The sequence below is a fragment of the Lampetra planeri genome, chromosome 74, assembly GCF_965212315.1.
Source record: "Lampetra planeri chromosome 74, kcLamPlan1.2.h2, whole genome shotgun sequence".
In the NCBI taxonomy this organism is placed as follows: domain Eukaryota; kingdom Metazoa; phylum Chordata; class Hyperoartia; order Petromyzontiformes; family Petromyzontidae; genus Lampetra; species Lampetra planeri.
In genome coordinates, this window is record NC_136179.1 from 1,422,919 (window position 1) to 1,662,360 (window position 239,442).

A 239,442-nucleotide genomic window follows, 5' to 3' on the forward strand; every position below is an offset into this window, starting at 1 on the left:
AGTGAGTGGGTAAGCGAGTGAGTGTGTGTGAGTGGGTGGGTGAGTGAGTGAGTGGATGGGTGAGTGAGTGAGTGGGTGAGTGAGTTGTTTGAGTGAGTTATATAGTTAGTGGGTGAATGGGTGAGTGGGTGAATGGGTGAGTGAGTGAGTGAGTGTGTGAGTGAGTGAGTGAGTGTGTGAGTGAGTGAGTGAGTGGGTGAGTGGGTGAGTGGGTGAGTGTGTGGGTGAGTGTGTGAGTGAGTGGGTGAGTGAGTGAGTGTGTGGGCGAGTAAGTGAGTGAGTGTGTGGGCAAGTAAGTGTGTGAGTGTGTGAGTGTTGAGTGAGTTGGTGAGTGAGAGAGTGAGTGGGTGAGTGGATGAGTGAGTGTGTGAGTGAGAGAGTGAGTGTGTGACTGAGTGAGTCAGTGTGTGAGTGAGTAGGTGAGTGAGTGTGTGAGTGAGTGAATGGGTGGTTGGGTGAGTGAGTGGGTGAGTGAGTGAGTGGGTGTGTGAATGAGTGAGTGGGTGAGTGAGTAGGTGAGTGAGTGGGTGAGTGATTGGGTAAGCGATTGAGTGTGTGAGTGGGTGGGTGAGTGAGTGAGTGGGTGGTGGGTGAGTGAGTGAGTGGGTGAGTGTGTGAGTGAGTTATATAGTTAGTGGGTGAATGGGTGAGTGAGTGTGTGAGTGAGTGAGTGAGTGGGTGGGTGAGTGTGTGAGTGAGTGGGTGAGTGAGTGAGTGTGTGGGCGAGTAGGTGAGTGAGTGTGTGAGTGTTGAGTGAGTGGGTGAGTGAGCGTGTAAGTGAGTGGGTGAGTGAATGAGTGGGGTGAGTGTTGACTGAGTGGGTGAGTGAGTGGGTGAGTGAGTGAGTGAGTGGAGGATTGAGTGAGTGGGTGATTGGGTGAGTGGATGAGTGAGTGTGTGTGTGAGTGAGTGTGTGAGTGGGTGAATGGGTGAGTTTGTGAATGGGTGAGTGAGTGTGTGAGTGAGTGAGTGAGTGAGTGTGTGAGTGAGTGTGTGAGTGAGTGGGTGAGTGAGTGAGTGTGTGGGTGAGTGTGTGAGTGCGTGGGTGAGTGAGTGAGTGTGTGGGCGAGTAAGTGAGTGAGTGTGTGAGTGTTGAGTGAGTTGGTGAGTGAGAGAGTGGGCGAGTGGATGAGTGAGTGTGGTGAGTGAGAGAGTGAGTGTGTGACTGAGTGAGTGAGTGTGTGAGTGAGTGGGTGAGTGAGTGTGTGAGTGAGTGAATGGGTGGTTGGGTGAGTGGGTGAGTGAGTAGGTGAGTGAGTGGGTAAGCGAGTGAGTGTGAGTGGGTGGGTGAGTGAGTGAGTGGATGGGTGAGTGAGTGAGTGGGTGAGTGAGTTGTTTGAGTGAGTTATATAGTTAGTGGGTGAATGGGTGAGTGGGTGAATGGGTGAGTGAGTGAGTGAGTGAGTGTGTGAGTGAGTGAGTGAGTGTGTGAGTGAGTGAGTGTGTGAGTGAGTGAGAGAGTGGGTGAGTGGGTGAGTGTGTGGGTGAGTGTGTGAGTGAGTGGGTGAGTGAGTGAGTGTGTGGGCGAGTAAGTGAGTGAGTGTGTGGGCGAGTAAGTGTGTGAGTGTGTGAGTGTTGAGTGAGTGGGTGAGTGAGTGTGTAAGTGAGTGGGTGACTGAATGAGTGGGTGAGTGTTGACTGAGTGGGTTAGTGAGTGGGTGAGTGAGTGAGTGAGTGGAGGATTGAGTGAGTGGGTGATTGGGTGAGTGGATGAGTGAGTGTGTGAGTGAGTGAGTGTGTGAGTGAGTGAGTGGGTGAGTGGGTGTGTGAGTGAGTGAGAGAGTGTGTGGGTGAGTGAGTAAGTGAGTGTTGAGTGAGTTGGTGAGTGAGAGAGTGGGCGAGTGGATGAGTGAGTTTGTGAGTGTTGAGTGAGTGGGTGAGTGAGTGAGTGTGTGGGTGAGTGAGTGTGTGAGTGAGTGGGTGAGTGAGTAAGTGAGTGCGTGTGTGGGTGAGTAAGTGAGTGAGTGTGTGAGTGTTGAGTGAGTTGGTGAGTGAGAGAGTGGGCGAGTGGATGAGTGAGTGTGTGAGTGGGTGAGTGGGTGTGTGAGTGAGTGAGAGAGTGTGTGGGTGAGTGAGTAAGTGAGTTTGTGAGTGTTGAGTGAGTGCGTGGGTGAGTGAGTGTGTAGGTGAGTGAGTGAGTCTGTGAGTGAGTGGGTGAGTAAGTGAGTGTGTGGGTGAGTAAGTGAGTGAGTGTGTGAGTGGATGAGTGAGTTGGTGAGTGAGAGGGTGAGTGTGTGACTGAGTGAGTGAGTGTGTGAGTGAGTGGGTGAGTGAGTGTGTGAGTGAGTGAATGGGTGGTTGGGTGAGTGAGTGGGTGAGTGAGTGAGTGGGTGGGTGAATGAGTGAGTGGGTGAGTGAGTAGGTAAGTGAGTGGGTAAGCGAGGTGAGTGTGTGAGTGGGTGGGTGAATGAGTGAGTGAGTGGATGGGTGAGTGAGTGAGTGAGTTGGTGAGTGAGTGTGTGAGTGAGTTATATAGTTAGTGGGTGAATGGGTGAGTGAGTGAGTGTGTGAGTGAGTGAGTGGTGAGTGAGTGAGTGTGTGAGTGTTGAGTGAGTGGGTGAGTGAGCGTGTAAGTGAGTGGGTGAGTGAATGAGTGGGTGAGTGTTGACTGAGTGGGTGAGTGAGTGGGTGAGTGAGTGAGTGGAGGATTGAGTGAGTGAGTGTAGGATTGAGTGAGTGGGTGATTGGGTGAGTGGGTGAGTGAGTGTGTGAGTGAGTGAGTGGGTGAGTGGGTGTGTGAGTGAGTGAGAGAGTGTGTGGGTGAGTGAGTAAGTGAGTTTGTGAGTGTTGAGTGAGTGAGTGGGTGAGTGAGTGTGTGGGTGAGTGAGTGAGTCTGTGAGTGAGTGGGTGAGTGAGTGTGTGAGTGAGTGGGTGAGTGAGTAAGTGAGTGTGTGGGTGAGTAAGTGAGTGTGTGGGTGAGTGAGTGAGTCTGTGAGTGAGTGGGTGAGTGAGTGTGTGAGTGAGTGGGTGAATGAGTAAGTGAGTGTGTGGGTGAGTAAGTGAGTGAGTGTGTGAGTGTTGAGTGAGTTGGTGAGTGAGAGAGTGAGTGGGTGAGTGGATGAGTGAGTGTGTGAGTGAGAGAGTGAGTGTGTGACTGAGTGAGTGAGTGTGTGAGTGAGTAGGTGAGTGAGTGTGTGAGTGAGTGAATGGGTGGTTGGGTGAGTGAGTGGGTGAGTGAGTGAGTGGGTGTGTGAATGAGTGAGTGGGTGAGTGAGTAGGTGAGTGAGTGGGTGAGTGATTGGGTAAGCGATTGAGTGTGTGAGTGGGTGGGTGAGTGAGTGAGTGAGTGGGTGGGTGGGTGAGTGAGTGAGTGAGTGGGTGAGTGAGTGTGTGAGTGAATTATATAGTTAGTGGGTGAATGGGTGAGTGAGTGAGTGTGTGATTGAGTGAGTGAGTGTGTGAGTGAGTGGGTGAATGAGTGAGTGTGTGGGTGAGTGTGTGAGTGTTGAGTGAGTGGATGAGTGAGTGTGTAAGTGAGTGGGTGAGTCAATGAGTGGGTGAGTGTTGACTGAGTGGGTGAGTGAGTGGGTGGGTGAGTGAGTGAGTGGAGGATTGAGTGAGTGGGTGATTGGGTGAGTGGATGAGTGAGTGTGTGTGTGAGTGAGTGTGTGACTGAGTGAATGAGTGGATGAGTGAGTGGGTGAGTGGGCGAGTGAGTGTCTGAGTGTTGTGTGAGTGGATGAGTGAAAGAGTTTGTGAGTGAGTGAGTGGGTGAGTGAGTGTGTGAGTGAGTGAGTGAGTGATTGGTTGAGTGGCTGAGTGGGTGAGTGAGTGTGTGAGTGAGTGAGTGTGTGACTGAGTGAGTGAGTGTGTGAGTGATTGGAGGAGTGAATGAGTGGGTGAGTAAGTGTGTGGGTGAGTGACTGAGTGTGTGAGTGTGTGAGTGAGTATGTGAGTGTGTGCGTGAGAGAGTGTGTGAGTGGGTGAGTGAGTGTGTGAGTGAGTGTGTGACTGAGTGAGTGGGTGTTTGAGTGAGTGAGGGGGTGAGTGGGTGAGTGAGTGGGTGAGTGGCTGAGTGTGTGAGTGTGTGAGTGAGTGTGTGAGTTTGTGACTGAATGGATGAGTGCGTCTGTGAGTGTGTGAGTGAATGAGTGGGTGAGTGAGTGGGTGGGTGAGTGAGTGAGTGGGTGAGTAAGTGAGTGAGTGTGTGGGTGAGTGTGTGAGTGAGTGGGTGAGTTAGTGAGTGTGTGGGCGAGTAAGTGAGTGAGTGTTGAGTGAGTGGGTGAGTGAGCGTGTAAGTGAGTGGGTGAGTGAATGAGTGGGTGAGTGTTGACTGAGTGGGTGAGTGAGTGGGTGAGTGAGTGAGTGGAGGATTGAGTGAGTGAGTGAGTGGAGGATTGAGTGAGTGGGTGATTGGGTGAGTGGATGAGTGAGTGTGTGAGTGAGTGAGTGTGTGAGTGAGTGAGTGGGTGAGTGGGTGTGTGAATGAGTGAGAGAGTGTGTGGGTGAGTGAGTAAGTGAGTTTGTGAGTGTTAAGTGAGTGAGTGAGTGTGTGGGTGAGTGAGTGAGTCTGTGAGTGAGTGGGTGAGTGAGTGTGTGAGTGAGTGGGTGAGTGAGTAAGTGAGTGAGTGTGTCGGTGAGTAAGTGAGTGAGTGTGTGAGTGTTGAGTGAGTGTGTGAGTGAGAGAGTGAGTGTGTGACTGAGTGAGTGAGTGTGTGAGTGAGTAGGTGAGTGAGTGTGTGAGTAAGTGAATGGGTGAGTTGGTGAATGGGTGAGTGAGTGTGTAAATGAGTGGGTGAGTCAATGAGTGGGTGAGTGTTGACTGAGTGGGTGAGTGAGTGGGTGAGTGAGTGTGTAAATGAGTGGGTGAGTCAATGAGTGGGTGAGTGTTGACTGAGTGGGTGAGTGAGTGGGTGAGTGAGTGAGTGGAGGAGTGAGTGAGTGATTGGGTGAGTGGATGAGTGAGTGTGTGAGTGAGTGAGTTTGTGACTGAGTGAATGAGTGAGTGAGTGAGTGAGTGGGTGGGTGAATGCGTGTGTGGGTGAGTGAGTAAGTGAGTTTGTGAGTGTTAAGTGAGTGAGTGAGTGTGTGGGTGAGTGAGTGAGTCTGTGAGTGAGTGGGTGAGTGAGTGTGTGAGTGAGTGTGTGAGTGAGTGAGTGGGTGAGTGGGTGTGTGAGTGGGTGAGTGGGTGTGTGAGTGGGTGAGTGGGTGTGTGAGTGAGTGAGTGAGTGTGTGGGTGAGTGAGTGAGTCTGTGAGTGAGTGGGTGAGTGAGTGTGTGAGTGAGTGGGTGAGTGAGTAAGTGAGTGTGTGGGTGAGTAAGTGAGTGAGTGTGTGAGTGTTGAGTGAGTTGGTGAGTGAGAGAGTGAGTGGGTGAGTGGATGAGTGAGTGTGTGAGTGAGAGAGTGAGTGTGTGACTGAGTGAGTGAGTGTGTGAGTGAGTAGGTGAGTGAGTGTGTGAGTGAGTGAATGGGTGGTTGGGTGAGTGAGTGGGTGAGTGAGTGAGTGAGTGGGTGTGTGAATGAGTGAGTGGGTGAGTGAGTAGGTGAGTGAGTGGGTGAGTGATTGGGTAAGCGATTGAGTGTGTGAGTGGGTGGGTGAGTGAGTGAGTGAGTGGGTGGGTGGGTGGGTGAGTGAGTGAGTGGGTGAGTGAGTGTGTGAGTGAATTATATAGTTAGTGGGTGAATGGGTGAGTGAGTGAGTGTGTGATTGAGTGAGTGAGTGTGTGAGTGAGTGGGTGAATGAGTGAGTGTGTGGGTGAGTGTGTGAGTGTTGAGTGAGTGGGTGAGTGAGTGTGTAAGTGAGTGGGTGAGTCAATGAGTGTGTGAGTGTTGACTGAGTGGGTGAGTGAGTGGGTGGGTGAGTGAGTGAGTGGAGGATTGAGTGAGTGGGTGATTGGGTGAGTGGATGAGTGAGTGTGTGTGTGAGTGAGTGTGTGACTGAGTGAATGAGTGGATGAGTGAGTGGGTGAGTGGGCGAGTGAGTGTGTGAGTGTTGTGTGAGTGGATGAGTGAAAGAGTTTGTGAGTGAGTGAGTGGGTGAGTGAGTGTGTGAGTGAGTGAGTGATTGGTTGAGTGGCTGAGTGGGTGAGTGAGTGTGTGAGTGAGTGAGTGTGTGACTGAGTGAGTGAGTGTGTGAGTGATTGGAGGAGTGAATGAGTGGGTGAGTAAGTGTGTGGGTGAGTGACTGAGTGTGTGAGTGAGTATGTGAGTGTGTGCGTGAGAGAGTGTGTGAGTGGGTGAGTGAGTGTGTGAGTGAGTGTGTGACTGAGTGAGTGGGTGTTTGAGTGAGTGAGGGGGTGAGTGGGTGAGTGTGTGGGTGAGTGGCTGAGTGTGTGAGTGTGTGAGTGAGTGTGTGAGTTTGTGACTGAATGGATGAGTGCGTCTGTGAGTGGGTGAGTCAATGAGTGGGTGAGTGTTGACTGAGTGAGTGAGTGAGTGGATGGGTGAGTGAGTGAGTGAGTGAGTGGGTGAGTGAGTTGTTTGAGTGAGTTATATAGTTAGTGGGTGAATGGGTGAGTGGGTGAATGGGTGAGTGAGTGAGTGAGTGTGTGAGTGAGTGAGTGTGTGAGTGAGTGAGTGAGTGAGTGGGTGAGTGTGTGGGTGAGTGTGTGAGTGAGTGGGTGAGTGAGTGAGTGTGTGGGCGAGTAAGTGAGTGAGTGTGTGGGCGAGTAAGTGTGTGAGTGTGTGAGTGTTGAGTGAGTGGGTGAGAGAGTGTGTAAGTGAGTGGGTGACTGAATGAGTGGGTGAGTGTTGACTGAGTGGGTTAGTGAGTGGGTGAGTGAGTGAGTGAGTGGAGGATTGAGTGAGTGGGTGATTGGGTGAGTGGATGAGTGAGTGTGTGAGTGAGTGAGTGTGTGAGTGAGTGAGTGGGTGAGTGGGTGTGTGAGTGAGTGAGAGAGTGTGTGGGTGAGTGAGTAAGTGAGTGTTGAGTGAGTTGGTGAGTGAGAGAGTGGGCGAGTGGATGAGTGAGTTTGTGAGTGTTGAGTGAGTGGGTGAGTGAGTGAGTGTGTGGGTGAGTGAGTGTGTGAGTGAGTGGGTGAGTGAGTAAGTGAGTGAGTGTGTGGGTGAGTAAGTAAGTGAGTGAGTGTGTGAGTGTTGAGTGAGTTGGTGAGTGAGAGAGTGGGCGAGTGGATGAGTGAGTGTGTGAGTGGGTGAGTGGGTGTGTGAGTGAGTGAGAGAGTGTGTGGGTGAGTGAGTAAGTGAGTTTGTGAGTGTTGAGTGAGTGCGTGGGTGAGTGAGTGAGTGTGTAGGTGAGTGAGTGAGTCTGTGAGTGAGTGGGTGAGTAAGTGAGTGTGTGGGTGAGTAAGTGAGTGAGTGTGTGAGTGGATGAGTGAGTTGGTGAGTGAGAGAGTGAGTGTGTGACTGAGTGAGTGAGTGTGTGAGTGAGTGGGTGAGTGAGTGAGTGTGTGAGTGAGTGAATGGGTGGTTGGGTAAGTGAGTGGGTGAGTGAGTGAGTGGGTGGGTGAATGAGTGAGTGGGTGAGTGAGTAGGTAAGTGAGTGGGTAAGCGAGTGAGTGTGTGAGTGGGTGGGTGAATGAGTGAGTGAGTGGATGGGTGAGTGAGTGAGTGAGTTGGTGAGTGAGTGTGTGAGTGAGTTATATAGTTAGTGGGTGAATGGGTGAGTGAGTGAGTGTGTGAGTGAGTGAGTGGGTGAGTGAGTGTGTGAGTGTTGAGTGAGTGGGTGAGTGAGCGTGTAAGTGAGTGGGTGAGTGAATGAGTGGGTGAGTGTTGACTGAGTGGGTGAGTGAGTGGGTGAGTGAGTGAGTGAGTGGAGGATTGAGTGAGTGAGTGTAGGATTGAGTGAGTGGGTGATTGGGTGAGTGGGTGAGTGAGTGTGTGAGTGAGTGAGTGGGTGAGTGGGTGTGTGAGTGAGTGAGAGAGTGTGTGGGTGAGTGAGTAAGTGAGTTTGTGAGTGTTGAGTGAGTGAGTGGGTAAGTGAGTGAGTGTGTGGGTGAGTGAGTGAGTCTGTGAGTGAGTGGGTGAGTGAGTGTGTGAGTGAGTGGGTGAGTGAGTAAGTGAGTGTGTGGGTGAGTAAGTGAGTGAGTGTGTGAGTGTTGAGTGAGTTGGTGAGTGAGAGAGTGAGTGGGTGAGTGGATGAGTGAGTGTGTGAGTGAGAGAGTGAGTGTGTGACTGAGTGAGTGAGTGTGTGAGTGAGTAGGTGAGTGAGTGTGTGAGTGAGTGAATGGGTGGTTGGGTGAGTGAGTGGGTGAGTGAGTGAGTGAGTGGGTGTGTGAATGAGTGAGTGGGTGAGTGAGTAGGTGAGTGAGTGGGTGAGTGATTGGGTAAGCGATTGAGTGTGTGAGTGGGTGGGTGAGTGAGTGAGTGAGTGGGTGGGTGGGTGGGTGAGTGAGTGAGTGGGTGAGTGAGTGTGTGAGTGAATTATATAGTTAGTGGGTGAATGGGTGAGTGAGTGAGTGTGTGATTGAGTGAGTGAGTGTGTGAGTGAGTGGGTGAATGAGTGAGTGTGTGGGTGAGTGTGTGAGTGTTGAGTGAGTGGGTGAGTGAGTGTGTAAGTGAGTGGGTGAGTCAATGAGTGGGTGAGTGTTGACTGAGTGGGTGAGTGAGTGGGTGGGTGAGTGAGTGGAGGATTGAGTGAGTGGGTGATTGGGTGAGTGGATGAGTGAGTGTGTGTGTGAGTGAGTGTGTGACTGAGTGAATGAGTGGATGAGTGAGTGGGTGAGTGGGCGAGTGAGTGTGTGAGTGTTGTGTGAGTGGATGAGTGAAAGAGTTTGTGAGTGAGTGAGTGAGTGGGTGAGTGAGTGTGTGAGTGAGTGAGTGAGTGATTGGTTGAGTGGCTGAGTGGGTGAGTGAGTGTGTGAGTGAGTGAGTGTGTGACTGAGTGAGTGAGTGTGTGAGTGATTGGAGGAGTGAATGAGTGGGTGAGTAAGTGTGTGGGTGAGTGACTGAGTGTGTGAGTGGGTGAGTGAGTATGTGAGTGTGTGCGTGAGAGAGTGTGTGAGTGGGTGAGTGAGTGTGTGAGTGAGTGTGTGACTGAGTGAGTGGGTGTTTGAGTGAGTGAGGGGGTGAGTGGGTGAGTGAGTGGGTGAGTGGCTGAGTGTGTGAGTGTGTGAGTGAGTGTGTGAGTTTGTGACTGAATGGATGAGTGCGTCTGTGAGTGTGTGAGTGAATGAGTGGGTGAGTGAGTGGGTGGGTGAGTGAGTGAGTGGGTGAGTAAGTGAGTGAGTGTGTGGGTGAGTGTGTGAGTGAGTGGGTGAGTTAGTGAGTGTGTGGGCGAGTAAGTGAGTGAGTGTTGAGTGAGTGGGTGAGTGAGCGTGTAAGTGAGTGGGTGAGTGAATGAGTGGGTGAGTGTTGACTGAGTGGCTGAGTGAGTGGGTGAGTGAGTGAGTGGAGGATTGAGTGAGTGAGTGAGTGGAGGATTGAGTGAGTGGGTGATTGGGTGAGTGGATGAGTGAGTGTGTGAGTGAGTGAGTGTGTGAGTGAGTGAGTGGGTGAGTGGGTGTGTGAATGAGTGAGAGAGTGTGTGGGTGAGTGAGTAAGTGAGTTTGTGAGTGTTAAGTGAGTGAGTGAGTGTGTGGGTGAGTGAGTGAGTCTGTGAGTGAGTGGGTGAGTGAGTGTGTGAGTGAGTGGGTGAGTGAGTAAGTGAGTGAGTGTGTGGGTGAGTAAGTGAGTGAGTGTGTGAGTGTTGAGTGAGTGTGTGAGTGAGAGACTGAGTGTGTGACTGAGTGAGTGAGTGTGTGAGTGAGTAGGTGAGTGAGTGTGTGAGTAAGTGAATGGGTGGTTGGGTGAGTGAGTGGGTGAGTGAGTGAGTGAGTGGGTGGGTGAATGCGTGAGTGGGTGAGTGAGTAGGTGAGTGAGTGGGTGAGTGAGTAGGTGAGTGAGTGGGTGAGTGATTGGGTAAGCGATTGAGTGTGTGAGTGGGTGGGTGAGTGAGTGAGTGAGTGGGTGGGTGGGTGAGTGAGTGAGTTAGTGGGTGAGTGAGTGTGTGAGTGAATTATATAGTTAGTGGGTGAATGGGTGAGTGAGTTAGTGTATGATTGAGTGAGTGAGTGTGAGTGAGTGGGTGAGTGAGTGAGTGTGTGGGTGAGTGTGTGAGTGTTGAGTGAGTGGGTGAGTGAGTGTGTAAGTGAGTGGGTGAGTCAATGAGTGGGTGAGTGTTGACTGAGTGGGTGAGTGAGTGGGTGAGTGAGTGAGTGGAGGATTGAGTGAGTGAGTGATTGGGTGAGTGGATGAGTGAGTGTGTGAGTGAGTGAGTGTGTGACTGAGTGAATGTGTGAGTGAGTGAGTGGGTGGGTGAATGCGTGTGTGGGTGAGTGAGTAAGTGAGTTTGTGAGTGTTAAGTGAGTGAGTGAGTGTGTGGGTGAGTGAGTGAGTCTGTGAGTGAGTGGGTGAGTGAGTGTGTGAGTGAGTGAGTGTGTGAGTGGGTGAGTGGGTGTGTGAGTGAGTGAGAGAGTGTGTGGGTGAGTGAGTAAGTGAGTTTGTGAGTGTTGAGTGAGTGAGTGGGTGAGTGAGTGAGTGTGTGGGTGAGTGAGTGAGTCTGTGAGTGAGTGGGTGAGTGAGTGTGTGAGTGAGTGGGTGAGTAAGTGAGTGAGTGTGTGAGTGTTGAGTGAGTTGGTGAGTGAGAGAGTGAGTGGGTGAGTGGATGAGTGAGTGTGTGAGTGAGAGAGTGAGTGTGTGACTGAGTGAGTGAGTGTGTGAGTGAGTAGGTGAGTGAGTGTGTGAGTGAGTGAATGGGTGGTTGGGTGAGTGAGTGGGTGAGTGAGTGAGTGAGTGGGTGTGTGAATGAGTGAGTGGGTGAGTGAGTAGGTGAGTGAGTGGGTGAGTGATTGGGTAAGCGATTGAGTGTGTGAGTGGGTGGGTGAGTGAGTGAGTGAGTGAGTGAGTGGGTGGGTGAGTGAGTGAGTGAGTGGGTGAGTGAGTGTGTGAGTGAATTATATAGTTAGTGGGTGAATGGGTGAGTGAGTGAGTGTGTGATTGAGTGAGTGAGTGTGTGAGTGAGTGGGTGAATGAGTGAGTGTGTGGGTGAGTGTGTGAGTGTTGAGTGAGTGGGTGAGTGAGTGTGTAAGTGAGTGGGTGAGTCAATGAGTGGGTGAGTGTTGACTGAGTGGGTGAGTGAGTGGGTGGGTGAGTGAGTGAGTGGAGGATTGAGTGAGTGGGTGATTGGGTGAGTGGATGAGTGAGTGTGTGTGTGAGTGAGTGTGTGACTGAGTGAATGAGTGGATGAGTGAGTGGGTGAGTGGGCGAGTGAGTGTGTGAGTGTTGTGTGAGTGGATGAGTGAAAGAGTTTGTGAGTGAGTGAGTGGGTGAGTGAGTGTGTGAGTGAGTGAGTGATTGGTTGAGTGGCTGAGTGGGTGAGTGAGTGTGTGAGTGAGTGAGTGTGTGACTGAGTGAGTGAGTGTGTGAGTGATTGGAGGAGTGAATGAGTGGGTGAGTAAGTGTGTGGGTGAGTGACTGAGTGTGTGAGTGTGTGAGTGAGTATGTGAGTGTGTGCGTGAGAGAGTGTGTGAGTGGGTGAGTGAGTGTGTGAGTGAGTGTGTGACTGAGTGAGTGGGTGTTTGAGTGAGTGAGGGGGTGAGTGGGTGAGTGTGTGGGTGAGTGGCTGAGTGTGTGAGTGTGTGAGTGAGTGTGTGAGTTTGTGACTGAATGGATGAGTGCGTCTGTGAGTGTGTGAGTGAATGAGTGGGTGAGTGAGTGGGTGGGTGAGTGGGTGAGTAAGTGAGTGAGTGTGTGGGTGAGTGAGTGAGTGTGTGGGTGAGTGTGTGAGTGAGTGGGTGAGTGAGTGAGTGTGTGGGCGAGTAAGTGAGTGAGTGTTGAGTGAGTGGGTGAGTGAGCGTGTAAGTGAGTGGGTGAGTGAATGAGTGGGTGAGTGTTGACTGAGTGGGTGAGTGAGTGGGTGAGTGAGTGAGTGGAGGATTGAGTGAGTGAGTGAGTGGAGGATTGAGTGAGTGGGTGATTGGGTGAGTGGATGAGTGAGTGAGTGTGTGAGTGAGTGAGTGTGTGAGTGAGTGAGTGGGTGAGTGGGTGTGTGAATGAGTGAGAGAGTGTGTGGGTGAGTGAGTAAGTGAGTTTGTGAGTGTTAAGTGAGTGAGTGAGTGTGTGGGTGAGTGAGTGAGTCTGTGAGTGAGTGGGTGAGTGAGTGTGTGAGTGGGTGAGTGAGTAAGTGAGTGAGTGTGTGGGTGAGTAAGTGAGTGAGTGTGTGACTGTTGAGTGAGTGTGTGAGTGAGAGAGTGAGTGTGTGACTGAGTGAGTGAGTGTGTGAGTGAGTAGGTGAGTGAGTGTGTGAGTGAGTGAATGGGTGGTTGGGTGAGTGAGTGGGTGAGTGAGTGAGTGAGTGGGTGGGTGAATGCGTGAGTGGGTGAGTAAGTAGGTGAGTGAGTGGGTGAGTGATTGGGTAAGCGATTGAGTGTGTGAGTGGGTGGGTGAGTGAGTGAGTGGGTGGGTGGGTGAGTGAGTGAGTGGGTGAGTGAGTGTGTGAGTGAATTTTATAGTTAGTGGGTGAATGGGTGAGTGAGTGAGTGTGTGATTGAGTGAGTGAGTGTGAGTGAGTGGGTGAGTGAGTGAGTGTGTGGGTGAGTGTGTGAGTGTTGAGTGAGTGGGTGAGTGAGTGTGTAAGTGAGTGGGTGAGTCAATGAGTGGGTGAGTGTTGACTGAGTGGGTGAATGAGTGGGTGAGTGAGTGAGTGGAGGATTGAGTGAGTGAGTGATTGGGTGAGTGGATGAGTGAGTGTGTGAGTGAGTGAGTGTGTGACTGAGTGAATGAGTGGATGAGTGAGTGGGTGAGTGGGCGAGTGAGTGTGTGAGTGTTGTGTAAGTGGATGAGTGAAAGAGTTTGTGGGTGAGTGAGTGAGTGAGTGAGTGATTGGTTGAGTGGGTGAGTGAGTGTGTGAGTGAGTGAGTGAGTGTGTGACTGAGTGAGTGAGTGTGTGAGTGAGTGGAGGAGTGAATGAGTGGGTGAGTGAGTGTGTGGGTGAGTGACTGAGTGTGTGAGTGTGTGAGTGAGTATGTGATTGTGTGCGTGAGAGAGTGTGTGAGTGGGTGAGTGAGTGTGTGAGTGTGTGAGTGAGTGTGTGACTGAGTGAGTGGGTGTTTGAGTGAGTGAGGGGGTGAGTGGGTGAGTGAGTGTGTGAGTGGCTGAGTGTGTGAGTGTGTGAGTGGGTGAGTGAGTGAGTGGGTGGGTGAGTGAGTGTGTGGGTGAGTAAGTGAGTGAGTGTGTGGGTGAGTGAGTGAGTAGTCACGAGGATTGAAGACTGCTGAGATTCCGCGTGAACGAACAAGAAAGCTGGAGGGGCAAGTGCTGGTTTGTAGCAGGCAGTGTCTAGACACACACACACTCACTCACCCATCCAACCACCCACCCACTTACCCCCTCACCCATCAACTCAACCACCCACTCCCTCACCACAACACAAATTCACTCACTCACCCACCCACTCACCCACTCACCCACCCAACCACTCACTGAACCAACCACCCACTGTCCCATGCACTCACCCACTCAACCACGCACTCACTCACCCACCGACCCACTCTCACCCACTCATCCACCCACTCTCACTCACCCACCCACTCACTCACCCACCCAAACACTCAACAACAACAACCGCCATTCGCCACTAAGTGGTGGTGACGTCACCATGACGCTTGTGCCAGGCCATGTGCACCTTGAGACCACGTGAAGTGTCGAACGCCCGCTGGCTGCAGGTCACGGGGCAGACCCAGGTGCCACGGGTCGACTGACTGAGATGACCGAGATGACTGGCTGATGCACCAGCTGTGCCCCCTACTGTGCCAACTTGCTGTGCTTTAGCCATCCGGCGTTCCGCTCGTTGTTGTGAGCGTCGCTCCTCCGCCCTCCGTTGTTGGAGGGTGACTGCCTCCAACTGACCAGTATCGTCCTTCACGAGTCTCTTCCACAGAGGCCGATCTTGACACCGCTGGTACCAGTCATCGGCAAGTCCACTCAGCTCCACATCTTCCTGTACCACATCACTCCATCTCTTTTCTAGCCCGTGCCACGCCCGTTTAGCCCCGTCGATCCGGCCGAACAAAAGCTGTTTAGGCATGCGGAGGCTGGGCATGCGGGCTACATGACCCAGACAATGCAGCCTTGCCTGCCGGAGGAGCTCACCCATGGGACTTTGCCCAGATATTTCAATGATTTGTGAGCTCCTCACACAATCCAGCCTGGATAAACCCAGGATGGATCGATCGTAGGCAGGCCAGCCTAAATGTTTCTAACCGGCGAAGTTCCATTAGGGGGGTCCACATTTGCAAGCATAGAGAAGGGAGAGAATGACTGTGGCCGAGAAGACCTGAAGCTTTGTGCGGAGCGACAGATCAGGTAGCTTCCACACAGCGTTATGCAACTGATGAAAATATAATCCCGCTCGAATTATTCGGAGTGAGACCTCTGATGTCAAACCGGAGCCGGTCATGACCACAATACCCAGGTATGGGAAACTCTCCACTCTCTCCAGAACTGCCCTATCACCAATTGGGAGTTGTGGGGGTGGAGTGTCCGATGGTACAAAATACCCACGCAGGTTTTTTTTTTTGGTGGGGCTGATGGTAAGGCCCCACCTCTTAGTGGCACGCTCCAGTCTCAGCAGCAGCGTCTCCAACTCCTCCTCTTAATGAGCAGCTATTACCAAATCATTGGTATACATAACGTGGTTGACCAATAGGGAGCCATCCCTTGATCGCATCCGGGCATCGATCGCTGTCCCATTATATCTGTACCAAATGAAAATTGCCCCGGTACAGCTATTGAATGCTTCACAAACTACATGTTCAAAATAGATGTTAAATAATCTGGGAGCCAGAGGACATCCCCGTCGCACCCCAAGGTGTACAGGGAATGGTTCTGACTCCCGGCCATGTAGTTTTACCCGGGCCCGCTCACCATCATTAAGGTTCATCTTCTTGGTTTTTTCGGTAAAGTCACGTAGAAGGGATGTAATAAAATAATGCAAATAAAACATAATAAAATAATTCTCACGACGTTTCGGCTACAACGCAAGCAGCCGTCTTCAGGTGAAGAATGAGACACTGCCAAGCTAGGAGCTTATATATAAGCTGAGTTGGGGGTGTAAGAAGAGCACCTTAACAAAAGAATGTGCATATCAAGAGGAATTTAGCATATTCATGGGAAATGCGTAGGAGGTGGGCGGGGGGGTTTCAAAGTCATATTATGCCCATGCATTATGCAGGATCAGCAGCACCAAAAGGAGGGGGCAGGGGGTAGCATTAACAAAGGGAGGGAATGTTAATAGTATGTAGAAGCAATGAAACATGTGAATGGGAGAGCGGTGGCAGGAGACCCGCAGCGGAGCAAATAATGCATTCCCTGTGGAGAACACAAGATACACAGTTAATGCCAGTGAGTGGACTGCGGTCTGAAAGTCACCGTAAACGTGAACAACAATCAGTTAAGATCCGAAATGGTTTATTACGTCCTTCCAATGATTGCTGAGCCAGAATCCATCTTCTCGGTTGAAATTGTCTCTGTGTTTGTATATGTGGATCGCCTCATGAACGAATCTCTCATGGTAGCCAGATGGCTTGCAGAGAACCTCTGTCTTGGAGAAGTCAATGTCATGTGAGCTCACTGAATTGTAACAGTGATCTGCCACGGCTGAGGTGTTTGTCCTACCGTGTTTCAGGTCTGCTTTATGTTCACGGATGCGGTCCGAGACATGTCGTTTGGTTTCTCCAATGTAACTGCTACCACAGAGGCAACTTAGTTTGTAGACGCCATTGTACTGTATGTCTGGAACCACGTCTTTTACAGACGGGACCAGATCACGGATTTTACGTACTGTGTTGAATCGGACCTGAATCTTGTGTTTAATTAGGATTTTGGAGATATTTTTTGTGACCCCAGCAATGTAGGGTAAGGTGATGGTTTTGAAAGGCTCCTCAACAGGATCCTTCTTGATGGTTGGAGTGATGGCTTTACGGATTGTGTAGTCGGAGTAACCATTAGCCTTAAGAGCTTGGCGTACGTGTTTGAGTTCACTGGCAATGTGTTCCTGGTCGGAGATGCATTGGGCTCTATGGTATAGAGTCTTGATGAGGGAGTTCTTCTGGGATGGATGGTGGTGGGAATCCGGTTTTAGGTAGGCATCCGTATGGGTGGCTTTCCTGTAGACAGAGTGGCTCATTGAACCATCAGGTCTCCTTCCAATTAGGACATCCAAAAAGGGTAGCTTGCCATCTTTTTCGACTTCTATGGTGAATCTGATGGCTGGGTGTATGGAATTGATGTGGTCGAGAAATTGGTCTAGAGCAGGCCGGCCATGTGGCCAGATGACAAAAGTGTCGTCTTCGTACCTCTTCCACAAGGTCGGGCGTAAAGTGGCAGTCCGGATGGCGTCAGTCTCAAATTTAGCCATGAAAATGTTGGCTACAACCGGAGATAGGGGGGAGCCCATTGGGGTGCCCTCAGTTTGCTTGTAGAAAGTTCCATTCCAGGTGAAGTATGTATTGGTTAAGCAGTGTCTCACCAGGGGGGGTACCCCAGCATTCAGTCCTTGATGAACCAAGTCTTCAATGATTGCGATGGTGTCAGGCACAGGAACCTTGGTGAACAAGGAAACCACATCAAAACTGACAAGCAGGTCGTCTGGGGACAGGGAAATCCCCTTGATTGTCGATACCAGGTCAGTAGAGTTTAGTACCGCAGAGGTGGTTTTTCCAGTGAAAGGCCGTAGGATTTCAAACAAAAAACGAGCCAGTCGTTTTGGCAAACGAGGTGGTGGCTGGCCAAACCATGCCTCGCTGTTTGTCTCCGGAGTGATGACGGATACAAACCAGACCAAGCGGAGACCATGTACCAGATCGGATTTTGGTAACTGATGTTAGAATGATTGTGTTGCAAGTGTAGTCACCACGCGTCTGTACTTGCTCACTCCCGAAGCTCGGCGGTTTTTGGCAACGCTACGGGGCTGCGTTCACTTTCAATCGAGAACAATGGAGGGCATGGGGAACGTGTTTTTCCAGCGCTAATCCCATTTATTCAAAATAAGCGCACAATTACACACTGAGATGCACTTACATATTCATGCATGAAGCACAATGGGCACATTACTCTTCGGTATGTTAATAGACATGCGGATTGTACCTTCCAAAATTAACAATCGAATGCAAATATCCTGAAAGGCAAAGGAATGGATCCTAGGGGGGGAGTTATAAGGCAACTCAGAAGCAGAGCTCAATGCCATTTCGAGAGGGAACCTGATGAGGTTGGACGCTCGACTCATCGCTCTGCTGATCGCCCTTCAACCGCGAGACAACGCAGCCTGGCCAGCACAATTGCTGTGTCGACAGTTAGGCGACTTTGCGTCGGGAGAGTTCGTGGCGACATCTTCAGATGGGTTCCAGACATCGATATACCGTGAATCTCCAAGTAAGTGTCTATTTTCGCGGATAAACTCTTAAACGTGTTCGTCGTCAAATTAGCGGGATCTTTTTGCGTCTCGGTTAGACGCGAGTGTCGTTCTTGTTTTAGCAGTTTACAAAATCCAAAACTCAACGCTAAACATCCTTGCGGCCGATAACGTACTTTTGACTCAATAACACCGCTACTGTTACTATGCTCACATGGAGCAGAGACGCTCTCCAAAGCCCCATGTACACGGAGGCAAGAAGCCATTCAATTGCTCTGTGTGTGAGAAGACATTTTCACGGCCATCACATCTTCAGAGACACCAGAGAACACACACGGTCGATAAACCATTCAATTGTTCTGTGTGTGGGAAGGCATTTGCACAGTCATCAAAACTGAAAAGGCATCAGAAAACATACGGGCGAAAATCCATTCATGTGTTCTCTGTGTGGAAAGGCATTTTCACTTTCGGCAAACTGCCGACGCCATCAGAAAACACACACGGGCGAGAAGCCATTCCTGTGCCCTGTGTGTGGGAAGACATTTGCACACTCATCAAACATGAACAGGCATCAGAAGGTCCACAATGATAGGAAACGGAAATCAAAAGCTGAAATTTAAGGTGCTGCAATGAGTCCTGAATAAGTTTCCAACTTCGATCCCATGCAGTTGGATCCCGAGAGATGGCTGGATGTAATGGAGTGGCTCGAGAGTCAAACAGAGAGCTCGGGGTGACTGAAAAAATATTACGTCATATGGTTATACCTTTTCAATACCAACCATCATCATTACCACCCTTCATAATCACCACCCATCATTATCATCACCACCATCCATTATCAAGAAACATCATCATCATTACCCATCATAAATGAACAAACACACACAGCTACAAACATAGATATGTAACCTGACACAGACATAGATAACAGACACACACAAATAAACAATCTCATTAACAACTTAATTATAAAAAGCCCATATTACCACTGCCAGGATAGGTGCACACAGACAAATCCTTTACACAATAATAATTTACATGGAACTCAAATTCACACTTAGTACAACCACCTCACTCACTTAAATATAACTACAGATCAATAACTATACTACAAACCTGAATTTAAAACTAAATAATCCAATGGGATGGTGTTTATACGCTTGCAATTTAATTAATGAAATGCAAGTTAATAATTCCAATTAAACAAAAAATAACTATGAACAAATATGAAGCCTGAGGCCTAGGTATATGCCAGGCCTGATGGCCAGGCATCGCTTCAGTCCTCGCCGCAGTAACGGCGACATCAAAGACAGCACAAAGCGAGGGGGCAAATGTTTAATGTCGAAACGAGGACTCTGCTGTTTCCGGTGACGCACACCACCCGCACTGCACCACGTGGTGCGCCCGCCAAGCGCGTGGGGGCGGAGCCACGCTGTAGTGACGTCACCTCTGTTACGTCATAGCCACGCCTCCACCCGCAGTCGAGAGGAATGCGCACGAGTGAGCAGCAGCAGAAGAAGCCTTTGCAGAGCGAATCCTCAACGAGGTGAGCGTCCCTGTTGACGATGTGTGTTGTTTATTTTTATTGCACGTTTTGACTACAAACTAAAGCTTCATTACTTTTGTATTTGTTGGTATTTGGATTTTCTAAAACCAAATTAGGACTATTAGTTAGGTTACTTGGCATGTGTGACAACACCGCGCCCAGCCCGCTGCTGCAGGCGTCGGTGTCCAAAATAAAATCGGTGGTAAAATCGGGGAAAGCGAGGGTGGGGGCGTGGGTGAGGTGATCTTTGAGAGTGGTGAAGGCCGTCTGGCAGGCCCCCGTCCACTGATAGGGGTGCTTAGGGGAGGTGAGTTGGGTGAGAGGGCGTGCAATCTCGCTAAATCCCTTTATAAATCGACGATAATAGGTGGCGAGCTCCAAAAAGTATCTGATCTCCGTCAGATTCCTTGGCCGTGGCCACTCCACTACGGCGCGTACCTTCTCCGGATCGGTGCGTACGCCTGCCTCGCTGACGCGATGCCCGAGGTACCCCACCTCGCGTTGTGCGATGTAACACTTACGTGGCTTGAGCTTGAGATGAGCCGCTCGCAGTCGCTGGAACACCTCTCGTAGCCTGGACCAGTGCTCAGACAAAGATCTACTGAACACTATCACATCGTCCAAGTAAATCAGGCACTGTTCCCATTGCAAGCCCCGCATCACCAACTCTATCAGCCGCTGGAACGTCGCGGGCGCATTAGTGAGTCCGAACGGGAGTACTCGAAACTCGAATAGTCCCATCGGGGTGGTGAATGTGGTTTTTGGCCGATCCTCCTCCGCCATCTCCACCTGCCAGTACCTGGACGCGAGATCGAGGGTGGAAAAATATCGCGCTCCAGCGAGGCTGTCAAAAGTGTCGTCGATGCGGGGTATGGGGAAGGCGTCGCCGAGCGTGACTGCGTCCAGTTTACGGTAATCGACGCAGAACCGGGTTGACCCATCCTTTTTCGTTACTAGTACCACCGGGGCTGACCAGGGGCTCGCCGAGGGTTGAATTATGTTATCGCGAAGCATGTCCCCAACCGCCTCTTTGATCTGGGTGCGTTCGGGTGCGCCCACTCGGTACGCAGGGAGTTTGATGGGTCGGGCTGCACCGGTGTCAATTTGGTGCTTAACAAGGTCGGTCCGACCCACGTCCGAGTCGTGTTCGCTGAACACGTCGGCATACTCCCGCAGTAACTCGCGCAGCCGATCGGCCTCTCCCTTAGGTAAATCCGCCCATGGTACATGTAACACGTCGAGCAGGGGAACGACCTCGGCTCGGGGAGTCGGGCCGAATCGCCTGGCCAGGTCTTGGTCACCCTCAGGACGACCGGGGTCCTCAGCCCAGAGTGCAAACACCGAGTCGTTAGAGTGGCGTGCGTGCAGGGGGTGTACGGTGGCTATCGGGGTGCGCCGTCGCAGTATCGCTGGGGTACTGTGGGGGTTAAACATCCGCATAAACAATCGGTCCCCATCTGCGTTTACCAACGTGGCGGATCCCACGACCCCATACCGTTTTGCCAACTCCGGGTGAGGAGTTAGCATTACCTCCCCTGATGGTCAGAGCGCGGGTCGGTGGGGGATGTTGCCACCGGCACCAGCATCTCGGTGAGCGGCCCGATGGTGACTGCCGTCGCCAGGATAGCGGCCACAGGTGCGAAGCGGGGGCGCATCGGTTCTCGTCCCAGGAAAGGAATCCGCTCGCCGTTGCTCTCCATGGTGGCGCATCGCTGGCGGGGTTGCACGTTGAGTCCCAACCGTTCTAGGAGGTCGGTACCTGCGATACACTCGTGACACAACGCACTCGACAGGTAGAATTCCTGGGTGCACACCTGGCTGCCTATGCGGACCTCTAGGGTTGCTCTCCTCAGCAACCCCATTCCGGCTCCGCTCGCCGTGTGCAGCACGCGGTTCGGGGCTTGCAGGTGACGCACGTCGACCCCGATCGCGCTGCAGTGCGCTGCACTCACGAGCGAGGCCACCGCCCCCGTGTCCAGCAGGATTCGGGTACGCACTCCGTTTACCTCCCCTTCCATCAGCGACGTGGCCCCCGTGATCCCCGCCACCAGCTTCCGTAGCCAGTCGCCAGGAGTCACCGTTTCCGGGGGCGTTGTTGCTGGAACCTGTGTGGAGATCACTCGCTCGCCATTATTCTCATCATCGTCTATTTGTATCGGGACCGCGTCGATTGCACCCCTAGTTGGTCCGCTCTCTAGGGGGCGCTGGAGTTTAACCCCCGCGTCTGCCTAACTCGGGTGATTTCAGGACAGTCTCTCACTAGATGCCCTCGGCGATCGCACATATAACATGCCCGGGGAGGGGGGGGGGCTCCGTAGCGGGTCCCCTGTCCGCCCCCTCTCCCTCCCCCAGTACGCAGTTGTCCCAAATCGGACTCTAATTGGGACACCCTCCCGGCTAGCCCCCCTACTGTCGAGCGTAGTTCACCCATCTCAGACTGGAGGGTCTTCATATTTTTATTTGCTTCCTCGCGTATATCTCCTATGCCGGTCTGTAGCCCGGCTACCCAACCCGGGGTTGTCTCGCTGGGTCTCTGGGGCTCCCTTGCACCCGTCCTCTTACTGCGATGGCGAGTTCTTCCTCCTCGTCGGAGAGTAGGCTCGCTATGGCGCACTCTCGTCCCCTCCCTCGAGGCTGCGCGCGCTCACCCGAGAGTTTCTCGCATTTGCGCGGCGCGCTTGACGAGGGTGTCAAAGGAGAGGCGTGCACCGTCGACATTTGGCTGCCACCACGGGGTTTGTGCCAAATATCGCTGGACCTTCCCGGCGGCGAGGCCCTCAATTATTTTCGACTTGTACTCTGGGTACGCGAGCTGGGTCAGCGTGCGTACGTCCTCGGCGTAATCTCGCAGATCCTCGCCGGGTTGGCGGCGACGTGCCTCTAAGGCCGCCTGCGCCTCCTCTTCGTCATAGGTGCCGAAGCGCTGTTCGAGTTGGCACATTAATTCTTCCCACTGAGTTTGTGCGCTTGCGGGCAAAGGTTCCACAAAGTCAGCCGCCCGCCCATCTAAATGTAGCTCTAACTGCTGCAATGCCTCCTCATCTGACCACCCATTAACCTTTTTAGCCCCCCTGATGCTGCGAGCAAATGATTTCCATGATGGAATTCCTTTGCCCGTAAATGTGCATTTGATTTTAATCTGGGTTGGGGGGCCTCTTTCCCTTGGGGGTGCGGGGGATCGTCCCGTTTCTGACACCAATTTGTCGGGGTCGCTGGCCCCCGAGATCCCTCCTTTGATAATGCTAACGGCCGGGCTAACATCATTACTCGCCCCCCCGCTGCTAGGCGAACCACTGCTAGGTTCCTCACCCATGGGGTGTGAGCCGTCGCTCGAGGATTCCCCCCCAGCGCGGGTCCGCGTCGTAGGCATGGTTAGTTAACGAGTGGTATTATGCCCCCTTTACGCTACCACAATACCTCCCTTTCCTAATCGCGCACCTGCAACCCCCACGGAGCGAACGTACGCACACCCACACACGCAGCTCCGTGCACTCCAACTCAACTCTGACTACTCACGTTATGATCGCGCACCTGTATCACACACGGAGTGAACACACGCGCACACACGCAGCTCCACACGCGACACCCACTCTCGCGCCGCTCTGCGCAGCGCTCCCCCGAGGCGAGCCGCAGCACTACACGCGTTCACACCACTCACGAGATCACACGAGGCCACGATTCGCTATTAATGGTTTATTATCTGCTACCTGGTAATTAATGTTAAATCAGTATGAATCGACGAGGCTGGCCTATTCCACTACCCCTGTACCTATTCCCTATTTATCGGCTATGATCCTACTTCACCTCCTTACTCACTGTTAGGTGCCCACAACGGTTCGTTGATCCCGTACTCGCAGCGTACCTCGATGCGTCTCACGGACGTTCGGGTCGCTGGGCTGGAGCTGCGTCTTGTCGCCTGGCGCTGGAGTAAGAGAGCGATTTCCCCTTTGCACCCCCTTTTTATCCTCCCTACATCAAAGGGATGCGGCTCTCAGTTTTTCCTTAACAATGGGCTCGCGCCCGCTGGCATGCGCACGGCGGCTCCGGGCGCGACGCTTGCATATTGATAGCGCCGCCGTTTCTGTTGATTAGTGCCGGCTTCTGCTTAAAACACGCTCCTTCGGAGTGGGCAGGTAGGAACTTGGTTGGACAGCGCATTCGTGCACGACAGAGAGACCAATAATTCCTGGTGGGCAAGTGTGGAACCTGTTGTTCCTACCTGTATTAATCTCCCTCTCATGCATGGCGCCGTGCTCCTGCGCACCATGCAGCGGCGTCCATCACCACGGCCCGCTGCGGAAGTTAAGCGCGGAGCATCCGCATGTCCCCACCACCTGCCCTATCAACTGCGCACCCTAAACTATGCCGCCCCGTCCCCCCTCTGCCTGTCTCGTCGACCCGTGGGGGTGTGTGTGGGGGGATGCGTTTCAACCGCGGTGGCCGAATGCCCTTCGCCGCGACCATACCATCTTACGGCCGGTCGCAGTGCCGTGGTGCAAAGTAGCGTCGGAGGGGAGGTCGTCCAATTCCCTGGTCGCCGGAAACTGTGAAAGTCAATCCCGATAAGGGCTTCTCGGATAAAAACCGGTCGATCAGGTGATCTCCCCTTCCAGCTCTACGGGTGGGGGGAAATGCGTGCGGGTGTGTTCATGTGAGGTGAGGTGAGGGGGACGCGGGATCGGCTCCGTCGCTTGGTGGTGGCGAGGTCGCAGAGGGGGCGCCTTCCGAACGGCTTCGTGGCGGCGGCATCACACAAGCTCTGATATGTTGCTGTTACTGTCATTGTTTAGACCCAAAGCAGGTCAACATTTAAAACGTTCATAACTAACCTGTTTTAATCTTATATAATATGATTAACATGTCTATATTGATTGTGTTCTGATTGCCTGCATCATTGTGCCCTGCATTACATGTATTGAATGTTATCCAACACGGGGGAGGAGTCTGCCTTTTAGTTCAGACCCTAGCTGCTGCCATAGACGTCTCCTATCTGTGATGTCACAGCCACATGGGCGGTATCTCTGACATCAAGTGACCTACGACGTCATTCTCGGGTTAGGGTTAGGGGGGCCTTTATCAAACAGTCGATTAATAACAAATGGGCTGTGCATCAACATGCTTGTCTGGATTAGATGTTAAACATCACGGTTATGTCTGGCGATTATGTTTAATGCAATAGGCAGTTGGAATAAATATGTTCGCGTGGGTGGATGAGTGAGTGATCTGACGCACGCGTGAGTGGGCAAACAAGCGAGTGAGTGGACTTGTAAAACAAACGGCACTAAAGTGATTGGATTGGTACAGCGAGTGGTCAAATTTGTAATAATTGAGAGGATGAGTGATTCAAAAGGTTGCTAAATCTGAGCGTTTTTACAACCTCCCCAGGCCCTCCAACATCAAACAGAAACGACTCCTTCACCACAAAACATGGACAGACAACGCAAGTGGGCTGACATCTTGGAGGACTATGATGGTAAGTCCCAAATACCTGCAGCACGTGGCTTTAATGCAGAGGAGGCAGCTCCCTGATTATTTTTAGTAGACGTGGCTTGGTGGTGATGGGAAGAGGTAACGGTCAAGTGTGGCAGACAGCATGGATTTAGAACTGAGTTTCAGCCATATTGGTTTAACTGGGGGTCTCAACTTTATGAAATTGATGATCTCAACATGCTTACAAAAATATGACTTGTAAAGTTTAACTGCCATGTGATTAATATTTCTCAACAGCAGGTCATGTTATGTGTTAAGAGGTAATTACAGGGATCTCAGAATTAGTTATGTGAATATCCACGTGCTTCGTTCTCTAATACATTACTCTTTGAATTAATTTTGTTTTCCGTAGCCCAGGAGTCATGGCGCCAGTCGACCACGTGGGGGGACATTATGGATGCAGTGGACCCTTTCTCAGGCCAAAGCTATGAAAATCGTTCCCCAAAGGTGTTTATGGGGTCTATGGAGGTCAAACACCACATTCTCTCCACACTCCCACACCATTGCACCAAAACATCACTACACCTCACATCACCACACCATCTCTTCACATCACCTTTCTCATCACACTACACCACCACCAACTCAATACAATATACTCTTATGAATCCTTGCAGTCACGAAAGCTTCAAATCGAGAATCAATACAATATCATAGAGCCTCATAAAGCGTCAATACCATCACAAGGCACCGTCTCTCCAGAACATTCCACAATTTCACCTCTCCATATCACAACACAATCTCCCAACACCATCACTTCATCCCTCCATCATCACGTCATGCCATGAGTTAATGTGCATGTTTGCATCCAGACATAGATGTGCCAGTATGCATTTTTGTTTGTCTATGTGCCCGTCTATGTTTGTGTGCCTGCGAGAATATATTTTGTCCTGAGTGTGCATGTCTGAATAGTCATGTGCTTATCTTCGCGTGAACAGAGGAGCATTGGGGAGGTGAAGAACTTTAGCGGAGTGAAGCGTCTCCAGGAGGACAAATCGCCTTGCGAAGGAGAAATGCACAATGGAAGAGAAGCGCCCCAACGAGGTGAAGCACCTCGCCAAGGTGAAGCACCAAACGGAGCAGAGGTGCCTTCGAAATAATATCCTCAACGACGTAAAACGCGTCATGGAAAAGCGCCTCCTTGAAGAAACGCGCTTCATAGAGGAAAAGCACCTTCGCGAGGTGAAGCATCTCAAGGAGAAGCATCTGGAGGAAGAGAAGCGCCTCATAGATGTGAAGCGGGTCAAGGAAGAGAAGCGCCTCATGGAGGAGAAGCGGGTGGAAGAAGAGAAGCGCCTTGTCGAGGAGCAGCGCCTCATTGAGGTGCAGCGCCTCATTGAGGTGCAGCGGGTCGAGGAAGAGAAGCACCTCATGGAGGAGAATCGCCTCTTTGAGGTGAAGCGTCTCATAGAGCTGAAGCGTCTCGAGAAGAAGAAGAAGCGTCTTGAAGAGAGGCGCTTTCGCAAGGTGAAGCTCCTCGAGGAGAAACGTCTCATGCAGGAGAAGCGCCTCTTTGAGGTGAAGCGTCAAGAGGAGGAGGAGCACTTGATGGAGGAGAAGCGTCTTGTGGAGCAAAAGCGCCTCGAGGAGGAGGAGCGCCTCGCCAAGATCGAGCGACAATGGCTCCAGACCGATACCACCAGCAGCACCACCACCGCCGCCACCACCACCACGTCCTCCAATCCTGTGTGGGGCCCAATAGCTCCGAGCTTTGGAGAAGAGGGCTTCCAAGAAAATAAAGCAAACTCCGGAGTCGCTGAACCACGGTAAACCACTCTGCGTATGCGCCCTGTGTGGTTATTTTTGTTATTTATTGCCATGCTTCTCACGCAGCATCAGCCTTACTCGGTCTCAAAACTTTTTTTCAGGAGGATCCTGCCAAGTTTGCTCGCATTTTGCAAGAAAGTTGCTACTGTTTGCGATCCAAATTGAACGATTTGCATTGCTTGTGTGGGTTCAGTAACAGGGAGAAAGCTGCAGAACCTTCCCAGAACAGCTGGCTGCATAATCCACACGGAGCATGTGGCCAAACGTGGAAATCAAACCAAGGTCAATGTTGCTGTGACGCACAGGTGCTCAAGCCTTGTCGCTCTCTCAAAATTCACAGACACTGCAAGCCCCACGTGTACATTCCGCTCTACTGAGGACAGATTTATTTTTCATAACTGGTTTCTGGGTTAGACCACATAACGAAGTGGACATATCTTCACCATGTAACCCTCCATCCACCGTGAGATTTTCGCTGTCTATCGCCTGTTGCCAGGCCAGCTGCCAAGTCGCCTCGTAATGCACAGCGACAGCTACCACTGAGAGGGGTGTCCAATTTAAAACGCGATGAGATGAGAGATGCGAGAGGCTCATCGCATGCAATGCACTCTGAGATGCCTTCGATGTCAAGGGAGGTGGCTCTCTCGACCACAAATCACCGACGGACTTTTTTGAAATCGTGAATGTGTTGAAGCAGCCAAATGGTCGTGCACTCATTCTTCACTGCTTACAGTTCAGATCTTGCTTCCCGCCCTGGCTATTATTGCTGCTGCATTGACCACACAGATCCACACCCATTCCGTCACAGTGGACGTGCAGGATCTCTATCGATGCCATTTGAAATGCTAAGGACATTATGTGCAAGGGGTCAATTAGAATATACATATATAAAAATGTCAATCTAGATTTGAAGTTTTCGTGACTACAGGGATCCATACTATTTGGTTATATCGGTAAATTCACGTAGGTATGAAATCAAATAAATTAAATCACGACGTTTCGATGGCCATGTCGTTATTGCAAGAACGTTTCTTGCTGTGGTTTTCCCACCTGATGATGACTGCTCGTGTTGCAATCGAAACGTTGTGATTTAATTTATTATATTTTATACCTACGTGACTTTACCGAAAGAGCAAAAATAATGTCACTTCAAATTATTCAGCTAAATTTGCACAGCAACACCACTACTGTGAAACTACAGCAGTCTGTGTGAGACACAGCTGCACCTATATCAAGGATAGCCTGGCGCCATGAGAATGACAGCACCAATACTAAGCACACTCACTGGCCATGTCGTTATTGCTGTTTCTATTCAGCTCGAATTAATCCGCCACACATTCCACCCACGGACGATGGGGAGATGGCCATGTCTGCCGTAGCAGCAAAGTGGAACGGTGTCGTGTTGTCTCTTCACAGATCTGAGCCAGTGCAGCCCTCCTCCTCACTCGTCCAGGCCTTTGAAGTGAAGACAGGTTATGGAAGAGACGAAGGAAGAGGTGAAGGAGATGATGGAGGATGAGGTAGAGACAGAGGAGGAGAAATCGGAGGAAGAGAATGCAAAGGAGGATGAGATTGTGATGGTGACAATGGAGAACACGGAGGGAGAGGAGAAAGACAATACGGAGATGGAGGACAAGGAGACAACAAAGGATGAACAGATGGTCGTGGTGGAGGACATGAAGACGACGGACAAAGGGGAAACAATGGTGGTAGAGGAGAAAGAGAAAACGGTGGTGGAGATGGTGGTGCCAGAAGGTGAGGAGGAGATGAAGGAGGAAGAGATGGTGCTAGCGGAGGAGAAGAAGATTGAGAAGATGGAGGTGGCGCAGGAAGAGGAGGTAGAGGAGAAGATGGTGGTGGAGGATGAAGAAGAGGGGATGGAGGAGGATGAGACGGAGGAGAAAATGGAAGAGGTGCAGGTGGAAATGCACGAAAAGAAGAGGAAGCGAGGGGGCCTCGTTCTCGTGGCGACAGCGATCGCCTCACTCCTTCGCCGCGTGCTGCTTTGTGGTGGCAGGTCCACCGCCCAGTAGGGGTGGTGGCGGTGGTCGTGGATTGGTGCCAACCGTGACCGCTATCACCACACTACCCACCCCGTGATACTCGCTACACACACCACACGGTTCCCCAGAGAGACGGTGCCACTGGGACCACAGCTGGGGAATGAAGCTGAGCAGCAGATGCCAGGACTACAGCGGAGAATGACTGCTGCCAGGAGACCTCACATCACACACACACGGGACTATTCCATTAGCATAGCCGGCCCCACACTGGGCTCCTTCCATGCTGGTTTTCATCCAGGCAGTCCTCATGTCTGGATGTTTTCGCCTGAGGACGACCGCTCGTGTTGCGATCGAAACGTCGTGATTTATTTATTATTATTTTATTTTTTCTATCTACGTGACTTTACTGAAAGAACCAAAGAGTATGAAAGACGTCGTCTGCTGATCTTGTTCATATCTGTGTACATCGATATCCCACATTGCTTACACGTTCACACCACAGACAATGAAATAAATAGAAACTAGAACGACTTCCGGGGATGGGCAAAGATCGAGGAAACTCTTTCAATGGAGCGAGTTCAGTGTGTTCGATTCAACATCTCTCTGTCCGCCTGTCTTGTCTGTCTGTGTGTCTGTCTATCAGCGTCTGTCCAACCGGAGTCAACGACTGTCAGTAGCAGCAGGCGCCCGTTCAACTCCCACGGCTACACGCCACTCAAACTTGCTCCCAACACAAAGATCCCCTGTATAGCCTTAACAGACTGTAGGGGCAAGTGCTGTTAGCGAGCACCTATTAAGGGTGGGACGGCACACGAGGGGGTGGGTGGCCAGCACCACGCCCGGCCGCCTTTGTCTCCCTAGTGGCGATGTTGACACACCGCACCGGGTACTCGTTTGAGGCTGAGTCGAGGTAGGGGAGGCTCAGGGCCGGTTCAGAAAGTCGTCACTGGCGGTGTTGGCCACGAGCGGGAATGGAACTCGGCTGGTCGGTGCGGAGCGCAGCGCTCACCACGACACTGCCGCTACCCTTCTGTTAACAAACTTGAACTCTGACCCCGCTCTCTGACGTCCCGCACAGCATGACCTCATCGGCGTCAAACGCCAGGGGGAGGTGAGCCTCGCTAGTGACGTCATGTCACCTACCCCGACCACGGCTCTCTTGTGCGTGACGTCACCTCCGCTCGGCCGCAGCCGATATGTCCCAGTGCCAATCCTTATTTGGGCAAAGCCACGCCGGGTGACTGGCGGCTAATTAACATAATGTATTCGTGAAAGCCGTCGCGAGTTGAGAGCCGCTCATTGTGGGAGGGGAGTGTCATTGTACCCCGCAAGTGACGTCATGTCACCTGCTGCCGCGTGACGTCGCGAGGAACCAGGAAGTTGCCGCTCCGCCCGTGCACTGAAATCCGAGGTGAGAAATTCTCATCGCGGTTGTGGTTGTGGTGGTTGTTGTTGTGGTTGTTGTTGTTTACCGAGGTAGAGCCTCGCTCTCTCTCTCGTAGAGATGTCAATTGAGTAGCAGCGAGCATGGAAGCGATGTCCAGGTTGGAACTTTACAACGCGGGGCCTTGCCTCCTGCCCTCGGCTGATCGCGTTTGCTTCAATTCTCTCGCTTAGTTTAGCAATCTGTGGAAGAACGTAATCAGCCAGGCTACGCGTTGTGTGTTGACCGACTTTCTGTGTTGCATTGCATTACATTTCAAATGTTAAGAAGTTTGATTAAGTGCAGTCACCAAACCTCCAAATCTCTCATTGACACAAGGCCCTAATTATAATATGTTGTAATAATTATAATGTTGTAATAATTAATAAATGTTATTTTAATAAAAATATATAATTATAATATGTTGTAATAATGATAATATGTTATAATAATTATAATATATATTGAGGGGACATACCCCCCCCAATAATCAAATTTGCTCAAAATCCCCCCCCCCCCCCAATATATTGCTATAAAAATATATTTTTAACTAATAATTGCGATGCTATGTTAATAAAAACAATTTGCTAAACCTCGGCCACAAAATCTGGACTTGTCTTCATATAACAATGCATAGATTTCGGTTGATATGATTGCGTTGTACTTTATGAATCCCTAATCTCTGCCATTACACACTATGAAACAAGAAAAGGTTAAAAAGAAAAAACATAGCAATGTAATACAATACACTATTAGGCATTATTGTATAAAATAAAATAAATTCCATCCCATGTGTTAGTGAACTTTAAAAAATATTTTAGGGAGGAAATGGCAGGAAATTAGTTTTCAAATTTTTCTGGGGGGGGACCCCAGACCCCCTGGTAGATTTGGTCTCCCCCAATGTTGACTCCATGGCTACGGCCTTGCCTTGACATGCTAATTTCTCTACCCCCCCCCCCCCTCTCTCTCTACCCCCCCTCTCTCTGCCCCCCTTTCTCTAAGTCCTCGACACAGGCGTTGTTTTTCTGTGTGCCTATGTGTGTCATCTCTGTGTGCCTGTGTGTGTCATCTGTCTGTGTCATCTCTCTGTGTGTCTATGTGTGTGTGTCTCTCTCTGTGTCTGTGTCATCTCTCTCTGTGTGTCTGTGTGTGTGTCTCTCTCTCTGTGTGTCTTTGTGTCATCTCTCTCTGCTTATGTGTCTGTCTGTGTCTCCGTGTCTGTGTTTTGTCTCTCTCTCAAATTGAGCAATCTTTGGAAGAATGTTATCAACCAGTTGGGGTGTTGACTGTTATGTTAGCTGACTCTCTGTGTTGTATTGCATTACATTTATAAGTTTACTAGGTTTTTCCTCTTTCATTTGTACCTGATGATGATTGCTTGTGTTGCAATAGAAAGGTCGTATGCTATTTGCACACAGCGTTGGTGTACGATGCTTTTTGTGGAATATTTAGCTGTTTTTCCCTGGATTTTATGTTTGCACAGTCACATAGTCACTTTAAGATGTTTTCTCGTTCATGTTTTTGTTTTTTGTTTGTTGCGGTTGCATCTTATTCAAGAGCCGAATGGCTCACAGGACTATACCAAATAAATGAAACTGAAACTATTATTTAATTGATTTATTTTACGTGACTTTACCGAAAGAACCAAAAAGTATCTTGCTTAAGTTTTAATTTCTCTTCACCTGGCTCGCTACTTTGTAACTTGGTTTTATTTTAAATATACACAGGTTTTTTTTTTCATTTTTTACCAGGCCACCCCCGCTTGAGCTGCTGTACCGCTCTTGTTTTGAGAAGCGACCTGCCCACAGCAACAATAACAACAAGGTGGGGCTTGTCAACAGCATGGCGGTGTTCACTCTGGACGCGTGGCGGTGTTTACTCTGGACGCGTGGCGGTGTTCACTCTAGACGCGTGGCGGTGTTCATTCTGGACGCGTGGCGGTGTTCACTCTGGACGCGTGGCGGTGTTCACTCTGGACGCGTGGCGGTGTTCACTCTGGACGCGTGGCGGTGTTCACTCTGGACGCGTGGCGGTGTTCACTCTGGACGCGTGGCGGTGTTCACTCTGGACGCGTGGCGGTGTTCACTCTGGACGCGTGGCGGTGTTCACTCTGTACGCGTGGCGGTGTTCACTCTGTACGCGTGGCGGTGTTCAATCTAGATATGTGGTGGTGTTCACTCTAGATGCGTGGCGGTGTTCACTCTGGATGCGTGGCGGTGTTCACTCTGGATGCGTGGCGGTGTTCACTCTAGAGGCGTGGCGGTGTTCACTCTAGAGGCGTGTCGGTATTCACTCTAGACACGTGGTGGTGTTCACTCTGGACGCGTGGCGGTGTTCACTCTGTACGCGTGGCGGTGTTCAATCTAGATATGTGGTGGTGTTCACTCTAGATGCGTGGCGGTGTTCACTCTTAATGCGTGGCGGTGTTCACTCTGGACGCGTGGCAGTGTTCACTCTAGACACGTGGTGGTGTTCACTCTAGATGCGTGGTGGTGTTCACTCTGGACGCGTGGCAGTGTTCACTATGGACGCGTGGCGGTGTTCACTCTCTGCATGTGGAGTGGGGACAACCGGGGGATCCGGAGGGAAATCCACATGACCACGGGAAGAGAGAAACACACGCAAACTAAAAATATACAGCAGGTTTCAGGGTTAGGATGAACCGACGACTTCCTGTATGCCAGGAGAGGTAGTTAACATCTCACCATGGGGAGCGAGAGAGACACGCAACCTCGGGGGTGTTGATTAATCCTCATTGAATTACTTGGATGAGTAAGGAAGCATTAACAGTAAGCGGATGAAAGTGGCCAGGCATGGGTCTGGACACACCACCACCTGTTAACCATGCCAGTGTGTTCCAGTATAAAGTTTGTGTTGGCAGTTAAGTCTATTAACTCTATTGAACACAAAGGTTATATGACAACAATAGTTTGTTTTTGTTTTCCTCTGGAACTTTATAAGAACACAGCACACACATGCAGCTGAAGTCAGATCTGTTCATTCCAGCGTGCAAGGACATCGTGAGCCTGGCTGGCTTCACACCTCTAAGTTGCGATTGAACATTAATTTATACATTTTTGCATAACACAAATAGTATTATTTTCAACACCCTTTGCTTTGTCAGATAAATTTAGCTTTCATAAATATTCCTTTTGTAGCTAGACAGCCAAAATTGTGTGCTCGGAGTTTTAGGTTAACATTCATTTTGAAGATACGAGGGCTTCCAGGCATGTTTATGAACATTCGCCCTCTTATTGTGTGCCAGAACAGCCCGTGTGATGAATTTGGTAAACTTTTTCACTATATCATGAATATATGAATAAGTGTCGACTTATAAGTCATGTGTTACAGTGTAAATATGCATTCCTCTGTGCATCGATACTGATGTGGATATAACTTTTTTTCTGTCTGCAGCTGTCGCTTCCTCTGTCGAATTTGTCTGATGGAGCAAAGGCACTCGGCGCAGCTCGGTGCCAAGAGTCAACAATGCGACCGGTGTGCATACAGCACGGATCGTCCTGGACATTTGACAAGGCACCAGAGAACTCACACAGGAGAGAAACCCTTCAAGTGCACTGTGTGCGGCAACGCGTTTTTAGATTCATATACTCTTGTAAAACACCAGAGAACACACACGGGAGAGAAACCCTTCAAGTGTAGTGTGTGTGGGAAGGCGTTTGCACGTTTATCCACTCTTGTAGCACACCAGAGAACACACACGGGAGAGAAACCCTTCAAGTGCAGTGTGTGTGGGAAGGCGTTTTCAGAGTCATCTACTCTTGTAACACACCAGAGAACTCACACGGGAGAGAAACCCTTCAAGTGCAGTGTGTGTGGGAAGGCATTTGCACAGTCATCTGCTCTTGTAGCACACCAGAGAACACACACGGGAGAAAAACCCTTCAAGTGCAGTGTGTGTGGGAAGGCGTTTGTATGTTCATCTGTTTTTAAAAAACACCAGAGAACACACACAGGAGATAAACCCTTCAAGTGCAGTGTGTGTGGGAAGGCGTTTGCACAGTCATCTGCTCTTGTAGCACACCAGAGAACACACACGGGAGAGAAACCCTTCAAGTGCAATGTGTGTGGGAAGGCGTTTGCACATTCATCTGCTCTTGTAATACACCAGAGAACACACACGGGAGAGAAACCCTTCAAGTGCAGTGTGTGCGGGAAGGCGTTTGTACGTTCATCTGCTCTTCATGCACACCAGAGAACACACATGGGAGAGAACCCCTTCAAGTGCAGTGTGTGTGTGAAGGCGTTTGCACAGTCATCTGCTCTTGAAAGACACCAGAGAACACACAAGCATCAGAAGATCCACAAGGACTGGAGTCTGAAATCAGCTTGTGAAAGTCAAAGTGCCGCAATGAGCCCATCCCTCATCAAACAAGAATCGGAAGAAAATCCTAGCTTGGACACTTTTAAAGGTATCGAGGTGAAATGTGAAGAAGTGATGGTGAAGAATGAAGAAGTGACGGTGAAGAGTGAAGAAGTGATGGTGAAGATTGAAGAAGTGAAGGTAAAATGTGAAGATGATGATTCAACTCCAAAATCGGACATTCACATCGATGGAGGCAACGTGAAGCAGGAGGAGAATTCTGACTGTGAGGCAGAGCGAGGCAACTCCCAGCAGTTTGTGGAAGTGGAGGTGTGGGTGGACTTCCTCTGAGACAATACAAAGTCAAATGGAGACCCGGGAGATGTGTAAACTTGACACAATGTCGCTCCAATAGATGCTACGTTGTCACTGGCCTTTAATGACAAGAATGTGAAGTTGAACAATCAATTGCTAAGTTCAACCTGCAGGGTAAGAGCAGCCAGTCTTTGTGTGGGTTTGGTAGATCTCTAACCAGGAGCGAGAGCCAATAAGCTCCCAAGCATTCACTATGTTTTAATAATTCCATTTATATGGTGCTTAATAGCCCCGGCAATTCGGAGTTTTGTATCGTATCTCGTCTCAAACACTCGAAGAGCATCCCCAGGTAGCAGCTGCCCCTGTGTGGCATAAGGTGGTGGCCCTGCACCGGCCTGCATGTGGACAAGATCCTGTTTGGAATTTGCTCAATTTTGACCCAGACGCCAGCATGCAATGGCCTCGTATTGAAAGGCGCAATAGTATATTGTACATACTGTTAAACAGACGGTGCATATTTTTTTTTAAATAGCTTCTTGTTAATACGATGTAATCTGTTCCAGTATATTTCAGTGCAGTAATTTAATTTTGTTAAAATTACTCCATAATTTAGAATGAATACTTGTATGATTGTGTGTGTACATGTAACATTTTGTCTATAAGGGTCAAACATTGAATAAGTGATGTTAGGACAAAGAGTGTGTTTTGGAATAACCTGTAAAGATAACTCGGGTGAGACCCGTTGTTCTTCTGATACAGGTCAAAGGGTATTTTACAGGTAGGAACAATGTTCCACACTGCCCACCAGGGATTTTTTGTCTGTCTGTCTGTCTGTCTGACTGTCGTGCAACTCGTTCCTTCGGAGTGGGCAGGTAGGAACTTGTTGGACAGCGCATTAGTGCGATCCGTGTTGGATACCATAGTCGTGTTGGAGGTTGTAGCTGTTACTATTGCATCTGATGATGATTCTTGATTTATTGCTGTAGGTATTTTAAGTTCATGCGGCTGCTGCAGCAGGTCGCGCCTGTGCTGTGACGCCGCCTCCTGCGTGTTACACGCGCGCCAATCCACCTGACCTGGTCCTTGAACGGCCACGATGCTGTCGTAATGGCGCACCAGGTGCATGATGTTGAGCAGGGCGTAGACGCCGCAGTCGTAGCCGTTCGGTTGCTGCGGCACAAGCACCGTGGTGATTGCCACGGTGGTGATCGCCACCGGCGTGCTCACCGATTCGGTACGCTCGAGCCGGGCCACTACCTTGCTGGCGAAGGCCGCGATGCTCTTGGCATTGCGCGACTGCCCCCATGCAGCCATTGAGTCTAACAGCATGGCAGTCGACCTTGGTGGGCACGTGGCGTTGACGACCAAGATCTGCCAGTGCGACTGCTCGTGCATTGGTATGATCCACCACCGGCCTGGAAGACACGCCATCGAAGACACAATTCAAGTCGTCGAGATGGCCCGCCAAGAACGTTGTGTACAGGAATGTGTTGAACAGGTGGACGTATGCCGCTCGCGGCAGGCAGTAGAACTGCCCGAACAGGTTGATGATGGTGTCGTTCAACCACTGGCCAGGTTGTAAGCAGCGGAAGTCGTTCGGGAACAGCCTTCCGTACCCCGAAACGAAGACGACGTGTTCGACCGAGACGGGGCGGACAACGTGGAGTGACGCCGGGCGAAGGCGGGCTTGGTCGCCGCTTCACTGCCACAGCAGACTCTTGCGGCGTCGGAGCTGGCTCCTCCGGCCGCGACCATTTCCCGCGCGGGACGAGTGGCTTGCGAGCCTGTGGTCCCGCGCGTGGTTGCCACATGCCGTTTTTGCCAATGTCTATTCGCCATTTCGTCGAATGTATATTCGGCCGCAACGTCTTGAGGTGCGCCTTCCGGAACGAGGGTGCCAAAGGAAAACAACGGAATCGACACGCCTGCCGCACGCGGCTGAACATCACGTACAGCAACTCGAATGACAGATTCGGGCTGCCGCGACTTGACTCCAGCAGGGTGATGATGTACGCGAACGTCGCGCCCTGGCATTTCCATGTGGTGATTGCAAACGACAGGTCGACTGCGTGCATCTCGTAAGCGACCGTGACCTTGCCGATCCGGATCGTCTTCGGCTTGCCTTGGATCAGCCCGATCGGGATGTGGACCGCGTCGACACCACCGTCAGCATCGCGCGGAGCGACGTTGAGATGACGCGGCCATGCGGCCACCGACCCCATGCACGGAGACGATGATATGGTTAGGCGGCATCGGCACGTCAATGACACGGAGGACGCCGCCGTCGTCGCCGCTGTCGCTTTGAGCACGTATGGCGGCGATGGTGGCGCGGCGTTCGTCCGCATTGTCCCACGCAACGGATACCAGCGTGCAGGGCGTGCCATTCACGACATTGTAGACGACGTTTCCGTTGCCATTATCAAGGATCTGGGCAGGGCAGCCAGCGACGAAGTACCCGAACAGCTCGGGATTGTCCTCCTGGCAGAGCAGTGACTGCAGCGAGACAGGAACGTCGCGCTTCAGGCGCCGACGCCACCGCAGAACGTGTCGACCCGTGGCGACGGCGACGTGTACAGCACGTGCAGCATTGATGGCGGCCCGATCGCGATTGCCTGTCGTCCGGCACGTGGATTCCGTGAGCCAGGCCGGATCTGCGGCGATCTCGGTATTGGTAATCGGTGCCGTCAGGCCATTGATTATGTCGTCGGTGATGGGGCGGAAGGCGCAGTCGGCATCCGTCCAGCGGGTCCCCGTCGGGTAACGCCGTGGTAGCGCCCGCATCCCCTGGAGGCGCCGGCAATGATCCGGACAGCCAGTGGCCCAGAGCTGCTCAGTCATCTCGAATACATGGAATCGCTCGAATAGGGAGCGCGCCATCAGGTCTTCCGACGACACGGCGCCGTACATGACGCGATTATAAATCGCGCCCGCATGTAACCGGCAGCTGTATGAAGTCGCCCACCAGGAGGATGGAGATGCCCCCGAAAACCACGCGTGGATTGTATATTGAGGGCAGGCGCTGGTCCAACAGCACGAGGAAGGCAGCCGGCAGCATGCTGACCTCGTTGATGACGACGAGGTGCAAACTGTCGCCGCCGATGACGTTGAAAATCAAGTCCATCAGCTGGCCGGCGTCCAGGTCCTTGACGAACGACTTCCACATGGCGGAAAAAGTCTGCCCCTGGGGCAGCTGGCAGGCGTCGCGGGTCCATTAGGCCCACGCAGGCTCTCATCGTTGAAGACAAAGGCGTCGGGATGGTTTGCGCACAAGTGGAAATACAGCAGCGCCAGAAGCGGATCCTTCGCAAAATTTTGCGACTTCGCCAGGAACCTGACGGTCTCCTCACTAGGGTCCTGCTCAGCGAGAGCGGTCTCGGCCAGAGACGCCAGCATGGCATCCTCAGTATCGACGCTGACGCGTCGCTTCTCGGCCTTTGCGACACGCGCGCGCTCCAGTCGGGCAGCATGCTCTTCGGGCGTTTCGTCCTTTATTGTGCGCCCGCCGCTGTACTGTGGACAGACGTTGCCGATGGTTGCGAACATCCCCACTATCTCCACACCGCCGATGGTTGCACTGAACGTCAGCGATCACGCCAGCAAACTTTTGCAGTCAGGCAAACTGCAATATGCCAAGACAGTCACAGTCACTGAACTGCGCAGTGCACAACAGACAAATATGCACGACAGACAGACAGACAAATAATCCCTTTTCACACTCACGATGTATGTATCATGTCAGAATTATTTATAATTAATAAATGCCAAACAGAATTTTTCAAATTAATAAATGGCAACCTCGTGTCTTACCCACAAATCTAGCAACTACCCAAAGTGTTGAGTAAGCACGTAAAATATATTCATCAACTGAAGTTTATTATGCTCCTGACAAATAAACAATGCACGTGAGATTTGATAATTTACGATGCATGTACATTACATGCCAGTGTTCATCATCATCATCAGCCATGCTCAATCGACTGCTGGGAGAAAAGGTTCCAAAATATTGTCATCATTCTTCATGATCCTGCGATCCACTCAGCTCCTGCGCATTAGATGATCTCATTGCTTCATCTCTGTGGTGGTTATTCTCTCAGGTGTGTTTTCTCCTTCGGCTGATATTCCATCCCAAGTTCTGTCCACTTGTAATTATCCCTTTTAGCCACATTGTGTCTTGCCCAAGCCTGATTAAAACTCAATAAGCATTTTTGCAATGTTGCATTGAGGATAAAGTAAAGTAACCAAAAAATAACTGTATGAATAAAAAATGAGATGGTCAAAATGAATTAAAATAATTAAATCATGACTGTAAATCAATCACAATTAATTGAATCACTGGAAAGTGTGCTGGGAGTGGGGGTGGACTCCAGATAAATCGTAAACATGGCCACAGGCAGCCATTGCCACCATGCACACATGCCCAGTTAGGGATGTTCATTGAATTTTTAAGGGTTTTACGATAATTGCATGCACAAAAGCCTATTAAAAAAACCATTACCAATCTTCACCACACCCACAATGACCGGAGTGAAGTATGGTCAAAACAAGCTCAATGACTGACATGGCGTGGTTAGGCCTTCATCTCGCAGTGGCTTGACCAAGTGGTGTACGTTTATTACTAGCAGTCGCCGCCCGCTTGGTTGGTGGAGAGTTGAAAGTGGCTGGACACAATATACATGTTTTGGTGATTGTTTTATGTTTATTTTTGTGAGGTTATATGTATTTTAATGAGACGCTCAATCGACAATATTCAATAATGCAACTTATTCAAATATAGAATGCAACTTATTCAAATATCTGGCGATACACGATATTGATGCAGCTAATCTGGCTGTGACGGTCCCACCTGATGACGGAGACTTGTGTTGCCTCCGAAACGTCGTGAATTTTTTTTTTTTTTTTGTTTTTTTTTTTGTTTTGTTTTATTTTACTTTCATTACTTTTAATGTTTTACCTACGTGACTTTACCGGAAAAAAACCTGAGAATATGATACACGATATTCTTCGTGTACACTCCGTCTTCCTCCTCGTCGTCAAGTCCCTCAATAAGCGCCTTGATGTTGGATCTTGCCGTGACTCGCGATAGTGCCACGTACAGTTGGCCGTGCGAGAAACATGGCGTTGATAGATATAATCCCAGGTTTGCCTTTGCGCCTTGTTTATGGTCATCGCGAAGGCTGGGACAATGGGGAACTGCTTGCGCGGAAGTCGAAATGGGAAGTCCTTTGTGTCGTCGCTGATGAAGATGATCCAAGGAATCAACACCTCACCGTTATGGGTTCCTGTCATGATAGTCGCGTGAATGACGTGTGGCTTCATTTCCACGATGCGAAGCCGTGTTCCGTTGCACAGGCCAGCGTCCGGGTTCAAGTTGCGCATCATCATCACTGGGATGCCTTTGTTGAGGATCAACTTGTGTGGCAGAACCCTGTTGATGTTCACCGAGTTGAGGACCTCTGTCTCAAAGAATGCTGACCCTGCTCTCTCGTCGTCCTCAACCGAATCTGTAGACAGGTACACTTGTGGAGCTTCTCTGAGGCGATCCGCGACAGCCTCATTCACTCGCTGCACAGCGGCATTGGTCGGCGTCAGAATAGTGCGGCGAGCGAAGTAGTCGTTCGTTGCCACCGTAGGGTAATTCAATTCATCTGCACTGTACATGGCATCGACAATCCTCTTCAACCCGAGTGGCACGGGCAGATGACTGCCGTCCTCATCTCCGTCTGTCTGGGTCGTATTCAGGATTGTCGATCACCATGGCACGCGGAATCTTCATGCAATCCGGACCGAGGTCTGGATCAACTTCATGCCTACCCTCTCCGACTTCCAAAAGAAAATCTGAAAAGGCAGCAAGTTCTGTGGCTGATTCTTGGTTCTCTGCGCACTGGACTCTCATGTTCACAGTCAGATGAACTTTCTTTAAGTTCGACCGCATGTCGGACGACTTGAAACACGCATCCACAGTATCAGCTGGTGTTCCTTTCTTGACAACTGGAAGAATCTGTCGAAAGTCACCGGACAGGACAACCACTTTGCCTCCAAACGGTTCATGCAGATTGTCCAAAATATCGCGAAGCGTGCGATCCACCGCTTCAAACGCAAACCGGTGCGTCATTGGGGCTTCATCCCAAACGATAAGACTTGCCTCCTTGATAAATGCTTTGAGCTTGGACTGTTTGCTAATGAAGCATGTGGATATGTTCGTCGGTTTCAACGGGATCTTGAACGTGGAATGCGCGGTACGGCCGCCTGGAAGCAGCAGCGAGGCAATGCCGCTGGAAGCAACAGCAATCGCAATCTTGCCTTGAAGACGTATCTTCGCCAGCACATGGTTGAGCAGCGTGGACTTCCCCGTGCCGCCCGGACCATCGATGAAGAACAGCTTTTGATCGGGTTGACTGTCTTCGACTGAGCCAACAATTTCGTCGTAGATTTCTCTCTGGTTCGTGTTGAGTCTGTCAGCACGTTCTATGATGTCTTGTAGCTCGTTTCTATCATATCCTTCCAATTCGCGGCAGATATGGTTGTTCTCAAGCAGCGAGTCCAAGACCAAGTGTGGGTACTCGGAAAGCTGCGGGAGGTCGTCAAAGTCCGACAGAGCCATCCCACCTGCCGTGAGGAACTCGTGGAGGCTGTGAAGGGTCTTGAACTTTACCATTTCTTTTATTTTCTTTGATGCTGCTAATCCTGCATAATGCACGGGTATAAGTAGTACTAATCACATACCTGCATTTCCCATATCCCCTCCCTTTGATGCTGCTAATCCTGCATAATGCACGGGCATAAGTAGTACTAATCACATACCTGCATTTTCCATAAATATGCTAAATTTCTCTTGATATGCAAATTATTTTGTCAAGGCGCCCTTTCCCCCCCTTCCAACCCAGCTTATATATATGCTCCAAGCACGTGTGCTGTTTCATTCAGACGCTGTCGCCTCGACAGACCTGGTTTTCACCTGAGGACGGCTGCTTGCGTTGTGGCCAAAACGTCGTGAGAGTTATTTTATCATGTTTTATTTTTCATTATTTTATTACTTCCCTTCTACGTGACTTTACCGAAAGAACCAAGAAGATTTACCATTTCTTCTTTGTTGGTCAGCTGGCGGTACTGGTACTCGTAATCGCGAGCCAATTCGTCGTAGAATTTATCCCAGAGAACCTTCGTATCTGCTGGCATGGAATACAGCAGAATCGTAGCGAAGAGTTGACGAAGCTGGTACGGCATCTGAAAGAGTGAGGCTTCTTCCAGACACGCAACCCATTCGCGATCGCTCTCAAGGTAGCCTGCTCGCATTACTGCTTCCAGCGGTTTGTTTTGCTTTATTTTATTCGTAACGCACCATCCATATGCGCTCCACCATCCACCATGCCCTTGCATCGCAAATACACAGCTCCGGTGTGCGTCAGCGTGTGCGCCATCCACAGTGACATTGGTCAGCAATTGCACCGTTCCGATCGCACACAGGTTGGCCCCTGCATCCTCCGTCTGTATGTACACACACAGACAGATGCGCTATGGGGCCACCTATTTTTTTCTTATATTAAAATGTATTTTGTTGGTGTTTTTACGTTTACGTATTCCCATTGTGGGTGTTTTACGCATGCATCAGATTTTTGGGTTCCTCACATATGGTATCAGAGGTGTGGGTCACTCCATTTTCTCAATCGAACAATAACGGGGATCGTTTCAGTTATTACAGCTTGCAGATAGAAACATTGCATGATCGTACACTAATAATGACAGAATTTGTACCCCAGTGGAGGGCATCCCCCACCCGGCGCTTCTTACCGGTACTGTGAGACTTACAAATCCAGACCTCTCCTCCTGAACCGTTCACAATACCCTGTGGTAGTACCATAATCATCTCAATAAAGTGATCACTTTCCAATGCCCATTTTGATCCCGGGAGTTACCCGGGTGGTGTCACACTGTACTCATTGTTTTGGCATGTCGCAAATTCCGATATGGCTTGTTCAACGGCCAGAGAGTGACAGCGGCGGGGGCCGGGCTGCAACCTTTTTTGACAGTTTATTACATTTCAAAGTGCATGGGATTGGCACTCCAAAACATGATAAATGTACAGTAACGCCAACTGCATCCGTGGCAAACATGATACGAGGACACATGCTGCATATTATGCAACACATGCCCTTACAGCAGCTGCATGCACAACATCTCAATTACACAACCGAAGTAGACAGCAAGCCGTCCATGGAGACGTGATCAACGTCAATACATAATAATAATAATGGTAATAAGCCGGATAAACCAAAAAGTACCCATTGTACCCATCAAACAGTCAGCTGGGTTGCCCCATGGGGGTATTGACCCATGGGCGAAACTGTAGGGGGCGCTACGCAACTGGCCGTGGTCCCGGCAGGTGAATCTGCCAGCTCATTCCGCTAAGACTCAATGTATAGCGACCCCTGCCTACTCGTAAGGTAAAGTTGTTTGGGGACTCCACTAATCGCAGCACGCAGCACCCATTTTTTTTACATAAATTTACGTAATATTACCGTAACTACCATTCGCACACTTGCATTCACACCACACTCACACAGCGCAGGGTCTGCGCCCACAGTGCACTGCACCACTGCGGCGCAAACCTTGCCAGACCTATGCTTTCGATCTCTTCCGGCTGTTTTATTTTTATCGACTCAGAGTGAGCTGTCTGGGCGGGCCAGTAAATAAACAAATATACGTACGGCCACGCACGCAGAAGACCAAACCAGCGTAGTTGTTTAAGATATTGTTTATATTGTATATATAATGATCAGAACAATGACAGTGCAACATGCGTCTGTAAAAATGCATCCCATGCGCCAAGCAGTTTGATCAAGCACTCAAAAAGTAGAAGATTATAGATTCCATGACTTAGGAATCAATACAATATTCCATAAGCAAACGGTAGAAATCGATAATAAAAGTGCAGGAGATACAAAACACTGAGTACTCTTTGCCAGTACTCTAACTTACAATACGATATTATTTGTGCATAGGCAGCTTACTCTGCGTCAAGAGATACGAGAGAAAAGCTTATCAATATACTCATGGTCCTTTTAGTGATAAAGGAAATATATGTGGAGTCACGTACCGCCTTGAAGACTCTTAATAGAAGACTCTTAATATTTACGTTGAAGCCTATTCGCCATTGCTTGAAGCAGCATCGGTGGGGGAGGGAGAGAGCACAGAGGTGGTGGGGTGGGAAAGGACTGGCACCAAGATGCCCTCGAGTGGCATGGGAGAGTTAACGCAGCAAATAATATGCACGACAGACAAACAAATAATCCCTGGTGGGCAGTGTGGAACCTGTTGTTCCTACCTGTATAAAAATAACTTGACTTTAGGTAGCCAGGCAGCTAGCCCCCTTAACTATCCCCCCCCCTCCCTTAGGCCCCTCTCCTGACCACCCCCCATATCCTTAGGCCCCTCCCCTGACCACCCCCCCATATTCTTAGGCCACTCCCCTGACCCCTCCCTTAGGCCCCTCCCCTGACCCCCCCTCCCTCAGGCCCCTCCGCTGACCCCCCCCCTCAGGCCCCTCTCCTGACTCCCCCCTTCCTTAGGCCCCTCCCCTGACCCTCCTCCCTTAGGCACCTCCCCTCTCCGTACCCGGCAGTAGGTCTCCACCAATCAAAGAGCTGTTTATATTATATATTAATATATTTATTTATGCACGACAGACAGACAAAAAATCCCTGGTGGGCAGTGTGGAACATTGTTCCTACCTGTATAAATGTAAGAATCTGTATAGCATAATAGCATATTTCACGTAGAATCTCTTGAGCAAGGGCATGCAGGTTGTCCCTGTAGGGTGTTGGTAGTCCCATAGACGTGAAGTATTTTCCAGCAATAAAGTTCAGTTTGTCGTGAAGGAGGATGAGGGCCTGTTTGAAGATAACGTCAGAAAAGTTGACGTCCAGGTTTGTATTTTGTTATTGAGCTCCATGGAGGATGTCCACACTCATACCCTCTTTGTATTTTGCCAGAGTCCCATGGGGTTAGATGGGCTGCAAACTTGAAGATTCATGCAGAAGAGCAATGTCAGTTGGAAAGGGGACTGACCAACAGAAGCTTCTGTCATAGCTTTATGAATAAGGTGATCATGCGCAAGAATTACACGAAGATTGCAAGCTTCCCTGTAGGTTTTACAGACAACTCGTTCCACTTTTTATAGGTCTTGGAAAGATCTGTGCCTTTTGGCAACATGGAAAAGCATTGGGAGAAAATAGCACTGCTGATTGTTGGGATGAACTGTGCAGACTCGTCCGAAGGCATCTGATTCACCGTCATCAGCACTTCGCTTCCATTTTTTTAGCAGTCCATGTGTAGTGGGTTCGAATTAGGTGCACACACATGCAGCTTGGAGGCAACACTATTTATTAAACGGTAAGTAATATAACACTGTACATGAGGTGGTGACCACCTTCCTCAACTCACTAACACTCTGGAACACGACACAGACTGGACCAGGCAGGCAACGGCCTGCCTGGTCCAGGACGACGACCCGGGACTTGAGGACTGATGATGTCGTCTTCACTTCGGAGTTTAACAGCCTCGCTCTGCGTTCACACCACGCTTATATCTGCTCTGGCGTGGCCGGCTCTGCCCAGGCCACACCTCCCTTCCCAGGCCACGCCTCCCTTCCCCCACCTCACGGGAGGTCTGGGTCCCTCCACCACGTGACCCCCCCAGGCACCCTCTTGGGGCCCCCAGCCCTCGTACGGGCCGACACAGTAGTGACGTCTTATGTCACTACATCACCCCCCCCTCTGTATAAACACACAGCCGTCCCCGGCTGTAACACAACTGTGAAACATCGAAAAGGTGTGCCTCTGAACCAGCAACATCAATAAATAACCGGCGACCGATAAGAAATACAATCACGTAATATACACAGAATCGACGAGGGTAAAAGGAAGGGAACCGCATAGAAAATGGGGAATTAACAACAACAAATATACATGAAAACTGGCTAACCCACTTACGCTCCAGCACAGCCTCCCCGTAAGAATCACCGACATGTGAGTTTGGCCATTGGAACGACGGCGTAGGCAATGAGCAAGGCGTCTGAGAGCCATGTAGAGCAGCCAGTCTTCCATGAGTACATGTGGCCGGGCCCCCCCAGGGGAGGTGCACACACCCCCCCTGGAGGCCCTGGGGAGCCAGAAGCGGCCCAAAGGGCACGGCCCCTCCCCAGGAGTTAAGAACAGGAGGAGCAGGAGTAGCTGACGCATGCTCCACTCCCTCCCCCCCCCCCAGTCCATAGCCGGTCGGCATAACCGGCGACTCCAAGGTGCCAGGTAGATACTGCCTCCTGTGACGAGAAACAAACCCTCCTGAGGCATCACTCAACGAACACTCGCCTCCGCTCTTCGGACATGACAGTCACCCGTTAGCACCCCCCCGCCTTTCCGACGTGGGGTCTCCATCCTAAAACCGTGCACATCGGCCATATCGGGGGGGGGGATTTCCATGTTACCACCCCACCGCCTTTCCGACGTGGCGTCACAACCAGTAGCACGCGTCGGCCATATCGGGGGGGGGGAATTTCCATGTTACCACCCCACCGCCTTTCCGACGTGGCGTCACAACCAGTAGCACGCGTCGGCCATATTGGGGGGGGGGAATTTCCATGTTACCACCCCACCGCCTTTCCGACGCGGCGTCACAACCAGTAGCACGCGTCGGCCATATCGGGGGGGATTTTAACCCAGTCGCTCTCCAAGACTTGCATCGCAGCATATAGCTGTACCGACCGAGCTGAGACGACCCATCGTTCACTCACTGCACAACATGCACCCTAACAACTGAAGGGATACAGTTACACGTAACAGGACAACTCCACCTGAACACTACGAATCTCCAGCCCACTGTTTCAACGCGCCCCGGAGGGTCTCAACCTCCGAGCTGTCAGTTCAAGCCGTCAGCCATTGCATGACGGGACCACACTCTACGAGCCATGTGAGCGCACAGCCCACTAGGCTAGACATGCCACGGAGTGTTTCAATCTCCGGGCTGTCAGGTAAAGCCGTCAGACATAGCATGACGGGACCACACTCTCCGAGCCATGTGAGCGCACAGCCCATTAGGCTAGACATGCCACGGAGTGTTTCAATCTCCGGGCTGTCAGGTCAAGCCGTCAGCCATAGCATGACGGGACCACAACGTTCGTGTTAGACACGCAACACTCCCTGGGCCATCCTGGTCAGGATCTGCGCCCCAAGATAGGTGACAGCCAGCACCACAATTCCAAATCCCTGGCAGCATGTCACCATCGCAATCGAAATGCTCCATACCAATGACGGCAGAGCCACAAACCAAGGCAGTCATCCCCCACACAATCGCAATTTAACACCATCACAACACATACAATTTGAATTAGGATCCAATGCCGAACAGGTACGCACAATTTGTGACGATCCAGAATATTCAATGGTCACAAAAAAACACCTCACATCCCGTATCCCGTACACATCATCTCCGAGACTCGCATTGCAGCATGCAGCTGTACCAACCGAGTTGAGAGAGCAACGCAATTTGACGGCAATTAACGGAAACACACCCCCGATCCATGTAGAACACAAGAGGCATTCCCGCACAAAAGACATCATATGTGCAACAACGGGACAGGAACCAACCAGTGAGTTTGAAACACACCGAACCTGTCATTTCAAAATCCCCTTCAACATTAACCATGGGACTCAATCGCCGAATTGATTAATACCGTATATGCAGTATACGAAGTTCGTACAGTCAATCATTTGGAGCAATGCTACATCCATGGCAACACACACAATCAATACTCCAGACAATCCGTACATAGTAAATAATTACAAGCAATTACCCAACAGTCCATACACCTTAAAACACTCTCGAGCAAAGATCCATGCGGTCTGTACCTTGGCAACAATGACGATCAAAGTTTCTGACAGTTACACGTGACAATCACGAGCGAAACTCCATACAGTATACACAATAACAATGGCGATTTCGCAACAAAATGATGTAACAACACGAGTCATTAACACGGCAACCTACAGGATATCAACGGAGCTCGGGACACCCAACAACGAATTAATCATTAACTACACCCTGAGGATACCGATCTCGACGCCGTAATTAACAACAACACTGTTACAAGCAGACACCCGCATGGACGCCGCGTCAATTTATCACGCACACAACCGGACGAACACGCTCCGCAACCCAGCGAGTAAAAAAAAACACGCGATCGCAACCCAGCACATGCAAGATGGGTGGAGTTATTATTATTTTTCTTGGGGCCGGGTGCTTGTCATGTCACGACTCGCCTGGCAAACTGTGAATAGCGGAGGGCGGCAAGGTGGAGCACTGGGACACCCCGAAGAATCTTGCATGGTGAATACGGCCTGCTCTTGCGCCACCCGAACGTGTGGACCTCCCCCTCCGCAGGCGTTGATGTCGGCGGGAGCGGCATTTCGGCAGCAGGAGCGGCGTTTTGGCGGGAACAACGCGCCGACCAGCCGCCGAAATGGCGGGAGCGGCGCTTTGGCGGGAACAGCGCCCCGACCAGCCGCCGAGTTGGCGGGAGCGGCGTTTTGGCGGGAACAGCGCCCCGACCAGCCGTCGAGTTGGCGGGAACAGCGCCCCGACCAGCCGCCGAAATGGCGGGAGCGGCGCTTTGGCGGGAACAGCGCCCCGACCAGCCGCCGAAATGGCGGGCCCACAGTGTGGCCCGCATGCCCGGGCCTCCCCCGCCAGCCCCCGCAGCGACGATGGTGTCCTCTCCCCGCGGCTCCGTCGCTCCGTTCCCAATGGCGGCGAAGCAGCAGTGCGATGCCAGTCCCGCCGCTCCGCGTGCAGTGCCATCTCTCTCTGTCACCGGGGCTGCCATCCCCGGGGCTGTCCGAAGGATGGTCGTCACACCGTCCCCGTCGTACGAAGGCGTCCAGGTGAGTTTCATATTTGTTTTTTGTGTGCCCATTTTACTTCCCTAGGATAACACCTAGCAATATTTATTTTTCCACAACTTCTGACGCCAAATGTAGTGGGTTCGAACCCCACTTCTGACACCAAATGTAGTGGGTTCGAATTAGGTGCACACACACGCAGCTTGGAGGCAACACTATTTATTAAACGGTAAGTAATATAACACTGTACATGAGGTGGTGACCACCTTCCTCAACTCACTAACACTCTGGAACACGACACAGACTGGACGATGACCCGGGACTTGAGGACTGATGATGCCGTCTTCACTTCGGAGTTTAACAGCCTCGCTCTGCGTTCACGCCACGCTTATATCTGCTCTGGCATGGCCGGCTCTGCCCAGGCCACGCCTCCCTTCCCAGGCCACGCCTCCCTTCCCCCACCTCACGGGAGGTCTGGGTCCCTCCACCACGTGACCCCCCCAGGCACCCTCTTGGGGCCCCCAGCCCTCGTACGGGCCGACACAGTAGTGACGTCTTATGTCACTACACATGTATAGTAGGAGGGAACTTAATGGTAGAGCAGGTTGGCAGCAAATGGGTCACTTGGGCACAAAACCAAGAACGCCATAAGGGTGGTATCTTGTAGAGCCAGGGCCTGTTGTTGGGCATTTCCTTTGGTGACATAGATGCGTTGACCATTTTGGAGGTGAAGTGCCAAATGGACGACTGGGGGAACGGTCATGGATGGGGAAGCCAAGAATTAAGCAAATGGCCTCATTGTTGCTGATGTATCTTGCTTGGAAAAAAAGTTTTGGGTCATGCACACTTTGCCCGTCTGTTTTTTAAGGCAAAGACAACAATGTCAGAGCCTTTTTACTTAAAAATGTCATGGTGAAATTTCCCACTTTTTTATGTAATATATAGGATACTAAGGCTAAGCACACCCGAGGATTGTACTTTTGTTGAAAAATGAAGCTGTAAAAATTTGGCCATTATTGGCCAAAACGGCATAGGTTAGCATGCCGATTTTCTATATTGGGACGTGAACATTTCATCATAAAATGTTCCACTTTTAATCTAACACATAGCATACTAAGGGTAAATACAATAGATGAATGAACATTTTGTTGAAAAATTAAGCTATGAAAATGTGGCTTATTTTGGATAAAACTGGCATAAGTACCCGATTTTCCTTTTGGGACGTGAAAATTTAATCATGAAATTTCTCACTTTTAAAGTAATTTAGAGCATACTAATGCTTAACAAAATGGAGGAATTCAGTTTTTCTTGAAAAATCTAGCTATGAAAATGTAGCAAATTTTGGCCAAGAACGGCATTGGTAAAGTATGCCGATTTGATCTTTTTACTTCAAATTTCATCGTAAAATTTTCCACTTTTAATATAATACATAGCATACTAAGGCTAAATACAATAGAGGAATTAACTTTCGTCCAAAAATAAAGCTGTGAAAGTTGGGCATATTTGGCCTAAAATCGGCACAGTATGCCGACGTAATATATAGTCTACTCAGGCTAAACACAACCAAGGAATGCACTTTTCGTTGAAAAATAAAGCTAGGAAAATTGGATACATTTTTCCAAAAAACGGCATCGGTTAGTATGGCGATTTTCTTTTTATGGACGTGAAAATGTCATCGTGAAATGTCGCCAGCGGTGTGCTGGAGAGCCAAGCCACAACATCTACAAAGTGCTGCTCACAGCAAGCAGCACCGATGGAAGTCGTCACGGCACCCGAGGGGGTGGGTGGCCAGCACCACGCACGGCCGCCTTTGTCTCCCTTGTGGCGATTTTTACACACCGAACCGGGTACTCGTTTGAAGCTGAGTCGAAACTCTCGCTCCCTTTATGTCAACAAACTTGAACTCTGACCCCGCTCTCTGACGTCACCGCTCAGCGTGACCTCATCAGGCGTCAAACGCCAGGGGGAGGAGTTCCTTGCTAGTGACGTCATGTCACCCACACCCGACCACCGCGCTCTGGAGCGTGACGTCACCTCCGCTCGGCCGCTGTCGATATCTGTCCCATTGCCAATCCTTATTTGGGCAAAGCCACGCCCGGTAACTGGCGGCTCATTAACATAATGTTTTCGTGAAAGTCGTCGCGAGTTTCGAGCCGCTCATTGTGGGAGGGGAGTGTCATCGTACCCCGCAAGTGACGTCATGTCGCCTGCTGCCGCGTGACATCGCGAGGAACCAGGAAGTTGCCGCTCCGCCCATGCACTGACATCCGAGGTGAGAAATTCTCATCGCGGTGGTGGTTGTGGTGGTTGTTTTTGTTGTTTACCGAGGTAGAGCCTCGCTCTTTCTCTCGTAGGGATGTCAATTGAGTATCAGCGAGCATGGAAGCGATGTCCAGGTTGGAACTTTACAACGCGGGGCCTTGCCTCCTGCCCTCGCCTGATCGCGTTTGCTTCAATAGCACTGGTAAAAACACTTTATCTGGCATAAGGTATTCCAACGTGTTTAAGGTTATTTTGGGGTGCTGATTCCAAATCTGGCATCAGTTTTTGTCTATCACAGGTTTTTGAGATAACAAATATTTCATTTTCAATAAAAACAGCAAATGTATGCTCCTATACAAATAGCTAAACAGACATCCATACAAGAATAAGATAAGATACAATATACAATAATAATGAAACAAACATTTAATGAGCCGTAGCACAAAGTTGTGAGAGTGACTGCATATCAATTTGAGTGAATGCATATTACCATGTAAGAATTGAATTGTGAAGATAAGAAAGATATGTACAAAAAGGTCATTCACAATAGTGATGTTACATCTGCCTAAACGACCTCTTCTTTGACGATCTCCGATGTACAGCTTGTGGTGGAATACCTCTCATCAAGGACCAGCAGTAATCTGCCGTCATGTTTGAGTCCCATCGGCCTTGGTAACGTTCTTCCATAACTTTAATGTCTTGATGAAAGCGTTCACCTTGCTCTTCGCTCACGTGACCCATGTTCTCTGGAAACTGGGCCAAGTGACTATGTAAGTAGTGAACCTTGATGCTCATTCTACATCCAAGTGCTTGGAAACTCAAAAGCAGCTCCGCCACAATCTCTCGATAATTGTCTGCTTTCCTGTTCCCAAGGAAATTCCGCACCACATCAGAGAATGCATTCCAAGCTCTAGCCTCTGCCGCAGTCATTGTTGTAACAAAGTGTGTATCCCTGATGAGTATTCTTATTTGAGGGCCATCAAATATTCCTGCCTTTTTCTTCTTGGCACTGAGACTTGAAAAGGTTGAACATATATAGCTGAAGCAGTCTCCAGTGTGATCAAGAGCTTTGACGAATTGCTTCATTAACCCAAGTTTTATGTGCAGTGGGGGAAATACAATTTTATTCCTATCAACCAGAGGCTCATTTTTGATGTTCTTGTCACCAGGCGTCAAACTGATTCTTGGTGGCCAGTTCTTTTTAACCCAGTGTTCTAATGTAGCCCTACTGTCCCAGTAGCACAGGAAACAAGGGTATTTGGTGTGACCTCCTTGCTGACCCAGCAGAAAATTAACCATTTTCAAATCAACACAAATTAGCCATCCATGAACATGGTATTCCAATCTATCCAGAACAATCTTGATGTTGGCATACTCTTCATTCATTTTTACAGAGTATCCTATTGGGATTGAATCATATATATTTCTGTTGTGAAGTAACACACATTTCAAACTCCTTTTACTACTGTCAATAAAAAGTCTCCATTCACTTGAATCATATGCGGGCAGTCCCATATTGAGAAGAAGCCCTTCAACATCATTACAATAAACAAGTTGACCATCTGAAGGAAGTACTTTCGCAGTGCTGCTTCTCTGTTACGATAAAAGGAGACACTAGTGCCAGGTCTGAGTAGTCTTTTTTCTTGCAGCCTGGAAGGCAACAATTCAGCAGACTGCTTTGACAAATACAAATCTCTTACAAGATCATTCAATTCAGGCTGACTAAACAGAGACATTTTATCAAAATCTGCATCAGATGGCGTATATTCGATCTGAGCATCATCATCTGTAGAAGCAGGTAAACAGGGATTCAACATCAATTGCTGGTAGCTCAGTAAATACAGGCACAGGTATTTCTTCACAGTGCTCAACTGGTCGTCTGGCAGATGGGATATCTGGGTATTACAAGTGTTGTTTGTTTTTCTTATTGAAACCTTTTACATTGACAAGGCAGAAGTAGCAGTTATCCAAATGGTTTGTAGCTTTTCTCCAAACCATTGGCACACCAAACTTCAGCTTAGCTTTCTTTCCTTTAGACCATGATCGCAAAGTTTCAACACAGGTTTTACACACTTTGTGAGGAGCCCAATTTTTGTCTTGGTCTCCAAGTCGTACTTTAAAGTAGGCAAGATAAACCTTCTTGACAAAGATATTGATGTTGTGCCTTTGATCCTGCAAAGTGAAGCTGTCACAGATGTAGCAGAATATATCTGGGTCATTACTGCATTTCCTTCTTTCGGATGTTGTAGCCATTGTTAGATCACGCCCTGCAGAAGAAAAATATTAAATAAATGTGGATATCTACATAAAATCATATTATAAACACACTATCCTAAAAATACAGCACCATATTTTAACACGAAAGCAGTCACTGACTCGCAACAACTTGCAATCATAAGTGACAGAGTTAATTTCGGGTAAAATCAATGAAAATGGGGTATGCCGATAGCATAAAAATTAAATGTGATAGAGCAAATCTGAGATCAAATTTGGATTCAGCACCCTAAAATTATTATTTGGTTCTTTCGGTTAAGTCACGTCTAAAGATAAAATAATAAATTAAATTAAATAATAGAATACGACGTTTCGATTGCAACACAAGCAATCATCATCAGGTATAATGAAATAGCGACATAAAATCTAACCAGAAAACTATAGACAGACATATTAGCAAACAGATATCACCAAGATACATAGCGGGAGCAACACAGGTAACAGAGAGGGGTGATCGTCTCTGTGGGGTGGCCTTAAATAGACGGAGGGGGGGGGGGGCGGAGGCAGAGAAATACGTAATCAACCAGGCTATGCGTTAATTGTGTGTTGACCGACCCTCTGTGTTGTATTACATTACATTTCGATATTTTTACTAGGTTATTTAATTTTAGTGTGTCCTCCTGATTTTCAGGCTTACTTGCCGTGCAGCACCACGTCTGTTGACCACTCATTGATATGCAATTTTTTTCTCTAACCCACCTTCCTTCTCTCTGCCTCCGCCCCCCCCCCCCTCCGTCTATTTAAGGCCACCCCACAGAGACGATCACCCCTCTCTGTTACCTGTGTTGCTCCCGCTATGTATCTTGGTGATATCTGTTTGCTAATATGTCTGTCTATAGTTTTCTGGTTAGATTTTATGTCGCTATTTCATTATACCTGATGATGATTGCTTGTGTTGCAATCGAAACGTCGTATTCTATTATTTAATTTAATTTATTATTTTATCTTTAGACGTGACTTAACCGAAAGAACCAAATAATAATTCCTGCAGTCACGAAAGTTCTAAAATTAAGATTGAACCACTTCTACGGGGAAGTTTTAAGCTTATCTTTTTTCTCTCTCTCTGGCGACTTGTTTTCTCTGCCTGTGTCCTCTTTAGAATGTTCACACTTAAATTCTAACTTAGCAATCTTTGAAATACGTAATCAACCAGGCTATGCGTTAATTGTGTGTTGACCGACCCTCTGTGTTGTATTACATTACATTTCGATATTTTTACTAGGTTATTTAATTTTAGTGTGTCCTCCTGATTTTCAGGCTTACTTGCCGTGCAGCACCACGTCTGTTGACCACTCATTGATATGCAATTTTTTTCTCTAACCCACCTTCCTTCTCTCTGCCTCCGCCCCCCCCCCCCTCCGTCTATTTAAGGCCACCCCACAGAGACGATCACCCCTCTCTGTTACCTGTGTTGCTCCCGCTATGTATCTTGGTGATATCTGTTTGCTAATATGTCTGTCTATAGTTTTCTGGTTAGATTTTATGTCGCTATTTCATTATACCTGATGATGATTGCTTGTGTTGCAATCGAAACGTCGTATTCTATTATTTAATTTAATTTATTATTTTATCTTTAGACGTGACTTAACCGAAAGAACCAAATAATAATTCCTGCAGTCACGAAAGTTCTAAAATTAACCCTAAAATTAGTCTAAAACAGCTGCAAAAGTCCAGGCCAGAATTTTTTTTTGTTGACCAGTGTTATCTCGCTTAAGTTGAATTTGTCTTCACCTGGCTCGCCACTTTGTAACGTTGTTTTACTTTAAATATTAACACAGTTTTAATTTTTTACCAGGCCAAGCCCGCTTCAGCTGCTATACCGCTCTTATTTTCAGAAGCGATCTGCCCACAACAACAACAACACAAGGTGAGGCTCGTCAACAGCATGGCGGTGTTCACTCTGGACGCGTGGCGGTGTTCACTCTAGACGCGTGGCGGTGTTCACTCTGGACGCGTGGCGGTGTTCACTCTGGACGCGTGGCGGTGTTCACTCTGGATGCGTGGCGGTGTTCACTCTCTGCATGTGGAGTGGGGACAACCGGGGGATCTGGAGGAAATCCACGCGACCACGGGGAGAGAGAGAGACACAAACTCCAAATATACAGCAGGCGTCAGGGTTGGGATCGAACCCTCGACTTCCTGTATGCCAGGAGAGGAAGTTAACATCAAACCACGGAGAGAGAGACATGCAGCCTTGGCGATGTTGATTGATCCTCAATGAATTACTCAATGAATTACTTGGTGGAGTCAAGCATTAATAGTGAGCGGATGAAGGTGGCCAGGCATGGGTCTGGACACACCACCTGTTAATCATGCCAGTGTGTGACAGTGTAAAGTTTGTATTTGCAGTAAAGTCTTAACTCTATTGAACACGGAGGTTATATCAAAGCAGTAGTTTATTTTTGTTTTTCTCTGGAACTCTTTGTAAGAATGGAAACAGTCAAGAAGTTGACACAGCACACAATGCAGCTGAAGTCAGATCTGTTCATCCCAGCATTCAAGGACATCGTGAGCCTGGCTGGCTTCACACCTCTAAGTTGTGATTGAACATTCATTTATGCAATTATGCATAACACAAATAGTTTTATTTACAACACCTTTTGCTATGTCAGCTGAATTTTGCTTTTATAAATATTTGTTTTGTAACCAGACAGCCGAAATTGTGTGCTCGGAGTTTTGGGATAACATTCATTTTGAAGATACTAGGGCTTCCAGGCATGTTTATGACCATTCACCCTCTCATTGTGTGCCATAACAGCCCGTGTGATGAATTTCGGAAACCTTTTCACGATATGAATAAGTATAGACGTGTAAGGCACGTGTTACTGGATCTAATTTATTTCTGTCTGCAGCTGACGCTTCCTCTACAGAATTGGTCTGATGGAGCAAAGGCACTCGGCGCAGCTCAGTACGACAAGGCATCAATGCGACCGGTGTGCATTCAGCACGGATCGTCCTGCACATTTGGCACGGCACCAGAGAACTCACACAGGAGAGAAACCCTTCAAGTGCAGTGTGTGTGAGAAGGCGTTTGCACAGTCATCTACTCTTAGAAAACACCAGAGAACTCACACAGGAGAGAAACCCTTCAAGTGCAGTGTGTGTGGGAAGGCGTTTGCACATTCATCTGCTCTTGTAGAACACCAGAGAACACACACGGGAGAGAAACCCTTCAAGTGCAGTGTGTGTGGGAAGGCTTTTTCACATTCATCTGTTCTTAAAAAACACCAGAGAACACACACGGGAGAGAACCCCTTTAAGTGCAGTGTGTGTGAGAAGGCGTTTGCACAGTCATCTACTCTTAAAAAACACCAGAGAACACACACGGGAGAGAAACCCTTCAAGTGCAGTGTGTGTGAGAAGGCTTTTGCACGTTCATCAAATAGTCGTGTACACCAGAGGACACACACGGGAGAGAAACCCTTCAAGTGCAGTGTGTGTGGGAAGGCATTTCCACAAACATCTGCTCTTAAAAAACACCAGAGAACACACACGGGAGAGAACCCCTTCAAGTGCAGTGTGTGTCCAAAGGCGTTTGCACAGTTATCTACTCTTGTAGCACACCAGAGAACACACACAATAGAGAACCCCTTCAGGTGCTTTCCATGCGGAAAGGCGTTTGCACTTTCACCACATCTTCAAAGACACCAGAAATCACACAAGCATCAGAAGATCTTCAAGGAGTGGAGTCTGAAATCAGCTTGTGAAAGTCAAAGTGTCGCAATGAGCCCATCCCTCATGAAACAAGCACCGGAAGAAAATTCTAGCTTGGACACTTTTAAAGGTATCGAGGTGAAATATGAAGAGGTGAAGGCGAAATGTGAAGAAGTGATGGTAAAGAGTGAAGAAGTGAAGGTAAAATGTGAAAATGAAGATTCAACTCCAAAATCGGACCTTCACATCGAAGCAGGCAACGTGAAGCAGGAGGAGAATTCTGACTGAGTCAGAGCGAGGCAACTCCCAGCAGTTGGTGGAAGTGGAGGTGTGGGTGGACTTCCTCCGAGACAATACAAAGTCAAATGGAGACCCGGTACATGTGTAAGCTTGAGATGATGTCGCTCCAATAGATGCACCTTTGTTACAGGCTATTAATGACAAGAATGAAGTTGAACACTCAATTGCTAGCGACCAGTCTTTTTGGACCTGTGGGTTGGGTAGATCTCTAACAAGGAGCGAGAGCCAATAAGCACCCAAGCATTCCCTATGTTCTAATAATTGAATTTATTTGGTGCTTGCTTAATTGATTCGGCAATTCGGAGTTTTGTATCGTATCTCGTCTCAAACACTCCAAGAGCATCCCCAAGTAGCAGCTGCCCCTGTGTGGCACAAGGTGGTGGCCCTGCACCGGCCTTTCAGTAGGCGGCGGTCATTGATGTGCCATCTCTGTTGTCCAATTTTGACCGTGACACCAACATGCGTTTTGAATGGCGCAATAGTATGTTGTACATACACTGTTAATCGGACAGTGCATACTTTTTAAAATCGCTTCTTGTTAATGCGATGCAACCTGATGCAGTATATTTCAGTGCAGTAATTAAATTTTGTTAATATGCCTGTCAATTTAGAATGAATACTTGTGTAATAAAGCAGGTCGACGACGGCTCTCTCAGTCGTTCTGCGGTGCGTCGCGGGAGCTAGCGTCACGCTCTCGCGAGCCCAGCTTCCAGCTCTCACCAACTGACCCCGAGTCCCTTCCGGCTCTCCCTTGTATCCCCTTCCCGCGTCACCCAGACTCCGCCCTTCACCACACCCCTTAAGAACTTTCCAGATAATACCACTCCCGAGCGCCCGCGGGCTCCGCCCTTGAACCCTGCCTCCGGACGCACGACGTCTTGTCCGGGTCCGTGGCAACACCGTCCGAGCTGACAACATGTCCCAAATAACGCACGGAGTGTTGCAAGAGGTGGCACTTTTTAGGTTTGAATTTGAGATTTGCGGAACGCATCCTGTTGAAAACAGCCCTCAATTTCTGAAGGTGTTCCTTGAACGTACGACTGAACACAATCACGTCTAAGTATATCAGACACGTGTCCCATTGTAACCCGGTCAACACCAGTTCCCTCAACCGCTGGAACGTAGCGGGAGCGACGGTGTAAAAGACTAGCTGTCCTGGCTAATTCAGGATAATACCATAATGCGAGAGACATAGTAACACAGTAATGGACAATTTGAACGAGCAACGCATAACAACAAGGAACGGTAGCAATCAATGGAAGGGAAGAAACTTGGATCTGGTACGCGACGCGCGACCATCCCTTGCATGAACAGGGGGCTTCGCTGACTGCAATCCAGGTGGGGTTGGAAGAGCGGCGGAATCGACATCCTTCGCCGCAGGTGAAGGCCTGGCCGGTGCAGGATCACCTGTGTCCGGTTGGCTCAGGGCCACCGAGTCTGTGGGAGGCACAACAGGCCACTTCGGAGGTTCAACAGGCAAGGGGGGTGGCTCGCTGGACACATCAGACACCGGCAAGGCAACCTTTGGGGATGATGGATCGACGCGCGGGGCAAAGAAAGGTTTTAACCGCGAAGTGTGGACATACCAACGGCGCGACCCTGCCCGGATGCGTGCGCACTGGGGACTAGATACCTCGATCAATTGCACAGGACCTTACCAAGGTCTGTGCAGCTTGGGAGAGGTCCCCACCGGCACCTGTGGGCAATGGAGCCAGGCCCGGTCCCCGACAGCCCATGGCATTGCGCGTTGGGAGCGCCGAGTGCACCGCTCGTCACGGGCCTGGGTTTTAGACATGGTAATCCGTGCCGCATCTTGCGCCTCCGTGACGTGGCAAACCATGTCGCGAACGTATTCGAGGAGAGTCTGCGTGGGCTCCTTCACGCACGCACCCAACTGCACATCAACAGGCGGCACGTTCTCACACCCATACATGAGGAAAAAAGGTGAATACCCAGTGGACGCGTGCGGTGCCATCCAGTAGGCGGAGAACACGCCAGGGATGAGCAGATCCCAATCGGCCTGCTTCTCGCTAACCGTATGGCAGAGCATAGCCGACAGCGTATGGTTCAACCGCTCAACCATCCCATCCGTTTGCGGGTGGTAGGGTGAAGTGCGTATTTTCCTGGTGCCCAATGCATCACACACATTACGCAACAACTTAGACGAGAAGTTGCGGCCTTGATGTGTAAGCAGCCGTTCGGGCGTGCCCTTGTCCATCACGTACCCGTACAGAAATGCCTCCATGATGGATGATGCCGACTGATCGGGCAAGGGCCAAGCCACCGGCCACCGCGAGACGGTGGCGGCTGCAGAGGTGGGGATCCGGAAAGAGGCGGATGGTGGGGATGACTCCGACAGTCCCATGCGAAGTGGCCCGGCCGGCCACACCAAAAGCACGCCTTGCCGGCTCGCCGGTCGGCCCCACCGACGTCCCGGAGCGGCGCCGACGAAGCACCTGAACGCGCCTCGGTCCTCCTCCTCGGGACCCAGTAGCCCGCAGGTCGCCGATCCCCGCGTCGTCCGGAGTGCGGACGACCCGTGACGGCACCCATCCCGTAGGGTGACCATCCACAGCAGGGTCGCCCGTCCAGGTGGCCATCTGCGCCCAGCGGCGCAAGTTGAACTGGGCGTCGAGGCATTTGGTGGCCAACCGGAAAGTAAGCGGCTCATGGCCACACACCGGCATCGGAATGCTGAGTTCCTTAGATAGCTCCAACATCTTGCCCAGGATGAGGGGGTCGAGCATGTCGGACTTAGCGTCAAGGTAGGCAGCCATTGCAAGCGCCACCAGGGTGCCACGATAGGCGATTCATCTGCACCATGCTGACGCTGCACAAACTTGCGGTGAGTATCGGATGGTGGCTCTTAAACTTCAGCCATTTTGGCAAACGCCTTCCACAGTGTCGCCTTCTCAGCGGGAATGGAGTGGAATACCACGAGCGATATGTCATTGAGGAGCGTAGGCAAGGCCTCCAACGCCGCCTCCGTCCATCGGACGGAGTGAAAAGCGGACTCGAAGCGCCAAGTGAAAGCGCTCCAGTCCCCTCCCGCGCTGAATTATTTTATGTTCGGAAGACGATGGCTGTGCCCCGCACCGCTGTCCCCACCGGGCCCAGCCTTTCGTGCGCCATGTTCCAAGCGGCACCGCCAAAATGGCGGGCTCCCGCAGCGCACTCGCGGACCCGCCAAAAATGGTGTCATCTTGCCGCGTGGCCGCAATGGCGGACAGCCTTCCCGAGGCCGCAATGGCGGCCGATGCTTGCCCGAGGGGACCCTCCGAGACCCCCCGAGGGGGGCCCTGCTCGTCACCACTCGGCAGCATTCCATGCGGACGTCCTGGCGCCGCGGTCGGCGCGACCAGTGTCACCAGGTTAAGCAGGATGGCACGCAGCGAGTCGATCTGCTCCGCCACATGCCGCCAGCCGTCACCAGCGCCTGGAGATGAAGAGATGTGCGAATGCAATTTTGAGAGTGAGTGCCAGCCCCCACGGGCAGATGCAGCTCGAGTTGAACTGATGAGCAACGTCAAGCAATCAACCTCGAGAAAGGGCAGAAAGCGCCAAACATCGACCAAGCCAGCATCGCAGAGAACCAGCTGCAGCCCAAGAGATAGTGAAGAGCCACGATGAGCAATCAACTGGGAGAAAGGGCGGAAAGCATCAAGCATCTGTTGGGGCCGCTGGCCCCCGAGGTCTCTCCCTGCTGGGCGCCGACTGCAGGGGTCCCGCCATTTCCCGACCCTTCGCTGGTATGCGAACAGCTGCTGCCGCTGCTGGGCTCATCACTCGCGGGGTAAGGGCTGTCGCCTGACGGTTCCCCTCCCTGGTTCGCATCTCCGTGAGTTCGCGAGAGAGGCATGGCTCGTCGCCGGCTCCCGTACGCCTGTAAACACAGCGTTGCCTCTCCGCCAATCAAACGCGACGCCTCCCCTCACACAGCCCCGTGCAGCAATCACACGCTCTGAACGGGGGGTCAGGGGTCGGAGGGCGAATGACGTTGCTCGCACACGCGTGGCCGCCGTGAGCGGGTGATAACGCTCGTTTAAAGGGGCCGTGGAACAGGTGTTTGTGGTGGGTGTGAGCCCTCACGCAGCACGCATCTCAACACCGACCACCCACGTTACGAGCGCACACCCGTGGAGCACTGACTACACACGCTGTGAGCGTACGTACACACAGCACCACGCGCTTGCACACGCTCGTCCAAACCACACGAGGCTGCGATGGGTTATTAAGGATTTATTATCGGCCGACTGTGATTTACTGTTGGGTCAGTATGGATCGGCAAGGCAGGCCTACACTATCGCCCAAGGTTCTGTACCCGATTTATCTAATTTGATAGGCTCTAAGCGGTTTTGGTTACTCACAGTTTAGATACGTACGGCGCTCCAGTGGTCTCGTCCTCTCTGCACACTTCGACGTGTCACACGGACGTTCGAGTGGCCGCACTGGGAACCGTCCCGGGCGCTGACTTCCGGAGCAAGAGACCGCTCTACCTGTCTGCGCCCCCCTTTTATCCTTAACCTACATCAAAGAACGCCGACCCAAGGGCGTTCTTGGCCAATCAGGTCGCCACGCCCCTTCAGCCGCATTCCCGGTCTCCCTAACAATGGGTCCGCCGCTGACTGCGGCGGCGGTGGTCCACGTGCGCTTTTGCTATGCTAATCAGCCGCGGTTTCCGTAACAAAGGGCTCGCCGTGGACTGCTGCGCGGCGGCGGTCCCCAAGCCCACCCGCTATGCCAATTAGCCACCCCCCCCTGGCTTCTCCCTTCATTAGTGGCTGCGGACCCCTGCCTGCCTTGCCGATACATGTGTGGGGGGTGCGTTTTAACCGTGGTGGCTGTACAGCCCCCGCCGTGACCATGAAATCTCAACCCAGACCACAGCGCCGCGATGCGAATTAGCATCGGGGGAGGTCGCCCAATTCCCTGGCCGCAGGAAACCGTGAAGGTTATCCCTATGAGGGCTTTCGGGTGAAAACCTGCTGGCCAGGTGACCTCCCCTCGGAGCTCTATGGAGGGGAAATGTGTGAGGGTGTGTTTATGTGGGGGGCGGTGAGGGGGAAGCGGGGTCGGCCCCGTCGCTTGGTGGTGGCGAGGTCGTAGATGGGGCCCCCGCTGAGCGGCTTCGCGGCGGTGGCATCACACATCGACCAAGCGAGCATCGCACAGCATCGGCAACTAGCTGCACGTGCAACCGGGCATGGCCAGAGAGCACGGAGCCATAGCGCGCAGTAGCGCCAGCCGCGCCACCGAGCAAGGGTGTCACCTGCCAGCAGACAAACAGCGAGCACTACGAGCACCTTCAAAGACAAGCGTCGTGCCAACTCAGCTCATCCAGCAGGGGAAAGAGCCTGACCAGCCACCTGTGAGGAAGAGGAGAGCGCCGACGAGAGCGCCGTGGGTTCGACCCCACACACACCGACCAGCACCAGCTGGGAACCAAGACAAGAGTGAGGAACAGCGGCCAGCAGACGAGCTGCAGGCACTATCTGACGATGGAATCATCGCGCACTGCCGACGGCGAGCGTCGTGCCAACTCGTCATCCAGCAGCTGGCAGCAGCTGCCGCCGAGCAAGAAACGAGCGAGGAAGCTATTTGTATGCCCATCCCCCACACACAACAACGCATTGCCCAGCGTCTGCCTGACGCAAAGAATTGATGAAGGAGTCCAAACCACCACACACACATAAACACATACCCGGACTGATAATAAGAAGACCAATTATAAGAGTGCATAAACCATTAGCTGATCATGAAGAACATGTCTGGCCATTGAGTTATGTGGATACGATTGTTAGATGTATTTTAGTCATTCGTTTTTGTTAATTGCATAATCTTGCCAATGAATTAATTGATAACTACTCTTGCTTTCGGAACATGTTCCTTCATTACTGTTTGTATGAATATTGTTACATTCATTTTAAGGACTTTTTCTATCGCCGTATATGCTCACGTTACTCTGAGGAATGATTTGATTGTTCTGTTACCCAGTTTAACATAATCATTGAGATTGTTTTATCCCGATTGATAAAACAACATTAGACAACAAAGGTAAGTCAAATTAGCATAACTACATATATTAGCATAATCACATTTACATACCGTAATATGATCACATCTCCCTAATTAGCATAATTGATGCACACAATTACATGAATTAGCATAAATTCGGGTAATTACGTATCCATTTTCATTTTTTTTATTCAAGACCCGGCATATACAACACCGGGAAAAAAAGACAGACACACCGACTTACACACACATGGACCTAAACGCAAACACACATTGACACACACACATCGACTTACATAGCAATCCCCGATGATGCCACAGCTAGAGAAATTTTCTCTCTCTGGCGAGCCTTTGCGAGGAGCAGTTTGAAAACAAAGGTCTTCCCAGTACTGGCAGGTGCACCAAGGATAAAAATGACTCGATTTGTAGTCTCAATGTCTTCCAATATTTTCGTGTAGGCTTCTATTTGTGCATTCATCAGCTTTGGTTAATTTTCCTATGTGTCATCGCACTTGCAGCACCACGTTTTGTTGTCCACTCATTGATATGCAAATTTTTTCTCTAACCCCCCTCCCTCTCTCTGCGTCCGCCCTCCTCTGTCTATTTAAGGCCACCCCAGAGACGACCACCTCTCTCTGTTACCTGTGTTGCTCTCTCTATGTATCTTGGTGATATCTGTCGGCTAATATGTCTGTCTATAGTTTTCTGGTTAGATATTATGTCGCTATTTCATTATACCTGATGATGATTGCTTGTGTTGCAATCGAAACGTATTCTATTATTTAATTTAACTTATTATTTTATCTTTAGACGTGACTTAACCGAAAGAAACATAATATTTCCTATGTAAATTTAAGAATCTGTAAAGCATAATAGCATATTTCACGTAGGATCTCGAGCAAGGGCATGCAGGTTGTCCCTGTAGGGTGTTGGTAGTCCCATAGACGTGAAGTATTTTCCAGCAATGGATTTGTTGTGAAGGAGGATGAGGGCCTGTTTGAAGATGACATCAGAAAAGTTGACGTCCAGGTTTGTATTTTGTTATTGAGCTCCATGGAGGATGTCCACACTCATACCCTCTTTGTATTTTGCCAGAGTCCCATGGGGTTAGATGGGCTGCAAACTTGAAGATTAATGCAGAAGATCAATGTCAGTTGGACAGGGGACTGACCAACAGAAGCTTCTGTCATAGCTTTATGAATATGGTGATCATGCGCAAGAATTGCACGAAGATTGCAAGCTTCCCTGTATATTTGACAACTCGTTCCACTGTGTATAGGTCTTGGAAAAATGTTTGCCCTTTGGCAACATGGAAAAGCATTGGGAGAAATTAGCACTACTGATGACATGTATTGTCTCGTCCTAAGGCATCCGATTCACCGTCAGCAGCAAGTCGCTTCCATGTTTTTAGTAGTCCATGTAGAGTAGGAGGGAACTTAATGGTAGAGCAGGTTGGCAGAAAATGGGTCACTTGGGCACAAAACCAAGAACGCCATAAGGGTGGTATCTTGTAGAGCCAGGGCCTGTTGTTGGGCATTTCCTTTGGTGACGTAGATGCATTGACCATTTTGGAGGTCATGGATGGGGAAGCCAAGAATTAAGCAAATGGCCTCATTGTTGCTGTTGTATCTTGCTTGGAAAAAAAGTTTTGGGTCATGCACACTTTGCCCGTCTGTTTTGTAAGGCAAAGAAAACCATGTCAGACCCTTTTTATTTAAAAAATTCATGGTGAAATTTCCCACTTTTTTACGTAATATATAGGATACTAAGGCTAAGCACACCGGAGGATTGCACTTTTGTTGAAAAATGAAGCTGTAATAATTTGGCCATTATTGGCCAAAAACGGCATAGGTTAGTTTGCCGATTTTCTATATTGGGACGTGAACATTTCATCATAAAATGTACCACTTTTAATCTAATACATGGCATACTAAGGGTAAATACAATTGATGAATGAACTTTTTGTTTAAAAATAAAGCTTACAAAATTTTGATTATTTTGGTTAGAACTGGCATAAGTAATAATGCCGATTTCCTGTTTGGGACGTGAACATTTCATCGTGAAATTTTCCACTTTGAATCTAATACATAGCATACTACGTCTAAATACAATTGAGCAATTAACTTTTGTCGACAAATAAAGCTGTGAAAGTTTGGCCAATTTTGGCCAAGAACGGTAGAGGTTAAGTATGCCGATTTGATTTTTTTACTTCAAAATTTCATGCATGAAGTTCCCCACTTTTTAACGTAATATTACTCGGGCTAAACACAACCAAGGAATGCACTTTTCGTTGAAAAATAAAGCTAAGAAAATTGGGTCAATTTTGCCAAAAAACGGCCTAGGTTAGTATGGCGATTTTCTTTTTATGGACGTGAAAATGTCATCGTGAAATGTCGAGAGCCAAGCCACAACATCTACAAAGTGCTGCTCACAGCGAGTAGCACCGATGGAGGTCGTCACGGCACACGAGGGGGTGGGTGGCCAGCACCACGCCCGGCCGCCTTTGTCTCCCTAGTGGCGATGTTGACACACCGCACCGGGTGCTCGTTTGAGGCTGAGTCGACACTGCCGCTCCCTTTCTGTAAACAAACTTGAACTCTGACCCCGCTCTCTGACGTCACCGCTCAGCGTGACCTCATCGGCGTCAAACGCCAGGGGGAGGTGTTCCTCGCTAGTGACGTCATGTCACCCACCCCCGACCACCGCGCTCTTGAGCGTGACGTCATCTCTGCTCGGTCGCTGCCGATATCTGTCCCAGTGCCAATCCTTATTTGGGCAAAGCCACGCCCGGTACGTGGCGGCTCATTAACATAATGTATTCGTGAAGCCGTCGCGAGTTGAGAGCCGCTCATTGTGGGAGGCGAGTGTGATCGTACCCCGCAAATGACGTCATGTCGCCTGCTGCCGCGTGACGTCGCGAGGGACCAGGAAGTTGCCGCTCCGCCCGTGCACTTGAATCCGAGGTGAGAAATCCTCATCGCTGTTGTGGTGGTGGTTGTTGTGGTGGTTGTTGTTGTTTATTGAGGTAGAGCCTCACTCTCTCTCTCGTAGGGATGTTAATTGAGTAGCAGCGAGCATGGAAGCGATGTCCAGGTTGGAACTTATCAACTTGGGGCCTTGCCTCCTGCCCTCGCCTGATCGCGTTTGCTTCAATTATCTCGCTTAAGTTGAATTTGTCTTGACCCGGCTTGCCACTTTGTAACTTTGTTTTACTTTAAATATTAACACAGTTTTTATTTTTACCAGGCCAAGCCCGCTTGAGCTGCTATACCGCTCTTGTTTTCAGAAGCGACCTGCCCACAACAACAACAAGGTGAGGCTCGTCAACAGTGTGGTGGTGTTCACTCTGGACGCGTGGCGGTGTTCACTCTAGACGCGTGGCGGTGTTCACTCTCTGCATGTGGAGTGGGGACAACCGGGAGATCCGGAGGGAAATCCACGCGACCACGGGGAGAGAGAGAGAGACACGTAAGCTCCAAATATACAGCAGGCGTCAGGGTTGGGATCGAACCCACGACTTCCTGTATGCCAGGACAGGTAGTTAACATCTCACCACAGAGAGAGAGACATGCAGCCTCGGCTGTGTTGGTTGATCCTCAATGAATTACTTGGTGGAGTGAGGAAGCATTCATACTGAGCGGATGAAGGTAGCCAGGCATGGGTCTGGACACGCCACCACCTGTGAACCATGTCACTGAAAAACCCTGAAAATTTGATTCTTGTAAGAAAGAAAAAAGCTGAAAGAAATCAATTTAACTAAATCGGATGTTTTTCACTGAAGGAAATTTAACCTTAACCCACTTCTACGTAATGTCGATTTTGGCATCTCGGAAAGGGAATGACGTGGCAAGCTGAAAATAGTCGTGTTCACTTATAAATTCCAGACAGCATAAGCTGTGAAAATTTCATGACGCCAGAGCTCGGCGTTGGAGAGTTTTTGCTGCTTCACACAAACAAACAGATGTAATTTCTATTCTCAGGTTTTTTCGGTAAAGTCACGTAGGTAAAACATCAAAATTAATGAAAATAAAACTAAAATCACGACGTTTCGGAGGCAACACAAGTCTCCGTCATCAGGTGGGACCGTCACAGCCAGATTAGCTGCATCAAGTGAGGCAATGATTCAAGATGTAATCCCTTATAAGCAAGTTGAAGCAGCTAATCTGGCTGTGACGGTCCCACCTGATGACGGAGACTTGTGTTGCCTCCGAAACGTCGTGATTTTTGTTTTATTTTATTTTCATTAATTTTGATGTTTTACCTACGTGACTTTACCGAAAAAACCTAAGAATATGATTCCTTGCAGTCACGAAAGCTTCAAAGCTAGATGTAATTTCTGCTTTATATTTAAGATAGCAGTTGTACCTGTTCTTCACACGGATATGTATTGAAACTCCGAGAAGCCAATGGCTTCATCGGCCAGGAGCGAAGCGCCACCTAAAATCTCCCGGCACGCTGTTAACAGCTCTAGAAGTACGGCGCACGAAGAGCCATATGGTAGGGGTAAGCGTTGCAGAGCGCTTAACTCAGTTGTGTTGCGGGTTGACGCCACATACTCCATGGTCATTTCTCCCCCCCCCCTCCCAAAATACAAGTCTATTTTTTATAGTTTTTACATTGTGTACAGTATGGAACCTACCCACATGCCAAATTTCAAGTGTGTTGCATGTTGGGAAGTATGCTAAACATTTCGAACAGACACACGTATCTACACATTTCCCTTTTATATATAGACTAGCTTTACTACCCGGCTTCGCCCGTGACTTGGATTCTTGTCTTGGATTAAAACACTGCCTACGTGGAGTGTTTGGGGGGGGGGGGGTGACGTCAGCAAGCACACTGCGTAACGCTGCCGCATGCGGGTGTGACATCACAGATGTGATGACAGATGTGATGTCACCACTCACTTGCGTGCAAAATAAATGCATTACAGTGATCCCTCGTTTATCGCGGTTAATGGGGACCGGAACCCCTCGTGATAGGTGAAAATCCGCGAAGTAGGATTGGCCCACCTAGGAATTTCCATATATGTGTGTGTGGGTACCAGAATGTTTAAAATATGTATATTTATACTTTATATATATATTTTACTTAAATCTATTTAATTATAAAACCTTAATATTATACATTCACTCTCTCTCTCATACGATATGTATTATGGTGTTCTACACTGACCAGTTAATTTCGAACACAACACTATGATACGCAAGACACAGTTGACAGCGTGAACGAGAGTGGCGAGATACAACAAGGGAAGAAGCTGGGAGAGGATGCGATGATGCGCAGCCAATCAGCTCACGGGATACTGTACATCCACTCGTGCTCTCATTCGTCGATCTCGCGCCGGGAACCAATCACAAAGCCTCTGAGAGAGTTTCTCTCTTTGTCTGGTATCCTGGGAAACCGTTTCTCTCGCGCATCACGATGAAACAACGCTGCTTTCCGCAATACGGCTGCCGATATGGCAGTATTTTTTAATTTAAATTTTTCGATGAATATTTTTGAAAAATCCGCGATGCACTGAGGCCGCGAAACTTGAACCGTGAAGTGGCGAGGGATTACTGTATTGCGCCCCCGCCCCCTCCCCAAAATACAAAAGTCTATTTTTATACTTTTCGCATTGTGTACAGTCTGGAAGCTAACCACATGCCAAATTTCAAGTTTGTTGCATGTCGGGAAGTATGCTAAACATTTCGAACAGACATTCACAAACTTCCCTTTTTTATATATAGATAAATCAGCATTTTGCGACCGCCACCGTGTGGCATATTATTATGTGCCAGGGACTCTTGAGAGGACAACAGTCCAAGTACATAATTTGCAATAAGTAACGGCAAAGCAGTTATAAGCGACTCGCAGAATTGTGCGCAGTTGCGTATACAGTACACGGCTTCCCTGAAGGCAAACACCTTCAGCGAGCGCGATGCCGATCACACGCGTCGAATAAAAAGCAAGGGACAAGTCCTTACTAATAACTCTTTACTAACAACTCCTTACTAACAACTATCATTATTTCTAGATTTTAAGCTATCGTGACTGCAAGGATTCATACTCTTAGGTTTTTTCGGTAAAGTCACGTAGGTAAAAGATTAAGTAAAATAATAATAAATGAAAAAAAATCAATTAAAATCACGATGCTTCGGAGGCAACACAAGCCTCCTTCATCAGGTGTCAAAAGGCACAGCAAAATAACTGTAGTGGGAGTTATTTGTGATGGGGCATTTAATATATAGGGTAAGAGGAGGGGGGAGGAGCCAAGGGGGGCGGGTGCAGGATGGGGGGGGGGGTTGAGGTGTGGGTGGAGCCAGGAATGTGAAAATAGTAAAACGTTGTAGGAAGGTGAAAATAGTAAAACGGCGTCTAAATAGTCGTTGGAGGGAGGACGAAGTGTAGGATGGGGGAGGGGGGGTTGGGATGTGGGTGGAGCCAGGAAGGTGAAGGTGGAACTAAAAGACGGCTTCACGGATGGTGGAGGAGGGACGCAGAGCGTGGGGGAGTGGCGATTTAAGTTTAACATGGTTAATCACATCTTTCCAATGATTGCTCAATTTGAATCCATCTTCTCGGGTGAAGTTGTGTTTGTATATCTGTATGGCTTCATGGACAAATCTTTGGTGGTATCCAGCCGGCTTGCAGAGTACCTTCATATCGGAGAAAACGATATCATGATCACCCACAGCGTTGTAACAATGATTGGTAACGGCTGAAGAATTTGTTCTGCCATATTCTTAGGTTTTTTCGGTAAAGTCACGTAGGTAAAAAATTAAAATTAATAAAAGTAAAATAAAATAAAAAATTAAATATAAATCACGACGTTTCGGAGGCAACACAAGCTTCCGTCTTCAGGTGGAACCGTCACAGCCCGACAGCTGTGTCAAGTAAATGAGAGATTACAAGAGATGCCACTCCGTATATATAAGGTTGAGGGGGGGGGGCCAGGAATGGCCCACTTTTTATTATTATGGTAAGGTGCGGCTTGAGACTATGAATAGACTGCATAACAAAAGACTGAGCCTTCATTATGGAGAGGTTCGGTTTGTGACTACGCCTAGCCTACATAACAAAAGTGTGAAAAAAGAAAGCTAAACCTGGTAGAAAGCTAAACCTGTTTTTGTTTTACCAGGTTTAGATTTATACCAGGTTTAGCTCTTGTAATCTCTAATTTACTTGATACAGCTGTCGGGCTGTGACGGTTCCACCTGAAGACGGAAGCTTGTGTTGCTTCCGAAACGTCGTGATTTTTATTTTATTTTACATGTATTAATTTAATTTTTTTACCTACGTGACTTTACCGAAAAAACCTAAGAATATGAATCCTTGCAGTCACGAAAGCTTCAAATCTAGAATTGTTCTGCCATGTTTCAAATCTGATTTGTGTTCGCGAATTCGGTCCGAAATATGTTGTTTCGTCTCCCCGATTATAGCAGTCCCCGCAGGTACAACTCAATTTGTAAACACCGGGGTTCTGTAAGTCCGGAATGACATCCTTTACGGATGGGATCAGATCCCGGATTTTATGTACTGTACTGAATCGGACTTGGATCTTATGTTTGTTTAGAATTTTGGAGATCTGTTTGGTCACGCCTGCTATGTATGGCAATGTGATAGTTTTGATCGGAGTTTCAAGTGGTTGTTTCTGTATGGTGGGAGAAACAGCTTGGCGGATAGTGCGGTCAGAGTATCTGTTTATCTTGAGGGCCAAATGTACATGTTTCAGTTCACTGGCCAGGTGGTGTTGGTCACAGATGCAATGAGCTCTCTGGTATAGTGTTTTGATGAGAGAATTATTTTGAGCCGGATGGTGGTGGGAATCAGGTTTCAAGTAGGAATCTGTATGGGTGGCCTTCCTGTAAACACAATGTCCCAAAGATCCATCAGGTCTCCTCTCAAACAACATCCAAGAATGGAAGTCTGCCATCTTTCTCCACTTCCATGGTGAATTTGATGGATGGGTGTCTGGAATTGATGTGGTCCAGGAAATGGTTTAATGCTGGGAGGCCATGTGGCCAAATGACGAAAGTGTTATCTACATATATCTTCCACAGGAAAGGACGTAGGGTGGACGTCTGGATGGCGTCTGATTCAAACTTTTCCATGAACACATTGGCTATCACTGGTGACAAGGGGGAGCCCATGGGGGTACCCTCATTCTGTTTGTAGAAGGTGCCATTCCAGGTAAAGTAGGTGTTGGTTAGGCAATGCCTAACCAGCGCAGGTACATTCGAGTTCAGTCCATATTAGACCAAGTCTTCGATTATTGTTAAGGTGTCAGGAACTGGGACTTTGGTAAACAGAGATACCACATCAAAACTGACGAGGATATCGTCAGGAGACAGTACCATGTCCTTGACCATAGAGACCAATTGGGTTGCGTTAAGTACTGCTGACGAGGTCTTGCCAGTGAAGGGGAGCAGAGTATCTGATAGAAAACGGGCCAGTTTGTATGTAGGAGAGTTGATTATGGACACTATGGGTCGTAGTGGGGAGCCTTCTTTATGGATCTTGGGAAGACCATAGAATCTGGGAGGTCTTGCAGCCGAGGGTTTTAAGGAGGGACGTTTGGTTGGTTCGATTAGGGACGTCGAACTCGTGATGATCTTGTTGGTCTTTGTCGTTAGGCTGTTAGTCGGATCCTACTGATGATCTTGTTGGTCTTTGTTGTTAGGCTGTTAGTAGGATCCTACTAACAGCCTAACGACAAAAACCAACAAGATCGAACCAACGTCTTTTACGAGGATTCATGTCTGCATTTACCACAATACTTGCAGTGAAATGCGAACAAAACACACTATGATAATATATGCATAAAATTTCGATTTAAAGCTTTCGTGACTGCAGGGATTCATCTTCTTGAAACTGATTGGTCCACACCAAGGGACGGCTTTTTTTGAGCCTCGACCCAATTGGTGCTTGACCAGAGGACACCAATTGGTGCTCGACCAGAGGACGCCAAAAGGCGTACTGCTCACACATATTATCATAGTGTGTTTTTGTTTGCATTTGACTGCAAGTATTGTGGTTAATGCAAATGTAGTGCCATGGATGGGCTGCACTTGCAGGCAACGACAGACATCCCAGAAGCGTTTGGGGGTTGTGAGGGGTCCTACGATCCCTCGCAAACACTCCTAACCGCCGGGGGGGCTACGGACGTACTGGCCTTTAATGGCAGACATGCAGACCTCGGTGAGGGACTCTGGGGTCACCCACGTCTCTCACGGAGGTCCGCACCTCGGCTGAGAAACGTATATAAGGTGGACCTCTGGAGAGGTCCTGGCAGTTGAAGACGACCAGTTGAAGCAAGAAGACCTGCTAGAATAGGACCCTGGACCACTAGCTTCGCCGTCTTTTTAAGGGCTGAAGCTCTGTGAGGCCAGTGGTGGACCCTGGGTCTCCCATAGGATATTATAGCCAGAGGACCTGGAGCGCAGCCGGGGCAGGCATGTTACGTAGGAGGCGTATAATATACCGAGTGGAAGTACTCGAGATAAACTGTACGAGGAGTTGATGTTTAGTAGTTAGGGCGCGTGTGTATAATAAAGACGTGCCCCCAACAAAGTGTCTCCGGAGAAAACACGACACAGACATGAATCCTCAAGGTTTCAGTTTTGTTGCCAGAAAAAAGGGGACAACTCCTATTATTAACTCCTATGATTTTTCATTGCTGGAGGGTTTGCCCCCCTCCCTACCTTAAAATACTGGCTCCGCCCTTGATTGTGTGACAGTGTCAAGTTTGTATTTGCAGTAAAGTCTATTAATTCTATTGAGCACAGAGGTTATATCAAAACGGTAGTTTATTTTTGTTTTCATCTGGAAGTCTTTGTAAGATTGGAGTCAGGAAGTTATCACAGCACATGTGCAGCTGAAGTCGGAACTTCATCCCAGCATTCAAGGACATCTGTGCCTGGCTTCACACCTCTTAGTTGCGATTGAACATTAATTTATGCATTTGTGCATAACACAAATAGTATTATTTTCAACATCCTTTACTATGTCAGCTGAATTTAGCTTTCATAAATATTCCTTTTGTAGCCAGACAGCCGAAATTGTGTGCTCGGAGTTTTGGGTTAACATTCATTTTGAAGATACTAGGGCTTCCAGGCATGTTTATAACCGTGTGCCATAACAGCCCGTGTGATGAATTTGGGACACTTTTTCACTATATCATGAATATATGCATAAGTATAGACTTGTAAGTCACGTGTGACTGTATATATGCATTGATACTGATGTGTAGATGGTGTGGATATATTTTTCTGTCTGCAGCTGCCGCTTCCTCTGCAGAATTGGTCTGATGGAGCAAAGGCACTCGGCGCGGTTCGGTGCAAAAAGGCAACAATGCGACCTGCGTGCCAACAGCACAGATCGTACTGAACATTTGACACAGCACCAGAGAACTCACACAGCAGAGAAACCCGTCAAGTGCAGTGTGTGTGGGAAAACGTTTGCACAGTCATCTACTCTTGTAAAACACCAGAGAACACACACGGGAGAGAAACCCTTCAAGTGCAGTGTGTGTGGGAAGGCATTTTCACAGTTAGCTACTCTTGTAGCACACCAGAGAACACACACGGGAGAGAAACCCTTCAAGTGCAGTGTGTGTGGGAAGGCATTTTCACAGTCAACTAATCTTGTAGCACACCAGAGAACACACACGGGAGAGAAACCCTTCAGGTGCAGTGTGTGTGGGAAGGCGTTTGCACAGTCATCTGCTCTTAACAAACACCAGACAACACACACGGGAGCGAAACCCTTCAAGTGCAGTGTGTGTGGGAAGGCGTTTTCACATTCAGCTAATCTTGTACCACACCAGAGAACACACACGGGAGAGAAACCCTTCAGCTGCACTCTGTGCGGGAAGTCGTTTGCACTTTCACCAAATCTTCAAAGACACCAGAGAACACACAAGCATCAGAAGATCCACAAGGAGTGGAGTCTGAAATCAGCTTGTGAAAGTCAAAGTGCCGCAATGAGCCCATCCCTCATCAAACAAGAACCGGGAGAAAATCCCAGCTTGGACACTTTTAAAGGTATCGAGGTGAAATGTGAAGAAGTGAAGGTGAAGAGTGAAGAAGTGATTGTGAAGAGTGAAGAAGTGAAGGTAAAATGTGAAGATAAAGATTCAACTCCAAAATCGGACCTTCACATCGATGGAGGCAACGTGAAGCAGGAGGAGAATTCTGACTGCGAGGCAGAGCGAGGCAACTCCCAGCAGTTTGTGGAAGTGGAGGTGTGGGTGGACTTCCGAGACAATACAAAGTCAAATGGAGACCCAGGAGATGTGTAAGCTTGAGACGATGTTGCTCCAATAGATGCACCTTTTGTCACAGACCATTAATGACCAGAAAGAAGTTAAACACTCAATTCCTAGGTTCAACTTGCAGGGTAAGAGCGGCCAGTCTTTATGGACCTGTGGGTTGGGTAGATCTCTAACCAGGAGTGAAAGCCAATAAGCTCAAAAGCATTCACTTTGTTCTAATAATTCATTTACTAGCAGTCGCCGCCCGCTTCGCGGGCGGTGTGTATATACTTGGTTGGTGGGGAGTTGAAAGTGGCTGGACACAATAGACATGTTTTGGTGATTGTTTCTAGATTTGAAGCTTTCGTGACTGCAAGGATTCATATTCTTAAGTTTTTTCGATAAAGTCACGTTGGTAAAACATTAAAATTAATACAAGTAAAATAAAATAAAAATCACGACGTTTCGGAGGCAACACAAGCTTCCGTCTTCAGGTGGAACCGTCACAGCCACGACAGCTGTATCAAGTAAATGAGAGATTGCAAGAGCTACCACTCCGTATATATAATGGTTGGAGAGGGGGGAAGGGCCAAGTACGGCACACTTTTTATTCATATGGTAAGGTGAGACTTAAGAGGGTGAGCCTTTGTTATGGAGAGGTACTGTTTGTGACTAAGCCTGGCCTACATAATAATAGTGTGAAAAAAGAAACAACTAAACATGGTAAAACAAGCCTGGCTGTCTATCAATAACCTGTAATAGTTGTCTGGCAAATAAGACAAACATAAGATCCAAGTCCGATTCAGTACAGTGCATAAAATCCGTGATATGATTCCATCTGTGAAGGATGTCGTTCCTGACTTACAGTATCCTGGAGTCTACAAATTGAGTTGCATTTGTGGTGATTGCTACATTGGAGAAACGAAACGTCATGTTTCTGATCGTGTCCGCGAGCACAAGTCAGATCTGAAACACGGCAGAACTGATTCTTCGGCCGTTGCCGATCATTGCTACAACTCGGTGGGCTCTCATGAAATTGTATTTTCCGAGACCAAGGTTCTCTGCAAACCTCCTGGCTACCATCAAAGGTTTGTACACGAAGCCATACAAATATACAAACACAGACATAATTTCAACCGTGATGATGGTTACAAACTGAGTAATCATTGGAAAGATGTGATTAACCATTGCAAAAAAGATTTAACTACACTTATTTGACCAATCTTATTTATTATTTGACAGACAACTATTACAGGTGTACCATGTTTACCATGTTCACCATGTTTAGTTGTCACAAACCATAACAAAGGCTCAACCTCTTTAGACTCACCCTACCATATGAATAAAAAGTGTGCTGTACTTGGCCCTTCCCCCCTCTCCAACCATTATATAAACGGAGTGGTAGCTCCTGCAATCTCTCATTTACTTGATACAGCTGTCGTGGCTGTGACGGTTCCACCTGAAGACGGAAGCTTGTGTTGCCTCCGAAACGTGATTTTTATTTTATTTTACTTTTATTAATTTTAATGTTTTTACCTATGTGACTTTACCGAAAAAACCTAAGAATATGAATCATTGCAGTCACGAAAGCTTCAAATCTAGAATAACTAAATATTACTTTGTTTAACTATAACCGCGGCACCATCCAGGCGAGTAAAGGAAGAGCAGAGCCCGAATCGAAAGCCGCCACCCGAACATCAGCAGCAGTAGATCGCGTGATTCTAATAGGACCACGTTGTTATTATAATAATTTTAATGCGATCAAAACCGCGCACCTCCCATTTTGCATTTACGACTCGCAATGGTACATACAACATAAAATAGCTCAGTGTAATTCTAATACGACCATAGTGTAATTCTAATAATTTTAATCCGATCCTAATCCTGCACCCCCCCCAGTTCGCATATACGACCTCCTGTTCGCATATCCAAAGGCCATATTACATACAAGCACAGTTCGCTTGCACGTACACTACACATACATGCGCAAAGTGTGATTCTAATACGATCACATTGTGATTCTAATAATTGTAATGATATTCAAACATTGTTTTGAAGCTTTCATGACTGCAGGAATTAATACGCTTTGGTTCTTTCGATAAAGTCACGTAGGTAGAATTAAAGCAAAATTAATCACGATGTTTCGGAGGCAACACAAGCGCCCGAAACGATGTCTGCAGCAGACATCGCGGATATCGCTTATGGTGTTATAAATGACGTATTAAAAAAAACTATTTTATAGTCGTCTAATGTTGAGTGTAATCTTTAGAGTGTTACAGTTTACATGTTTTAGAGTACAAGTGATCTCCGGTATACTTCGAGGGACCGGAAGGTTGCTAAACTATTTATAACGGGGACATTTCCCCTCTAGGACCACATGTTGATGGGGGAGACAGCCAAGATGTTGCCGGTTAAGGTCAGACTTGTGTGACGGAGATGCTCCACCTGAAACTCGGCTTCACACGTTTTTGCTTTGAACATTGTACAATAAATAACGGACAATCAGTTGTTAAAATACTTTTTTATTCAAATGCAAGATATTTACGTAAAAACTCGTATCGAGGGTTTATTACGTCCAATTTTCAAATAGTTACAGTAAAATGTAAACGATGTCAATTCCAGGAATACCAAAGCGTCAGCGTATCATTCCCGTTTGAAATGGGTGTAGACCTCGGGTCATAAAGAAGTGGCCGGGGCTAGTGATGTTCACGTGAGAAATTAGCATGTAACTTTAGAAAAGGAAGAGAGCGGCCTTCTCGACGAGGGAGTGAAACCCAATGAGTAATATTCTTTTACAGCGTTACAATGGATAGGTTGTAGTTCATAGGTTATAATATTATGTTTCACTATGTTAGAGCTTAACATGTGAGAGTCTACAATATCAGAGTTGATCAAATGCGAATGATCAAGGGCGTCAATCGGGTGAGTTTGATCAGAGGCTTTAATCAAAGGCGTCATCCCATCACGGAACATCACCTCCCTGCGTTTATTACAGCAACAGAAGCAACTACAGCAGCAACAACAGCAGCGACAACAGCAGCAGCAACATCACATTTCGAGGGCGACGCAGCTACTTCCGATTCTGCTGCCCAGCTGTTTGTAGTCAGGACCTGCTCTCGCAGGACCCCACACGTCTTTGGAAATGATTGCGATGGTCATGTCTGAGCTGAGAATTAAGTCACTCAAGATTAATTCTAGATTTGAAGCTTTCGTGACTGCAAGGATTCATATTCTTAGGTTTTTTCGTCGTGATTTTTTTATTTTACTTTTATTATTATTTTACCTACGTGACTTTACTGAAAAAAACCTAAGAATACACTCGATTACTTTGTTTGACCATAACGTTAGGTAGGTTAGTGTCATCGGGGCTGTGTGAATACTACTCATGAATGAAATCACACTCCTGTATGACCGACATTGTACTAATTTTGGTTGATCGAGTAGAACAAGGCACGTGCCATGTCCAGACGAGTTTTTATCAACAACAGTGTCCTTATATATGATGCTAGGTTGGAGGGGGAGAGGTGGGAAGAAGAGCGCCTTGACAAAATAATTTGCATATCAAGAGGAATTTAGCATATTTATGGAAAATGCGTAGGAGGTGGGCGGAGGGTTTCAAAGTCATATTATGCCCGTGCATTATGCAGGACCAGCAGCATCAAAGGGAGGGAATGGAGGTAGCATTAACAAAGGGAAGGAATGTTAATAGTATGTAGCTGCAGTTAATAAACAAGTATAAACTACATAGTATCATCAGAATACTAAATATACTCTCCAATAAGCTGAGCTACTAACAGTAAGTAATACATTACAATTCTATGTCGCAAAAATATAATATGCTTCCAGCTAAACTTTTTTCTCTTACATCACACGGGTCTACCCCGTACTATATACTACCAAATAGCAATATTCAGTATATGTAAAATAATCGCACAAACCCAATATTAGCCCGTGAAATAATGAATCGTTACAATTGTAATGACTCCGGACTCAGACTGCAGAGGGTTCTTTTATTTAGCCTTTAACGCGGTTTGAGACCCCAGGCGTTACGATATAGCAACGACGACGACGAGACAGAAACCAGCCAACACAGCCCCAAACCTCGTTCCTCCCTCTCATTCTCGGCGTGAACCTCCGCCCACACTTGGTCCCGCCTTCCCTTCACGAACTCTATCTTGTCACCACTTGTTCCTTAGTTGACGCACTGTCTTTACATCACCCACCTCTATGACCTCTACCTGACCCCGCCATGGGTGGAGCAACTTGGGGGACATACCCGGTGGCACCTGTGGGCAATACAACCATGCCCTGTCCCCGACCACTCATGGAAGCACGTGCTCCCGCCAGCCCGTGTTCTTTACATTGGCGGCTTAAGCTCTGGTGGGGAAAGGTCCTCGTTATGAATCGTTTCGCAACATTCAGGTCCAGAATACCGAAGTATACCGGGAATCACCTGTACTTAAAAACATGTGAACTGATAACACTAAAAACAATAACACTAAACATTAAACGACAATAAAAATATCAACTGGTTTTGTAATTTATAGCACCATAAATGGAGGTACGGTATTTAAATCTCATTAGAAGTATTAAAATCTCACTCTACACGTATGTATGTAAATTATCTGTTCAATCGAACCGGAGGTCGGATATGTGAACTGTGGGGGGGGGGGGGGGGTACAAATTTTAGAATAACAATATGGTCGTATTAGCATTTTAATGGGCTATAATGTATGTTATGTACAAATGCAAATCGTTAACATTTATTGTAGCATCATATTTAAGGACACTGTTGTTGATAAGAATTCGTCTGGACATGGCACGTGCCTTGTTCTACTCGATCAACCAAAATTAGTACAATGTCGGTCATACAGGAGTGTGATTTCATTCAAGAGTAGTATTCACACAGCCCCGATGACACTAACCTACCTAAAGTTATGGTTAAACAAAGGAATCTTGAGTGACTTAATTCTCAGCTCAGACATGATCATCGCAATCATTTCCAAAGACCCCCGGGGTCGGTCACCGCTGGCCGACGGTGCCGATCCGTACTCTCCTCCCCCCATGACGTCACATCCGGAAGGTCGTTTACGCCCGCATTACACCACCCTCCCCCGTAGAGAAAATCCAGCCGACCTCGGCTGAACAACTCCAACAAGTAATGCGAGCGAACACGACCGAACACGTTAAAGGACACGAAGCATACAATAATATAACAGTAAGAACAAGAACACAACACAACAGTCAACGAAATGTGAGGGATTTTGAGCGGGTGCGGGTCGCCGGCCCGTCCCGGATGGTCGGCGGCCCTCCCGCCGAGCGGGAACGTGACAGGGTTTTAGGAGCGACAGGATAAAGTTCATCTGTCGCTATTGGAGGCCCGCCAACGTCCCATATTCCCGAAGGCCCAGCGTCAGAGGTGTCCCGCGATCGCGTCTGCGGCGGGGTCGGAAGGGCTGCGGGTCTCAGAGTTTTCGCAGCCGTAGTAGGCACACCCCGAGCAGAGCCTCCTCTCTCCTGCGGCGTCACGGCCGGCTTGTCTGTAAAAGGCACGACAGGCGCTCTTGCAAGGTCAACAGGCACAGGCAAGGGCGAGTCGGCAGCAACAGACCCCGGCAAGGCAACATCAGGAGATGACGCATCAGGTCGAGGGGCCACGTATGGTTTCAAGCGAGATGTGTGAACGAACCAACGCCGAGATCCAAACCGAACACGCGCCGACTGTGGGTTGGGAACTTCGATGAGGCGAACCGGCCCTTGCCATGGTTTATGTAATTTAGGAGAGGTACCTGGCCGCACTTGTGGGCAATGGAGCCAGGCCAGGTCACCCACTTTCCAGGGGCACTCCCCCTTAGAGCGTCGAGCACACCGCTCGTTCCGGGCCTGGGCTTTGGCCGTAGCCATGCGGGCCCCTTCCCGCGCCACAGTAACACGGCGAACGGTGTCCTGAATATAATCAGGAAGAGGCTTAACAGGTCCCCTCACTCCAGTTCCCAACTGCACATTAATCGGCGGCACGTTTTCACGACCGTACATAAGAAAAAACGGCGAATATCCTGTAGCCGCATGCGGCGTCATCCGGTACGCCGAAAGTACCCCAGGGATATGCAAATCCCAATCTGATTGTTTTTCACTCACCGTGTGACACAACATGGCGGACAAGGTCCGATTTAGCCGTTCAACCATACCATCCGTTTGTGGGTGGTAGGGAGATGTCCGTATTTTCTTAGTTCCGAGAGCCGCACACACTTCCCCCAACAATTTAGAAGAAAAATTTCGGCCCTGATCCGTGAGGAGCCTCTCCGGCGCCCCCTTGTCCATAACGTACCCAAATAGAAAGGCGTCTGTAATGGACGCCGCTGACTGGTCGGGCAAGGGCCAGGCCATCGGCCAGCGGGAGAGGTACTCCACGCCAACTAGCAAATATTTATTTCCCTTAGCGGATGGCGGAAAGGGTCCCAAAATATCTAACGCCACCAATTCATTAACTCGAGACACCTGAATAGACTGTATCGGCGGCACATATGGATGTTTAGGTGGCTTCCGGCGGGCACAATCGGGACACGCGCGAACGTGACCGACGACGTCTGTCGTCATGCCGTGCCAATAGTAACCTCGCTGCAGCGTCAATAGGGTCTTCTGCACCCCCAGATATAAAAGCGTGTCGCAATGCAGAGTCCTAATCAATTCGTACCGCGAAGATGCCGGTACAACCAGACGCCAGCGTTCCTGTATCCCTTCCCTCCACATCAGCAGACCATCACGGAGAGCGGTTTCCGGCACACCCCCCGTACCCGGTCCCCCACCCTCCTTCACAGTCCGCTTACGTAAAGTCACCAATGAATTGTCCAACATTTGTTCCCGAATCCACACAGACCTCGGGAGATGCAAAATCCCATCAGCCGGTCCCCCATCAGCCGGCCCCGGCTCATTCGGAGCTTCAGGCACTTCGACCGCCATCGCGACAGGCTGAGGGGGGTGCCGAATCGGCCCACATCTATGCGTTCCAGACGCGCACGCGCAAGGGGATCGCTGTGGCAACCTGGAAAGCGCGTCCGCATTGGCGTGACGCACCCCCTTTCGATGGTGAATTTGGAAGGAAAATTCTTGCAGCGTGTCCAACCACCGCGCCAGCTGGCCGGATGGCTGGTCCATCTTAAGAGCATACTGCAAGGCTGCATGATCCGTGCGTACAATAAACGAACGACCGTACAGATACGGTCGAAATTGGCGGAGAAAAAAAACAATAGCCAACAGTTCCCTGCGAGTGACGCAGTAGCGGGTTTCCGCGGGAGACAAAACCCGGCTACCGTACGCCACCACGCGTTCCACACCACCTTTGGACTGAGACAACACCGCCCCAATGCCCGTGTCGCTCGCGTCCGTATCCAGAATGAAAGGATGTTCAAAATCTGGATAATCCAACGTCGGCGCCGTAGCCAATAGATCGCGCAGGCCCAGAAATGCCGCCTCTTCTGGCGGTCCCCAAGCAAATTTGTGTCCTTTACCCGTAAGGAGGTGCAAGGGCCTCGCGATCGTCGCAAAATTCGGAACAAACCTCCGATAATATGAGGCAAACCCCAAAAACCGACGCACATCCCCCACCGTGGCCGGGGTTGGCCAGTCACGGACGCACGCTGTTTTTTCCGGATCCGTGGCCACCCCGTCCGCACTAACGATGTGCCCCAAGTAACGCACGGAGTGTTGCAGTAGGTGACATTTCTTAGGCTTAAATTTCAAATTAGCGGAACGCATCCTCGTGAACACAGCCTCCAACCGCAGTAAATGCTCGTCAAATGTGCGGCTGAAGACGATAATATCGTCTAAATATATCAGACATGTCTCCCACTGCAACCCCGTTAATACCAACTCCATCAACCTTTGAAAAGTGGCAGGGGCCGCATTCAACCCCATCGGAAGACAGTTAAATTGGAATAACCCCTGCGGCGTACGGAAAGCAGTCTTCTCCCGCGAGGACTCGTCAAGGGGAAGCTGCCAGAAGCCCGAAGAGAGATCCAGCGTTGAAAAGAACTTAGCCCCCGACAAGGCATCGAGAGAGTCGTCCATATGCGGCAGGGGGTACGCATCTGCCACCGACACTTTATTTAATTTGCGGAAATCTACACAAAATCGCAATTTGCCGTCCTTCTTCTTAACCAAAACAACAGGCGCGCCCCATGGGCTGTTAGATGGAGATATTATGTCCGCAGCCAACATGTCATCCACTGCCCCTCGAACGTGCTCTCGCTCAGCCGGACTCATCCGATGCGAGTTTAACCGAAAAGCGGCAGCGTCCCCTGTGTCAATATGATGGTAAAGCAACGAGGTGCGTCCCAAGTCCAAATCGTCGGAGCTAAATACATCATAATAACTCAATAATAATTTACGAATCGCACAACGTTGTTCCCCAGAAAGGGCAGAATTCTCCCCACACAATTCGGCGATCCAGCGATTATCTGCAGCCTCAGGGCCTGAAACACCACCAACCATAACCTGGCTGGCCAGATAATCATGAGCCGTAAACGCAGTAGTGGCATGTGCCACAACCGTACCAGCCGGTACACACACACTTTCGGTACTTGCGTTAAGCACCTGCAAAAATGGCTGCTGGTCCGGCCGGACAATAGTTTCGATCCGCCCGTGATGGTGGCGGACGGCGACAACAAAACCCCAATAGCTCCCTGACGACCAGGCACAGGCTTCCGATATCGCAAGGGAATAAGCATCTGTGAGCCTGGTGGAATATCAACAGATACTTCGGACAGCACCTGCACCTGGGCGACAGGAGCAGGTCGCACCCAAGGCGACGGCAGAAATGTAATTTTACGCCCCTCCGGTAATTCAATGCAGTTCAGCCTCTCCAGCTGCCCTCGCGGCAGCCCCACCGCTGCTCCCCGCTTCTCCGGGGTCGGTCACCGCTGGCCGACGGTGCCGATCCGTACTCTGTGTGTGTGGCGATCTCGCCACTCTCCCCAGCCTTCGCCCTGCGTGGCCTTACTCTAGCCCAGTCTCCAACAACCTCCCTTCCTCTTCCGGTTTCTCCCCTTTTAGACTTGAACCCTCTCCCTCCACGTGACGTAACTCCTCCCCCCATGACGTCACATCCGGAAGGTCGTTTACGCCCGCATTACAACAATAACACTGTAAACTAATTTTATAGTAAAATCTCATGTTGTGAACTCTAACAATAAAACCTATGAGCTCTACATTATACCGCTAAAAATAACATTATAAGCTAGTGTTATAGATTGGAACACCATACAATGAAGTGTGATATTGGAATCGCATTCCAATTATTAGAATTACTCCGTGGTCCTCTTGGAATCACACTATGCTCGTAAGTACGTTACATGTCTTTATGTAACATGTCTGTTTGTAATATGGACGTGCGAACCAAGGATGGGATCTGTGAAACGGAAGGTGCAGGATCAGGATCTGATTAAATATTTTGTCGTACCAGAATTACACTGTGCCCAAATCTACGTTATATGTAAGTACGGATCAGAAGACCAACATGTGGCCTGCTAGGTGCCAGGTTTATAATCGCATAAAATTATTAGAATCACACCATGGTCGTATTAGAATCAAGTTGCCCAATGATTGATGAATGTTCCATCTCAATGGCATCGAATAACAATTAACAAGTATGGAAATATATATATAATTGAACAAACCAACTATGAGCTCGTGAGATTATGAATCGTTACAATTGTGATGACTCCAGACTCAGACTGTAGAGGATTATTTTATTTAGCCTTGAACACTGCTTACGACCCCGGAATCACGATCTAGCAACGACAACTGTGATGCCGCCGCCACGAAGCCGTTCAGCAGGCGCCCCATCTACGACCTCGCCACCACCAAGCGACGGAGCCGACCCCGCGTCCCCCTCACCTCACCTCACATGAACACACCCGCACGCATTTTCCCCCCACCCATAGAGCTGGAAGGGGAGGTCACCTGATCGACCGGTTTTTATCCGAGAAGCCCTTATCGGGATTGACTTTCACGGTTTCCGGCGACCAGGGAATTGGACGACCTCCCCCGACGCTACGTTGCACCGCGGCGCTGCGACCGGCCTTAAGATGGTATGGTCGCGGCGAGGGGCATTCGGCCACCGCGGTTGAAACGCATCCCCCACACACACCCCCCACGTACCGACGAGGCAAGCAGGGGAGAGACGGGACGGCATGATTAGCAGGACTGCAGGGGCTCTTGCGCGTAGTCGCTGATGGTTAGGATAATTACGCTTGAGCGCGCAGGCACCATTGTTAGGGAAGGTAAAGGATTAAGCTGAAAGTATGAATAATCAGGAGAGTGGAGGCACGCGGGGAGCCCGTGCACAAATTCCCACGGCGAGCCTTTGTGATGGACGCCGCCGCATAATCTGCAATAATAAAGGCATGCGTGAGAAATGGATTAATTAGAATTTACGCCGCGCACGCAGCACATTGATTAGCATATGCGCCGCGCATGAGCGGAGAGTATTCGGGGAGTCCGGGAGAGAGGATAAAAGGGATCGTAGCAAGGTAGAGAGATCTCACTTCTCTTGAAGAGGCCCACGTTCAAGTCGGCTCCCAGCTCTGCCCTCCGGACGTCCGCGTGACGTGTCCCGACAGCATCGAGGAAAAGCCACAGGACGCCGAATACTTCGAACCGTGAGTAGCAAGGTGAAAGGGTATCGTAAGCCGATAAATAGGGAATAGGTCCAGGGGTAGTAGGATAGGCCAGCCTCGTCGATACGTACTGACTCAACAAACAGTTCCAGGTAGCAGACAATAAATCATTAATAGCGAAGCGTGGTCTCGTGTGATCTTGTTGAGCAGTGTGTCGCGTGTGGAGCTGCGTGTGTGCGCGTGCGTTCACTCCGTGTGCGATACAGGTGCGCGATCATAACGTGAGTAGTCAGTGTTGAGTTGGAGTGCGCGGAGCTGCGTGTGTGTGTGTGGGTGTGCGTACGTTCGCTCCGTGTTGGTTGCAGGTGCGCGATTAGGAAAGGGAGGTATCGTAGTAGCGTGAAGAGGGGCAGAATACTACTCGGTAACTAACCATGCCTATTACGCGGACCCGCGGTGGAGGGGAATCTTCGAGCGACGGCTCCCACACCATGGGTGAGGAACCCAGCAGCGGTTCACATAGCAGCGGGGGGGCGAGTGATGATGTTAGCCCGGCCGTTAGCATTATCGAGGGAGGGATCTCGGGGGCCAGCGACCCCGACACAACGACGAAACAGCAACCAGCCAGGACCCAATATTCCACAAAAACAGCCCCGGACCTCGTTCCTCCCCCGCTCTTATTCTCGTTGTGAATCTACCCCACCCTTTGTCCCGCCTTCCCTTATTTAACTCTTTATATCCTAGTAATAGGTTTTAAAAATAAAACATAATAAAATAATTATCACGACGTTTCGGCTACAACGCAAGCAGCCATCCTCAGGTGAAGAATGAAACACTACCAAGCTTGGAGGGTTGGAGGGTGAAGAAGAGCGCCTTGACAAATGAATTTGCATATCAAGAGGAATTTAGCATTTTTATGGGAAATGCGTAGGAGGTGGGCGGGGGGGTTTCAAAGTCATATTGTTTTCCTTCTACGTGACTTTACCGAAAAAAACAAGAAGATAAATTTAAATGCGATTAAAACCGCACACCTCCTAGGTTACATTTACGACTCCCGATGTGCATCTACATATAACATACATTCTAGCTCAGTGTAATTCTAATATGACCATAGTGTTATTCTAATCATTTTTATTAGATCCTAATCCTGTACCCTCCAGTTCGCATATCAGACCCCCGGTTCGCATGTCCAACGGACATATATATTACATACATATGAGCACAGTTCGCTTGCACGTACCCTATTATACATACATATGCGCAGAGTGTGATTCGAATACGATCACATTGTGATTATAATACTTCGAATGATATTCTAATATTGATTTGAAGCTTTCGTGACTGCAGGAATTAATACTCGTTGTTTTTGTCGGTAAAGTCACGTAGGTAGAAATAAAACAAAATAAATCACGACGTTTCGGACGAAACACAAGCGCCTTCAGGTGAGAATAGCGATATCCGCGATGTCTGCTGCGAGCAGCACAATGTCTGCTGCAGACATCGTTTGTGCGCTTGTGTTGCGTCCGAAACGTCGTGATTTATTTTGTTTTATTTCTTCCTACGTGACTTTTGCTGAAAGCACCAAAGAGTATAGATATTCTAATACTGTCCCTCCGTTTACGGTGTTATAAATTACATTGAAAAAAACTAGTTTATAGTCGTTTCATGTTTCATGTTATCTTTAAAGTGTTACAGTTTACATGTGTTAGAGAACACGGGTGCCCGCTCCGTCTGTCGCCGTGGAGACTTGTGCGGTGTGATGGCTCACACCCACCGTAAACACCTGTTCCGCGGTCCCTTTAAACGAACGTTATCACCCGCTCGCGGCGGTCGCGCGTGTGCGAGTAACGTCATTCGCCCTCCGACCCCTGACCCCCGTTCAGAGCATGTGATCGCTGCGCGGGGCTGTGTGAGGGGAGGCGTCGCATTTGATTGGCGGAGAGGCAACGATGTGTTTACAGGAGTATGGGAGCCGGCGACGAGCCATGTCCCTCTCGCGAACTCGCGGAGGTGCGAACCAGGGTGGGGAACCGTCGGGCGACAGTCCTTACCCCGCGAGCGATGAGCCCAGCGGCGGCAGCATCTGTTCGCAGACCAGCGAGGGGTCAGGGAACGGCGGGACCCCTGTAGTCGGCGCCCAGCAGGGAGAGACCTCGGGGGCCAGCGGCAAAGACAGGACCACGGTGTAAAGCTAAGAATTCGAATGAGATTCGAATATCACACTTCAATGTACGGTGTTCTAATCTGTAACACTAGTTTATGATGTTACTAGCGGTTATTACCCGGCGTTGCCCGGGCGAAAAAGGCAGACACACATGTAGTTACACACGCAAATCCTTTGATACACACACATAGAGTTACACGCACAAATGGACTCACACATACATACATAGACTGAACAACAATAATCGCCATTCGCCAATAAGTGGCGGTGACGTCACAACAACGCTTGTGCCAGGCTATGTGCACCTTGAGGCAACGTGAAGTGTCGAACGCCCGCTGGCAAGAGGTCACGGGGCAAACCCAGATGGCACAGGTTGACTGACTGAGACGACTGGCTGATGCACCACCTGTGGCCCCTACTGTGGCAACTTTCTGTGCTTTAGCCACCCGGCGCTCCGCTCGTTGTTGTGAGCGTCGCTCCTCCGCCCTCCGTTGTTGTTGGAGGGTGACTGCCTCCAACTGGCCAGTAGCGTCCTTCAGGAGCCTCCTCCATAGTGGCCGATCTTGACACGGCTGGTACCAGTCATCCGCAAGTCCACTCAGCTCCAAGTCCTCCTGTAGCACATCACTCCATGTCTTCTCCAGCCCGTGCCACGCCCGTTTAGCCCCCTCGATCCGGCGGAACAAAAGCTGTTTAGGCATGCGGTGGCTGGCCATGCGGGCTACATGACTCAGGCAATGCAGCCTTGCCTGCCGGAGGTCACCGATGGGACTTTGTCCACATCTTTAAAGGATTTGTGAGCTCCTCACACAATGCAGCCTGGTTAAACTCAGGATGGATCGTAGGTAGGCCATCTTAAATGTTTCTAACCGGTGAAGATGTTCCACTATGGGGTCCAAGTTTCGCAAGCGTAGAGAAGGGAGGGAATAGATAGATCGTTTATTGTCATTGTCACCAGTACAACGAAATTTAAAATGCTCACCAGTCAGGGCATCATTCATAAATTTAAATCAAATAAAACAAGAAAATAAAAATAAAATTAAATGAAAAGATAATCAATTTATACTATATATAAAAACAGCCCAAGTAAACCCACATACCCACATAAGGTTACATTTTGTCATTGCACATCTCTATTTCACAGTCAATTGTAAACACTATTACTTAATAATTAATTAGCATTATTGAGTGTGGTGATCGCTGTAGGATAAAAGCTCTGTTTGAATCTGTTTGTCCTTGTTTTGACTGATCTGAATCGTCTGCCTGATGGCAACAGCTCAAACAGTGAGTGTCCAGGGTGAGAAGAGTCCTTTATAATGTTCTGTGCTTTTTTGATGCAACGTGAACTATGTAGTTCTTCCAGTGTGGGGAGATGGCAGCCGGCGATCTTTTGGGCTGTGTTGATGACCCTCTGGAGCGCTTTCCTCTGAGCCACTGTGCAGCTGGTGTACCATACACAGATGCAGTATGTAAGAATGCTCTCAATGGAGGCTCGGTAGAAGGACACCAGCAGTTTCTGTCCCGGACGGTCGGCGGCCCACTTGTAGAACGGGGACGCGATGGAACACGAGAAATGACAGGGGGTAATTCCCCTGCTGCGATTGGAAGTCCACCGACATCTCGTGTCCCTGACGAATCAGTCTTGGTCATATTCGGCGAATGCGCCTGCAGCGGGGTCGGAAGGGTCGCCGGGCTTGAAGGTCCCGCAGCCTTGGCAGGCGCCCTCCGAACAGGCCCACTCCCCCCCCGCGGTGTCACGGTCGGCCTGTCTGGAACAGGTACGACAGGCGCTCTAGCAAGATCAATGGACGCAGGCGGGGAAGAGTCAGAGTCAGCAGCAACAGACCCCGGCAAGGCAACATTGGGAGATGACGCATCACGTAGGGGAGCAACATATGGTTTCAACCGCGACGTATGAACAAACCAACGGCGAGAACCAAACTGAACGCGCGCCGACTGTGGATTGGGAACCTCAATGAGGCGCACAGGACCATGCCAAGGTTTGTGCAATTTAGGAGAGGTCCCCGGCCGCACCTGCGGGCAATGGAGCCAGGCCAGGTCTCCCACCTTCCAGGGGCACTCCCCCTCAGACCGCCGAGCATACCGCTCGTTCCGGGCCTGGGCTTTGGCCGTAGCCACACGGGCGTTTTCCCGCGCCTCCGTAACCCGGCGAACCGTGTCCTGAATGTATTCAGGGAGTGGTTTACGAGGTCCCTTCACCCCAGTACCCAATTGCACATCCACCAGAGGCACGTTTTCCCGACCATACATAAGGTAAAACGGCGAATACCCTGTAGCCGCATGGGGCGTCATCCTGTACGCCGAAAGCACTCCGGGGATGTGCAGATCCCAATCCGATTGCTGTTCACTCACAGTATGGCAAAGCATGGCAGACAATGTCCTGTTCAGCCGCTCAACCATACCATCCGTCTGCGGATGGTATGGAGATGTCCGTATCTTCTTAGTCCCAAGGCCTGCGCACACTTCAGCCAATAATTTAGAAGAGAAATTTCGGCCCTGGTCCGTGAGGAGTCTCTCCGGCGCCCCCTTGTCCATAATGTACCCAAACAAAAAGGCGTCGGTGATGGCCGCGGCCGACTGATCGGGCAACGGCCAGGCCATCGGCCAACGGGAGAGATACTCGACCCCTACCAGCAAATATTTATTTCCCCTCGCCGATGGTGGGAAGGGTCCCAATATGTCCAGTGCCACCAATTCATTGACTCGAGACACCTGAATCGACTGGAGAGGCGGCACGTAAGGATGTTTAGGCGGCTTACGCCGGGCGCATTCAGGGCACGCGCGCACGTGCCCTACGACATCTGTCGCCATGCCGTGCCAAAAATAATGACGTTGTAACGTCAACAAGGTCTTCTGCACCCCTAAATGCAATAGTGTGTCACAATGGAGAGTTCTAATCAACTCAAATCGCAAGGACGTTGGTACCACCACACGCCAGCTTTCCTGGAACCTTTCTTGCCACATAAGCAGACCATCTCGGAGAGCGGTTCGCGGCCCCACAGCCGAACTCGGACTCCCCTTGTCCCTCATAGACCGCTTCCGCATGGACAACAACGACTCGTCCATCATCTGTTCCCGAATCCAGACAGACCGCGGCAGATTCAAAACCCCATCAGTCGGTCCCGGTTCCATCGGAGTATCCGACTTCCCGACGGCCAACGTGAGCGGCTGAGGGGGGTTGAGAATCGGCGAACACCTATGCGTCCCCGACGCACATTTACAAGGGGCGCGCCCTGGTAATCTGGAAAGTGCGTCAGCGTTCGCATGGCGCACTCCCTTCCGATGTTGAATTTGGAAGGAAAACTCCTGCAGCGTGTCCAACCAACGTGCCCACTGTCCCGATGGCTGGTCCATTTTAAGTGCATATTGCAAGGCCGCATGATCCGTACGCACAATAAAAGAACGACCGTAAAGGTACGGTCGAAATTGCCGTAGGAAAAAAACAACCGCCAAAAGTTCTCTACGAGTGACACAGTAGCGTGTTTCCGCAGGCGACAAGACTCGGCTACCATACGCCACGACGCGCTCTACGCCCCCTTTAGACTGTGATAATACCGCCCCAATACCTGTGTCACTCGCGTCCGTATCGAGAATGAAAGGGCGATCAAAATCGGGATAATCCAATGTCGGGGCCGTAGCCAATAGATCGCGCAGACTCCGAAAGGCCGCCTCTTCCGGCTCTCCCCAAACAAATTTCCGTCCTTTACCCGTAAGGAGATGCAAGGGCCTCGCAATCGTCGCAAACCCCGGCACAAATCTTCGGTAATACGAGGCAAATCCCAAAAACCGTCGAACATCCCCCACAGAGGCCGGAGTCGGCCAATCCCGGACACACGCCGTTTTTTCCGGATCCGTGGACACCCCCTCGGCACTCACAATGTGCCCCAAATAACGGACGGACCGTTGCAGTAGGTGGCATTTCTTTGGTTTGAATTTCAAATTGGCAGAGCGCATCCTCGTGAACACTGTCTCCAGCCGCGTTAAATGTTCCTCAAATGTGCGGCTGAACACAATAATATCGTCCAAATATATAAGACACGTCTCCCACTGCAACCCCGTCAAAACGAGCTCCATCAATCTTTGAAACGTAGCAGGGGCCGCATTCAATCCCATCGGGAGGCAGTTGAATTGAAATAACCCCTGCGGCGTACGGAATGCGGTTTTCTCCCGTGAGGACTCGTCAAGGGGAAGCTGCCAAAATCCCGAAGAGAGGTCCAGTGTGGAAAAGAACTTAGCCCCCGACAATGCGTCAAGGGAGTCGTCCATACGCGGCAGGGGGTACGCATCTGCCACCGATATCTTATTCAATTTCCGGAAATCGACACAAAATCTCAAGTTGCCATCCTTTTTCTTAACCAAGACCACAGGAGCGCCCCATGGGCTGTTAGATGGCGATATAATGTCCGCAGCCAACATGTCTTCCACCGCCCCCCGAACGTGTTCTCGCTCCGCTGGACTCATCCGATGCGAATTTAACCGAATAGGGGCAGCGTCGCCCGTCTCAATGTGATGGGAAAGCAACGATGTGCGTCCCAAATCCAAATCGTCGGAGCTGAATACATCCGAATACGTCAGCAACAATTTACGCAGCGCATCACGTTGCCCCACGGACAGGGAAGAATTTTCGTCACATAAGGTAGCGATCCAACGATTATCCGAACTCCTTGGCTCGGAAACACCAGCGACCACTCCTCGGCGATGCGGACAATCGTGCGTCGCAAACGCCGTAGTGGCATGTGCCACAACCGTACCGGCCGGAACACGGATGTTTTCCACCCCCGCATTAAGCACCTGTAAAACCGGTAATTGATCCGGCCGGACGATGGTCTGTGCCCCAACCAACGCCAATCCCGTTGTTATCGTGGCGGATGGTGACAACAAGACCCCTAATGCTCCTAGCCGATTGGGCAGGGGCTTCCGATACCGCAAGGGTATAAGCATCTGTGAACCAGGTGGGATGTCCACAGATGCGACGGACAGCGCCTGCACCTGTACGGCCGAAGCAGGTCGCCCCCAGGGCGACGGCAGAAACGAGATTCGACGGCCCCCCGGCAATTCAATACAATTCTCATTGATTTTAATCAAAATGGGCATCTTAGCCAAAAAATCCGTGCCTAGTAAGCAAGGAACCGCCAAAGATCTCGATATTAACACAACGCCCGAAGCCGACACATCCCCTATAGATATCTTAGCATCCACCTGGCCCACAATCCCCATACTACCCCCGTTTGCAGCGACACAAGACCCATAAACCGGACGCACAGCCCCCGGCGGAATGCCCAACAGATGGAAAATGACATCCGATATAATAGTCGCAGACGCTCCCGAGTCGACCAAAATGCGCACGTCCACACCTTGTATGGACCCCGGTACAGTGGACGAACCCGTAGCGGCCGCGACAACTTTCCGTGCCAATTTGCGCCACTGCGTAACTGAATGACAAGGCCCCGTCGATGGCCTTTCTTTAACAACAACAATAGGATCGCGCAACACAGGTGGTGGGTGAGGTGTAAAGCCTTGCCGAGTGTCTGGTGCGTGCCGACATGCCTGTTTCGGAGGTTCCTTGGTCGGCTTGTCCGGTGTTGTGGGCTCCTGCTGCGGCGGACCCGGGAAGCGGGCCCAGCAATCTCTGGCGTAATGGCCCCTACGGCCGCAGCGGAAGCAATCGGCCTCGTTGCGCCGAAGCGCAGGTCCTGCGTCCCGGCGGCCCCGTCCCGATGGCGTAGCGCGCGGCCCCGGCCTTCCGCGTCCCGGCCATGGAGAGGAGGCAGCCGTCAGCTCCTGTGGACCCCGCTCATCCGGCACATAGATCGCCTTTGTGGGGTCCCACCCCATCGCGCCTCCTTCCTTGACGGGCCCACCCGTCCATGCCGCCACTTGCTTCCAGCGACGGAGATTAAACTGCGCGTCTAGACACTTTGCTGCCGCCCGGGACGTGAGCTTCTCATGCCCACACACAGGCATGGGGATCCCCAGATCCCGAGACAGCTCCAGCATTTTTCCCAATATGAGGGGCTCGAGCAGATCCTGTGGCGTGTCAGGATATGCCGCCATGGCCAGCTCCAACACCGCACCCCTGAACGCCACGGGTGATTCTTCGGGTGCTCGTTGTCGTTGAGCGAATCGCCGATGCGCGTCGTCAGGTGGCTCATAGGCGTCGGCCATTTCCTCAAAAACTCCACATAACGTCTTCTTCTTATCGGCCGTTATGGAACGGAAAAATCGCACAGATTCGTCGTCCAGTAGAGTCAACAACACTTCCAAGGCCTCCGCATCGGTCCATCTTGCTGAACGAACCGCCGCCAAAAATCGGCAGGCGAAAGCGCTCCAATCGCCCCCGATAGAGAATTCCTTAACCGTAGTAAGGTGGCGACTCCGACTCCTCTTCACGCCGTCTTCCAATGATGGTTGTTGTGGAGGTAAATTCAAAATGGCGTCGGCCCGCGGCGTGGCCAAGATGGCGGTTTGGCGCCGCGGAGCGCGCAAGATGGCGTCTTCTTGCCGCGTGGCCAATGGCGGCGGCAGGGCAGGCAACGTGGCGGCCCGTGGAGCACCTTCTCGTTCCATCGTCGTCCTTGGCGTAACGAGATGACACAGATGCGCCAGGACGTCCTTGAGTGTCTCCAGTTGTTCTGCCACCTGTTGCCATCTTTGCTCAGCGTCCGATGTTGTTGACGGACCCGCCATCGCGCCGACATCTTCCACGCCCGTCCCCGTGCTCGCCTCAGCAGGGCTCTCCTCCACCACCCCAGCAAAATCCGTGGTCGGAGGGAATTCGTCGTCGTCGGACGAAGAAGCCGATGCTGGCGCCGGGGGAATTTTCTTCCTTACTTGCTTAGACATGCCGTTTCACTTCTGACCCCAGTGTAATAAAAGACTTGACCACGATATCTGGCTCAGTGTCCTTTATTCGGTCCGTACTGCGTCCCCACACGGCTGTCTCTCTTATTCTCTCTGTGCTGGTTCCGATGTCACTCCAGTCCACATCAGCAGCCCCGCTGCTGTTCTTGTCGCTCTTGCAGCCCCACAGCAGCTCCGCTGCTGTACTCTCACACAGCTCCCTTGGCTGTTCCTGCTGCAGCTCTCACGGCCTCGTGCTGTCTCGCCTTCTCGTCGCTCCTGCGACTCCTGGCAGCCACTCCGCTGCTCCTCACACACAACCTTACTGCCTATCTCTATCTGCAGCTTTACACCTCCCAGTAGCTCCCTACTGTTCCCAGGGTTGGCTCCCGCTTCTGACGGTGCCCCCTCAGCTCGTACGCCCGCGTGGCCCCACACCTTTTCATTCACACCCCGACTGCCTTCTCCTTCCGGTTTACCCGCTTAAGGACCCCCCACCTTTCACCCACGTCACCTGGCTCCGCCTCCTCGTGACGTCACATCCGGAAGGTCGCTTTCGCCCGCATTACAGATGTATGACGGCCCACTCTGACCCTCTGTCTGCGGCCCGAGAGGAAACTATGTATCCACATGCAGGTGGAATGTGGAATCCCCAGGCCGCACAGTTTTTCCACCAGTTTGTGTGGGAGGATGGTGTTGAACGCAGAACTGTAATCCACGAAGAGCATCCGCACATAGCTCCCCTGCTGCTCCAGATGTGACAGTGCAGCATGTAGTGCTGTGGCCACGGCGTCCTCCGTGGATCGGTTCGCTCTGTAGGCAAACTGGTTGGGGTCAAGGTTTCGGGGCAAGCTTCCTATGATGTGACTCCGGACCAGTTTTTCAAAGCACTTCATCACCACTGGCGTGAGTGCTACTGGCCGGTAGTCGTTGTAGCTGGAAATGTGGGTTTTTTTGGGCAGCGGGACTATGGTGGAGGACTTTAGGCAGGTTGGTACAGTGGACTGTTCCAGAGACAGGTTGAAAATTCTTGTGAAGACTCCAGCCAGCTCGTCAGCACAGTCCCTCAGCACACGTCCCGGGACGCCATCAGGTCCCGCAGCCTTCCTCGGGTTGACGGCCCGCAGCGTGCGCCTCACCTCATGCTCCTCTACTGTGAGGTTTAAGCTGCTGTGGACCGTGAGGTTTGGTGACGATGTTCCTTGTGGTGTCACCTCAAAGCGGGCAAAGAAGAGGTTCAACTCCTCTGCCAGAGCGTTGTCACCATCAGCAGCTCCGCGGTTGGCCCTGTAGTTGGTGAGGTGCTGGACTCCCTGCCACACCTGCCTGCTGTCGTGACTGTCCAGGCGTTCCTCAATCCTCCTCCTGTAGTCTGCTTTGGCCTTGCGGATGCCTCTCTTCAGGTTAGCTCGAGCTGTACTGTAGAGAGCTTTGTCTCCGGAGTTGAAGGCGTTGTTCCTCTCCTTCAGCAGTTGCTGGACCTCCCGGGTCATCCAGGGCTTCTGGTTCGGGTAAGCCCGAACGCGTTTGTCCACAGTGACAGTGTCTATGCAGTTTTTAATGTAGCACAGTACACTATATGTGAACACCTCCAGGTCCTGATGTTCGAAGACCCCCCAGTCGGTCCTATCAAAGCAGTCCTGCAGCTGCTGGGTGGCACCCTCAGGCCAGATGGCGACAGTTTGTGTGATGGTAAGAGCCGTTTTCTTAATGGGGGCGTATGCAGGGATCAAAAGCAGGGACAAATGGTCAGACTGGCCCAGGTGTGATAGTGGTCTAGCCCTGTAGCCTAGTTTGATGTTGGTGTAGACCTTGTCCAGAATCTTAGTTCCCCTAGTAGCACACTTAACATGCTGATGGAATTTAGGGAATGCTGCTTTTAAGTCTGCATGGTTGAAATCCCCTGCTACAATCAGCACAGCGTCAGGATACTTGCTCTGCTGAATGCTAATGCTGCCATGTAAAAGTCCAATAGCTGAGTTAGCATTATCATCCGGTGGGATGTAAACAGCAGTTATCATGACCACAGTAAACTCTCTTGGGAGGTAAATCGGCCTGCATTTAACAGTCACATACTCCAGATCTGGGGAGCAGTGGCTGTCTACAGTCACAGTGTTAGTACACCAGCTCTTATTCACGTACACACAGAGCCCCCCTCCTCTGCTCTTACCGGAGTCTACTGTTCTGTCCTGGCGCTGTGCTGTGTAGCCTGCGAGCTCAATAGCAGAGTCCGGGATGGCTGAATGAAGCCAGGTTTCTGTGAAAAGCAGAATGCAGCTGTCCTTGACTACGTTGCTCGCTGTAGTCTGTAGCCTCAATTCATCCATTTTGTTCGCGATGGATCTGGCGTTCGTGAGAAATAGGCTGGGTAGCGGTGGAATGACCGTGGCCGAGAAGACCTGAAGCTTCGTACGGAGTGATAGACCAGGTAGGTTCCACACAGCGTTACGCAGCCAATGAAAAGATACTGCAGCTCGACTGATTTGGAGTGAGACCTTTGCTGTTAAACTGGAGCCGGTCATTAGCACACTGGCAAGGTATGGGAAACTCTCCACTGTCTCGACAACTGCCCCAGAGTTGTGGTGGTGGAGTGTCCGATGGTACAAAATAGACAGGCAGGTGCTTAGTTTTGTTTGGGCAGATGGTAAGGCCCCACATGTTGGTGGCAAGCTCCAGGTTCAGCAGCAGCACCTCGAACTCCTCCTCCGAGTGAGCAGCCATTAGCAGATCATCGGCATACAGAACGTGGTTGAGCAATAGGGAGCCATCCCTTGACCGCACCCGGTCATCGATCAGCCTCCCATTGTATCTGTAGCAGATGGGAATTCTTCCGGTACAGGCATTGAAGGCTCGACGAACTACGTGGTCCAATGTGGGAGCCAGAGGACATCCCTGTTGCACCCCAAGATGTAAAGGGAATGGCTCTGACTCACGGCCACGTAGTTAAGACGCGGGACCGCTCACCATCATGAAGGTCCTTAAGGATAGTTATGAGTGGGTTCGGGACTCGGAAAGCACGAAGAGCAACCCAGAGGCCAGGTCTACTGATAGTATCATAGGCCTTGAGCAGGTCAATAAAGCACACGCATGGACTAAGATGCACATATGGACCTACAGACACGCAAAGAAATGGAGTTACACTGACTAACATGGAGGCATGCACACACAGCGACTAACATACACGCACATGGACTAAGAAACACACACATATGGACTGACACACACAAACACATCGACTTACAGACACACACACATATGGACTCACACACACATAGACATGCACTTGAGATACGCACACATGGAGTTACACACACATATCGACGTACACACATACAGCGACACACACACATACATAGAGTGACACACACATTGCCGTACACACACATACACATGTGGACTGTCACACAGACATCCACTTGAGATATACACACATGGAGTTGCACACACATATATGGACGTGCACACATACAGCGACTCACACACACACCGACTCGCACACAGCAATACGTGGACTCAAACACACATTGACGTAAACACACATATGTATTCTAGATTTGAAGCTTTCGTGACTGCAATGATTCATATTCTTAGGTTTTTTCGGTAAAGTCACGTAGGTAAAAACATAAAAAAGTAAAATAAAATAAAAATAAAATAAAAATCACGACGTTTCGAAGGCAACACAAGCTTTCGTCTTCAGGTGGTACCGCCACAGCCACGACAGCTGTATCAAGTAAATGAGAGATTTCAGGAGTTACCACTGCGTTTATATAATGGTTGGAGAAGGTGGTGGGGCAAGGGCCGCATACTTATTATTAATATGGTAAGGTGAGGCTTGAGACTAAGAATAGACTGCATAACAAAGGCTGAGCCTTTGTTATGGAGAGGTGCGGTTTGTGACTCAACCTGTAACAAGAAGACCACCACTAAACATAGTAAAACAGTAATGGTTGTCTGTCAAATAAGATTGGCAAATAAGTGTAGTTAAATCTTTTTTGCATGGTTAATCACATCTTTCCAATGATTACTCAGTTTGTAACCGTCATCACGGTTGAAATTATGTCTGTGTTTGCATATTTGTATGGCTTCGTGTACAAACCTTTGATGGTAGCCAGGAGGTTTGCAGAGAACCTTGGTCTCGGAAAATACAATTTCATGAGAGCCCACCGAGTTGTAGCAATGATCGGCAACGGCCGAAGAATCAGTTCTGCCGTGTTTCAGATCTGACTTGTGCTCGCGGACATGATCAGAAACATGACGTTTCGTTTCTCCAATGTAGCAATCACCACAAATGCAACTCAATTTGTAGACTCCAGGATACTGTAAGTCAGGAACGACATCCTTCACAGATGGAATCAAATCACGGATTTTATGCACTGTACTGAATCGGACTTGGATCTTATGTTTGTTTAGAATTTTGGAGATCTTTTTGGTCACGCCTGCTATGTATGGCAACGTGATAGTTTTGGTCGGAGTTTCATGTGGCTGTTTCTGTATGGTGGGAGAGACAGCTTGGCGGATAGTGCGGTCAGAGTATCCGTTCATCCTGAGGGCCCGATGTACATGTCTTAATTCACCGGCCAGGTGGTGTTGGTCAGCAATGCCATGGGCTCTGTGGTATCGCGTTTTGATGAGATAATTCTTTTGAGATGGGTGGTGGTGGGAATCCGGTTTCAAGTAGGAATCTGTGTGGGTGGCTTTCCTGTAGACAGAATGTCCCAAGGATCCGTCAGGCCTCCTCTCAAACAGAATATCGGTTAACTACCATTCTTGGATATCCAGCTCACAACACGGACTACCACCTGTGGTGCCACAACTGCGGAGCAACTCTGCAAGCGCCGCGACTCTCTCCCGGCCCCCGCAACTAAACACACGTAGTGTCCTGGCTGGGGGTTGCCTGGCACATCGAGTTTTAATCCGAAAGGCCCCAAGGTGGGAGAGTCCCACGGTTTCCCGGTGCCAGTAGATTGGCCAACCCCCACAGGACAGGTTACATTCTGGTGCCCCAAATTGACTCCTGCAATCGCCATCTGGCCAACTCGGTTGTCCCGGGCTCCCTCAGCAGTGCAGGTGGCGTCCATTGCTCTTGGCGCTCGCCCTGCCTCCTTTTCTTAGGAAGGTTCCCTGGGCCAACTGCAATGAGTTACACACAACATTGTTGGGAGGACGGAGGGTGGAATATTAGGCGTAAAGACCAGACCCTGAGGCGCAAACTTCTGCGCACGTGAGAACAATGGGTAAGGGGCAAAAAGGGTAAAAAATTGAAGGCACGAACTAAGAAAACGATGGGTAGAGACATAATGGACGCTCCAGGTGAGGGCAGGGCATCAGTTGTAAAGCGTGATTGACCCACTCCCTGCCGTCCTGCCTCCTCGAGCCGCTCGCAGCATCCGTGTGATGCCGGCGAGTGCTGCTACGAGGCAGTGATAGGCGAGGTTGTCGCTCGTCCGTTTCCCTCCGACTCTCACAGCGTCCGTGCGACGCCTTGTGTAGAGCTACGAGGTACGTGGTAGAACGTTTGTGTAACTGGGTTCATAGGCAGAGTTAGGCTAGGCTCTTCTTGAGAAATATTCCTCCTCCGTTAATAAACGTTAGTTCAGAGTATCGGTGCTGTGTGATTTCTGTGTGTGTGGGTAGAACCTCGGTGTGGTGTCTGATTTTTGTGTGGAGCAACTGCGTGGGGAGACGGTGTTGCGTGAGAAAGCGAGCGCAACGCTGCAGAGTGTCAGAGCGAGGTTGGTGTGTAAGGCGCGCCTATATTATGACATATACTGCCGCCGTTGATCGCGTCTGTTTGCGCGCGCGTGTGTGTGGAAAACGAGCGCCTGATCGCCACGTTAGTAAATTGGTGGGCGGGAAACTCTAAATCCACTCACCCTCGTTTGCGCGTTAAGCCCTAATCCGCGTGCATGCGGATTAGGTCTTAACCACCCGGGCGCGACGCTTGCATATTGATAGCGCCGCCGTTTCCGTTGATTAGCGCTGACCTAAATTTCGATTTAAAGCTTTCGTGACTGCAGGGATTTATCTTCTTGGTTCTTTCGGTAAAGTCACGTAGAAGGGAAGTAATACAATAATAAAAATAAAACATAATAAAATAATTGTATTATGTTTTTTTTAATTTTATTATGTTTTTTTTTTATTTTATTACTTCCCTTCTACGTGATGACTTTACCGAAAGAACCAAGAAGATAGCGCCGGCCTCTGCTTAACACATTCGCATGCAGGGGCGCGCGCGTGCACGCCACCGCGTTCGTTTTGGTGGTGGTGTACTTGTGGGAGATAGCCAGCCAGTTAGCCACGTCCCTCAGAGAGGGCGCTGGCGCAGGGGGGCCGATCACTCGATCAGAGGGAGCTCGGCGAGAGGCGGACAACGAGGAGGTGGTGGGAGTGGAGGGGGTGGACGTCGCGACCCACCCGCTCACGGGGAGCAGGGAGTTGGACGTCGGCCTCCACACGTGCCGCACCCATTTTCACTGCTTGGTGCACAGAGGCAAGGGGATTTAAGATACTTAATCATTTGTTTTAATTGCTGAGGCAGATGGAGCAGAGGGGCAGTGGGGCAGAGAAGCAATTTGGCAGTGGAGCAGTGCAGCATTGGGCAGAGGAGGGGCGGTTTGTTATGAAGAAGGCGAATCACATGAATATGTTTTCCCACCACCGCTTGTATGTGAAGTATTGGAAAATGACGGCAGGAAACTCCTTGACGGGAACACACTTCTTTTATTAAATCTTGACTTGTAACAATACAACGCGTGGCCTCTCTTCTTCACAATGCGCTTCTCTTGACTCTGGATTCTGTGCTGCCGGCTCTCTGTGCCTCGTGTAGACTCCGCGCCTCGGCTACACTCCTCTCTCGCCTCGTGTAGACTCTGCGCCTCTGCTACACTCTCCACTCGCCTCGTGTAGACTTTGCATCTCTCTCTCTGGCTACACCGTATGCATACTCGGCTCGTGTAGACCTTCCTCTCTCTCTGGCTACACCGTATGCATACTCGGCTCGTGTAGACCGTTCTCTCTCGCTGGCTACACACTATACATTACTCAGCTCGTGTAGACCGTTCTCTCTCGCTGGCTACACACTATACATTACTCAGCTCGTGTAGACCGTTCTCTCTCGCTGGCTACACACTATACATTACTCATCTCGTGTAGACCGTTCTCTCTCGCTGGCTACACACTATACATTACTCAGCTCGTGTAGACCGTTCTCTCTCGCTGGCTACACACTTATACCTTACTCTCCTCTACTCTCCATTACTCTCCATTACTCTCCTCTCCGGGCTCTATCTCTGCACCTTCGTCTTCCTTTCTTAGATGGTTCCACTTCTCCCCCTGCTCCTCTGTGCATCACCTTATATACCCCTTCTTCCCGGGAGACGGAGCGGATGCGGACCTCAACGTCGGCACCGCTCCTCAGTTACCCAATCCCCACGCGCTATCCCTACGATCCGGTTCCGCTCAGCGCGTGTTTCCACTCCCCGACCAATCACACCGCGCTGCTACCCGATCACTCCCTCTGGGCGCGTCACCGGCACACAGCCAATCAGCAGCACTACCCCCACCCGCGCACTGACGCCTGCTCCTCCCCGTCAGCGCGCGTCACCACACACACACCCGTACATACGCGCTGGCACACGACATATACACCCAGCGCGTATCACCACTACATCACCCCCTCCCACATAGCTCGCAGCCGGCCCGGCTGCTAACAACAACCAACCGCGACGATAAAACGACAACCAACAAAAAAAACCCCGTAACCCCCCGAGTGTGCCCCGTAACATAACACAACAACAACAACAACAAGAATAACTATGTACAGATTGACAATGAACCCGAAAAGTCAACAATAACACGATACGAGCAAATTCGAAACGAACGCGCCCCACGTCCCTGCGACTACACGCAGTGACGAGGCGCTCCAACTGCCCCGACTCCTCACGAGGCAGGTCATGCAAAGTAGCACGACCTGGCGCGAGTCCGTCTGGCTGGTCCATCGTATGGGGCGGGACACTGACGACCGTCCGGCGGTTCCGGCTGCTCCAGACGGCGCGGAACGGGCCTGAAAGGGCCGGCCCCGCCGCGGAGATCCGGCCGCCGGTGATCGGCAGCTGTCAGTTCCGAGACACCTGGGAGCAGATCAGGCGAAAATACGTGTGGATCAGGCAGAGACATTTCCCCCTCTGGGTCGCCGGTCACGTCACACGCCCGGCCATCACGACACAAGGGGAGGCCATATGGAGGCGAGAACGGTTTCAGTCGGGAGGGGTGAACGTACCACCGGCGCTTTCCCCACTTTATCTGAACGCACTGGGGCCGTGCAACGCGCACGACCTCCACGGGTCCCCTCCACGGTCTCAACAATTTAGGCGACGTAGCCAAGGGTGCCTGAGGGCAATGCAGCCAGGCCCTGTCACCTGGTTTCCATTCGTGCATGGACACCTTCCGTGCCCGCAACCGTTCATTAGCAATTTGGCGAGCCCGCGAATTAAGCCGCGCGGCCTCCCTCGCCTCTGTCAGCTTGTGAATATTAAACTTAATATGTTCTGCCAAATTAGAATTAGTTCGTGGAGCGGACAGGCCAAGTTGCGTTTCTATTGGCGGGTCAGCTTCCCGACCGTACATCAAATAGAATGGGGAAAACCCCGTAGCTGCATGGGGGGCCATTCTATACGCGGCAAGGACTCCCGGGACCTGCAGGTCCCAATCTACATGTGCCTCGCACACCTGCTGGCACAGCATGGAAGTCAAGGTTTTGTGGAGTCTCTCCACCATCCCGTCAGTCTGCGGGTGGTACGGGGAGGTACGCACCTTCTTGGTACCCAACAGATCGCACACCTCTTGCAACAATTTACTCGAAAATTTTTTACCTTGGTCGGTCAGCAGGCGTTCGGGAGCCCCCTTGTCCAGGACATAGCCCTGGACGAAGGCATCCGTCACAGCCGCTGCCGACTGGTTAGCGAGAGGCCACGCCATAGGCCATCGGGTAAAGTATTCGACCCCCACTAACAAATATTTATTCCCTCTCGGCGTGACTGGGAAGGGCCCCAAAATATCGAGTGCAACGAGCTCGTTGGTACGCGAGACCTGAATAGATTGCAGCGGTGGATTAGCTGCCACGGCCGGTGGTTTACGCCTGGCGCACTCAACGCACCCCTTCAGAATATGCACCACATCACTTCCCATTCCCGGCCAGTAATAGTCACGCTGAAGCAGGGCAAGCGTCTTGTTAACTCCCAAGTGCAAGAGGCGTTCGTGTGCCGCCAAGACAACCCTCCCCCTCACAGCGGAAGGCACCACGAGTGCGTTCCGCCGGGACAAACTGTCCCATTTCAATAACACGCCCCGCTCAAGTACATAGGAGCCGGTACGCTCCTGGTCCCCCTCGGGACCCCCAACCTTGCGGCGCAATGCTAGCAGCGAGCTGTCCGCCATCTGGAGGCGGCCCCATTCGCTGAGCGACAGCGAGAGCAGCGAGTCCCGACCCTGAGAGGCAGTGGAATCATCCCCGATCGGTGCGCCCGCTGTCGCAGCCAGTGCCCCCATCTCCCCCGCAAGCGTCGGTTTACAGCGCGCCGATCCCGACAAACACGCGCATTCATCACAAGGCAACAACCGCGACAAGCAATCGGCATTCGTGTGTCGCAACCCCTTATGGTACGTAGTCGTAAACTGATAGTCCTGGAGGACTTCCAACCAACGCGACAACTGGCCCGAGGGCTGGGCGACCCTCAATGAATACTGTAGCGCCGCGTGGTCCGTTCGGACTGTAAAGTGACGACCATAAAGATATGGCCTAAACTGCTGCACAAAAAAAACAATGGCAAGCAGCTCGCGACGGGTGACACAGTAGCGCTGCTCCGCCGGAGACAACACCCTACTACCGTAGGCGACAACTCTTTCGACACCCCCAACGACTTGGGATAGCACCCCCCCAATGCCCGTGTTGCTAGCATCCGTGTCCAGCAAAAAGGGACTGGCAAAATCGGGATAACACAAGGGTGGGGCACCCACCAAGGCGTCCCGGAGGGAGCGAAACGCGGCCTCCTCCTCCGGTCCCCATTTGAACTTCACTCCCTTCGCCGTTAGAGCGTGCAAGGGTTTTGCAATAGTGGCGAAGTGCTCAACGAACCGCCGATAATAAGAAGCAAACCCGATGAAACTACGCACGTCGGAAACGGACGTAGGTGTCGGCCACGAACCGACACAATCCGTCTTCGCGGGATCGGTGGAGATCCCCGAAGAATCGACAATGTGACCCAAGTATCTAACGGACCTACGAAGGAGGTGACATTTGGCCGGTTTAAATTTCAACTTAGCCGATCGCATTCGCAAGAACACCCCTCTCAATCGCCGGAGGTGTTCCTCAAACGTTTTACTGAAAACAATGACATCGTCCATATAAATCAAGCATGTATCCCACTGCAAGCCCGACAAAACCAACTCCATAAGTCGCTGAAACGTCGCTGGAGAGGAGTGAAGTCCCATGGGTAACCGGTTAAACTGGAACAGCCCCCCTGGAGTCCGAAATGCTGTCTTAGGTTTCGACTCTTCGTCGAGCGGCAACTGCCAAAACCCCGATAACAAATCAAGAGTCGAAAAATATCGCGCACAAGACAATGCATCGAGGGACTCATCCATCCTGGGGAGCGGATACGCGTCAGCCACAGAGATCTTATTCAGGCGACGGAAATCAACGCAGAATCGCAGGGACCCGTCCTGCTTCTTAACCAGCACAATAGGCGCTCCCCACGGGCTAGAGGAGGGCGAAATAATATCGGCTTCTAGCATATCGTTAACAGCCGACTGAACATGTTCCTTCTCCACGGGACTCAGTCGGAAGGGATTTAGCCTGACCGGCGCCGCATCGCCCGTTTCAATGTGATGGTGCAACAAATCCGTGCACCCAATGTCATACTTATGTTTACTGAATACATCAGAGAATTCAATGAGCAACTCGCGCAGCGCACCCAACTGCGCCGCCGACAAATCGTCCGAGGCGGCACATAACGAATGGACCCACTCAAGGTCTTCCCTTGGCTCAACGTTCCGCGCGGGGCTCGAGCCCACCTGCGCAACCAACCCATCATCCCCAGGGACCTGCGCCGCGTGAGCCAGCACGGTGCCCTGCGGAATGACAGCTGGTCGCGACCCCGCGTTCAAAACCATCACAAACGGATCCCTGTCAGCCTTGTTAGAAGGACCCAAAAGCATACTCTGTCCCGAAGCCTCCCTCACCCATGGTTTCCGCAACCGGAGGGGAATCAACATCTGTGAACCCGGGGGCACTTGCACTGTCTGCGTCGCCACCGCTTGTATCGTAGCGCACGCCGTCCGAATGTCAGTAGGGCCCGTCAAAAATGAAATCCGGCGACCCGATGGCAGTTCAATGCATCGTTGATCGATAAGAATTTTAATGGGCATTTTAGCCAAAAAGTCAGTGCCCAAAAGACACGGAACTGCCAAAGAAGACGAAACGAAAACGGGTCCCGACAATTTAATATCTCCAATGCAAATGGACGCCCTAACCTGACCGATAATGCCCAACGATCCCCCATTAGCGGCGTAAAATGGCACATCCACTGGAAGCAGCGGACGACATTGGACCGGAAGAATATTATAAATGAGGTCCGATATAATAGTTGCCGATGCCCCCGTGTCCACTAACACCCTAATCTCAACCCCATCAATAGATCCCGTAACAACGGACGAACCCGCCGAAGCAGCCACAATTCTATGCCCCAATTCTGCCCATTCAATGTCTCCCTGGTCCCGGCCGAACCCCCCTCGCCGAACCGAATCCCCGAACCTTAACCGGCCCTCCTCCGCCGCAACGCGGCGTCCCATGTGTGCCGAATAAACAGGCCGAGCGTGTGAGGTGCCGCGACTTGCCGGGGATTGTAGAGATGACTTGGGCTCTCGGTCGTCGTCCAGCCGAGCTCCCATGGCGCGCTGCCGCGGAGCGCGGCACCCGGACGCCACGTGGCCCCGGAGGCCGCAGTTATAGCACGTGACGAGGGTCGGAGTAGATCTTGGTTGCTCCGACTTTCGGCCCGATCGCAGAGGCGACCGGGCCCCCGGCCTCCAGTCCCCTGGTCGTCCCGTGGCGAACGCCTCCTCTCGTGGGCTGACGACTTGGGGTTCGGCGACCACCAAACCCGGGGCTGCGACGACAGCAGCGTTGCAACCAACGCCTTGCTTCCGTTGTAGGGCCTCGTGCGCTTGAATACTCGTGGCGACTCTCAAAGAAGAAATATCAATCTCGTCAGCTGTGTTGATAGGGACCCCCAGGTCCTGCGCCAACTTGAGCAGCTGCTCCAAAACCATCGCGTCTTGGCCCTCCTCGTCCATCCGAGGGAACGCAGCATCAGCAAGAGCCAGCAACGCCGTGCGATAGGCCAGCGCGGTCTCCGTGGCCGCTTTCCGTCTTGCGTAGAACTGATGGCGGCACGTAGAGGGAGGCCCGTAGACCCTGGCCAACAAACCCAGCGCATCCTTCAGCGTGGAGCGGTCCGACTTCCGTGCAGCCCTGAAGGCCGCGAGCGCATCGTCGTCCAGCATGGCGGGCAATGCCCGCAGCGCCGTAGCATCGGACCACGCTGACATCTCTTGATGCGCCAAAAACCTTCGCCGAAATTGGCCCCAGTCTCCGCCTTCCGCCTTGAAGGCTGACAACGTGGGCAGGCGCTGCTGAAAAATGAAGTCATCCGCCTCGTGGTTCCTCTCCGCCTGTCCGTCGGTGTCTAAGATGGCGGCTCCAGCAGCAGACGTAAGATGGCGGACCCCCTCGCGCGCTGATGACGTCGATGCGCGCGCTTGGGAACCCACCACCACGTGGCGCTCGCCGTTCCCGCCAAAAGTAGGCCCAGGCGCAATGGCGGGAATCCCCCATTCGTTTTGGCGGGAATCTGCGGGGCGACCTTGTAAAATGTCCCCCACCGTCCCCGCTCCTCCCGACGAGCTGATCTCCGCCAAGATGGACGCGGCGGCGAGCAGCAGCTCCGCCAGTCGGGAGTGCGCCTCACGAAGCCCGGCGTCTGTCCCCGGTCGCTCGGCCGGCGCCGTTGACGGACCCTGCAGCGTGGGCAAGTCCTCTTCCTCACCCCCCGCCACCAGCGGCCCCGAGTCGTCCAGGTCTTCCTCGCGGTCAATCCCGTGGGTCCTACGGGTCTTCCTCGTCTCCATACTTGGAAGCCCGTTTCACTTCTGACGCCAGATGAAGTATTGGAAAATGACGGCAGGAAACTCCTTGACGGGAACACACTTCTTTTATTAAATCTTGACTTGTAACAATACAACGCGTGGCCTCTCTTCTTCACAATGCGCTTCTCTTGACTCTGGATTCTGTGCTGCCGGCTCTCTGTGCCTCGTGTAGACTCCGCGCCTCGGCTACACTCCTCTCTCGCCTCGTGTAGACTCTGCGCCTCTGCTACACTCTCCACTCGCCTCGTGTAGACTTTGCATCTCTCTCTCTGGCTACACCGTATGCATACTCGGCTCGTGTAGACCTTCCTCTCTCTCTGGCTACACCGTATGCATACTCGGCTCGTGTAGACCGTTCTCTCTCGCTGGCTACACACTATACATTACTCAGCTCGTGTAGACCGTTCTCTCTCGCTGGCTACACACTATACATTACTCAGCTCGTGTAGACCGTTCTCTCTCGCTGGCTACACACTATACATTACTCATCTCGTGTAGACCGTTCTCTCTCGCTGGCTACACACTATACATTACTCAGCTCGTGTAGACCGTTCTCTCTCGCTGGCTACACACTTATACCTTACTCTCCTCTACTCTCCATTACTCTCCATTACTCTCCTCTCCGGGCTCTATCTCTGCACCTTCGTCTTCCTTTCTTAGATGGTTCCACTTCTCCCCCTGCTCCTCTGTGCATCACCTTATATACCCCTTCTTCCCGGGAGACGGAGCGGATGCGGACCTCAACGTCGGCACCGCTCCTCAGTTACCCAATCCCCACGCGCTATCCCTACGATCCGGTTCCGCTCAGCGCGTGTTTCCACTCCCCGACCAATCACACCGCGCTGCTACCCGATCACTCCCTCTGGGCGCGTCACCGGCACACAGCCAATCAGCAGCACTACCCCCACCCGCGCACTGACGCCTGCTCCTCCCCGTCAGCGCGCGTCACCACACACACACCCGTACATACGCGCTGGCACACGACATATACACCCAGCGCGTATCACCACTACATATGTATAATGACCATTTCCCAAAACGTCTCTTGTTGTCTATTGTCTTTGTACCGCCGCACACACAGCTGGGACACCACAAACACGAGCCAAGGCTCATTTAAAGAAACCCAGGCAGCACTCGCAAGCAATGCAACGTTACGTTGTGTCCTCATGGGTTGGTTTCACGAAGTTTATAGTAACAACAACAAAAACAATTATATTGATCCTAATTCTTAACACAGCATCCTTGAGACTTGGCACGTGCATGTTTTGTTAATTGTCTGCACCAGACCCCTCCAGCTTTCTCACCCTGGGTCAGCTGCCCCTTCCATGTCCTGGAAACCATGGCAAGGTCATCCCATGAGGACCGCCTGGATGAAAACCAGCATGGAAGGGTCCAGTGTGGGGTCGGCTATGCTAAAGGCATAGTCCCGTGTGTGTGTGTGATGTGGTCTCCTGGCAGCAGTCATTCTCCGCTGTAGTCCTGGCATCTGCTGCTCAGCTTCATTCCCCAGCTGTGGTCCCAGTGGCACCGTCTCTCTGGGGAACCGTGTGGTGTGTGTAGCGAGTATCACTGGGTGGGTAGTGTGGTGATAGTGGTCACGGTTGGCACCAATCCACGACCACCACCACCACCACCCCTACTGGGCGGTGGACCTGCCACCACAAAGCAGCACGCGGCGGAGGAGTGAGTTGATCACTGACGCCACTCGAGCGAAGCCCCCTTGCTTCCTCTTCTTTTTGTGCATCTCCAACTGCACCTCTTCCATCTTCTCCTCCGTCTCATCCTCCTCCATCCCCTCTTCTTCATCCTCCACATCCATCTTCTCCATCTTCTTCTCATCCGCTAGCACCATCTCTTCCTCCTTCATCTCCTCCTCACCTTCCGGCACCACCATCTCCACCACCGTCTTCTCTTCCTCCTCCACCACCATTGTTTCCCCTTTGTCCGCCGTCTCCATGTCCTCCACCACGACCATCTGTTCATCTTTTGTTGTCTCCTTGTCCTCCATCTCTGTATTGTCTTTCTCCTCTTCCTCCGTGTTCTCCATTGTCACCATCACAATCTCGTCCTCCTTTGCCTTCTCTTCCTCCGAGTTCACCTCCTCTGTCTCTACCTCATCCTCCATCATCTCCTTCACATCTTCCTTCGTCTCCTTCTCCACAACCTCTGTCTTCACTTCAAAGGCCTGGACGAGTGAGGAGGAGGGCTGCGCTGGCTCAGATCTGTGAAGATACAACACGACACCGTTCTAGATTTGAAGCTTTCGTGACTGCAATGATTCATATTCTTAGGTTTTTTCGGTAAAGTCACGTAGGTAAAAAACATTAAAAAGTAAAATAAAATAACATAAAAAATTAAAATCACGACGTTTCGGAGGCAACACAAGCTTCTGTCTTCAGGTGGTACCGTCACAGCCACGACAGCTGTATCAAGTAAATGAGATATTGCAGAAGCTACCACTCCGTTTATATAATGGTTGGAGAAGGTGGTGGGGCAAGGGCCGCATACTTTTATTAATATGGTAAGGTGAGGCTTAAGACTAAGAATAGACTGCTTAACAAAGGCTGATTAATTCGAGGTGAATAGAAACAGCAATAACAACATGGCCAGTGAATGTGCTTAGTATTGGTGCTGTCATTCTCATGGCGCCAGGCTAAGCTTGAGATAGGTGCAGCTGTGTCTCACACAGACTGCTGTAGTTTCACAGTAGTGGGTGGCGTTGCTGTGCAAATTTAGCTGAATAATTTGAAGTGACATTCTTTTTGGTTCTTTCGGTAAAGTCACGTAGGTGTAATATAGTTGAAGACTCTTGGACGCCGGGGTTGGAGACACACGGGTTTATTCCGAGATATTTGGCACAATCACGGACATACAACACTGGAGGGGGTATCGGCCCCCTCACCCGGCTAGCTGGGGATACACTTGCTAGCTATGCCTAACCTACCTCCTAGTCCTCCACTAACGGGCTAGGGGAGGCTATCTGGCCCGACACTGGTAAGTCGGGCTCACGGTACCCGGAGTCCCAGACCAGCTCTGATAAGAGCACCGGCTCTGGCTTTCGGGACCACGCCGCTGGCTCGGTCCTGTGCGGCCCTGATAAGGGCGGCGACTCAGGGGAGTCCAGGGCTCTAGCTAGACGATCTTCGGTCTTCACTGGTTTAGCTTTAACATTGTTCCCCAAGCTCTCCGGCTCATCCCCTTTTATACCAAAACCCCCCGCTGAGGAGTGGGGCCCCGGGGGATCACAACTCCGGGTCAGCCCCCCAGGCTGCCCGGTGCGGACGTCGTTGAGAGCACCTCCCCGTGCACTCACGTAGCCCCGCCCACTGTGTTTGTTTCCCGTGTGATCCCATGTATACAGCCCCTCCGTAACACCCCTACATAGGTATAAAATAAAATAAATTAAATCACAACGTTTCGATTGCAACACAAGCAATCGTCATCAGGTGGGAAAACCACAGCAAGAAACGTTCTTGCAATAACGACATGGCCATCGAAACGTCGTGATTTAATTTATTTGATTTCATACCTACGTGAATTTACCGATACAACCAAAGAGTATGGATCCCTGTAGTCACGGAAACTTCAAATCTAGATTGACATGTTTCTATATGTATATTCTAATTGACCCCTTGTACATAATGTCCTATGCATTTCAAATGGCATCGATAGAGATCCTGAACGTCCACTGTGACGTAATGGGTGTGGATCTGTGTGGTCAATGCAGCAGCAATAATAGCCAGGGCGGGAAGCAAGATCTGAACTGTAAGCGGTGAAGAATGAGTGCACGACATTTTGGTCGCTTCAACACATCCACGATTTCGAAAAAGTGTCCGACAGTGATTCGTGGTCATGAGAGCCACCTCCCTTGACGTCGAAGGCATCTCAGAGTGCATTGCATGCGATGAGCCTCTCGCATCTCTCATCTCATCGCGTTTTAAATTGGACACCCCTCTCAGTGGTAGCTGTCGCTGTGCATTACGAGGCGACTTGGCAGCTGGCCTGGCAACAGGCGATAGACAGCGAAAATCTCACGGTGGATGGAGGGTTACATGGTGAAGATATGCCCACTTCGTTATGTGGTCTAACCCAGAAACCAGTTATGAAAAATAAATCTGTCCTCAGTATAGCGGAATGTACACGTGGGGTTTGCAGTGTCTGTGAATTTTGAGAGCGCGACAGAGCTTGAGCACCTGTGCGTCACAACAACATTGACCTGGGTTTGAATTCCACGTTTGGCCACATGCTCCGTGTGGATTATACAGCCAGCTGTTCTGGGAAGGTTCTGCAGCTTTCTCCCTGTTACTGAACCCACACAAGCAATGCAAATCGTTCAATTTGGATCGCAAACAGTAGCAACTTTCTTGCAAAATGCGAGCAAACTTGGCAGAATCCTCCTGAAAAAATTTCTTGAGACCGAGTAAGGCTGATGCTGCGTGAGAAGCATGGCAATAAATAACAAAAATAAACACACAGGGCGCACACGCAGACTGATTTACCGTGGCTCAGCGACTCCGGAGTTTGCTTTATCTTCTTGGAAGCCCTCTTCTCCAAAGCTCGGAGCTATTGGGCCCCACAAAGGATTGGAGGATGTGGTGGCGGTGGTGGCGGCGGTGGCGGCGGCGGTGGCGGCGGTGGCGGCGGTGGTAGCGGTGGTGGCGGTGGCAGTGGTAGTGGTGCTTCTGCTGGTGGTATCGGTCTGGAGCCATTGTCGCTCGATCTTGGCGAGGCGCTGCTCCTCCTCGAGGCGCTTTTGCTCCACAAGACGCTTCTCCTCCATCAAGTGCTCCTCCTCCTCCTCTTGACGCTTCACCTCAACGAGGCGCTTCTCACGCATGAGACGTTTCTCCTCGAGGAGCTTCACCTTGCGAAAGCGCCTCTCCTCAAGTCGCTTATTTTTTTTCTCAAGACGCTTCAGCTCTATGAGACGCTTCACCTCAAAGAGGCGATTCTCCTCCATGAGGTGCTTCTCTTCTTCCACCCGCTTCTCCTCCATGAGGCGCTTCTCTTCCTTGACCCGCTTCACATCTATGAGGCGCTTCTCTTCCTCCAGATGCTTCTCCTTGAGACGCTTCACCTCGCGAAGGCGCTTCTCCTCTATGAAGCGCGTTTCTTCAAGGAGGCGCTTTTCCATGACGCGTTTTGCGTCGTTGAGGATATTATTTCGAAGGCACTTCTGCTCCGTTTGGTGCTTCAACTTGGCGAGGTGCTTCACCTCATTGGGGCGCTTCTCTTCCATTGTGCATTTCTCCTTCGCAAGGCGCTTGTCCTCCTGGAGACGCTTCACTCCGCTGAAGTTCTTCACCTCCCCAATGCTCCTCTGTTCACGCGAAGATAAGCACATGACTATTAAGACATGTTCACTCAGGACAAAATTTATTCTCGTAGGCACACAAACATAGACGGGCACATAGACAAACAAAAATGCATACTGGCACATCTATGTCTGGATGCAAACATGTACATTAACTCATGGCATGACGTGATGATGGAGGGATAGAGTGATGGTGTTGGGAGATGGTGTTGTGATATGGAGAGGTGAAATTGTGGAATGTTCTGGAGAGACGGTGCCTTGTGATGGTATTGACGCTTTATGAGGTTCTATGATATTGTATTGACTCTCGACTTGAAGCTTTTGTGACTGCAAGGATTCATACTCACGTATGTCACTTTACCGAAAAAAACCTAAGAAAGAGTCACATACGTGACTTTACCGAAAAAACCTAAGAGTATATTGTATTGAGTTGGTGGTGGTGTGGTGTGATGAGAAAGGTGATGTGAAGAGATGGTGTGGTGATGTGAGGTGTAGTGATGTTTTGGTGCAATGGTGTGGGAGTGTGGAGAGAATGTGGTGTTTGACTCCCATAGACCTCATACACACCTTTGGGGAACGATTTTCATAGCTTTGGCCTGGGAAAGGGTCCACTTCATCCATAATGTCCCCCCACGTGGTCGACTGGCGCCATGACTCCCGGGCTACGGAAAACAAAATGTATTCAAAGGACGAGTAATGTATTAGAGAACGAAGCACGTGGATATTCACGGAACTAATTCTGAGATCCCTGCAATTACCTCTTAACACATAACATCACCTGCTGTTGAGAAATATTAATCACATGGCAGTAAAACTTTACAAGTAAATATTTTTGTAAGCATGTTGAGATCATCAATTTCATAAAGTTGAGACCCCCATTTAAACCAATATGGATGAAACTCAGTTCTAAATCCATGCTGTCTGCACACTTGACCTTTACATCTTCCCATCACCGCCACGTCTACTAAAATAAATTAATAAGGGAGCTGCCTCCTCTGCATAAAAACCACGTGCTGCAGGTATTTGGGACTTACCATCATAGTCCTCCAAGATCTCAGCCCACTTGCATTGTCTGTCCATGTTGTTGGGAAGCAGTAGTTTCTGTTTGATATTGGAGGGCCTGGAGAGGTTGTAAAAACGCTCAGATTTATCAGCCTTTTGAATCACTCATCCTCACAATTATTCCATATTGACCACTCGCTGTACCAATCAAATCACTTTCGTGCCGTTTGTTTTACAAGTCCACTCACTCGCTTGTTTGCCCACTCACGCGTGCGTCAGATCACTCATCCACCCACGCGAACATGTTTATTCCAACTGCCTATTGCATTAAACATAATCGCCAGACATAACCGTGATGTTTAACCTCTAATCCAGACAAGCATGTTGATGCACAGCCCATTTGTATTAATCGACTGCTTGATAAAGGCCCCCCCTATGTCTTGTAGGTCATTGGGGTCAAATGACAATACTTAAATCATTTGTTATAACCCGAGAATGATGTCGCTGGTCACTTGATGTCAGAGATACCGCCCATGTGGCTGTGACATCACAGATAGGAGACGTCTATGGCAGCAGCTTGGGTCTGAACTAAAAGGCAGACTCCTCCCCCGTGTTGGATAACATTCAATACATGCAATGCAGGGCACAATTATGCAGGCAATCAGAACACAATCATTATAGACATGTTAATCATATTATATAGGATTTTAACAGGTTAGTTATGAACGTACTTAAATGTTGACTTGCTTGGGGTCTAAACAATGACAGTAACAGAAACATATCAGAGCATGCCAAGTAACCTAACTAATAGTCCTAATTTGGTTTTAGAAAATCCAAATACCAACAAATACAAAAGTAATGAAGCTTTAGTTTGTAGTCAAAACGTGCAATAAAAATAAACAACACACATCGTCAACAGGGACGCTCACCTCGTTGAGGATTCGCTCTGCAAAGGCTTCTTCTGCTGCTGCTCACTCGTGCGCATTCCTCTCGACAGCGGGTGGAGGCGTGGCTATGACGTAACCGAGGTGACGTCACTACAGCGTGGCTCCGCCCCCACGCGCTTGGCGGGCGCACCACGTGGTGCAGTGCGGGTGGTGTGCGTCACCGGAAACAGCAGAGTTCTCGTTTCGACATTAAACATTTGCCCCCTCGCTTTGTGCTGTCTTTGATGTCGCCGTTACTGCGGCGAGGACTGAAGCGATGCCTGGCCATCAGGCCTGGCATATACCTAGGCCTCAGGCTTCATATTTGTTCATAGTTATTTTTTGTTTAATTGGAATTATTAACTTGCATTTCATTAATTAAATTGCAAGCGTATAAACACCATCCCATTGGTTTATTTAGTTTTAAATTCAGGTTTGTAGTATAGTTATTGATCTGTAGTTATATTTAAGTGAGTGAGGTGGTTGTACTAAGTGTGAATTCGAGTTCCATGTAAATTATTATTGTGTAAAGAATTTGTATGTGTGCACCTATCCTGGCAGTGGTAATATGGGCTTTTTATAATTAAGTTGTTAATGAGATTGTTTATTTGTGTGTGTTTGTTTTCTATGTCTGTGTCAGGTTACATATCTATGTTTGTAGCTGTGTGTGTGTTTGTTAATTTATGATGGGTGGTGATGATGATGTTTCTTGATAATGGATGGTGGTGATGATAATGATGGGTGGTGATTATGAAGGGTTGTAATGATGATGGGTGGTGATGATGTGTAGTGATTATGATGGGTGGTAGTAATGATCATGGGTGGTGGTAATGATTGGTGAGGTTATGATGATGGGTGGTGATGATGATGGGTTGTTGTGATTATGGGTGTTGATGATGATGGATGATTGGTGGTGGTTATGATGAATGTTGGTTGTGATGGTTGGTTGGGGGTGGTGACGATGGTTGGTGATGGTGAGTTGATAGTGATATTGATGATTGGTGATGATAATGGGTGTTGATACTGATTATTTGTGTTGATGATTATGGGTGGTGATGAGTAAATGAGCCACCACCCGACGTATAACAGCAACAGAAGTAACTAAAGCAGCACCAATAACATCAGCGACAACAGCAGCAACAACACATTTTGAGGGCGACGCAACTACTTCTGATTCTGCTGTTTCTGCTGCTCGACTATTTGTAGCCAGGCCCTGCTCTCGCGGGACCCCACACGTCTTTGGAAATTATTGCGATGATCATGTCTGAGCTGGAAATTAAGTGACTAAACGTTACTTTGTTTAACCATAACTGTGTGTAGGTTAGTATCTGGGGGCTCAGCGAATACTACTCATGAAATAACTCGTACTCCTTTATGACCGACTTTGTACTAATTTTGGTTGATCGAGACGAACACTGGATTAAACATGCACCTCTTAACCCCTGCCTCGCATTTACGACTAATAATTTGCATTTACACAAAACATACAGTCAAGCACAGTAAAATGCTAATACGACAATATTGTTATTCTAGGAATTTGAATTCGATTCTAACCCTGCACCCCCACAGTTAGCATATCCAACCCCCGGGTCGATTGAACGTAAGCTTTCTTTTATATTAGCAGATTGCGATTTTAATACTTGTAATGAGATTCGAATACCGTATCCATAAATCTCCTAAATATGAACATGTGTCATTAAACCCGCCACCACCCACACACCCAATTAGTAAGGTTTGTCACGTAAACAGGACATGCTAATTCGTTACTAGTCCAGCACAATGGTGTGTTGGAGAGCCAAGCCACAACATTTACAATCTGAGTACGACTTTTCGTCAGTAATTACAACTAGTTTCATTAGGCTCGGCCAGTTTTGTGGAGAAGTCCTCCTGTTTCGTTCCGTAAATAGAAAGGTAAATGTGATGACAAAACGTGTGTGCTCTTTTTGCGCGAAGTGGGGGAGGGGGGGTGTTAATGGGTACATATATATATGGCTATGGGTACCCATTGCCGTTTGGGTTATTTATATGGTAATCAACGTACATTAGGCATGCGAATTAAGTGAACCCATTGACCTTGTACTTCCTGTCGATTGTGTGTACTAAAATAGCCTGCCAACGGTAATCCCTATTGAAGAATAGTGACCTGAATAAACATGCTTTAGTAACGAATTGTCATGTTCTGTTTAAGTGACAAACCTTACTATTTTGATGTGTCGGGTGGTGGCGGGTTTAACAAAATATATTTTTTACTTACGCAATTTAACCCCAAAAACCTGTTCGATTGAACATACACTATACATATTTATGAGCAGAGTGCTATTCTAATACTTATGATGAGATTTTAATACAGTACCTCCGTTAATGGTGTAATAAATTATTAAACCAGTTTATAGTAGTTTAATGTTTAGTGCTATCGTTTATAATGTTACAGTTGACATGTTATAGAGTACAGGTGATCTCCAGTATACTTCGGGATTAGGGACCAGAATGCTGTGAAACGATTTATAACGGGGCCATTCGCGTCTTGGAACATGTTAATGGGGAGACAGCCAAGATACTGCTAGTTAAGGGCAGACTTGTGTGACGGAGATTAGCGACTACTACAGAAGAATTATCTCACATTTTTGATAGAATTTGTCATAATTTTGGTTGATTACGGAGAACAAGACACCTGCTATGTTGACGAATTCTTAGTACATATATTGTACTTACCCATATTGCTAAAATATCGTTAACACTAGAATAAGCTTGCAGTTCTTAGCCATCTCATCTCGTTGCTTCAAAGATGCTCTAAGTTGAGTGTTCTGATGTGGTCTGAAGCATTTACTGTGATTAAATTGAAGCATTCAAAGCGGTCCACAACCCTGAATTGTGCAGCTTGGAATAATGGAGGAATTCGCATTTATTTTGTTGGTTTTTGGAACCGAGGCCATAATTAGGAGGTACGTCACAAGCGAAAGCGATAGTATTTGCCAAGAATATCTTCATTAATCGAGAACGAAAGTAGGAAGTTCAAATTGTGTCATATACCGCCTAATTTTCGAGTTGGATCTTTGGGGCTGTATAATGTGTAAAGTTGAAGGTGCTAGGTGTTGTCTTCTTCTGACAGCTACTAACGTGCGTGTGGTCTGTTTTTAGGATTTGTCCATTGTTGTTGAACTTGTTGTCGTGCGCATTTCTTGTTGAGTTCTGCCACTTTAGTGTTGCAGTTTGTTAAAGAATTCGCCACGTGAGCGTGATGTTTTGCTTAGTGGGAATTTCGCTTTGTTACAATGTGTGATTGTTATAATAATTGTAACGATTCATAAGCTCATGAGCTTATAATATGTTTATGCGTTTATTTATGAATAGAAAACTGTCTATTGCTCTTCGATACCATTGAGATGTAACATTCATCCAGCAGTGAAAATCGTGATTCTATAACGACCGTAGTGTAATTGTAATGATTTTAATCCGATCCTTGCACGTACACTATACATACATATGAGCAAAGTGCTATTCTAATAAGACCACACTGTGATTCTACTGCTTATAATGAGATTCTAATACCTTACCTCCGTTGGTACGTTGATGAACAATTAACTATGGGGACCTTTCCCCTCAAGGAACACGTGTTAATCGGGTAGACAGCCAAGATGCTGCCAGTTAAGGGCACACTTGTGTGACGGAGATCCTCCACCTGAAACTCGCCTAACATGTTTTTGCTAGGAGCATTATAAAATAAAGAACGGACAAACATTTGTTAAAAATACGGTTTTATTCATCTGCAATCATTTTTACGTCAAAACTCGAACAGAATATTTATTACGTCCTATGTTCACACACTTCCAGTACAATGCAAACCATTTCCGTTCCAAAGCGTTAAAGTATCATTCCCCATGATTTCCTTATTAGTTCACCACATTTGTTCACTGTGCGTCTATGTTGAAGTCAAGGCCATATATCCAATGAACGAGTTATCAATGTGCATCCTGAAATCGGCTATCTAAAGTCGATTAATACCAATCAAAAAAAGCTATATACTTGAAAACTAAAACGTTTAAAATGTTGAGTAAAGATATACCTCCAGACGCATTCCAACTTTAGCTCAACAGGAACACTTAACGACTATAATTGAACCCTCTCACAACCAGTGCTCATCACACCACTTCGGCAAGTAATCCGATAACATTACAAACCACCCCTGGGCACGTCATTAAACTCTCATAAAAACTGTAAAACTAAAATGGTCAAAATTACACACAAAAGTACTCGATAAGGCTTAATAGGTATAACCACATGACTTAATATTTTTTCAGTCACCCCGAGCTCTCGGTTTGATCCTCGAGCCACTCCATTACATCCAGCCATCTCTCGGGATCCAACTGCATGGGATCGAAGGTGGAAACTTCTTCAAGGCTCATTGCAGCACCTTGAATTTCAGCTTTTGATTTCAGTTTCCTATCATTGTGGACCTTCTGATGCCTGTTCCTGGTTGATGAGTCTGCAAATGTCTTCCCACACACAGGGCACAGGAATGGCTTCTCGCCCGTGTGTGTTCTCTGATGACTATGAAGAGTTGATGAGTCTGCAAATGTCTTCCCACACACAGGGCACAGGAATGGCTTCTCGCCCGTGTGTGTTCTCTGATGACTCTGAAGATGTGATGACTTTGCAAATGTCTTCCCACACACAGGGCACAGGAATGGCTTCTCGCCCGTGTGTGTTCTCTGATGACTCTGAAGATGTGATGACTGTGAAAATGCCTCCCCACACACAGAGCACAGGAATGGCTTCTCGCCAGTGTGTGTTCTCTGGTGAGTTTGACGAGTTGATTCCCGTGCAAATGCCTCCCCACACACAGAGCACAGGAACGGCTTCTCGCCCGAGTGTGTTCTCTGGTGTCTCTGAAGATGTGATGGCCGTGAAAAGGACTTCCCACACACAGAGCAATTCAATGGCTTTGTGATGCCGCCGCCACGAAGCCGTTCGGCAGGCGCCCAATCCCCGACCTCGCCACCACCAAGCAACGGAGCCGACCCCGCGTCCACCTCACCTCACCTCACATGAACACACCCGCACGCATTTTCCCCACCCATAGAGCTGGAAGGGGAGATCACCTGATCGGCCGGTTTTTATCCGAGAAACCCTTATCGGGATTAACTCTCACGGTTTCCGGTGATCAGGGAATTGGACGACCTCCCCCGTGCTACGTTGCGCCGCGGCGCTGCGACTTGCCTTAATATGGTGTGGTCGCGGCGTGGGGCATTCGGCCACCGCGGTTGAGGCGCATTTCCCCCCACACACACCCCCACGGGTCGACGAGACAAGCAGGGGAAGGACGGGATAGCATGAGTAGCAGGACCGCAGGGGCTCTTGCGCAATGTCACGGAAGGTTGGGATGTTTGCGCTTGAGCGCGCAGGCCCCATTGTTAGGGAGGGTAAAGGGTTAATTAGGATTTGCGCCGCGCACGCCGCACACTGATTAGCATATCAAAAGCGCCCGGAACCGCCGTGTGCGTGCCAGAGGATCGCGAGCCCATTGTTCAGAGCCGCCTCCCTTTGAGGTAGGGAGGATAAATGGGGGGCGCAAAGGGGAAATCGCGCTCTTGTCTCCAGCGCCAGAGGACCAGCAGCAGCTCCAGCCAGCGACCCGGACGTCCGTGCGACGCACCGAGGTACGCTGTTAGCACAAGGATCAGCGGACCGCCGTGGACACTTGACGGTGAGTGGGGAGGTGAAGTAGGATAATAGCCGATAGATAGGGAATAGGTACAGGTTAAGTGGAACAGGCCAGCCTCGTCGACTCACTGATTTAACATCAATTACAATGTAGCAGATAATAAATCATTAATAGCGAAGCGTGGCCTCGCGTGATCTTGTCGAGCAGTGTGCGCGTGTGTACACAGTGGTTCTGTAGCGCTGCGGCTCGCCTCGGGGGAGCGCTGCGCAGAGCGGTGCGAGAGTGGGTGTCGCGTGTGTTCACTCCGTGTGTGATACAGGTGCGCGATCATAACGCCAGTATTCAGTGGTGAGTGAGTGCCGCGGAGAGCTGTGTGGGTGAGTGCGCATACGTTCGTTACGTGTCGGATACGGATGCGCATTGGTAACGTGCCGCACAGGGCTATAGACGGGCACACGCTCGCAGTGTGCGAGAGCTGTACGTAGCGGTGTAAAGAGGGGGAGTATGGCGTTTGATTGATGATGCTGTACGCACGTATGCTCGGAGCGTGGGAGCGCGGCGCGAGGCTGTAACAGTAGGGGCGTCGCGTTCGAATGCCGGCGAAACCTTAGCGGGTAATAGGGAGGTGGGGTAACGTAAACGGAATAGGGGATGCAGGCGGGGGGGAACCCCGGGGCCAACGGCCCCCACACAGACAACACACGCACGTTAGTATCTGTTCGAAGAAGACAACACCCAGCACCTTTAACTATACACATCATACAGCCAACTCGTAAATGGGGCGGTATATGACAGCCTTCGCTGCTGTCGACGGGGCCAAGCAGCGAGTGTTTAACTCCATTGTTTCAGAATCCGTCTCATCACCCGGCCACAGCGCCTGAGCCAAACTACATCTCCCCAACAAGGCTGCCTTCCCTATGCTGTGTATTTTGGCAGTATATTTATGGACGCACTTGAAGATAACAATTCGTCTAGAAAAGGCAGGCGACTTGTTCTACCAACATGATTTCAATTTATATCCGAAAGTTAATTCATGAGCAGTATTCACTAAGCCCCGATGGCACTAACCTACACACAGTTATGATTAATACAAGTAAACATTAGTCGCTCATCCCAGCTCAGACATGATCATAGCAATTTTTTCCAAATTTGTATCGGGTCCCACGAGAACAGGGCACGTACACAAACTCTCAAATTGTAAACTCACATTGTATACTCTAACATTATAAACTCTAACAATATAACATTTAAACTATGAGCTATACATTGCGACGCTTTAAAATAACACTACAAACTAGTGTTATAGTAAACTATAATGTTGTGAACTCTAACAATATAAGCTATGAGCGATACATTATAACGCTATAAAATAACATCATAAACTAGTGTTACAGATTAGAACACCGTACATTGAAGTGTGATATTTAAATCTCATTCGAATTCTTAGCTTCACACCGTGGACCTCTAAGAATCACACTATGCTCGTGACTATGTAACATGTCTGTATGTAATATGCATGAATATAATATGTCTGTATGTAACATGTATGCATGTGTAATATGGACGTGCGAACCAATGGTGGGATATGTGAAACGGAAGGTGCAGGATCAGGATGGGATTAAAATTATTCGAATAACACTTTGGTGGTATTAGGATCAAGCTGTCCACTGCTGGATGAATGTTCCATCCCAATGGCATCAAATACCAATATTCAGTATGAATATATAAATAATCGCACAAACCCAATATTAGCCAGTGCCATTATGAATCCTTAAAATTGTAATGACTCGAGACTCAGACTGCAGAGGGTTCTTTTATTTAGCCTTTAACGCGGTTTCAGACCCCAGACGTCACGATATAGCAATGACAACGACGAGACAGCAACCAGCCAACAAGAGCCCCAAACATCGTTCCTCCCCCTCTCTCATTCTCGGCGTGAACCTCCGCCCACACTTGGTCTCGCCTTCCCTTCTCGAACTCTCTCTATCCTGTTTTCACCACTTGTCCCTTAGTTGATGCACTGTCTTTACATCACCCACCTCTATGACCTCTACCTGACCCCGCCATGGGCGGAGCAACTTTGGGGACATACCCGGTGGCACCTGTGGGCAATACAACCATGCCCTGTCCCCCACTGCCCATGGAAGCACGTGTTCCCGCCGCCCCGAGTTATTTTCATTAGCGGATTGCGCTTTGGTGGGGAAAGGTCCTCGTTATGAATTGTTTCGCAACGTTCAGGTCCAGAATACCGAAGTATACTGGGAATCACCTGTACTTAAAAACATGCAAATTGATAACACTATAAACAATAACACTCAACATTAAACGACAACAAAAGTATCAACGGGTTTTATAATTTATAGCACCATAAACGGAGGTACGGTATTTAAATCTCATTAGAAGTATTAAAATCTCACTCTACAGATATGTATGTAAATTATCTGTTCAATCGAACCGGGGGTCGGATATGTGAACTGTGGGGGGTACAGGGCAAGAATCGCATTCAATTTTTAGAATAACAAAATGGTCGTATTAGCAAATTACTGTACTTGAATGTATATTATGTGCAAATGCAAATCGTTAGTCGTAAATGTGAGGAAGGGGTTAAGAGGTGCACGTTTAATCCAGTGTTAATATTTATTTTAGCATCCTATTTAAGGACACTGTTGTTGATAAGAAATCGTCTAGACATGGCACGTACCTTGTTCTACTCGATCAACCAAAATTAGTACAATATCGGTCATACAGGAGTGTGATTTCATTCAAGAGTAGTATTCACACAGCCCCGATGACACTAACCTACCTAAAGTTATGGTTAAACAAAGTAATCTTGAGTGACTTAATTCTCAGCTCAAACACGATCATCGCAATCATTTCCAAAAATGTGTGGGGTCCTGCGAGAGCAGGTCCCGACTACAAACAGCTGGGCAGCAGAATCGGAAGTAGCTGCGTCGCCCTCGAAATGTGATGTTGTTGCTGTTATTGTCGCTGCTGTTGTTGCTGCTGTAGTTGCTTCTGTTGCTGTAATAAACGCAGGGAGGTGATGTTCCGTGATGGGATGACGCATTTGATTAAAGCCTCTGATCAAACTCACCCGATTGAGGCCCTTGATCGTCGCATTTAATCAACTCTGATATTGTACACTCTCACATGTTAAGCTCTATCATAGTGAAACATAATATTAACTGGTCCAGAATACCGAAGTATACTGGGAATCAACCTATCCATTGTAACGCTGTAAAAGAATATTATCCATTGGGTTTCACTCCTTCGTCGAGAAGGCCGCTCTCTTTTTTTCTAAAGTTACATGCTAATTTCTCTGCATTCACTTTAAATCGAGGACAAAGTTTTTCCATTTATTCAAAATAAGCGCACAATTACACACTGAGATGCACTTACATATTCGTGCATGAAGCACAATGGGCACATTACCCTTCGGTATGTTAATATACACGCATATTGTACCTTCCAAAATTAACAATCGAATGCAAATATCCTGAAAGACAAAGGATTGGATCCTAGGGGGGGGGAGTTATAAGGCGGCTCAGAAGCAGAGCTCAATGCCATTTCGAGAGCGAACTTGATGAGGTTGGACGCTCGACTCGTCGCTCTGCTGATCGCCCTTCAACCGCGAGACAACGCAGCCTGGCGAGCACAATTGCTGTGTCGACAGTTAGGCGACTTTGCGTCGGGAGAGTTCGTGGCGACATCTTCAGACGGGTTCAAGACATCGATATACCGTGAATCTCCAAGTAAGTGTCTATTTTCGCGGATAAACTCTTAAACGTGTTCGTCGTCAAATTTATGGGATTTTTTTGCGTCTTGGTTAGACCCGAGTGTCGTTCTTGTTTTAACAGTTAACAAAATCCAAAACTCAGCGCTAAACATCCTTGCGGCCGACAGCGTACGTTTGACTCAATAACAGCGCTGCTGTTACTACGCTCACATGGAGCAGAGACGCTCTTCACAGCCCCACGCACACGGAGACAAGAAGCCATTCAATTGCTCTGTGTGTGGGAAGTCCTTTTCATGGCCATCACATCTTCAGAGCCACCAGAGAACACACACGGGCGAGAAGCCGTTCCTGTGCCCTGTGTGTGGGACGGCATTTGCACGGTCATCACATCTTCAGAGTCACCAGAGAACACACACGGGCTAGAAGCCATTCCTGTGCTCTGTGTGTGGGAAGACATTTGCACAGTCATCACATCTTCAGATTCATCAGAGAGCACACACGGGCGAGAAGCCATTCCTGTGCTCTGTGTGTGGGAAGGCATTTGCACAGTCATCACATCTTCAGATTCATCAGATAGCACACACGGGCGATAAGCCATTCCTGTGCCCTGTGTGTGGGAAGGCATTTTCACAGTCGTCAAATCTTAACACGCATCAAAAGGTCCACAATGATAGGAAACTGAAATCAAAAGCTGAAGTTCAAGGTGCTGCAATGAGTCCTGAAGAATTTTCCACCTTCGATCCCATGCAGTTGGATCCCGACAGATGGTTGGATGTAATGGAGTGGCTCGAGAATCAACCAGAGAGCTCGGGGTGACTGAAAAAATATTGTCATGTGGTTATACCTATTAAGCCGTATCGAGTAATTTTACGTGTAATTTTAGTTTTACAGTTTTTGTGAGTTTAATGACGTGCACAGTGGTGGTTTGTAATGTTATGGGATTACTTGCCGAAGTGGTGTGATGACCACTGGTTGTGAGTGGGTTCAATTGTTGTCGTTATGCGTTCCTGTTGAGCTAAAGTTGGAATGCGTCTGTAGGAACATCTTTACTCAACATTTTAAACGATTTTTGCAAGTATATAGTTTTTTTTGATTGGTTTTAATCGACTTTAGATAGCCGATATCAGGATGTACATTGATAACGCGATCGTTGGATATATAGCCTTGACTTCAACATGGACTCACAGTGAACAAATGTGGTGAATTAATAAGGAAATCAATGATACTTTAACATTTTGGTATTCCTGGAACGGAAATGGTTTGCATGGTACTGGAAATGTGTGAACATAGGACATAATAAATATTCCCTTCGAGTTTTGACGTAAACATGATTGCAGATGAATAAAAACGTATTTTTAACAAATGTTTGTCCGGTGTTTATTTTATAATGTTCCTAGCAAAAACATGTTAAGATAATTTCAGGTGGAGGATCTCTGTCACACAAGTGTGCCCTTAACCGGCAGCATCTTGGCTGTCTACCCGATTAACACGTGTTCCTTGAGGGGAAAGGTCCCCGTAGTTAATCGTTCATCAACGTACATGCTAATTTCTCTGCATTCACTTTAAATGGAGGACAATGTTTTTCCATTTATTCAAAATAAGCGCACAATAACACACTAAGATGCACTTACATATGCATGCATGAAGCACAATGGGCACATTACTCTTCGGTATGTTAATAGACATGCGGATTGTACCTTCCAAAATTAACAATCGAATGCAAATATCCTGAAAGACAAAGGATTGGATCCTAGGGGGGGAGTTATGAGGCGGCTCAGAAGCAGAGCTCAATGCCATTTCGAGAGGGAACTGGATGAGGTTGGACGCTCGACTCGTCGCTCTGCTGATCGCCCTTCAACCGCGAGACAACGCAGCCTGGCGAGCACAATTGCTGTGTCGACAGTTAGGCGACTTTGCATAGGCAGAGTTCGTGGCGACATCTTCAGACGGGTTCTAGACATCGATATACTGTGAATCTCCAAGTAAGTGTCTATTTTCGGGGATAAACTCTTAAACGTGTTCGTCGTCAAATTTACGGGAATTTTTTTGCGTCTCGGTTAGACGCGAGTGTCGTTCTTGTTTTAGCTGTTAACAAAATCCAAAACTCAACATTAAACATCCTTGCGGCCGATAGCGTACTTTTGACTCGATAACACCGATCCTGTTACTACGCTCACATGGAGCAGAGACGCTCTCCACAGCCCCACGCACACGGAGACAAGAAGTCATTCAATTGCTCTGTGTGTGGTAAGTCCTTTTCACGGCCATCACATCTTCAGATCCACCAGAGAACACACACGGGCAAGAAGCCATTCTTGTGCCCTGTGTGTGGGAAGGCATTTGCACACTCGTCAACTCTTCAAGACCATCAGAGAACACACACGGGAGAGAAGCCATTCCTGTGCCCTGTGTGTGGGAAGACATTTGCACGCTCATCAAACATGAACAGGCATCAGAAGGTCCACAATGATAGGAAACTGAAATCAAAAGCTGAAATTCAACGTGCTGCAATGAGTCCTGAAGAAGTTTCCACCTTCGATCCCATGCAGTTGGATCTCGAGAGATGGCTGGATGTAATGGAGTGGCTCGAGAGTCAACCAGAGAGCTCGGGGTGACTGAAAAAATATTACGTCATTGTGGTTCTACCTTTTAAGCCGTATCCAGTACTTTTGTGTGTTATTTTGACCATTTTAGTTTTACAGTTTTTGTGAGAGTTTAATGGCGTGCCCAGCGGTGGTTTGTAATATTATCGGATTACTTGCCGAAGTGGTGTGAGCACTGGTTGCGAGAGGGTTCAATTGTAGTCGTTAAGTGTTCCTGTTGAGCTAAAGTTGGAATGCGTCTGGAGTTATATCTTTACGCAACATTTTAAACGTTTTTTTCAAGTATATAGCTTTTTTCTTCTTGGTTTTTTCGGTAAAGTCACGTAGAAGGGAAGTAATAAAATAATAAAAATAAAACATAATACAATTATTCTTACGACGTTTCGGCCACAACGCAAGCAGCCGTCCTCAGGTGGTTTTCACCTAATTTTATTATGTTTTATTATTTTATTACTTCCCTTCTACGTGACTTTATCGAAAGAACCAAGAAGATGAATCCCTGCAGTCACGAAAGCTTTAAATCAAAAAGTAAATGGCTTTTTTTGATTGGTATTAATCGACTTTAGATATCCGATTTCAGGATGTACATTGATGACGCGTTCGTTGGATATATGGCCTTGACTTCAACATAGACGCACAGTGAACAAATGTGGTGAACTAATAAGGAAATCATGGGGAATGATACTTTAACGCTTTGGCATTCCTGGAACGGAAATGGTTTGCATTGTACTGGAAATGTGTGAACATAGGACATAATAAATATTCCCTTCGAGTTTTGACGTAAAAATTATTGCAGATGAATAAAAACGTATTTTTAACAAATGTTTCAGGTGGAGGATCTCCAGCATCTTGGCTGTCTACCCGATTAACACGTGTTCCTTGAGGGGAAAGGTCCCCGTAGTTAATCGTTCATCAACGTACCAGTCCCTAATCCCGAAGTATGTCGGGGATAAACTGTACTTTATAACATGTAAACTGTAATACTATAAACGACTAGCAGTCGCCGCCCGCTTCGCGGGCGGTGTGTATATGCTTGGTTGGTGGGGAGTTGAAAGTGGCTGGACACAATATACATGTTTTTGTGATTGTTTTATTTTTATTTTTGCGAGGTTATATGTATTTTTATGAGACGCTCAATCGACATTATTCAAGAATGCAACTTATTCAAATATAGAATGCAACTTATTCAAATATCTGGCGATAGACGATATTCTTCGTGTACACTCCGTCTTCCTCCTCGTCGTCAGGTCCCTCAATAAGCGCCTTGATGTTGGATCTTGCCGTGACTCGCGATAGTGCCACGTACAGTTGGCCGTGCGAGAAACATGGCGTTGGTAGATATAATCCCAGGTTGTGAACAGTTTTCCCTTGCGCCTTGTTGATGGTCATCGCGAATGCTGGGACAATGGGGAACTCTCACCACCCGTGAACGACGCTGGAAGTACGACGCGCTGTCCGACTTGATCAAGGAAGTGACGGCGGCGGCTTGGCTCTGGATGCACTAACATGCCTGTGTGACGATCGTATTCCGACACTAAGCCTTCGTTTTCGCCTAATGCAACCACGCCCTCATGCAGGTACGCATCCAGAACTCCCTTGTAAAGATCTGCTCGAAGTGTCTTCTGGTTTGCCGCGACCCAGCGCAGATTCTCATGTTCACAATTGGCACGTTGGTCGACCACCCACTGCTGGAACAGTCGCCCGCCTTGGTGGAGAACCGACTGGTCGTTTTCCTTCTGGTAGAGTCGGTACGAAACATGTTCGCGAAGCGCCATTCGCGTCTTGTTCCGATACGTAGCGCCGTTCGTGTACTCATCCGTGTACGTCCAACCCAGTTCCCCGAGAGGGAGCAAGAGAGGACATAGGAAGTGAATCGTAGATCGAATGGGTTTCGAACAGTCGCAAAAGGCCACCTGACCGTGGGAAGAGAAGAAAGTCTCGGTTGTTCGCCGCGTTACCGTCATCAACCAACACAGCAGCAACCTCCGTTGCCGTGGGGAGATTATGCGTGCGAGGTCCCGCATAGTTGTTGGCACGCAGGCGAAACACGACGTTGACGGGGTTGTCGCCGGCTTCGATCATGCTTCTCATCCGCTGACCCATCGTAAAGAACTCGCGCGCAAACGGGTTGCACGTCTCCATCATGTGCTCCAAGTCCAAAAGCGCGACTCTGTTCAGGCCGCTAAAAATCCCCTGTCGGCGAGCCACTCGTGCTTCCACATCTGGATCGTACACGTAAATCTGCGCAAACTTGGGCTTCGTTGTCTGACCGGCCTGATCCGTATACGGTAACAAAGATCCCAAGAAATGGCCCATCACTCCTTGGATACGGCAGCATGTGATGGAAGACTTGCCTGGCCACTTCCATGCTCGACACTTCGAGCAAACCGAAGTTGGCTCTGGTACTTTGTGTCTTCCTGCGATGATATTCTTCCCCGAAACTCTGGAGACTTCAAACTCGTCTTGGTTGGCGAGGGCGTCCTTGTAGCGCTTGGTTCACCGTTGAACGCGTCGCTGTTCCAGCGTCTCCTCGACTTCGTTTTCTGTCCTCTCCATTTGCCGTTGGGACTGGCGCTGTCGCATCTCCTCTAGTTGTTCTTCGGTGATCCTGGCGAGACGTTCAGCTTCCAGCTCAGCATGGCGTCGACGCGCTTCCTCCTGCTGTTCTTCCGTCAACCTCCCGCGGCGCTCAGCTTCCGAGTTACTGCGACGATATCGTTCATCCAGTAGTCGCTCGGCAGTCATTCTCGAACGACGCTGGGCCTCCAGCGCAGCGCGATGCGCTCGCTCAGCATCTTGTTGAAACGGAGATCGCTCAGCACGTCGCAAGCGATCCTTCTCGTTGCGCTTTAGGCGACGCAACTCTTGAAGGCCCAGTGTGAGTTGTGGATCCTCCCGCGCTGCGGCTCGAGCAATGACAAAGTCAGGGTCGTCTTCTTCTTGCTTACCTTCCTCAAGATCCACGTGGAAGTCGCCGGGAGAAATGACATGATCGTGTACGTCCATGAGGACATCCTGCATATCACTTGGTTGATCCATTGCGTCGTTGCCAGCGTTGGTTGCTATGCGGCCTTCATCGATAGCATTTCCCAAGTCAAGCTCTCACTTTGGCTTATTCAACCGAAATCGCTTCATTCGGCGGCGATTGCGGCGACGGTCTTTGACCTCCTTCGGCTCGGCCGCGGCAGGAGTTGCATGTACGATTTGGTTTTTGTGCAAAGCGTCCTCGAGCTCCTCTCGTGTGTCTCTGTTTCGCTTGCTATAGGGATTTGGATGAAGCATTATCCTAGGTGAGGGTGAGTATGAAATAGTTGAGCAGCTTAGGCACCCTCTCCGTGTTCCACGACCAGTGCTTGTAGTAATCGTGGTGTCTGTGGTCAGATATCTGGAAGTCTGCGTACACAAACGTGACGCGTTAGACAGAAAGCCTATGTAAAGCGCGTTGCCTCTCAGTCCGTGACATCTGAAGCACTGTACAATATATCTCGCTGTACTGTTGCGCACGGGTACTGGCAGATAAAGTCCCCCCGACTGACGCACAAACGTTGTGACGACAGATATAATACACGCAGTGCCTCTACCCTGCTCGCTACCAAGTCCCTACGCGACCGCCAGCTATGTTCTTGCGCGTTCAGAGTGTTTGTTTTTACCCAAAGATGACCCTCACTTCCGCACGCACCACTATCCACCATAAGCGCACACTGGCACACTTACAGATGCAGCGGTTTGTTTTGTTTGATTTAATTCGTAACGCAGCATCGATATGCGCTCCACCATCCATCATGCCCTTGCATTTCAAAGACACAGCTCCGGTGTGCGTGAGCATGTGCGCCAGCCACAGTGACATTGGTCAGCAATGGCACCGTTCCGGTCGCACACAGGTTAGCCCCTGCATCCTCCGTCTGTATGTAGACACACAGATCCGCTATGGGGCCACCTGTTTTTTTACTTCGAAAATGTGATTTGTCGGTGTTATGCCGTCCATGGAGACGTGATCAACGTCAATATATCTAAATGGTAATAAGCATAGGTGGGACAAAGTCATTGTTATGCAAGTCCAAGTCGAGTCGCAAGTCATCAAATTCATGACTCGAGTCTGACTCGAGTCCAAGTCACATGACTCGAGTCCACATCTCATAGGTGGGACAAAGTCATTGTTATGCAAGTCCAAGTCGAGTCGCAAGTCATCAAATTCATGACTCGAGTCTGACTCGAGTCCAAGTCACATGACTCGAGTCCACACCTCTGGTAATAAGCCGGATGAAGCGAAAAGTAACCATTGTACCCATCAAACAGTGAGCTCGGTTGCCCCATGGGGGTATTGTAGGGGGGGCTACGCAACTGGCCGTGGTCCCGGCAGGTGAAGCTGCCAGCTCAGTCTGCCAAGACTCACTGTATAGCGACCCCTGGCTACTCGTAAGGTAAAGTTGTTTGGGGACTCCACTAATCGCAGCACGCAGCACCCATTTTTACATAAATAAACGTATATAACCGTAACAACCATTCGCACACTTGCATACACACCACACTCACACAGCGCAGGGTCTGCGCCCACAGTGCACTGCAGCACTGCGGCGCAGACCTTGGCAGACCTATGCTATCACACAGCGCTTACCTTCTGTGTGCTTCTGCTTGTTTGGAAATCGACGACTGACTGACGCGTGCTGCCGCCACAAAGCACGCAGGCCACTTTGAGGCAATTAAATGTAAGGGAGAATTAATTAGTCCAATGAGATTGAAGGCGACACCGACATAATTTCTCGATCGCTGGTTTGATATGTAGGGCCGGGAACTGTGCAGGGCCACTTTGCACACACTTGTTTCGGCCCAATGAAAGATTAAGCACAGTGGTTTCAAGGGAATGGGCGCAATATTGATGGAGCTGCATACGAAAGAGTGGTCAGTTTTGTCCACTGGGCCGTCGAACCGAACCCCACCAATAATGAACAGATTTTATTGAAAGTTCTGGAATTGAAAATGTATGTGGCTATCTGATTAATGGAGGGTTCTTGGTTGCAGCCGCGGACGTTCTTCGTTGGGGAGATATCGCCACCAGAACGCAGTGTTTGGCGGGTGCAACAGCAACACTGTACCTACAGTAGATTTTGCGTTGCGACCATCACTGTGAATATGGTGTTGCGTGAAAGTAGGTGCAATTGTTGACCGAAGAGACGCTGTTGTGCGGCAGGTTTATCTATTTATATTTGTCGAATGAAAGTGAGCTGTGGCTTTTTGCCGGCTGTTTTATTAATTTTTATCGACGAATCAGAGCTAGCTGTTTGGGCGGGTCCGTAAATAAATTAACGTCCAGATACGCACGCAGACGACCAAACCAGCGTAGTTGTTTAAGATAACACTGAACATTAAACGATTATAAACTAGTGTTTTAATTTATAACCATTTAAACGGAGGTAAGGTATTATAATATCATTAGAAGCATTAGAATCACAGTGTGGTCGTATAAGAATCGCTAATATGTTTTTATAGTGTACGTGCAAGGATCGGATAAAAATTATTACAATTACAACATGGTCATATTAGAATCACGATTTTCACTGCTAGATGTCATCGAATAACAAAAGACAGAATATATTTATATAAATACACGCACAAACCCATTATAAACGCATGCGATTATGAATCGTTACAATTTTATAACAATCACAAATTGTAACAAAGCGAAATTCCAACAAGCAAAACACCACGCTCACGTGACGAATTCTTAAACAAACTGCAACACTCAAGTGACAGAACTCAACAAAAAAACGCCGCAATAAAAAGAACCACATCAATGGACAAATTCTAAAAACAAACAACACACGCACGTTAGTAGCTGTTAGAAGAAGACAACACCTAGCACCTTCAACTATACACATTATACAGCCAACTCGTAAATGGGGCGGTATATGACAGCCTTAGCTGCTGTCGACGGGGCCAAGCAGCGAGTGTTTAACTCCATTGTTTCAGAATCCGTGTCATCACCCTGCCACAGCGCCTTAGCCAAACGACATCGTCCCAACAAGGCAGCCTTCCCTATGCTGTGTATTTTAGCAATATATTTACGGGCGCACTTGAAGATAACAATTCGTCTAGAAAAGGCAGGCGACTTATTCTACCAACACGATTTCAATTTCTATACGAAAGAAGTATAAGTTCATTAATGAGTAGTATTCACTAAGCCCCGATGGCACTAACCTACACACAGTTATGATTAAACAAAGTAAACATTCGTCGCTCATCCCAACTTTAAAATAACACTACAGACTAGTGTTATAGTAAACTATAATGTTGTGAACTCTAACAATATAAGCTATGAGCGATACATTTTAACGCTATATAATTAAGATTGAAGTGTGATATTCGAATCTCATTCAAATTTCGATTTAAAGCTTTTGTGACTGCAGGGCTTCATCTTCTTGGTTCTTTCGGTAAAGTCACGTAGAAAGACTTTACCGAAAGAACCAAGAAGATTAACTCATTCGAATTCTTAGCTTCACACCGTGGTCCTCTAAGAATCACACTATGCTCGTGAGTATGTAACATGTCTGTATGTAATATGCATGAATGTAATATGTCTGTATGTAACATGTATGTGTAATGTAGTAACTCCACGGGAGACGACTTCACGGGTAACACACTCTTTATTTTATCAAACTTGGTTACAGGTGACTAACACCTACTTTGTATCTCGGGTGACAAACACCCACTTCGCTACTTGGCGACTAACGCCCACTGAGTTACTCGGATGACCAACATCCACTTAGTACTCGGGTGACAAACACCCACTTAGCTACTTGGCGACTAACGCCCACTGAGTTACTCGGATGACCAACATCCACTTAGTACTCGGGTGACAAACACCCACTTAGCTACTTGGCGACTAACGCCCACTGAGCTACTCGGATGACCAACATCCTCTTAGCTACTTGGCGACTAACGCCACTGAGCTACTCGGATGACCAACATCCACTTAGTACTCGGGTGACAAACACCCACTTAGCTACTTGGCGACTAACGCCCACTGAGCTACTCGGATGACCAACATCCACTTAGCTACTCGGCGACTAACGCCACTGAGCTACTCGGATGACCAACATCCACTTAGCTACTCGGCGACTAACGCCACTGAGCTACTCGGCTTCACTAGGTCTTCGGCTCCGTCTTCGGGTCTTCAACTGGGTAACTCTCCCCGAGTGCTCTCGCGCGTCCCCCTTTATACCCCACCTGCGGACGTCGCTGCGAGCACCCACTTATTCGACCAATCGCCGGGTGCTGGCTACGATCCTCTTTTCCCACATCTCATCGTGCCTCACCACTCACTCCGCGCCGCCTCGTCATCTGTCACTCCCGGCGCGCGCGTCCACACCACGCCCACAACGCGTGCCCAACCCCGCACCCCGCGCCGCCCCGTGATCCATCACTGTCACAGTCGGCGCACGTCAATACCACCACTACATCACCCCCTACCACATAGCTCGCAGCCGCCCCGGCTGCTACAAAAATTACAAACCCTCCCTGTGTGCCCCGTAACACAACACAACAACAAGAACAACAACTAAGCTAACAACACAACACGACGCGAACACCACCATCCGCAACCCTCAACCAATGCCACCGCGACAACAGAACAATATATACAAACCGGCGAGTGACAATAGCAATGTGTGTACAAAAAAAAATAAATGGAAATTTTTTTTTTTTTCTTTCGACTCGTGCAGTGTCCCCTTTTCTTCCGAGCGTCCCTACAACGGGACATTATCCCGGCAGAGGGGAACACCGGGCGAGCTCGGTGTAGAGCATAAAAAAAAACCCCGTCCTCATGAAAATTGTTGAGACCTAGCCCGAGTCCGCCTTGCCGGTCCGTCGTACGGCACCAGACGCGGTTGAACGTCCGGTGGTGCCGGCGGTTCAGGAAGACATCGGCCAGGCATCGAGGACTCGTGCGTGCCCCGGGGTTCAGGCTCTCGATGGTCAGCAGCCGTCAAGCCCGAGGCACCTGGGGGTGGGTCAGGTGGAGACACGTGAGGATCAGCCTGCGACACCTCCCTCCCCGAGTCGACGGTCACATCACACGCCCGGTCGTCACGGCACAGAACGGGGTCACACGGTGCCGCATAGGGCTTCAGTCGGGAGGGGTGCACATACCAACGGCGTTTCCCCCATTTAATCTGTATACTCTGGGGCCGTGCAACCCGCACAATTTCCACCGGTCCCCTCCAAGGTCTCAACAACTTGGGGGACGTAGCCAACGGTGCATGTGGACAATGCAGCCAGGCCTTATCGCCTGGTTTCCAATCATGCGTATGCACCCTCCGCTCATGCAATTTCTCGTTTGCAATTTGCCGCGACCGCGAATTCAACCTTGCCCCCTCCCGCGCTTCAGTCAATTTGGCGATATTAAATTTGATGTGGTCTGCCAATTTAGATTTTGCACGTGGCTGGGAAATCCCCAGTTGGACGTCCATGGCCGGATCGGCCTCCCGCCCATACATCAGAAAAAATGGGGAAAACCCTGTCGCCGCATGAGGGGCCATTCGATAGGCCGCGAGTACTCCCGGCACCTGTAAGTCCCAATCAACCTGATCGTCGCAGACCTGTTGGCACAACATAGACGTAATCGTTCTGTTCAGACGCTCAACCATCCCGTCAGTCTGCGGGTGGTAGGGGGAAGTACGCACTTTCTTTGTACCCAACAGGTCGCACACCTCGCGCAACAAAACGCTCGAAAAATTCTTCCCTTGATCCGTCAGCAAGCGTTCGGGGGCGCCCTTGTCCAACACATAACCCTGGACAAAGGCGTCCGCCACCGCCGCAGCCGACTGGTTGGCGAGCGGCCATGCCATAGGCCATCGGGTGAAGTATTCCACGCCAACCAGCAGGAACCTATTTCCCCTTGGTGTAACCGGAAAGGGCCCCAAGATGTCCAACGCTACCAATTCGTTTATACGCGAAACCTGAATGGATTGCAGCGGTGGATTAGCCGCCAATGGTGGCGGTTTCCTTTTGGCGCACTCTACGCATCCCTTAAGAATATTCGCCACGTCGTTACCCATCCCCGGCCAATAATAGTCTCGCTGGATTAGGGCGAGCGTTTTGTGAAAACCCAGATGCATGAGCCGTTCATGAGCTGCCAGAACAATCCTACCCCGCATAGCAACAGGCACCACGAGCACGTGACGCCGGGACATGTTGTCCCACCTCATCAACAGGCCCTGTCTGCACACCCAGGAACCGACCCGCGCCTCCCCTTGTTCGGGAGCGCCAACTTTCCGACGCAGCGTAAGTAGGGAGCTGTCGGACATCTGGAGGCGGCCCCACTCAATGAGGGGCAACGACAACAGCGAATCCCTCCCCGTGGGGGCGTCCTCTCCCGGGGTGTCAGTGGCGGCGAGCGCAACTCCCGGGCCGCCGGCGACCGGGGGTTTGCACCGCGCTGATCCCAACAAACATGTGCAGTCCGTGCACGGCGGCAACCGCGACAAGGCGTCCGCGTTTGAGTGCCGCAACCCTTTTCGGTAAATCGTCGTGAATTGGTAGTCTTGAAGGACCTCCAACCATCGGGACAATTGGCCCGATGGCTGCGCCACGCGCATAGCGTATTATAGAGCCGCATGGTCCGTCCGGACCGTAAAATGACGGCCGTAAAGATACGGCCTGAATTGCTGTGTAAAAAACACAATGGCTAACAATTCACGACGAGTTACGCAATAGCGTTGTTCTGCGGGGGAAAGAACCCTACTACCGTAGGCGACCACCCGTTCAACCCCCCCGACCAACTGTGAGAGCACCCCCCCGATACCCGTATTGCTGGCGTCCGTGTCAAGCAAAAACGGTTGTGTGAAATCGGGGTAACACAAGGGGGGAGCCTGCACCAAAGCGTCACGGAGGGAGCAGAACGCATCCTCCTCCTCTGCCCCCCAGTGAAACCTCACACCCTTAGCCGTCAAAGCGTGCAGGGGCTTGGCTATGGTGGCAAATTGCTTGACAAAACGACGGTAATAGGAGGCAAAACCAATGAAACTACGAACCTCCGTGACCGAGGTTGGCGTTGGCCATGAGCTGACGCAATGCGTCTTAGCAGGGTCCGTCGAGATCCCTGAACGACTCACGATATGGCCCAAATACCTGACAGATTCCCGAAGCAGAAAACATTTAGCCGGTTTAAATTTTAGCTTAGCGGAACGCATCCTGAGGAACACCGCTCTCAGTCGCTGGAGGTGCTCCTCGAAAGTCCGACTAAAGACGATAATATCGTCAAGATAAATCAAACAGGTATCCCATTGGAGGCCTGACAAAACCAATTCCATGAGTCTCTGGAACGTGGCGGGGGCGGAATGTAAGCCCATGGGCAAACGGTTGAATTCAAAAAGGCCCCCAGGTGTGCGGAAAGCAGTTTTAGGTTTAGACTCGTTATCGAGTGGCAATTGCCAAAATCCAGAAAGCAGATCGAGTGTGGAAAAAAACTGCGCTCCCGCCAAGGCATCCAGCGACTCATCCATCCTGGGGAGCGGATACGCATCCGCCATCGAGATTTTGTTTAAGCGGCGGAAATCGACACAAAACCGCAAGGACCCGTCCTGTTTCTTTACTAGGACAATAGGAGCACCCCACGGACTAGAAGAGGGCGAAATGATATCGGCCGCCAACATATCATTAACCGCCGATTGCACATGTTCCTTCTCGGCCGGGCTGAGCCGGAAAGGATTCTGACGAATAGGGGCCGCGTCCCCTGTAGCTATGTGGTGGCGCAACAGGTCAGTGCAGCCGATATCGTACTTATGTTTGCTGAACACGTCAGCAAACTCGATGAGCAAACCCCTCAATGCTCCCAATTGCACCCCGGACAAGTTAGCAGAACCCGCACACAGCGAGTCCAACCACTCAGTCCCCTCATCACTTTGAGGATGCGACTCGACAGTAAAATCTGCTTGAGCCACGAGCCGTTCCTCAACGGGCAGCGGCGCGGCGTGAGCCAGCACCGTTCCCTGCGCAATTACGGCCGGCCGCGACCCCGTATTCAGGACCATTACGAACGGCTCACTGTCCCCTCTCACCATGGTTTGAGCAACCGCTAAGTCGAGGCCCTTACTGGCTCTGTTTGACGGCCCCAACAGCACCCCCTGTGCCTCCGCACCCACCTCGAGTGGCTTCCTGAACCGAAGGGGTACTAACATTTGCGATCCCGGGGGTACCCGTACAGTGTGAGTCGCCAGCGCCTGCACCGTCGCACAAACCGTGCGCACTTTGATAGGGCTCGACAAGAAGGCAACCCGCCGACCTGACGGAAGCTCTATGCAGGCCTGATCAATAAGAATTTTGATGGGCATTTTCGACAAAAAGTCCGTACCTAGCAACCAGGGAACGGCCAGCGATGATGATACAAAAATAGGGCCCGCTAATTTAATGTCCCCAATGCAAATAGTCGCCCGAATCTGGCCGATGATCCCCAGGGATCCCCCATTCGCCGCATAAAATGGCACGTCTACCGGCAGAAGGGGTCTACTTTGGACGGGAAGGATGTTATAAATAAGGTCCGAGATGATGGTGGCCGACGCACCCGTGTCAACAAGCACCCGGACCTCAACCCCGTCAATGAACCCCGTTACCACGGACGACCCGGCTGACGCAGCCACGATCCTGTGGGCCAATTCGGACCACTCGACTGCTTGCGGGCCGCGTACGGACCCCCCCCGCCGAATTTAACCCCCGGCACCCAGCCGCGAACCCCCCACCGCGAAGCGGCGACCCGAATGTGCCGTGTTTGTGGACCGAACGTGTGAGGTGCCGCGACTTGCCGGGTTTTGTTGGGATGACTTGTGGCCCTGGTCGTCGTCCCGACGTGGTCCTGCGGTGCGCGGACGCGGGGCCCGGCACCCGGCTGCGACGTGACCCCGAAGGCCGCAGTTGTAGCAGACGACGGACGTCGTAGGTTTCGGTTGCTCCAGCTTGCGGGGCGAACGTGTGGGCGAACGACCTCCCGTTCTCCACTCCCCCGGACACGGTGCAGCGAAGGCCCGCTCCTGCACCGCAGCTGGCTGAGGTTCGGCGATCGTGGCGGCCAGTGCCGCATTCCCCGGCCATTTGCAGACGACCCCCGGCTTGCGTTTGAGGACCTCGTACGCGTGAATGCTCGTGGCGATCGCCAGGGAGCAGATCTCCATCTCGTCTGCCACGTTGATGGGGACCCCCAACTCGTGGGCCAACACCAGCAGCTGCTCCGTCACCATGGCGTCCTTCCCCTCCTTATCCATGCGGGGAAAAGCCGCGTCCGCCAAGGCGAGCAGTGCCGTGCGGTAGGCTAGCGTCGTTTCCCCAGCCACCTTCCGCCGATCGTAGAACTGGTGGCGGCACGTGGAGGGCGGCCCGAACACCTTCGCCATCAGGTGTAGTGCGGCCTGGAGCGTAGAGCGGGACGACCTTGCAGCAGATGTGAAGGCTGCAAGCGCGTCGTCGTCAAGCATCGCTGGCAACGCACGCAGGGCAGTGGTGTCGGACCACCCCGACATCTCCTGATGAGCGAGGAACCTTCGTTGGAAGGCTCCCCAGTCGCCCCCATCCGCCTTGAACGCCGACAGCGCGGGCAATCTTTGCTGGAGGACCCGATCGTCGTCGACGTCGGAGAGATTTTCCCGCGCTCCGCTGGAGTTGTGTAAAATGTCGGCTCGGTTGTCAGGCGCAAAATGGAGGGCTCCGGCGCGCGCCGATGACGTGGGCTGCGCTGCGCGGAGGTGTCCGGCCACGTGGCGTCCGTCTTTCCCGCCAATCGGTGGCGGCCCCCCAAAAACGGCGGCAACTTCCAGGCTTTTGGCGCGAAGCGCCCTTTGGCGGGAATCCTCCACCGTCGCTTCCTCCACGACCCCCGCAGCCGTTTTTTCCGCTCGCCGGAACGGAGATGTCGGCCAAGACAGCGGCGGCGGCGAGTAGCAACTCCGCCAAGCGGGCGTGCGCGTCCTGGAGGCCGGTGTCGGAGGCAAGCGGAGCGTCGGCCATCACCGCGAAGTGCTGCATCGGCGGCAACTCCTCGTCCTCTACTCCCGAGGTCGGTGTCCCAGGTACGCCGTCGTCATCCCGACCTCGCTCGTGGGTACGGGTAGTCTTCCTTGTGTCCATACTTCTTGAAGACAGGTTTACTTCTGACGCCAGTTGTAATGTAGTAACTCCACGGGAGACGACTTCACGGGTAACACACTCTTTATTTTATCAAACTTGGTTACAGGTGACTAACACCTGCTTTGTATCTCGGGTGACAAACACCCACTTCGCTACTTGGCGACTAACGCCCACTGAGTTACTCGGATGACCAACATCCACTTAGTACTCGGGTGACAAACACCCACTTAGCTACTTGGCGACTAACGCCCACTGAGTTACTCGGATGACCAACATCCACTTAGTACTCGGGTGACAAACACCCACTTAGCTACTTGGCGACTAACGCCCACTGAGCTACTCGGATGACCAACATCCTCTTAGCTACTTGGCGACTAACGCCACTGAGCTACTCGGATGACCAACATCCACTTAGTACTCGGGTGACAAACACCCACTTAGCTACTTGGCGACTAACGCCCACTGAGCTACTCGGATGACCAACATCCACTTAGCTACTCGGCGACTAACGCCACTGAGCTACTCGGATGACCAACATCCACTTAGCTACTCGGCGACTAACGCCACTGAGCTACTCGGCTTCACTAGGTCTTCGGCTCCGTCTTCGGGTCTTCAACTGGGTAACTCTCCCCGAGTGCTCTCGCGCGTCCCCCTTTATACCCCACCTGCGGACGTCGCTGCGAGCACCCACTTATTCGACCAATCGACGGGTGCTGGCTACGATCCTCTTTTCCCACATCTCATCGTGCCTCACCACTCACTCCGCGCCGCCTCGTCATCTGTCACTCCCGGCGCGCGCGTCCACACCACGCCCACAACGCGTGCCCAACCCCGCACCCCGCGCCGCCCCGTGATCCATCACTGTCACAGTCGGCGCACGTCAATACCACCACTACATATGCATGTAAAATGCATGTATGTAATATGGACGTGCGAACCAAGGGCGGGATATGTGAAATGAAAGGTGCAGGATCAGGATGGGATTACAATTATTTGAATAACACTTTCGTGGTATTAGGATCAAGCTGTCCACTATTGGATGAATGTTCCATCTCAATGGCATCAAATAACAATATTCAGTATGAATATGTAAAATAATCGCAAAAACCCAATATTAGCCCGTGAAATAATGAATCGTTACAATTGTAATGACTCCGTACTCAGACTGCAGAGGGCTCTTTTGTCTAGCCTTTTAACGCGGTTTCAGACCCCAGGCGTCACGATATAGCAACGACGACGACGAGACAGCAACCAGCCAACACAGCCCCAAACCTCGTTCCTCCCCCTCTCTCATTCTCGGCGTGAACCTCCGCCCACACTTGGTCTCGCCTTCCCTTCTCGAACTCTCTCTATCTTGTTGTCACCACTTGTCCCTTAGTTGACGCACTGTCTTTACATCACCCACCTCTATGACCTCTACCTGACCCCGTCATGGGCGGAGCAACTTAGGGGATTTTCCCGGTGGCACCTGTGGGCAATACAACCATGCCCTGTCCCCCACTGCCCATGGAAGCACGTGCTCCCGCCGGCCCGTGTTCTTTTCATTGGCGGCTTGCGCTCTGGTGGGGAAAGGTCCTCGTTATCAATCGTTTCGCAACATTCAGGTCCAGAATACCGAAGTATACCGGGAATCACCTGCACTTAAAAACATGTAAATTGATCACACTATGAAAAATAACACTAAACATTAAACGACAAAAAAATATCAACTGGTTTTATAATTTATAGCACTGTAAACGGAGGTACTGTATTTAAATCTCATTAGAAGTATTAAAATCTCACTCTACACATATGTATGTAAATTATCTGTTCAATCGAGCCGGGGGTCGGATATGTGAACTGTGGGGGGTACAGGGCAAGAATCGCATTCAAATTTTAGTAAAAAAATATGGTAGTATTAGCATTTTACTGTGCTTGAATGTTTGTTACGTTCAAATGCAAATCGTTAGTTGTAAATGCGAGGGAGGGGTTAAGAGGTGCACGTTTAGTCCAGTGTTAACATTTATTTTAGCATCATATTTAAGAATTCGTCTGGACATGGCACATGCCTTGTTATACTCGATCAACCAAAATTAGTACAATGTCGGTCACACAGGAGTGTGATTTCATTCATGAGTAGTATTCACACAGCCCCGATGACACTAACCTACCTAAAGTTATGGTTAAACAAAGTAATCTTGAGTGACTTAATTCTCAGCTCAGACATGATCATCGCAATCATTTCCAAAGACGGGTGGGTTCCTGCGAGAGCAGGTCCCGACTACAAACAGGTGGGCAGCAGAATCGGAAGTAGCTGCGTCGCCCTCGAAATGTGATGTAGCTGCTGTTGTTGTCGCTGCTGTTGTTGCTGCTGTAGTTGCTTCTGTTGCTGTGATATACGCAGGGAGGTGGTGTTCCGTGATGGGATGACGCCTTTGATTAAAGCCTCTGATCAAACTCACCCGATTGACGCCCATGATCGTCGCATTTGATCAACTCTGATATTGTAGACTCTCACATCTTAAGCTCTATCATAGTGAAACATTATATTATAACCTATGAACTACAACCTATCCATTGTAACGCTGTAAAAATTAACCCGTGAAAACAAAGTTTTTCACTATAAATCCTTTATATGCGTGGCGGCTAGAGTCCTCTCGTCCTTTGGCTTGAGATGACTGCCACCTATGGGTCAGATGATTGCCTGCCACCATTAAGCAATTGGTAATTAAATATAATTTATTTTTTCCTAAAAAGTGTACAATTTTGGAAGAAAAAAATTCACGAAAATAAATTGTCACGCACAACGAGTCTGTGTGCAAAATGTCAGCACGATTGGATCACGGGAAGTGGGTTAAAGACCGACTGAAAGATTTGCACGGTCGTAAGCGTGCAAGCAAGCAAGTGAACTTAATATAAAGGATTTCAAAAATTAACCCGTAAAAACAAATTTGTCAGATGATTGCTTGCCACCATTAAGCAACTAGCAGTCGCCGCCCGCTTCGCGGGCGGTGTGTATGTGCTTGGTTGGTGGGGAGTTGAAAGTGGCTGGACACAATAGACATGTTTTGGTGATTGCTTTATGTTTATTTTTGTGAGGTTATATGCATTTTTATGAGATGCTCAATCGACAATATTAAAGAATGCAACTTATTAAAATATAGAATGCAACTTATTCAAATATCTGGCGATACACGATATTCTTCGTGTACACTCCGTCTTCCTCCTCGTCGTCAGGTCCCTCAATAAGCGCCTTGATGTTGGATCTTGCCGTGACTCGCGATAGTGCCACGTACAGTTGGCCGTGCGAGAAGCATGGCGTTGGTAGATATAATCCCAGGTTGTGAACAGTTTGCCCTTGCGCCTTGTTGATGGTCATCGCGAATGCTGGGACAATGGGGAACTGTTTGCGCCGAAGTCGAAATGGGAAGTCCTTCGTGTCCAATTCCCGGCGGATATGGTTGTTCTCAAGCAGCGAGTCCAAGACCAAGTGTGGGTACTCGGAAAGCTGCGGTAGGTCGTCAAAGTCCGACAGAGCCATCCCACCTGCCGTGAGGAACTCGTGGAGGCTGTGAAGGATCTTGAACTTTACCATTTCTTTTATTTTCTTTGATGCTGCTAATCCTGCATAATGCACGGGCATCAGTAGTACTAATCACATACCTGCATTTCCCATATCCTCTCCCTTTGATGCTGCTAATCCTGCATAATGCACGGCCATGAGTAGTACTAATCACATACCTGCATTTCCCATAAATATGCTAAATTCCTCTTGATATGCAAATTATTTTGTCAAGGCGCCCTTTCCACCCCTTTCAACTCAGCTTAAATATATATATATATGCTCCAAGCACGTGTGCTGTTTCATTCAGACGCTGTCGCCTCGACAGACCTGGTTTTCACCAATTGCTCTGTGTGTGGGAAGTCATTTTCATGGCCATCATATCTTCAGAGACACGAGAGAACACACACGGGCGACAAGTCGTTCCTGTGCTCTGTGTGAGGGATAGCATTTTCACTTTCAGCAAACTGCCAACGCCATCAGAAAATACACACGGGCGTGAAGCCATTCTTGTGCTCTGTGTGTGGGAAGGCATTTGCACAGTCATCAACCATGAACAGGCATCAGAAGGTCCACAATGATAGGACACTGAAATCAAAAGCTGAAATTCAAGGTGCTGCAATGAGTCCTGAAGAAGTTTCCACCTTCGATCCCATGCAGTTGGATCCCAAGAGATGGCTGGATGTAATGGAGTGGCTCGAGAGTCAACCAGAGAGCTCGGGGTGAGTACTTTTGTGTGTAATTTTGACAATTTTAGTTTTACAGTTTTTTTGAGAGTTTAATGACGTGCACAGTAGTGGTTTGTAATGTTATCGGATTACTTGCCGAAGTGGTGTGATGAGCACTGGTTGTGAGAGGGTTCAATTGTAGTCGTTAAGTGTTCCTGTTGAGCTAAAGTTGGAATGCGTCTGTAGGTAGATCTTTACTCAACATTTTAAACGGGTTCTTTTTCAAGTATATAGCTTTATTTGATTGGTATTAATCGACTTTAGATAGCCGGTTTTCAGGATGTACATTGATGACGCCTTCGTTGGATATATGGCCTTGACTTCAACATAGACGCACAGTGAACAAATGTGGTGAACTAATAAGGAAATCATGGGAATGATACTTTAACCCTTTGGTATTCCTGGAACGGAAATGGTTTGCATTGTACTGGAAATGTATGAACATAGGACATAATAAATATTCCCTTCGAGTATTGACGTAAAAATTATTCAAGATGAATAAAAACGTATTATTAACTAATGTTTGTCCGTTCTTTATTTTATAATGTTCCTAGCAAAAACATGTTAAGATTATTTCAGGAGGAGGATCTCTATCACACAAGTGTGCCCTTAACCGGCAGCATCTTGGCTGTCTATCGATTAACACGTGTTCCTTGAGGGGAAAGGTCCCCGTGGTTAATCGTTCATCAACGTACCAGTCCCTAATCCCGAAGAATGTCGGTGATAAACTGCACTCTATAACATGTAAAGTGCAATACTATAAACGATAACACTAAACATTAAACGATTATAAACTAGCAGAGGTGGGACAAAGTCATTGTTATGCAAGTCCAAGTCGAGTCGCAAGTCATCAAATTCATGACTCGAGTCTGACTCGAGTCCAAGTCACATGACTCGAGTCCACATCTCATAGGTGGGACAAAGTCATTGTTATGCAAGTCCAAGTCGAGTCGCAAGTCATCAAATTCATGACTCGAGTCTGACTCGAGTCCAAGTCACATGACTCGAGTCCACACCTCTGTAAACTAGTATTTTAATTTATAACCATATAAACGGAGGTAAGGTATTATAATATCATTAGAAGCATTAGAATCAGTGTGGTCTTATAAGAATCGCACTCTGCTCATATGTATGTATAGTGTTCGTGAAAGGATCGGATAAAACATATTTCAATTACAACATGGTTATATTACAATCACGATTTTCACTGCTAGATGTCATTGAATAACTCACTGGCATTGACTATGTATCTTGTATTTTCCAAAGGGAATGGTGTCTTTGCTCCGCTGCAAGTCTCCGACTACTACTCTCCCATTGACATATTTCATTGCATCCTCTTAGTATCTTTCACGCGACGGTCAATGGTATAGTGTATAGCAGATTGTATAAATAGTATAAAATTGTAATGTTTAATACAATGTATAACGTAATATACAGTATCGTAATTGTATAGTGAATATACAGCAGTGTGGTATACAGTAGGGTGGGTAGAATAATACTGAGGGTGATATTATATCTTCTTGGTTCTTTCGGTAAAGTCACGTAAGAACCAAGAAGATGAATCCCTGCAGTCACGAACGCTTTAAATAGGTAATATTATAGTCGAAGGCATAGAGTGGTGTATAGTAATACAGTATGTAATTTAATGTTGGGTTTGTCTATGGTAGTATATAGTAAGGGGTAGACCCGCGTGATGTAAGAGAAAAAAGTTTAGCTGGAAGCATATTATATTTTTTGCGACATAGAATTGTAATGTATTACTTACTGTTAGTAGCTCAGCTTATTGGAGAGTATATTTAGTATACTGATGATACTATGTAGTTTATAATTCAGTTTTTTACGTGGTTGTTTATTAACTGCAGCTACATACTATTAACATTCCTTCTCTTTGTTAATGCTACCCCCATTCCCTCCCTTTGATGCTGCTGGTCCTGCATAATGCACGGGCATAATATGACTTTGAAACCCCCCGTCCACCTCCTACGCATTTCCCATAAATATGCTAAATTCCTATTGATATGCACATTATTTTGTCAAGGCGCTCTTCTTCCCCCCCCCCTCCAACCCAGCTTAAATGTACGCTCCAAGCTTGGTGGTGTTTCATTCTTCACCTGAAGACGGCTGCTTGCGTTGGGACCGAAACGTCGTGAGAATTATTTTATTATGTTTTATTTTATTATTGTATTACTTCCCTTCTCTGTGACTTTACCGAAAGAACCAAGAAGATGAATCGCATTCAAATTTTAGAATAACAATATGGTCGTATTAGCATTTTACTGTGCTTAAATGTATGTTATGTGCACATGCAAATCGTTAGTAGTAAATGCGAGGAAGGGGTTAAGAGGTGCACGTTAAATCTAGTGTTAACATTTATTTTAGCATCGTATTTATGGACACTGTTGTTGATAATAACTCGTTTGGACATGGCACGTGCCTTGTTCTACTCGATCAACCAAAATTAGTACAATGTCAGTCATACAGGAGTGTGATTTCATTTATGAGTAGTATTCACAGAGCCCCGATGACACTAACCTACCTAAAGTTATGGTTAAATAAAGTAATCTTGAGTGACTTAATTCTCAGCTCAAATATGATCATCGCAATCATTTCCAAAGACGTGTGTGGTCCTGCGAGAGCAGGTCCTGACTACAAACAGCTGGGCAGCAGAATCGTAAGTATCTGCGTCGCCCTCGAAATGTGATATTGCTGCTGTTGTTGTCGCTGCTGTTGTTGCTGCTGGAGTTGCTTCTGTTGCTGTGATATACGCAGGGAGGTAGTGTGCCGTGATGGGATGACGCTTTTGATTAAAGCCTCTGATCAAACTCACCCAATTAATGCCCTTGATCGTCGCATTTGATCAACTCTGATATTGTAGACTCTCACATGTTAAGCTCTAACATAGTGAAACATAATATTATAACCTATGAACTACAACCTATCCATTGTAACGCTGTAAAAGAATATTACCCATTGGGGTTCACTCCCTCGTCGAGAAGGCGGTTCTCTTCCTTTTCTAAAGTTACATGCTAATTTCTCTGCATTCACTTTAAATCGAGGACACAGTTTTTCCATTTATTCAAAATAAGCGCACAATTACACACTGAGATGCACTTACATATTCATGCATGAAGCACAATGGGTACATTACCCTTCGGTATGTTAATATACACGCATATTGTACCTTCCAAAATTAACAATCGAATGCAAATATCCTGAAAGACAAAGGATTGGATCCTAGGGGGGGGGAGTTATAAGTCGGCTCAGAAGCAGAGCTCAATGCCATTTCGAGAGGGAACTTGATGAGGTTGGACGCTCGACTCGTCGCTCTGCTGATCGCCCTTCAACCGCGAGACAACGCAGCCTGGCGAGCACAATTGCTGTGTCGACAGTTAGGCGACTTTGCGTCGGGAGAGTTCGTGGCGACATCTGCAGACGGGTTACAGACATCGATATATCGTGAATCTCCAAGTAAGTGTCTATTTTAGCGCATTAACTCTTAAACGAGCTCGTCGTCAAATTTACGCGATTTTTTTGCGTCTCGGTTAAACGCGAGTGTCGTTCTTGTTTTAGCAGTTAACAAAATCCAAAACTCAACGCTAAACATCCTTGCGGCCGATAGCGTTCTCGATAACACCGCTGCTGATACTACGCTCACATGGAGCAGAGACGCTCTCCACAGCCCCACGCACACGGAGGCAAGAAGCCATTCAATTGCTCTGTGTGTGGGAAGTCCTTTTCACAGCCATCACATCTTCAGAGACACCAGAGAACACACACGGGCGAGAACCCATTCCTGTGTTCTGGGTGTGGGATAGCATTTTCACTTTCAGAAAACTGCCAACGCCATCAGAAAACACACACGGGCGAGAAGCCATTCCTATGCCATGTGTGTGGGAAGACATTTGCACAGTCATCACAACTTCAGAGTCACCAGAGAACACACACGGGTGAGAAGCCATTCCTGTGTTCTGTGTGTGGAAAGGCATTTGCACAATCTGAAATTCAAGGTGCTGCAATGAGTCCTGAAGAAGTTTCCACCTTCGATCCCATGCAGTTGGATCCCGAGAGATGGCTGGATGTAATGGAGTGGCTCGAGGATCAAACCGAGAGCTCGGGGTGACTGAAACATAATATTGCATGCGGTTATACCTATTTATCGACTTTAGATAGCCGATTTCAGGATGCACATTGATGACGCGTTCATTGGATATATGGCCTTGACTCCAACATAGACGCACAGTGAACAAATGTGGTGAACTAATAAGGAAATCATGGGGAATGATACTTTAACGCTTTGGAACGGAAATGGTTTGCATTGTACTGTAAATGTGTGAACATAGGACGTAATAAATATTCTGTTCGAGTTTTGACGTAAAAATGATTGCAGATGAATAAAACCGCATTTTTAACAAATGTTTGTCCGTTCTTTATTTTATAATGTTCCTAGCAAAAACATGTTAAGCGAGGTTCAGGTGGAGGATCTCCGTCACACAAGTTTGCCCTTAACTGGCAGCATCTTGGCTGTCTACCCGATTAACACATGTTCCTTGAGGGGAAAGGTCCCCATAGTTAATTTTTTATCAAGGTACCAACGGAGGTAAGGTATTAGAATCTCATTATAAGCAGTAGAATCACAGTGTGGTCTTATTAGAATAGCACTTTGCTCATATGTATGTATAGTGTACGTGCAAGGATCGGATTAAAATCATTACAATTACACTACGGTCGTTATAGAATCACGATTTTCACTGCTGGATGAATGTTACATCTCAATGGTATCGAAGAGCAATAGACAGTTTTCTATTCATAAATAAACGCACAAACACATTATAAGCTCATGAGCTAATGAATCGTTACAATTATTATAACAATCACAAATTGTAACAAAGCGAAATTCCCACTAAGCAAAACATCACGCTCACGTGGCGAATTCTTTAACAAACTGCAACACTAAAGTGGCAGAACTCAACAAGAAATGCGCACGACAACAAGTTCAACAACAATGGACAAATCCTAAAAACAGACCACACGCACGTTAGTAGCTGTTAGAAGAAGACAACACCTAGCACCTTCAACTTTACACATTATACAGCCCCAAATATCCAACTCGAAAATTAGGCGGTATATGACACCATTTGAACTTCCTACTTTCGTTCTCGATTAATGAAGATATTCTTGGCAAATACTATCGCTTTCGCTTGTGATGTACCTCCTAATTATGGCCTCGGTTCCAAAAACCAACAAAATAAATGCGAATTCCTCCATTATTCCAAGCTGCACAATTCAGGGTTGTAGACCGCTTTAAATTCTTCAATTTAATCACAGTAAATGCGTCAGACCACATCAGGACACTCAACTTCGAGCATCTTTGAAGCAACGAGATGAGATGGCTAAGAACTGCAAGCTTATTCTAGTGTAATAACAGCCATAGAGGGTTCACGTGGGGATTGGCTTGCCGGTCCTGCTTTGTAGCCAATAAGGGGTGAGCCAGGGAGCATGGCCTCGGCGTGATCGCGGCGTGTTAGCAGGGGTCATTGGCCTGGCCAATCGGGGCCTCAGCTAATGGGGAGCCGGATCAGAGGCGTGGTCCCGGGATTGACAGGGAACCATCGGGAACGGTCAACGCTGTCTATAGATGATTGGCTGGGGGGTACCACGTGACGACGGGATTAAGAGAGAGGGAGAGAGGACAGTCGTGAGCAGACTTGGGGACGACAAGAGCAAGAGTCACGCGCGTACGGGGCTCTGGGTGCCACGTGCGCGGTGGGGACTTTGCGAGAAGTCTGCCCTCTCTCCGTTGTCTGCCAGCAACGGGGAGTGTGTGTAAAGTGTAACTGTGGAAGTTGAAAATAAAAAGGACTGATTCCGGAAGCCGTCTCAAGGAGGTTTATTACACTAGTGTTAACGATATTTTAGCAATATGGGTAAGTACAATATATGTACTAAGAATTCGTCAACATAGCAGGTGTCTTGTTCTCCGTAATCAACCAAAATTATGACAAATTCTATCATAAATGAGTGTGACCTAATTATTCAGTAGTAGTCGCTAATCTCCGTCACACAAGTCTGCCCTTAACGAGCAGCATCTTGGCTGTCTCCCCATTAACATGTTCCTAGAGGCGAATGGCCCCGTTATAAATCGTTTCGCTGCATTCTGGTCCCTAATCCCGAAGTATACTGGAGATCCACTGTACTATATAACATGTCAACTGTACCATTATAAACGATAACACTAAACATTAAACTACTATAAACTGGTTTAATAATGTATTACACCATTAACGGAGGTACGGTATTAAAATCTCATTAGAAGTATTTGAATAGCACTCTGCTCATAAATATGTATAGTTTATGTTCAATCGAACAGGTTTTTGGGGTTAAATTGCGTAAGTAAAAAATATATTTTGTTAAACCCGCCTCAACCCGATACATCAAAATAGTAAGGATTGTCACTTAAACAGAACATGACAATTCGTTACTAAAGCATGTTTATTCAGGTCACTATTCTTCAATTAGGATTACCGTTGGCACGGCTATTTTAGTACACACAGTCGACAGGAAGTACAAGGACAATGGGTTCACTTAATTCGCATGCCTAATGTACGTTGATTACCATATAAAAAACCCAAACGGCAATGGGTACCCATAGCCATATATATATATGTATCCATTAACACCCCCCCTTCCCCACTTCGCACAAGAAGAGCACACACGTTTTGTCATCACATCTACCTCTCTATTTACGGAACGAAACAGGAGGACGTCTCCACAAAACTGGCCGTCGCCTAATGAAGATTGTTGTAATTACTGGCGAAACATCGTACTCAGATTGTGTATGTTGTGGCTTGGCTCTCAAACACACCATTGTGCTGGACGTGACAACCCTTACTAATTAGGTGTGTTGGGTGGTGTCGGGTTTAACGACGCATTTTCATATTTAGGCAATTTATGGATACGGTATTCACATCTCATTAGAAGTATTATATTCGCACTTTGCTCATATGTATGTAAAGTGTTCGTTCAATCGAACCGGGGATCGGATATGCGAATTGTGGGAGGTGCAGGGTAAGAATCGCATTAAAATTCCTAGAATAACAATAGTATTAGCATTTTACTGTGCTTGAATGTATGTTATGTGCAAATGCAATCATTTGTCGTAAATGCGAGGCAGTTGTTAAGAGGTGCACGTTGAATCCAGTGTTAACGTTAATTTTAGCATTATATTTAAGGACACTATTGTTTATAATCATTCGCCTGGACATGGCACGTGCCTGGTTCTACTCGATCAACCAAAATTAGTACAATGTCGGTCATAAAGGAGTGCGAGTTCATTAATGAGTAGTATTCGCCTAGCCCCTATGACACTAACCCACACACAGTTATGGTGAGACAAAGTAAACTTTATTCGCTCAAACCTCAGCTCAGACATGATCATAGCAATCATTTACAAAGAAGTGTGGGGTCCTGCCGGGCAGCAGAAAAATCAGAATCAGAAGTAGCTGCATTGCCCTCGAAATGTGATGTTGCTGCTGTTGTCGTTGCTGATATCGTTGTTGCTGCTGTAGTTGCTTTATTTGCTGTTATATACGCAGGGATGTGGTGTTCCGTGATGGGATAATGCCTTTGATCAAAAACTATGATCAATCGCACCCGATTGACGCCCTTGATCGGCGCATTTGATCAACTCAGACATTGTAAACTCTCACATGTTAAACTCAAACATGTAATATTATATATCATGCTCTCATGCCCTTTGTAATGCACCCGTTGGGTTGCACTCCCTCGTCGAGGAGGCCGCTCTCCTCATTTTCTACAGTTACATGCTTATGTCTTACATTAACATCATGCTAATCTCTCACACTGTGGTCGTACGTATGATAAGTGAATATGCGAACCAGGGGTAGGATTGCAGGATTAGAATCGAATTACAATTATTCGAATCCTGCTAGTCGTATTAGAATCACACTGTCCACTGAATGTGTCGAATCAATGTAATTTTTTTGAAACTAGAATGTCGTTGTCCATGTGGGGAGATGGAGCGCAGTGGATCGTATCGTCTCCGCTGCTTTTCGGAATCCGTGTGATCACCCAGTCACATCGCCGAACTCCAGTCAAAGCGCCTTACCCAAACTACATCTCCCCAACAAGGCAGCCTTCCCGCTGCTGTGTATTGTGTTTATGGGATAACAGAGGTGTGTATTATCCCATACTCCTTGCCCAAAACGACTGATTGTCCGCTTAACACCCTAGCCCATAAACCACTATTGGTGACAGCGTTGTTTGAGAGCAGCTATTAAAGTCGCTGCGGCAAACGAGGTGGTGGCTGGCAAAACCATGCCTCGCTGTTTGTCTCCGGAGTGCTGCATTCACTTTAATCCCATTTATTCAAAATAAGCGCACAATTACACACTGAGATGCACTTACATATTCATGCATGAAGCACAATGGGCACATTACCCTTCGGTATGTTAATAGACATGCGGATTGTGCCTTCCAAAATTAACAATCGAATGCAAATATCCTGAAAGACAAAAGATTGGATCCTAGGGGGGGGAGTTATAAGGCGGCTCAGAAGCAGAGCTCAATGCCATTTCGAGAGGGAACTTGATGAGGTTGGACGCTCGACTCGTCGCTCTGCTGATCGCCCTTCAACCGCGAGACAACGCAGCCTGGCGAGCACAATTGCTGTGTCGACAGTTAGGCGACTTTGCGTCGGGAAAGGTCGTGGCGACATCTTCAGACGGGTTACAGACATCGCTATACCGTGAATCTCCAAGTAAGTGTCTATTTTCGCGGATAAACTCTTTAACGTGTTCGTCGTCAAATTTACAGGAATTTTTTTTGCGTCTCGGTTAGACGCGAGTGTCGTTCTTGTTTTAGCAGTTAACAAAATCCAAAACTCAACGCTAAACACTTTAAATCGAGGCCGATTGCGTACTTTTGACTCGATAACACCGCTGCTGTTACTACGCTCACATGGAGCAGAGACGCTCTCCACAGCCCCACGCACACGGAGGCGAGAAGCCATTCAATTGCTCTGTGTGTGAGAAGTTCTTTTCACGGTCATCACATCTTAAGAGGCACCAGAGAACACACACGGGCGAGAAGCCATTCAATTGCTCTGTGTGTGAGAAGTCCTTTTCACGGTCATCACATCTTAAGAGACACCAGAGAACACACACGGTCGAGAAGCCATTGCTGTGCCCTGTGTGTGGGAAGGCATTTGCACACTCGTCAACTCTTCAAACTCATCAGAGAACACACACGGGCGAGAAGCCATTCCTGTGCCCTGTGTGTGGGAAGACATTTGCTCAGTCATCACATCTTCAGATTCATCAGAGAACACACACGGGCGAGAAGCCATTCCTGTGCTCTGTGTGTGGGAAGGCATTTGCACACTCGTCAACTCTTCAAGACCATCAGAGAACACACACGGGAGAGAAGCCATTCCTGTGCCCTGTGTGTGGGAAGGCATTTGCACAGTCATCACATCTTCAGAGTCATCAGAGAACACACACGGGCGAGAAGCCATGCCTATGCTCTGTGTGTGGGGAGGCATTTGCACGGGCATCAACTCTTCAAACTCATCAGAGAACACACACGGGTGAGAAGCCATTCCTGTGCCCTGTGTGTGGGGAGACATTTTCACACTCGTCATCTCTTAACAGGCATCAGAAGGTCCACAATGATAGGAAACTGAAATCAAAAGCTGAAATTCAAGGTGCTGCAATGAGTCCTGAAAAAGTTTCCACCTTCGATCCCATGCAGTTGGATCCCGAGAGATGGCTGGATGTAATGGAGTGGCTCGAGAGTCAACCAGAGAGCTCGGGGTGACTGAAAACATATTATGTCATGTGGTTATACCTATTAAGCCGTATCGAGTACTTTTGTGTGTAATTTTGACCATTTTAGTTTTACAGTTTCGTGACGTGCACAGTGGTAGTTTGTAATGTTATCGGATTAATTGCCGAAGTGGTGTGATGTGCACTGGTTGTGAGAGGGTTGCATTTTAGTCGTTAGGTGTTCCTGTTGAGCTAAAGTTGGAATGCGTCTGTAGGTACATCTTTACTCAACATTTTAAACGTTTTTTTCAGGTATATAGCTTTTTTTGATTGGTATTAATCGACTTTAGTTATCTGATTCCAGGATGTACATTGACGCGTTTGTTGAATATATGGCCTTGACTTCAACATAGACGCACAGTGAACAAACGTGGTGAACTAATCAGGAAATCATGGGGAATGATACTTTAACGCTTTGGTATTCCTGGAACGGATATGGTTTGCACTGTACTGACATAATAAACATTCGGTTCGAGTTTTGACGTAAAATGATTGCAAGATGAATAAAAACGTATTTTTAACAAATGTTTGTCCCTTATTTATTTTACGATGTTCATAGCAAAAACATGTTAAGAGAATTTCAGGTGGAAGATCTCCGTCACACAAGTGTGCCCTTAACCGGCAGCATCTTGTTACAAATGTTATCGCAGTAAACAATTCGGAACACAGCAGGACACTCAATCTCGAGCATCTGCGAAGCAACGATATGAGAGGGCTAAGACCTGCAAGTTTATTCGAGTGTTGACGTTATTTTAGCTATATAGTTAAGTAGATGTATGTGATAAGAATTCGTCGACATGGCCTGTGTCTTGATCTCCTTAAATCAACCAAAATTATGACAAATTTTGTCATAAATGAGTGTGAGCTAATTCTTCGGTAGTATTCGCTAAACACCGATGGCACTAACCTACACTAAGTTATGTTTAAACAATGTAAACTTTAGTCGCTCAAATCTCAACTCAGATAGGATCATCTCAATTATTTCCATGAACGTGTGGAGTCCCACGAGAGCAGAGTCGGCGTGCAAACAGCCGAGCAGCAGTTGGAGCAGAAGCAGAAGTCGCTGCTTTGCCATCGAACGGTTTCGTAGCTGCTGTAGTTGCTTCTGTTACTGTTATATCGGCAGCATGTTGATGTCCCGTGATGGGATAACGCCTTTGATGACAAACTCTGATGCAACCTACCAGATCGAAGCCATCGAGCGACGGCTTTGATATACTGTTACATTGTAAACTCTCACACTGTGAACTTTAACATTATGAATTCCAACAATATACATTAAACATTAACATATACATTTGAAGAATATACAAAATACTGTAAACCAGTGTTATGGTAAACTTAAAATTTGTAAACTCTAACAATATAACCTATGAGCTATACATTACAACGCTATGAAATAACATTATTAACTAGTGTTGTAGATTAGCAAACCGTACAATGAAGTGTTATATTTGATTCTCAATCAAATTATTAGAATCATTCCGTCGTCCTCTTTGAATCACACGATGCTCGTAAGTATGTAACATGTATGTATGTAACATGTATCTATGTAACATGTATGTAATATGGACGTGCCAACCAATGGTGGGATATGTGAAACATGAAGGTGCAGGATCAGGATGGGATTAACATTATTTGAATAACACTTTGGTGGTATTAGAATCAAGCTGTCCACTGCTGGATGAATGTTCCATCTCAATGGCATCAAATAGCAATAAACAGTATGAACATATGAAATAATCGCACAAACCCAATATTAGTCCGTGAAATAATGAATCGATACAATTGTAATGACTCCGGACTGCAGAGGGTTCTTTTATTTAGCCTTTAACGCGGTTTCAGACCCCAGGCGTCACGATATAGCAACGATGACGACGAGACAGCAACCAGCCAACACAGCCCCAAACCTCGTTCCTCCCCCTCTCTCATTCTCGGCGTGAACCTCCGCCCACACTTGGTCTCGCCTTCCCTTCTCGAACTCTCTCTATCTTGTTGTCACCACTTGTCCCTTAGTTGACGCACTGTCTTTACATCACCCACCTCTATGACCTCTACCTGACCCCGCCATGGGCGGAGCAACTTGGGGGTCATACCCGGTGGCACTTGTAGGCAATACACCCATGGCCTGTCCCCCACCGCCCATGGAAGCACGTGCTCCCGCCGCCCCGAGTTCTTTTCATTCGCGGATTGCGCTCTGGTGGGGAAAGGTCCTCGTTATGAATCGTTTTGCAACGTTCAGGTCCAGAATACCGAAGTATACCGGGAATCACCTGCACTGCTCTTCCTTTCGTCGCCTGGATGAAGGTGTTGCTGCTGCTGCAGTTGTTGCTGCAGTTGCTGCTGCAGCTGTTGCTGCAGCTGTTGCTGCTGCAGCTGTTGCTGCTGCAGTTGTTGCTGTAGCTGCTGCTGTTGTTGCTGCTGATGTTCTTGCTACTGATGTTGCTGTTGTTGCTGTTGCTGCTGCTTCTGTTGTTGCTGTTGCTGCTGCTGCAGTTGCTGCTACTGCTGTTGTTGCTGCTTAAAATGCTTCAGTTCCAGTGGTGTTCCGTGATGGGATAACAAACTTTGATCAAATACTTTTATCAAACGAGTCATTACAATTGTAACAATTCATAATTGCAGGTGCTTATGTTGGGTTTGTGCGATTATTTTAAATATATAACTCCCCCCCTAGAATCTAATCCTTTGTCTTTCAGGATATTTGCATTCGATTTTTAATTTTGGAAGATGCAATCCGCATGTCTATTAACATACCGAAGGGTAATGTGCCCATTGTGCTTCATGCATGAATATGTAAGTGCATCTCAGTGTGTAAATGTGCGCTTATTTTGACTAAATCGGATTAGCGCTGGAAAAACACGTTCCCCATGCCCTCCATTGTCCTCTATTTAAAGTGAATGCAGCCCCGTGGTGTTGCCAAAAATCGCCGAGCTTCGGGAGTGAGCACATACAGACGCGTAGAGACCACACTTGCAATATAATCACTCTAACATCAGTAACCAAAATCCGATCTGGTACATGGTCTCCGCTTGGTCTGGATTGTATCTGTCATCACTCCGGAGACAAACACGAGGCATGGTTTGGCCAGCCACCACCTCGTTTGCCAAAACGACTTTAATAGCTGCTCTCAAACAACAATGTCACCAATAGTGGTTCATGGGCTAGGGTGTTAAGCGGACAATTAGTCGTTTTGGGCAAGGCGTATGGGATAATACACACCTCTGTTATCCCATGAACACAATACACAGCATCGGGAAGGCTGACTTGTTGCGGAGATGTAGTTTGGGGAAGGCGCTATGACTGGAGTTCGGCGATGTGACTGGGTGATCACACGGATTCCGAAACACAGCGGAGACGATACAGTCCACTGCACTCCATCTCCCCACATGGACCTCGACATTCTCAGTTTAAAAAAAATGAACATGTATTTTAAAAATAAGTTTTTGAAATCATGTGTATTGTTTATATGTAAAAATGTGTGATTGTTATATTCTTTGCATGTGTGTATGTGTCGGGGTCGCTGGCCCCCGAAGTCCCTCCATGCTCCGTGCGTGTGGCAGGGGCCCCGCCCGACGGCTCCCCTCCCTGGTCCGTCCCTCCGCGAGCTCGTGTGAGAGGCATAGCTCGCCGCTCGCTCTCGTTCACCTGCAAACGCTGCGTTGTCTCTCCACGGCTCACGCGCTATTAAACGGGGGTCAGGGGTCGGAGGGCGAACGACGCTGCCCTCACACTGCGCGAGTCCCGGCGGCGACAGACGGAGCGGGGACCTGCGGGCGCACCGACCCCTTCCCCCACACTACGAGCGCACACACCTGCACACACGCGACACCCACTCGTGCGCCGCTCTACGCAGCGCTCACTCACGTGGCGAACCACTGTGTACACACGCGCACCCACACACGCCGCTCCGCGCACTCCAACTCAACTCACGTTATGATCGCGCACCTGTATCACACACGGAGTGAACCCACGCGACACCCGCTCTCGCGCCGCTCTGCGCAGCGCTCCCCCGAGGCGAGCCGCAGCACTACACTCACCCCTGACTACTCGCGTTATGATCGCGCACCTGTATCGCGCACGGGGTGGACGCACCCACACGCAGCTCCCCACGCGACACACTGCTCAACAAGATCACGCGAGACCACGCTTCGCTATTAATGAGTCGACGAGGCTGGCCCACGCTGATACCTTTATGCCTATTCCCGATTTATCTGCTATGATTATAATTCACCTCCTTACTCACTGTTAGGTGCTCACGGCGGTCCGTTGATCCCCTGCTCGCAGCGTACCTCGGTGCGTCACACGGACGTCCGGGTCGCTGGGCTGGAGCTGCGTATCGTCGCCTCGCGCTGGAGTGAGAGACCCCGATTTCCCCTTTGCGCCCACTATTTATCTTCCCTACCTCAAAGGGTGTCGGCTCTGAACAATGGGCTCGCGCCCCTCTAGCACGCGCACCGCGGTTCCGGGCGCCTGTGATATGCTAATCAGTGTGCGGCGTTGCGCGGCGTAAATTCTAATTAATCCCTTTCCCTCCCTAACAATGGTGCATACGCGCTCAAGCGTAATATCCCAACCATCCGTGACTATGCGCAAGAGCCCCTGCGGTCCCGCTACTCATGCTGTCCCGTCCCTCCCCTGCTTGCCCCGTCGACACGTGGGTGGTGTGTGTGGGGGATGCGCTTCAACCGCGGTGGCCGAATGCCCCTCGCCGCGGCCACACCATCTTAAGGCAGGTCGCAGCGCCGCGGTGCAACGTAGCGTCGGGGGAGGCCGTCCAATTCCCTGATTGCCGGAAACCGTGAGAGTTAATCCCGATAAGGGTTTCTCAGATAAAAACCGGTCAATCAGGTGACCTTCCCTTCCAGCTCTATGGAGAGGGGGGGGGATGCGTGCGGGTGTGTTCATGTGAGGTGAGGTGAGGGGGACGAGGGGTTGGCTCCGTTGCTTGGTGGTGGCGAGGTCGGGGATGGGGCGCCTGCTGAACGGCTTCGTGGCGGCGGCATCACATAATCAACGTACATTAGGCATGCGAATTAAGTGAACCCATTGTCCTTGTACTTCCTGTCGATTGTGTGTACTAAAATAGCCGTGCCAACGGTAATCCTAATTGAAGAATAGTGACCGGAATAGACATGCTTTAGTAACGAATTGTCATGTTCTGTTTAAGTGACAAACCTTACTATTTTCACGTGGCGGGTTTAACAAAATATTTTTTTTACTTACGCAATTTAACCCCAAAAACCTGTTCGATTGAACATACACTATACATATTTATGAGCAGAGTGCTATTCTAATACTTACAATGAGATTTTACTACCGTACCTCCGTTAATGGTGTAATAAATTATGAAACCAGTTTATAGTAGTTTAATGTTTAGTGCTATCGTTTATAATGTTACAGTTGACATGTTATAGAGTACAGGTGATCTCCAGTATACTTCGGGATTAGGGACCAGAATGCTGCGAAACGATTTATAACGGGGCCATTCGCGTCTAGGAACATGTTAATGGGGAGACAGCCAAGATGCTGCTCGTTAAGGGCAGACTTGTGTGACGGAGTTTAGCGAATACTACCGAATAATTAGCTCACACTCATTTATGACAAGATTTGTCGTAATTTTGGTTCATTACGGAAAACAAGACACCTGCTATGTTGACGAATTCTTAGTACATATAGTGTACTTACCTATATTGCTAAAATATCGTTAACACTAGAATACACTCTTAGCCATCCCATCACGTTGCTTCAAATATGCTCTAGGTTGAGTGTCCTGATGTGGTCTGAAGCATTTACTGTGATTACATTGAAGCATTCAAAGCGGTCCACAACCCTGAATTGTGCAGCTTGGAATAATGGAGGAATTCGAGTTGGATCTTTGGGGCTGTATAATGTGTAAAGTTGAAGGTGCTAGGTGTTGTCTTCTTCTAACAGCTACTAACGTGCGTGTGGTCTGTTTTTAGGATTTGTCCATTGTTGTTGAACTTGTTGTCGTGCGCATTTCTTGTTGAGTTCTGCCACTTTAGTGTTGCAGTTTGATAAATAATCCGCCACGTGAGCGTGATGTTTTGCTTAGTGGGAATTTCGCTTTGTTACAATTTGTGATTGTTATAATAATTGTAACGATTCATAAGCTCATGAGCTTATAATGTGTTTATGCGTTTATTTATGAATAGAAAACTGTCTATTGTTCTTCGATACCATTGAGATGTAACATTCATCCAGCAGTGAAAATCGTGATTCTATAACGACCGTAGTGTAATTGTAATGATTTTAATCCGATCCTTGCACGTACACTATACATACATATGAGCAAAGTGCTATTCTAATAAGACCACACTGTGATTCTACTGCTTATAATGAGATTCTAATACCTTACCTCCGTTCATATCGTTCTAAATTAAAACACTAGTTATAGTCGTTTTATGTTTAGTATTATCGTTTATAGTGTTACAGTTTACATGTTATAGAGTACAGTTTATCCCCGGCACAATTCGGGATTAAGGACTGGTACGTTGAGAAACGATTAACTACGGGACCTTTCCCCTCAAGAAACACGTGTTAATCGGGTAGACAGCAAAGATGCTGCCGGTTAAGGGCACACTTGTGTGACGGAGATCCTCCACCTGAAACTCGCTTAACATGTTTTTGCCAGGAACATTATAAAATAAAGAACGGACAAACATTTGTTAAAAATACGTTTTTATTCATCTGCAATCATTTTTACTTCAAAACTCGAAGGGAATATTTATTATGTCCTATGTTCACACATTTCCAGTACAATGCAAACCATTTCCGTTCCAGGAATACCAAAGCGTTAAAGTATCATTCCCCATGATTTCCTTATTAGTTCACCACATTGGTTCACTGTGCGTCTATGTTGAAGTCAAGGCCATATATCCAACGAACGCGTCATCAATGTACATCCATAAATCGTATATCTAAAGTCGATTAATACCAACCAAAAAAAGCTATATACTTGAAAAAAACTTTAAAATGTTTTGACAATTGAACCCTCTCACAACCAGTGCTCATCACACCACTTCGGCAAGTAATCCGATAACATTACAAACCACCACTGGGCACGTCATTAAACTCTCATAAAAACTGTAAAACTAAAATGGTCAAAATTACACACAAAAGTACTCGATACGGCTTAATAGGTATAACCACATTACATAATATTTTTTCAGTCACCCCGAGCTCTCTGGTTGACTCTCGAGCCACTCCATTACATCCAGCCATCTCTCGGGATCCAACTGCATGGGATCGAAGGTGGAAACTTCGTCAGGACTCATTGCAGCACCTTGAATTTCAGCTTTTGATTTCATTTTCCTATCATTGTGGACCTTCTGATGCCTGTTCATGGTTGACGAGTGTGCAAATGCCTTCCCACACACAGAGCACAGGAATGGCTTCTCGCCCGTGTGTGTTCTCTGGTGACTCTGAAGATGTGATGAGTTTGTAAATGTCTTCCCACACACAGGGCACAGGAATGTCTTCTCGCCCGTGTGTGTTCTCTGATGAGTTTGAAGAGTTGACGACTGTGCAAATGTCTTCCCACACACAGAGCAAAGGAATGGCTTCTCGCCCGTGTGTGTTCTCTGATGAGTTTGAAGAGTTGATGCCTGCGCAAATGTCTTCCCACATACAGGGCACAGGAATGGCCTCTCGCCCAAGTGTGTTTTCTTATGATCTTTAAGAGTTGATGACCGTGCAAATGTCTGCCCACACACAGAGCAAAGGAATGGCTTCTCGCCCGTGTGTGTTCTCTGATGAGTTTGAAGAGTTGATGCCTGTGCAAATGTCTTCCCACATACAGGGCACAGGAATGGCTTCTCGCCCGTGTGTGTTTTCTGGTGACTCTGAAGATGTGATGAATGTGCAAATGTCTTCCCACACACAGAGCAATTGAATGGCTTCTTGCCCCCGTGTGCGTGGGGCTGTGGAGAGCGTCTCTGCTCCATGTGAGCGTAGTAACAGCAGCGGTGTAATCGAGTCAAGGATGTTTAGCGTTGAGTTTTGGATTTTGTTAACTGCTAAAACAAGAACGAGTTTATCCGCGACAATAGACACTTACTTGGAGATTCACGGTATTTCGATGTCTGGAACCCGTCTGAAGATGTCGCCACGAACTCTCCCGACGCAAAGTCGCCTAACTGTCGACTCAGCAATTGTGCTCGCCAGGCTGCGTTGTCTCGCGGTTGAAGAGTGATCAGCAGAGCGACGAGTCGAGCGTCCAACCTCATCAAGTTTCCTCTCGAAATGGCATTGAGCTCTGCTTCTGAGCCGCCTTATAACTCCCCCCCTAGGATCCAATCCTTTGTCTTTCAGGATATTTGCATTCGAAAGTTAATTTTGGAATGCACAATCCGCATGCCTATTAACATACCGAAGGGTAATGTGCCCATTGTGCTTCATGTATGAATATGTAAGTGCATCTCAGTGTGTAATTGTGCGCTTATTTTGAATAAATGGAAAAACTTTGTCCTCGATTTAAAGTGAATGCAGAGAAATTAGCATGTAACTTTAGAAAAGGAAGAGAGCGGCCTTCTCGACGAGGGAGTGAAACCCAATAGGTAATATTCTTTTACAGCGTTACAATGGATAGGTTGTAGTTCATAGGTTATAATATTACGTTTCACTATGTTAGAGCTTAACATGTGAGAGTATACAATGTCAGATCAAATACGACGATCAAGGGCGTCAATCGGGTGAGTTTGATCAGAGGCTTTAATCAAAGGCGTCATCCCATCACGGGACACCACCTCCCTGCGTTTATCACAGCAACAGAAGCAACTACAACAGCAACAACAGCAGCGACAACAACAGCAGCAACATCACATTTCGAGGGCGACGCAGCTACTTCCGATTCTGCTGCCCAGCTGTTTGTAGTCGGGACCTGCTCTCGCAGGACCCCACACGTCTTTGGAAATGATTGCGATGATCATGTCTGAGCTGAGAATTAAGTCACTCAAGATTACTTTGTTTAACCATAACTTTAGGTAGGTTAGTGTCATAGGGGCTCTGTGAATACTACTCATGAATGAAATCACACTCCTGTATGACCAACATTGTACTAAATTTGGTTGATCGAGTAGAACAAGGCACGTGCCACGTCCAGACAAATTCTTATCAACAACAGTGTCCTTTAATATGATGCTAAAATAAATGTTAACACTGGATTAAACGTGCACCTCTTAACCCCTCCCTCGCATTTACGACTAATGATGTGCATTTGCACATAACATACATTCAAGCACAATAAAATGCTAATACGACCATGTCCTGGAAACCATGGCAAGGTCATCCCATGAGGACTGCCTGGATGAAAACCAGCATGGAAGGGGCCCATTGTGGGGCCAGCTATGCTAATGACATAGTCCCGTGTGTGTGTGATGTGAGGTCTCCTGGCAGCAGTCATTCTCCGCTGTAGTCCTGGCATCTGCTGCTCAGCTTCATTCCCCAGCTGTGGTCCCAGTGGCACCGTCTCTCTGGGGAACCGTGTGGTGTGTGTAGCGAGTATCACGGGGTGGGCGGGTAGTGTGGTGATAGCGGTCACGTTTGGCACCGATGCACGACCACCGCCACCACCCCTACTGGGCGGTGGACCTGCCACCACAAAGCAGCACGCGGCGGAGGAGTGAGGCGATCGCTCTCGCCACTCGAGCGAGGCCCCCTCGCTTCCTCTTCTTTTCGTGCATCTCCACCTGCACCTCTTCCATCTTCTCCTCCGTCTCATCCTCCTCCATCCCCTCTTCTTCATCCTCCACCACCATCTTCTTCTCTACCTCCTCCTCTTCTTGCACTACCTCCATCCTCCTCGCCTTCTTCTTCTCCGCTAGCACCATCTCTTCCTCCTTCATCTCCTCCTCAACTTCTGGCACCACCATCTCCACCACCGTCTTCTCTTCCTCCTCCACCACCATTGTTTCCCCTTTGTCCGTCGTCTCCATGTCCTCCACCACGACCATCTGTTCATCCTTTGTTGTCTCCTTGTCCTCCATCTCCGTATTGTCTTTCTCCTCTCCCTCCGTGTTCTCCTCCATTGTCACCATCACAATCTCGTCCTCCTTTGCCTTCTCTTCCTCCGATTTCTCCTTCTCTGTCTCTACCTCATCCTCCATCATCTCCTCCTTCACCTCTTCCTTCGTCTCCTTCTCCATAACCTCTGTCTTCACTTCAAAGGCCTGGACGAGTGAGGAGGGCTGAGCTGGCTCAGATCTGTGAAGAGACAACATGACACCGTTCCACCTTCTTGCTACGGGAGACATCGCCATCTAATAATAATAATAGTTCAATTTGTAACGCGCGCAAATTTGCAGACGTAGTGGCCGCAACTCAGAGGCGCGGAGCCAAGCTCAGAGTCGCTCAAAAGCACGATTGTAGAGGTGAGTTTTTAAGTGTCTCTTGAAGGAGGCGATTGAGGTGATGCTGCGAATGTGCAGAGGGATATTGTCCCAGACTGTTGGGGCTGCCACCGAGAAGCGGCGCATAGACATGACCATCCTGGATCTTGGTATCGAGAGGAGGTCGTGAGTCGCGCTGCGCAGGCATCTGCCGTGTGCTGAGCAGCAAGTTGTCAATAATAAAGAAAGGTACGGCGGGCAGGCGGATATGAAGGCATCGTCCGTGGGTGGAATGTGTGGCGGATTAATTCGAGCTGAATAGAAACAGCAATAACGAAATGTCCAGTGAGTGTGCTTAGTATTGGTGCTGTCATTCTCATGGCGCCAGGCTATCCTTGAGATAGGTGCAGTTATGTCTCACACAGACTGCTGTAGTTTCACAGTAGTGGGTGGCGTTGCTGTGCAAATTTAGCTGAATAATTTGAAGTGACATTTTTTGGTTCTTTCGGTAAAGTCACGTAGGAATAAAATAAAATAAATGAAATCACAACGTTTCGATTGCAACACAAGCAATCATCATCAGGTGGGAAAACCACAGCAAAAAACATTCTTGCAATAACGACATGGCCATCGAAACGTGATTTCATTTCATCTATTTTATTTCATACGTACGTGAATTTACCGATATAACCCTGTAGTCACGAAAAATTAAAATCTAGATTGCCATTTTTCTATATGTATATTCTAATTGACCCCTTGCACATAATGTCCTAAGCATTTCAAATGGCATCGATATAGATCCTGAACGTCCACTGTGACGGAATGGGTGTGGATCTGTGTGGTCAATACAGCAGCAATAATAGCCAAGGCGGGAAGCAAGATCTGAACTGTAAGCGGTGAAGAATGAGTGCACGGCCATTTGGCCGCTTCAACACATCCATTGCATGCGATGAGCCTCTCGCATCTCTCATCTCATCGCGTTTTAAATTGGACACCCCTCTCAGTGGTAGCTGTCGCTGTGCATTACAAGGCGACTTGGCAGCTGGCCTGGAAACAGGCGATAGACAGCGAAAATCTCACGGTGGATGGAGGGTTACATGGTGAAGATATGCCCACTTTGTTACGTGGTCTAACCCAGAAACCAGTTATGAAAAATAAATCTGTCCTCAGTGTAGCGGAATGTACACGTGGGGTTTGCAGTGTCTGTGAATTTTGAGAGCGCGACAGGGCTTGAGCACCTGTGCGTCACAGCAACATTGACCTGGGTTTGATTTCCACGTTTGGCCACATTCTCCGTGTGAATTGTGCAGCCACCTGTTCTGGGAAGGTTCTGCAGCCTTCTCCCTGTTACTGAACCCACACATGCAATGCAAATCGTTCAATTTGGATCGCAAACAGAAGCAACTTTCTGGCAAAATGCGAGCAAACTTGGCAGAATCCTCCTGAAAAAAAGTTTTGAGACCGAGTAAGGCTGATGCTGCGTGAGAAGCATGGCAATAAATAACAATAATAAACACACAGGGCGCACACGCAGAGTGGTTTACCGTGGCTCAGCGACTCCGGAGTTTGCTTTATCTTCTCCAAAGCTCGGAGCTATTGGGCCCCACACAGGATTGGAGGACGTGGTTGCGGTGGCGGCAGTGGAAGCGGTGGTGGTGCTGCTGGTGGTAGCGGTCTGGAGCCATTGTCGCTCGATCTTGGCGAGGCGCTGCTCCTCCTCGAGGCGCTTTTGCTCCACAAGACGCTTCTCCTCCATCAAGTGCTCCTCCTCCTCCTCTTGACGCTTCACCTCAACGAGGCGCTTCTCCTGCATGAGACGTTTCTCCTCGAGGAGCTTCACCTTGCGAAAGCGCCTCTCCTCAAGACGCTTCTTCTTTTTCTCGAGACGCTTCAGCTCTATGAGACGCTTCACCTCAAAGAGGCGATTCTCCTCCATGAGGCGCTTCTCTTCCTCGACCCGCTGCACCTCAATGAGGCGCTGCTCCTCGACAAGGCGCTTCTCTTCTTCCACCCGCTTTTCCTCCATGAGGCGCTTCTCTTCTTTGACCCGCTTCACATCTATGAGGCGCTTCTCTTCCTCCAGATGCTTCTCCTTGAGACGCTTCACCTCGCGAAGGCGCTTTTCGTCCATGAAGCGCGTTTCTTCAAGGAGGCGCTTTTCCATGATGCGTTTTACGTCGTTGAGGATATTATTTCGAAGGCACTTCTGCTCCGTTTGGTGCTTCAACTTGGCGAGGTGCTTCACCTCATTGGGGCGCTTCTCTTCCATTGTGCATTTCTCCTTCGCAAGGCGCTTGTCCTCCTGGAGACGCTTCACTCCGCTGAAGTTCTTCACCTCCCCAATGCTCCTCTGTTCACGCGAAAATAAGCACATGACTATTCAGACATGCGCACTCAGGACAAAATATATTCTCGCAGGCACACAAACATGGACGGGCACATAGACAAACAAAAAAGCATACTGGCACATCTATGTACGGATGCAAACATGCACATTAACTCATGGCATGACGTGATGATAGAGGGATGGAGTGATGGTGTTGGAGATGGTGTTGTGATATGGAGAGGTGAAATTTTGGAATGTTCTGGAGAGACGGTGCCTTGTGATGGTATTGACGCTTTATGAGGCTCTATGATATTGTATTGATTCTAGATTTGAAGCTTTCGTGACTGTAAGGATTCATAAGAGTATATTGTATTGAGTTGGTGGTGGTGTGGTGTGATGAGAAAGGTGATGTGAAGAGATGGTGTGGTGATGTGAGGTGTAGTGATGTTTTGGTGCAATGGTGTGGGAGTGTGGAGAGAATGTGGTGTTTGACTCCCATAGACCCCATACACACCTTTGGGGAACGATTTTCATAGCTTTGGCCTGGGAAAGGGTCCACTTCATCCATAATGTCCCCCCACGTGGTCGACTGGCGCCATGACTCCCGGGCTACGGAAAACAAAATTAATTCAAAGGACGAGTAATGTATTAGAGAACGAAGCACGTGGATATTCACACAACTAATTTTGAGATCCCTGCAATTACCTCTTAACACATAACATGACCTGCTGTTGAGAAACATTAGTCACATGGCAGTAAAACATTACAAGTCATAATTTTTGTAAGCATTTTGAGATCAATTTCATAAAGTTGAGACCCCAATTTAAACCAATATGGCTGAAACGCAGCTCTAAATCCATGCTGTCTGCCACACTTGACCTTTACCTCTTCCTATCACCGCCACGTCTACTAAAATAAATTAATAAGGGAGCTGCCTCCTCTGCATAAAAACCACGTGCTGCAGGTATTTGGGACTTACCATCATAGTCCTCCAAGATATCAGCCCACTTGCGTTGTCTGTCCATGTTGTTGGGAAGGAATAGTTTCTGTTTGATGTTGGAGGGCCTGGGGAGGTTGTAAAAACGCTAAGATTTAGCAACCTTTTGAATCACTCATCCTCTCAATTTTTACATATTTGACCACTCGCTGTACCAATCAAATCAATTTCGTGCCGTTTGTTTTACAAGTCCACTCACTCGCTTGTTTGCCCACTCACGCGTGCGTCAGATTACTCACTCATCCACCCACGCGAACATGTTTATTTCAACTGCCTATTGCATTAAACATAATCGCCAGACATAACCGTGATGTTTAACCTCTAATCCAGACAAGCATGTTGATGCACATCCCATTTGTATTAATCGACTGCTTGATAAAGGCCCCCCTATGTCTTGTAGGTCATTGGGGTCAAATGACAATACTTAAATCATTTGTTATGACCCGAGAATGACGTCGTAGGTCACGTCATGCCAGAGGTACCGCCCATGTGGCTGTGACGTCACAGATAGGAGACGTCTATGGCAGCAGCTCGGGTCTGAACTAAAAGGCAGACTCCTCCCCCGTGTTGGATAACATTCAATACATGTAATGCAGGGCACAATTATGCAGGCAATAAGAAAACAATAATTATAGACATGTTAATCATATTATATGAGATTTAAACAGGTTAGTTATGAACGTTTTAAATGTTGACTTGCTTTGGTTCTAAACAATGACAGTAACAGCAACATATCAGAGCATGCCAAGTAACCTAACTAATAGTCCTAATTTGGTCGCATAAAATCCAAATACCAACATATACAAAAGTAATGAAGCTTGTAGTCAAAACGTGCAGTAAAAATAAACAACACACATCGTCAACAGGGACGCTCACCTCGTTGAGGATTCGCTCTGCAAAGGCTTCTTCTGCTGCTGCTCACTCGTGCGCATTCCTCTCGACTGCGGGTGGAGGCGTGGCTATGACGTAACAGAGGTGACGTCACTACAGCGAGGCTCCGCCCCCACGCAATTGGCGGGCGCACCACGTGGTGCAGTGCGGGTGGTGTGCGTCACCGGAAACAGCAGAGTCCTTGGTTCGACATTAAACATTTGCCCCCTCGCTTTGTGCTGTCTTTGATGTCGCCGTTACTGCGGCGAGGACTGAAGCGATGCCTGGCCATCAGGCCTGGCATATACCTAGGCCTCAGGCTTCATATTTGTTCGTAGTTATTTTTTGTTTAATTGGAATTATTCACTTGCATTTCATTAATTACATTTCAAGCGTATAAACACCATCCCATTGGTTTATTTAGTTTTAAATTCAGGTTTGTAGTATAGATATTGTTCTGTAGTTATATTTAAGTGATTGAGGTGGTTGTACTAAGTATGAATTTGAGTTACATGTAAATTATTATTGTGTAAAGGATTTGTCTGTGTGCAACTATCCTGGCAGTGGTAATATGGGCTTTTTATAATTAAGTTGTTAATGAGATTGTTTATTTGTGTGTGTCTGTTATCTATGTCTGTGTCAGGTTACATATCTATGTTTGTAGCTGTGTGTGTTTGTTATTTATGATGGGTGACGATGATGATGTTTCTTGATAATGGATGGTGGTGATGATGATGATGGGTGGTGATTATGAAGGGTTGTAATGATGATGGGTGGTGATGATGTGTAGTGATTATGATGGGTGGTAGTGATGATGATGGGTGGTGGTAATGATTGGGGAGGTTATGATGATGGGTGGTGATAGTTATGGGTGGTGATGATGATGAGTTGTTGTGATTATGGGTGTTGATGATGATGGATGATTGGTGGTGGTTATGATGAATGTTGGTTGTGATGGTTGGGTGGTGGTGGTGACGATGGTTGATGATGGTGAGTTGATAGTGATAATGATGATAATGGGTGTTGATACTGATTAATTTGTGTTGATAATTATGGGTGGTGATGAGTAAATGAGCAACCACCCGACACATAACAGCAACAGAAGTAACTAAAGCAGCACCAATAACAGCAGCGACAACAGCAGCAGCAAAAACACATTTTGAGGGCGACGCAACTACTTCTGATTCTGCTGTTTCTGGTGCTCGACTAATTGTAGCCAGGCCCTGCTCTCGCGGGACCAACCCACACGTCTTCGGAAATTATTGCGATGATCATGTCTGAGCTGAAAATTAAGTGAATAAACGTTACTTTGTTTAACCATAACTGTGTGTAGGTTAGTATCTGGGGGCTCAGCGAATACTACTCATGAAATAACTCGTACTCCTTTATGACCGACATTGTACTAATTTTGGTTGATCGAGACGAACACTGGATTAAACATGCACCTCTTAACCCCTGCCTCGCATTTACGACGAATAATTTGCATTTACACATACCATACAGTCAAGCACAGTAAAATGCTAATACGACAATATTGTTATTCTAGGAATTTGAATTCGATTCTAACCCTGCACTCCCACAGTTCGCATATCCAACCCCCGGGTCGATTGAACGTCAGCTTTCTTTTATATGAGCAGATTGCGATTTTAATACTTCTAATGAGATTCGAATACCGTATCCATAAATCGCCTAAATATGAAAATGTGTCATTAAACCCGCCACCACCCACACACCCAATTAGAAACGTTTGTCACGTAAACCGGACATGCTAATTCGTTACTAGTCTAGCACAATGGTGTGATGGAGAGCCAAGCCACAACATTTACAATCTGAGTACGACGTTTCGCCAGTAATTACAACAATCTTCATTAGGCGACGTCCAGTTTTGTGGAGAAGTGCTCCTGTTTCGTTCCGTAAATAGAGAGGTAGATGTGATGACAAAACGTGTGTGCTCTTCTTGCGCGAAGTGGGGGAGGGGGGTGTTAATGGATACACATATATATATATGGCTATGGGTACCCATTGCCGTTTGGGTAATGTATATGGTAATCAACGTACATTAGGCATGCGAATTAAGTGAACCCATTGACCTTGTACTTCCTGTCGATTGTGTGTACTAAAATAGCCGTGCCAACGGTAATCCCTATTGAAGAATAGTGACCTGAATAGACATGCTTTAGTAACGAATTGTCATGTTCTGTATTAGTGACAATCCTTACTATTTTCATGTGGCGAGTTTAACAAAATATATTTTTCCTTGCGCAATTTAACCCAAAAACCTGTTCGATTGAACATATACTATACATATTTATTAGCAGAGTGCTATTCAATACTTCTAATGAGATTTTAATACCGTACCTCCGTTAATGGTGTAATACATTATTAAATCAGTTTATAGTAGTTTAATGTTTAGTGCTATCGTTTATAATGTTACAGTTGACATGTTATAGAGTACATGTGATCTCCAGTATACTTCGGGATTAGGGACCAGAATGCTGCGAAACGATTTATAACGGGGCCATTCGCCTCTAGGAACATGTTTATGGGGAGACAGCCAAGATACTGCTGGTTAAAGGCAGACTTGTGTGACGGAGATTAGCGACTACTACTGAAGAATTATCTATCATTTATGATAGAATTTGTCATAATTTTGGTTGATTACGGAGAACAAGACACCTGCTATGTTGACGAATTCTCCCATATTGCTAAAATATCGTTAACACTAGAATAAGCTTGCAGTTCTTAGCCATCTCATCACGTTGCTTCAAATATGCTCTAGGTTGAGTGTCCTGATGTGGTCTGAAGCATTTACTGTGATTACATTGAAGCATTCAAAGCGGTCCACAACCCTGAATTGTGCAGCTTGGAATAATGGAGGAATTCGCATGAATTTTTTTGTTTTTTTTTAACCTGAGGCCATAATTAGGAGGTACATCACAAGCGAAAGCGATAGTATTTGCCAAGAATATCTTCATTAATCGAGAACGAAAGTAAGAAGTTCGAAGGCTGTCAAATACCGCACCATTTACGAGTTGGTTCTTTGGGGCTGTACAATGTGTCGAGTTGAAGGTGCTAGGTGTTTTCTTCTTCTAACAGCTACTAACGTGCGTGTGATGACTGTTTTTAGGATTTGTCCATTGTTGTTGAACTTGTTGTCGTGTGCATTTCTTGTTGAGTTCTGCCACTTTAGTGTTGCAGTTTGATAAATAATCCGCCACGTGAGCGTGATGTTTTGCTTAGTGGGAATTTCGCTTTGTTACAATTTGTGATTGTTATAATAATTGTAACGATTCATAAGCTCATGAGCTTATAATGTGTTTATGCGTTTATTTATGAATAGAAAACTGTCTATTGTTCTTCGATACCATTGAGATGTAACATTCATCCAGCAGTGAAAATCGTGATTCTATAACGACCGTAGTGTAATTGTAATGATTTTAATCCGATCCTTGCACGTACACTATACATACATGAGCAAAGTGCTATTCTAATAAGACCACACTGTGATTCTACTGCTTATAATGAGATTCTAATACGTTACCTCCGTTGATATCGTTCTAAATTAAAACACTAGTTATACTCGTTTTATGTTTAGTATTATCGTTTATAGTGTTACAGTTTACATGTTATAGAGTACAGTTTATCCCCGGCACACTTCGGGATTAAGGACTGGTACGTGGAGAAACGATTAACTACGGGACCTTTCCCCTCAAGAAACACGTGTTAATCGGGTAGACAGCCAAGATGCTGCCGGTTAAGGGCACACTTGTGTGACGGAGATCCTCCACCTGAAACTCGCTTAATATGTTTTTTGCTAGGAACATTATAAAATAAAGAACGGACAAACATTTGTTAAAATACGTTTTTATTCATCTGCAATCATTTTTACTTCAAAACTCGAAGGGAATATTTATTATGTCCTATGTTCACACATTTCCAGTACAATGCAAACCATTTCCGTTCCAGGAATACCAAAGCGTTAAAGTATCATTCCCCATGATTTCCTTATTAGTTCACCACATTGGTTCACTGTGCGTCTATGTTGAAGTCAAGGCCATATATCCAACGAACGCGTCATCAATGTACATCCTTAAATCGTATATCTAAAGTCGATTAATACCAACCAAAAAAAGCTATATACTTGAAAAAAACTTTAAAATGTTGAGTAAAGATATACTTCCAGACGCATTCCAACTTTAGCTCAACAGGAACACTTAACGACTACAATTGAACCCTCTCACAACCAGTGCTCATCACACCACTTCGGCAAGTAATCCGATAACATTACAAACCACCACTGTGCACGTAATTAAACTCACAAAAACTGTAAAACAAAAATGGTCAAAATTATACACAAAAGTACTCGATACGGCTTAAAAGGTATAGCAACATGACATCACATTTTTTCAGTCACCCCGAGCTCTCTGGTTGACTTTCGAGCCACTCCATTACATCCAGCCATCTCTCGGGATCCAACTGCATGGGATCGAAGGTGGAAACTTCTTCAGGACTCATTGCAGCACCTTGAATTTCAGCTTTTGATTTCAGTTTCCTATCATTGTGGACCTTCTGATGCATGTTGATGTGTGACTTGTGTGCAAATGTCTTCCCACACACAGAGCACAGGAACGGCTTCTCGACTGTGTGTGTTTTCTTGTGACTCTGAAGATGTGATGACTGTGCAAATGTCTTCCCACACACAGGGCACAGGAATGGCTTCTCGCCCGTGTGTGTTCTCTGATGGTCTTGAAGATTTGACGAGTGTGCAAATGCCTTCCCACACACAGGGCACAGGAATGGCTTCTCGCCCGTGTGTGTTCTCTGATGACTCTGCAGATTTGATGCCTGTGCAAATGTCTTCCCACACACAGGGCACAGGAATGGCTTCTCGCCCGTGTGTGTTCTCTGATGACTCTGAAGATGTGATGAGTGTGCAAATGTTTTCCCACACACAGAGCACAGGAATGGCTTCTCACCCGTGTGTTTTCTCTGGTGTCTCTTAAGACTTGATGACCATGAAAATGCCTTCCCACACACAGAGCAATTGAATTGTTCCTGGCCCCCGTGTGCGTGGGGCTGTGGAGAGCGTCTTTGCTCCATGTGAGCGTAGTAACAGTAGCGGTGTTATCGAGTCAAAAGTACGCTATCGGCCGCAAGGATGTTTAGCGTCGAGTTTTGGATTTTGTTAACTGCTAAAACAAGAACGACACTCGCGTCTAACCGAGACGCAAAAAAATCCCGTAAATTTGACGACGGTCACGTTTAAGATTTTATCCGCGAAAATAGATACTTACTTGGAGATTCACGATATATAAACCCGTCTGAAGATGTCGCCACGAACTCTCCGAACGCAAAGTCGCCTAACTGTCGACACAGCAATTGTGCTCGCCAGGCTGCGTTGTCTCGCGGTTGAAGGGCGATCAGCAGAGCGACGAGTCGAGCGTCCAACCTCATCAAGTTCCCTCTCGAAATGGCATTGAGCTCTGCTTCTGAGCCGCCTTATAACTCCCCCCCCTAGGATCCAATCCTTTGTCTTTCAGGATATTTGCATTCGATTGTTAATTTTGGAAGGCACAATCCGCATGTCTATTGACATACCGAAGGGTAATGTGCCCTTTGTGCTTCATGCATGAATATGTAAGTGTAATTTCAGTTGATGAATATATTTTACGTGCCTACTCAACACTTTGGGTAGTTGCTAGATTTGTGGGTAAGACACGAGGTTGCCATTTATTAATTTGAAAAAATCAGTTTGGCATTTATCAATTATAAATAATTCTGACATACATACATAACAATCGAATGCAAATATTCTGAAAGACAAAGGATTAGATCCTAGGGGGGGAGTTATAAGGCGGCTCAGAAGCAGAGCTCAATGCCATTTCGAGAGAGAACTTGATGAGGTTGGGCGCTCGACTCGTCGCTCTGCAGATCGCCCTTCAACCGCGAGACAACGCAGCCTGGCGAGCACAATTGCTGTGTCGACAGTTAGGCAACTTTGCGTCGGGAGAGTTCGTGGCGACATCTTCAGACGGGTTTCAGACATCGATATACCGTGAATCTCCAAGTAAGTGTCTATTTTCGCGGATACACTCTTAACCGTGTTCGTCGTCAAATTTACGGGATTTTTTTGCGTCTCGGTTAGATGCGAGTGTCGTTCTTGTTTTAGCAGTTAACAAAATCCAAAACTCAACGCTAAACATCCTTTCGGCCGAAAGCGTACTTTTGACTCCATAACACTGCTGCTGTTTCTACGCTCACATGGACAAGAGACTCTCTCCACAGCCCCACGCACACGGAGGCAAGAAGCTATTCAATTGCTCTCTGTGTAGAAAGGCATTTTCACGGCCATCAAGTCTTAAGAGACACCAGAGAACACACACGGGTGAGAAGCCATTCCTGTGCCCTGTGTGTGGGAAGACATTTGCACACTCATCAACTCTTCAAGACCATCAGAGAACACACACGGGAGAAAAGCCATTCCTGTGCTCTGTGTGTGGAAAGGCATTTGCACACTCGTCAACTCTTCAAGACCATCAGAGAACGCACACGGGCGAGAAGCCATTCCTGTGCCCTGTGTGTGGCAAGACATTTACAAAGTCATCACATCTTCAGAGTCATCAGAGAACACACACGGGTGAGAAGCCATTCCTGTGCCCTGTGTGTGGGAAGGCATTTGCACACTCGTCAACTCTTCAAGACCATCAGAGAACACACACGGGAGAGAAGCCATTCCTGTGCCCTGTGTGTGGGAAGGCATTTGCACAGTCATCACATCTTCAGAGTCATCAGAGAACACACACGGGCGAGAAGCCATTCCTGTGCTCTGTGTGTGGGAGAGCATTTGCACGGTCATCAGCCATGAACAGGCACCAGAAGGTCCACAATGATAGTAAACTGAAATCAAAAGCTGAAATTCAAGGTGCTGCAATGAGTCCTGAAGAAGTTTCCACCTTCGATCCCATGCAGTTGGATCCCGAGAGATGGCTGGATGTGATAGAGTGGCTCGGGGATCAAACCGAGAGCTCGGGGTGACTGAAAAAAATATTACGTCATGCGGTTATACCTATTAAGCCGTATCGATAACTTTTGTGTGTAATTTTGACCATTTTAGTTTCACAGTTTTTGTGATAGTTTAATGACGTGCACAGTGGTGGTTTGTAATGTTATCGGATTACGTGCCGAAGTGGTGTGATGAGCACTGGTTGCGAGAGGGTTCAATTGTAGTCGGTAAGTGTCCCTGTTGAGCTAAAGTTGGAATGCGTCTGTAGGTACATCTTTACTCAACATTTTAAACGTTTTTGTCAAGTATATAGCTTTTTTTGATTGCTATTAATCGACTTTAGATAGACGATTTCAGGATGTATATTGATGACGCGTTCGTTGGATATATGGCCTTGACTTCAACATAGACGCACAGTGAACAAATGTGGTGAACTAATAAGGAAATCATGGGGAATGATACTTTAACACTTTGGTATTCCTGGAACGGAAATAGTTTGCATTGTACTGGAAATGTGTGAACATAGGATGTAATAAATATTCCCTTCGAGTTTTGACGTAAAAATGATTGCAGATGAATAAAAACGTATTTTTAACAAATGTTTGTCCGGTCTTTATTTTATAATGTTCCTAGAAAAAACATGTTAAGATAATTTCAGGTGGAGGATCTCCGTCACACAAGTGTGCTCTTAACCGGCAGCATCTTGGCTGTCTACCCGATTAACACGTGTTCCTTGAGGGGAAAGGTCCCCGTAGTTAATCGTTCATCAACGTACCAGTCCCTAATCCCGAAGTATGTCGGGGATAAACTGTACTTTAAAACATGTAAACTGTAATACTATAAACTATACCACTAAACATTAAACGATTGTTAACTAGTGTTTTAATTTATAACCATATAAACGGAGTGAAGGTATTATAATATCATTAGAAGCATTAGAATCACAGTGTGGTCGTATAAGAATCACGCACAAACCCATTCTTAACTCATGATATTATGAATCACAAATTGTGACAAAGCGAAATTCCCACAAGCAAAACACCACGCTCACGTGACGAATTCTTAAACAAACTGCAACACTCAAGTGACAGACCTAAAAAAAACGCGGCAAAAAAAAAACAACCTCAATGGACACACGCACGTTAGTAGCTGTTAGAAGAAGACAACACCTAGCACCTTCAACTAGACACATTATACAGCCAACTCGTAAATGGGGCGGTATATGACAGCCTTCGCTGCTGTCGATGGGGCCAAGCAGCGAGTGTTTGACTCAGTCGTTTCAGAATCCGTGTCAAGGATTCATAATCTTAGGTTCTTTCGGTAAAGTAACGTAGGTAAAAATAATAATAAAAGAAAATAATAAATTAAAATAACTAAATTAAATCATGACGTTTCGGAAGCAACAAAAGCCTCCGTCATCAGGTGTAACTTCTGTAGCGTGTGAAAAAAGCTATTCAGGGAGGAGCCAATGAGTGGGGGGGGGGGAGAAAACCATCCCCCCCCCCAGACTCATTGGCTCCTCCCTGCCCAGCGCCCGATATAAAAAACACGTGTCTTGAATAACTTACAGTAATTTTACTGGAGCAGTTACACCTGATGACGGAGCCTTGTGTTGCTTCCGAAACGTCGTGATTTAATTTAGTTATTTTCATTTATTTATATTTTATTATAGCGAAAGAAAGCGTCAAATCAAAATTAGAATATAATTAGAAGTATTAGAATCACAATGTGATCGTAATAGAATCACACTCTGCGCATATTTACGTGTAGTGTACGTGCAAGCGAACTGTGCTCGTATGTATGTAATATGTCCTTGGGAACATGCGAACCGGAGGTCGTATATGCGAACTGGGGGGTGCAGGATTAGCATCGGATTAAAATGATTAGAATAACACTATGGTCGTATTAGAATTACACTGAGCTAGAATGTATGTTAAATGTAGATGCACATCGGGAGTCGTAAATGCGGCCTGGGTGGTGCCAGATTTAGAATCGCATCAAAATTATTAAAATCGCACCATGGTCGTATTAGAATTAAGCTGCCCACTGCTGGTAGAATGTTCCATCTCAATGGAACCGAATAGCAATATACATCTTCTTGATTCTTTCGGTAAAGTCACGTAGAAGGGAAGTAATAAAATAATAAAAATAAAACATAATAAAATAATTCTCACGACGTTTCCAGCCACAACGCAAGCAGCCGTCCTCAGGTGGAGAACAGGTCCGTCAAGTAGACAGAGTCTGAATGTCACGCTCCAGGCTTGGAGCGACTATTTATGCTGGGATGGAGGAGCGAAGAGCGTCTTGACAAAATAATTTGCATATCAAGAGGAATTTAGCATATTTATGGGAAATGCAGATATGTGATTTGCACTTCTTGTGAAATGCGTAGGAGGTGGTCGGGGGGGGGGGGTTTCAAAGTCATTATGTCCATGCATTATGCAGGATTAGCAGCATCAAAGGGAGGGAGTAAGGTCAGAATTAATAATATACAGTATTGATATTGGGCGTGGAGCCTACAAACACAACTTTGCGCATTTTGACCTGGTTCTCGACGCCCGTCCCGCGCCCATTGTAGATTCTTGTGCATTTCGGGGCGTCAAGGGCTCGCACCACAGCCTTGAAGGATTAGGCAGGTCCCTGGCTTCGTTTGAAGAATATGACCAGGCTCCAGGCACCGGTACCTCGCACGTGGCGGATCCTTGAGGCACCCCGGGCCTCAGGGGCTCGGAAACTGTGGGCGCCACAACACATTTCCTTTGGCGTACGGTTTCCGTTGCCGAGATCCCCACCACGTTGGATACACCAAACTTGGGCTGTACAGGACATGGGGATGAGCTGTCTGGGTGTGGACGGACATAACTACATGGGTACACACTGCGGCCATTTCATCTCTATGACTTCTACCTGTCGCCGCCATGGGCGGAACAACTTGGGGGACGTAACCGGTGGCACCTGTTGGCAATACAACCATGCCCTGTCCCCGACCGCCCATGGAAGCACGTGTTCCCGCCGCCCCGTGTTCTTTTCATTCGCCACTTGCGCTCTGGCAGGGAAAGTTCCTCGTTATAAATCGTTTCACAACGTTTTGGTCCCGAAACCCGAAGTATACGGGTGATCACCTGTACTCTATAACATGTAAACTATGAACAATAACACTAAACATTAAACATTAAACGACTTTAATTTTTTTTTATAATAGATTCCACCATAAACCGAGTTACTGTATGAGAATGTTATTAGAAGCATTTTAATCGCTCATATGTATGTAAAGTATACGTTCAATCGAATCGGGGGACGAATATGCGAACTGTGGGGGTTTGCAGGGTTAGAATCGCATTACAATTATTCTAGTAACAATATGTTCGTATGCGCATTTTACTGTGCTTGAATATATGTTATATACAAATGCGAATCGTTAGTCATAAATGCGAGGCAGGGTTTAAAATGTGCATGTTTAATCCAGTATTAACGTTAATCCAGTGTTAGCATTATATTTAAGGACAATATTGTTAATATCAATTCGTCTGGACATGGCGCGTGCCTTGTACGTCTCGATCAACCAAAATTAGTACAATGTCGGTCATAAAGGTGTGCGAGTTCATTCATAAGCAGTATTTGCTGATCCCCGATGACACAGACCTACACACAAACAAGGTACTCTTTATTAAATTAATTATCAGCTCAGACATTATCATCTCAATCATTTCCAAAGACGTGTGGGGTCCCGCGAGAGCAGGGCCTGGCAACAAAAATATGAGCAGCTGAAGCAGCAGAATCAGAAGTAGCTGCGTCGCCCTCGAAATGTGATGTTGCTGCTGCTGTATTTGCTTCTGCGTCGATCAAGATTGACGCTCTTGATCGTCGCATTTGATAAACTCTGACATTGTAAACTCTCACATGTTAAACTCTAACATAGTGAAATATAATATTATAACCTATGAACTACAACCTATCCATTGTTACGCTTTAAAATACGATTAACTGTTATAGTGCAGAACCACATAATTGGAGGTATGGGATTATAATCGCATACTAATAATTAGAATCGCACTGAGCTAATTAGAATCACACTGTGGTTGTACGTATGGTAAGTTAATATGCCAACCGGGGGTAGGATATGCAGGATTACAATCGAATTACAATTATTCGAATCCCACTCGTCGTATTAGAATCACACTTTCCACTGTTGGATGAATGTGTCGTATCAATGGAATCGAATAGCCATATAAGTATATACAGTATACACAAATAAAGAGTATAACAATCACACATTGTAACATAGATACAATAAACATTATTTAAAAAACGTATTTACAAATATATATTCCACTTTTTTAAAACTCAGAATGTCGTCGTTCATGTGGGGAGATGGAGCGCAGTGGATCGTATCGTCTAAGCTGCTTTTCGGAATCCGTGTGATAACCCAGTCACATCGCCTAACTCCAGTGACAGCACCTTACCCAAGCTACATCTCCCCAACAAGGCAGCCTTACCGATGCTGTGTATTGTGTTTGTGGGATAACAGAGGTGTGTATTTTCCCATGCGCCTTGCCCAAAACGACTGATTGTCCGCTTAACAGCCTAGCCTGTAAACCACCATTGGTGATAGTGTTGTTTTAGAGCAGCTATTAAAGTCGTTTTGGCAAACGAGGTGGTGGCTGGCCAAACCATGCCTCGCTGTTTGTCTCCGGAGTTATGACGGATACAAACCAGACCAAGCGGAGACCATGTACCAGATCGGATTTTGGTTACTGTCGACTCAGCAATTGTGCTCGCCATAAACATAATACACAGCATCGGTAAGGCTGCCTTGTTGGGGAGTTGTAGTTTGGGTAGGTGCTGTCACTGGAGTTAGGCGATGTGACTGGGTTATCACACGGATTCGTTAAAGCAGCTTAGACGATACGATACAGTGCGCTCCACAACGATATTCTCAGTTAAATAAAGAATGAATAGAAATGTTTAAATACGTTTTTTTTTAATCATGTGTATTGTATATATGTTATAATGTGTGATTGTTATATTCTTTAAATGTGTGTATATACTTTAAATAGCTATTAAATTCCATTACCACACAGCAGCAACTGCAGCAGCAGCAACTGCAGATCTAACTAAAGATGCATTCCAACTTTAGCTCAACAGGAAGACTTAAACACTACAATATTGTCCGGAATTGAATCATATCACAACCACTGCTCATCACGCCACTTCGGCAAGTAATCCGATAACATTACAAACCACCATTGTTCACGTCTATAAACTCTCACAAAAACTGTAAAACTAACAAATATTACCTGACGTAATATTTGTTCAGTCATCCCTGACTCTCGGTTTGATCGTCGAGCCACTCCATTACATCCAGCCATCTATCGGGATCCAACTGCATGGTATCGAGGGTGGAAAATTCTTCAGGACTCAATGCAGCACCTTGAACTTCAGCTTTTGATTTCAGTTTCCTATCATGGTGGACCTTCTGATGCGTGTTAAGATTTGACGACTGTGCAAATGCCTTCCCACACACAGGGCACAGGAATGGCTTCTCGCCGTGTGTGTTCTCCGATGGTCTTGAAGAGTTGACGAGTGTGCAAATGCCTTCCCACATACAGAGCACAGGAATGGCTTCTCGCCCGTGTGTGCTCTCTGATGAATCTGAAGTTGTGATGACTGTGCAAATGTCTTCCCACACACATGGCATAGGAATGGATTCTCGCCCGTGTGTGCTCTCTGATGAATCTGAAGATGTGATGAGTTTGCAAATTTCTTCCCACACACAGGGCACAGGAATGGCTTCTCGCCCGTGTGTGTTCTCTGGTGACTGAAGATGTGATGACCGTGCAAATGTCTTCCCACACACAGGGCACAGGAACGGCTTCTCGCCCGTGTGTGTTCTCTGGTGTCTCTTAAGATGTGATGACCGTGAAAAGGACTTCTCACACACAGAGCAATTGAATGGCTTCTTGCCTCCGTGTACGTGAGGCTGTGGAGAGCCTCTCTGCTCCATGTGAGCGTAGTTACAGCAGCGGTGTTATTGAGTCAAAAGTACGCTATCGGCCTCAAGGATGTTTAACGTTGAGTTTTGGATTTTGTTAACTGCTGAAACAAGAACGACACTCGCGTCTAACCGAGACGCAAAAAAATCCCGCTAATTTAACGACGAAAACGTTTAAGAGTTCATCCGCGATAATAGACACTTACTTGGAGATTCACGGTATATCGATGTCTGTAACCGGTCTGAAGATGTCGCCACGAACTCTCCCGACGCAAAGTCGCCTAACTGTCGACACAGCAATTGTGCTCGCCAGGCTGCGTTGTCTCGCGGTTGAAGGGCGATCAGCAGAGCGACGAGTCGAGCGTCCAACCTCATCAAGTTCCCTCTCGAAATGGCATTGAACTCTGCTTCTGAGCCGCCTTATAACTCCCCCCCCCTAGGATCCAATTCTTTGTTTTTCAGGATATTTGCATTCGATTGTTAATTTTGGAAGGCACAATCCGCATGTCTATTAACATACCGAAGGGTAATGTGCCCATTGTGCTTCATGCATGAATATGTAAGTGCATCTCAGTGTGTAATTGTGCGCTTATTTTGAATAAATGGGATTAAAGTGAATGCAGCACTCCGGAGACAAACAGCGAGGCATGGTTTTGCCAGCCACCACCTCGTTTGCCGCAGCGACTTTAATAGCTGCTCTCAAACAACACTGTCACCAATAGTCGTTTATGGGCTAGGGTGTTAAGCGGACAATCAGTCGTTTTGGGCAAGGCGTATGGGATAATACACACCTCTGTTATCCCATAAACACAATACACAGCAGCGGAAAGGCTGCCTTGTTGGGGAGATGTAGTTTGGGTAAGGCGCTTTGACTGGAGTTCGGCGATGTGACTGGGTGATAACACGGATTCCGAAAAGCAGCTTAGACGATACGATCCACTGCGCTCCATCTCGCCACATGGACAACGACATTCTAGTTTCAAAAAAATTACATTGATTCGACACATTCAGTGGACAGTGTGATTCTAATACGACTAGCGGGATTCGAATAATTGTAATTCGATTCTAATCTTGCACATCCTACCCCTGGTTCGCATATTCACTTACCATACGTACGACCACAGTGTGAGAGATTAGCATGATGTTAATGTAAGAAATAAGCATGTAACCGTAGAAAAGGAGGAGAGCGGCCTCCTCGACGAGGAAGTGCAACCCAACGGGTGCAATCCAAAGGGCATGAGAGCATGATATATAATATTACATGTTTGAGTTTAACATGTGAGAGTTTACAATGTCTGAGTTGATCAAATGCGCCGATCAAGGGCGTCAATCGGGTGCGATTGATCATAGTTTTTGATCAAAGGCATTATCCCATCACGGAACACCACATCCCTGCGTATATAACAGCAAATAAAGCAACTACAGCAGCAACAACGATATCAGCAACGACAACAGGAGCAACATCACATTTCGAGGGCAATGCAGCTACTTCTGATTCTGATTTTTCTGCTGCCCGGCAGGACCCCACACGTCTTTGTAAATGATTGCTATGATCATGTCTGAGCTGAGGTTTGAGCGAATAAAGTTTACTTTGTCTCACCATAACTGTGTATGGGTTAGTGTCATAGGGGCTAGGCCAGGGGTCTGCAACCTTTAAGACATAAAGAGCCACTTGGACCCGTTTCCGAAGGAAAAAATAAACTGGGAGCCGCAAAACCATTGCAACATTTAAAACAAATATAACACTGCATATATTGTTTCTTACCTTATTGCTATATACAGGATCGTGCAGTCAGCTGTCAATCTGAATAAAAAAAGGACTTTTTCACTTAACAATGTAAAATATATTTTTGCAAATTAATAGCTAAATTACCTGGTTAATGGGATTTTTGCTCCTGAACCTCAGTGCACAGTGTCTGCACATCAGGGCTGTAAGACGTCACCTTCATTTTCACACAGGCTTGCAAGCTGTCATCTGTGAGGCGTGATCGATGTTTGTTTTTAATATAGTTCATGTTGGAGAAGACCTGCTCACATACATATGTGGAGCCGAAGATCGACAGGACTCCAAATGCATACTTTTTCATGTTTATATAAGTGTTGGGGATGGCATTCCATGTTTCGAATACAAGTTTGTCCTGTTTGGGAAGGTTTTCAATATCACTCCATTTATGATTCTGAGCCAGAATGGCCTTCTGACGGGCAACATCCTCAAGAGTAGCGGTCAAGCATTTGAACTTGGACACCCATATATCTTTGTCGGCTATATCGGCCAGTTCCATCTCAAGATCAGGTTGACTTACACCTGCAAATGCAGTCATATTCAATAGGGATGGATCGATCGCCAGGGGAGTGACAGGGAAGGATAATGTCGTTTTTTCCTCTCTGAACTCACAGAATCGTTTCCCAAACGAACTTTGCATTGTGGTGATTGCAGACTTGAAATATTCCAAATTTATCGTATCATGACTTTGTTTGCACTCTCTCAAAGAGGGAAAGTGAGACAGTGTACATCTCTGTAAATCTTTGACAAACACTGTCAACTTGCTCTCGAATGCCAAAACCTCCTCCAGCATGTGCAGGGCTGTGCCTCCTTTCCCCTGAAGGGTTGTATTTAGCGTGTTTAGATGTGCTGTCATGTCTACCATAAAATGTAATTTTTCCAGCCACTCTGGCTGTTCCAGCTCAGCAAAGGTGAGCTCTTTGCTGCCCAGGAAGGTTTTTACTTCTTCCAAACATGTGACAAAGCAACGGCAACGTTATTGCCTGTCACCGGGCGGGCAGTGTGGAGCGGAGCGGCGACCTGTCAGCAGCGGCAACGCCAGAGCAGGTGTCACAGTGCGCCTCCTCCCCTCGCTAGCATCCGCCCCGGAGCCGCGGTCAAGGTTCAAAAGAGCCGCATGCGGCTCCGGAGCCGCAGGTTGCCGACCCCTGGGCTAGGCGAATACTACTCATTAATGAACTCGCACTCCTTTATGACCGACATTGTACTAATTTTGGTTGATCGAGTAGAACCAGGCACGTGCCATGTCCAGGCGAATGATTATAAACAATAGTGTCCTTAAATATAATGATAAAATTAACGTTAACACTGGATTCAACGTGCACCTCTTAACAACTGCCTCGCATTTACGACAAATGATTGCATTTGCACATAACATACATTCAAGCACAGTAAAATGCTAATACAATTGTTATTCTAGGAATTTTAATGCGATTCTTAGCCTGCACCTCCCACAATTCGCATATCCGATCCCCGGTTCGATTGAACGAACACTTTACATACATATGAGCAAAGTGCAAATATAATACTTCTAATGAGATGTGAATACCGTATCCATAAATTGCCTAAATATGAAAATGCGTCGTTAAACCCGCCACCACCCAACACACCTAATTAGTAAGGGTTGTCACGTCCAGCACAATGGTGTGTTTGAGAGCCAAGCCACAACATATACAATCTGAGTACAACGTTTCGCCAGTAATTACAACAATCTTCATTAGGCGACGGCCAGTTTTGTGGAGACGTCCTCCTGCTTCGTTCCGTAAATAGAGAGGTAGATGTGATGACAAAACGTGTGTGCTCTTCTTGCGCGAAGTGGGGTAGGGGGGGTGTTAATGGATACATATATATATGGCTATGGGTACCCATTGCCGTTTGGGTTATTTATATGGGAATCAACGTACATTAGGCATGCGAATTAAGTGAACCCATTGACCTTGTACTTCCTGTCGATTGTGTGTACTAAAATAGCCTGCTAACGGTAATCCTAATTGAAGAATAGTGACCGGAATAGACATGCTTTAGTAACGAATTGTCATGTTCTGTTTAAGTGACAAACCTTACTATTTTGATGTGTCGGGTGGTGGCGGGTTTAACAAAATATATTTTTTACTTACGCAATTTAACCCCAAAAACCTGTTCGATTGAACATACACTATACATATTTATGAGCAGAGTGCTATTCTAATACTTACAATGAGATTTTACTACCGTACCTCCGTTAATGGTGTAATACATTATTAAACCAGTTTATTGTAGTTTAATGTTTAGTGTTATCGTTTATAATAGTACAGTTGACATGTTATATAGTACAGTGGATCTCCAGTATTAGGGACCAGAATGCTGCGAAACGATTTATAACGGGGGCCATTCGCCTCTAGGAACATGTTTATGGGGAGACAGCCAAGATGCTGCTCGTTAAGGGCAGACTTGTGTGACGGAGATTAGCGACTACTACTGAATAATTAGCTCACACTCATGTATGATAGAATTTGTCATAATTTTGGTTGATTACGGAGAACAAGACACCTGCTAAGTTGACGAATTCTTAGTACATATATTGTACTTACCCATATTGCTAAAATATCGTTAACACTAGTGTAATAAACCTCCTTGAGACGGCTTCCGGAATCAGTCCTTTTCATTTTCAACTTCCACAGTTACACTTTACACACACTCCCCGTTGCTGGCAGACAACGGAGAGAGTGCAGACTTCTCGCAAAGTCCCCACCGCGCACGTGGCACCCAGAGCCCCGTACGCGCGTGACTCTTGCTCTTGTCGTCCCCAAGTCTGCTCACGACTGTCCTCTCTCCCTCTCTCTTAATCCCTTCGTCACGTGGTACCCCCCAGCCAATCATCTATAGACAGCGTTGACCGTTCCCGATGGTTCCCTGTCAATCCCTGGACCACGCCTCTGATCCGGCTCCCCATTAGCTGAGGCCCCGATTGGCCAGGCCAATGACCCCTGCTAACACGCCGCGATCACGCCAAGGCCATGCTCCCTGGCTCATCCCTTATTGGCTACAAAGCAGGACCGGCAAGCCAATCCCCACGTGAACCCTCTATGGCTGTTATTACACTAGAATAAGCTTGCAGTTCTTAGCCATCTCATCTCGTTGCTTCAAAGATGCTCGAAGTTGAGTGTCCTGATGTGGTCTGACGCATTTACTGTGATTAAATTGAAGAATTTAAAGCGGTCCACAACCCTGAATTGTGCAGCTTGGAATAATGGAGGAATTCGCATTTATTTTGTTGGTTTTTGGAACCGAGGCCATAATTAGGAGGTACATCACAAGCGAAAGCGATAGTATTTGCCAAGAATATCTTCATTAATCGAGAACGAAAGTAGGAAGTTCAAATGGTGTCATATACCGCCTAATTTTTGAGTTGGATATTTGGGGCTGTATAATGTGTAAAGTTGAACGTGTTAGGTGTTGTCTTCTTCTAACAGCTACTAACGTGCGTGTGGTCTGTTTTTAGGATTTGTCCATTGTTGTTGAACTTGCTGTCGTGCGCATTTCTTGTTGAGTTCTGCCACTTTAGTGTTGCAGTTTGTTAAATAATCCGCCACGTGAGCGTGATGTTTTGCTTAGTGGGAATTTCGCTTTGTTACAATTTGTGATTGTTATAAAAATTGTAACGATTCATAAGCTCATGAGCTTATAATGTGTTTGTGCGTTAATTTATGAATATAAAACTGTCTATTGTTATTCGATACCATTGAGATGTAACATTCATCCAGCAGTGAAAATCGTGATTCTATAACGACCGTAGTGTAATTGTAATGATTTTAATCCGATCCTTGCACGTACACTATACATACATATGAGCAAAGTGCTATTCTAATAAGACCACACTGTGATTCTACTGCTTATAATGAGATTCTAATACCTTACCTCCGTTTAGATCGTTCTAAATTAAAACACTAGTTTATAGTCTTTTTATGTTTAGTATTATCGTTTATAGTGTTACAGTTTACATGTTATAGAGTACAGTGTATCCCCGGCATACTTCGGGATTAAGGACTGGTAGGTTGAGAAACGATTAACTACGGGGACCTTTCCCCTCAAGGAACACGTGTTAATCGGGTAGACAGCCAAGATGCTGCCGTTTAAGGGCACACTTGTGTGATAGAGATCCTCCTCCTGAAATAATCTTAACATGTTTTTGCTAGGAACATTATAAAATAAAGAACGGACAAACATGAGTTAATAATACGTTTTTATTCATCTGCAATCATTTTTACGTCAAAACTCGAATGGAATATTTATTATGTCCTATGTTCACACATTTCCAGTACAATGCAAACCATTTCCGTTCCAGGAATACCAAAGCGTTAAAGTATCATTCCCCATGATTTCCTTATTAGTTCATCACGTTTGTTCACCTGTGCGTCTATGTTGAAGTCAAGGCCATATATCCAACGAACGCGTCATCAATGTACATCCTGAAATCGACTATCTAAAGTCGATTATTACCAACCAAAAAAAACTTTATACTTGAAAAAAAACCTTTTAAAATGTTGAGTAAAGCTCTAACTACAGACGCATTCCAACTTTAGCTCAACAGGAACACTTAACGACTACAATTGAACCCTCTCACAACCAGTGCTCATCACACCACTTCGGCAAGTAATCCGATAACATTACAAACCACCACTGTGCACGTAATTAAACTCACAAAAACTGTAAAACAAAAATGGTCAAAATTATATACAAAAGTACTCGATACGGCTTAATAGGTATAGCCACATGACATAATATTTTTTCAGTCACTCCGAGCTCTCTGGCTGACTCTCGAGCCACTCCATTACATCCAGCCATCTCTCGGGATCCAACTGCATGGGATCGAAGGTGGAAACTTCTTCAGGACTCATTGCAGCACCTTGAATTTCAGCTTTTGATTTCAGTTTTCTATCATTGTGGACCTTCTGATGCCTGTTCCTGGTTGATGAGTCTGCAAATGTCATCCCACACACAGGGCACAGGAATGGCTTCTCGCCCGTGTGTGTTCTCTGATGACTATGAAGATTTGATGACTTTGAAAATGTCTTCCCACACACAGGGCACAGGAATGGCTTCTCGCCCGTGTGTGTTCTCTGATGACTATGAAGAGTTGATGAGTCTGCAAATGTCTTCCCACACACAGGGCACAGGAATGGCTTCTCGCCCGTGTGTGTTCTCTGATGACTATGAAGATTTGATGACTTTGAAAATGTCTTCCCACACACAGGGCACACGAATGGCTTCTCGCCCGTGTGTGTTTTCTGATGTTCTTGAAGAGCTGATGACCGTGCAAATGCCTTTCCACACAGAGAGCACAGGAATGGCTTCTCGCCCGTGTGTGTTCTCTGATGACTCTGAAGAGTTGATGAGTCTGCAAATGTCTTCCCACACACATGGCACAGGAATGGCTTCTCGCCCGTGTGTGTTCTCTGGTGCCTCTTAAGATGTGATGACCGTGAAAAGAACTTCTCACACACAGAGCAATTGAATGGCTTCTTGCCTCCGTGTACGTGGGGCTTTGGAGAGCGTCTCTTGTCCATATGAGCGTAGTAACAGTAGCGGTGTTATCGGCCGCAAGTATGTTTAGCGTTGAGTTTTGGATTTTGTTAACTGCTAAAACAAGAACGACACTCGCGTCTAACCGAGGCACAAAAAATCCCGTAAATTTGACGACGAACACGTTTAAGAGTTTATCCGCGAAAATAGACACTTACTTGGAGATTCACGGTATATCGATGTCTGGAACACGTCTGAAGATGTCGCCACGAACTCTCCCGACGCAAAGTCGCCTAACTGTCGACACAGCAATTGTGCTCGCCAGGCTGCGTTGTCTCGCGGTTGAAGGTCGATCAGCAGAGCGACGAGTCGAGCGTCCAACCTCATCAAGTTCCCTCTCGAAATGGCATTGAGCTCTGCTTCTGAGCTGCCTTATAACTCCCCCCCTAAGATCCAATCCTTTGTCTTTCAGGATATTTGCATTCGATTGTTAATTTTGGAAGGCACAATCCGCATGTCTATTAACATACCGAAGCGTAATGTGCCAATTGTGCTTCATGCATGAATATGTAAGTGCATCGCAGTGTGTAATTGTGCGCTTATTTTGAATAAATGGAAAAACTTCGTCCTCGATTTAAAGTGAATGCAGAGAAATTAGCATGTAACTTTAGAAAATAAAGAAAGCGGCCTTCTCCACGAGGGAGTGAAACCCAATAGGTAATATTCTTTTACAGCGTTACAATGGATAGGTTGTAGTTCATAGGTTATATTATGTTTCACTATGATAGAGCTTAACATGTGTGTTTGTTTAAGAATTCGTCACGTGAGCGTGGTGTTTTGCTTGTGGGAATTTCGCTTTGTCACAATTTGTCATTGTTATAATAATTGTAACGATTCATAATCTCATGAGTTTATAATGGGTTTGTGCGTGTATTTATATTCAATGACATCTAGCAGTGAAAATCGTGATTGTAACATGACCATGTTGTAATTGTAATAATTTTATCCGATCCTTGCACGTACACTATACATACATATTAGCAGAGTGCGATTCTTATACGACCACACTGTAATTCTAATGCGTCTAATGATATTATAATACCTTACCTCCGTTTATATGGTTATAAATTATAACACTAGTTTATAATCGTTTAATGTTTAGTGTTATCGTTTATAGTATAACAGTTTACATGTTATAGTGTACAGTTTATCCACGACATACTTCGGGATTAGGGACTGTTACGTTGATGAACGATTAACTACGGGGACCTTTCCCCTCAAGGAACACGTGTTAATCGGGTAGACAGCCAAGATGCTGCCTTTTAAGGGCACACTTGTGTGACGGAGATCCTCCACCTGAAACTCGCTTAACATGTTTTTGCTAGGAACATTATAAAATAAAGACCGGACAAACATTTGTTAAAAATACGTTTTTATTCATCTGCAATCATTTTTACGTCAAAACTCGAAGGGAATATTTATTATGTCCTATGTTCACACATTTCCAGTACAATGCAAACCATTTCCGTTCCAGGAATACCAAAGCGTTAAAGTTTCATTCCCCATGATTTCCTTATTAGTTCACCACATGTGTTTACTGTGCGTCTATGTCGAAGTCAAGGCCATATATCCAACGAACGCGTCAATGTACATCCTGAAATCGGCTATCTAAAGTCGATTAATACCAATCAAAAAAAGCTATATACTTGAAAAAAAACCGTTTAAAATGTTGAGTAAAGATGTACCTACAGACGCATTCCAACTTTAGCTCAACAGAAACACTTAACGACCAGTGCTCATCACACCACTTCGGCAAGTAATCCGATAACATTACAAACCACCACTGGGCACGTCAATAAACTCTCACAAAAACTGTAAAACTGAAATGGTCAAAATTACACACAAAAGTTATCGATACGGCTTAAAAGGTATAACCGCATGCAACATTATATTTCACCCCGAGCTCTCGGTTTGATCCTCGAGCCACTCCATTATATCCAGCCATCTCTCGGGATCCAACTGCATGGGATCGAAGGTGGAATCTTCTTCAGAATTCATTGCAGCACCTTGAATTTCACCTTTTGATTTCAGCTTCCTATTATTGTGGACCTTCTGATGCCTGTTAAGAGTTGATGACTGTGCAAATGCCTTCCCACACACAGAGCACGGGAATTTCTTCTCGCCCGCGTGTGCGTTTTCTCATGAGCTTGAAGATGTGATGACCGTGCAAATGACTTCCCACACACAGAGCACAGGAATGGCTTCTCGCCCGTGTGTGTTTTCTGGTGACGCTGAAGAGTTGATGCCTGTGCAAATGCCTCCCCACACACAGAGCACAAGAACGGCTTCTCGCCCGTGTGTGTTTTCTTATGATCTTGAAGAGTTGATGACTGTGCAAATGCTATCCCACACACAGAACACAGGAATGGCTTCTCGCCCGTGTGTGTTCTCTTATGGTTTTGAAGAGTTGACGAGTGTGCAAATGTCTTCCCACACACAGAACACAGGAATAGCTTCTCGCCCGTGTGTGTTCTCTGATGACTCTGAAGATGTGATGACTTTGCAAATGCCTTCCCACACACAGAGCACAGGAACGGCTTCTCGCCCGTGTGTCTTCTCTGATGGTCTTGAAGAGTTGACGAGTGTGCAAATGCATTCCCACACACAGAGCACAGGAACGGCTTCTCGCCCGTGTGTGTTCTCTGATGACTCTGAAGATGTGATGACAGTGCAAATGTCTTCCCACACACAGGGCACAGGAATAGCTTCTCGACCGTGTGTGTTCTCTGATGACTCTGAAGATGTGATGACTGTGCAAATGTTTTCCCACACACAGGGCACAGGAACAGCTTCTCGCCCGTGTGTGTTCTCTGGTGTCTCTGAAGATGTGATGGTCGTGAAAAGGACTTCCCACACACAGAGCAATTGAATGGCTTCTTGCCTCCGTGTGCGTGGGGCTGTGGAGAGCGTATCTGCTCCATGTGAGCGTAGTAACAGCAGCTGTGTTATCGAGTCAAAAGTACGCTATCGGCCGCAAGGATGTTTAGCGTTGAGTTTTGGATTTTGTTAACTGATAAAATAAGAACGACACTCGCGTCTAACCCGAGAGGCAAAAAATCCCGTAAATGTGACGACACGTTTAAGAGTTTATCCGCGAAAATAGACACTTACTTTGAGATTCACGGTATATGAAGATGTCGCCACGAACTCTCCCGACGCAAAGTCGCGTAACTGTCGACACAGCAATTGTGCTCGCCAGGCTGCGTTGTTTCGCGGTTGAAGGTCGATCAGCAGAGCGACGAGTCGAGCGTCCAACCTTATCAAGTTCCCTCTCGAAATGGCATTGAGCTCTGCTTCTGAGCTGCCTTATAACTCACGCTAGGATCCAATCCTTTGTCTTTCAGGATATTTGCATTCGATTGTTAATTTTGGAAGGCACAATCCGCATGTCTATTAACATACCGAAGCGTAATGTGCCAATTGTGCTTCATGCATGAATATGTAAGTGCATCTCAGTGTGTAATTGTGCGCTTATTTTGAATAAATGGAAAAACTTCGTCCTCGATTTAAAGTGAATGCAGAGAAATTAGCATGTTACTTTAGAAAAGGAAGAAAGCGGCCTTCTCCACGAGGGAGTGAAACCCAATAGGTAATATTCTTTTACAGCGTTACAATGGATAGGTTGTAGTTCATAGGTTATAATATTATGTTTCACTATGATAGAGCCTAACATGTGAGAGTCTACAATATCAGAGTTGATCAAATGCGACGATCAAGGGCGTCAATCGGGTGAGTTTGATCAGAGGCGTTTTATCAAAGGCGTCATCCCATCACGGAACACCACCTCCCTGCGTATATCACAGCAACAGAAGCAACAACAGCAGCAACAACATCAGCGACAACAACAGCAGCAACATCACATTTCGAGGGCGACGCAGCTACTTCCGATTCTGCCGCCCAGCTGTTTGTAGTCGGGACCTGCTCTCGCAGGACCCCACACGTCTTTGGAAATGATTGCGATGATCATGTCTGAGCTGAGAATTAAGTCACTCAAAATTACTTTGTTTAACCATAACTTTAGGTAGGTTAGTGTCATCGGGGCTGTGTGAATACTACTCATGAATGAAATCACACTCTTGTATGACCGACATTGTACTAATTTTGGTTGATCGAGTAGAACAAGGCACGTGCCATGTCCAGACGAATTCTTATCAACAACAGTGTCCTTAAATATGATGCTAAAATAAATGTTAACACTGGATTAAGCGTGCACCTCTTAACCCCTCCCTCGCATTTACGACTAACAATTTGCATTTGTACACAACACACATTCAAGTACAGTAATTTGCTAATACGACCAAATTGTCATTCTAAAATTTGAATGCGATTCTTACCCTCGACCCCCCACAGTTCACATATCCGACCGTCGGTTCGATTGAACGGACAATTAACCATCATGTGTAGAGTTCCATTATAATACTTCTAATGAAATTAAAATACCGTTCCTCCGTTTATGGTGGTATAAATTATAAAACCAGTTGGTAGGTGATAATTGGTTCTTTACCCTTCTATCTGGCAACAAAACTGACACCTTTTTACAAGGAGTCATGTTTGCATAGACCGCAATACCTGCAGTCATAATACAAACAAAAGAACATAACTCTGATAATGTGCACTGTCCTTGAAGTTGATTGGTCCACACCCGAGACAGCTTTCCTTAGAGCCTAGTCTCATATGGGTTGGACCAGATGACGCCAAAAGGCGCCTTTTTAGAACCAATTATCATATTTTTACTGGCAAATGAGGTTCCCATACAGTTGGTAGGTGTTTTTGTCGTTTAATGTTTAGTGTTATTGTTTATAGTGTTATCAGTTTACATGTTTTAAGTACAGGTGATTCCCGGTATACTTCGGTATTCTGGACCTGAATGTTGCGACACGATTCATAACGAGGACCTTTCCCCACCAGAGCGCAATCCGCTAATGAAAATAACACGGGGCGGCGGGAACACGTGCTTCCATGGGCAGTGGGGGACAGGGCATGGTTGTATTGCCTCCAGGTGCCAACGGGTATGTCCCCCAAGTTGCTCCGCCCATGGCGGGGTCAGGTAGAGGTCATAGAGGTGGGTGATGTAAAGACAGTGCATCAACTAAGGGACAAGTGGTGACAACATGATAGAGTTCGAGAAGGGAAGGCGGGACCATGTGTGGGCGGAGGTTCACGCCGAGAATAAGAGAGGGGGAGGAACGAGGTTCGGGGCTGTGTTGGCAGGGATTCGTGTCGAGGCTGGTTGCCGTCTCGTCGTAGTTGCTATATCGTGACGCCAGGGTCCTAAGCCGCGTTAATGGCTAAATAAAAGAACCTTCTGCAGTGTGAGTCCGGAGTCATTACAATAGTAACGATTCATTATTTCACGGGCTAATATTGGGTTTGTGCGAATATTTAACATTCACACTGAAAATTGCTATTTGATGCCATTGAGATGGAAAATTAATCCAATAGTGGACAGCTTGATCCTAATCCCACCAAAGTGTTATTCAAATAATTTTAATCCCATCCTGATCCTGCACCTTCCATTTCACATATTCCACCCTTGGTTCGCACGTCCGTATTACATACATACATTTTACATACAGACATATGACATACAGACATGTTACATACTCACGAGCATAGTGTGATTCTTAGAGGACCACGGTGTGAAGCTAAGAATATCAAATGAGATTCGAATATCACTGTAACACTAGTTTATGATAGTATTTTATAGCGTTATAATGTATCGCTCTTAGCTTATATTGTTAGAGTTCACAACATTATAGTTTACTATAACACTAGTTTGTAGTGTTATTTTAAAGCGTTACAATGTATAGCTCATAGTTTGAAGGTTATATTGTTAGAGTTTATAATGTTAGGGTATACAATGTGAGTTTACAATTTGAGAGTTTGTGGACGTGCCCTGTACTCGTGGGACCCGACCGGGATTTGTAAATAATTGCTATGATCATGTCTGAGCTGGGATGAGCGACTAATGTTTACTTTGTTTAATCATAACTGTGTGTAGGTTAGTGCCATCGGGGCTTAGTGAATACTACTCATGAATGAACTCATACTTCTTTCGGATAGAAATTTGAAATCGTGTTGGTAGAACAAGTCGACTGCCTTTTCTAGACGAATTGTCATCTTCAAGTGCATTCGTAAATAACTGCTAAAATACACAGCATAGGGAAGGCTGCCCTGTTGGGGAGATGTAGTTTGGGTAAAGCGCTGTGACCGGGTGATGACACGGATTCTGAAACAATGGAGTTAAACACTCGCTGCTTGGCCCCGTCGACAGCAGCGAAGGCTGTCATATACCGCCCCATTTACGAGTTGGTTGTATAATGTGTATAGTTGAAGGTGCTAGGTGTTGTCTTCTTCTAACAGCTACTAACGTGCGTGTGTTGTCTGTTTTTAGGATTTGTCCATTGATGTGGTTCTTTTTATTGCGGCGTTTTTTTGTTGAGTTCTGTCACCTTGAGTGTTGCAGTTTGTTTAATAATTCGTCACGTGAGCGTGGTGTGTTGCTTGTGGGAATTTCTCAGTCACAATTTGTGATTGTTATAATAATTGTAACGATTCATAATCTAATGGTTCTAATCAGATTATAATACCTTACCTCCGTTTACAATTATAAACACTAGTTTATAATTTAGTGTTATCGTTTATATTATTACAGTTTACATGTTATAGAGTACAGTTTATCCCCGACATACTTCGGGATTAGGGACTGGTACGTTGATGAAGGATTAACTACGGGGACCTTTCCCCTCAAGGAACACGTGTTCATCGGGTAGACAGACAAGATGCTGCCGGTTAAGGGCACACTTGTGTGACGGAGATCCTCCACCTGAAACTCGCTTAACATGTTTTTTCTAGGAACATTATAAAATAAAGACCGTACAAACATTTGTTAAAAATACGTTTTTATTCATCTGCAATCATTTTTGCGTCAAAACTCGAAGGGAATATTTATTATGTCCTATGTTCACACATTTCCAGTACAATGCAAACCATTTCCGTTCCAGGAATACCAAAGCGTTAAAGTTTCACTCCCCATGATTTCCTTATTAGTTCACCACATGTGTTTAATGCGCGTCTATGTTGAAGTCAAGGCCATATATCCAACGAACGCGTCATTAATGTACATCCTGAAAACCGGCTATCTAAAGTCGATTAATACCAATCAAAAAAAGCTATATACTTGAAAAAAAACCGTTTAAAATGTTGAGTAAAGATGTACCTACAGACGCATTCCAACTTTAGCTCAACAGAAACACTTAACGACCAGTGCTCATCACACCACTTCGGCAAGTAATCCGATAACATTACAAACCACCACTGGGCACGTCAATAAACTCTCACAAAAACTGTAAAACTGAAATGGTCAAAATTACACACAAAAGTTATCGATACGGCTTAAAAGGTATAACCGCATGCAACATTATATTTCACCCCGAGCTCTCGGTTTGATCCTCGAGCCACTCCATTACATCCAGCCATCTCTCGGGATCCAACTGCATGGGATCGAAGGTGGAATCTTCTTCAGAATTCATTGCAGCACCTTGAATTTCACCTTTTGATTTCAGCTTCCTATTATTGTGGACCTTCTGATGCCTGTTAAGAGTTGATGACTGTGCAAATGCCTTCCCACACACAGAGCACGGGAATTTCTTCTCGCCCGTGTGCGTTTTCTCATGAGCTTGAAGATGTGATGACCGTGCAAATGACTTCCCACACACAGAGCACAGGAATGGCTTCTCGCCCGTGTGTGTTTTCTGGTGACGCTGAAGAGTTGATGCCTGTGCAAATGCCTCCCCACACACAGAGCACAAGAACGGCTTCTCGCCCGTGTGTGTTTTCTTATGATCTTGAAGAGTTGATGACTGTGCAAATGCTATCCCACACACAGAACACAGGAATGGCTTCTCGCCCGTGTGTGTTCTCTTATGGTTTTGAAGAGTTGACGAGTGTGCAAATGTCTTCCCACACACAGAACACAGGAATAGCTTCTCGCCCGTGTGTGTTCTCTGATGACTCTGAAGATGTGATGACTTTGCAAATGCCTTCCCACACACAGAGCACAGGAACGGCTTCTCGCCCGTGTGTCTTCTCTGATGGTCTTGAAGAGTTGACGAGTGTGCAAATGCCTTCCCACACACAGAGCACAGGAACGGCTTCTCGCCCGTGTGTGTTCTCTGATGACTCTGAAGATGTGATGACAGTGCAAATGTCTTCCCACACACAGGGCACAGGAATAGCTTCTCGACCGTGTGTGTTCTCTGATGACTCTGAAGACGTGATGACTGTGCAAATGTTTTCCCACACACAGGGCACAGGAACAGCTTCTCGCCCGTGTGTGTTCTCTGGTGTCTCTGAAGATGTGATGGTCGTGAAAAGGACTTCCCACACACAGAGCAATTGAATGGCTTCTTGTCTCCGTGTGCGTGGGGCTGTGGAGAGCGTATCTGCTCCATGTGAGCGTCGTAACAGCAGCTGTGTTATAGAGTCAAAAGTACACTATCGGCCGCAAGGATGTTTAGCGTTGAGTTTTGGATTTTGTTAACTGCTAAAATAAGAACGACACTCGCGTCTAACCCGAGAGGCAAAAAATCCCGTAAATGTGACGACACGTTTAAGAGTTTATCCGCGAAAATAGACACTTACTTTGAGATTCACGGTATATGAAGATGTCGCCACGAACTCTCCCGACGCAAAGTCGCGTAACTGTCGACACAGCAATTGTGCTCGCCAGGCTGCGTTGTTTCGCGGTTGAAGGTCGATCAGCAGAGCGACGAGTCGAGCGTCCAACCTTATCAAGTTCCCTCTCGAAATGGCATTGAGCTCTGCTTCTGAGCTGCCTTATAACTCCCGCTAGGATCCAATCCTTTGTCTTTCAGGATATTTGCATTCGATTGTTAATTTTGGAAGGCACAATCCGCATGTCTATTAACATACCGAAGCGTAATGTGCCAATTGTGCTTCATGCATGAATATGTAAGTGCATCTCAGTGTGTAATTGTGCGCTTATTTTGAATAAATGGAAAAACTTCGTCCTCGATTTAAAGTGAATGCAGAGAAATTAGCATGTAACTTTAGAAAAGGAAGAAAGCGGCCTTCTCCACGAGGGAGTGAAACCCAATAGGTAATATTCTTTTACAGCGTTACAATGGATAGGTTGTAGTTCATAGGTTATAATATTATGTTTCACTATGATAGAGCTTAACATGTGTGTTTGTTTAAGAATTCGTCACGTGAGCGTGGTGTTTTGCTTGTGGGAATTTCGCTTTGTCACAATTTGTGATTGTTATAATAATTGTAACGATTCATAATCTCATGAGTTTATAATGGGTTTGTGCGTGTATTTATATTCAATGACATCTAGCAGTGAAAATCGTGATTGTAACATGACCATGTTGTAATTGTAATAATTTTTATCCGATCCTTGCACGTACACTATACATACATATTAGCAGAGTGCGATTCTTATACGACCACACTGTAATTCTAATGCGTCTAATGATATTATAATACCTTACCTCCGTTTATATGGTTATAAATTATAACACTAGTTTATAATCGTTTAATGTTTAGTGTTATCGTTTATAGTATAACAGTTTACATGTTATAGTGTACAGTTTATCCCCGACATACTTCGGGATTAGGGACTGGTACGTTGATGAAGGATTAACTACGGGGACCTTTCCCCTCAAGGAACACGTGTTCATCGGGTAGACAGACAAGATGCTGCCGGTTAAGGGCACACTTGTGTGACGGAGATCCTCCACCTGAAACTCGCTTAACATGTTTTTTCTAGGAACATTATAAAATAAAGACCGTACAAACATTTGTTAAAAATACGTTTTTATTCATCTGCAATCATTTTTGCGTCAAAACTCGAAGGGAATATTTATTATGTCCTATGTTCACACATTTCCAGTACAATGCAAACCATTTCCGTTCCAGGAATACCAAAGCGTTAAAGTTTCATTCCCCATGATTTCCTTATTAGTTCACCACATGTGTTTACTGTGCGTCTATGTTGAAGTCAAGGCCATATATCCAACGAACGCGTCATCAATGTACATCCTGAAAACCGGCTATCTAAAGTCGATTAATACCAATCAAAAAAAGCTATATACTTGAAAAAAAACCGTTTAAAATGTTGAGTAAAGATGTACCTACAGACGCATTCCAACTTTAGCTCAACAGAAACACTTAACGACCAGTGCTCATCACACCACTTCGGCAAGTAATCCGATAACATTACAAACCACCACTGGGCACGTCAATAAACTCTCACAAAAACTGTAAAACTGAAATGGTCAAAATTACACACAAAAGTTATCGATACGGCTTAAAAGGTATAACCGCATGCAACATTATATTTCACCCCGAGCTCTCGGTTTGATCCTCGAGCCACTCCATTACATCCAGCCATCTCTCGGGATCCAACTGCATGGGATCGAAGGTGGAATCTTCTTCAGAATTCATTGCAGCACCTTGAATTTCACCTTTTGATTTCAGCTTCCTATTATTGTGGACCTTCTGATGCCTGTTAAGAGTTGATGACTGTGCAAATGCCTTCCCACACACAGAGCACGGGAATTTCTTCTCGCCCGTGTGCGTTTTCTCATGAGCTTGAAGATGTGATGACCGTGCAAATGACTTCCCACACACAGAGCACAGGAATGGCTTCTCGCCCGTGTGTGTTTTCTGGTGACGCTGAAGAGTTGATGCCTGTGCAAATGCCTCCCCACACACAGAGCACAAGAACGGCTTCTCGCCCGTGTGTGTTTTCTTATGATCTTGAAGAGTTGATGACTGTGCAAATGCTATCCCACACACAGAACACAGGAATGGCTTCTCGCCCGTGTGTGTTCTCTTATGGTTTTGAAGAGTTGACGAGTGTGCAAATGTCTTCCCACACACAGAACACAGGAATAGCTTCTCGCCCGTGTGTGTTCTCTGATGACTCTGAAGATGTGATGACTTTGCAAATGCCTTCCCACACACAGAGCACAGGAACGGCTTCTCGCCCGTGTGTCTTCTCTGATGGTCTTGAAGAGTTGACGAGTGTGCAAATGCCTTCCCACACACAGAGCACAGGAACGGCTTCTCGCCCGTGTGTGTTCTCTGATGACTCTGAAGATGTGATGACAGTGCAAATGTCTTCCCACACACAGGGCACAGGAATAGCTTCTCGACCGTGTGTGTTCTCTGATGACTCTGAAGACGTGATGACTGTGCAAATGTTTTCCCACACACAGGGCACAGGAACAGCTTCTCGCCCGTGTGTGTTCTCTGGTGTCTCTGAAGATGTGATGGTCGTGAAAAGGACTTCCCACACACAGAGCAATTGAATGGCTTCTTGTCTCCGTGTGCGTGGGGCTGTGGAGAGCGTATCTGCTCCATGTGAGCGTCGTAACAGCAGCTGTGTTATAGAGTCAAAAGTACACTATCGGCCGCAAGGATGTTTAGCGTTGAGTTTTGGATTTTGTTAACTGCTAAAATAAGAACGACACTCGCGTCTAACCCGAGAGGCAAAAAATCCCGTAAATGTGACGACACGTTTAAGAGTTTATCCGCGAAAATAGACACTTACTTTGAGATTCACGGTATATGAAGATGTCGCCACGAACTCTCCCGACGCAAAGTCGCGTAACTGTCGACACAGCAATTGTGCTCGCCAGGCTGCGTTGTTTCGCGGTTGAAGGTCGATCAGCAGAGCGACGAGTCGAGCGTCCAACCTTATCAAGTTCCCTCTCGAAATGGCATTGAGCTCTGCTTCTGAGCTGCCTTATAACTCCCGCTAGGATCCAATCCTTTGTCTTTCAGGATATTTGCATTCGATTGTTAATTTTGGAAGGCACAATCCGCATGTCTATTAACATACCGAAGCGTAATGTGCCAATTGTGCTTCATGCATGAATATGTAAGTGCATCTCAGTGTGTAATTGTGCGCTTATTTTGAATAAATGGAAAAACTTCGTCCTCGATTTAAAGTGAATGCAGAGAAATTAGCATGTAACTTTAGAAAAGGAAGAAAGCGGCCTTCTCCACGAGGGAGTGAAACCCAATAGGTAATATTCTTTTACAGCGTTACAATGGATAGGTTGTAGTTCATAGGTTATAATATTATGTTTCACTATGATAGAGCTTAACATGTGTGTTTGTTTAAGAATTCGTCACGTGAGCGTGGTGTTTTGCTTGTGGGAATTTCGCTTTGTCACAATTTGTGATTGTTATAATAATTGTAACGATTCATAATCTCATGAGTTTATTATGGGTTTGTGCGTGTATTTATATTCAATGACATCTAGCAGTGAAAATCGTGATTGTAACATGACCATGTTGTAATTGTAATAATTTTTATCCGATCCTTGCACGTACACTATACATACATATTAGCAGAGTGCGATTCTTATACGACCACACTGTAATTCTAATGCGTCTAATGATATTATAATACCTTACCTCCGTTTATATGGTTATAAATTATAACACTAGTTTATAATCGTTTAATGTTTAGTGTTATCGTTTATAGTATAACAGTTTACATGTTATAGTGTACAGTTTATCCACGACATACTTCTGGATTAGGGACTGTTACGTTGATGAACGATTAACTACGGGGACCTTTCCCCTCAAGGAACACGTGTTAATCGGGTAGACAGCCAAGATGCTGCCGGTTAAGGGCACACTTGTGTGACGGAGATCCTCCACCTGCAACTCGCTTAACATGTTTTTGCTAGGAACATTATAAAATAAAGACCGGACAAACATTTGTTAAAAATACGTTTTTATTCATCTGCAATCATTTTTACGTCAAAACTCGAAGGGAATATTTATTATGTCCTATGTTCACACATTTCCAGTACAATGCAAACCATTTCCGTTCCAGGAATACCAAAGCGTTAAAGTTTCATTCCCCATGATTTCCTTATTAGTTCACCACATGTGTTTACTGTGCGTCTATGTTGAAGTCAAGGCCATATATCCAACGAACGCGTCATCAATGTACATCCTGAAAACCGGCTATCTAAAGTCGATTAATACCAATCAAAAAAAGCTATATACTTGAAAAAAAACCGTTTAAAATGTTGAGTAAAGATGTACCTACAGACGCATTCCAACTTTAGCTCAACAGAAACACTTAACGACCAGTGCTCATCACACCACTTCGGCAAGTAATCCGATAACATTACAAACCACCACTGGGCACGTCAATAAACTCTCACAAAAACTGTAAAACTGAAATGGTCAAAATTACACACAAAAGTTATCGATACGGCTTAAAAGGTATAACCGCATGCAACATTATATTTCACCCCGAGCTCTCGGTTTGATCCTCGAGCCACTCCATTACATCCAGCCATCTCTCGGGATCCAACTGCATGGGATCGAAGGTGGAATCTTCTTCAGAATTCATTGCAGCACCTTGAATTTCACCTTTTGATTTCAGCTTCCTATTATTGTGGACCTTCTGATGCCTGTTAAGAGTTGATGACTGTGCAAATGCCTTCCCACACACAGAGCACGGGAATTTCTTCTCGCCCGTGTGCGTTTTCTCATGAGCTTGAAGATGTGATGACCGTGCAAATGACTTCCCACACACAGAGCACAGGAATGGCTTCTCGCCCGTGTGTGTTTTCTGGTGACGCTGAAGAGTTGATGCCTGTGCAAATGCCTCCCCACACACAGAGCACAAGAACGGCTTCTCGCCCGTGTGTGTTTTCTTATGATCTTGAAGAGTTGATGACTGTGCAAATGCTATCCCACACACAGAACACAGGAATGGCTTCTCGCCCGTGTGTGTTCTCTTATGGTTTTGAAGAGTTGACGAGTGTGCAAATGTCTTCCCACACACAGAACACAGGAATAGCTTCTCGCCCGTGTGTGTTCTCTGATGACTCTGAAGATGTGATGACTTTGCAAATGCCTTCCCACACACAGAGCACAGGAACGGCTTCTCGCCCGTGTGTCTTCTCTGATGGTCTTGAAGAGTTGACGAGTGTGCAAATGCATTCCCACACACAGAGCACAGGAACGGCTTCTCGCCCGTGTGTGTTCTCTGATGACTCTGAAGATGTGATGACAGTGCAAATGTCTTCCCACACACAGGGCACAGGAATAGCTTCTCGACCGTGTGTGTTCTCTGATGACTCTGAAGATGTGATGACTGTGCAAATGTTTTCCCACACACAGGGCACAGGAACAGCTTCTCGCCCGTGTGTGTTCTCTGGTGTCTCTGAAGATGTGATGGTCGTGAAAAGGACTTCCCACACACAGAGCAATTGAATGGCTTCTTGTCTCCGTGTGCGTGGGGCTGTGGAGAGCGTATCTGCTCCATGTGAGCGTCGTAACAGCAGCTGTGTTATAGAGTCAAAAGTACACTATCGGCCGCAAGGATGTTTAGCGTTGAGTTTTGGATTTTGTTAACTGCTAAAATAAGAACGACACTCGCGTCTAACCCGAGAGGCAAAAAATCCCGTAAATGTGACGACACGTTTAAGAGTTTATCCGCGAAAATAGACACTTACTTTGAGATTCACGGTATATGAAGATGTCGCCACGAACTCTCCCGACGCAAAGTCGCGTAACTGTCGACACAGCAATTGTGCTCGCCAGGCTGCGTTGTTTCGCGGTTGAAGGTCGATCAGCAGAGCGACGAGTCGAGCGTCCAACCTTATCAAGTTCCCTCTCGAAATGGCATTGAGCTCTGCTTCTGAGCTGCCTTATAACTCCCGCTAGGATCCAATCCTTTGTCTTTCAGGATATTTGCATTCGATTGTTAATTTTGGAAGGCACAATCCGCATGTCTATTAACATACCGAAGCGTAATGTGCCAATTGTGCTTCATGCATGAATATGTAAGTGCATCTCAGTGTGTAATTGTGCGCTTATTTTGAATAAATGGAAAAACTTCGTCCTCGATTTAAAGTGAATGCAGAGAAATTAGCATGTAACTTTAGAAAAGGAAGAAAGCGGCCTTCTCCACGAGGGAGTGAAACCCAATAGGTAATATTCTTTTACAGCGTTACAATGGATAGGTTGTAGTTCATAGGTTATAATATTATGTTTCACTATGATAGAGCTTAACATGTGTGTTTGTTTAAGAATTCGTCACGTGAGCGTGGTGTTTTGCTTGTGGGAATTTCGCTTTGTCACAATTTGTGATTGTTATAATAATTGTAACGATTCATAATCTCATGAGTTTATAATGGGTTTGTGCGTGTATTTATATTCAATGACATCTAGCAGTGAAAATCGTGATTGTAACATGACCATGTTGTAATTGTAATAATTTTTATCCGATCCTTGCACGTACACTATACATACATATTAGCAGAGTGCGATTCTTATACGACCACACTGTAATTCTAATGCGTCTAATGATATTATAATACCTTACCTCCGTTTATATGGTTATAAATTATAACACTAGTTTATAATCGTTTAATGTTTAGTGTTATCGTTTATAGTATAACAGTTTACATGTTATAGTGTACAGTTTATCCACGACATACTTCGGGATTAGGGACTGTTACGTTGATGAACGATAAACTACGGGGACCTTTCCCCTCAAGGAACACGTGTTAATCGGGTAGACAGCCAAGATGCTGCCGGTTAAGGGCACACTTGTGTGACGGAGATCCTCCACCTGCAACTCGCTTAACATGTTTTTGCTAGGAACATTATAAAATAAAGACCGGACAAACATTTGTTAAAAATACGTTTTTATTCATCTGCAATCATTTTTACATCAAAACTCGAAGGGAATATTTATTATGTCCTATGTTCACACATTTCCAGTACAATGCAAACCATTTCCGTTCCAGGAATACCAAAGCGTTAAAGTTTCATTCCCCATGATTTCCTTATTAGTTCACCACATGTGTTTACTGTGCGTCTATGTTGAAGTCAAGGCCATATATCCAACGAACGCGTCATCAATGTACATCCTGAAAACCGGCTATCTAAAGTCGATTAATACCAATCAAAAAAAGCTATATACTTGAAAAAAAACCGTTTAAAATGTTGAGTAAAGATGTACCTACAGACGCATTCCAACTTTAGCTCAACAGAAACACTTAACGACCAGTGCTCATCACACCACTTCGGCAAGTAATCCGATAACATTACAAACCACCACTGGGCACGTCAATAAACTCTCACAAAAACTGTAAAACTGAAATGGTCAAAATTACACACAAAAGTTATCGATACGGCTTAAAAGGTATAACCGCATGCAACATTATATTTCACCCCGAGCTCTCGGTTTGATCCTCGAGCCACTCCATTACATCCAGCCATCTCTCGGGATCCAACTGCATGGGATCGAAGGTGGAATCTTCTTCAGAATTCATTGCAGCACCTTGAATTTTACCTTTTGATTTCAGCTTCCTATTATTGTGGACCTTCTGATGCCTGTTAAGAGTTGATGACTGTGCAAATGCCTTCCCACACACAGAGCACGGGAATTTCTTCTCGCCCGTGTGCGTTTTCTCATGAGCTTGAAGATGTGATGACCGTGCAAATGACTTCCCACACACAGAGCACAGGAATGGCTTCTCGCCCGTGTGTGTTTTCTGGTGACGCTGAAGAGTTGATGCCTGTGCAAATGCCTCCCCACACACAGAGCACAAGAACGGCTTCTCGCCCGTGTGTGTTTTCTTATGATCTTGAAGAGTTGATGACTGTGCAAATGCTATCCCACACACAGAACACAGGAATGGCTTCTCGCCCGTGTGTGTTCTCTTATGGTTTTGAAGAGTTGACGAGTGTGCAAATGTCTTCCCACACACAGAACACAGGAATAGCTTCTCGCCCGTGTGTGTTCTCTGATGACTCTGAAGATGTGATGACTTTGCAAATGCCTTCCCACACACAGAGCACAGGAACGGCTTCTCGCCCGTGTGTCTTCTCTGATGGTCTTGAAGAGTTGACGAGTGTGCAAATGCCTTCCCACACACAGAGCACAGGAACGGCTTCTCGCCCGTGTGTGTTCTCTGATGACTCTGAAGATGTGATGACAGTGCAAATGTCTTCCCACACACAGGGCACAGGAATAGCTTCTCGACCGTGTGTGTTCTCTGATGACTCTGAAGACGTGATGACTGTGCAAATGTTTTCCCACACACAGGGCACAGGAACAGCTTCTCGCCCGTGTGTGTTCTCTGGTGTCTCTGAAGATGTGATGGTCGTGAAAAGGACTTCCCACACACAGAGCAATTGAATGGCTTCTTGTCTCCGTGTGCGTGGGGCTGTGGAGAGCGTATCTGCTCCATGTGAGCGTAGTAACAGCAGCTGTGTTATAGAGTCAAAAGTACACTATCGGCCGCAAGGATGTTTAGCGTTGAGTTTTGGATTTTGTTAACTGCTAAAATAAGAACGACACTCGCGTCTAACCCGAGAGGCAAAAAATCCCGTAAATGTGACGACACGTTTAAGAGTTTATCCGCGAAAATAGACACTTACTTTGAGATTCACGGTATATGAAGATGTCGCCACGAACTCTCCCGACGCAAAGTCGCGTAACTGTCGACACAGCAATTGTGCTCGCCAGGCTGCGTTGTTTCGCGGTTGAAGGTCGATCAGCAGAGCGACGAGTCGAGCGGCCAACCTTATCAAGTTCCCTCTCGAAATGGCATTGAGCTCTGCTTCTGAGCTGCCTTATAACTCCCGCTAGGATCCAATCCTTTGTCTTTCAGGATATTTGCATTCGATTGTTAATTTTGGAAGGCACAATCCGCATGTCTATTAACATACCGAAGCGTAATGTGCCAATTGTGCTTCATGCATGAATATGTAAGTGCATCTCAGTGTGTAATTGTGCGCTTATTTTGAATAAATGGAAAAACTTCGTCCTCGATTTAAAGTGAATGCAGAGAAATTAGCATGTAACTTTAGAAAAGGAAGAAAGCGGCCTTCTCCACGAGGGAGTGAAACCCAATAGGTAATATTCTTTTACAGCGTTACAATGGATAGGTTGTAGTTCATAGGTTATAATATTATGTTTCACTATGATAGAGCTTAACATGTGTGTTTGTTTAAGAATTCGTCACGTGAGCGTGGTGTTTTGCTTGTGGGAATTTCGCTTTGTCACAATTTGTGATTGTTATAATAATTGTAACGATTCATAATCTCATGAGTTTATAATGGGTTTGTGCGTGTATTTATATTCAATGACATCTAGCAGTGAAAATCGTGATTGTAACATGACCATGTTGTAATTGTAATAATTTTTATCCGATCCTTGCACGTACACTATACATACATATTAGCAGAGTGCGATTCTTATACGACCACACTGTAATTCTAATGCGTCTAATGATATTATAATACCTTACCTCCGTTTATATGGTTATAAATTATAACACTAGTTTATAATCGTTTAATGTTTAGTGTTATCGTTTATAGTATAACAGTTTACATGTTATAGTGTACAGTTTATCCACGACATACTTCGGGATTAGGGACTGTTACGTTGATGAACGATTAACTACGGGGACCTTTCCCCTCAAGGAACACGTGTTAATCGGGTAGACAGCCAAGATGCTGCCGGTTAAGGGCACACTTGTGTGACGGAGATCCTCCACCTGAAACTCGCTTAACATGTTTTTGCTAGGAACATTATAAAATAAAGACCGGACAAACATTTGTTAAAAATACGTTTTTATTCATCTGCAATCATTTTTACGTCAAAACTCGAAGGGAATATTTATTATGTCCTATGTTCACACATTTCCAGTACAATGCAAACCATTTCCGTTCCAGGAATACCAAAGCGTTAAAGTTTCATTCCCCATGATTTCCTTATTAGTTCACCACATGTGTTTACTGTGCGTCTATGTTGAAGTCAAGGCCATATATCCAACGAACGCGTCATCAATGTACATCCTGAAAACCGGCTATCTAAAGTCGATTAATACCAATCAAAAAAAGCTATATACTTGAAAAAAAACCGTTTAAAATGTTGAGTAAAGATGTACCTACAGACGCATTCCAACTTTAGCTCAACAGAAACACTTAACGACCAGTGCTCATCACACCACTTCGGCAAGTAATCCGATAACATTACAAACCACCACTGGGCACGTCAATAAACTCTCACAAAAACTGTAAAACTGAAATGGTCAAAATTACACACAAAAGTTATCGATACGGCTTAAAAGGTATAACCGCATGCAACATTATATTTCACCCCGAGCTCTCGGTTTGATCCTCGAGCCACTCCATTACATCCAGCCATCTCTCGGGATCCAACTGCATGGGATCGAAGGTGGAATCTTCTTCAGAATTCATTGCAGCACCTTGAATTTCACCTTTTGATTTCAGCTTCCTATTATTGTGGACCTTCTGATGCCTGTTAAGAGTTGATGACTGTGCAAATGCCTTCCCACACACAGAGCACGGGAATTTCTTCTCGCCCGTGTGCGTTTTCTCATGAGCTTGAAGATGTGATGACCGTGCAAATGACTTCCCACACACAGAGCACAGGAATGGCTTCTCGCCCGTGTGTGTTTTCTGGTGACGCTGAAGAGTTGATGCCTGTGCAAATGCCTCCCCACACACAGAGCACAAGAACGGATTCTCGCCCGTGTGTGTTTTCTTATGATCTTGAAGAGTTGATGACTGTGCAAATGCTATCCCACACACAGAACACAGGAATGGCTTCTCGCCCGTGTGTGTTCTCTTATGGTTTTGAAGAGTTGACGAGTGTGCAAATGTCTTCCCACACACAGAACACAGGAATAGCTTCTCGCCCGTGTGTGTTCTCTGATGACTCTGAAGATGTGATGACTTTGCAAATGCCTTCCCACACACAGAGCACAGGAACGGCTTCTCGCCCGTGTGTCTTCTCTGATGGTCTTGAAGAGTTGACGAGTGTGCAAATGCATTCCCACACACAGAGCACAGGAACGGCTTCTCGCCCGTGTGTGTTCTCTGATGACTCTGAAGATGTGATGACAGTGCAAATGTCTTCCCACACACAGGGCACAGGAATAGCTTCTCGACCGTGTGTGTTCTCTGATGACTCTGAAGATGTGATGACTGTGCAAATGTTTTCCCACACACAGGGCACAGGAACAGCTTCTCGCCCGTGTGTGTTCTCTGGTGTCTCTGAAGATGTGATGGTCGTGAAAAGGACTTCCCACACACAGAGCAATTGAATGGCTTCTTGCCTCCGTGTGCGTGGGGCTGTGGAGAGCGTATCTGCTCCATGTGAGCGTAGTAACAGCAGCTGTGTTATCGAGTCAAAAGTACGCTATCGGCCGCAAGGATGTTTAGCGTTGAGTTTTGGATTTTGTTAACTGATAAAATAAGAACGACACTCGCGTCTAACCCGAGAGGCAAAAAATCCCGTAAATGTGACGACACGTTTAAGAGTTTATCCGCGAAAATAGACACTTACTTTGAGATTCACGGTATATGAAGATGTCGCCACGAACTCTCCCGACGCAAAGTCGCGTAACTGTCGACACAGCAATTGTGCTCGCCAGGCTGCGTTGTTTCGCGGTTGAAGGTCGATCAGCAGAGCGACGAGTCGAGCGTCCAACCTTATCAAGTTCCCTCTCGAAATGGCATTGAGCTCTGCTTCTGAGCTGCCTTATAACTCACGCTAGGATCCAATCCTTTGTCTTTCAGGATATTTGCATTCGATTGTTAATTTTGGAAGGCACAATCCGCATGTCTATTAACATACCGAAGCGTAATGTGCCAATTGTGCTTCATGCATGAATATGTAAGTGCATCTCAGTGTGTAATTGTGCGCTTATTTTGAATAAATGGAAAAACTTCGTCCTCGATTTAAAGTGAATGCAGAGAAATTAGCATGTTACTTTAGAAAAGGAAGAAAGCGGCCTTCTCCACGAGGGAGTGAAACCCAATAGGTAATATTCTTTTACAGCGTTACAATGGATAGGTTGTAGTTCATAGGTTATAATATTATGTTTCACTATGATAGAGCCTAACATGTGAGAGTCTACAATATCAGAGTTGATCAAATGCGACGATCAAGGGCGTCAATCGGGTGAGTTTGATCAGAGGCGTTTTATCAAAGGCGTCATCCCATCACGGAACACCACCTCCCTGCGTATATCACAGCAACAGAAGCAACAACAGCAGCAACAACATCAGCGACAACAACAGCAGCAACATCACATTTCGAGGGCGACGCAGCTACTTCCGATTCTGCCGCCCAGCTGTTTGTAGTCGGGACCTGCTCTCGCAGGACCCCACACGTCTTTGGAAATGATTGCGATGATCATGTCTGAGCTGAGAATTAAGTCACTCAAAATTACTTTGTTTAACCATAACTTTAGGTAGGTTAGTGTCATCGGGGCTGTGTGAATACTACTCATGAATGAAATCACACTCTTGTATGACCGACATTGTACTAATTTTGGTTGATCGAGTAGAACAAGGCACGTGCCATGTCCAGACGAATTCTTATCAACAACAGTGTCCTTAAATATGATGCTAAAATAAATGTTAACACTGGATTAAGCGTGCACCTCTTAACCCCTCCCTCGCATTTACGACTAACAATTTGCATTTGTACATAACACACATTCAAGTACAGTAATTTGCTAATACGACCAAATTGTCATTCTAAAATTTGAATGCGATTCTTACCCTCGACCCCCCACAGTTCACATATCCGACCGTCGGTTCGATTGAACGGACAATTAACCATCATGTGTAGAGTTCCATTATAATACTTCTAATGAAATTAAAATACCGTTCCTCCGTTTATGGTGGTATAAATTATAAAACCAGTTGGTAGGTGATAATTGGTTCTTTACCCTTCTATCTGGCAACAAAACTGACACCTTTTTACAAGGAGTCATGTTTGCATAGACCGCAATACCTGCAGTCATAATACAAACAAAAGAACATAACTCTGATAATGTGCACTGTCCTTGAAGTTGATTGGTCCACACCCGAGACAGCTTTCCTTAGAGCCTAGTCTCATATGGGTTGGACCAGATGACGCCAAAAGGCGCCTTTTTAGAACCAATTATCATATTTTTACTGGCAAATGAGGTTCCCATACAGTTGGTAGGTGTTTTTGTCGTTTAATGTTTAGTGTTATTGTTTATAGTGTTATCAGTTTACATGTTTTAAGTACAGGTGATTCCCGGTATACTTCGGTATTCTGGACCTGAATGTTGCGACACGATTCATAACGAGGACCTTTCCCCACCAGAGCGCAATCCGCTAATGAAAAGAACACGGGGCGGCGGGAACACGTGCTTCCATGGGCAGTGGGGGACAGGGCATGGTTGTATTGCCTCCAGGTGCCAACGGGTATGTCCCCCAAGTTGCTCCGCCCATGGCGGGGTCAGGTAGAGGTCATAGAGGTGGGTGATGTAAAGACAGTGCATCAACTAAGGGACAAGTGGTGACAACAAGATAGAGAGAGTTCGAGAAGGGAAGGCGAGACCAAGTGTGGGCGGAGGTTCACGCCGAGAATGAGAGAGGGGGAGGAACGAGGTTTGGGGCTGTGTTGGCTGGTTGCTGTCTCGTCGTCGTCGTTGCTATATCGTGACGCCTGGGGTCTGAAACCGCGTTAAAGGCTAAATAAAAGAACCCTCTGCAGTCTGAGTACGGAGTCATTACAATTGTAATGATTCATTATTTCACGGGCTAATATTGGGTTTGTGCGATTATTTTACATATTCATACTGAATATTGTTATTTGATTCCATTTTGATGGAACATTCATCCATTAGTGGACAGCTTGATATTAATACCACCAAAATGTTATTCAAATAATTGTAATCCTATCCTGATCCTGCACCTTCCGTTTCACATATCCCACCCTTGGTTCGCACGTCCATATTACATGCATACATGTTACATACAGACATTACATTCATGCATATTACATACATACATGTTACATACTCACGAGTGTGAAGCTAAGAATTCGAATGAGATTCGAATATCACAATTCAATGTACGGTGTTCTAATCTGTAATACTAGCTTATGATGTTATTTTATAGCGTTATAATGTATCGCTCATAGCTTACATTGTTAGAGTTCACAACATCATAGTTAACTATAACACTTGTTTGTAGTGTTATTTTAAAGCGTTACAATGTATAGCTCATAGTTTAAAGGTTATATTGTTAGAGTTTATAATGTTAGAGTATGCAATGTGAGTTTACAATTTGAGAGTTTGTGGACGTGCCCTATTCTCGTGGGACCCGACACGGATTTGGAAATAATTGGTATGATCATGTTTGAGCTGGGATGAGCGACTAATGTTTACTTTGATTAATCATAACTGTGTGTAGGTTAGTGCCATCGGGGCATAGTGAATACTGCTCATGAATGAACTTTCGGATATAAATTGAAATCATGTTGGTAGAACAAGTCGCATGCCTTTTCTAGACGAATTGTTATCTTCAAGTGCGTCCGTAAATATAGTGCTAAAATACACAGCATAGTGATGGTTGCCTTGTTGGGGAGATGTAGTTTGGCTAAGGCACTGTGACCGTGTGATGACACGGATTCTGAAACAATGGAGTTAAACACTCGCTGCTTGGCCCCGTCGACAGCAGCGAAGGCTGTCATATACCGCCCCATTTACGAGTTGGCTGTTTGGGGCTGTATAATGTGTTTAGTTGAAGGTGCTAGGTGTTGTTTTCTTCTAACAGCTACTAACGTGCGTGTGTTGTCTGTTTTTAGGATTTGGCCATTGATGTTGTTCTTTTTATTGGGCGTTTTTTTGTTGAGTTCTGTCACTTGAGTGTTGCAGTTTGTTTAAGAATTCGTCACGTGAGCGTGGTGTTTTGATTGTGGGATTTAGTTTTTGTCACAATTTGTGATTCTTATAATAATTGTAACGATTCATAATCTCATGAGTTTATGATTCTGTGCGTGTATTTATACAAATATATTCCGTCTTTTGTTATTCGATTACATATAGCAGTGAAAATCGTGATTGTAATATGACCATGTTGTAATTGTAATAATTGTATCCGATCCTTGCATGTACACTATACATACATATTAGCGATTCTTATACGACTCTAATGCTTCTAATGATATTATATTACCTACTAATACACTAGTTTATAATCGTTTAAAGTTTAGTGTTATCGTTTATAGTATTAGTTTACATGTTATAGAGTACAGTTTATCCCCGACATACTTAGGGATTAGGGACTGGTACGTTGATGAAGGATTAACTACGGGGACCTTTCCCCTCAAGGAACACGTGTTAATCGGGTAGACAGCCAAGATGCTGCCAGTTAAGGGCACACTTGTGTGACGGAGATCCTCCACCTGAAATTCTCTTAACATGTTTTTTCTAGGAACATTATAAAATAAAGACCGGACAAACATTTGTTAAAAATACGTTTTTATTCATCTGCAATCATTTTTACGTCAAAGCTCGAAGGGAATATTTATTACGTCCTATGCTCCAGTACAATGCAAACTATTTCCGTTCCAGGAATACCAAAGCGTTAAAATATAATTCCCCATGATTTCCTTATTAGTTCACCACATTTGTTCACTGTGCGTCTATGTTGAAGTCAAGGCCATATATCCAACGAACGCGTCATCAATGTACATCCTGAAAACCGGCTATCTAAAGCCGATTAATACCAATCAAAAAAAGCTATATACTTGAAAAAAAAACCGTTTAAAATGTTGAGTAAAGATGTACCTACAGACGCATTCCAACTTTAGCTCAACAGGAACACTTAACGACTACAATTGAACCCTCTCACAACCAGTGCTCTTCACACCACTTCGGCAAGTAATCCGATAACATTACAAACCACCACTGTGCACGTCATTAAACTCTAAAAAAACTGTAAAACTAAAATTACACACAAAAGTACTCGATACGGCTTAATAGGTATAGCCACATGACATAATATTTTTTCAGTCACTCCGAGCTCTCTGGTTGACTCTCGAGCCACTCCATTACATCCAGCCATCTCTCGGGATCCAACTGCATGGGATCGAAGGTGGAAACTTCTTCAGGACTCATTGCAGCACCTTGAATTTCAGCTTTTGATTTCAACAAACTACAACATCAGCTAGTTGCTCTTAAACTAGTCCTAAATCCTGCCAAATCCTGCCAAAACCAAGGTGCTATGCTTCTCACCAGGACTAAAGCGGGAAGTTATTTTCCCCAAATTACATTCCTTAAATAATGATCAAATAGAGCAAGTTAAGATCTATAAGTATCTTGGGATCATCCTGGATTCAAAACTGAATTTTGAAGATCACATTGATTATATTGGGAAAAAGACAAAAATTAAAATTGGTTTTCTATATCGACACAAGCACTGCTTCCCCCCTATGTTCCGTTTGGAATTGATTAAAGCTACCATACTGCCTCTACTTGATTACTGTGACATTGTTTATAAATCAGCCCCAAGTACTGTACTGAAGAAGCTTGGCTCAATGTATCACTCGGCCTTAAGATTTGCATTGAACTGCCCATATAGGACTCACCACTGTGACCTCTACATTGGGTCAAACTTAACATCTCTGAATGTTCGACGGCTTGTGCACCAGATCTTATTTATTCATGATGTACTTGCAAAAGAATCTGCAGATTACCTGCTGGATCTCATCTCTGTTTCAAAGAACAAATTTGACCTAAGGTCTACACTCATTTACCAGCTTAATATTCCCTATTGCCGTACATATACTGGAGGAAGGGCCTTTGCTATTGATGCCCCCAGGGTCTGGAATGCTGTTGCCAATAAATTGAAACTTGAGTCACTACCTATGAGATCTTCACTCAAAACTGCTCTAGAGGAGTTGTACACCCCTAGCTGCCAGTGCTATTCAGTGACCTAAAGTAAAATGTTTCGCTCCGGATGATCGCTACAAAGTATGACCTGTGTTTTGATTTAGTGTGCTGATCTTAAAGGTGGAGTGACTCATGCAGCCAGCTATGGCTGCAGGGTTTTGGTAGTACATGTTGTTTATGCCATTTATTGTGAAAATTCTGTCACAGTTCCTATGATTGCTTTTTCATTGCTTTCATGGCTTTATTTTGGTGATTTCGAAAAGTGTATTGGTTTAGCCATGTTTGTTTGTTGTAGTACAGAGTTAGACTGATGGCCTTAATTTAAGCTGTCTTGTGGTTGTTGTTGTTGTTGTTTGACTTGCATCCCACTGGGATTTTTGCACACAGCGTTGGTGTACGGTGTTTTTTCTGCAATATTTTGCTGTCTTTTCTTGGATTTTCTGTTTGCACTTAGTCACATATTCACTTTAAGATGTTTTTTTGTTCATGTTTTTGTTTTTTGTTTGTTGCGGTTGCACCCGATTCAAGAGCTGAATGGCTCACAGGGCTATACCTAATAAATGAACTTGAACTTGAACTCGTATGGGCTGGACTCATTAACATAATTTATTCAAGTTAAGACCCGCTCATTGTGGAAGGGGAGTGTTTTGTACCCAAGAAGTGACGTCACGGCCTGCTGCCGCGTGGCTGTTGCATCTCCGCGCGTGAACTGAAATCCGAGGTGAGAAATTCTCATCGCGGTTGTGGTGGTGGTTGTGGTGATGGTTGTGGTGATGGTGGATGTGGTGGTGGTGGTAGTGGTGGTAGTGGTGGTGGTAGTGGTGGTGGTTGTGGTGGTTGTGGTGGTGGTTGTGGTGGTGGTTGTTGTGGTGGTTGTTGTGGTGGTTGTAGTGGTGGTTGTAGTGGTGGTGGTTGTGGTGGTGATTGTGGTTGTTGTTGTTTACCGAGGTAGAGCCTCACTCTCGTAGGGATGTCAATTGAGTAGCAGCGAGCATGGAAGCGATGTCCAGGTTGGAACTTTACAACGCGGGGCCTTGCCTCCTGCCCTCGCCTGATCGCGTTTGCTTCAATTCTCTCGCTTAGTTTAGCAATCTGTGGAAGAACGTAATCTCCCAGGCTATGCGTTCATTGTGTGTTGACCGACTCTCTGTGTTGCATTGCATTACATTTCCAAATTTTACGAAGTTTGTTTGATTAAGTGTGCTCTCTCTGTGTCCTCTACTGCAGTCACCAAACCTCCAAATATCTCATTGACACAAGGCCATAATTATAATATGTTATAATAATTATTATATATTATAATAATTCTAATAATCAAATATGCCCCTCCAATTTATTGCTATAAAAATCTTCTTTAAAAGTAATAATTGCGATGCTATGTTAATAAAAACAACAATTTGCTAAACCTTGGCCACGAAATCTGGACTTGTCTTCATATAAGAATACATAGATTTATGTTTATGTGATTGCGTTGTACTTTATGAATCCCTAATCTCTGCCATTACATACTATGAAACAAGAAAAGGTTAATAAAAAAACACAGCAATGTAATACAATATACTATTACACATTATTGTATCAAATAAAAAAAATTCCATTCCATGTGTTAGTGAATTTTTAAAAATATTTTAGGGAGGAAATGGCAGGAAATGAGTTTTCAAATATAGATATTTTTCTAGTGGGGGACCCTTGACCCCCTGTAAGATTTGATCCCCCCCCAATGTTGACTCCATGGCTACGGCCTTGCATTGACATGCTAATTTCTCTACCCCCCACTCTCTCTCTACCCCCCCCCTCTCTATTTAAGACCTCGACACAGAAGCATTGTTTCTCTGTGTGCCTATGTGTGTCTCTCTCTGTCTCTCTGTCATCTCTCTCTGTGTGTCTCTGTGTCATCTCTCTCTGTGTGTCTATGTGTGTGTGTCTCTCTCGGTGTGTCTATGTGTGTGTGTCATCTCTCTCTGTTCATGTGTCTCCGTGTCGGTGTTTCATCTCTCTCAAATTGAGAAATCTTTGGAAGAACGTAATCAACCAGGTGGGGTGTTGACTGTTATGTTAGCCGACTCTCGGTGTTGTATTGCAATACATTTATGAGTTTACTAGGTTTTTTTCCTCTTTCATTTGTACCTAATGATGATTGCTTGTGTTGCAATCGAAACGTCGTATGCTATTATTATTTTTTTATACATTACTTTACTGAAAGAACCAAAGAGTATCTTGCTTACGTTTTAATTTCTCTTCACCTGGCTCGCTACTTTGTAACTTTGTTTTATTTTAAATATTCACAGTTTTTTTTCATTTTTTACCAGGCCACGCCCGCTTCAGCTGCTGTACCGCTCTTGTTTTCAGAAGCGACCTGCCCACAACAACAATAACAACAAGGTGGGGCTTGTCAACAGCGTTGCGGTGGTCACTCTAGACGCGTGGCGGTGTTCACTCTAGACGCGTGGCGGTGTTCACTTTCGACGCGTGGCGGTGTTCACTCTGGACGCGTGGCGGTGTTCACTCTGGACGCGTGGCGGTGTTCACTCTGGACGCGTGGCGGTGTTCACTCTGGACGCGTGGCGGTGTTCACTCTGGACGCGTGGCGGTGTTCACTCTGGACGCGTGGCGGTGTTCACTCTGGACGCGTGGCGGTGTTCACTCTGGACGCGTGGCGGTGTTCACTCTGGACGCGTGGCGGTGTTCACTCTGGACGCGTGGCGGTGTTCACTCTGGACGCGTGGCGGTGTTCACTCTGGACGCGTGGCGGTGTTCACTCTGGACGCGTGGCGGTGTTCACTCTGGATGCGTGGCGGTGTTCACTCTGGACGCGTGGCGGTGTTCACTCTGGACGCGTGGCGGGTAAACCGGGGGATCCGGAGGGAAATCCCCATGACCACAGAGAGAGAGACACGCAGCCTCGGCTGTGTTGATTGATCCTCAATTATTTACTTGGTGGAGTGAGGAAGCATTAATACTGAGCAGGTGATTGTGGCCAGGCGTGGGTCTGGACACACCACCACCTGTGAACTATGCCAGTGCGTGACAGTGGTGGAGGAAGTGGGGGTGGAGTGGCACGTGCCCCCCCAATGGTCCGATCGAAATCACTAATTTCGATGGGATCATTGGGGTTTATTAGTAACATGCTTCACTACGTGGCTTCGCCCGGGACTTGGATTCTTGTCTTGGATTAATTTCATATTCCCTTTTATTTCATTGTAAAATCCTGAAAAAAATGTATGCTTGCAAGAAAGAAAAAAGCCTAAACAAATCAGTTTAACTAAATCGGATGTTTTTCACTGCAGGAAATTCAACCTTAACCCACTTCGACGTAAGGTCGATTTTGCAACTCGGGAAGGGAATGACGTGGCAAGCTGAAAATAGTCACGTTCACTTAGACATTCCAGACAGCATAAGTTGTGCAAATTTAATGATGCTAGAGCTCAGCGTTGGAGAGTTTTTGGTGCTTCACACAAACAAACAGATGTAATTTCTGCTTCATATTTAAGATAGCAGTTGTACCTGTTCTTCACACGGATATGTATTGAAACTCCGAGAAGCGAATGACTTCATCGTCCAGGAGCGACGCGCCACCTAAAATCTCCCAGCACGCTGTTAACAGCTCGAGAAGTACGGCGCACGAAGAGCCATATGGTAGGGGTAAGCATTGCAGAGCGCTTAACTCAGGTGTGTTGCGGGTTGACGCCACACACTTCATGGTCATTTCCCCCCCCCCCCCCCCCAAAATACAAACGTCTATTTTTATACTTTTTTCATTGTGTACAGTATGGAACCTACCCACATGACAAATTTCAAGTGTGTTGCATTTTGGGAAGTATGCTAAACATTTCGAACAGTCACAAACACATATCCACACATTTCCCTTTTATATATAGACTAGCTTTACTACCCGGCTTCGCCCGGGACTTGGATTCTTATCTTGGATTAAAACACGGCCTACGCGGAGTGTTGGGGGGGGGGGGTGCGTGACGTTAGCAGGTACACTGCGTAACGCTGCCGCATGTGGGTGACATCACCGATATGACATCACCGCTCACTTGCGTGCAAAATATATGCATTATTGCGCCCCCCCCCCCCCCAAAATACAAAAGTCTATTTTTATACTTTTTGCATTGTGTCCAGTCTGGAAGCTACCCACATGCCAAATTTCAATTTTGTTGCATGTCGGGAAGTATGCTGAACATTTCGAACAGACACACATTCACAAATTTCCCTTTTATATATAGATATCCATAATTGCGCCCCCCCCCCAAAATATATAAAAGCCTATTTTTATACTTTTTGCATTGTGTACAGTTTGGAAACTACCCACGTGACAAATTTCAAGTTTGTTGTATGTCGGGAAGTATGCTAAACATTTAGAACAGTCACATTCACAAATTTCCTTTTTATATATATATAGATGAATCAGCATTTTGCGACCCCCACTGCCACCGTGTGGAATATTATTACGTGCTAGGGACTCTATGAGATGATAGGACAACAGTCCGTGTCCATAATTGGCAATAAGTAACGGCAAAGCTGTTACAATCAACTTGCAGAATTGTGCGCAGTTGCATATCCAGTACACGACTTCAGCGAGCGCGATGCCGATCACACGCGTGAAATAAAAATCAAGGGACAAGTCCTTACTTAATAACAACTCCTACGATTTTTCATTGCTGGAGGGGTTGCCCCCTCTACCTGAAAATCCTGGCTCCGCCTCTGAGTGTGTGACAGTGTCAAGTTTGTATTTGCAGTAAAGTCAATTAACTCTATTGAGCACGGGGGTTATATAAAAACAATAGTTTTTTTGTTTTCCTCTGGAACTCTTTGTAAGAATGGAGTCAGGAAGTTATCACAGCACACGTGCAGCTGAAGTCGGAACTGTTCATCACAGCAATCAAGGACATCTGTGCCTGGCTTTACACCTCTTAGTTGCGATTGAACATTAATTTATGCATTTGTGCATAACACAAATAGTATTATTTTCAACATCCTTTTCTATGTCAGCTGAATTTAGCTTTCATAAATATTCCTTTTAAAGTCAGACACCCAAAATTGTGTGCTCGGAGTTTTGGGTTAACATTCATTTTGAAGATACGAGGGCTTCCAGGCATGTTTATAACCATTTGCCCTCTCATTGTGTGCCATAACAGCCCGTGTGATGAATTTGGGACACTTTTACAACTATATCATGAATCTATGAATACGTATTGGTGTGTAAGTCACGTGTGACTGTGTATATATGCATTCCGCTGTGCCTCGATACTGACGTGTACAAGGTGTGGATTTTCTTTTTTTTCTGTCTGCAGCTGCCGCTTCCTCTGCAGATTTGGTCTGATGGAGCAAAGGCACTCAGCGCAGCTCGGTGCAAAAAGGCGGCAATGCGACTGGTGTGCATACAGCACGAATAATCCTGGAAATTTGACACGGCACCAGAGAACTCACACAGGAGAGAAACCCTTCAAGTGCAGTGTGTGTGGGAAGGCGTTTGCACAGTCATCTACTCTTGTAGAACACCAGAGAACCCACACGGGAGAGAAACCCTTCAAGTGCGGTGTGTGTGAGAAGGATTTTGCACAGTCATCAAATTTTCATGTACACCAGAGAACACACACGGGAGAGAAACCCTTCAAGTGCGGTGTGTGTGAGAAGGATTTTGCACAGTCATCAAATCTTCATGTACACCAGAGAACACATACGGGAGAGAAACCATTCAAGTGCAGTGTGTGTGGGAAGGCGTTTGTACAGTCACCACATCTTCAAAAACACCAGAGAACTCACAAGCATCAGAAGATCCACCAGGAGTGGAGTCTGAAATCAGCTTGTGAAAGTCAAAGTGCTGCAATGAGCCCATCCCTCATGAAACAAGAACCGGAAGAAAATCCGAGCTCGAACACTTTTAAAGGTATCGAGGTGAAATATGAGGAGGTGAAGGTGAAATGTGAAGAAGTGATGGTGAAGAGTGAAGAAGTGATGGTGAAGATTGAAGAAGTGATGGTGAAGAGTGAAGAAGTGATGGTGAAGATTGAAGAAGTGAAGGTAAAATGTGAAGATGAAGATTCAATTCCAAAATCGGACCTTCACATCGATGGAGGCAACGTGAAGCAGGAGGAGAATTCTGACTGAGGCAGAGCGAGGCAACTCCCAGCAGTTTGTGGAAGTGGAGGTGTGGGTGGACTTCCTCCGAGACAATACAAAGTCAAATGGAGACCCGGTAGATGTGTAAGCTTGAGACGATGTCGCTCCAATAGATGCACCTTTGTCACCGGCCTTTAATGACAAGAATGTGAAGTTGAACACTCGGTTCCTAGGTTCAACCTGCAGGGTAAGAGCGGCCAGTCTTTGTGGGCCTGTGTGTTGGGTAGATTTCTAACTAGGAGCGAGAGCCAATAAGCTCCCAAGCATTCACTGTTATAAATTGCATTTATATGGTGCTTACTTAATCGCCTCGGCAACTCGGAGTTTTGTATCGTATCTCGTTTCAAACACTCGAAGAGCACCCCCAAGTAGCAGCTGCCCCTGTGTGGCACAAGGTGGTGGCCCTGCACCGGCCTGCATGTAGACAAGAGCCCGTCAGTAGAGGGCGATGGTTGATGTGGCACCTTGGTTGTGAAGTTTATAGGTAATGTTTCTAATTTGCTCAATTTTGACCCAGACACCAGCATTCGTTTTGAATGGCGCAATAGTATTAGTTAAAATGATTGTCAATAATTTAGAATGATTACTTGTCTGATGGTGTGCGCACATGTAACATTTTGTCTATAAGGGTCAAACATTGAATAAGTGATGTTAGGACAAAGTTTGTGTTTTGCAAGTAACCTGTACAGATCACTCGGGTGAGACTCATTGTTTTTGTGATACAGGTCAAAGGGTACTTTTGTGTTTTCAGGAAGCGTCTGCCTCTGGAGCAACTCATTGTCTTTTAAATAGTGAGCACGCTCGGATCATTAATCAGTTACAAGGCATACCAATTAAAAGTTACACGAAAAGGAGGAACATTCTCTACAACACGAATTATAATTTTGTATTATGTGTTGACATACATTTTGTCGAATTAGGACGAGAAATGGTCCTTGCTGATTGTAAAGTGACGAAAAAAATTGCACACGAGCGACGCATCCACGCAAGCTCCCGATGCTCCGTTTTGAAGTTTGAAAATGAAACAACTTTGAATTGCATTTTGTTTTGAATTACATAAATGTACTTCATTAAAAGCTTATTCATTGAAAACGATATTTCGTGTGAATTTTCTCTCGTCGTGAAGTAGATCGCCTTGCTGGGAGTTCAGTTTGATGCGGACTTTCACCTGTTTGGGATCACGGGATCGAGATGAGGCGACACAGAGCAGGCCGTGCGATAAGACCGCCGTCTGCAGATAGATTCCAACGCGATCGAACGTCTGTCCCTGCCCCTCCGTCGTTCATGCAGGGGGCACGTAGGTTTGCAGCGCCCCCTGCATGAAAGCGACGGAACGTGCAGCGTTCGTCACGAAGTTGTGCGTAAGCGCCATAACAAGGCGCTGTAAGCTGACCTGCCACCACGGGCACTGGTCAACAGGGAGCAGGCGAGAGAGAGTGAGGTGCGTAGGGGTCGACCAAAGGTTAAACCCCCGGCCCCCCACCGTGACCGGAGACTAACACCCCTGACCCCCCACTCGTCCCTAAGGCCCATTAAGATCTTTCAGAAGGTTCTGGGACGGGGGGGGGGGGGGGTCAGGAGGGAAGGGGTGATCCCGACCTGGGGATAAAAGGCCGGCCCTCTGGACGGACCGGGCAGTGTTCACCAACTCAAGCCTGAGGACATCCGAAGACCTGAAGACTGGAACAGCACCCGGGGACCCTCAACTGAGGCTCTTGTTAGAGCCGGGTTGTAGCGGACCCGAGGTGAGCTCAGACACTCTGGGACCCTCCCCCTGCTCTAGCCAGAGCCGGGTTGTAGCGGACCAGAGGTGAGCTCCAGTACCCTGGCTGGGACGGGTCGTCCAGTCTTCCCTTAACGCCGGGCTAAGGGACCCGTGGGTGGCAGAGCCCGGAGTGTGCAGGCTGCGATAGAAACGAGGCTGTCACTCCCGTAGGCTATCGGGTGGAAGGGGTCGTACCCCTTCGTGTTTCAGTCGTGTGTAGAGCCGAGTTCGAAAGAGTTATCTTAAACAACTACGCTGGTTTGGTCGTCTGCGTGCGTATCTGGACGTTAATTTATTTACGGACCCGCCCAAACAGCTAGCTCTGATTCGTCGATAAAAATTAATAAAACAGCCGGCAAAAAGCCACAGCTCACTTTCATTCGACAAATATAAATAAATAAACCTGCCGCACAACAGCGTCTCTTCGGTCAACAATTGCACCTACTTTCACGCAACACCATATTCACAGTGATGGTCGCAACGCAAAATCTACTGTAGGTACAGTGTTGCTGTTGCACCCGCCGAACACTGCGTTCTGGTGGCGATATCTCCCCAACGAAGAACGTCCGCGGCTGCAACCAAGAACCCTCCACTAATCAGATAGCCACATACATTTTCAATTCCAGAACTTTCAATAAAATCTGTTCATTATTGGTGGGGTTCGCTTCGACGGCCCATGCAGTGGACAAAACTGACTACTCTTTCGTACGCAGCTCCATCAATATTGCGCCCATTCCCTTGAAACCACTGTGCTTAATCTTTCATTGGGCCGAAACAAGTGTGTGCAAAGTGGCCCTGCACAGTTCCCCGCCCTACATATCAAACCAGCGCTCGAGAAATTATGTCGGTGTTGCCTTCAATCTCATTGGACTAATTCATTATCCCTTACATTTAATTGCCTCAAAGTGGGCTGCTTGCTTTGTGGCGGCAGCACGCGTCAGTCAGTCAGTCGTCTATTTCCAAACAAGCAGAAGCACACAGAAGGTAAGCGCTGTGTGATAGCATAGGTCTGCCAAGGTCTGCGCCGCAGTGCTGCAGTGCACTGTGGGCGCAGACCCTGCGCTGTGTGAGTGTGGTGTGTATGCAAGTGTGCGAATGGTAGTTACGCTAATATTACGTATATTTATGTAAAAAATGGGTGCTGCGTGCTGCGATTAGTGGAGTCCCCAAACAACTTTACCTGACGAGTAGGCAGGGGTCGCTATACAGTGAGTCTTAGCGGACTGAGCTGGCAGCTTCACCTGCCGGGACCACGGCCAGTTGCGTAGCGCCCCCTACAGTTTCGCCCATGGGTCAATACCCCCATGGGGCAACCCAGCTGACTGTTTGATGGGTACAATGGGTACTTTTCGGTTTATCCGGCTTATTACCATTATTATGTATTGACGTTGATCACGTCTCCGTGGACGGCTTGCTGTCTACTTCGGTTGTGTAATTCAGATGTTGTGCATGCTGCTGCTGGTAAGGGCATGTGTTGCGTAATATGCAGCATGTGTCCGCGTATCATTTTTGCCACGGATGCAGTTGGCGTTGCTGTACATTTATCATGTTTTGGAGTGTCAATCCCATGCACTTTGAAATGTAATAAACTGTCTAAAAAGGTTGCAGCCCGGACCCCACCGCTGTTACTCTCTGGCCGTTGCACAAGCCATATCGGAATTTGCGACATGCTAAAACAATGAGTCCAGTGTAAAACCACCCGGGTAACTCCCAGGATCAAAATGGGCATTGGAAAGTGATCGCTTTATTGAGATGATTATGGTACTACCACAGGGTATTGTGAACGGTTCAGTAGGAGGAGAGGTCTGGATTTATAAGTATCACAGTACCGGTAAGAAGCGCCGGGTGGGGGATGCCCTCCACTGGGGTACAAATTCTGTCATTATTAGTATACGATCATGCAATGTTTCTATCTGCAAGCTGTCATAACTCAAACGATCCCCGTTATTGTTCGATTGAGAAATGGAGTGACCCACACCTCTGATACCATATGTGAGGAACCCAAAAATCTGATGCATGCGTAAAACACCCACAATGGGAATACGTAAACGTCAAAACACCAACAAAATACATTTTAATATAAGAAAAAAATAGGTGGCCCCATAACGGATCTGTCTGTGTGTGTACATACAGACGGAGGATGCAGGGGCTAACCTGTGTGCGATCGGAACGGTGCATTTTCTGACCAATGTCACTGTGGATGGCGCACACGCTGACGCACACCGGAGCTGTGTCTTTGCGATGCAAGGGCATGGTGGATGGTGGAGCGCATATGAATGGTGCGTTACGAATAAAATTAAACAAAACAAACCGCTGGAAGCAGCCATGCGAGCAGGATACCTTGAGAGCGATCGCGAATGGGTTGCGTGTCTGGAAGAAGCCTCGCTCTTTCAGATGCCGTACCAGCTTCTTCAACTCTTCGCTACCATTCTGCTGTATTCCATGCCAGCAGATACCAAGGCTCTCTGGGATAAATTCTACGACGAATTGGCTCGCGATTACGAGTACCAGTACCGCCAGCTGACCAACAAAGAAGATATGCTAAATCTTCTTGGTTCTTTCGCTAAAGTCACGTACAAGAGAAGTTATACAATAAAAAAAATTAAACATAATAAAATAATTCTCACGACGTTTCGGCCACAACGCAAGCCGCCGTCCTCAGGTGAAAACCAGGTCTGTCGAGGCGACAGCGTCTGAATGAAACAGCACACGTGCTTGGAGCATATAAATAAGCTGGGTTGGAAGGGGGGGAAAGGGCGCCTTGACAAAAGAATTTGCATATCAAGAGCAAGTTAGCATATTTATGGAAAATGCAGGTATGTGCTACTTATGCCCGTGCATTATGCAGGATTAGCAGCATCAAAGGGAGGGGATATGGGATATGCAGGTATGTGATTAGTACTACTTATACCCGTGCATTATGCTGGATTAGCAGCATCAAAGAAAATAAAAGAAATGGTAAAGTTCAAGACCCTTCACAGCCTCCACGAGTTCCTCACGGCAGGTGGGATGGCTCTGTCGGACTTTGACGACCTCCCGCAGCTTTCCGAGTACCCACACTTGGTCTTGGACTCGCTGCTTGAGAACAACCATATCCGCCGCGAATTGGACACGAAGGACTTCCCATTTCGACTTCGGCGCAAACAGTTCCCCATTGTCCCAGCCTTCGCCCTGACAGCTCACTCTGATTCGATGAAAATTAAACAGCCGGAAGAGAGCGAAAGCTCACTTTGATTCGATAAAAATAAATAAATAAAACAGCCGCCTGTCAGCAAAAGCATAGGTCTGGCAAGGTCTGCGCCGCAGTGGTGCAGTGCACTGTGGGCGCAGACCCTGCGCTGTGTGAGTGTGGTGTGTATGCAAGTGTGCGAATGGTAGTTACGGTAATATTACGTTTATTTATGTAAAAAATGGGTGCTGCGTGCTGCGATTAGTGGAGTCTCCAAACAACTTTACCTTACGAGTAGGCAGGGCTCGCTATACGCTGAGTCTTCGGGGACTGAGCTGCCAGCTTCACCTGCCGGGACCACGGCCAGTTGCGTAGCGCCCCCTACAGTTTCGGGAGTTCCGCCCATGGCTCAATACCCCCATGGGGCAACCGAGCTCACTGTTTGATGGGTACAATGGTTACGTTTCGCTTCATCCGGCTTATTACCATTTAGATATATTGACGTTGATCACGTCTCCATGGACGGCATAACACCGACAAATCACATTTTCGAAGTAAAAAAACAGGTGGCCCCATAGCGGATCTGTTTGTGTACATACAGGCGGAGGATGCAGGGGCCAACCTGTGTGCGACCGGAACGGTGCCATTGCTGACCAATGTCACTGTGGCTGGCGCACACGCTCACGCACACCGGAGCTGTGTCTTTGCAATGCAAGGGCATGGTGGATGGTGGAGCGCATATGGATGGTGCGTTACGAATTAAATCAAAAATAACAAACCGCTGCATCTGTAAGTGTGCCAGTGTGTGCTTATGGTGGATAGTGGTGCGTGCGGAAGTGAGGGTCATCTTTGGGTAAAAAAACACTCTGAACGCGCAAGAACATAGCTGGCGGTCGCTTAGGGACTTGGTAGCGAGCAGGGTAGAGGCACTGCGTGTATTATATCTGTCGTCACAACGTTTGTGCGTCAGTCGGGGGGACTTTATCTGCCAGTACCCGTGCGCAACAGTACAGCGAGATATATATTCTACAGTGCTTCAGATGTCACGGACTGAGAGGCAACGCGCTTTACATAGGCTTTCTGTCTAACGCGTCACGTTTGTGTACGCAGACTTCCAGATATCTGACCACAGCCACCACCATTACTACAAGCACTGGTCGTGGAACACGGAGAGGGTGCCTAAGCTGCTCAACTATTTCATACTCCATCTCCCCACAAGGTCCACGAAATTCTCAGTTTTTTTTTAAATGAACGTATGTTTTTCAAATCATATGAAATGCAATTATGTTATAATATGTCCATAATCAACGATTTTTGGGTTTAGATCGCGTTGTTTATAAATGTGTCGTAACCCTCCACCACCCGACACGGCCAATCAGTAAAAATGTGTCACGTTGACAAAAGACAAATAGTTCACTGCTTTAGCCCACCGGTGTGTTGAAGCCACAACATTTACAATTTGAGTACGACGTTTCGCTGGTAATTGCATCCAGCATCATCGGGCAATTCGCCAGAATGGTGAATTGCCCGATGATGCTGGATGATGCTGGATGCAATTACCAGCGAAACGTCGTACTCAAATTGTAAATGTTGTGGCTTCAACACACCGGTGGGCTAAAGCAGTGAAATATTTGTCTTTTGTCAAAAACTGTAAAACTAAAATGGCTAAAATTACACACAAAAATACTCGATACGGATTAATAGGTATAACCACATGACATAATATTTTTTCAGTCACCCGGAGCTCTCTGTTTGACCCTCGAGCCACTCCATTACATCCAGCCATCTCTCGGGATCCAACTGCATGGGATCGAAGTTGGAAACTTCTTCAGGACTCATTGCAGCACCTTGAATTTCAGCTTTTGATTTCAGTTTCCTATCATTGTGGACCTTCTGATGCTTGTTCATGGTTGATGACCGTACAAATGCCTTCCCACACACAGAGCACGGGAATGGCTTCTCACCAGTGTGTGTTCTCTGATGGTTTTGAAGAGTTGACGAGTGTGCAAATGCCTTCCCACACACAGGGCACAGGAATGGCTTCTCGCCCGTGTGTGTTCTCTGATGGTCTTGAAGAGTTGACGAGTGTGCAAATGCCTTCCCACACACAGGGCACAGGAATGGCTTCTCGCCCGTGTGTGTTCTCTGGTGACTCTGAAGATGTGATGAGTGTGCAAATGTCTTCCCACACAGAGGGCACAGGAATGGCTTCTCGCCCGTGTGTGTTCTCTTCTGAGTTTGAAGAGTTGATGACTGTGCAAATGCTTTCCCACACACAGGGCACAGGAATGGCTTCTCGCCCTTGTGTGTTCTCTGGTGTCTCTGAAGAAGTGATGGTCGTGAAAAGGACTTCCCGCACACAGAGCAATTGAATGGCTTCTTGCCTCCGTGTACGTGGGGCTGTGGAGAGCGTCTCTGCTCCATGTGAGCGTAGTAACAGCAGCGGTGTTATCGAGTCAAAAGTACGCAATCGGCCTCGATTTAAAGTGTTTAGCGTTGAGTTTTGGATTTTGTTAACTGCTAAAACAAGAACGACACTCGCGTCTAACTGAGACGCAAAAAATTCTCGCTAATTTGACGACGAACACGTTTAAGAGTTTATCCACGAAAATAGACACTTACTTGGAGATTCACGGTATATCGGTGTCTGAAACCCGTCTGAAGATGTCGCCACGAACTCTCCGGACGCAAAGTCGCCTAACTGTCGACACAGCAATTGTGCTCGCCAGGCTGCGTTGTCTCGCGGTTGAAGGGCGATCAGCAGAGCGACGAGTCGAGCGTCCAACCTCATCAATTTCCCTCTCGAAATGGCATTGAGCTCTGCTTCTGAGCCGCCTTATAACTCACCCCCTAGGATCCAATCCTTTGTTTTTCAGGATATTTGCATTCGATTGTTAATTTTGGAAGGCACAATCCGCATGTCTATTAACATACCGAAGGGTAATGTGCCCATTGTGCTTCATGCATGAATATGTAAGTGCATCTCAGTGTGTAATTGTGCGCTTATTTTGAATAAATGAAAAAACATTGTTCTCGATTTAAAGTGAATGCAGAGAAATTAGCACATAACTTTAGAAAAGGAAGAGAGCGGCCTTCTCGACGAGGGAGTGAAACCCAATGAGTAATATTCTTTTACAGCGTTACAATGGATAGGTTGTAGTTCATAGGTTATAATATTATGTTTCACTATGAGTTGATCAAATGCGACGATCAAGGGCATCAATCGGGTGAGTTTGATCAGAGGCTTTAATCAAAGGCGTCATCCCTTCACGGCACACTACCTCCCTGCGTATATCACAGCAACAGAAGCAACTACAGCAGCAACAACAGCAGCGACAACAACAGCAGCAACATGACATTTCGAGGGCGACGCAGCTACTTACGATTCTGCTGCCCAGCTGTTTGTAGTCGGGACCTGCTCTCGCAGGACCCCACACGTCTTTGGAAATGATTGCGATGATCATGTCTGAGCTGAGAATTAAGTCACTCAAGATTACTTTTTTTAACCATAACTTTAGGTAGGTTAGTGTCCTCGGGTCTCTGTGAATACTACTCTTGAATGAAATCATACTCCCGACATTATACTAATTTTGGTTGATCGAGTAGAACAAGGCACGTGCCATGTCCAGACGAATTCTTATCAACAACAGTGTCCTTAACACTTGATTAAACGTGCACCTCTTAACCCCTCCCTCGCATTTACGACTAACGATTGCATTTGCACATAACATACATTCAAGCCCATTAAAATGCTAATACGACCATATTGTTATTCTAAAATTTGAATGCGATTCTTGCCCTGTATCTCCACAGTTCACATATCCGACCTCCGGTTCGATTGAACAGATAATTTACATACATATGTGTAGATTGCGATTTAATATTTCTAATGAGATTTTAATACCGTACCTCCGTTTATGGTGCTATAAATTATAAAACCAGTTGATAATTTGTGTTGTCGTTTAATGTTTAGTGTTATTGTCTATATTCTTAGGTTGTTTCGGTAAAGTCACGTAGGTAAAACATCAAAATTAATAAAAATAATAAAATAAAATAAAAGTCACGACGTTTCGGAGGCAACACAAGTCTCCGTCATCAGGTGGGACCGTCACAGCCAGATTAGCTGCATCAAGTGAGGCAATGATTCAAGATGCAATCCCTTAAAAGCAAGTTGAGGGGGGAGGAGAGGGGGGCTCATCAGAATGTGATAGCCAATGAATGGAACGTCGAGCACATCCTTTTGGCCCCTCCCCCTCCCGATGCGTTGTGCCTGGCGCCCCGTGCTGTCTTTGAGCCCCGCCCCCCTCCCTCCCGATACGTTCCATTCATTGGCTACCACATTCTGATGAGCCCCCCTCTCCTCCCCCCTCAACTTGCTTTTAAGGGATTGCATCTTGAATCATTGCCTCACTTGATGCAGCTAATCTGGCTGTGACGGTCCCACCTGATGACGGAGACTTGTGTTGCCTCCGAAACGTCGTGACTTTTATTTTATTTTATTATATTTATTAATTTTGATGTTTTACCTACGTGACTTTACAGAAAAACCTAAGAATATGAATCCTTGAGTCCCGAAAGCTTCAAATTTAAAATTATTGTCTATAGTTTTATCAATTTACATGTTTTTAAAGTACAGGTGATTCCCGGTATACTTCGGTATTCTGGACCTGAATGTTGCGAAACGATTCATAATGGGGACCTTTCTCCACCGGAGCGCACGGGCTAATATTGGGTTTGTGCGATTATTTTACATATCCATACTGAATATTGCTATTTGATGCCATTGAGATGGAACATTTATCCAATAGTGGACAGCTTGATCCTAATGTAATGCGGGCGAAAGCGACCTTCCGGATGTGACGTCACGAGGAGGCGGAGCCAGGTGACGTGGGTGAAAGGTAGGGGGTCCTTAAGCGGGTAAACCGGAAGGAGAAGGCAGTCGGGGTGTGAATGGAAAGGTGTGGGGCCACGCGGGCGTACGAGCCGAGGGGGCACCGTCAGAAGCGGGAGCCAACCCTGGGAACAGTAGGGAGCTACTGGGAGGTGTAAAGCTGCAGATAGAGATAGGCAGTAAGGCTGTGTGTGAGGAGCAGCGGGGTGGCTGCCAGGAGTCGCAGGAGCGACGAGAAGGCGAGACAGCACGAGGCCGTCAGAGCTGCAGCAGGAACAGCCAAGGGAGCTGTGTGAGAGTACAGCAGCGGAGCTGCTGTGGGGCTGCAAGAGCGACAAGAACAGCAGCGGGGCTGCTGATGTGGACTGGAGTGACATCGGAACCAGCACAGAGAGAATAAGAGAGACAGCCGTGTGGGGACGCAGTACGGACCGAATAAAGGACACTGAGCCAGATATCGTGGTCAAGTCTTTTATTACACTGGTGTCAGAAGTGAAACGGCATGTCTAAGCAAGTAAGGAAGAAAATTCCCCCGGCGCCAGCATCGGCTTCTTCGTCCGACGACGACGAATTCCCTCCGACCACGGATTTTGCTGGGGTGGTGGAGGAGAGCCCTGCTGAGGCGAGCACGGGGACGGGCGTGGAAGATGTCGGCGCGATGGCGGGTCCGTCAACAACATCGGACGCTGAGCAAAGATGGCAACAGGTGGCAGAACAACTGGAGACACTCAAGGACGTCCTGGCGCATCTGTGTCACCTCGTTACGCCAAGGACGACGATGGAACGAGAAGGTGCTCCACGGGCCGCCACGTTGCCTGCCCTGCCGCCGCCATTGGCCACGCGGCAAGAAGACGCCATCTTGCGCGCTCCGCGGCGCCAAACCGCCATCTTGGCCACGCCGCGGGCCGACGCCATTTTGAATTTACCTCCACAACAACCATCATTGGAAGACGGCGTGAAGAGGAGTCGGAGTCGCCACCTTACTACGGTTAAGGAATTCTCTATCGGGGGCGATTGGAGCGCTTTCGCCTGCCGATTTTTGGCGGCGGTTCGTTCAGCAAGATGGACCGATGCGGAGGCCTTGGAAGTGTTGCCGACTCTACTGGACGACGAATCTGTGCGATTTTTCCGTTCCATAACGGCCGATAAGAAGAAGACGTTATGTGGAGTTTTTGAGGAAATGGCCGACGCCTATGAGCCACCTGACGACGCGCATCGGCGATTCGCTCAACGACAACGAGCACCCGAAGAATCGCCCGTGGCGTTCAGGGGTGCGGTGTTGGAGCTGGCCATGGCAGCATATCCTGACACGCCACAGGATCTGCTCGAGCCCCTCATATTGGGAAAAATGCTGGAGCTGTCTCGGGATCTGGGGATCCCCATGCCTGTGTGTGGGCATGAGAAGCTCACGTCCCGGGCGGCAGCAAAGTGTCTGGACGCGCAGTTTAATCTCCGTCGCTGGAAGCAAGTGGCGGCATGGACGGGTGGGCCCGTCAAGGAAGGAGGCGCGATGGGGTGGGACCCCACAAGGGCGATCTATGTGCCGGATGAGCGGGGTCCACAGGAGCTGACGGCTGCCTCCTCTCCATGGCCGGGACGCGGAAGGCCGGGGCCGCGCGCTACGCCGTCGGGACGGGGCCGCCGGGACGCAGGACCTGCGCTTCGGCGCAACGAGGCCGATTGCTTCCGCTGCGGCCGTAGGGGCCATTACGCCAAAGATTGCTGGGCCCGCTTCCCGGGTCCGCCGCAGCAGGAGCCCACAACACCGGACAAGCCGACCAAGGAACCTCCGAAACAGGCATGTCGGCACGCACCAGACACTCGGCAAGGCTTTACACCTCACCCACCACCTGTGTTGCGCGATCCTATTGTTGTTGTTAAAGAAAGGCCATCGACGGGGCCTTGTCATTCAGTTACGCAGTGGCGCAAATTGGCACGGAGAGTTGTCGCGGCCGCTACGGGTTCGTCCACTGTACCGGGGTCCATACAAGGTGTGGACGTGCGCATTTTGGTCGACTCGGGAGCGTCTGCCACTATTATATCGGATGTCATTTTCCATCTGTTGGGCATTCCGCCGGGGGCTGTACGTCCGGTTTATGGGTCTTGCGTCGCTGCAAACGGGGGTAGTATGGGGATTGTGGGCCAGGTGGATGCTAAGATATCTATAGGGGATGTGTCGGCTTCGGGCGTTGTGTTAATATCGAGATCTTTGGCGGTTCCTTGCTTACTAGGCACGGATTTTTTGGCTAAGATGCCCATTTTGATTAAAATCAATGAGAATTGTATTGAATTGCCGGGGGGCCGTCGAATCTCGTTTCTGCCGTCGCCCTGGGGGCGACCTGCTTCGGCCGTACAGGTGCAGGCGCTGTCCGTCGCATCTGTGGACATCCCACCTGGTTCACAGATGCTTATACCCTTGCGGTATCGGAAGCCCCTGCCCAATCGGCTAGGAGCATTAGGGGTCTTGTTGTCACCATCCGCCACGATAACAACGGGATTGGCGTTGGTTGGGGCACAGACCATCGTCCGGCCGGATCAATTACCGGTTTTACAGGTGCTTAATGCGGGGGTGGAAAACATCCGTGTTCCGGCCGGTACGGTTGTGGCACATGCCACTACGGCGTTTGCGACGCACAATTGTCCGCATCGCCGAGGAGTGGTCGCTGGTGTTTCCGAGCCAAGGAGTTTGGATAATCGTTGGATCGCTACCTTATGTGACGAAAATTCTTCCCTGTCCGTGGGGCAACGTGATGCGCTGCGTAAATTGTTGCTGACGTATTCGGATGTATTCAGCTCCGACGATTTGGATTTGGGACGCACATCGTTGCTTTCCCATCACATTGAGACGGGCGACGCTGCCCCTATTCGGTTAAATTCGCATCGGATGAGTCCAGCGGAGCGAGAACACGTTCGGGGGGCGGTGGAAGACATGTTGGCTGCGGACATTATATCGCCATCTAACAGCCCATGGGGCGCTCCTGTGGTCTTGGTTAAGAAAAAGGATGGCAACTTGAGATTTTGTGTCGATTTCCGGAAATTGAATAAGATATCGGTGGCAGATGCGTACCCCCTGCCGCGTATGGACGACTCCCTTGACGCATTGTCGGGGGCTAAGTTCTTTTCCACACTGGACCTCTCTTCGGGATTTTGGCAGCTTCCCCTTGACGAGTCCTCACGGGAGAAAACCGCATTCCGTACGCCGCAGGGGTTATTTCAATTCAACTGCCTCCCGATGGGATTGAATGCGGCCCCTGCTACGTTTCAAAGATTGATGGAGCTCGTTTTGACGGGGTTGCAGTGGGAGACGTGTCTTATATATTTGGACGATATTATTGTGTTCAGCCGCACATTTGAGGAACATTTAACGTGGCTGGAGACAGTGTTCACGAGGATGCGCTCTGCCAATTTGAAATTCAAACCAAAGAAATGCCACCTACTGCAACGGTCCGTGCGTTATTTGGGGCACATTGTGAGTGCCGAGGGGGTGTCCACGGATCCGGAAAAGACGGCGTGTGTCCGGGATTGGCCGACTCCGGCCTCTTTGGGGGATGTTCGACGGTTTTTGGGATTTGCCTCGTATTACCAAAGATTTGTGCCGGGGTTTGCGACGATTGCGAGGCCCTTGCATCTCCTTACGGGTAAAGGACGGAAATTTGTTTGGGGAGAGCCGGAAGAGGCGGCCTTTCGGAGTCTGCGCGATCTATTGGCTACGGCCCCGACATTGGATTATCCCGATTTTGATCGCCCTTTCATTCTCGATACGGACGCGAGTGACACAGGTATTGGGGCGGTATTATCACAGTCTAAAGGGGGCGTAGAGCGCGTCGTGGCGTATGGTAGCCGAGTCTTGTCGCCTGCGGAAACACGCTACTGTGTCACTCGTAGAGAACTTTTGGCGGTTGTTTTTTTCCTACGGCAATTTCGACCGTACCTTTACGGTCGTTCTTTTATTGTGCGTACGGATCATGCGGCCTTGCAATATGCACTTAAAATGGACCAGCCATCGGGACAGTGGGCACGTTGGTTGGACACGCTGCAGGAGTTTTCCTTCCAAATTCAACATCGGAAGGGAGTGCGCCATGCGAACGCTGACGCACTTTCCAGATTACCAGGGCGCGCCCCTTGTAAATGTGCGTCGGGGACGCATAGGTGTTCGCCGATTCTCAACCCCCCTCAGCCGCTCACGTTGGCCGTCGGGAAGTCGGATACTCCGATGGAACCGGGACCGACTGATGGGGTTTTGAATCTGCCGCGGTCTGTCTGGATTCGGGAACAGATGATGGACGAGTCGTTGTTGTCCATGCGGAAGCGGTCTATGAGGGACAAGGGGAGTCCGAGTTCGGCTGTGGGGCCGCGAACCGCTCTCTGAGATGGTCTGCTTATGTGGCAAGAAAGGTTCCAGGAAAGCTGGCGTGTGGTGGTACCAACGTCCTTGCGATTTGAGTTGATTAGAACTCTCCATTGTGACACACTATTGCATTTAGGGGTGCAGAAGACCTTGTTGACGTTACAACGTCATTATTTTTGGCACGGCATGGCGACAGATGTCGTAGGGCACGTGCGCGCGTGCCCTGAATGCGCCCGGCGTAAGCCGCCTAAACATCCTTACGTGCCGCCTCTCCAGTCGATTCAGGTGTCTCGAGTCAATGAATTGGTGGCACTGGACATATTGGGACCCTTCCCACCATCGGCGAGGGGAAATAAATATTTGCTGGTAGGGGTCGAGTATCTCTCCCGTTGGCCGATGGCCTGGCCGTTGCCCGATCAGTCGGCCGCGGCCATCACCGACGCCTTTTTGTTTGGGTACATTATGGACAAGGGGGCGCCGGAGAGACTCCTCACGGACCAGGGCCGAAATTTCTCTTCTAAATTATTGGCTGAAGTGTGCGCAGGCCTTGGGACTAAGAAGATACGGACATCTCCATACCATCCGCAGACGGATGGTATGGTTGAGCGGCTGAACAGGACATTGTCTGCCATGCTTTGCCATACTGTGAGTGAACAGCAATCGGATTGGGATCTGCACATCCCCGGAGTGCTTTCGGCGTACAGGATGACGCCCCATGCGGCTACAGGGTATTCGCCGTTTTACCTTATGTATGGTCGGGTAAACGTGCCTCCGGTGGATGTGCAATTGGGTACTGGGGTGAAGGGACCTCGTAAACCACTCCCTGAATACATTCAGGACACGGTTCGCCGGGTTACGGAGGCGCGGGAAAACGCCCGCGTGGCTACGGCCAAAGCCCAGGCCCGGAACGAGCGGTATGCTCGGCGGTCTGAGGGGGAGTGCCCCTGGAAGGTGGGAGACCTGGCCTGGCTCCATTGCCCGCAGGTGCGGCCGGGGACCTCTCCTAAATTGCACAAACCTTGGCATGGTCCTGTGCGCCTCATTGAGGTTCCCAATCCACAGTCGGCGCGCGTTCAGTTTGGTTCTCGCCGGTGGTTTGTTCATACGTCGCGGTTGAAACCATATGTTGCTCCCCTACGTGATGCGTCATCTCCCAATGTTGCCTTGCCGGGGTCTGTTGCTGCTGACTCTGACTCTTCCCCGCCTGCGTCCATTGATCTTGCTAGAGCGCCTGTCGTACCTGTTCCAGACAGGCCGACCGTGACACCGCGGGGGAGGAGTGGGCCTGCTCGGAGGGCGCCTGCCAAGGCTGCGGGACCTTCAAGCCCGGCGACCCTTCCGACCCCGCTGCAGGCGCATTCGCCGAATATGACCAAGACTGATTCGTCAGGGACACGAGATGTCGGTGGACTTCCAATCGCAGCAGGGGAATTACCCCCTGTCATTTCTCGTGTTCCATCGCGTCCCCGTTCTACAAGTGGGCCGCCGACCGTCCGGGACGGGCCGGCGACCCGCACTCGTTCCAAATCGCTTACGTTTCGTTGATTGTATGTTGTTATTGTTCTTGTTCTTGCCGTCGTATTTATCGCATGCTTTCGTACGTTCGTCGATGTTACTTGTGTGTTGTTCTTGTTGTTATATTGCATGCTTAGTGTCCTTTAAGGGGGAAGGTCGGTTCACCGCATTACGCTTTGGTGTTGTTCAGCCGAGGTCGGCTGGGTTTTTTCTATGGGGGAGGGTGGTGTAATGCGGGCGAAAGCGACCTTCCGGATGTGACGTCACGAGGAGGCGGAGCCAGGTGACGTGGGTGAAAGGTAGGGGGTCCTTAAGCGGGTAAACCGGAAGGAGAAGGCAGTCGGGGTGTGAATGGAAAGGTGTGGGGCCACGCGGGCGTACGAGCCGAGGGGGCACCGTCAGAAGCGGGAGCCAACCCTGGGAACAGTAGGGAGCTACTGGGAGGTGTAAAGCTGCAGATAGAGATAGGCAGTAAGGCTGTGTGTGAGGAGCAGCGGGGTGGCTGCCAGGAGTCGCAGGAGCGACGAGAAGGCGAGACAGCACGAGGCCGTCAGAGCTGCAGCAGGAACAGCCAAGGGAGCTGTGTGAGAGTACAGCAGCGGAGCTGCTGTGGGGCTGCAAGAGCGACAAGAACAGCAGCGGGGCTGCTGATGTGGACTGGAGTGACATCGGAACCAGCACAGAGAGAATAAGAGAGACAGCCGTGTGGGGACGCAGTACGGACCGAATAAAGGACACTGAGCCAGATATCGTGGTCAAGTCTTTTATTACACTAATACCACCAAAGTGTTATTCAAATAATTTTAATCCCATCCTGATCCTGCACCTTCCGTTTCACATATCCCACAATTGGATCGCACGTCCATATTACATAAATGTCACATGCATACATGTTACATACAGACATGTTACATACTCACGAGCATAGTGTGATTCTTAGAGGAACACGTTGTGAGGCTGAGAATTCGAATGAGATTCGAATATCACACTTCAATGTACGGTGTTCTAATCTGTAACACTAGTTTATGATGTTATTTTATAACGTTTTAATGTATCGCACATAGCTTATATTGTTAGAGTTCACAACATTATAGTTTACTATAACACTAGTTTGTAGTGTTATTTTAAAGCGTTACAATGTATAGCTCATAGGTTAAAGGTTATATTGTTAGAGTTTATAATGTTAGAGTATGCAATGTGAGTTTACAATTTGATAGTTTGTGGACGTGCCCTGTTCTCGTGGGACCCGACACGGATTTGTAAATAATTGCTATGATCATGTCTGAGCTGGGATGAGCGACTAATGTTTACTTTGTTTAATCATAACTGTGTGTAGGTTAGTGCCATCGGGGCTTAGTGAATACTACTCATGAATGAACTCATACTTCTTTCGGATAGAAATTTGAAATTGTGTTGGTAGAACAAGTCGCCTGCCTTTTCTAGACGAATTGTCATCTTCAAGTGCATTCGTAAATAACTGCTAAAATACACAGCATATGGAAGGCTGCCCTGTTGGGGAGATGTAGTTTGGGTAAAGCGCTGTGACCGGGTGATGACACGGATTCTGAAACAATGGAGTTAAACACTCTCTGCTTGGCCCCGTCGACAGCAGTGAAGGCTGTCATATACCGCCCCATTTACGAGTTGGCTGTATGATGTGTATAGTTGAAGGTGCTAGGTGTTGTCTTCTTCTAACAGATACTAACGTGCGTGTGTTGTGTGTTTTTAAGACTTGCCCATTGATGTTGTTCTTTTTATTGCGGCGTTTTTTTGTTGAGTTCTGTCACTTGAGTGTTGCAGTTTGTTTAAGAATTCGTCACGTGAGCGTGGTGTTTTGCTTGTGGGAATTTCGCTTTGTCACAATTTGTGATTGTTATAATAATTGTAACGATTCATAATCTCATGAGTTTATAATGAGTTTGTGCGTGTATTTATATAAATATATTCCGTCGTTTGTTATTCGATGACATCTAGCAGTGAAAATCGTGATTGTAATATGACCATGTTGTAATTGTGATAATTTTTTTCCGATCCTTGCACGTACACTATACATACATATTAGATATTCTTATACGACCACACTATGATTCTAATGCTTCTAATGATATTATAATACCTTAACTCCGTTTATATGGTTATGAATTATAACACTAGTTTATAATAGTTTAATGTTTAGTGTTTTCGTGCATAGTATTACAGTTTACATGTTATAGAGTACAGTTTATCCCCGACATACTTCGGAATTAGGGACTGGTACGTTGATGAAAGATTAACTACGGGGACGTTTTCCCTCAAGGAACACGTGTTAATCAGGTAGACAGCCAAGATGCTGCCGGTTAAGGGCACACTTGTGTGACGGAGATCCTCCACCTGAAACTCGCTTAACATGTTTTTGCTAGGAACATTATAAAATAAAGACCTGACAAACATTTGTTAAAAATACGTTTTTATTCATCTGCAATCATTTTTACGTCAAAACTCTAAGGAAATATTTATGACGTCCAATGTTCACACATTTCCAGTACAATGCAAACTATTTCCGTTCCAAAGCGTTAAAGTATAATTCCCCATGATTTCCTTATTTGTTCACCACATTTGTTCACTGTGTGTCTATGTTGAAGTCAAGGCCATATATCCAATGAACGCGTCATCAATGTACATCCTGAAAGATATATACTTGAAAAAAACAGTTTAAAATGTTGAGAAAAGATGTATCTACAGACGCATTCCAACTTCAGCTCAACAGGAACACTTTACGAGTACAATTCAACCCTCTCACAACCAGTGCTCATCACACCACTTCAGCAAGTAATCCGATAACATTACAAACCACCAGAGTGCACGTCACGAAACTCTCACAAAAACTGTAAAACTTAAATGGTCAAAATTACACACAAAAGTACTCGATACGGCTTAAAAGGTATAACCACATATTTTTCAGTCACCCCGAGCTCTCGGGTTGACTCTCGAGCCACTCCATTACATCCAGCCATCTTTCGGGATCCAACTGCATGGGATCGAAGGTGGAATTATCTTCAGGAATCATTGCAGCACCCTGAATTTCAGCTTTTGATTTCAGTTTCCTATCATTGTGGACCTTCTGATGCCTGTTAAGAGTTGACGACTGTGCAAATGCCTTCCCACACACAGAGCACAGGAATGGCTTCTCGCCCGTGTGTATTCTCTGATGAGTTTGAAGAGTTGATGACTGTGCAAATGTCTTCCCACACACAGGGCACAGGAATGGCTTCTCGCCCGTGTGCGTTTTCTCATGATGTTGAAGAGGTGACGTCTGAAAGCGTCACCACGAACTCTCTCGACGCAAAGTCGCCTAACTGTCGACACAACAATTGTGCTCGCCAGTCTGCGTTGTCTCGCGGTTGAAGGGCGATCAGCAGAGCGATTAGTCGAGCGTCCAACCTCATCAAGTTCCCTCTCGAAATGGCATTGAGCACCGCTTCTGAGCCGCCTCATAACTCCCCCCCTAGGATCCAATCCTTTGTCTTTCAGGATATTTGCATTCGATTGTTAATTTTGGAAGGTACAATCCGCATGTCTATTAACATACCGAAGAGTAATGTGTCCATTGTGCGTCATGCATGAATATGTAAGTGCATCTCAGTGTGTAATTGTGCGCTTATTTTTAATAAATGGAAAAACACGTTCCCCATGCGCTCCATTGTCCTCGATTTAAAGTGAATGCTGCCCCGTGGCGTTGCCAATAACCGCCGAGCTTCGGGAGTGAGCACGTACAGACGCGTAGTGACCACACTTGCAACACAATCACTCTAACATCAGTAACCAAAATCCGATCTGGTACGTGGTCTCCGCTTGGTCTGGTTTGTATCCGTCATCACTCAGGAGACAAACAGCGAGGCATGGTTTGG

General features: G+C 47.7%; 3 protein-coding genes and 1 pseudogene across 4 annotated transcripts; 3 read left to right on the forward strand and 1 right to left on the reverse strand.

Annotated features, from left to right (window-relative positions):
* The first annotated feature begins 29,374 nt into the window (after window positions 1–29,374).
* Window positions 29,375–128,599, forward strand: LOC144737808 (uncharacterized; annotated as a pseudogene). The gene is made up of 9 exons (XR_013589079.1): window positions 29,375–29,501; window positions 31,265–31,337; window positions 32,928–34,182; window positions 37,166–37,288; window positions 55,434–56,038; window positions 72,915–73,423; window positions 123,571–123,926; window positions 127,447–127,617; window positions 128,462–128,599. The product of XR_013589079.1 is annotated as an uncharacterized LOC144737808 (transcript).
* A 13,754-nt stretch (window positions 128,600–142,353) lies between these two features.
* LOC144737809 (uncharacterized) lies at window positions 142,354–177,341 on the forward strand. Its single transcript, XM_078620683.1, has 4 exons — window positions 142,354–142,509; window positions 152,327–152,916; window positions 173,998–174,554; window positions 177,214–177,341. The coding sequence occupies exons 1-4, from the start codon at window positions 142,354–142,356 to the stop codon at window positions 177,339–177,341; spliced, it is 1,431 nt and encodes a 476-aa protein (XP_078476809.1).
* A 20,906-nt stretch (window positions 177,342–198,247) lies between these two features.
* Window positions 198,248–210,292, reverse strand: LOC144737810 (uncharacterized). Its single transcript, XM_078620684.1, has 6 exons — window positions 210,212–210,292; window positions 207,404–208,006; window positions 204,339–204,969; window positions 201,442–201,946; window positions 198,463–199,259; window positions 198,248–198,264 (listed from the first exon to the last, which is right to left on the reverse strand). Exons 1-6 carry the CDS (start codon window positions 210,290–210,292, stop codon window positions 198,248–198,250), a joined length of 2,634 nt encoding a protein of 877 aa, XP_078476810.1.
* A 4,093-nt stretch (window positions 210,293–214,385) lies between these two features.
* Window positions 214,386–220,900, forward strand: LOC144737873 (uncharacterized). Its single transcript, XM_078620761.1, has 3 exons — window positions 214,386–214,462; window positions 216,051–216,123; window positions 219,039–220,900. The coding sequence occupies exon 3, from the start codon at window positions 219,067–219,069 to the stop codon at window positions 219,853–219,855; it is 789 nt and encodes a 262-aa protein (XP_078476887.1). The 5' UTR covers window positions 214,386–214,462; window positions 216,051–216,123; window positions 219,039–219,066; the 3' UTR covers window positions 219,856–220,900.
* Window positions 220,901–239,442: the final 18,542 nt, after the last annotated feature.

Coding starts and splice junctions, on each gene's coding strand:
- LOC144737810 (XM_078620684.1), bottom strand. CDS start 210,292: ATGGGCGGAGCAACTTGGGGGACATACCCGTTGGCACCTGGAGGCAAT. Junction 204,970..207,403: donor CACGGTCATCACATCTTCAA/GCTCATGAGAAA, acceptor TCACATCTTCAG/AGTCATCAGAGAACACACAC. Junction 201,947..204,338: donor TAGGAAGCTGAAATCAAAAG/GTAAAATTCAAG, acceptor CAACTCTTCAAG/ACCATCAGAGAAGACACACG.
- LOC144737809 (XM_078620683.1), top strand. CDS start 142,354: ATGGGGAACTGTTTGCGCCGAAGTCGAAATGGGAAGTCCTTCGTGTCC. Junction 152,917..173,997: donor CACTCGTCATCTCTTAACAG/GCATCAGAAGGT, acceptor AAGTCTTAAGAG/ACACCAGAGAACACACACGG. Junction 174,555..177,213: donor ATCAAAAGCTGAAATTCAAG/GTGCTGCAATGA, acceptor CGCCCATTGTAG/ATTCTTGTGCATTTCGGGGC.
- LOC144737873 (XM_078620761.1), top strand. CDS start 219,067: ATGGAGCAAAGGCACTCAGCGCAGCTCGGTGCAAAAAGGCGGCAATGC.